General features: G+C 44.8%; 6 protein-coding genes across 15 annotated transcripts; 2 read left to right on the forward strand and 4 right to left on the reverse strand.

The window, feature by feature from the left end:
* Positions 1–10561: 10561 nt before the first annotated feature.
* Positions 10562–11631, forward strand: PIGC (phosphatidylinositol glycan anchor biosynthesis class C). Its single transcript, XM_063343994.1, has one exon. It carries the CDS (start codon positions 10638–10640, stop codon positions 11514–11516), a length of 879 nt encoding a protein of 292 aa, XP_063200064.1. The 5' UTR covers positions 10562–10637; the 3' UTR covers positions 11517–11631.
* Positions 11632–18726: 7095 nt separating this feature from the next.
* On the reverse strand, positions 18727–200203 carry DNM3 (dynamin 3). 9 transcript variants are annotated; one of them, XR_010072176.1, is made up of 23 exons: positions 199997–200203; positions 182405–182478; positions 175375–175524; positions 173568–173771; positions 172904–173002; positions 171848–172008; positions 169022–169164; positions 166472–166607; positions 165195–165262; positions 163609–163747; positions 162079–162165; positions 159609–159679; positions 155900–155948; positions 154202–154231; positions 147658–147771; positions 87836–87945; positions 76638–76749; positions 72755–72766; positions 43258–43422; positions 37992–38218; positions 36688–36924; positions 23053–23228; positions 18727–22769 (listed from the first exon to the last, which is right to left on the reverse strand). XR_010072176.1 is itself a non-coding variant. In XM_063343204.1 (22 exons), the coding sequence occupies exons 1-22, from the start codon at positions 200140–200142 to the stop codon at positions 21330–21332; spliced, it is 2610 nt and encodes an 869-aa protein (XP_063199274.1). In that variant the 5' UTR covers positions 200143–200203; the 3' UTR covers positions 18727–21329. The 9 variants fall into 9 exon arrangements, 8 of the variants coding, with proteins under 8 accessions (XP_063199274.1, XP_063199278.1, XP_063199275.1 ...); XM_063343204.1 differs by lacking the exon at positions 23053–23228 and having other exon boundaries at positions 18727–21405; XM_063343208.1 differs by lacking the exon at positions 23053–23228.
* Positions 200204–207010: 6807 nt separating this feature from the next.
* Positions 207011–212567, reverse strand: METTL13 (methyltransferase 13, eEF1A N-terminus and K55). Of its 2 annotated transcripts, none has more exons than XM_063345017.1 (8): positions 212368–212567; positions 211234–211981; positions 210329–210528; positions 209521–209716; positions 209132–209275; positions 208713–208925; positions 208200–208331; positions 207011–207728 (listed from the first exon to the last, which is right to left on the reverse strand). In XM_063345017.1, exons 1-8 carry the CDS (start codon positions 212518–212520, stop codon positions 207454–207456), a joined length of 2061 nt encoding a protein of 686 aa, XP_063201087.1. In that variant the 5' UTR covers positions 212521–212567; the 3' UTR covers positions 207011–207453. The 2 variants fall into 2 exon arrangements, with proteins under 2 accessions (XP_063201087.1, XP_063201088.1); XM_063345018.1 differs by having other exon boundaries at positions 211234–212021; positions 212368–212500.
* Positions 212568–212962: 395 nt separating this feature from the next.
* ITPA (inosine triphosphatase) lies at positions 212963–217595 on the reverse strand. The gene is made up of 8 exons (XM_063344873.1): positions 217436–217595; positions 217282–217339; positions 217120–217184; positions 216310–216383; positions 215471–215502; positions 214621–214736; positions 213463–213539; positions 212963–213185 (listed from the first exon to the last, which is right to left on the reverse strand). Exons 1-8 carry the CDS (start codon positions 217496–217498, stop codon positions 213065–213067), a joined length of 606 nt encoding a protein of 201 aa, XP_063200943.1. The 5' UTR covers positions 217499–217595; the 3' UTR covers positions 212963–213064.
* A 3265-nt stretch (positions 217596–220860) lies between these two features.
* On the reverse strand, positions 220861–233774 carry VAMP4 (vesicle associated membrane protein 4). The gene is made up of 8 exons (XM_063343756.1): positions 233638–233774; positions 233162–233273; positions 231182–231228; positions 230762–230812; positions 223492–223592; positions 222842–222921; positions 222625–222676; positions 220861–221554 (listed from the first exon to the last, which is right to left on the reverse strand). The coding sequence occupies exons 2-8, from the start codon at positions 233225–233227 to the stop codon at positions 221526–221528; spliced, it is 426 nt and encodes a 141-aa protein (XP_063199826.1). The 5' UTR covers positions 233228–233273; positions 233638–233774; the 3' UTR covers positions 220861–221525.
* Positions 233775–233782: 8 nt separating this feature from the next.
* On the forward strand, positions 233783–237360 carry MYOC (myocilin). The gene is made up of 3 exons (XM_063343754.1): positions 233783–234652; positions 235224–235343; positions 235477–237360. Exons 1-3 carry the CDS (start codon positions 234154–234156, stop codon positions 236259–236261), a joined length of 1404 nt encoding a protein of 467 aa, XP_063199824.1. The 5' UTR covers positions 233783–234153; the 3' UTR covers positions 236262–237360.
* The last annotated feature ends 3624 nt before the right edge of the window (positions 237361–240984 follow it).

The following is a 240984-nucleotide window of genomic DNA, read 5'->3' on the forward strand; positions in this document are numbered from 1 at the left end:
AGCCAAGACACGGCACAGCGGCAGTGTGGATCCGTGCCTGTGTGGGCATCTGACTGTCCTTGGGAGGGTTATGAGCAGAGACGCGGTGTGGAGGGCCCGGCCGTGCCGCCGGGGACCTGCGCAGAGCAATGTGGGTGCAGAATGCCGCTGTGCCCGGGGCGCGTCTCCATGCCGTTCCCTGGGAGCTGCCTTGGAGGTGGGAAATTCCCAGAGCTGTGGGAGCAACACTGCGTGTCCCACCCGCAGCTGTTTTAACCGTGTCAGGGAGTGCCCCAAATCCCCCCCTTCGGGGCTGGAGGGTGCCGCAGAGGGCAGGGCAACGCAGGCTTTGGCTTCAGCTGCTTCCCTCTGCCTCCTGCAGGACGTGACCCCCAGAGAGGCGTGTAGGGCTCGTCTCCTTCATGGATGCTGACGGAGTTATGGTACCTTCCCTTTTGAGTGAGAGCGGTGTGTCTGCACAGGGAGATGCCAGGCAAAGTGTACACCTGCACACCCGGCATCCTGCCTCCAACCAGAGGAGTCACCCGTGGCCACCTCACCCAGCAGGCAGCGAGCACTTTCCTATCCCACCAACACAGCCTCAGCTGCAAACTCTGTGCCTTGGGGATGGCCCGGACCAGAGCAATAGAGAAATCCATCCATGAAGCATTAGAATTTTTAAACAACTGCTTAGCTGTCTGCTAGAAGAGCCAGCAAATATTTATTAACCCATCGCTAAGTATTTCCAGCCAGAGCACTTGCCTTGGTGCTGGCAGGCGGTGCTTTGCTCAGAGCCATGCCACAGCATACGGCTGGGACCGTCTCCGTTGTCAGCCTCCCTCGTGCTCCCAGGACAGTAATTCTTCCAGCCACCTCGCCAAGAGTTTTTCCCTAAGAGGAGGGGAAAAGGCTGCTAAGCCGCACTCGCTCAGCCCATACGGCTGCTCTCGACTGGCACAGCTCCCGCACGCCACAGTCCCGTTACCAGCTGGGGATTAATCACATACAGCTTAGACCAAACACAGCTGAAGAGCTGTCACGGAGGACACCGTTTCAGGGGAACCATTACAGTGACTGGTCAGGATCCCAGAGAAAAAGCCCCTTCGAGTCAGTCAGCAGCAGGTATGAGCGTCCACCGAAAGTGCCTGGTGCCATCAGCCAGACAGAGGTTTCGATTCATCACCTCTGACATACCCGCATACCAACGCTTGCTAAGCTTGTTTCTCAACCACTGATAAGATGAGCAGTATAATGGTTAAAAAAAAAAAAATTTAGAGATTACCCAATCTCCCAACACAAGCCCATAATTAACCCAAAGCCCATTGTACTGTAGGGTTACCGGGGAGCAAATACTTACATGGGAGTCTCAAAAAGCACTGCATGTTTTCAGCAGGGGTTTGGCTTGCTCTTGGCTGAATTTCTCTTGGCCAAACCCCAGGATGCGGCGAACTGGTACAGTCCCCACGAAGGGTTAGCCCTGCTGTGGGGCTGAATTCCAGCCACCTCCTCACCCGATGCTACATGTACCTGCGTCCCCCGGGCAGGGAGGACTCTCTGTGCCTGCAGTGTTGATGTGCAGGCACAGAAGTCTCTGAGCACGCAAAGCCCAACTGGTCACGTTGGCAGCGATAGGAGCATCGAGCTGCCGACCAGGAATAAAAGCCGGGTTGTGGTGCTCAGCCCCCCAGGTAGGGAGAGCTGGAGGTGGCCACTAAAGGGGCACCTTGGTGCGGTGTTTCTGAGCGGGAGGAAAGAAAACGTGCTGCTGTTTTGCCTTCAAACCCTGCACAGCAATGGGGCAATGCTTGTCCATTGTGCTCCAACACTCAAACGCACCCAGCGTGTTGTACAGGCTGTAGAGTATCTCCCAGAGATTTGGGCCACGGGGGAATGTTTGACTTCTGGAGGGACACCGGATCCTGGGTTACACCCTGGGCCTTCATCTTTCAGCACTTTCCAGCGTTTGGTCGCTGCACATGCTGAGCCTTTTCTCCCGTTCATCCCTATCTGCTCTTTACAAAGGCTGCTTGTTTTCCCAAGTGGTTTTTTTTTTTTTTCACATGTGATTTAATTCACACAAACTCCTTTCCTCTTCTGGCTATTGATCTTGGCTCCTTACTGCTAAAATAAAGTAAATCTTTCGTAAGCGTGTTCTGACAACGCAACTTTTGTTCCTTCCAGACACAATTTCCTGTTTAATTTCCGGACCGTTTCTTATTTAGTAAAGGAAAAGCTGTAAATTGCAAGATTGCTTCAGAGAGTTTCCTCTGACTTTAGATGAACCGTTAACCACTCGCAGGAGAGAATCCAGCAAACTAGTGTAAAACTTCTTTTTTAAAAATCCTGCATTTCTTTTATGTCTTTTGTAGCTCACACTGGGAGGGAAGACGTGGTGTAAAAAAAAAAAAAAAAAAAAAGAGGTTGGAATTGTTTTCTTGCAAAACCAAACGGGAGCAGCTCTGCCTGCAGCTGAGCTGGTAATTGCTCTTTCGTCACTCAATAAACTCTCTCCACGAGATGGGATTTTTGGGGAGGGTTGCAGCAAGGTTTCACCCCTGGGATGAGGCAGCAGGAACCATCGGTGGAGTTTGCACTGGAGATGCTGCTTGTCTCAGACCTCTGCCGGGCTGGGGCTGCCACGCTGTCCCACAGGGAGGGGTCTGCAGTCCCAAATGTGGGTTCCAGGTATCCCCCTGCACCGACGCCAATTCCCGCTCCCACACCCCTCCTTTAAAACCCAGGAGACGCCACGCAGGGCTGCCACCATGGTCACGGCGACTGGCCGATCAGACTGCAGGTACTTGCAGGCCGGGTCACGGAAACGCTTACTCTGCGTAGAGACTCGTTAGGTTTACATAATGTGGGACGGTGCGGTGGTGTGGGACGGCGCCGAGGAGCAGTGGGCAGCTCTCCTCTTGGCAGGCAGGGACGATGGCACGCAGTGACACTTGGCAGGGGCTGCGTGACCTGGTGTAGGAGAGCGACTGCTCTGATCTCCAGCCAGCTGGCCCCAATCCCGCCTGAAAGAGCCTTGAAATCTGGCACGGGGAATGGTAGCACAGTCCCGCAGCTCCCGAAAGCACTGATGGAGCCATGGCCGGGGACCACCTGTGGCAGGCTCAGACCCCTCGTGTGGCTCTTGGCAGGGGCAAAGCTGGGCACGGAGAGAGATTTCCCCCACCTGGCTCTGAGCCCCTTCTTTAGTGGCTCAAAACCTGAAAATCAAAACTTTAAGATGAAGAAAATTAATTGAAATGGGAATTCCGCTTTTCAAAACCTTTGTATTTGGTTTGCTCATTTCAGGTGGCTTCGAGCGGGGCTGCCCAGACAGGCTGCAGTGGGAAGCCGCAGCATCTCCCGGCGCCGTTTTCGGGACCACAGAACCCCTGCACGATGGAAAATACCGTTTCCTACAGCCGGTGATTGGGAGCGGATGGAAAATGGCTTTAAGGAGAAAGGACCCACCAGCTTTCCCTAGCCCAGCTGGCAGGCGTTCAAGGTATGACCTTCAGTAGCATCTCAGCTCAATGCCGTGCCCCCAGTGCAGAGGCTGCTGCCCGCTGCCAGCTGGAGAAGACAGCGCCAAGCACGATGTGAGGGTGGCAGACGAGGAGCTGCTCTTGCCGTCCAGGGGAAGTTGATGGAGTGGGGAAAGTCCAAACGGCCGCCAACAGCTGAGAAACAGAGAAGTCAAAATTAACGCTTGGTCGCATGATGGAAATGTGGTTTGGGATCAGCAGCTGCCCCACAGGGTGAACTGCTGCGGTGGGCACCTGCTGGTCCCCCCGATGCTTCCTGGCAGCCGCCAGCTGAGCCCCCCCGGGAAGTAAGAAAGCAGATCTTGCTACAGAAACCGAGAAACAGCAAAACTTCGTGACTGAGGTGTAAAGCTTTTTTTGGTCTCTATTTCAGGGAGGACGGCGTGGGCTGAAGCTGCCCATAAGCACTGAGGGGCCGGGAAAGCACCCGGTGCAACGCGGCGCTTGGTTTCCTCCGTGGCCCCATGCAAATTGAGGCCAAAGTGGGCAACGTCACAGGCGCGTGATCCAGCAAGACAGCACATCCGCGGCTTGCTCAACAAAAAACCAAAACCCAGAGCCCCCCCTGGAGCTGGGAGAGCCGTTGGGGCCCCGGAGCAGCGGTGCTGGGAGCATGCCGGGAGGACGGCACAGCCTCTGCAGGAGCAGCAGATGCAAGCAGTGGGGGTGAGAGACGAGAAGGGCCAGCTGGGCACAGACAGGGAACGCAACGGGCTCAGCTGCCTCCCTTCCCATTTTGCCAGATGCTAAAATAACCCAGATTCCCACCTGGCTCCTTCCTTCCCTGGCACATATTTAAAAATAGGGAGGTGGGTGAGGGGGTGACCGGTGGCGGGGAGCGGCACTCGTCAGGGACCCACGGGCTTGCATGGGAACGTGCACGTCCTGCAGGGCCTGGCCCAAGGGATTCTCCTCCCCGTGTTTTGGGGTAGGACGAGCTCGTGTTGCAGGGAAAAGCCCTGTGTGGGCTGGGGTTTCCCAGCAGCGTAAAACACACCTCGACTCGACATTGCACCACTCTTCCCAAGAACGTGGGCTCCTGCTTGGAGGCTCCAGGCAGGTGTTCGTGGGAAGAGAGCAGGAAGGGCTCCTGGGGAGAATATCTCCTCCGAAACTGCTGTGTTTCCAGGCTGAGGCCATGCTGTGTTTGAACAAATGCCTCTTTACTAGTCAAATGAGAAGGCGAGCACAGAGAAAGATCCTTTTGCAGCACACCAAACTAAAGCAGTGAATTACAACCTCTTTTGACCTGTCCATACCAAATTTTTCCCCAGCTACACTTCCTATAAAATCCAGCCCGTTTGCATGCACTGTTTCATCCAGCATCCTCCTCCCCTTCTATTTCTGGCTTTGATTGCACTTACACGGCCAAAGAACAAAAATATCCCCTGTGCAGACGGTAAAAACCTCATTAGGAAACTCTGGGTCCCTTTGCGCCTCTCGCTCTGGGTTTTTCAGTGTTTTGCGACCTGCAGCTCTTGATGCCTTTTCACTGACTGCAGCAGAGCTGGGTCAGCATTTCCCATCCCATCTCATCCCCACGCTTCAAACTCGGGGCTAAACAAAGGGGAACGGAGTCAGAAACCGCTCAGCAAAGCTTTGTTCCAGAGCCCCAGCCCTGCTCTGCTGGGTCTCGGGGCCACCCGTGTGAACCATAAGACCCTCCTTACACCCAAATTTTGGACATTTTTCACCTTCCATGATGACCCACACTCAGGTCCCACAGGCAGGTTTTAGTTTTTTACCCCCAAGGTCTGGTTTCCTCCCTGTACCTGTGCATTAGGGATGTGCCACGTACGGCTGAGGGTGGACCTGAGCTTACCTGGGCAGCTGAAGTTTGGACTCGTCCCACCTCGGAGTACCCTGCAGCTGGCAGAGCACACCGCTGACGTCACTTTGGGCTACAGTTTCCTAGGGATGATTTTTTTTTTTTTTAAAGCAGACTGAAAACCAAAAACCATCTTCACTAGGTGACAGCTTGACCTTCATGGGGTTCCCCTACAAAACAGGACCCTGCTGACCCACTGCCCTGGAGCTGGCAGGGACCCCAGCCGGGCTGGCTTGTCCCGCTCCCTGGAGGCCAGCGCGGGTGGTGGGGAGGGCGTTCGGACATGGGAATTCACCAATCCGTGACCACCAGGGAATGCCAGGACCGAGGGAGCTCAGTTTCACAGCTGCCCCAGAGGCTGTGTCTTCCAGAGGTCACATCCCTGCAAGCATGTGCCTTTCCACATCATGTCTTTCCTGCCACAGCTCCTCCACCCAGCTCCACAGCAGCTTTCCCATCCCATCCCTCTCCCCCTGCAACAGGCTCAGCAAATCGCAAACCTCTCCCTGGCAGGTGGTGGTTCAGCCTGGGCTCCTCAGACCCAATCTCAATTTCCTGCACCGCTCTTCCCAGCCCGGAGCAGCATCACCAGGTTTCTCCAGTAGCCTTGGTACCTCCTCATCTCAGCTCCTTGCCTGGGGGAGTAACGAGCTTCCCCCTTTCCTAGCTGCTCTGCCTCCCTTCCCACCGCCCTTGTTCTCCCCTGCAAGACCTCATGTCTTGCACAGCCTGTCCCCCGTGCCCCTAGGATGCTGCCATGAGGGAAAATGGCAACTCACCAGTATTTAAGTCTTCTCTGTCCTGGGCAGGGGCTGTTCACCTGGGAGTGCCTCCATGGGGTCTCCAGAAAGATCCTGGCTTGCGCCCTGGAGCAGGCTCCACTCCATAAGGCAGGTTGTGCTCTGGAAATGAGCTGCCTGGGACAGGGAGTGCTGACACCGAAACCGGTGATGTCCCCGCCAGGAGCTCCTGGTGCTCCCAACCCTGCCCAGCCTCGGGATGGAGACCCGTGGGGATCGTGGCACGCTCCCTGCCCTGGCTGCACCACCGGCACAGTGGCCGGGGCCAGTGCGGCCTCCGATGAGCCTGTATGGAACAGCATCCCTTACCTGAGCTTGCAGAGAGGCTTCCTGGGTGGTGGGAGATGCTGCAGAGAGCAGGAGGGCTCGGGAGGGTCTGGGCAGCTTCAGCTGGGTCCGGCCAGCAAAGCCGTGGGCAAGAGCTGCACCTGAGGGGGCCCAGGAGCATCCCTTGGTGGCACGGGCTGCCCTCGGCAGCGGTGTCGCTGTGCGGGGGATGCCATTGCTGGCTCACACGCTGCCACGTGGCCCAGGTCCCCCTAGGACCAGGATGCAGATCTGGATCTAGGAAATCTGACCCGCACACTGGGAAGGGACGTGCTTGGGAGAGATGGAGCAGCACCAGACTGCCCCGTGCCCAGGCACACGGCCACAGGTGACCCCAGGGCAACCAGCCCTGCGTGCCCCAGCACCCCGCCATGGAGCTTAGGGCTGGCGTCGTCCCACTCCGTGTTGGGGCCTGAATGCAAAAAAATCCTTAAATAGGTGACAGCAGGAGAGCAGGCGCAGCCTGTGTCGTGGAGCCATTTAAGGCAGGAGACAGTCTCTGGGCATGGAAAAATGCAGCAGCTGGAGCTGCGCCAACCTCCCCCCTGAAAAACATTCCTGCGGAGGGAGGGTTCGGCTCCAGGGTCAAAGGGGGAGGCTGGGGGATCGCTCGGCAGAGAAACGAAGCCCCAGCGTCCATGGCTGCCCCGTCCGTCCCACCGCCCCAAGGCCCATGGCGGGACCCAGCTTCGCCGCAGCAACCCGGGGACACGCAGCACAACCCTCGCAGGCACCGCTCGCTGCAGAGGGACGGCAAGAAGGACGGAGCCCGCACCGCCAGGCAGCCTGCAGAGCTGCCGGCACCGTGACAGACATGGGGGCAGCCCTGCCCCCCGCGGGGTGACGAGGTTGGGATGCAGGGCAAGAGCCCCCGCCGAGGCACACGGAGAGGTGCAGGAGCTGCCATCATCCATGCAGCCTCAGGCAAGCGCAAAGACTACACAGGGTGTGCTGTTTAGTTATTTTGAAGCCGACTTCTCTGCGGCACAAGTGATGGTCCCACCCTGAGGAGAAGCAGATGCACCTGGAGGCAGCCCTGCACCGGCGGGGGGCACGGGGGGGCAGTGCCCTCCATACTTTGATATTCAAACATCTCCAGAGGAGGCCTAGATCAGTCACAGCTATTTCAGTCCCAGCCCGTCACCTTTTCCAGCCTTCCTTCCAAACAGCTTTAGCAGGGTATTCAAACATTGCTAAACAAATCCGCAGTGGGGGTCCCTTTGCGAAGGGCAGGGGGCAGCCAAGCCAGCAGGTCCTCAACATATACAGAGTTTGTGGTGCCATGGCGTCTCCAGCTCCTCGTTCTTGCATTTCAGCAGAGGGTCTCAAAGCACTCGCCATCTTACAGCCTCTCCAGAGGCCAGTGGCACTTGGGGACACCTAATTGTGGGGTGAGGGAGGTCTTGTTGCATGGAATCCAGGGTGGGAATTAAGATGCTCACAAAGGGCTTTTGCATCCTTGACCTTAGCTACTACTCATCCCACCAAGCAAGCCCCGCTGGCCACGTAGCCCCAGGAGGGCTGAGGGGTGACTCCACGGCACACGTTCCCCTCTGACCGGCAGGTACGGATGGTGACGTGGCCTGTCTATGCAGGCGGGTGAGTCATTCCCCTGCAGGCAAAGTCTGGGCCACCCGGGGAATGGCTGAGCTGCCCTTTGGACTGTGGGCGGTACGTTCACACCGTGGCAGGGCACACACTGTCCCCTCCCGTGGGGACACAGAGCCAACACAGCCGTGGCAGCTGCTTCATGCTGGGAGCCCATTGGGGTCCCCAAGGCACTAAGTGGGCACCAGGCCCTCTGGGTCTCGGTGCTGCCAAGGGTGCGGAGCCAGCGCCGGAGTGATCCCCTTGTCCAGGGGCTGGGCTCCCCATGGGGGGGCTACAGCTGCTGTGCTGGCATCTCCCAGAGGAGCTGGGCTTTGCCACCACCATGGCTGGCATTGCCTGGCCTGGCTCTGGGACGCTGCAAGTCACCAACCAGCAGCAGTCTCCCACCTCTCCCTGCCTCCGAGGGGAACTTTGGCGGCCCACAGCAGAGGAGATTTCAAGGGACACGAGAAGCATCCCTCGCCCCTGGGGTTTCCAGATAGACCGGACCACATGGAAGCAGCATCGTGGCCCAGCCCCAGGCCAGCCCACTGTTCCCGGTCCCCAGAGCATCACCGTTACGTTACGCACAAGAGTCCGGGGCCAAGTCAAACCAAACCTGCCGTAACCCACCCGCGGGAGCGCAGCATTGCCCTGCCGGTGCCCATGGGAGGTGGCGTCCTTCCACCGTGGTGGCCATAGTGGTTCTCAGGGGAGCAGGAGGGGCACGCTGCCCTCCAAGCTCCTCTCTTACGCACCCCAGCTTTACTCTGCGACTTTGGGAGAACAACATTTTGTTCAAAATCTCGAGTTCCCAGGCCCTGGTCTTCAAGGCAATGCCAGCAACGGCGGGAGCTGGCAGCACTCCCTGACCCTGTGGGCACCAGCTCGTGCACGTGGAGGCACGAGCATGGAGGCACACACGTGGCCCCGTACAGAGCGCAGGGATGGGGGCTTTTCAGTAGGGCAGCTGAAACTGAGTCCAGCTCCATCCCGACTTGGAGGCTGCTGGCTTTGTCCCTTGGCATGGGGTGTCTGCTGGGGGTGAGCAGCCGCTCCTGCACTGCAGAGCAAGCGGAATGGCTGAGCCGCTCTGTGGTGACATCTAAAAAGTGTCACCTCCTCAGCCCGCAGGCACACCGGCAGCGTGGGGGTTACCTGCCACTCTGCACGTATCTGGACGAGGTGGCGTCCTGCTCAGAGAGTCGGAGAGTCCCCCGCGGCAGGCGCTGGCTGGCTCTTGCCTGTGCAAAGGCAAACATGCGAGGGCTGGGGGCGGGGGGGGCACAGAAACAACCAACGGCTCTTTCACCTGCTCCCACCGTGACAGGACGGCCATGAACGCCCCTTCCCGAAGCACAAACAGGGCAGTGTTCGGGGCTGCTCTACCCCAGGCTGAGGCCTCTCGGGTGAGGCCAAAGTAAGCAGCTCCTCCACAGCAAGCGCCTCTGCGGGGCCGGGAAGGCTCTGACCTGAGCACAAACACACACGCGCTCGGGGAAAACTCCCCTCGACTCTGCAAAACCTCCCCTCGTCCCTTTATGCTCCCCAGTCCCCTCGCCCCAGGCCGGCTCGGTCCCTTTGGGCAGCGCAGGAGATGGGTGTCTGCACTTCTCGGACCCTGCTCGGCCACGACTTCTCCCTTTCCTCCTCCTGCTCTGCTTCTTGCGGGTGCCAGCAGGCTCGGGGAGCGGGGCAGGCTCGGGGAGCGGGGCAGGACCGAGCTGTGAGCAGGTGGGAGCCGCAGGGGAGAGGCGACCCGTGCTTACAGCATCCCACCCACATTCCCCGACCTGGCTGCCGGAGCCTGGTTTGGCCAGAAAAGCAGGTGCCTCGGTGGGCCGGGACGGGGAGCAAGGCTTGTGACATGGGCTGGGGTCACTCGGCCGGACACACACGGGGTCGTCCAAGCACTGAGAGGGCCAGACCAGATCCCACCGGCCGGCTGCGCCCTTCTTGATGGCCACTTAGGGATGGCATATTGGGGCTGCAGGAGGGTCCCCCGGGAGAGCTCTTCACCGCAGCGTGCTGGGACCACGGCAGGGCCGGCCCAGCCCACAGCAGGAGCGTCCCTCCTTCCCGTGGTACCTCCTGCGTTTTGGGGGGGACAAGGAGAGCGAGACACCCCCAGCAGCACCTCCACGCAGACGCCAGCGTGTCGCCATAAGGGCTGTGACACTCGGGATGGCCAGATGCTGGCACGGAGCTGGGGGCTGGGGTCCCAAACAGGGGGACAGGGCAGAGCGGAGGGTCGCCCCGGAGGAGGGGGAGCCCCCTCGTGCCTGACGGTGCCTCATCCCGCTGGAAGGACCCGGAGGATCCTCCCGGCCCGGGCAGCCCCGTCCCCAGCCCGACTCGCGGCTGCTGCCGGCCACCCCCTGGCGGCACAAACCTCCCTCCTCCAACCCCCCCCGCCGCTTGTTCCGGCACCAGCAGCACCGTTTCCCGGCGGCTCCCGCCGGCAGGTGGCAGCCCCGAGCGCCCCGGCGTCCCTTGCGCCGACACCGGGGCCCGGCCGAGGCGGCGGCGGCCGAGCCCCCCCGACCCCGCTCCTCCTCCCCGCAGCCCGGGGAGATGGAGCCGGTGCCCGGTCGGCGGTGGCAGAAGGTGCTGTACGAGCGGCAGCCCTTCCCCGATAACTACGTGGACCAGCGGTTCCTGGAGGAGCTGCGGAAGAACGTGCACGCCCGGCGGTACCGGTACCGGGCCGTCGTCTTCCAGTCGGGAGCGGTGGTGCAGCAGCTCTGCAGCGTCTGCGTCTTCGTCGTCACCTGGTGGTACATGGACGCCGGGATGCTGAGCCCGCAGGGGCTTTTCGGGGCGGCCCTGGTCTCCTCCCTGCTGGGCTACATCCTCTTCGACGCCGTGGACGGCGGGGCCGGGCGGCGGGAGAGCGGGCGGACGCGGTGGGCAGACCTGAAGAGCACGCTGGTGTTCGCCGCCTTCACCTACGGCTTCTCGCCCGTGCTGAAGACGCTGACGGAGTCCATCAGCACGGACACCATCTACGCCATGTCGGCCCTCATGCTGCTCGGTCACCTCATCTTCTTCGACTACGGCGCCAACGCCGCCATCGTCTCCAGCACCCTGTCCCTCAACATGGCCATCTTCGCCTCGGTGTGCCTGGCCTCCCGCCTGCCTCGCTCCCTCCACGCCTTTGTCATGGTCACCTTCGCCATGCAGATCTTCGCCCTCTGGCCCATGCTGCAGAAGAAGCTGAAGGCCCAGACACCCCGATGCTACGTGGGGGTGACGGTGCTCTTCGCGCTGGCGGCGCTGGCGGGGATGGCCACCGTCTCCAGCGTGGGTGCTGTGCTCTTCGCCTCGCTGCTGCTCGCCATCTCCTGCCTCTGCCCTTACTGCCTCATCCGCCTCCAGCTGCTCAAGGACAACATCCACGGGCCCTGGGACGAGGCTGAAATCAAGGAGGACCTCTCCAGGTTCCTCATGTAGGCCTGGCCCAAGGGGAGAGGGGACCTTCTGCTGTGAGCAGTGTCCTGGCTGGGGAACAGCCCTGGGGGGAGGACACTGGCCCAATAAAGCCTCTTGCACAGCAACGAGGACCACATTTGCGTTACCCTCAGCGTCTGTTTCCAGACCTGACTTGCTTGGTTTTGGGGGAGGAAGGAGCTGAACCCCACAGAGCAGCTTCGGATGCAGGCGAGTGCGTGCTCTGGCCACGCAGACCCATACCTGCGTTTTGGGGGGGTGCAGAGGGGGTCTGCATCCCCTGAGCAGAAACACCGCACGGAAACGCACATCTGGCTCAGACGTGCCCCACAGCACGCCCACGGGGCTCCTTCAGCCCCAGGGACCTCAGTGCGTGTGGTGGGACTGACAGCAGCTCCCCGTGAGGGCTGGAAGGGCCGGGGGCTGGGGGCAGGGCGGCAGCGCAGGGGGCGGTGGGTGCTGCTGGAGCCGCAGGACCAAGCACAAAGGCGCCTGGGACGGGCACGGTGCTGAGCCCAGCTCACCTGCACCCCACCAGTTGCCGATGCCAGAATAGCCTCACAATGCTGCCGGGCACCACGTTACCCTAAATCCTTTAGGAGAGGGGGTGGTGAGGAGGCAAGATGCCTTCCTCCCCTCTCTGACCCCCTTCCACAGGTGGACCTGGCCTCGCCACAGGGCCAGACCCCGAGCCGGATGGATGGAGGCCAGCACAGACCCTCACAGGTGCTCCCACCAGCTGGGGAGACATGAGGCTGCTGCGACAGCAGTGTCGGGGCACAGCGAGGTCCTGTCCAGCACCGTCTGTCCGGCAGCGCACACACGGCACTCCCGGCAAACGAGCCATCCCTGTGCGGGTCCTGTGCCAGCCGGGCTTCCTCGGCGCTTCCCCTTTCCCTGCTCCCATCGGGGACCATCCCTGCTCCCGTCGCCCCGGGGAGCGGAGCCCACCGGAGCCGGCACGGCAGGAGGGAAGGGATGCACAGGCCTGCCCCAGCCCCGCCTCGCAGGGATGCATTTGGCATTGCCCAGGTTTTCGTGAAACTTCTTTTGGAAACCCAGCGCTGCAGAAGTGCAACTTTCTGCTTGACTGACCCCATCCCGCTGATGGGGTCTCCCCTCAGCAAGCAGGCGCTTGCCACGGGCTCCTTGGGCTTTCTCGGAAATGAGCAGCCCCCGGCGGAGTCCCCGACACCTCCAGCGCTTTGTTACAGCTCTTGCCAAGTGTACAACGTTGCTGGTGTTGTCGTGGTGATGACTACAGCTCATTTTGGTTTTAATTAAAGAAAGTCTTTGGAGGTTTAGAGTATGTGCTCCAGCCTTGCAGGGAGCGCAGAGCCAGATGCTCACCGTGAGGATGACCTTTTTTAGTTCTTCAGAAAGACGACTTGTTTTTTCACGAGGAGGTTTCCCAGAAAGCTGCTCAGCCACCAGGATGCCCCATCTCGTGCTGGGCTGATGCTGTTTTAATGCCACCATCCAAAGTTGATTCACAGAGCCCATCGGTAGCGCAAGGCTTGAGCGTAAATCAAAAGTAAATTAAATCTAGCCTGCCCGGCGCCTGCTGTTAATGTCTGTCACGGTAGAGGCTACAAGAAAGCAGAGTTTCTGCTGCAGCCATTCCCCCAAGGAGAAATATTTCCCCAAAAATACTCTTCCCAAATTCAGATTCTCAAAACCAGTTCTGGGTTAGGAAAAGTGCAAACATCAACTACCCAGACACCGTTTTAGATGGAAACGGGCACAGACACCCGCCGTCACCTCTGCCGCAGGTGGAGCTCGGTGGATCACCTATGCAGGTTGATTTGGGCTTTGATTCCACAGGAGACACCCACCCATCTGCAGGCAGGATGCGGGACGTGTCCCGTCCAGCCTGCTCCGGGCAGTTCCATCCCTGCCCACAGCCCCAGGACCTCTCTGCTCTTTCCCTTCGCTTCCTCCATAGCCTCAGCCCTTGCCCAGAGATGGCCCCAGGAAAGGCTTAGTCCTCCGTTAGCTTGCCCACACAGATGCCCTGCTCTCCCTAACCTGCGAGATGAAAATACAAAGCCGGGTCCACAGCCCAGATGCACAAAGGAGGCGCTCTGAAGGAGGGAAAAAATGCAAGAGAGAGCCAGGGAGAGGAGAGGAGACGCAAAGGCCCGTCAGGTTTTCCCTGGGACCTCTTTGACCTTCTCCTGAGGACACACGCTGTGCAATGCTGCTTAATCATAAAATCATAAAACGGTCTGGGTTGGAAGGGACCTTAAAGACCACCTAGTCCCATCCCCTCTTCCAACACTTTGTGTTGGTTCCCCCGAGGCTCCCGAGAAGCCAGCAAAGCCCCAGGCTGGTGAATCACCAAACCATTCAGTGTTTCTTAATGGCGAAGCAGTTAAGGTCAGCTTGCAATGCCCAGCTGAAGGAAGAAACTAAGCAGATACAAGTTAAGGGAGCAACTGGGGAAAAAAATGAATAAAAAATTTAAAAATAATAATCATAGAATCATAGAATGGTTTGGGTCAGAAGGGACCTCAAATAAACAGATGTCTCACCAGATGCCTTTATCAGGGAGTGGAGCAATAGAACGAGGGGTAACGGTTTCAAACTGAAGGAGGGTAGATTTAGATTTGATATCAGGAAGAAATTCTTTCCTGTGAGGGTGGTGAGGCACTGGAACAGGTTGCCCAGAGAAGCTGTGGCTGCCCCATCCCTGGAGGTGTTCAAGGCCAGGCTGGATGGGGCTTTGAGCAGCCTGGTCTGGTGGGAGGTGTCCCTGCCCAGGGCAGGGGGGTTGGAACTAGGTGATCTTTAAGGTTCCTTCCAGCCCAAACCATTCTGTGATTCTGTGCCGAATAAATGGCCATTATGCGTACGTCTTTATGCCCGAGGTCAGAATGGGCTCCACAGAACAAAACTCTTCCATACATCTACGCCCAGTTCGGCAGTAACACTGGCTGCCCTTTGAGCGTTCTCTGCCTGAGCGTACCGGTCTGCGGCTGCTCTGACGGAGCTCGCGCCGAGACCAAAGAAACAGGTCCTTCTCCGTCTGTACGCAACCAAAGCATCATCAACCAACTGCAAAGAGTTAAGTGTTATTTTGCATTACAAGGAAGTGCAGTTTCTTTCTCTTAAGTTTCCAAGTCCACTGAGATCGAGTACTTCAGTGGGACATTTTCTTGTGATTTGGAGCTGGCCAAATGCGAGTAACTGTAAACTGGCCAGGGATAAACCTCACTCCTGGGGGAGCTGCTGACACGTGCCGTCTGGAATCTCCATCTACAGCCTCTGCTGCAGGGAAAGGCAAGCGTCAGCCACCCACGCCGTGCTGTCAGGGGCCCGCATCCCTCCCCACGTGGCAGACGGGGATGTGGGAAGCCTGGAAAGAGGCAAGCTTTAGTCTGCAAAGGTAAGATCTTTTTATCTCTTCAATTCCCACCGCAATCACCAAGCTTTTCTCTGCACATCAGACAGCTTTGTGATGTCCGAGGCAACAGCAACAACATGTACGATCGGGAAACCAAAACAGAATGTTGGTCCTAACCCATCCATTGAGAAGCAGCCCAGGACATGTAGTGCCACCAGCTGGTGCAGCACCCTTAGCCTCCTCCACCTAGACTGTGTATCACTGCAGGGTGGAAATAGCACAGACAAGGTTAAAGACCTTCAAAAATTCATCCTGCCAAGGTTTTCCAGCACACCGATACCTTTGTCTTTCTATTTACAAGATTTTTAGGAACAGCCACCAGAAAACCATGAAGTTCCAAGTCCTATTTCCAACAATACTTTTTTATCAAATACTTCAGAAGAAGGTAAAGATTTCTGTGAAAGGTTTAACACCATTAAATGCCCCAAGCAAGAAGTTTGTGCCTTAAAGCCTAATGCACGGGGGTCGGCTAGTGGCTAGGAGCAGAACAGCGGCTCCTGGCTGGGGGGCTGTAGGTGGTAAGGCCGTACAACTAACATGTCAGCCACCTCTTATTTGTTGTTGGTTCATCTGTCGGTACCACGCCATGTCCCAGAGGCAACACAGCAAGAGCTTCCCCCGGTGTGGAACAGGTTTTTGAACCACCTGGAAAACAAGCAGCTTGTGAAATTCAGTCTGTTCCCATTCCCTCTTACCTGAGAGGCAAAGCACGGCCAGAACCTCCTTCAGAGACGCTGGGTATAAAAACTGTCACTTCTGTCGTAGTCCTCAAAATACACAATTCCTGAACTCTGCTGAGGTTATTTTGCCTCCGTACCTGACAGCGGTGAGTTACACAGATGAAAGGTACGGCCAGTCTGAGCTCCCCTCCTCATCCCCTACTCTTGGGACAGTCATGCTCATGGGACCATTAGGGGCCTCCATGGGAAGCACCTTGCCCATGACCGTCCTCTTTCCAGATCCAGCAATTCCTACTTCAGCACACGCAGTTCAAAGGTCTCGCAGGAACGATTATTCATCTCCCTCTCCTAAGAACTGCTGTACTTGGGGGATTTTTTTCCCCCCTTTTTGCTAACGCCATTGCTGTTTCTTCTGTTGTACTCTACCAAAAGACAAAATCTAAGTGAGAAGAAAGAAAAACCTGGCCAAGTCTCCAGCTCTCTGGGCTTGCCGCCCCTTAGAATTTGAGCAAACTCGGTGCCTGGCATTTACCAGCACACGCAGGTGGTTCGACAGCTCCCTGGATCCACGAGAGCTCAGCAGGGACCTAAATCAGCTGGAACAGGAGGAATTGCCCAAATTCAGCACAGCTGCGTCAGACCTGGCTTGAAACTGAGCACAGCCTGTGTGTTGTCAGCCCCTTCTACACACACGACACTGATCTCTCCTCCACTCTCCTGCCCCCGTCCCCTGAGCAGCTCCCGCTCGCCCTGAGCTTCCTACTACCATGAAATGTCTTGTTTGTGTTCCTGAAACAACAGGCTGGAGTCCTGATGCCACGTTGTGCCTCCAGTTCATAGCTGCGTGGTGCCTTCTGATTTATCTGCAACAGTTTGCGAGACATCCCTCCTTTGTTTTCATAGGAGAAAAAAAAAAGTCAATAAAACCCATCGGTTTCCCTCTTTTTTTTAAGATTTGCTCTTTATATACTTCTCTGGCACTCAAAGCAAGCACGTCTTCTAAATGTTAAATCACAGATTTTCTCCTTCACATAGGGACAGACACATTTGGAATCCCAGAGGTAGCTACTTCCAGCCGTTTGAGCTCAGATGCTCCAATGAGGTCGGCTCGCAAGGAATTCAGAGGTTTAGCTTGGAAAAAAAAACAGCCAGAGCAGCTGTGATTTATTTATAATTGTGCAGATTCCTCAGTCTAGAGACTGCTGCAGTTCTTCTCCTCGGACTTTCCACTCAGCCAGGTGCTGCCGCCGGTGCGTTAGACATGTTTTCGGACTCTCTTATTGTTAAAGAAGGTGGCTATTCTTCCTGTTAAAGCTAAGCCAAAGCCATTTATATGGAGAAATCCTGGTGGTTAATGAATTCCCAGCAGAACATCCCTCCCTCCACCACCTCGGAGGGTGGGCATCTCCCGGGCAATTTCTTCCATGGGGTGTGAATGGCTCCAGTAGAGAAAGACTGGGTAGACCCTTCGATAGAAAACCAGCACACATTCATTTTGTAACCAGAATTTTTATTTTCTTTATATCCAGGCTTATCATTGACATCTGAAAATAAAATCTTTCATTTACAAATAGGCTAGTGCAAATTAAGGGTAATTGTGGACACACACACACACAAAAAAAGACATTGCATGTAACAAAAGAGAAATGCGTGTGTTAGGATGATCTTCCTGGAACAGCTGGCGGACGTCGCCTAGGAAAAAGACAAAAAATGACCCAAAATTCACGGGGAGGGAGGGCAGAGGAGAGATTTAAAACAAAAGGCCAAGATAAAACAAAATGACTCGTATACAAAATTATCTTACTAAAATGGGTTACGAGAAAAAGGCACAGAACATGCACATTAAGGAAAAGAGCAAGAGCGAGATTAGAATCAGCTGGCAGCCAGCGCAGCCTCCGCTTCCCACCTGACTTGCTGGCGCCAGAGAACTGGGACAATCCCATCACAAGCGTGGAGGTCGCTGGTCACAGGCTTTCTAATTTTCTTGCAGCAAATAATATCCTCTGGAAGAGCTTTTTTCCCCAGCCAACCTGAAAGTCTGCACCGCTATCTGCTGCAAACGCTGTTCTTGGAGGAGAGCTTTTTTAAAATGAGATTCTGGTGAAATCAGGAATGGCCAAACAAGGTGGATCTATGGGCTGGATTGCGGTATCTGGAGGGGACGTTGCTGGGGAAGGTTAAAACCGTGGGTGACAGTGCAATGAATCTGCTCCGAGCCTAGCAGCAGAGATCCTTGGCAGCTGGTGGCCCGGTGTACCCAGCGTACAGCACTGGCGCGTCCCCACCAACGTGCCGGGAGCCAAACGCATACAGGGGCACGTAACTGCAGCCAGCCGGGACACGCGTGACACCACTGTTCTCCGACAGGGAGCGCACAGACTGCCTCAGGCCAAGCCATTAAAGGCTATTAGAAAAAATAAAAATCTCTCAAAACATTATAGCAAGCAAGCGAATACAATGGGGATGTCGCTGCTTTGCTCATCCCACCTATTTCTACCCTCGCTCCCCCACCCCACCCCTTCCCAAAACCTGTCTAAGGACCAACGTAGCGACTGTTGCGCTCAGTGAGGAACGTCCTCTCCCGTAGGCAGCTGTTGTGCTTGCTGTGCCATACAGACCGTCTCCTCCGAGCACCGATCCCACTTCCTTGGCGCAGACTGATCTGGAGGAGGAACTGAGTAATCAAGACATCTGCACATCCGTACACAACCGCTTCAGGGGAAAATCCCTTCCAGACGTTAACGCGTACACTTGCACAGTTTTACTCCAGCTCCTGCTCTGCAGAACTTGGCCTGGCTTTCTGCTCAGCTCTGAATCTCCCCCGAAATACGCTTTCCCCAGCAATGAAATGAATACTATGGCTTGAAAAACATTCAACAGCCATCCCCCAGAAAAACGTCTCTGCGGCACTCCAAGCCCCTGACAGGGCAGCAGGCTGAGTGCTTCCCATGGGCGACTTCTCCCCCTTTGCCCCTTTTAATGACATCTCCAGGGATCTCAACGCAACACACATCACTGGGAAATCCTCGTCACGGTCCCAACAGAGGCAGAGTGTGGCATGCCGAGATGATGGCGCGAGAGACAGAAGACCACTCATGCGCATCCAGAAAGTAATAATAAAAGCCCATCAAGAGTTACAGTTTATTTCAGGTTTCAGAAATGCAGCGTAACATTTTTACAGCAGGTGTTTGTGATGCTCAGTAATGACCATGGTTTCGGGAATCGACTTGCTGTGCTCAAAGGTCAACACCGGGAACCATTTACAGATTATGAAACCAAAGGCAGATGCATTGGCTCATATGAAGTAGGGCATTAACATACAGAGCAAAATTCAGAAAGAAAGAAAGCGTTTGCTTCTTACAAAAAAGAAGTCATCGTTTACACCATCCTGGAAAAGTAAAGAGACAGGCAGTAAAGCAAACGGCCGGCAAGACGGGACAAATCATAGATCAAGCAAGAGTGGAGGACTGTCTGGACGGGAGGAGCCATCGGTATCAGCTCGCCTGCAGACAAAGCAAGAGGAAAGACAGGCAGAGTAACATTCGTTTACATGAGGGAGCTGCTCTGCTAGAGCCGGGGAAGGAGGTTCGATGCCACAGCGGGAGGAACTGCGCCGTAAGCACACCAAGCGGTTGGATGCCTCCCTGGTGTCGCAGGTGCAAAACAGGTCTGCTTTGAATTGAGGAGGTTTGGAGTATTTGAAGACAGAAAGGCAGAACTAGCCAGTAATCTCAGTATGCTCTATACACGTGTAGTGTAGCTGTCTGCGATAGAGAGTATAATAGTTTCTATGTTATGCTTTAACACGAAATGCCATAACCTATAATGTTATCTCCTCTAATATAATAAATAATCTACTTTTATGAGGCTTACTCAGAAAGTGCAACAAGATCAGCAATAAAATAAACACACATTGACTATGTACATAAGCCTTTTCATTGAACATACAATCTTTTTAATCCTAACACAAGATCCCTTGAGATGAAAGGCCGAGAGCTACTGACGGCACGCTCAAGCTCTAGGTCAGCCGTGGCGAGGAGAGGAGGAACATGTTCTCTAGGCGGAGACCCAGGCTCAGCCTAAATGCGATACTAGATGAGCACCCTCCTGAAACTTAGCTACGTACATCACCCAGCTAATTATACACCTCACATAAGAGCAGAAACTCTGTGGTTGCTTAACGGGAGTCTCCATGCTCCCTGGCAATCTTCTGAGCTTTGCCAGAGGGAACTGAAGAAAGGGAGAGCAACCCGTGCTTCTCGTCTGCGGGAGTTCAGGCTCAGCTCACCCTGTGGAAGGGCGTCTGCAGAGAGGGCAGTCGGAGGCAGCCAGTCCCTCCTCGGGGTGCTTGTCCTGCTGTCATAGAACCATAGAGGTTTGGGTTGGAAGGGACCTTAAAGATCATCTAGTTCCAACCCCCCGCCCTGGTCAGGGACACCTCCCACCAGACCAGGCTGCTCAAAGCTCCATCCAGCCTGGCCTTGAACACCTCCAGGGACGTGCTCCTTCGGGCATGGAGAACAAGGGATGGGAGAGACACGACTCGCCAGCACCAGGAGCGGGTGGGACAAACCAACCTGTTGCAGGCACTGCACCGCAGGAGGAAAGGGGCTGGGGTTGGCAAGTCGGGACTTACTCAATTGGATGTGGCAACTCCTTGGGAAGCACTTAGCATTTTCCCTAGAAACAACAACTCCTCGCAGTTTATTCCGAAAAGCCTATATGCAAGAAGTTAGAGGTAAAATCACCAAACTCTGGAGCTGTGCTCAAGGTTAATTATGAACCTGCACATCTAAAAGCGTTACATTTTGGGTGCAGGGCCAGATTCAGATGGGATCTGAATGAGGATGCAGAGGAAGGGGGGCTGTGCAGCTGTGTCCCACCACCTCCACACCGAGCATAGAACCAGATGGTGCCGACCGTGGGGCCACAGGCGCCTCGCTGCCCCCTCCTCCTCCTCCTCCTCTCTCAAGTAAATCTACCCTCAAGAGCTCCATTTACAATTCAAGATTACTGCTGAGAAAGACAATTTCTTGGAGGGCAGAGTAAAGGACGGTGCTGAATTGTGCCTCCTACTTCCTGATGCTTGACACAAACAGTCATTAAAGTAAATGAAGGAGCCTCGAGTACGGAGGATTTTAAAACGTGTTTTTAGGCCAGGATCTGTGTCATCTAATGAGTCTCCTGGCTTACCGGCGGTACCACCCTCCACTGCCATGCAGCCACACCGCTCTGAATCACCTTCTGGAGCCTCTGCCTCTCGCCACTGAACAAAAGGGACCTTGGACAACTAAGTCGAGTGTTTAGGGGACAGTAGGATAAAGCCAGACCAGGGCCTTGCAATGTCACTGGATGAATTTCAAAATGCGGGGTCAAAGCGACATTCTGTGGCTGAAGCGGAAGAGGCGCAGAGCTTGGCTTTCTGTCAGCAGGCAGACAAATAGTTCTGATAAACTATATACAGGTTTGCTGGTTAGGCAACAGGATGGACTCCTATAGCTATTTATAAAAATACAGCTAATAGATGGGTTGAATGTTACGTCAGAGAGCGCTACGCAGTGGAAAACGGCGTAGAACACAAGAAATACCATCATAACATGTTCTCCTTTTTTTTGGTAGCACAAATCAAAATGACTGTAGTTGGGTTTGCAATCTTTTTTCCTTGAAAGCCGGTTCTGTCCACTTGGTGTTGGAGATCTGCGCTTGTTCTCCAAACAAACACCGGCCACTTCAGCAGTCTTCCGAGATCGCCAAGACGCCGGTGCTCTGACAAACTCCATCTTCGCTGGGCTTCAGATGTTGACCTCTAGACTCCCCAGGTGTGCGTCACAAGTGCGAGGTTGACAGGAAATTAAAGTTAGGCTAACATACAAATCACGATGCTTTCCCAAGCTCGTCTCTCTTACGCAAGCTGAGATGCGATTTGCTTCCGCAGTGAGCACAACTGTTCGTTAATCAGCAGTCTGGGAACACTTACTAGGCAAAATCCCCATCGGTTGTGGCTCTTTGATGGGATTCTTCCTAACCATGGGGCCACAGCATACTGAAGCCCTGCATGCCGGCTCAATAAATAAATTTATTAGACTAATCATACTGGGGGCCTTTGAAACCACCAATCGCTTTGCGTAGGGATCTGTAACCGTAATTGTAATAGCAGCAATTAATATTTTTCTGAAGAAACAAGGCCAAATTCATCTCTAGTTTAACGCTGTTAACTCAGTAAATTTTAAACTGTAAGGGTGACACTGACCCAAAGTGTTTAAAGTGAAGTCATGCAGTTAAGACAACAGGTTTTTGTAATTCATTAATATATAACGTGCAAAACAATAGGCAGAGAGGACCTCTGCAAAGTGAACATCTGCCAAAATGGTTCATGGCCAGGATGCACAGCTGAGCAGGTCTCAGCACCCGGCTGGAAAAGTGACCCTAACCCGAGGCGTGCGGGACTCCAGGAGATGCAAAGAGAAAACCTTTATATAGGGGGCATAGTGGAACTTTATCAGCTGGCGTGAACAAATATCTCAAATCCAAACTAGACGCAACTCTAGGCCCTACCTCTGTGAATTAGCTCACACAGTCCATTTACAGCAGTGCACATAGCTACGTCCGTATCTATTTTTCCTTCTGTTTCACAAAACGACCAAAACCAACGCTGGGTTCTCAGAGTGCGTTTATACGTATTACACGCACTCACATACCCACAGGGTTTCCCGTGAGTTCAGTGGGAGTACAAATGCCAGCAAGCACTAGCAGAGGACGGAGCGGGCTGGCACACGCCACTCTGTCACGTACCGGCTCTTCAAACCGCCCTTTCGCATCCTTGCTGCGGGGCGAGATGGCTCCGCACTGAGCCTTGCAAGCCGGGACACCGCCGCCCGGTCCTCACTGACCACCCAACCAACTCCCATCAGCCACCAATGTGGGAATAAAGTAACGCACCCGTGGTCCCATACACACTCTTCTTGTTTAACAACATTCCTTAAAAACTAGACTGTGGATAAGGAGAAATTCTAGGAGAAGCAGCCGTCCAGCAAGCTTCTTGCAAGAGAGGCGTGGAAGTGTGGGGCCTTCAGAAGAGCTTGGTAAGAAACCACATTGTGTTTTCTCTGACCAGTTTAGCCATTCAAAAAGAAAACAGGCATAACTCTGTAATTCCAAATGACAGAAAACCTGAAAGGTACAAATAAAAGCAAGATTCCTTTCAGATAAGGGTAAAAAAAAATTAAAAAAAATCAAATCAACACGTGCACAAACACACACAAAGTCAAGCCCTCCTTTGACTATACGAGCCTGTGAGCACAGTTGCCTGGGTGAACACGCGTGTCAGTAAGTTAGCCAACATCAGCTATTGCAAAAGGAAAAGTCAAGGCAGCACAGACCTTCCCAAAACATTTAAGACCTCAGAAACAGTGCGCAATGGACAGAGAGTACATCAGTAAAATCGGTTACTTGCCTATAGATGTCCGTACATGCAACTATACATTGGTTATTGCAACAGTTATCAAGCGATTTGCTTCCACATATTTGGTTAACAATGAATGACATGCCAGAAACTTCTTTTAGTCTAACAGGGATGAATCTAACGGACGAATTACAGTGGGCCGAGTAGGTGAAGGGGGTGGTCTTCGACTGGAGAGAAAGAGAGAAGAAACAATAAGCACAAACACTGAGAAGGAACCTGGCACCCCTTGCTGTCGCTACGTGAACATGCACATGCACCTGAACACAGGAACCTTATTTCTGCATACGATGAAGCACAACAGCCCTGAGCACCCACGACAGGGAAGAAAGCGACGGGGTTGCCACGTGCATACCGTCCCTTAGCTCTTGTGTATTGGGCAGCTCTTCTCCCTGATCCACAGCCCGGGTTTCTCAGGGGTCAGTCCCAGCCTGGACAGCCACAGAGGGGACTTACGGGCACATTTCAGAGCGGCCAGCCGGATTGGGGAAGACAGCCCACACTGACTTCAGCTGCTGTTTGCAGAAGCAGAAAACCTGCAGCTCCTTGCGCAGTTGGGCCAACAGGAGCCACGCCAATGTGCTTGAGTTTGAGGCACAAATTTCCAGCTTTATATCATATGGCCAGTTATGAAAATGCTAGCCATGGCTATGGCTTCTGGATTCATTCATTTACTACTAATGTGTTCCTCTATCAACCTCAGATCGACTCCCAGATTTTTTCGGGGAGGGCTTATGGTTCTTTCTTCCCCTATTTCAAATGGCTGATTCAGCACAGGCTCCAGTGTGTTGCAAACCCCTGCATTTCAATCCTGACTGCATCGCCATCTGATAAGAGACCACAGTGCAAGAGTTAGAGGGCAGCAGTACCATCCCTGAGCGTGTCGCACCCCCGGTCCAGGCTGAGACCTTCCCCTCCCTCATTCCTCCAAGGATGACACACCAACCCTGCTGGACTTGTAGACAGATTCTCTCTGGTAGCTACGTAATCGCCTTTTACATTTTTGTGTGTGTTTAGGGTACGTGGTTCGTATCCGTGCCGCGTGGAGATAACTCCATCACCTTAGTTACAAGGAGTATTTTGCTAATGCTCCGTTCCATTTGGGCTAAAACACCCCACCGCTGAGCAAAGCTTGTGCAGCATCTGAGGTGACAATACCTGTTTGGCCTCAGACAGTTCTGCCTGGCACGGCTTTCTGCTGTATAAATATACCTAAATATACCTCACAGCCAGGCTGTTCCCTTAGCAGCACCCTCCAGCAGGGGTTTGTTGCTGCAGTTATTCCAGTTCACCTCTTAACACGGTGTTTTTGCTCCCCGTTTTCTTTAACGGGAAGTACCAGCTCTCTCTTTATTCCCTAAGCCGGCCCAGATCACCATGAGAGAGTACAGCTGCCCTAAGAGGGGTGTGAACCTGTGGTCTGAACGAGGTGGGGAGCTGAGGGCTCTTCGGTTCCCATCCAGCTTCGTCAGACTTCATTAAAGACCAAGACAAATCGTCCAGCCCTCCCTAACGCTGTCCTCCACCTGTGAGAGCAGGAACAGCTCCTGTCTCCGAAGATTACAAAGGAAACACGTCTCATCCCGCTAAAGCTAAATAAAAGATGAAAAGAAGGTAACGATTGTTAATCTGCTTTGAACTGGAACATAATACGCGAGACAAATTTACACTTGACAAAAAAAAGCAAAAAGGTCTTGCTTGGCTCCAAGTGCATCTTGTACGACAATATTCTCTTTTGGTGAAGAAAGGAGAATTTTAATCCCTAACATGCAACGCCTACAAAATATGCCAACTGAAGCGTTCAATTAAATCAACAAGCTAAAAAAATAGGCAAAATATAATTTCTTCATGGTGTATTTTTCTTACAGAAAAAACGTTACTGCGTTAACTATTGTTTCTTGTGTTGCTCCAGTGTAGGTCTTCTGGACCCATTTCCAAAATTTGTAGTTTCATAAAGAACCACTTCTAAGGCTCTGCATTTCTGCTGGGTTGCATTAAATTATTCCTTTGTTGAAATGCCTCACATTGCATTGTTTAGCGCTTACTGAAAACATCGTATCATGTGCATACAATTTACAAACAAGGGAAAATGCACACAGCTGTCTTCATATCAAATTTAAAAGATACAAGCCCAAGCATGCATTTTAATACCAGGTTGAATGCAGCACACTGGGTTCAAATAATGTAATTTAGGCAAATTGCTATTTAGCCCAGCAGGATCAGAAACCGGAGAGCACAGCGGGAGGATTTCCTGGATATAATCAGTCAAACCCAAACCTGAACCAAAATCAGGTCTGAGCCACATTTCCTCCTTGAACTGGAGCCGTTATTGCGCCCTGACCATTATTTTCAATTTTCTTTCAAGCTCAATCCAGACCTGAACAGAAGAATCCCCCAGCAGGCTCTCCCTTTCTGCTCCAGAGAGCCACTTCAAGGAGAAGCCGATACCCCACAGGGTGCTTCTCCGAGGAGGAGCCGCTGCCACCGCGGCAGCCTGGGGCTCAGCGCCACACTGCAGCCTCTCCCAACGCCAGCCGCCTTCTTCCTAGGGCACTGCCCCACGGGCAGCTCTGCCCAGCCAGGGGACGCCTCAGTCCAAGCTCTCCCCCATCGATTCCCACCAGGAATACCTGTCGGTGGAGATGCAGGCGTGTACCTGGGATGCTCTGCATACATATGCTTGTGTGCATCTTCCCAACGGGTAGAGGCAGGGACGTACGTGAGGAACGGGCAGAGCTCTCCACAGCTCCAGCCCCTCTCCTCTGCTGGCCCCGTGAAGGTGCTGCCTGGCTCCCATGCAGCTGTGCAGGGCTTCCTTCCAGCTCCTTAACCACACGCACCATGACCAGAGGAGTGGGAGCTGCACCCTGGCAATCAGAGGCGCCTTCCAAAAGAGTGGCAGATGTTTGGGAAAAGACAGTGCTTGGGAAAAGACCCGCAAAAGCACCATTCACACAGACTCACAGACTGACCAGGGTTGGAAGGGACCTCTGGAGATCATCCAGTCCAAGCCCCTGCCAGAGCAGGGTCACCCAGAGCAGGTGGCACAGGAACGCGTCCAGGCGGGGTTGGAACGTCTCCAGAGACGGAGACTCCACCACCTCTCTGGGCAGCCTGTGCCAGGGCTCTGCCACCCTCAAAGGAAAGAAGTTCCTCCTCACGTTGAGATGGAACTTTCTATGGTCAAGTTTGTGCCCGTTACCCCTTGTCCTGTCCCTGGGCACCACTGAGAAGAGCCTGGCCCCATCCTCCTGACACCCACCCTTTCAGTATTTATATGCATGGATAAGATCCCCCCTCAGCTGTCTTTTTTCCAGACTAAAAAGACCCAAATCCCTCACTCTAGTCCTGCTGCTGACAGCCTCCTGGGCAGTGTCTGGTTCCCTGTGCCAGTAAATGCAGCAGGAGGGGCCGTGCCCCCTAGTCCCTGGGCAGAGCACGGCGCAGGGTTCAGCTTGGGGACGAGACCTCAGCTGCGACAGCCACCAGCACATAGTAACAACCAGCACGAGCCAAAGCTCAACTCAAAGTGAGGGAAAGGACAAGCCCAGAAGTTGCCTGTCACTAGATTTCCCTGTCAAGGTGACAAATCATTACGTGACCATTTTTACACTGGGAGTAGGATTCAAACCTTTTTGTCCCCCTAAAAGGAATCTCATCCCCATCTCTTGCCTCTCCAGCTCCCCGGGACGGAGGGATGCAGGAGCCTGGGCACCCAAACCCCCACCTTGAGATAACAGAGTATCTGTGGGACAAAAGTAGTCCCACCTTTCCTCTCTTTTCTGGGCACCTCCGAAAAACGCAGGGCTGAGGGAAGCTCTGGCGGGATTTCGGCACCATGGCTTTCTGAGAAAAGGTTTCATAAAGGAGAATTGCCAGACCGTCCACATGCGGAATATAACCCGCAGAGGAGAGGAGAGCAGCAGGGGGAGCTCCAGCCTGCCTGTGGACAGGAGCAGGGGAAAACCAGAGAAAAACAACCTCCCCCAAATCCCCGCTCGGCACTAGCTGCCATGTCAGTGAGTAAATATGTGACTAAGCCCAATTAAATGTTTAGTCTGAGGCCAGAAGATGATAGCGGTAGAGACGGCGTGGACCGCGTTTTCTCTGTGTTATCGGAGCGATCCTGACTGTCCCGCGGTGCCGAGCTCTTCCCAGGCCCCGAAAGGCGGCTCCCGATTCATAGAAAGCTCCTTCTTCTAAAAATGTCCCTGCTGCAGTAATTCCAATGTGGTTATTGTCTCCAACATTTCAGCTGGGTTTTTGAGTTTTGGGGCCGAGTCCCGCCGCCTGGCCCCTTTAACAGGCTGCGCAGGCTGTTGTGTTGGTTGTTTTTTTGGGTTTTTTTTTCGTATTTAAAAAAAAAAAAAAGGGAAACAGTGTTTGTAAAAGTTAGTGCTAAAGGGGCAGGGGATCATAGGTCCCCAGGGTTGAGTAAACGAGTCTGCAGAAAGAATCAGTTCTTCTAACTAGCACACATTAAGCAGACATAAAGAATTTACCAATGAAAATTGTGGACTAAGTATGTATTTAATAACTCCCTGATGTTGCTGCAGAGACTCCTTCTTTGAAGAGCTCAGTGGGGTTTTGAACGGAGGATAACTCCTACCCCCATGCAAAAACTTTTTGAAAAGGGAAAAGTTTTACGTTTATTTTTAAGCTAAGCAGCACACCCCATTTTTCCAGTTTTAAAAGAACTCCTAAAAGCTTTAGCTAGGCAAATGCAGAGCAAAAGAAACTAAATAAAGCAAGTCTAGACTTAAAATTCGATCAGAAACATATGGGAGCTCTTCAAGCAGTTGCCTTTTGAGAAGTGCTATCGCTCCCCACACAGAGTCTACAAAATATGCTTTCAGTAACGCATGGCTGTAATTACCATGGGAGGCCCCACTCACAGAAGATGGCTTCTCTGCTCCCAGTGCAGCAAATGTACTTCTAAATAAAAGGCTTTCATTTCCACTTACATTTTACATTCTTGTTTGCTTGTGACCACCAGAGAACACTTGTGGAAGGCACATAACCATATTTTATGATACATCCTATAGATCTGAAATTGTAAACAAAAGTCTATTATTCTCTCCCTTTTCCATGAGCTTGGTTTCCCTGTAAAGCAGCCGTCTCGGAGTACACTGATACGTGACATCGTCTTTGCAGAATCTAACAAGAAAATATTTTTTAAAAAATCTCTGAGCAGCTTTAAGTCTGACTGCAGGCAAATTTTATTTTAAGTGGCAATACAAATCTGGATGCAAGGCACACAAAAAGGGGATAAACGAGTGACTTCAGGTGAGGAGTAAATATAGATTCTCATTCGGGTGACAATTTAGAGAGACTAGGTAACTTGTTCTTGGGATAGTTATAAATACCTTGACTAATTTTATTTTTATAGTTTTCTCCGTCTCAATAAGATCCTGAGAATCCCCCACAGCTTAGCCTCTACTTTTCTGGGCTCTTCTATCGACCCGTCTAACTTTTATATGGTACCACTCAACCTCTGTCAGCTTCTGAATTTGACAGAAAACCCAAACCAGAAGTGAAACCTCTCTAGCCATCATGGTTGAAGGACAGAGGTAAGACCTGGTTTGTAAGCCCGATTAGTTAGATTACAGCCTACGCATACTTAAAGCTCTTTCTGGCCTACAACAGATGCAGTACAGCTCTATGGGGTGTCCCAAACATCAACTCAAGAGAAAGGATCTTGAGTGGAAGTAGAAAAGCAAGAGGAGGAAAGGCACTTGCTACTAGTGACACAGGTCATAAGAACGTAGGAAAAGCAGAAAAAGTATGATGACATTAAGAGCAGTAAAGCAGGAATCATGGACAAGGATCAGGAGGAGATGACGATTATGGGATAAATGAGAAACAGCACTCAGTGGTGATCAAGGGAGAAAGGAGTTGGGGAATATCTGTCTGATATTACTAACGTAATGGTCCAAGAGAGTGAAAATTTCTCAGATTTGTTCTTTTACCTGAAAGAAACAAAAAAGCAAGAGTGGATGGGAAGAATGTGTCCTTCCACTAGCCTCCATCATACTGCGGCAATATGAATCTCCATTAATTCGAATGCTAACACTCTTCCAAAGCACTAGGGTTAATGAGGTTCCACTGTGTGTGATTTAACTTAATACAGATACTCCTTTCAGAGGCAGAGGTCCAAAATATGATGCTCCACTAGATTAATTTATTACTTGTAACTCAAGCTACATTTTCTATATGACCATCATAAATTCACATCTATCACACGCACATACAAATACATTTGTATGTTTATGTGGGTGTTGCATTTTCGAATTAGTCATTTCAGGGAATTACTGTGTCATATGGAAAACTCACCTTGAATAAACAAAAAAATTAATTCAATGGAGTGACCAAGAAAGACAATTATTCTTAACAAACTGTGTGCTCTTCAGCAGCAAACATGTCAAGTAAGCAAGTGTGCAACACAGTAGTGAAGGACTGTCCCAGCCTTTCAGCAACCCTAGGTCAGGATGGTCAAGAGGATCAAAACTGCCCATGGAAGAAGAGAGAGTTCGGAGTTGAGTGATACATTCAGAATGCTGCTCTACCTTCCTCTGTCCACAGAAGATGACAATAGAAGGGCCTCAAAATCAGCAGGAGGAACACGTAGTCTTTGCATAATAGCTCAGGTCTTGTGTACTGGTCTGTGTTTAGCTGTACTGTTCAGCATCAATGCCAATCACGTATCCTGTCTTTGAACACCACGCATCTACTTCTGCCCACTCTGTTCTTCCTTCCTACTCACCTTTGATTTTAACTCTGCTTTTTTGTCTTTCTTCTCCTTACTTACCTTGGTGCAAGAAAGGGAGCAAACATCCTGGTTGCCAGCTTCAGCTGGAATTGCACCTCTTCTTGTCCATGATGACAACTAACGTGACTATCAGTGTCACTGTTGTTAATGTAGCCATTGAGTGCCCCCATTCACTAACGATCCAGTACAGCTTGCAGGGGACAGGAGAGTTTCAAGGAGAGCCTTTCAAGATGCCTGCAGGTTCAGGAAGTTTAAATCATCACTGCTTTCTCTCTATTTCTCTGCTCTCTCTCGTACATTTTCTCTTCTAACTTAAGGAAGGCTAGAAATGCACTGCTGTTGTGCCCACTTTTTCAGACAAGGCAAGAAACTCCCTGCTTACAGCCTGTTATTAAACTATTCTGTTATGAGATTTAATAATTACTGAGGACAAAACACATCTTCAGGTTCTTGTATTTCTGGCAAACAACATTTGCTATTGTTTGACTCTCCTTTTTCAAGCTGAGAGACGCTAAAAATAAAAACCACTTCCTTCTACTAACACTATCTTGAGGGAGAAAAGGCTAAGGATGAGGGGAAAAAAAAAAAGCTTTTGCTGAAAATACCTAACAGAATAAATTACTTCTTCATTCAGTTCATCATCTGACACTCCCAAAGCAGGCTTTAATTGTGTTTCATAGAATCATAGAATGTGTTGGGTTGGAAGGGACCTTTAAAGGTCATCTAGTCCAACCCCGCTGCAGTAAGCAGTTTGAGGATTGCACTCAACATCATCTTTATCCCACAATCACTTCTTTCAAATCTTTCCAGGTTCCTTCTTTTGCTGTCTTCCTCACTGTTGCATCATTTTTATTTACCCTTCCCCATCACACAGGACTGGACTACGCTATGAGTAATGAAGAGCTGTTTCCCAGACTGATGCACTTTGCTGAACTTTGAAAGTAACTTGCAACATTCCCAATAAAACGGATCTCTCCTCGTTCATCTCATTAAAAACAACTTTTGTTGAATACGGCAGGAGCAAGTAGCTCAGGAACAATAGTAAAGACAATCAAAACTACCTGAGATAAAATAAATAAGACCAAACCTCAACCCCACGTAAAACAAGTGACACTTCAAATACGTTTGTTCAACTGTCATAGTGTATCGCCCGTCAGAAAATTCCTGGACCGCTAAGATGGGAAGTGGAGATCCTGCCCCTGGCTGATGAAGGGAGATGCTGATGGGAGTTAAAAGTCAGTGGCAGCAGACGTAGTACCTGGGTTGCAACGTCTGACATCCCATGAACTTCGTTTTACTTGGTCTTCAGGACAGTCATCTGGAGGAGAGGTACATGAAGGAAGGCAGTGAACAAAATCCTGTCGCGAGTCTAGAAGAAAGCCATCCTTTTAGGGGCAGCCATCAGTGAAGCTCCTGGAGCAGAAGTGGAGACCCTCCTGTATCTCTCGTGGCATTACAGTTCAGGCAGCTGAAGAATCAATTGTGTGCAAACGCCACTACAAATTTCTCCTAAGATCGGTATTGCAGAATTAGAACGAAACCACAAGGGTTGTTGTATCATGATATTTTACATGTTTTTAAAACCTGTCGTGACCTGCTTTCTGGTCAATGCCTCCAATATTTATCCTCATTCAGAATGTTACTTCTTTCATGACCCCAGGTAAGACGACCAGCATTCCTCGACTGGTTTTGCACGTGGCAGCATGGCTAGCCTAAGTCGCGTAGCTAGTGTTTCTAATGGATGTCACAGCCACGGACACCAGGCTGCTGTTAAGAAAGATTGCCAAATATTGCATTGTATGGTTTGAAAACGGTCTGAAAAACTTTAAAAGAAGATAGAGATGCAAGGAGCAGGAGACAGACTTCCCAAGGTGCGAGGGATGGGATACGTTGGAAAGAAACCAAGACAAGATGGTGAGAAGGAAAGGAGGGAATACGTGGGGAAGGGAGACAAATGTACTGGGCAGGAAACCAAGTGAAGGGAAAAGGTGAAAGAGGAAGCAAACAAGATAGTCAAGAAAGGGACAGCAAGGGAAGAGGGAAGGGCAGAAAAAAAGGGAAACCAAAAGAGTGATAAAGGAGCCAGTGGAGGAGGGAAAAAGCAGAGCTCCTTTCTAAAAGATAAGGGCAAATGAACGGACTGCCCTGCCTGAAGCAGCCAGCAGCAAAAGGAACGTATTACTGGGTGTCCATTTCAACAAGAAATATAAATTAGACTGGTAACAAATGACACACGGGTGTCTTCCCCCAGGGCAGAAATCTCAGAAAGAATAATTTACATTCTCATAAGTCTTGTGATTTTGGGGTCCTTGGACAGGCAGAGTTGGAAACGTACTAACTACAGAAGAGCAGTTTCCCCTCCTCTGGTGGGCTCTGGCTTTGTGTCACCCGTGTAGCTGTATATTCTTTTGATCACAGACATGAAATGCAAAATTAAAGTAGTTATTCTTTGTATTTCTTTTCCCCCTGAAATTCAGCAGCATTTTGAAATCCCTCCATAAAACACTCTTGTCTCTTTGCTCGCCTTAAACACTCCTAATTGCTGATTATACAATTATACTTTTTGAATATAACCTTCGCTGACGATTCATTCAAAGAGGACAAATGGATGCTACTGCTGGCCGGAGCTGTGCACTTCTCTTTGGGTTTTCAGATTGAGACCATCCAACTCACTTAGTTGTCCTGCCAGAAGAATTTGATGCAATGGCTATTTGATTATTATTTATATTCCATTAAAAAAATACAGTAGTAAGCTTTTAAGGCTGCTAGGTCAAGCTTTCGGAAGAGCGGAGATTCACAGGCTAAGGCAGGATAACCCTTCTGACCTTACATGCCTGTGCACTACGACAGCTTTTAATCAAAGGACCACGTGCAATTTTTTGCAAGGAATTCCTTTATCATTCAATAATGACATCGAATGTTATTGGGTTAGACGTTACATTAAATCTTTCCCAAGAACTCTAATCCATACAAATCCACCACAAAAAGCTTACTTAATGGTTGATAATTGGCAATCAAAGAGCTGAGGGCAGAGCCTGTGGACCAGGACATGCCAGGCAGTGGTGCTTTCTGCAGCGCTTCTGACTTTGTCTGGACATTTCTAACTGTAATTACTGTCAAGTGTAAGTTTGTGCCGGGTTGGCAGAAATATGTAATGATGGCTTACAATGTAGATGGAAGATGTAATGTAGTTACAAACACGACACGTCACGTAATTAGCCTCGGTGGCATAATAAAACGTAGCTGCATAGCAGCCATCACCCCTTCCATGCTGGCTGGCTGTGGGCTGAAGTAAATTGAAGGGAGAGTATGGGACTCTTCGCGAGCTCGCTCGTGATTCTCTCCTCGCTACTTGCCTCGCGTGTAAAGACCACCCTCAGCCCCCAGGGACCGGGCACCAGCGAGCCTAAGGGTGACACACACGTGCTTGAGAGCATTTATGTTCCTGCCTGCTTGAGTGGATGGTCCAGCCCTTCAAGACCCCCGCTTAACCAGGTCCCAGGGTTCCACATCACACAGGAATGTATGTTTTAATGGCAAAGCGAGTAACAACCTCCAGTGCTTCGTTGGGAAAGCCTTCAGGAATGCACAGTAGCATGGCAGAGCAGGACACAGAGAGAAGAGGGGAGCACCCTCCCACCCCCGCTGACACCATGGGCTCTGCCACCAGGAGAAAAAACATTTTCAATTCAATTATTTTCCTCGTGGCAAAGCTGAGACTCCCATTCAGGACATTTAAAAGCCATAAATCAAAGCATCCACAGTAGAACGAAAATTGGTCAAGATCAGGCTTTCCAAAGAGGCAGGCAAACACACATCATGGTAAGCTAAAGTGGCTCTAGCGCCTGCTTAAAGCCATCTTCCCAAAGCAAGCACACAGCTGCATTTTCTTTCAAAATACTACTGCAGCCTTTTAAGAGAGAGGGGGAATAATCTAAATTCTGGCAGTGGGGAATATTTCACAAATCATATATGCTTTGGCATCAAGCCCTTAAAGCCAGGGGCCTTTACTCACAGGCTTTGCTGGGAGAGATCCACCCACCTCAAGTGGGATTAATTAAGAGAGGCATGTATCATGCAAATAGTTTCTGTTTCCTTACAGAAATATTCAGAGCACATAACCCAAACCAGCTTTAGAACCAGAGCAAAGCAAGGAAGAAAATTATTTCCTGCTCCCCTAACCCTTTTCCTTTCCCTGTACAGTAAGTGAGGAACAGGGAGAGAATGCTGAGAGCTCACCATTTCTGTACAATTCCTTTGACTGAATGCTAATAAAATTGAGGAAAAAAAGTAGTTCTTTTAAAGGCAGGGGCTATATTTCACTATAAGGTTCCCAATTCTCCAAACCAAACGTGTGCTCAGCCACTCGTTGGAAAAGGACAGGCCAAATCTCAGCCCTGAAAATTATGGTGTTTTTTATCTTAAGGCAGGACAGGAGAACATAGAAAGTTTCTATTTCTTCAGCATGTCAGGATTTTCAGCTCCATGTGACAGTGACGGGGGCTGCAACAAAAAGCTCCTTTGGAAAGCCAGATGAACTTTAAAAATACAACTTTCTTCTCAGGAAGCTCAATTATTTCCCTAGATAGGAAAGATCCTGACGCTTCAAGGAATCACTGCAGAAAATGGTGGTAGAACAGTCGGAGCACAGAGCACCAGTTCAAAAATAAGTCACAGGGAAAGCTCAAGTTTCCACAAGAACTCTTCCTCAAAACTATTTTTTTTTCCCCTTTTAATATCTCAGACCCATTTTCTGAGTCAATTTCCTATGATCCTGCGAAGGCTGTTATTAAAACCAGACCAAGCGTAGCAGAAATTCCAGAGCTCAAAAGAAACATTTAATAGGCGCAGGAGCCGGCCACACTGTCCCCCTCAGGTGATTTCCCCTGCAGCCCCCTTCCCTGGGATTTCCTCTCCCGGAGTTTAGTCAGCAGGAGAAAAACCTGAAGTTTCAGCAAAACGGTAAACCCTTCCTTCATTCTTAAGCAGCTGAGATTTTTATTCTTGTTTTATGTCTGAGGCTTTCATAGCTCTAAAAAAGACATCTAGGATCCAGTCCAGAAGATGTGTATTGCAGATATTTTTTTTTTCCACAAAAATGTCAGGCAGTCGTACAGTCAATTATATATCCAGCTACAGCATTTTAAAAACACTGACCTCCTTTATCAACCACTGCTTCTCATGCCACCAGTAGCAGTCACGAATTGAGTCATTCACAGGTTGCTTACCCAAGTGTCTCTTTTGTGCGCTAGAAAATTCCTTTCTGGTCTCCATCCCACCTATCGCTTTAGCATCAAAAAGATTATCATCGGAACATGCTCTTGGCAAGCCACCTCAGGAAAGCAGAGTTCATGCAAAATCACAGCCAGGCAGGACGAAGGAGACATGCTCGTTTGCAAGGCAAGGTGAGAGACGCCGGGGAGCTATGGTTCTCTCCAGTAGTACAACTGACAAACGCTGGACCTCATTTCTCTATCTAGTACGTGATTTATCCTCCCACGGCACGCGGGAAACACCAGAGCCGGTACCCTTCAGCTCAGTCCCAGGCTCTCCCAGCGAGGGGGTGTCGCTTAGACTTCTCCCTTTCCGGAGTGAAGTTTAGTACCCAGAAAGGCAATTCTAGCGTTCTCCCCACTGGTGTGAACTATGGGATATCCACTAAGATCAAAGACAGCATTTAATGGTCGGGCACTGATGCAACAGCACCCTTTTCCTAGGCAATATATAAAAATACTTAATTCCTTTGATATACCTCATTTGTTTATTCTTCATATTATAAAGGATAATTATATTAGAAATAATGATCCTCAAGTTTAACTTACTGACAACTACAAGAGATCTCACCTATTTAAAAGAAAGTTTTTCTCCAAAAGTTCTCTTCTCAATTACCATTTCTAAAACTTAAAATGTGCGTGTTTTCTTTTTGTTTCTATTTAACTGGCATTTTTTTTGCAAACTGTGACTAATTTTAATGTAACAGTTAATTTTTTAGAAATGGAGAAACCCCCTTGTTCCAACATTGCCTAATCTGCCCATGCCTCTCATAATTTAGGAAGTTACCAAAGCCTTCAGAATCAGAGGCTTTCATATATACGTTTATATAGAATTTGAGTGGTTACGTGTATTATGTCATTGTGAAAATAAATATTAAGGACATTTTATTAATATAACTTGTATTAAAAAAGCAGTTAATGCCACGCAAAATTATAAAATATGCAAAGCTGCTTTAAAAAGTACTGATAAATGCAAAGCCCTAGGAGGAACGGAAACGATCTGGTGATGAAAATACTGTTCCTTAACTAATGGTTTTATACCATATGATCTACACTGTTAGACAAGTACGGACTGTTTTCAACTGGCTGTAAATTACTCGCCTTGTGGAATAAGAATCAGACTCCTATCAGTTTGTTCCACTGGTTCTACGTGGATCGTTCTTGTTCTCCCCCAGAAAAGCCATTATTTCCTCTGGCGAGGACTCAGAATGGCAGAAGTGAGTTGTTGTACCCCTGTTGCTCCTTCTGGTGGGGGGGGTAAATGACCTCTCTCTCTGTGCACCCCTATGTGGGTACAACACAACCAGAACAGGGGTTCTTAATGGAAGATAATCAAGTGTCTTCAAATTGACCGACTGGAACTTTTTTTCCCCAGGAAAAAAGACTTTCTACCTTTTCAAAAACTCATATTTGGCCTAAAAATTGGTTCCTCAAAACACCTTTGACTCTCTGCGGGGAATGTCCAATTTTGCTTTGTTACAAGACTTTTTCAACCATGGTGCTCGACTTTCTGACACAGTGCAGAATCTGTCTGTTATGCTAGAGGGAGAGAACCATGCCCACCACCAGGAAGATTAGACATCTTACCTTGGGACGCTGGGAGGAGCCCGGGTCGGCCGAGAGGGAACCTGAGGAGGTCCTCCAAGGGCTTCACCACCACTTGGAAACGGAGGCAGTGGTCCTGGGCGGAATGGGACCGGAGGAGCCCCCGACTGAGGGCCTGGAGATGGGATTGCAGGAGCGGGTCCTCGGCCAGATAAAGGTCTGGTTGGGGGATTGTTTAACGTAGGCCTCCTCTGAGTTGAGGGACTTGGAGGAGGTGATCTAGTGAAATATCAGTTAAGAAGTTCAGTAAGGTGGGGTTTGTGGTTTGTTTTATTATTTTTAAACAGAAATTAAAAGCTTTTTTACGCCTATGACAGTTGTTTCTTCTTGGCATTTTCCTTAGCTGTCAGGGTCAGACCATGACATATATTTAAGTCTCACACTTACCTTTCCCACAGACAGCACGATATGATTTCTGACTTATGACAGTCAGAAATAAACATACAAGCAAAGAGGTAAATGTAATGGATTTTAATATTAGAGTTCTAATAATGTTAAGGGCTACCAAGATGCTGAGGGGACTGGAACACCTCTCTTATGAAGAAAGGCTGAGGGATTTGGGTCTTTTCAGTCTGGAAAAAAGACGACTGAGGGGGGATCTTATCAATGCTTATCAATACTGAAAGGGTGGGTGTCAGGAGGATGGGGCCAGGCTCTTCTCAGTGGTGCCCAGGGACAGGACAAGGGGTAACGGGCACAAACTTGACCATAGGAAGTTCCATCTCAACGTGAGGAGGAACTTCTTTCCTGTGAGGGTGGCAGAGCCCTGGCACAGGCTGCCCAGAGAGGTGGTGGAGTCTCCGTCTCTGGAGACATTCCAAACCCGCCTGGACGCGTTCCTGTGCCACCTGCTCTGGGTGACCCTGCTCTGGCAGGGGCTTGGACTGGGTGATCTCCAGAGGTCCCTTCCAACCCCCGCCATTCTGTGATTCTGTTGAGTGGATTTTCTAGGACATGGAGCCTGAAATGCTGAATTAGTACAACAGCTTGCAAGAAGAGGCCTTGTGGACACACAAATAGGGTGACAGAAGTGGCTGCTATCTGAAGTATGAGACAAGCTATAAATCCACTGGATGGCCTCTTCTACAAGGCAAATACCTTGTCTGGTGTTTACATACGTATCCACAGAACACGTATATGTGGCAAAATGTTCTGATTTCCCTCATAAGTGTCATTAATGACCTGGAGGAGTATCTGCCCAAAAAGACAGGGAGGGAGGGAGCTGCTGCTGCTGAAATATCTGCCTGCCCTAAATTTCACTGCAATACAGATTTGAGGATCCTCACCTGCGGGCCTGCTGAAGCCAAGAGTCGTCCACAGGAGGGGGTGCAGGGGTCGAGACAGTGCTAGTGCTGATATCGCCAATGATGGCTAGGGCTTCCTTTAGCGCTTGGTACATGCGGAGCATTTCATCTCGCCTCTGCGCCTGTTCAGCCGACTCCTCCATTAGAGTGTTTTGGTCCTCAGAAGAATACAAATGAGCCAGGAGCTCTGCGTTGATAAATTCTTTTACCTATTTCATCAGACAAAAAAAAAAAATCCCCACCAAAACAAATAAATAAACCCTACCGAAAACACAATACTGAACAAATACGGTGTGAGATCCATGGAACCCAGAGACAGATGTATCTCAATTTAATCTGTTTCTCCTATTCCCTTACATCGATTCTACTGGTCAGATCTGGGACTAAAAAACGCTGAACTCAGATTAAGCTGACGGTGCAGCAGCCTCAGGTCTAGCTGTGGCCCAAGGAAAGGCTGGCACATGGAGCTGGGCAGAGCAGCTGGAAAAGGATGGACTGGACCAGACCTTTTAGCGGCTGCCTGCACGCAGATGGGCTTAACACAATTATGAAGCCACGTTCTGAGACAAGGATTCACATGTGAGGATGAGATGGTTTTGTGCAGACAATCCCCAGCGCACCGTGGCCATTTTTTGGTGGCTGTCTTTGAAACACTGGATGCAGTTGGAGCTCACGTTGGTCTGTGTCTCTAAGGTGACACCTGTGTTTACAGTTCATTTCAAACAGGTTCCCAACAGCTCCCAGGAGATGGCTGTCATTCTGCTCCAATTCTAAATGGCTAAGAAGTAAATGGCAGCTAACGGCACTACCATTAGATATACTAAATTCCCCCAGGAATAGGAATTTTCAGGCTTTATAGCATCTCCATCAATTATTTTCTTAGCAAAATTTTACCCTACTGTAGGTGGGATTTTTCACCTCCAACAACTTTGTCAGATTCTAAATGTCCCATCCACATGCATTCAAAGTGAAGGGAGAAGTCTCCAAGTAATCTAATTTACTGTATTGATTTCCTTCTACGCCTGCCCTGGTTATGGAAACCTGGGCCACATTAGGAGAGATAAAAAGCTAGAAGGTACTCTGGTTAAATAAGACTGTGGTAAATAGACCAACTGCTGACCTACTAAATCCTCGCATTTGAGACTTTCGTTGCTGTTCTGATCTATTTCGCATCTGGCTTTTTGCTCTATAAAGCTTTTTTGAGCTGGAGATACTGACAATAACACATTCCCAAGATTCTGATTACATAAACCTGAGCTCCATTTGGGCATGGGGTTTGTGCTGGTTTAGCACCATTGATTTAAGTCCTGACCGTTAGACTAAGGCAACGTTTGTGTTCAGACAAGGTCAGTAAGAGCAGTCAAACTGCACAGGCATGGGACCCTTTATGGTCACCTAGTAATGAAAAGAAGGCCAGGACAGACCTTACAGGGAAACAAAACCATATTCCGTGGGCTTGGTTATCATTTCCCATTCACGTGTGACAGGAGATGCACAAATTCTTAGCAAAGCCTGCAAAAATTTTCCATGAATCTCATGCTGTTTTTCAGTAGATGGTACTGATCAAGAGCCAGAGTACACTGCTTTCCTCACGATTGCCAAAAACTCCACATTAAAAACAGATATCATAGTTAAACAGCATCACATTCTACTCGATGAAATGAGCATTTTAATGGCATCACTTCAAAAAAAAAAGAAGAAGTTGTCCTAAAATTAGATTAAGGCCAGAGCTGATTGTAAAAGCATTGTTAAACCACAAATATCTGTTTGAAAAAAATCAGGCTGTGACAATTATCATGAGCGATCCCTGTCTGCCACTAGCAGGAGCCTCAAGTAACTCCCTGAACTCTTCTGGAAGGGGAAGACTGCTGCGCTAAGGACAGTTCTTGGATCAACCATCTTCCTTCTGCAATGGGATGCACTGTACTCAACAGAAGATGATTTTCCACAATAGCCACTTTCTCCAGCTTGGAAAAGGAAGGGAAAGTGACACTTATTCATGCCTTTGCTCCTTTCTAGAAAACAGGAAAAATCACAGGAATGGTTTAAAACATTGTCCTTCACAGACATCAGACCCACGGGCAAAGCTGAACCATAGTACACATCCAAAACGCAAATGCCACAAAACCTGCCCTGTCACTCCCAAGTGGGGTCAGATGTGCTTGACAGGCAACTTCATTCATCAGTGGGCACACTACAGTGTGCCTCAAATGCAAACACAAACCATTCTTTAACCTTAAGTTTGATAGTAACAAGTACTTTATAGAATCATAGAATGGTTCGGGTTAGAAGGGACCTTAAAGATCATCTAGTTACAACCCCTCCCACTAGACCAGGCTGCTCAAAGCCTCATCCAACCCGAACTTGAGCCCAACACAACCTTGAACACTTCCAGGGATGGGGTATCCACAACTTCTCTGGACAACCTGTTCCAGTGCCTCACCACCCTCACAGGAAAGAATTTCTTCCTGATATCCAATCTAAATCTCCCCTCTTTCAGTTTAAAACCATTACCCCTTGTCCTATTGCTCCACTCCCTGATCAAGAGTCCCTCCCCATCCTTCCTGTAGCCCCCTTCAGGGACTGGAAGGGGCTCTAAGGTCTCCCCAGAGCCTTCTCTTCTCCAGGCTGAACACCCCCAACTCTCTCAGCCTGTCCTCACAGCAGAGGGGCTCCAGCTCTCTGAGCATCTTTGTGGCCTCCTCTGGACCTGCTCCAACAGGTCCATGTCCTTCTTGTGCTGAGGACTCCAGAGCTGGACGCAGTACTCCAGGCGGGGTCTCACCAGAGTGGAGCAGAGGGGCAGAATCACCTCCCTCGCCCAGCTGGCCATGCTTCTTTTGATGCAGCCCAGCATGCGATTGGCAGTGCGGTTGGTTACTTTGGAGTTTTTCTACTCAGCAGAGATTAATATCTGCACTGCTTATGGAGTATATGCTGTCTACTCTAAGACCACCCCCCTTGTATAATCTGTGATACCCAGGCACCATGAAATACAAATTCTGAAATGTGTGTTTGGTTTGTGTTTGAATTGCTAATGGTAACTCAATGCAGTTCTGTGAGGTAAATGTATAAGGTAATCAACATCCGCCCTAAGAGAAGAATAAGGCATGCATCTGGAATACAACCATCTAGGCTTAGGCCTCAAAATATGCTTAGGGACAGCATCTAATTATTTTCTGTGCACTGAGTTTGAATCTGATACTTTTCTTCAATTATAAGTGCTCATTTTCAGGCCCACAAAGTGGAAAGGAAGTTCTAGGAGGACTCGGGAGGATACAATTGTCATGGAAACAAACTCCTTGGGATTGATTTGTTTCCAGAGTTTTGGAGGCAATATGATGGGGCAGCAGAAAGTACAGAATATGCACATTAAGGGGGAGGGAGGGTGTTTTCACTTAACTCCTGGTGGATGGGTTGGACTTCTCAAGACTCCAAGGAGCACACAACTTAACAGGACCCACTTTCTATCACAGCTTCACTGCTTTCCAGGTCTTTGCACAACCTTTTGGCATGGCTCAGCAGTCTTCACTCTAGCATTACTTTCTCTTTTTAATAGCGCTGATTTTTTAAAATTGCTATTGGAGCTATTGTTTTTTAATATGGTATTTTGCAGCCGATGCTGCGCAGAAACAAGTGCATTTGTACTTCTAGTCTCACTCTTCACAATCTTTTAAAATGTTTTGATTCTTTGCCACAAATTTAAATTAAGGTGTACCTCTTAGCTGACTAGGAAGCCCAAACACAACTATGGACTATGAGGTCAATTGAAAGGTAGATGAAGTTTTAAGTATGTTGTTTCTGTATTCCGTGGTTGGCCAGCATGGCAGACTTTATCAACGTAACTAACAGCCGATGAGATTGAACGTACAAATTCTTACAGTATTCCACTTCTGAGTAGAGCACGCGCTTCAGAGACTCTTAAACTGTTCCATATGATGAGGTGAGTGGCAGAAAATTTAATGTAAGCTTTCAAAAAACTGCTTGCCGAACTCTGCAGTTTATGAAATAAGAACTAAAAAGCTGCCCTTTCAAGAGGCACTGAAATTGTGCTAAGCCAAAGCAGGAAGTTGCTAGATGGGATCTGGAAAGAACAGCGAGAACATACTCATCCTGTAAAGTCTTGAGCATGGCTGATTTGAGGAAAAAAAGGGCAGTTTCATCATTCCCGTGCTCTTTTGTAAAAACTCACCCATGACTAGAGCGTTATTTGGAGCCTGACTCCCCTAAACCTAAAGAAGCTAATGGAACATCTCTCGTCCTCATGCAAAAATTCTGCTCATGTTACGCGTACCAGGAAATCCCACTGAAATTTCCTCTCCAACCACCTAACTCTTAAGTCCAACACAAATTCCACAGGGCTAATGAAATCCATCAGACAAAAGCTAGAGGTGGCTCTGAGTCACAAATAAATGCTACTTTTTAACCAGATTTGCCTTATAGCATATTGTTTTTGTGAAGACTGATTAGTTTGATGACCTCAGAGAAAAGGTGCTACCCATAACTAACAGGAGCTGTGCTCTCCATTATTAATTTATATGGCAGCAGTGGCACGAATATTAAGCTTAGTTTTCAACAAGCTCCATTCAGAACTCTGCCAGGAAGCAAAGGCTGAGATCCTAGTGCCGTGGAAAAACAATGATATCTCAAAGCCATTTCTTTAACCAAATAATCTTCAGATCTAAGAAAGACACACACAATAAATCAAAGAACCACATCTGCTTATCTAAACAACAGTGTCCAGGGCTGCTAGATTTATTCCTTGAAAACGGTAACCTGAAAATATAAAGAAACCCAAATAAAATAAGAACTGCTTTAAGAAACCATGCCAAAGGGCTACAGATTGAAAATCAAGGAAGCACAACTCTGCTCTGCTGCTCCCACAGACTGCCTAGACGGAGCTCCCAACTCCCTTTTCCTGTTATATCAAAAGCAACACAGAGGAAAAAAAACAACCCCCTTGATTTACCTTTAAATAATCTCTTATACTCTGATTAAGATGTAAATGAATTCAATCTTTAGCATTTTGGAGTAAGCACTCAAGGCAGTCCGCCAGCCTTTGAGAAGGCTGCAGAACTTCGTACTACTATGGAAGATTTGAACATTTCGTCTAAGAGTGTGACATTTATGGGAGCGTATTCTTCTCCTTAGGACATGCTGTTGTTGCTGCTACATTCAAGAGGCGTGTTTGAGGGTAAGAGACTTGACAGACACCTTCAAATAATTTAGAACCCTAGCTGCTACTTACATTATTGATCATAAGATGCATGATGGTTTTCGGAATCAAATCTCGGATACATTTGTTTATAATAGACATGTAGGAGTCCACAAGATTTCGAATTGTCTCCACCTGTCTCTCCAGCTGGGGATCCATGGAAAAATTGTCTGCTTGGCCAGTCTCCTCATTTTCAGTCTATATGGAAGGAAAAAAAGAAAAAAGTCTTTCAGACTGCAGTAAAGTGGAAATATATTGGGGAAAAAAACCCTGGACTTAAACTGTAGTAATCCAGCCACGTAACTCATACAAAGAACGTCTGGAGGTTAAAATATGAAGTAATGGCCCGTTTAACATTACTGTTTAGCATCATTAAATTTGGACCTTTAAAGCTGAATGCAATATGAGATGCAAGACCTTCTTCGCAAACTACATTATATATTTCCACACAAATTTGTAATTTCATATTACAGAAAGTTTTCAGACAAAGACGCATGGTGGTGAACGATCACTTACTGCAATACTTGTTATCAAATCTTTTACCACTACGATTCAGCCAGCTTGGCCATGCAAGAAAGCAGCACCGTAAGTTTTGATTTTGAATTTTACCCTCCTACGGGTAAAAGACATTCTTGTTATTTAAGGCTGACAAATTCTGCAGTTCAGCCTCAAATTTGTTAGATGTAAATAGCACCTAAATAAACAAAGGATTTATGAAGGATAACAGCAAAAGCACCATTGGTTCCAGTGCTCAAGGCTCAGCATAACATGGGATGGATTATATATTAGAGGTCTCTTTTGCATTGGACAGAAAAAAAAAAAACACTTCTTTGCATGTAAACAGCTGACCTAATTAAAGAAAATACCGGGAACTTTAACTGGAAGCTAAAAGGTATGTATTTTGCTTCAGTCTGGCCTGTATAAATATAAGAAAACCTAAAAAAAGAATAGTAGCCTTTTGGTGAAAATCAAACTGCGTTCTGAGGCTCAAATATGCCAAAAGAATGGAATTTCAACCTGGAAAGTACAAAGAACAATGTTCTTTCCCCAAACTCTGACATATAATACCTCTCCCTCTAAACGCCCACCGAAGCCATATTAGCATGAACTAGAAATTTTAAACCTTTTCTGTTGGCGCTTAGAAGCATAACATAAAGAAAGAGAAAGTACTTGAAAAAAGTGAATAACCCAGTAACGAGAACTAGTTATATACCAGCCAGACACCCTATAACCAGCAAAACTCCATTTGCAATATAGAATTTGGCTAAAAAAAATCTCCTAGCACAGGGTCTGCTTCTGCTCAGGCAGCACTGGAGGGTAGAGCACTCTGTATTTACCCCTTGTGAGCGATGGCTTGGTCAGCCCAGTCTAAATGAAATGGGGATGGTGGTGATTTATTAAGTTAAGTTCCGAAATAAGATCCAATGTACCATTTAGAAACAAAACAAAATGTAAAAGAAGTTTCAAAAGTTCAGCTTGTTTCTAATTACACACAAATTACTGGAAAAAACAACTAATCTATGAACTTTAAAAATAATTAGCGGTGCTTCCTAAAAATCTTGGGACTGTGGAGAACACTGAAAAAGCTCTTGAAGAAACAGTGTTTTCAATTCTGTAACACCAGTAGACACACTACCCTATAAACCTTAATCATTTTGTTAATAAACTGCATATGCCAAAAAGTCAGAGCGGACAGATTATTTCCCTTAGTCTCCATGCCTGAAAAGAAACTAACTGTAATTTTCCCTGTGAAATAGCAAATAAATGGAAAATCATACATCTATCATATATCCACAGATTTTAGCCAAGTCAGTCCAGACTGAAAATGCCCCCTTCCCAGCTCCCCTGCATTTGACTTCCATTCTCTTTCTTTTCTTCTTTGCTTTCCATATAAAAGTGCAGCTTGTCCATGTATTTTTTTTCTTTTATTTCTTTTTTTTTTTCCTTCACTTGTTTAAATTACAGATTGCAATAAGATTCTTAACTGGCTAAGCAGCAAAGTGACAGATGTTTATCATTATCCTCATCAAGAGAATGTAAAGTAAAAATAGTAATTTGTCTCTGATCTTTAAGGCAAAGGGTAATAGTCTGCAAACATTTAACCTTTTATATACAGGCTCATAGGTGATATTTACAGAAAGTGGATAATACTTCAGGAGTCCATCTCTTGTTCGAAACTGTAGTAGAGGCGACTTCATCCTGTTGATTTATTTTCTCTTAAATCAAAAAAGATCACTCTCTCATGAGTTTACAGTAATTTATTATGAAAGCTTCTGGCCACAGTATTCTTAATGATTTGGTATCTCAAGTGAAGGCTTTTCATGCCAGAAACCATCTTGTTTGCATCGCATCATGCAGATGGAAATCTCCTTCTAACGGATTTCTGTGCTCTACAACACACAGACTCACAGACTGGCGGGGGTTGGAAGGGACCTCTGGAGATCACCCAGTCCAAGCCCCTGCCAGAGCAGGGTCACCCAGAGCAGGTGGCACAGGAACGCGTCCAGGCGGGGTTGGAATGTCTCCAGAGACGGAGACTCCACCACCTCTCTGGGCAGCCTGTGCCAGGGCTCTGCCACCCTCACAGGAAAGAAGTTCCCCTTCACGTTGAGATGGAACTTCCAATGTTCAGGTTTTTTCAAGTTTGTTCAACACCAACAAGCATTATCAGGCTTTCTTTTGTAAGCTGTTTCTGCATTGTGCCAACAGCAGCAGCTGAGAGTAAGTTTGCCCGGTAAAGCTAAGCATCACAAGAGAGAAGTGATGTAGACACCCTCCATCTCATTCTTTCAAGACGGACGTCTTGTCACTGAGCATCACAGTGACATTAGCTTCAGCGCAAGCCAACCCACAGCCTAAGTCCCTGCCACTCTGCATTCCAGAAAGCCTTTTGCAAGTCTGTTGTGATGAATAAACTCAAAGCAAAATATGTAAGAAAACCCTCATATCTCTCTGACTGCTCTTGAACAGAATGCTTGTGTTGCACAGAAAAGGAGAATGAAGGAGCTAGAAGCAAGTTTCCGTGACTCCTTTCCCAGCAGCCAAGGCAGCCACAGGCCCCTTTCACAGAATCACAGAATGGTTTGGGTTGGAAGGGACCTTAAAGATCACCCAGTTCCACCCCCCTGCCCTGGGCAGGGACACCTCCCACTAGACCAGGCTGCTCAAAGCCTCAGTGCTCCTCACCCTTGAGCCAGAATTTGTAGTTCCAATAGCAAGTTAAGCGACGGTGTATGAGAATCTGGGCTAAGTTTTTGTTCAGTTGAATCTTGCTTAATACTGCTATTAATTGTTGACAGGAATGGAATATTATTACTTCAAACCAACACAACTGCAATTACTTTAGGAACTTTTTTTATAAGAGTCCAACAGAGAAAGTAGTGAAGAATATAAACTGTTAAAAAAACAGGTAAAGAAAATTAGATTCATCTTGGAAAACTCAAATTCCGAACTTCTGATGAAAATACCCCAAAGCTACAGAAAAGCGATAGACGAAAAAAAGCATGGACGAAGGGAAGGTAACATGGAGGCCAGGAGGTGCTGCCGTTAGCGTACACACAGCCACAGAGATAAGGTCCTTCCCTTCCAGTACCTAAAGGAGGCTACAGGAAGGATGGGGAGGGACTCTGGATCAGGGAGTGGAGCGACAGGACGAGGGGTGACGGTTTCAAACTGAAAGAGGGGAGATTTAGATTGGATATCAGGAAGAAATTCTTTCCTGTGAGGGTGGTGAGGCACTGGAACAGGTTGCCCAGAGAAGCTGTGGCTGCCCCATCCCTGGAGGTGTTCAAGGCCAGGCTGGATGGGGCTTTGAGCAGCCTGGTCTGGTGGGAGGTGTCCCTGCCCAGGGCAGGGGGGTGGAACTGGGTGATCTTTAAGGTCCCTTCCAACCCAAACCATTCTATGATTCTACTTTCTCTGCACTTTAGAAGAATGAAAATAATATCCATTACTTGCACCCTGCAGTGGATCTCACCTGTCTTTCAGAAGCTGCTTTGTGTTGCTTCCATGGAAAGGTTCCAGTTAAACACAAAGTATGCACCACTGCTATTCTTCTACCTTTCCTGCATTTAGACGCCTTCTGTACTAAGAATGTATTAAGGATTAACTAAAGTGTCATACAAGAGAAGGATAAAAATGGCATGTGAAACCCAAACCACTTAAGTTTGTGGGAATTTTACTGCTGGCTGCAGCAGGAATAGGATTTCACCCTACACATGCACTTCTACCAGAAAAGTTATCAGTCTTTTGAAGACTGTAAACTCTCTGCTTCAAGAAGAATGATTCAAAGGGACGTAGGCACGGGGAATTACGTGCAATCCAAAAAAAAGGGAATAGTACCTCAGAATATAAGGGTGAGTTTCCTGATTGTGAGAATTATAAGTGTGTTGAAGAATGTCCCGAGAAAAATTCACAGCAAAACTGAGTAACATACTGAAAACAGTCTTGAGCTGGCCACACAGCGAGTGCAATACTTCTAATTTCCATGATTTCATTACATCAGGGCAGCTGCCAGCATATTTAAGAATGTCTTGTATAGCATTCCTGATGGCAGTTTCAAGAAGGAGCATTTGTCTAGCATTTTCATTAGAGCCGGGTATCAACCAATTTTCTGTAATCAAAAAGGCATTCTATTAAAAATGACTGCGAGGAAGCAGGCTGGAAGGTGACCGACTAAAGGGTAAGAAGTCAAAGCAGCAGCAAAGCAGAGAAATAAGCTAAGAAATAAGTCCGTGGCTGCAGTGAGAAACCAATCATTTAAAATCTGCTTTCATATCTTTCATTTACAGATGCAAGTTCATAACAACAACCGCAACCTGAAAATTAATCATTCGCTCAAGATCATATTTATGTTTTAATTCCCAGCTGCTGAACATACAATCTATTTTACCTATTCCTGTCCAAGTAAGGTTTGTCTTTAATGCAGCAAGACTAAGCACACCGCATTGTCCTAACCCCCCCCGCCTTTTCCTAAATCTTTACAACTGATTCTTGATATTCTCTCTTCAAATTGCAGTTTGACGCCGTACATATGATTTAGCTAGCACGCTCTCAGCCGTACATAGCGTGCCTTTTGCCAGAGTACTGCTGAAACCACATGACGGCTTCACACAGTGAGGTTTTCTTACTGGAAAGAACCACAAGTAAATGACAATACATTACTTTTGTGTATTTACAACAAAGCGAGCAGCAGAAAAAGAACATTTCCTGGGCAGCTTGGAAGCTGTCCTTTTCCCTCACAGAGGGTGACTTTGCCACTCTCTTCCACGCTTTCAGCATGTCCTGACTTCGTACCGCTGTTGCCTTTGCTGAGCCACCCACAAGCTGCCCCTTTCAGCTCCTACGCCTTCATTAGCAGCCTTGAACCGCTCGAAGCAGAGGTTATGATCCGGCTTTCCCTTGCACACACCATATCTCTCTCACGTCATACCCGCGCAGAAGAAAGATATAGCCTAGCTCAATTTGATTCAAAAGTATTTAAGTCTCCAGATTAGTTTAAACAATCACCTACTTAGATTCTTCCTTGTGGTTCCAGACGTTGTACAGTACAAACCGTTAGCTAAAACCTTCTGCTGAATCCACATACTGCTCCCCAGGTATTTACATAGCTTTAATGATCACAAACATTCAAAACCTACATTAGGCTCTCTCCACGCCTTCTTCAATCAAGAAGCTGATTTAGAACTACGAGACAGAAAGGAATGACGTATTACCAGAATTCTGACACACTTGGAGTTACTTTTGTCTTATAGTTCTTAACAGGTTGACAACTAATCACGTCAAATCAATCCAATCTCCTTTTAGAGCAGGGATTCAGATCTTATGGGTAAGGTATTAACACTAAATGCCACATATTTCAGACTTAAGAAAAGCTTTTTGACACAATCTCAAGTGATGTTTTCATTAATAGAAGTGTGCTCTCCCTGCACTTACTGGTTAGATGCTCATTTCCATAGAAAAGCTGTCAATGGCTCACTGTCAAACTGGACAAGTCTATCAAGACGACTTTTGTATGGGCTATATTTTTATGGGCTTATTAATGCCTTAATGCTGAGGATGGTTGATTACAGCCTGTGCTTATTACATTTACAGATGAGAAGAAACTGGAAGAGGATGTGAACACATTCGCTGATAGGACCAGAGTTCACAATGATCTGGAGAAACATTTTAAAAATCGAGGTGAAATTTGTTATGAATAGAAAATATTTGACTTGGGGAGGAATAAATCATAAAAATACAGCATGAGAATGGCCACTTAAGGTGCAGTTCAGCAGAACAGAAACTGCGTCTTGCTACTGTGAAATCAGTCCAAGAACTGTGCATCCAATTCTGGTTACCACACTACCAGAAATTTGTAGCACATTTCGAGAGCGTTGAGAGGAAACCACTGAAGATGATGTTCAGGGCTTTGTAAAATACTACCTGAAAGGAAAAGCTAAGATCAATTGGGACTGTTAAGCTCAAAAGAAACCACCTGTGGAAGGGGAGAGATGACTAAAATACGTCCAACAAATATTTGGAAAGCGTTATATGGTGACAGTGAAGCACAGAAATAGATGGACTAGGAGAGTTGCAGAAATTCTTCCAAAGATGAGACCCCATCGCTCAAGAAACGGCCTAGGTACAGAGATCCTGCCTTGAGGCAGGGGAAAGAACTAGACAACCTCTTGTAGCCCTTCCATCCAGTGGGTGATACTGGGCACACAGCAGCACAAAATGACAAGCTGACAACACTGCGACAACAAAAGGTGTCTCCGAAAATACAAAACGAAAGAAATATATTACAATATCTTCTACTTTTCTTTTTGTTCTATGCAAAAGTCAAGTAAAAAAATAAAATGTTGCCGTGAATTAGCCATCTCCCCTCAAAGAATCCGTCCTCCAATTTCACCATTTGCTGCCATGTACGTCTCTCACACAAAAGACTTTTACAGAACCCTCCCTGCGCTGCGAGTTTTGATTCGGAGCCAACAGCTGCTTCATGCCTTTCGGAACAGACTGCTGGACAAGCAAAAGCAGAAAGAGGCTGGCATAAGGAAAACAGCACCTTTGTTTATAAAACAAATACTACTTTGGAATTTGCAAACTTTTCAGGCAAAGAATTTCCTTGTCATAACAACACGTGAAGCACCCCATATTTATAAGAGCGCATTCGGAAAAAAAAAATAATCTAGGATGTGAGCTACTATTGGCATGATATTTGCCATTATTTCAGCGTAGGAGGTGGTCAATGGATTTTGGGAAGTCTCAAACACTGGTGAGTTACGCTGGAATTCAAGTCACGATGATGAAGACTTGAAGCAGGATGATTAGCCAAGAAGATATTCAGGCTGAAATTCAGGCTGAAATGTGGGAGGTGTCCCTGCCCAGGGCACGGGGACGGAACTACATGATCTTTAAGGTCCCTTCCAACCCGAACCATTCTATGATTCTGTGATTCTATGACATTTATTTGTGTAGTTGTTACGAAATGCACGAAACACATTCCCAGAGACAACAGCCTGCTCCACCAGTGGACATTAATTGTGATGGGAACAAGACTGTTTGCTGTAAAAGGAGGTAATCAATGGGTAGAGGCATCAACTGGACATCTGAGGATTAAAGGATTAAAGCTGTGGTATGCAGTTCCCCTAAGAAGGAAAGCAAATAGAAGTCTTGGAGTTTCTACCAAAGACGATGAAAATAGAAAGCAGGAGAATTAGTCATCCGTGATGCCGATCAGAGAAGTATTAAGAGTCATACCGAAGACTAAAATAACACCTTGCTTTTAATATCTGATATTTACCTCCTTACCAAAACCATTCTTAGAAGAAATGTTGGTAGAACTGATCACTATTGAGGACTTTTACTCAACAGTAACCACACAAGAGAGGGTCACTAACAAAATTTTCCTTATTCCAGCAAGAGTGCACAAGACTCGGTTGAAAGATTCCTTTGGGGACAAGGAGTTGTCTTATTTTATGAGATTAAAACGTGGCAAATAAGTGCGCAGTGCACGGACGGTGGCTTGATGAAGGCAAATCTTGGAAAACACGTTGACCAGGCTTGCATTTTAAAGCCCAGGTTATGACTTCATGTGTCTATGCGTATAATATAGAAGAGTTGCGCATGTTTCACAAAATGTGATCATTTTAGAGGTAGGCGCCCAGAATAAAGAATAGAAATCAGTACCAGAATAAAGAATAGAAATCAGGGATCAGTACTGAAAGAGGGGAGATTTAGACTGGATATTAGGAAGAAATTCTTTCCTGTGAGGGTGGTGAGGCACTGGAACAGGTTGCCCAGAGAAGCTGTGGCTGCCCCATCCCTGGAGGTGTTCAAGGCCAGGCTGGATGGGGCTTTGAGCAGCCTGGTCTGGTGGGAGGTGTCCCTGCCCAGGGCAGGGGGGTGGAACCAGATAGTCTTTAAAGTCCCTTCCAACCGGAACCATTCTATGATTCTATGAAATCACAATTCTGTTTTTCCTAGATTCTGTGCTGAACTCCTGTTTCATGGTCCCCCTTCACTTCTTCCAGCTGAGATGGTAACTCTTCTGTATTTACCAGCCTGGTTTAAAGAAACTTGCCTAGAGGAGGGGAAGGGCAGTGTGCGTATCCGTGTGCACGCTGGGAGGGACGGACTCGGAGGCCTCGTAGTGGGGGAGCTCTGTACAGCGTCCAATGCAGAGGCTCGATAAATTACAGCCTTGTCTTTTATTTTTAGTTGATCTAATGCAATGTGTCACCTATAACTGCACTCTTTTCCATAATTAATGATGTCTAGGAAAATATTCTGAAATTCTCCTCTGATAAGCACCTAGACAAACTTGATGTTTCCTCTCCGAGACGCAAAAGAGGACGTTAAACTGTTTTCACCCCCACGTCCCTGGAGCCATGAGAAGTACCAGATCTGTCTCTGCTGGGCCAGACTAAGCCCTGGTTCACCACAAACTCAGTGCAGTGCCGACAAATGATCTCCATAGTAAATGATGCAAATAAGAAATGTCAGCATGTTCCAAAATTCCTCACTTAATCTTATTGCCAGTTGTATAGTCTGGATAATCAGTAAATAAATCCCTCTAACTTTGCTCAAATCCTTAGGGGCTGAATACACAGAGAGCACTTTCTAATTCATTCTCATTAACCTTCCCAGCTCTAAACAAAGTAATTTCCTCCTTTTCTTAGCGTCTGATTTTTCCACTGGCCTCTGCAACACCTGATTTAGCAGCAGTGATTTCTCACTTGTGATTTCTGTTTCGAACTGGCATTGTTCTTTCTCCTCACACATATGCTTGCTGGAACAGCACGAATCAGCAAGATTTAAAACCTCCCATTCTCAAGTTTGAAGTCCCAAAAGGGAAATTGCAGTTGTGATGCCAAGGAACACAGTCGTACGTTATTTGACTTTTCCTCAGCCAGGCTGACAGCAGAGGGGGGGAGAGAGGGAGGAAGGAAAGGGGAAAGGAGAGGAAGATGGCATTTTAATAGCACCCACACTGATTTCACACAGTTGGATCACTGTGCTCCGAAGCGGCACCATTTCCTTTCCCCTTTGCCTCGCAGTCAATGCTGCGAAACCCGGCTCTATGGGAAGGATTCTCAATCTTTTTCTCCCAGCATGGACCGCATCTTAGTATGGAAATCTGTCTTGTGGCCACCTCCCCTCGCAGGCTAGGCTACCCTTTACCTCAATTTTTGACAGACCATTACCAATTCCAGCCTTGCACAGACCACCCCACCCGCATCCCAGATGTGACTCAAACGGGCCAACATTCCTGCCGCGACAAGATGGATTATCCCATTTCTTGCCCCAATTCTCATAGTCTCTGTAGCACCCACAGTAATTGCTTATCTGAAAAAAATTAATAACAGGAATTTTAATCTAATTTAGCAAGTGGACATGCAAGAACCACCAGCATCTTACATAGATAAATCTACCTTTCGCAGATGTTAGTCATACGCCAAACATATCTTGTCCAGAGTCCTCGTCAAAATATTTCATTTGATAATTCAGGTCCTAAGATTCAAAGCTCTCATACACGTTAATGGGTTTTCCATAAGCCCTCCATCAGGCAGAGTGACGGTGGCCTACAAATTCTGGCAGGAATTCTTACCCTTGTTGAGCATCAATGATCACCACCATCCGTACTCCCCATCTAAGAACTCCTCTAACTTTGCAAGCAAAATATGAGCTGCAACGTTCCTGGAGCAGAAAAACCTCAAAACAGATCAGAAGAGGAATCTGAAAACACCGAGAGCTTTACTGAAGTGTTACAAATATTGCTAAATGAAAGAAAATCATCCACCCAGAGGCATTTTGGATTCATGCCACAAAAACAGAAACTGAAAATTATTGGGTAAAATTATTTTCAGGGGAAGAAATGAATTGTGAGCAACTATTCAGCACGTAATCTTGGACCAAATGAAATTAGATGCTGCTTTGTGACATGGCTTCCATTTTGTATAAATATGCCAAAACCCTGCTAGGTATTCGACAAAACCAGGAGAAAATGAAAGATTATTTTTTTTCCCTCTGTCAAATAAAAGCAAATTGTATTTAAGAGACACTGAGATGCTGGTAATTTAATACACATGTCTGTAAGCAATAAACATAAACACTCTGTGTTATAAGACCACATGATTGTTGGCACGAACCAAAATGAAACTGTAAAGTTCAAACCTTAAGTCACTCTGACCTCCTCTCTGTGGGGAAGTTAAAGGACATCAGGGATGCGCGCTCTACCCCCAGGCCCCAGCAGGCGCAATATGGAGTTTACCTTTGCAGTTAACATCACCTGGCTTTATCGTTGCCACAAACAACCCTAACCTCGCACTTTCGTTGGGTATTTTGGCAAATTAACTTTTTAAATGACCTATGGCCTTTGCAGTTCGAAGGATTGATTTTAAATTTTTTTCCCCTTCTGTCACTGGTCAGCAGCAAAAGGCAAAGTCAAGACTCATTTGACATCTCTTATTTTTTCAGCTCTTGTACCACAACGTACAATCAAGGAACCCCAACCTCACGGCAACACAATGAGAAGGCAAACTTCTTTCGGGCAGGGAAGAGCAGCTCACACGCGCTCCCAAGGATTAGAACTGTTTTTTTCAAGAAGAGAAAAAACTGCCACACCATTAGGGCTAAGCCCTCCCTTTTTAGAGGGTTTATGCCTGCTGCGCAAAGCTGGGTAGCAAGAACAGTGGTTTAACGTATCATCCCAATGACTGACTGCCTCATAGTGCAGTTACAGATATAAAAGTTTCACTCTTCCTCCCCTATGGTTCTATTTTAAAATGTTTTCTGTAATAAAATTACTGTGAGACAGCTAAAACCAAGGGCGGGCATGGAACTTGAACCCATGGCCTTCTGGCTTAGAGGTGAGACTATTCCTAGCTGAGCCAAAGTGACACATACATAATATGCTTTCAAGGTTTTTAGCGAGCTCTGTCATGATTTAAAAACACTAAGTCTTTGTGGTGCAAACCACAGCGCAGGAAAGAACTGGGGCTCCCTTTTTACTGCTAATTTTAGCTGATGAATTGTTTATAATCTCCTGCAAAATACATAAAGCCTTATTCTGCCTTAAACTAAGCGAGAACAGCCTTTCAAAAGCGATTCTTAATTATAGTGTTCCCCTGTTAGATGGGATGGAGACAGGTTCCAAAATTGTGTCAGAGTATATGAAGTGATAAAATGAGGATGGGTGAGCTATTTTTAAACACACTCAAAGACTTTGAGGTCAAAATCCCTGAATTTATAGCCTTATGGCCATATTAAGACTCATGGATTACATTAAGACCTGCATGGCGAGACTCAAATATCATTTCATTTGAGACACCCTCTGGCTTCAGCGCATGTGTTCCCTACCAGTCTGCCTGCCAAACTGGGGCCCCCCAGGGAGCCACCTCGAAGCACAGATTATATCCCTACTGTAGACAGGCATTTGGGAGACCAAGGAGATGAGATGCTTCCGTCGCAATGTATTCCCTCCTCCTCTCTTTTCCCAAGACGTCCTGCAAGTTGAGGATCCTGCTTTTCCAGCTGGGTGGGAAGGGAGTGGGTGAGGGAAAGAGTTTGAGGAGTCTCAGGCAAAAGCATATAATTGATCCTTACTCTACCCAGCGTGGAAAGCCAATATAACCTCAGGCCCTGGTGATATTCCCTCGCCCATTTGGAGGGAGGGCAGCTGGGCACCTGCTGCTGGGGCAGGATGGAGAGCCGCCGCCCACTAACATTCAGCCTGGTTCAAACAACCCCCCCCTCTCCTACCCGATTTCTTCCCCACTGCAGGGAGAGAGGCTTTACAACTCCTGAAACACATCTTAAGACTTCTTAGAAAATCCCGATTTGTAACGAAATCATTGTTCTGCTCGTGGAAATAAACCACATAGAGGCATGACCTGGGAAGGAACTGGCACTGCCGTTGCCCCCACAAGCTTCCCGGCACTGCCGAGGAACACGCTTGATCTCGGGTCTGACTCATGGCAGCCTTTGGCTATGTAAAAGCTGTTGCCCTCCGTACACACACTGGTTTCTTTTCAGTAATGATCCACATATGCCATTTTTTTGGAAAAAGGAAGAAAGCTACCAAGTGAGGAGAAACAAACTGGACAGACTTTCCCGGCCTTACAGGTTGAAACGGAAATAGCTCTCGGACCCTCTTCCCTATCGTTCTTGACAGTCTACAAAAACTTCAGGTGTATTTTCCTCTAGAGGCCAAATCAGTGGCAGCAAAGGGTTTAGGGCTCTGAGGACACTGTAAATGATTTGCACCGCTTACACCGTTCATTTTGTAACTGAGGTGAGGTTTTAGGGGAAGCCAGACAGAGAGATGAGCAAGAGAGCTATTATTTTGGAAAAGAGCAGTCAGTGGTTAGAAACATCAGAGAAAGACAAAAGACTCTAAAGCCATTTTCAGGTGAGTGGATTTACTTGTCCAATTTCTGCGATTGCTTTTATCTAAGCATCACCTAAACTTGTCATTTTTTTTTAATTTGGATTTCCACGCAGCGGTGTGGAACATAAAATACTAATGAGTTGCAGACAGCCAAAGTAAAAACATTAGTCAAAACAAAACTTAAACCTTGTCGTGATTGCTTAGGGATTTATATAAAGCAACAAAAGCACATAACATGCACAAAACAAAAGCCTTGTAAAAAAAAGTTTAGTTCAAAAAAAGGCCTAGCGAGCAGTTAAAAAAAAAAAAAAATCTAGTGTTTGAGTTCTGCTAGTAATTAACGTACACTCATGTTTCGATCAAAAGGAGTTACTGGAATAGGTTCTGTATTATACCTATCAGAAGACTACGCCGCCCTTATTAGCATTAGAGGCCCTCCCACTTGGAGCAACACTGGCTGGATCCATGTTCCTTACTTAGGGATTTTGCAAGTATTATATATTTTTTACAAATCCATGGTATTAGACCATCCCAAAAGCATTAAAGATGCGTTCTTTCCAAACTTCCCTGTCTCAGTCAGAAAGTCTTTACCATTACAATAGCAATGTGGTGGGTTCAGAGACACTTTCTCTCCTTGTGGTCGAGAGATGCCATTGCTGTATGGCTACAGACACCCATTACTTACTTGAGAATTGCTCCTTTCAGGAGTTGGGCCTTATCCATCTCCAACTGCAGTCACTAGGAATCTTCCTCCCAACATCCGTTGTCATTTACTTCGACTACAACGACCACTTCCTTACATTTCAGGAGGGGCAAAACCAGTTTTAAAGCTTTTCCTACAGGTGTCCTTCACGAGTCTGATTTTCAGGCGCACAGAATTCCTGAACTCTGCCCTGCATCACAAATCATCCTTCGGCTACATCCTGTCCTCCTGCATCCCACTCTGCTCCCAGCGAAGCCCCTGGCAAAATTCCCACCGAGTTTAATAGCCCCCTCCTATCCCCCCCCCAATCCCTAACCAAGGTTAATTTCTCTTCTCCAAGTATAAACAGAAATCAGCAGGTAAAAAAGTTTTGTCTAATGTGGCACTAAGGCTGTGGAATTTACTCCCATGGGAGAATGGCACAATAAAGTCATTTGTTTAAAAGTAAATTGAAAACATTCCAGGCCTCTCAGGCTTACAACTATTAGCTTTAGTTTCTGCACAGCGCTGTAGAATGTCTGGCATCAAAGGCACTTTGTACATTGCACTGAACTCGTATTGGACACTGTTAGTGGACCATTAATCACAGCGAACAAAGATCCCATGCAAACACAAAAAAGGACTGATTTTTCCCATGTTCAGCATGGACTAGAAAAGGTTAACACCACAGTTTTCTGGATACGACGCATTTGGAGACGTGAAGTGTTGACAAGGCATCTGAGAGGGCATGGATTTTTCAATTGATACTTATATATTTGACATTAAACAATTCTTATTTGTGCCTAATACTCTCTAGAATTAGACAGAAGCATACCTCAGTGTAAACGAGCAGGATTTAAATTCAGATGCCTACAAAAGCACGTACTCCTTTACACCTACATGCAGATACCACGCGTGCATGCAGGGGCGATGGTTACTGCCAAGAAAGTCTACAGTGATGTGATCCATGGTTCACGCAAACCATGAATGACGATGGCTGGAGAAAGTGAAGGCTTACGCAAAACCCGCAGCAACAGAACAACTAGCCTGAGGGAACACAACTGTATGTTTGGAAGTGTTTGAAGAGGAATGGGAAGTGAACCAGTATAAAAAGGAAAATCCCCGAATAGGAAAACCAGTCGGTGGGCAGGCAAGCAGCACAGGAGGCACAGAGGAAAGCTTGTGGTCTGGAATCACAGGCTGTATTTCTGGGTGCAATTCACTGATAACATCAAAGGAGAAAATGCTGTGTCACAGGAGCATGAATTACCGCTTTCAGCTCCTCATGGCTGTCATAGGCAGTTTCTCGTCATCCAGACCAGAGCAGGGGAAAACGTGAGTCATCAGCCCTGAAGCTTGCCATCTGAGACAAGCTGATTTCCACTGGGATCCTCAGAGCAAAGTATTTTGGCTACCAAGGTTTCACAGACAAAATTTCTTGCACTCTTGTACTAACTGTTTCGGGTGAAACAAAACTTACTGTATCATTATCATTCTTTCCTAAGCAGGACAGGAGATGTGAAGGGAAGCACTGAGGGAATACGTCGCTACCCTCAAAAAAGAAAGACACGTTGTGCAGAATCTCCTAAAAGTCTCTCCCATATCCAGCCATCAGCTCCCAGCAGGGCTAACACACCCGCTCGTGCTCCTGCGCAGGGAGTGGGTGCAGGAGCAGAGGATGAAGGTGTCAGCGTGGTACTTGGGTCTACGGAACAGCAAGTACAGCATCCACACTCCACAACATGGGAATAAAAGTGATTCAGGTAAGTACAGGTTTGTTAGTCGAACCATGACTGTCTGCAAGGCTTTTGAACGTGTTTTTAAAGAAAGACTTTAAAAAACAAAAAGAAACAAAACACGAAACAAAATATCACCCAAAAAACCCAACCCAAAACCAAACCAAACCACTGCCACCACCACTCACCCAACAAAAAAAAAAGGCAAAAATGCAAGATGGCAGAGCATGCCAGACTCGCTTAGTAAGTTAACTGATTTTCTGACTAAAGGAACCTTGATGCATCTTTGGTTCAGCAAAGCGATACCCTTAGGAGATTGGCAATTAAGTTTATAAAGATGGGTATTAATGAAAGAATGGTACAGTGAGAAACTAACAGATAAGTAAACAGGAAGAAGAACGAGCAGCCTTGAAGGATTTCACCAAAGCGTCCAACGGATCTGTCTTACTGAAACAAAATAGCATGAATTTACCAGTTAAATTTGTTCCAGCCCATAACACAAAATTGTGAGGTACTCTCAATACAACGGGGGATTGAACAGTGTCCTGGAGTAACGGATAACTTCCAGGATTGGAAAAACAGAATAAAATAGTAGTTATACGCTGACAGACTAACGACAGCTGCTGCGCTGGACTGGGAGCTCACCAGCTAGCAGTAACTAAGGAAAAGAAAACCCAAACACCTCTAACTGAGCATCAGATAATTCTGAGACACTGCTATAAGGAGGTCATGAAAAGCCCAAATGCATTGGTAGTCTCCGTTATGTGCAACGCAGGTCCAATAGAGAAAACACCGTTTTGTACGGTACTGGTGCGATCTTGTCCGGATCACTGATGGAGGAGGCTACGTGCCTTCCGGTGAAAGATAACGCTTCACATTTCCCTTGTTTCCAGGGTTGCTGCACTATTTCCTTAACAGTCAAATGAAACTTCACGGCCAGAACAAGAGGATTTTAGCACAATCGCAGTGAAATTGCTTTTCAGCCCCCACAGGCTAAAGCACTGCAGTCTTTGAGAGCCCGAGACAGTTAAATTGAAATAGCTCTGCATCTTATATGAACTGTATGGCTCTCTTCCTTCCTCCCCCACAAGGTCCTTGTCCATGTTCCAAAGCATACTCCCCTGCCTCAGAGCTGGAAAGGGCTCTGCATCAGCTCTCCCGCTAAGCTGGGGAGCATATCTGGGAGGAAAGAGCGAAGATATTTGGTTAGCGGTCTCCAAAAACTCACATGCACAAGCTGATTGACCCAAAGCTGCTCCTGCTGCTTACTAGGCCTGGGAAAAGAGGAACATGGCCTTTGGAAAACGCTTTTCTTAAGAAGCCACTGGGCACAGAAACTGTTGTTTGACCGCTTTCTTCAGCGGGGGCTGGAGAAGTACTGCACGTTCCACAGGTCTGTGCAGAGTGATGTAGGGAGCCTGGTGAGACTAGAGAGAGAAGGGGTGTAAGGAAACAGTTCCTGCCCTTCCAAGCATGATTTTCCCATTCCTGTCTCTGAACTGGAGGATCGGTCTTCTGAATCTTCACTTTTTATGGGCTTGTATGTATGGAGGAGAGGGGCCTGGAGGAGAATGAACTGAATGGCAGGAGGAGCAAACGGAAAGCGTCACTGTCAGTGCAGCGAGCTGGTCCCACGGGTTGACTTGTCGTTTTCTGTCATCCTTCCAGAAGTCTTTATCCAACTTGGTGCGCGTGACCCTTGTGCAAAAAGAGCAGGCTGCTGAAAAGGCAGGTAAACAGCTGATTAAAGATCTCGATGCTCCCATTATCACGTGGGCTGTTGGTTACAGCTTCCCCGTAATGCAGAAGGGGAGGAAAAACTTTATCCAAGACCCTAAAATTAACATTTCAATTGATAAAAGCAAGTTGGACTGGACCCTCAGTACTAACTATCACGCCTCAGACAATCACCACGTCAGTGACTTGTCTCATCTAACAAAATGTTGGTTTAGAAATACTGGAGGATCAAATGACAAGTTTGAGGATCTGCTGCTCCAGCTTCATCTTTATATCCGTCCAGTGAAAACTTTTGGGTGTTTATCAGAAGGGGAATGGTAGAAGGGGGTGAGAGGGAGGTGAACTCTTTAAAATATAATTTATTTTCTGGCTACCTTCCTTTCATAAGAAAAAAAATAAAAAAAGAGTTCAGCTTAAATTACAGGCATGCAGACGAGCTCTCTCAGCCCCAGAAATTCATCCTACATGTTGATTAATAGTCAAACTATTAGAGCTTTAGCATGAAAAATGGGCTAGGCTTCGACTGAAGATTGCCTGTAGCTAATGATGCAGTGGAATGAACATTTTCATTCCAGCTCAACCATTCCTGTTCCTGTAAAAATAAAGAAATCCAATCTTGGTTTCTGAAAAAGACTCAAAGAACTGAGCATACTTACTGGCTTCAAATAATGCCATGCGTTTTAACAAATCTGTATACACAGGATACGTTACCCGTGAAGTCAAACACACATATAATTGCATACATGTACACGCAGAGTATAAATATCTGAAGGGAGCAGAAGGGAAGTTGGTGACCATAACCTAGCATTTCACATGTACAAGCACATTACAGACTTTCTAGATTTTAACATAGCTCCTGTCTCAGGCGAAAAAAAATTAAAACGTAATAACAAAAACACCACAAGGAAGTGCAGTGGGCTGTATAGCATCTGCCTGGCGAGGCTGCTGAACGTAGGCAGGAGCTGCCTGGAGATCTCCCTGTGGTTCAGCCCCTGGCGCCATCAGTTGGGCTTGAAATCAAAAGCAATGGAAGGAGGTAATTAAAAATGACTCTGCACCACTCCGCTGGCAAAAGACGACTCCACTGCAGCCACCGAAAGAGGGTGGGAAAGGATTCAGGGGTATGTAAGGGAAGGCATGTGTCTCTCCAGCTTTAGTCATTTCCATTATGGAAACACAGCACTTTTATAGCTTTTAACCTTTATGCCGCTAGAAGTCAAATATCAACTTTTTGTTTTCATTTCAGCACATAAAATGCAAACTCCAGTTTGGCTAATGTCGGCGGCACGTTCTCCCTAAGCCACAAGTAAGGTGCAGAGTTGAAAAAGCACCACGAGGCAGAAAGCTGAATAGTGGAATTACACACAAAGAGTGATGGCCACCAGCGCGTCTGCTGGCGCGACCAGTGATTTTCAAGACTGCAGAACTCGGAGAGGGTGCGGGGGGAAGGCCGTGAGGTTCAAACCATCCTGTTGGCTGCAGGAACAACCATTAAAAGAAATTAAGAGAAAAGTCAGACCCCAGAAGGAGCAGAAGACACCGTGTTCCAACTCTAACCAGCTGAAGGAAAGTTTATATAAAAACAATCACTTGGTCAGTGACTCATAAGGAAAGAATCCCTAAGCTTTCTTCAGGGAAACCCCAGTAAATAACATGTCTAAAAACACATGAAGATGGTGTTTGTTCCGTTACGATACTTGGTCCACATGATAAAACCTTTGGCAGCAGAACAACCTACAGAGCACAGTTCTATTTGGGAAACCCAAAAACCAGTAAGAACTGCCGGGGCTCCTTGCAAAGTCTGCCTCACATTCTAGCTCTTTTATGACATGTCTAATGCAAACTGGGAAGAAACGTGAAAAGAATGCTTTTTGTTACAACACTGGAGAGTGCTCCTCTCTTGACTACATGCAGTCGTACTCTCAAGATACATAAATGCCTGGATTTCAATACATTCTGCATCTTTTATAACTAAATGTTACGGATTCAAATATCCTGCTGTACTACACCCAAAGAAACTGAATGAAAAGCTCGCTGCACGCACAGCCTCTCTGGAATATGTTATCAGACACACAGCAGGCTGTGCAAGAAATAGTATTCTGTCCAAAGAAGGGATGGATTTAACTTGCAATGTATAACTTCTCTGGCTATGAGGAGCTTTTTTTCTTTCTTTTTCTTTTTTCTTTTTTTTTTTTTTTTTTGATTAGCACAACATTTTGGAAGCATGTTGTGTGTTTTTAAGCGTATCTTCCAGCAAAGAGATTTTAAACTCGGTAAAGTAAGTTCATAAAAATCAGAGCGATTACAGTGGTTTCCAAACAAATTACCAGATCTGAACACCGTGACGCCTGAACTTGGACTGACTAAAAAACTCTACTGTTGGAGATTCCAGGTAGGAATATTAACAAAAGCATTCTGTGTCAAGCAGAGCTTACCTTCTGTAGCAAAGCTGCTTCCTTTTTGCAGATGTCCAGGAGGACACAGTGGAAACTTGGTAGCAACTTCTTAGTAATTTTACCTCACTCTCTAATGAGTTTTAGTTTGTTAAGTGTGAATGCGGACATTTTAATTTGCACTGGAAACCTCCCCTGCCCAAAGTTATTACTTTTCATACCAAACATAAGGTGCTTTAGTTTATACTGCTCCCCGTATTTTCAGCTGCTGTAGATCCATAGCAGACTCCAGAAATTTTCCAGGATACAGCCAGAAACTTGTCAAGAAAAAAAACGCAAGGTTGGAAGCATGGAAGAGTTATTCCCAAGGGACGGTGGAGTTACCATAGTAAAGCAGTGTTTTTAGCAAAATGCTCAGCAACAAAAGAGGTAGCATCACTGATATTTGAACTGTAATTTTCCATTGTCAGTTGGGGGTTGAATTTGGAAGGAACAGGGTATTTGTGACAATCTTTCAGGTATTTGTGACTATCTGTAAACTCTGGTAGATAGTTTAATGCTCTTCTATACACGATGGAATATATTTTATAAAAAGCTATGAAAGAATACCCCAAAGGCCACCAATACGGAAGAAGCAAGAGCTTCGCCCAGAAAAAAATGCAGCTGCAAGTAAGATAGAAGTAACTGCTTTGAAACAGGAGCATCATTTAGGTCAAGTTAACCATTCCAACATGCAAAATGGCAGATTAAACTAGAAAGAGGATAGGCGGAAATGACTTTGCCTGAAAACCCAGCAACGCATGTAAGAGGAACAGGTCACACTGAGAAGTCATGCGTCCTTTTATCTTTCATTGAACGTCAACGTTCCTGAACCTTACCAGAGAGTTCTTCAGTACTCTGCTGTAAATTTGAGTTCCCTCGCTTTACCGTCATGTTGCCCGTAGACAATTACCTAGGAACCTGGCACTTGGGACAGTTGAGCTTCTGCTTCCAAGGACCCACTGTCTACAAAGGGAGAGTGAAGTAGCCTACAGTCAAGAGGTCCAGACTTGGAAGGAATAATCATAGGTTATTCTAGACACAGATCCCTAGAAATACAGGCAATTCCCCAGAGGTATCCCATCAGAAAAGATCTGAATTTTGAAGAGAAAATGTTGATACTTGTATACACTAAAGGAAATCCATTCAGTGTACCTGAGCAAAGACTCCAAGGTTCTTTGAAAGCAGACACGCTTGCTCTGTCCTGGGTAAAATCCTTTGAAACAAAAGGACAGAGAACTTCACATGCATGCTTACGTCTAGGCTAGTTCGTAATGATGACTGATTTTAAATCACTTGAACAACTGACCCAACAAAACCACTTGAGCAAATTTCCAATCATCCTTTAAGCTGAGATGCTTCCACCAGGTAAGGGCAGACGCTCAAATGAACTAGTGTCAAATTTCAGAGATGAACTGAAGCGAGTCTGGTAAATACTCAGAACAGGAGGATTAACCACCACTTGTTCTTAAAAGACAGGCAGAAAGAAATCGCTGCATACTCAAAAGATGTTGGAGTGAGGTATTTTTGAAGAACAGAAGATGAAGACACCTTGCCAAACCTGCTCCAAACCACTCATAATACTGCCTTCTCAGGCTTGAGGAGAGAACTCCCATGAAAGAAATCATGCTCCTTCTTTACAGAATTCATTAGCAACAAAATAATCCTAAATCCCATGCCCTGCTAGTCTGAACAGTGACAAACAGGTAGTTTTGCCTCAAGACCCTCTGTTTCCAGAGGCACTCAATGGCTAGTCACAAACCTTTAACAAAAAACAAAGACAGGACACTTCCGTAATTATCCATCGATTCTCTCATGTCATTCTTTGACTGCAAGGAACCATGTTTTTACTCTAAGTTTGTAAAATGGGATCCTGGTCCACAACTGCAGCTTCTAGACAAATAGTATCTATTCACAATATTAAAAACAGCTGCTGGAAAGGCATCATGCTGTGGCTTACAAAAGAAACTGTACGAATAAGATGGAACTAAATAAAAGAAATACGACATGGGGCAGGAATCACAGCCCCAATCAGACAATGCCAGGACTGGTTCTAGGAAAGGAGAACTTTATTTTAGCAGAACACTAATCAGACTACAGAAAGCACGGAAAAAAAAACAACAGTCCTCTAAAAACAGACAACACTAAGGACAACGCACCCACTCACAATGGGTGAAATTCTAACTCTCTGGAAATTGATGCCATTGACTTCACTGTGCCATCTTCCAGCCTTTCCATGACCTAGACTGGTCGCAGTTAAACCGTTTCTGAGCATATGCATTCACTCCACAGGTAAAGAGGCATTTCCTGCAGAGCACAACGTAACAAAGAGCACAGAGAGTTGATGTTTTCAAACTATTGAAGACAAGTGAAGGGCAAGCTTCCTAAAACCAGAGCCTTGATTTTCCCCATACCAGGGGCGACGCAGATAGTGTTAAGGACCGCAGACAATGCTGTATTTTGTTCTCGCTGCTAGCCTTAGCTTTAACATTTTAATCAGCAGTGAGTGCTTAACCAGAAGCCACTGCTCCAGAGGTAAAGTAGTCCTACAAACGAGCGTAAGGACTTAGCTTTGCTTAGGAAATTGGTGACTTGTACATACATACAGAGACATACATTGGCCCATGTATAAATATACCAACTCTGCTTCATGTATAGTCCCACAGCTCTGGACACCAACACATTTGAGGCTGCCTGCTGGCGTCATTGTTCACAGAGTCAGATCATTAGCTATATCAAAGCCCTCAGCTGAGGAACATCAAGGAACTGTGCAAATAGAGCTCCCTGGTGCACACAACTGGCATGAAAACTTCACATCTCTTGAGTGTTTGCAGCCACATCTCTTGGGTCACAGGTGATGTGTGATCACCCGTGGATGGATCCAACATGCCCGGATCCATCAGCCTGGCGGAGAATATTGCTTTCAGGAACTCTGCACTGTGCCTTGCATCAAGATCTGAAAGATTCATGCCAAAAAGGGCATAATGAGATATTTGAGCTCAGTTGGGATCACATCAGAGAACTCTAATTGTGGAACCGAAGCACTGGAAGAGGCAGCTTCAAACACCCAGGAAATTGCTAGCCCTACCTGAAAACGGTTCTATTTATGCAATATTAAAAGCTAAATTTAAAGGCAGTAAATAGCGAATAGAGACGTCACGAGTGATATAGATCCCCATCTGGTTAACCACAGTAAGACACACCATAAATAGGAGAGGTCGAGCTCTTTGCGGATGCCTGGCTGTATGCAGTTGCAAAAGTGATTAAAACAGTGGTCCTCACAGCAAAGGTAAGGACAATCTAGCACTGACAGTGCTTCTGAGAATCTCCTATCTGAATCAGTCAGATAACCTTTAATAACTGTAATTTGGAATTACAGTACGGCAGTTGTTTTCAGCCTGTGGTCGTGAGCAACTACAGACTACTCCTGTACAGCGCCTGTAGAACACAGCTAGGGACTACTGGCCTATGACTGGAAATAATTCTAGTTACTACATGGGGTTTCCTGCTTCCACTGGAAAATATCTAGGTCTGGAAGTCAAGCAGTTTTAAACCACCCAACTACAACTGAATGCTAAATTACATTGCATAAGATTAATTTTTCTCATGGACTTTATCTTCCTTGCTCTGGGTTCGTTCCTTTAGTTGATTTCCCTAAATGCCCTTAGATACGCTGCCCAGGATTGAAACCCCAACTGTTGAACAGGTCAAGATAATACTGTGTAACAAATACAATGGAAAAGTTTGACTACCTCCTATATAAATGGTGTAATATGGACCCGACAGCTTGTGTCAGGCCCACATTAGACCATTTAAATAGCAGATAGTCAAACAGCTCATGGTACTTTACGCACCACAGAGCTTACACCTACCCAAATAATTTCACATACGTTATTTGATCTTAGTGGCATATTCAATGATATATAATTCTCTCTTTGAATTACAAATAATTTGATTATAAAAAGGGAAATGCACAGGTTGGGTTTAAAAGAGGAAGAACATAAGGAAACAGAGTAACACCATTTGTTTCTCAACTGCAGGACCAGGGGTTTTAAGAACACGGGTATGAAAGTCACCAAAGAATCGCACAGATCAAACACCACAGAATGTCCATAGCCAGCTTCTTCTGGTGGGACATCCCAGTTCTTTAAAATCAGCTGAGTTGATATATCAAGCGTCACAGAACACAACAAACAGAGAAGGTCAGGGAAGACATAAGTCAATCAAAGGCCACAATGGAGCTGGGAAACAGGTGGGACAGGAGCTGAGGAGTCACCAGAGAACAGAACAGGGGACATTGTGAAAGGGAAGTTACATGAGTGGAGAATGCAGTTCCAGAATGGAGGATTTTACAGACAGAACATGGAACTTGAGTGTGACTCACCATATGGAGAGTAAGTATAAAACTATCTCCACAAAAAGGATAAGTAGCAAAGGTTAAAGAAATCCAGGATGAACTATGCATCAGACTAGACATTGCACGTCTTAGGTTTTTGTCCAAAACGGAGTCAGGGAAAAAAAACAGCATTCAGTTTCTCCTGATCATCTTGTTTTCCCTTGTAAATGAGAGAAAAAGAAGCATCTGGCCGTTCACCAGCTGCCCTCCACCCTCATGTCCAATGACTACATTTCCTGTTACACTGTAAATGCTATGGAAGGGTGAGCCTGGTGACGTTTTTGGCAGAAAAAAAATATTTAAAATTTTTATTTATTGCCAGTTATTACTCAGGAGTAGGGTTTTGTGCAATTACTAACTTGGAAGACAAGGAAGATATTTTAAGATTGTCCCAAAGTCTTGCAATACCTGTGGTCCCCCTCATGGGTGACCCCATACACTAAAGGGGCAATCAGCCCTTCCTGACTGCAGCTATTCCGAGACCTGGAGACACAGGGACTCCAAGCTGCAGGTATCAGCCTAGAGTCCAAAGGATTTTTGTGGCAGAGCTTGGTGCACCACAGTCCAGAAGCACCTTCTTCTCCACCAGCCAACTCTCAGTGCTCATTGACCAGGGCTGGGAAAGCCTCCTTAGAGGTTGGCCACCTTCACTGCCTTCCCCTGGGCCAATCTCACTGTATGTCTAGAACAGGGCTGACAATTGTGCTCCGTTATCTCAAACTTCACAACCAGGGAGTTTTCAACTGTTCCGTAAACCTTCAATGAAATCCTTCATCAGAGTGGAAGTGGTGCAAAAAATTAGCCGTGCTGTAAAAAAACCCGAAGAATTTAAAAATATTTTCAATATGCAGATTCTTTGCCAAAAGCACAGTAAAGAGCCCACCATGAAGACATTACAGAAATGTTTGCTCGTTTCTGAATTTCCTGGAGTTTGCTTAATGTCAGCTGTCCCGTTTAAGAGCAGAAACGTAAAACCCTGTGACAGCTATTGAACCCCCGACCCCCGATAGGCAGTTACCAGTTTCGCCGGGACTGGTTTTGAAATCATTCAGTCCGTTCAAGCCTGCATCTTGTTACAGTCAGTGCAACTGATGCAATACTATGAATCTCTTTTTCCCCTGTACATTTTTAACTCTCTCGTGCCAGCAATTATTTCGCTCTTACAAGAATATAGACCAGGGCTGCTCTGCTTCTCGGGGAACAAGGTCGCATCTAGTTTTTGTTTGAACTAGTAAATATTTAGGAGAACAAGGAAGTAGCTTTTTATCTGAAACACGTTTTCGTATCCTTGAATCGGCAGGGCAGCAAGGAAGGGAGTGAAAAACAGCCTGCCATTTCCTTTCCTCCCTGTATTTTGGACCGCCTTGGAGCCAGCATGTGTGCGCATGCACGCTCGCTCGCTCCGTCTGCTCCTTGAGACCGTGACTTCATTGTAAAATTCAATTCATCTGTTCAAAGCAATGACTGAAACACTGTCTATAAAAATATGGCATTTTTCCACTTTTAAAAAAAATGATATATATATACACATAAAAATTAACACTTCTTTTAGAAGTTATTTTTAAACCTAGTTGGCCTGGGGCCAATTTTGGTCATAACTGAAGTGGATTCTTCTTTTCCTAGAATTCAATGCCTTCCTTTTCTAACATATATTAGTTTAAATAAAAAAAAAAAGGAAGTAAAACCATAAGTGCACAGTTTACACTTCTATCTACAACATTTTACCCTCTGACATATCAGTACAGTTTGCATTTCAACTTACTACTAAGCAACCGACCCAAATGAGTCTTTACTTTTTTTAGTTCGGGACCTTAACTCGAGCCTGGACTTTAGCAATCCCAGAGCAGAACCACTTCCTTTCAGTTTGAATCTGGCTGGGACACTGGCAGAGCATCACCACAGCCAGTAACTGCCTGAGTCAAAGTTTATGTCTGGGAGGTAATTGAAGACCCTTCAGAAGCGCGGCCAAATTTGAAAGAGCGCATCAGAGCCGTATTACAATGCAAAGATCCACATGGCTTCTGGCACTATATCTGCATTTACATGTCGATAGCCAAGCATGAAATAGATGAACTGAGAGAGCTGTTGTCATATATGTAGGTAGAACGAGCATCCTGACTTCACTAAGTTCCCGTTTTCCAGGACTGTCTGTCTCAAGAGACAGTAGGACATCTGGTCTTCTTAATGGAGCAGCTGATCTGGAATCTGGGGTTAGTAAAACTACCCCCACTCAGAGAGAAAAAAAAAAAAAGAGAAAAAAAAAGAAAAAAAAAAAGGAAAGACTTGAATCTAAGCAATTAATATGTCACCAAGAAGTATTTTAAGGAATAACATGCAAACCGACCTGGCAGGGAGAGTATTTTCCTTCTTTCAAAGGGAATCCTGTTTTTCTTGAGAGAAAATTCCAACTAAATTACACTAACTGACTTTATATTCAGTGAACGTTCACATGCGCAACATTATCCACACTGGGACACCTCCATTAACTGAGATAAATATATTATTGATATACTTAGTTATACATGCTTTGTAAAGGGTATCAGCAAGCACAGTCGTGCAAAATAATTAGAAGATAAGAAATTCGTAGTCCTTTTATCCACAAAAAGAAATTAATCAGATTTGTATTTGAGAAGTTGAATTTTCTCAAGTCTGATCTCAGCATTGAAGCAATTCTTCAAGTTAGGCAGAAATGATTGGCCAACTCAGGGCTTATGGATGACAAAGGAAAGGTGAATCTTTACAGTAAAAGTGTCACTTTGGTTTTTTGGGGTTTTTTTGGTTGTTATTTTAATGCTCAAGTGCCTAGGGAGTTGGAACAAGATTTCATAAGGTCACAGTATCTATTTAATCTTTTAACCTAACAACATTGGAAGCGTAATGAACGCGGACTTCATGAGAATATCATAGGTTTTGCTGCTGTTGTCTTCAAACAGCAAGTTCTGGAGGGCTGTTTTGAGGGGATTTTTTTTTGTTTGTTTTTTTAAATGAGGCTGGTGAAGATGCCCAACTCCCGTGCCTTCAGCACCCGGACTGAAGCTGCCAGGCTCCACACAGCCCTGGGCAATGCTCCGCTCCCCCTGCGCCTGGCTGCTGAGCGGAGTTCGCTTTTAATATTAGCAAGAGGGAGCTTGCCAACATGTGCTTCTTGAATGAGGTAGGTCTCCATTACCTCATTCTACACGACCCTTTTACAGATTTTATCCAACAAAGCTTTTGAAGATATATTTATCTTTAACCATGTGAGAAATCTCACTTACGCTAATGATTGTGCAACAATAAAAAGTAAAAATAAAAACGATTAGTAGTGTGCTATTATAAACCCTCTTGGCTTCCCTTTGCCCCCCTTTTTCTTAGGAATTAATTACTCCAATGTTTATTTTTATTTTTCTAAATTGAAGAGTGCAAAGCTAAAGGCAGAGGTATAAAGGCAGCCACAATCTGAATGGGTGGGTACGGGATCTTTACACAGGTGCCTATGACATGACCCACAGTGTACATGTGACATGACCCACAGCATGAATGCCACACCAGGCAGTGCTAGAAGGAGTGTTACAGCTCTGCTACCTACCCAGTAAATCCGTACCAGGACAGTAAGGAAGGATTATGCAGTTTAGCAGCATAAAGCTGCATCAGAAGCTTTGAGAAACCATCATCATCCTCAACCTGCCGTTCCTCTCCTCCCCTGACCCCTTCTCAAACACTCCTGTCACCTCTCAGGTTTACCCATTTTGTTTTCTGTGCCACTAGGTGCAGAAATCTCAAGATGTTTGTGGGGTTTGAGCCCCTGCAGGCAGCTGCAGGTTAATTCTATCTGTCTAATTGGGACAACGTAACCTCCAGAATCCAGCACAAATGACCTGTGTGAAAGAGAAGGGGGGGACACAGATGAGGATACAAGAATCCTTACAAGGAAGTGGATCCAAGAGAAAGATCAGGATGGTTTTCTGGAGGTTTCTTTTGGAGTTACCTTCTGGCTGACAGCCCAGGCCAGATGGAGATCATTTCTGAACCTACAGCAAGAACTGCCCTTTGCTCAGAGCGAAAGGAGAGCTAACAGCTCCACCAAAACTCACATCTCACAGGTTTCTCCTCAATTTGCTTACAGGTATCCTGCCTTATGCTAGCAATTAACTCTATGTCAGATGCTACTGTCCCTGACCTCCCTGGGGTGCCCCATAGCTGCTGTCTCTGGAGAACAGAGCTGGTCCATGCAAGTCCTGACCTCCAGATTCTCTTTGTGCCAGCCCCAAGAGCTCTTTGGTGCCCCATCCATCCCCGTTTCCCTTGACAGAGCAACTACAGTCTAACCCTCTCCTCTGGATATCAGATCAGCATCCACTGCAGCAGCAAAGCCCTAAGTCAGCATATCGTAAAGAGACATTATAAATATTACCTTGATATTTCAGTGTACACAGTTAATATTTACATTTCACACCATCTCCTATGTAAAGTCTCTCTCTCCGTGCCATCGATACACCACTTCTCTTAACCCCTCCCCACCCAACACTAAGAGCCCCTTTTCTCAGGCAGGCTAACAAAACAGAAGATTTTTCGTGCTTCTGAGCCCAGCTGCCATGGAAACAGAAGTGGCCAAAAACTGGTTTAAAAATACAGAAAGTAAAAGCAGACAAAATTCCCCAACCTTCAGAACATTTAAACCCCACCTGGGCCTTTCCCGAACACACCAGAAATGCTTCAAGCTCACAATGAGATGCTGCCAGGCAATATTTCAGGGCCTAATTTCAGAATTTGCTATGAAGCATCTTTTGATGCTCCAGATGTATCTTCCTAAGGGTTAATATACCAAAACAGGAAAGGGAGGGGGGGGGGGGAAAAAAAGGCACAAAAGCTGTGTAACTTCTTTCCGTGGTATGACAAACTCTCTCTGCCTCATATTCCAAAGCGCGAGATGTGCAATTTCCATTCTTTAAGCTCAGTAAAAATGGCATTAAAAAAGTACTAACCCTGGGAACCGCTTGTTAGTTTATCAGATCAACATCAGCAAAACTGTCTTTTTATGTGCTGCTTAGTTTCAAAAAAAAAAAAAAAAAACCACACAAAAAACCAAACCCCAAACCCTACCATGCATATTTGAGTTCTCCCTCTCCACACCCCACACCCTTCTGCTGCTGTCCAGCTGGAACACATCAAGGGTCTAGAAGCCAAGTCAAATGTTGACCCCACCCTCCTCCATCCATTTTAAGGCACCTTCAAAGCCAGTACACTGATCTAGTTCAGCTTAGCCAACAACGCCAGCAAATCTGTTATTTAAGACTTTAGTGCTGGGTTTTTATAACTGCCCATTAATACAAGCTTTGATGTATGGTCAAAAAATCCAGCTGTAATGAGTTTCATCAGACTGTAGTAACCTTTCCTCAGAAGGTCTTTATTACTATACCTTCATAATCTTCGGTCCCAATACTGTTTTATAGTATCATTCTTGCTGAACCGCCTTAAAAAACAACACTCAGCAACACACCTCCTTCCCCAAAATTAAAACAAAGAGCTGTTAATAGTTTTCTACAAGACACTTTTGCACCCACATTTGCAATAGGAATTTGCTGTTAAGAGTATGCAGGCAGTAGTTGCGTGAACCAAAAGAGAAACCGATTTTCCTGACAAAACCCTTGAGACAGGATACAAAAGGATTTTGTAAAAGGACAAAGAACTTACTCTGTTGTTCCCCTTTGCAGGATGCAGCAAGGAGGAAAGAGGGGGGAAAAAAAAAGAAATGTTAGATACATTTATTTTACATGCATTCGGTCTAACTTGTACAGTTCTGAAAACAGCTCAAAGTGAACGAGGAACTCACTCAAAAGAACATTCACTGAATCCTTTAGTTAGATAGTTACCAGGGGAGCACAGGGCATTTGCAAAGGATTTAAAATGTTCAGTTAAGTTGTAAATTCACACTGGTTGTTTTTTTTTTCAAAATTTCCTCTCCGCTCAAACATTCTGATTCCAATTTTGCTTCCTCCAGTGTAAATCAGGAGCAGCTCCAGGGAAGTCGGTGGACACTAACACAAGGGAGAAGAAAATGAGGCCTGAGATGATCTAGGGATGGGACGGAAGCCAGAGGGATTTTCGTGCATTGGTAATACTGAACTTCCAGTACGCAAAGCAACCCGCTAAACATGTCTGCTTACCCTTGCATGACAGCCCCTCCTTACGACTTGCCAACGAACGGAAAGTTTCACAATCCAACACTTTTTAAAAAAGCAAATATTGAACTTTTAGATCAGTAATAAAAATAAGGAGGAGATGGCATTAGGGGAGAGGGGGAAAAGGAATGGATGGTGCTAGTGAGGTAAAGTGTGCGCAGCAAGTTACGACAAACATCTGTGCTATTATTTTATTTTTTTTTAATTGTGAGTTTTGCCATGAGCTGGCATGAAGAGCGTATATTATACAGTGGGAAATCAGCCAAAATAAACAGCAGCCTACAGTTGAGAAATACAGTCTGGAAAGGTTAGTCACAAAGTTGTAGTCATTTTTTAAAAAAGGAGGTTTTTGGATGCATCAGTCCAGAAACCCGGCAGTAAAGTCAGCTGGTAAATGAATATCCCGTTTCAAAGTGAATTGGCCACAGTGTGATTTATATCAAGCAAACTGACTTGCATATGGGTTGGAAAAATAAAAACACTGATTCACTGCTAGCCGGGTGGCTGTCAAAGCCCATGTCCTGACAAAAGCCAAGCTCCTGGGGGAAGGAGGTGACTTGGCAAACTGCAAAGGAATTTGGGGTTTTATAGAGCAAAATTGAGGGGCGATTAAAGACAGTTAACAAGAGAGTGAATATATGAAAGTGAGTGTGCTTCCCCACATGCAGGGGGCCAGGCCAGGCAGGCAAATGGAAGCAAAATGGAGGAATGGGGTGATACCTGGCCTTTAATTTCTAATATATTAATGAGACTGATTTAGGCAAAAAGAAAAATTAATAATCAACAACCTTGGACTTAGTTTACAGCATTAAATTAGTAATAGAGACTTCATATTAGTGGCAGTAACTATGGAGCCCCATTACCACTGCAATCACACAATTTTAAGTAGCACTATAAAAAAAAAAAAAAAAAAAACTGAAAAATGAATATTCTCAGTTGAGAGATTTGCCCGCGGTAAGAACTGAGAACAAATCTCTTTAATTCAGCGACGAATTCCTACTTTTCCTGCCACTGCAGAAGCAACCTGGTTAGGGGCAACTGCATTGGGTTTTCCACTAGCGTCCTTGCGCACGAGCGGCAGAACCGTTAATGAAAGCACACGGCTTCGCTTCCAAATTCCAGGCTGCGCGCGCTGCTCTGGCAGTTACAGAAAGCAGGCCAGCTCCACCACTGCCGTGCTCCAGGTTTACAGCCCCATTAATCTATTTTTCATTTCTAAGCAGCAATTTTTCTCCTTCTGGTGCCAAAGCCTCGGATACTCCAAGTTACCAGCTGTGGCTCGCCCATGAAAAAAGAGGGAGGAGGTCAGGCTGGGAAGGGGCGAGGGCACCTCTTTGCCTTTTTAACTCCAGGATCGCAAAGCTGTGGGGAAGCACTGATGTAAACGCAAGTTGCTGCCGTTTCCTGGCAGTCTCTCCTACGTAAAAACACAGTCTCTCAAATGTTCGAAGGAGACTAAAAGACTTGGGATCTCTGAAACTATTTTATATTGTCAGAGGAAGGTGTGAAACTGAGGAGTATGCACGGGATTTTAATGAAGCGCTGCTGATTTTTATTTAAGTTCCACTGGAGCTTCTAAGGTACTCTGGGCCTTGGAGCTTTTGCTTTGCAAAATTCCAAACTTGAAGAGCAGACTTGCAGTCTGCACATCTGGACATCTAGTCCTGCAGGAACAAAGTGCTTCGCGAGACTAGAGTAGCATCGAGCATCTTTCCTGAACAGCTTGATAGTCTACTGAGTGAATTTCAAATTACAGGGGTTTGGAACAATAATATTCACCCTTTTTATAATGTGAAGATAATTCCAGCTCAAAGAAGACCTGAATTTTGACTCCCTTCTACTTCTGTCTTTCGAGAAAGTTTCTCATCTTGTATCTAAGATCCTTTGACAGACCAACTTGAAACAAAACCAAGCATTCTTTATAAACATATTTTGAATACAAAATATTTTTAGGGGGAAGGGAGAGACAGGAAGAGAGAAGTTTAGAAATCCAACTAGTCTGTCTTGTTTAAAGATAAAATAACAGATATATGAATATGATAAACATGTTACAGAATACAAGATTAAACCAGAGGCAGCAACAGGCTTTTTTGACATCATTATTAAAACCTGATTAGGACAAAAATCCCACCGTAACAATACCATATTTTGTTCCTAGTAATTAATTAGGGGAACCTCTCATAACTAATCCTTGTAAAACGAGTTCTGGTGGTCTAAAGTAGGAACTGATCTACTGGGACAGGTAACATACTGACTGAAGAATCACCAAAATTTATTTTTTTTTAAAAAGGTAAAGTCTCAGATACCTGGTAGGTCTCCTGCAAAATTCATATTTGAACTATTCCTAAAAAATCATCATCATTACCATCATCATCACTGCTTATTCCTCTAATAATTGGAGAATCCAGCAGTTCAAGGATTCTCTGATTGATCTTTTGATGGTAGCCTTGAAACTTGGTATGAAGAGGGGAAGGTGAGGGTTCTTTGCATAAATAGCAGGCAGCGTTATACTGGAAGCCACGGAGGTACCACAATTATAAGGGAAATATGAGGAAGAGAAAGATGAAGAGATGGAAGACAGCACAAGATCGACCCCCCACTCAAGGGACCCGGCCTTCCCATGGAAAACAAGCAGGAAGAAGAACAAATTCCATCAAAATCCAGCAGACTTACTGAAGGAAGGTGAACAATGCATTAGAGGAACTTTCAGAAGCTCAAATGACAGGTATTTTTGCTAGTCACCCTTCTCTCTGGATACTTCTCAAACCACCATTTGATATTAAAAAACAAAATAAAAAAGTCGAAAAAAATATGAAATGGTAGTTGGGTATATTCCGTTTCCTGACTTTCTGTCTTTTCTGTTAAATTAATAGAGGCTTTTTTATTGCATCCTGTTCAATTTGCTTCACATGATGATTAGCTGAGTAAAACCGCCTTTGGAAAGGTTTAGCATGTGTTTCATACACAAAAAACCATGCAGTGAATCAGTAAAATAAATAGACATGATTGCCTGGAATGCTTCTGTCAGTTCTCGAATACAGAGCTTGAGGGAACAAACTCTTCAAAGCACATCTTTACCTTAGATGACATTAATAGAAACAACGAAGCTCAGGAAACCCCAGATCACTCAACGCTTTTACAGCACAGAACCAATGAATAACATTTTGGAAGGTTTAGTTTGTTGTTTGGGGGGGTTTTAATATTGAGGTTTGATGCATAAATCGATCTTAAAATATTTCATCATGAATATTTCAAAGTCACCACAGAAGAGTACAACAAAAAGGCCATCGTTTCTTGAAATATCTGCAGACATTGTGTTTTTCCAGATGATATGATCATGTTTTTCTCACTCGAAGAGAGCAGCTACTGGAAAACCAGTGAGCTGTTTGACTTACTGAGGATTTATCGGGATAGACACCGGCTCGTAGCAGAGATGCCTTCCAGCTATCCACCTCCTCTTGGGAGTCACAGGCTAGCTCAAGGAAACGGTAATCCTTGTAAACATTCCTAGAACAAAGAGCACCACATTGTAAAACTAGCATTTTACTGCTCCGTATCATGCACACAGCATTTTAAATTAAAAATCCTTTGGGATCAGAAATTACTTGGTAATTGTTTTGGACAATAGAGTTTATGGGACAGGTGCTTGTTTAATAATAATTACATGGAGGACTTAAAAATATCTTAGAATGCTACAGCACAGCTCTGGAAATAATAATCATCCGAAAGCACCATGAAACTACTTAAAATCCATTTTCCAGCTTTTGCCAAAATGGAGCACTTTTAGGAAAAAATGGCTGTGGTGATGCAGAGGACAAACACACAGAGGCCACACCAACAAAACCGCACGTCTTGTGACTGATTGGTGCTGTAGCCAAAATAAATATCAAAATAATTAACGATGCAACTTTTCCCCCACGTTAAGTCCTTTTAATGCATTATATCCCCCTTTTTAGCTTTTAGACATCATCGGTAAAAGGAGAAAGAACACAATGATAATCAGGTATTTTAAACAAACAAAACAAAGCTCTGATGTCTGCCGTCATAGTAAGAAAACTGGGAGAAGTTTAAATATCACGTCTCGCAGGTAATTCATATAATTAGATAAATATAGGGAACCACTTAATGGAAGAAAAGAGAAAGGAGGAAAAATACATATGTAGGAAGGTGGTACTTGTAAATTCTCCAATAAATAGAGCAGATTTTTCCCCTTACGGTTTAGCCATTAGTTTCTGAATTCAAATTCTATATACAGACCAGACTGCTGTAAATTTGTCAGCCAACAGTCTTTTTAGGAAAGGCTACAAGCTCGTCTGACAAAGGTTAGGAAACCACATTTTGCTGGATCTCAACAGTTGCACAAGGATCAATCTTCTATCACAAGACTGTTTTCTTCCCTTAGCAAGCTATGGAGAAGGGGGGACAGGGGGTGTAGGGAAGGGTTGATGAAAATGACTTAACTTTCAAAGGCAGCAACGACAAAGGGTTCTTTGGTTTCATTATGCAACTACAGAGGTCATTTCTACCCCACATTCTGAGAAAATCAATTTTAATATAGAATCAGGAAATAAGGATACCATTATCACTGTCTGGACAAATTTCTTTAGCGTTCAGGGACTGGTGGGATTTCATGGTCGCGCTGCCGAAATACAACTGACTTGATGTAATTCCCACTCCCAGAAGCGCTCCCTTACCAACGATGTCACCAGACAGCTCCTAGCCCGACTTTTCGGGGCAGTCTCAGGAAACAGATGGGTAGAAAAATTGCAATTGAAGAGTAAGTGTTCGTGCCAGAGCGTGAAGAAGGTGTGACACCTAATCATTAAATTATCAGCCATGAAACCACAGGATGGCAACCGGTGTATACCCATTTCTCAACAGAAGGAAATCAGGGATTTTTAGCAAATTTATGGACAGCATTCAAAACTGCAAAGAATAAAGGACATAGTCAGATTTCCTTATGTTGGTGACGTAATTCTCACCAATTTCAATGGCTACATCTGAGCAGCCAGGCATGAGCGTGTTCAGCACCGGGCTTGCACTACTCCTTGCAAGCATCCGGATGAGGGATGCCACCGGAGCGCACTTCAGTGCCGCTCGGGGCACCACACCTGCATTTCCGCCCCAGAGAAACCAAAGGGACAAAGTGACACCCGAGGGTCAGGTCCCATAGTTTAGGGAAAGCCACTGATAGTGTGAACAAGCGAAGGCTCTACGGGTTTTTTATCGATTAGAAATGTAAAATTAAGCCTTTTTCTTCCCTGACTCCAAATGAACTAACCCTGCCTTAAGGCAAATAATAGCCTGGACGACCTCCTCGGATGCCATTATCTTGAACTGATGGCAAAGCACTTGAATCTTATTCAGTTTGCAATATTGTGGAACTCTGAATCAACATTTACTGAACAAAACAAAGAACTCAATAAAGATATAGAGAAGCAAAATGGAATCACCAGAGAGAAAAAAAAAAAACCCACACTTTAATTTATTGTTAGGAGAAACTTTTACTGAGATAAGTTTTTTGGCTAAGTTAAATAAGCAGCTATAACTGAAGGAAAAGGAAGCTGAAATGGTAAAAGGGTACTCTCAGAAAAGAGGACTAAAAATAACAATAGAGCAAATAAAGGCTGTAAAACACAGTGATAGGGAAGTTCCAAAAATACTTATCTGCAAGAGCAAAACAACATGACACCAGCTTGCAAAAACATTTTTTCAGGATTGTCATGTTATGTATTAAACTTTTTGGCATTTTGTGACTTGCTACATCAAGCGTAGCTGTATGAGAAGGGATTTTAGCCAACCGCTTTGAACAGACGGGAGCTGGTAGTCCTGCATTTCTTTCTCCGTATTTTCCCAAGGTCTAGGGACTCCCTATGGCCAAGCGACTGATGTCTCCGGCTCTCCAAGGCCCCTCTCGCTGTAGCATCTGAGGGCTCCACCATTTTGGTGTAGCTAATCTTGCCCCCCCACACCACAACGGAACACAGGTTTCAGCTTCACAGCATAAATGAGGAACTGAAGGACATAGTGAGCCGGAACACACAGGAAGCTTGCAGTAGGGTAGGGAAATGGATGCTTGCCTCCCAAATCAGCTTCCTTGCTACTAGACTTCCTTTACCTTCCTTTCTTTCTGAAAAGGCTCAAAGGCACAGGAAAAAAAGCTGAAGAAATTTCTGAAAAGAGTGTATCCTTTTTCTGTTACTAGTGGAATCTTACAAAAACACATTAACATGTTTTATTCATTAGGAATCCACTGGCGTCTCATGGAAAGCTGTAAAAACGTTCCTGAAAACAATTCAGATTTTCTGTTTGGTTCTCTCTTCCACTTTTTAAAATTGCTGAAGGCATCAGCACAGAAACAGTTACTACTCAATCCTCACCTACTTACTCCATATGGAATACAGTGAGGTCATATTCTCATTGTCATCTCTATAGCAGCTAAATGGGATGTTATACATCAAAGAGAATGATATAATACAGGATACCAAGAAGTAAAAAAGATGAACTCTCAACAATACAAATCTTGTTGATATCCAAGCATCTTTAAATCTAAGGGGCTGTAGAAACGAAACAGATATAATAAATGGGAACATGTCTAGAAGTACAATCTGCGTGCAACATTTCCCTTGAATATTTAACATTTTTTAAACGTGAACACATAAATGGGGAGGCTATGTACAAAGCTATATGCATATACCACATCTACCTATGCTGCTCCCTCCTGTAGTCTCATCATTGTAATTTAATATCCTGCATAGTACGTGAAAATATATCCATAGCGGCATTACTGGAAATTAATAAAATACTATTTGTTTTCCAAAGTGAAAAATACAAAAGATTACTATTTGTTATCTGCAGGTTTTATTACACTCTAAATAAATAAACAAACCTCAAGAACTGCACTCCAGAAAAACCACAATGCGATTGCTTATGGAGATGAACAGACAATTGGACTAGAAGTGTCATTTCCAATTCTGTAATTCCACACTCAGGACTTTATCTTCTCTAGACCAGGACCATTACTTGAAAGTGCAGCAAACACTCAGCTGAAACTTCACTTACTCAACTTCTTCGCTTTACTATGACCTTTGTTTCCAGCATACTGGATTCCTTTCCCCCATACATTTTAGGGCCCAACGTGAACTTTCTAATGCAGAAATGACTGTTAGATTGTCCATAGGTATTTCTTTAACCTCTCCCATCACAGAAGAATCCTAACATGAAAACGCAGGAATGGAGTAAGCTATCTGAAAGCGTACAAGAGCAAATGGAAAAGCAGCAGGTAAGTTTGAAGACTGAGCCCATCTTTGAGTTACTGGGATTCCTGTCCCGCTAGTCCTGAAAACTGGCCTGTCAACATGGCGTAGGGAAGGTTCTAGAAAACAATTGAACTATACAATCCAGGACCAACAGGTGATTAACACACAACTGCAAATCACAAAGAAAGAGCTTTCTAGTTACCTACTACGCTGGAGGCAATACCAGTAGGTTTCCCTCTACAGCAGTTGCACATCGAAACTGCTTGCTGTCCGAGGGGACTCAACTGCTGGGCCTCAAGATGGATAGTATCTCTCACAATTCCCTAAAGCTAACGTTGAATATTTATCTGCCACAAACCTGGAAAGATGTTAAGGGCAACCACTGCAGACACATTACAAAACCAGTTGATACACGGGCATATGTATTAATGCATATCCACGTATCTGTGCTGTATGTGCACGTAATTTTTCTTCCCATAGAGAGAAAATACAAACCAAGATTAAATGAAGATGCGTTTATTCTTGCCAGTATGAGACGAGACAAAACAGCAATTACAGAGGAAGAATATTGGTGAGATTTTAGAATTGTGCCTATAAGACACTTTAATACTCCAAAGAACACAAAACCACTTTTAACTTTTAACTTGCCCCAAAACAAGTGAAGCCACTCACAGACTGAAGATAAAGGGATATCTTGTTTTACGGGTATTTCAAACAACTGTACTTATCATCTCAAACATTTTTTTGGTAAATATCTTGTCTTTTTGTTAGGATGCAAGCAGAATTAAAATGAACATTAAAAATCTAGAACCAAACGCAAATCAGCCCAATTTTATTTCATGAAAACACAAAAGATTCAATTCTTAGGTATTTCTAATTTGATTGAAACTGAAATCCTACAGAATATGAGTTTCATAAATAATCACCTAAGATGAAAAAAGGGAGAAAATAACAGAATCCAGATACTCCAAATATACATGCACGATCGAGAAAGGTGATCTTGGATGAAACTCCACTGTATGTTCTCCACTTATTCAACCTGCAACTCCACTGTATACACTCTGCTTATTCAACCTTAGTCTTAGTTTACCACTTTAGACACTTGGAATTCCACAATGGCCGGTTTGCATGTAGGCACTATTTTCCATACAAGAAAGCTCTACCAGAAGCTCTGCAAATCGTATATTTTAAAGAAACAAAACTGACCATCTGCTCTGAGTTAACAGCAATGACTAACATTTTCTATCAAGGCGTGCCATTTCAGATCAGTCCAATGTGAATGTTAATTAAAATTAACTACACATGTCTCTGAAGATTTTTTCTTAATATCCAGAAAAGCCGAAGAGTCAATGTTGGAAACAATGTCGGAAACAATGTCATGAAATAACTGCACTTAGGGATTTTACCACCTAACTTACGGAAGCGGTCTCCCAGAACTAGAGGGATCTCTTCAAGTTCACATACACAAACACAGTTTTGAGGTGAAAATGAAGAGAAGATATGCTGATCAGTATATAGCCAAACCTGGACAATGAAGTATCTGGAGTTCTGTATGTATTTCAAAACAGAATGGCAGCCAAAACTAACATCACATAGGCCAAAATCGGCACTGGTAACAGTAACTGGCACTAAAACATTCCATAACTCCCAGGAGAAGAAGGTTTGATCATTTTTGTGGTGAGGGATAGAAGCCTGTTTTGGAACCTGCCTTGGGGCCACACAGATGCAAAAGCTGCTCACAGCTGTCAGAGCCTCATCACGCACGGAGGGACCGTGTCTCCTGCTCTGGTCCTCTGCTTCTCTGGATGGGGTAGCGGGACCCAAAGTAGGGTCTCAGTGAGCAAGCGAGGTTAAGCTGTCCTGCAGGACAAGTCAAGTTTACCAGCCATGACTTAAGCCCATGCTTACAACGCACGTGTCTCTGGTAGGTGTCACCAATGTTTCAGATCCCACACAATCACTTAGGGAATTTTCCTGAAGTACAGTGTAATGATTATATTTAAGGTATGGGTTTGGCACCACTGTTCCTTCCCCCGAGAACCCGTTTTGGGTCTGCAATACCAGTTTTAAATCTCAATACCTACACCGCCTATCTACCATACTATGTTTTACTTATCATACAAAGAAATCTTGTCAATAATGACAAAAAGGAAAATTCCAGGAAAAAAACCCCAATTTTTAAATTTTTTTTTTAAATGGAATGGACTTGAGGGATAAAGGCTAGTTATTTCTTCAGTTTGTATATTTTTCCTACTTTTAAATATTGTACTCATGAGCAATCTTAGAAGTTTGTTTACAAATGTTAGCAGCTTCTTTTCTAGATTAAATCTGTGGGGGTTTTTAATTAAATAGATTCTCATTCTTCCATTTCTAACAGAGAGGGCTCTGAATAGCCTACAGTCCAGTTCTTCCTGGGGCTTAACTTTCTGAGTAATTCAAAAACAGTAACTAAACATACACATCTCATCTTAGGCTTTCTCCTCTAGCCTGGCTTCCATCCAACACCTCCTCTGACCCGGTCTCCTTTCACTAGTTCCCTTTATTTTGGCTCTCGCCCAATTTTCCTTATATATGGATAGCAGTTAACCAGTTGCTGTCCATAAGAAGAAATTCAGTACTTAAAGCTCTAGTACATTTGAGTCCCAGAGAAGACTTGTGCTCCATCCCCTTCTAGAGCAACACTCAAACAACAACATGCACCCAAAATAAATACCGTCATACCTTTCACTCCATAAACATGGCATACTTTCCTGGGTCTACCAGACAACAGTTTTCTTGTGCAATATGATTCCTGACAGTCAAGAGTGTACTCAGGAGTCAGTAGCTAAAATTTATCATCTGGCAGTTCTATTTCCAGTCCTATTGTGTGCCCTCAAAACTTGCTTTTGATCACTCTCCTCTTGACGTTCATCTGTTTCTCAGATGAAGGATCTGTTTCTCCAATGAGCCTGCCCCAGACGGGCAGCTCCATGCAGGGATGGTACGTACGGTTGCTACTCCCAGTCAGCATTGGTAGGAAAGGCCTGAAAATTCACCAACTTGACAAACACTTCAGCCTACTACCATTGTATAACCCCAAAAATCTTTACCTAGTAGAGTCTCTTCTCCCATGGAAGAGAATGTATTCATCTCTCCAGACTTGGAGAAGAGGTGGAAAGGAAGCTTTTTCTCTGCTTGTAGCAAAAGAAGAGAGTTTTCACTCTTTTAAATAAAGGAGGAATGATGAGAAGTAGCATTAAGATGGAGCTGTAACACAGTAATACAATTTATTGACCAATACAACCAGGAAAAAATGCAACTACTCTACTGCAAAGGACAACTTTAGAACAACACAGAATCTAGTAAAAGTGCCCTGTGGATCCTGTAGTTAACTGGGCAAGATCATGAGAAATAATGACGGCTTGCCCTTCTTAATTAGGGAGAGATGGGACCATTGCATAGATCCTAAAGGGAGGCACATTCAAGACTACAGGTTCTTGTCCTAGACTACAGTACTTAGCTAAAAGAAAAAAGCACCAACCAGCAAAAAATTGTTACAGGAAATAGGTGTGCAATAGGCAAAGTGTTTGCAATGAAATCCTAGAAAGAAAGTAAACTTTGTGGCATGGGCAGGATTTGTTTTGTTCGTTCTTGAACTCTGCACAGGAGTCTCACACATCCGTCGATGAAGACATCACAGGTTAATCTACTGTCTGTAAGCACAGGCGCTGACAAAAGCCTCTCTCCTCCATTCTTAGCTCTGCTTAAGAAAGCCAATCGGCAGCTACATCTACACATCTTCACATTATGTTCTACAGCTGTACTGCAAACATTACGTTTTTTCCTACAGTACAAGTATTTTCAAATATTTTTTAACATATTTGATCTCTTTTCCAGGCTAAAAGACTTGGCAGCAGTTTACCGTGAAGGAGAAAAAGATGGTCAACACTAAATAGCGCTCATTTTCTTGACAGCTTTGGGTTTAGACTCATACTGCTTAACCCTACAGCTCAACTTCAGTTGCTTAAAAGGCAGACTCATGTAGATGGACACGGCCAAAAATGATCCAGGAGTCAAAGGGCACTCCCTCTAACATATACGTTGCTTTAATACATAGTGCTGCTAAGTTGAGTAAACTAGAGGAGTCCAACTCCAAAGGTCTTCCATGACGTCTATAAATTAAGTAGATTGTCCCACTCAAAAACTAAATAAATTATTTACTTTACTGAAAAACAAAACTCAACCCACATTCTTCAAGCAACGCTATAGCTATTTCACACCAAGATTTGTCCCTTTTTTTTTTTTTGCAAATTTTAATTGAATTATTTCACAATGCAGCCTTTTCATAGGCATGCAGTTATGTTCATTTCATGAGAATTTATCTTCACTGTGAAATCAATCGTCACAGTCTCCATTTACTATACATTACCAAGTCACATTTGATTCCTGTCAGGGAACTGTTGACTTCTGCAGTAAATCAAAATGACAGATACTGTTAGTTTCCTTCTGCATCTATCCCCAAGCCTCAGCTAACTCAAGATGGTTTTTCCTTCTATGCAGCGAAATGAGCATTTTCCTGGTAACTATATTTCAGAACTGGAAAGGTTTTCATAAATGGAAAAAATGCAGTGCATAATCCAGGAAACTATTGAAATGTACAGTATCAGAAACATATGGCTGCAGCAAATACCTATGCAGTGAGGGGCTGGGAATGAAAACGAGAACAGGCTTATTAAAATTCTTCTCCTAAAGCGATTTTGCTTGAAAATTAAAATACTTTGATTGAACATTAAGAAAGTTTGCATGGTCAATGAAAAAAAAATGCTGCAGATTATGGGGAAAAAAAGAGATCCAGAATAATCTCCATGCTATCATAGAAGCTGGAACAGATGATTTTGCCTTTGTTCTTTAATGATCTACATCTTAAACAGCCAAATGGTTCTATAACCAGAACCCTCATGCGGGCAAACTCAGAAACAGAAAGCTGATTTCTTTCTCAATTGCTAGGGCTTTTTTTAATTTAAAAAAAAAAAAAAATCCCCGCCAAAAAAACAAAAACACTGAAAAATCCCCCCCCAAACAACAACCAGCCAGAAACTAAGTTTCATTTTCACATGAGTTTTGAAAAGCAAGCCATATTCGCGCACGCATTCAGAAACCAGAAATCAACACATTAGCATAAAGTAAAATAACGTCGAGATTCCTAATTTCAACAGATCTTTAGCGATTCCCTGTTTCAGTTTCCTGAAGGATCTGTGACAGGGAAAAATGTCCCAAGTTGAGGGCCGGATCACTTTACCCGAGCCCCAACATCCCTGCTTCTGCTGACACAATCTATGAATTTAGGAGACAGCGGAAAGTGACACCAAACTTGTTTTGACCAATTTGTTCCAGCAGGCAGACTTTTAGAAATATCAAAAATCAGCTGGTTTGTAGTAAGAGGAATCGGCGTTGTAATTAGAATTCAGTAAGTATTTCTTCAGGAGCAAGTTCTGCCTCCTTTTAAGCTGGAAGACTGTCTTTGTAAACAGCCTCTCCCAAGGCAAAGTTATTTTGTCGTCTTAACACTGTGCTGTCATGTCTTAACATACCCATAGAGATCTAAGGATGTTTTTAGAGCAGCTTGCTCTTAGAGGGCCTACTCACAGCCCAGATGGGCAGGGTTATTACAGACATGGCAAACATTTTAGACATCCGATTTTGAAATCCTCACTGTCCAGAGTGTGTAATTCAGTGAAAATGTGAATGTGCAGTTTTATAACGCCCAAATAAATCCCCCAACTTGCCAATGGAAAGGCATGCTTCTCTTGGATTTTCACAGCAGTTCCTCGATTAAGATGATGAAAATACTCAAAGCCTTTAGCCAAAACAAGGGAGAAACAATGAGCTAAAATTAACAGATTTTTCATGGAAGGAACTTAATATGTACAGCTGATATCAAGCCACCAGGACAAAGCTATCTTTCTTGACTGATGTACGTGCAATGTACGCACACATCTAGTGCAGAATAATCAGAATTACGTTAATTTCCAGCATCTGAAGATCACTTATGTTTTTAAAACATGACAAGTTTTTCAAAGCTTTTTTTTTTCCTGTGCTCCAGAAATGCAAGTGGTCATGTGTTTGAAATCTTATTCCCAGCAAGTATGTGTGCGACATACTTTCAAAGGGCATCTCCTGGCAGACAATGTCCACATGTAGCCTAGCTGAGATGTCAGCAGATGTAGGCAAAGCCTTCACGGGGTAGTTCAGAGCGAGACTCACATTGCGTCCTCATGTTTCTGGGGCCAGCAGAAACTTGACAGCCCAGAAATCCTGTGCTTCGCTTGTGCTTTGCAGGAGGGAGGGGCATCCCTTGCTTCTGGAAGGACTATTTCTGGCCAGTTCAGGAGTAACAACAGCTGGGTCCGCAGGGAGCCACATCCAGCCCTCAGCATCTTGAACAACATCTGAATGTATTGCCAAACTTTGGCGATGCAAGGGGGGAGCGGGTGTGAAAGGACGTAGCAGAAGAGAAGAGGGAAAACAAGGGCATCTATCTATGCTACCACTACAATTCATTTTACTTATTTTCCTGAAAAAGAACTAACAGAAATTGCACCTTATCTGCTGAAAAGCAATTACACTGCGACTGCTGCAAACGCAACTCTACTCTCCAGTAAAAATAAAAAAAATTTAAAGATTTACAGGTCGCTTATATGTCTTTAAGTGTTGTCATGTTTCCTTGACTTATTTACGCACAGTAATCTGAATTGATTATGCATCAGGAATAGGCTTCCATAGAGTACCCGCACAACTTAAATCAGAGGATGGAGTCTGAAAGGAGAAATATGAGGCAAACACTACAAAGCAAAGATTCTAATTAATTAGGGAGGCAGACGAATCTCATTTGTTCTCCATTCAGCAGTATTTAAACCCAAACAAACAACAGAATGACTCCCAAGATCACAGACGGGCAAGATTTTCCACTGGAGAAAGTGAAAAGCTATGACGCTTTTGTGATTTACACCAGTTGAATCTGGTCACAAGGTACAGAAGTCATGAATGTTTTGGTAAGCTTAGGTGATTGCCAAACAAAACAAAAATAGGATCAGGAGATGATTATTCAGCCATAGAGAAGAACTAGATGACTAATCACGGAGCTGTTTCACCCAGTGAGTGGCTAGGAGGACGCTAACCTTTCATCCCAGGGTTATGCAACAGCAAAGCAGCAGATAAATCAAAGGCATCAAGGTCTTTGTTCACTGAACGTAGTGGAAATACCAGAACTGCACTCCCAGTTATTAAATTGTTCAGCTAGATGCAGTTTAATAGAAGCATCTGCAGAATAGCACATTAATAGCACATTTTCTTACCTCTGCTCTGTGTTAAACAATGCAAAGATATGTTTGCTTGACATGAAGCTCTTTTCAACATCTCGCACTTTCAAGTTGTCCAAAGGAAGCATATACTTCTTCTCTTTTTCCTAGAAAAAAACAGATGAAAACAACCTTAAGTGAGAAGGCTCAAAGAAGCCTGATCTCAGCAAGCTCTGTTTAGGTGGTGATGCCTTCAGTACATTTATGATTGTAAGAGAATATCCGAAATTGAAATGTCTGCTTATCTTTCATCGGCATACCTGCAACAGAAATGAAACCTCAGTTCTAGTTCTGGTTCTCCTGACCCTTTTAAAACATTTCCATACAAAAATTCCGTCTCAAACACATAAGCATATACATTTGTTATTCTTCATTCCTCTGAATTCTAAAAAGAAAAGGGTCAGACATAACTAAAACAAAAGTATCTAATCAATACAGAACTCTTCACCATGTCTGCGTAGCAACTGGAGTCGCCTGTGACATAAAATTAAGCTCTATCTAGAATTACTACTATTAATTATTTAGGGGTGGCACTTGATGACCCCAGGAATAAATTTTCATTCCTCTAGTGGAAAATGCAAAAATAACACAAACCAATCAAAATCGTACCGTTGTCAATCAGATCATGTCAAATCATATAATTGCCATACACCATACACAAACAAAACCAGACTCTCATCTCTCCGGCTTGTTCTCCAAACAGTGGGAATGATATATTCACTCTTGCTGCAGCCAACTCTTTCTGCATTTTCGTCACAACTCTCGTTACAGCACATTCTCATTTGCAGCACAATCACTATCATTTCATTTGCTTCTTGTCACTCCAAATTAAGGACTAGTAACACTCTCAAGCTACGTTATGATGTCAGGGGGAAAAAAAAGCCCTAGGATTATTAGCTGTTCCCATTGTGTTAAACCTCCTTGAAGTCCTCGTACCGATGGATAAATGAGGGCAAAACTCGCCATTTTGTTCTGCAAATACACCTGATACTATGTAGAAGCGAACCAAAGACAAGAGGGGCAACACTGGCATGCTCACACCCTCATTCTGGTTTTGCGCATCACATTAAAATTGCTGACAAGGGCACTGACACAGTACAGAGCTTAACAGCTTTCACAGGCCATTAAGGTACTGATAACGATACGTGGCTGGACTAGATGATCTGAAAGGTCCCTTCCAACCCAAGTAGTTCTATGATTCTATAAGGCTGGTGCCATTATCATGTCAGCAACGGAGTGGGGAGAGGATTTATGCCCTGGAATTTGTGCAGCGGTTACCAAATGGGGTTCTCGTGAATTTGGCTACCCAATGACTCTACGGAAGTTCAATAAATCACCGAAGTTGGAAAACTTAGGATTCCTTCACAGTCCCTTATCTGCCAGCATGAAGCAAGACTGACTATTGTCTGTCCAGCCATCATCAGAACCAGCTGTAAAGTCTACCACCCATCTCTGGAGAACTGGGAACTGGGACATCACTTACCACGGTTGGCTCAAGTAAGAAATATGCATGTGATAATAGTTTATTGTATGCCATAAAACAGGGGAAAAGGGACAAACCAAACTAGGAATCATTGTTCTCAATACAGATTTCTCCCAGAAGAAAAACACAAAAGTAACTTCCACTGCACAGAACTGGAAGAAGCCCTAGACAGACTGAGCTGGGTGTACTGCGAGGGCAGATGCAATTCCAGTTGGCTAAGCTTCAGCCGATTGCAAAACTGAACTGGATGAGAACAGACCGAAGAGTGAAACTATAAAAATACAGTGATGCGTCCAACAACGGCTCACTTTCCTAGACAGCTTCATAACAGCTCTCACTAGAGGAGAAAGCATATTTCAAAGGCCCTTCTGGAAAAGCATGGTTTCTACTGTCTTGTTTTGTTGAATATAAAAGTTATCAAATCCAGGGTGGGAGTATTAAATAAAAAGTATCTGATGGATTTTCAAACTGCCTCTAGCTTAGCCATCCTAGAAATTATTACCCACCAAAGATCATACGTATGTCTATTCTTCACTCTCTTGGCTAACAATTCCAATGAAGGACTTTAGCTTTGTGCTAGTCTATAGCTAATTATCACAGTTTCTATCTATATTCTGTTTCCGGGGAATATATAGTCTCTGAACCTTTGGGGCTCTCCCTGAAGGGAGAATATGCTGTCATCCATTCAGTAAATATTACCACTGCGATAAATAAAAATAAGCAAAGTAAATTCATAATTTACCAGTAAAAAAAAATAAATAAATACATAATAGCAAACGAAACTAAATAAAGAATGTGTACATCAGATATTTATGTATAAACATTAGAAGCACACTGTCCTCTAACACTTATTTTTATTGATATGATCTGTTTTGATATCATAAACTTATGTCCTATATAGTTCTGGTAGCATTTAAAAGGTAAGAGTGCGTTAGCGTTGCTGCCATGACAAAGTGACACACACTTGAAAAAAATCCTAGACTATAATTTCAGGAGATCTCATATTAAACTTTGTATTAAAAGCGAATAATTTTTTTCAGTCGAAAGCTGGACTGCGTAGTAATATAAGATACTTTGTTTTCTATTTCAAATATTTAGGCCAGGTTATACATTAAAAAAAAAAATCTTTGGGCAGAAATATCAATGTTATTTATTTCCTCATAACTCAGAAAAAAAACTAGATTACCTTAATTTTTATTGTTTAAAACTTATCTTTCACTATTAAAGAAAATGCTTATAATGATTTACTATTCAATTACCAGGAATTTAAGAAGTTTCTGATGAAAGGTTTGTTCTGACAGACGCTGTTTACTGACAAACCAAGCAACCAACAGATGAGTAAAAATAGAAACCGATGAAAAAAACGACACAAAGAATCTGATTGTCTAAACAAAAATTCCACGAGCGGGAAAGATTGATAGATGTTTGATGCCAAACTGTGAGAAAGTGTTTCTTCTGCAGCCACCAGGAAAAAGGAAATGCCTACTGAAGGCTAAGAAGTGGTTGGTATTTATTTACGTGGCCTCCTACCCACATGCTGAGATGGAGCAGTTTCCAAGAAAGGGAAATCAGAGGGTGCCTATGCTTGAAGCGAACACAGATGGCATGTCACACATGGGAGATCAGACCTAAATACTGCTTAATTCCAGGAGAAAGGTATTACTGCAACATCCAAGCGTGGCAGCAAAACCCATAGCAACTTCTTTTTTTCTTTCCCCAAGCAAAGAAGGAAAAATATGTATAAATGGAGCACGATCTAATTCACCAGCAGACGAGCCTGGTCTCGTGGGAGGTGTCCCTGCCCACGGCAGGGGGGTTGGAACTAGGTGACCTTTACTGTCCCTTCCAACCCGAACCATTCTGTGAGCCCAACATCATTTCAGCCTCAGATCAATTACTATTATGTTATGATGTTACCGTTTTCTCAACTCCTGCTTAGACTTCGGCTGACCCAGCTCATCTTAAGGTCCACCATGCGGTGGGAGCAGCGCCATTCGGTCAGCGAGCAGCACCTGGGCAGGACAGGTGTCAGGAAGAGCTGAAGGGCCACCATCCAGCTGTTACCACCTGCAGAACGCTGTCTCTGGCAAGCATTACTTGTTGTCTGGCAGCCTCGTCAGAATCTGCTGATTTACGGAAATGGTAAAGACCAAACCTCCAAGCTGGAAGGTATAAAACATCAGCTTACCCAAAAAGCTTTTGAAGCTGATCCAACATCAGCTGGACCGCTGAGGCTTTTGTGCTGCCCGGTGTGATACAGGGGACCCTACACTGTGAGGGAGGAGGAAGTATGGGCGTGCTCACCCTCAGCTAGGCACCTTACGTTCTTTTCTTTTGCTCATAGGTGCACAATATTAAGAGTTACAGGTTGTAAGTTACAGAGTATTGTGTCCAAGTTCTGGGCTCCCCGGTTCGAGAAGAACAGGGAACTGCTGGAGAGGGGACAGCAAAGGGCCACCAAGATGATGAGGGGACTGGAACATCTCTCCCATGAGGAAAGGCTGAGGGATTTGGGTCTTTTCAGTCTGGAAAAAAGACAACTGAGGGGGGATCTTATCAATGCTTATAAATACTGAAAGGGTGGGTGTCAGGAGGATGGGGCCAGGCTCTTCTCAGTGGTGCCCAGGGACAGGACAAGGGGTAACGGGCACAAACTTGACCATAGGAAGTTCCATCTCAACATGAGGAGGAACTTCTTTCCTTTGAGGGTGGCAGAGCCCTGGCACAGGCTGCCCAGAGGGGTGGTGGAGTCTCCGTCTCTGGAGACGTTCCAAACCCGCCTGGACGCGTTCCTGTGCCACCTGCTCTGGGTGACCCTGCTCTGGCAGGGGGTTGGACTAGATGATCTCCAGAAGTCCCTTCCAACCCCGGCCAGTCTGTGAGTCAGTGAAATCTTATGACTTGAATGGTGAATAAATGAATTAACGTGATAGACTAGTCTGGGCAAAAGGGGATTGAGCCCTTGCTTGTTGTGTTTGTTTATTATATTTCTTAATGAGCTCATGAAATAAAATTTAAATCACAGAGTATGTCGTCCTGTAAATTTGAGAGATCCGAACAGACCTTGACATATGGCTGGGCAAAAAAAGCTCCAGCCGGGACTATCTGTGCATGTTTCCCACCCTGAGAGGCTGACAGCCTAAGAAACAGGGAATGTATGAAGCCTGGGAGGAATGGGGCTAGGCACACTTCTACGAGTGACAACATGCACATAACTGTGGGTCCAGTTTGTCCCCCTCAGCATTTGTTCTTTTTTATTTATAGATTTTTATTTTTATAATGGGGCAGAGAACTTAAGCGTGACATGAGGGGGAAAAACCAGCACATGCTGATCTCATGTACAGACTTTGCCTCTCGTTTTTCTGTATGGAGTACAGGAGAAGGAAAAAGCAGGAGGGAGCACGGCCCATTCCCGTCTCTGTGCTATGAAAAAAAAATCCCCGTAGTGCACCTTAGAAAAACAAACCAACCTGCTAGCCTGGGGAGGCCTTCCCACCCTTGAGACGATGTTTCACCACTCGTGGGCATAAGTAGCGCTCACATCCTTAATGGACTAGTTCTGTTCTCTGACAGGCGAGTAAGCTGCCAGGAACTGACAGCATGATGTAAATATGCCATATTACAACTGCCCCTTCCTTCTGCAGTGTTTAAATGTACTAAAAATAAATACCGCTGAATTCCAAAATGGAACAAGGGATGCAAAAAATACAACAGCATCTCCCCTTCCCCCCGGCAAGGTCTCAGCCAGCACTTCCAAGCTAATGAACTTCATTTTCAGCCAGGGGCAGAAATCATTCTCTGCTTTTGGAACTTTGTAGGCTCCGTCAGAACAGCCGCCTAGAAACCTTGTACACAATGTCAGCTAACAGGATTATAAGGGGAACAGATTTCCTTTGCTTCAAAGAAAAGAGATTGTTAAATTACTTCATCTTCTTCCAGTTATCAGAGATGATTCTTGTTTTTATTTGTCACTTTGAGATGGCTACTGCGCAACAGTGGACAAACTCTACTCATCTTTTGCTATCCTGAGGAACAGAAGCAAAATTCATGCAGGACAACTGAAATATATGATGCTCAAATACTGAAAGACGCGTCTGAGCCTGAGCATTGCCCTAATCGCACTTCCAGTTACATCATGGGGAATTGAGCTGGTTTGCTCACCCCTTTGGAATGCTTTTTAGGACACCAGTTGCCAGCTGGGGCTTCATGACACCAACTAAACACTGCCTATACCGACTGTGGGGACCACAAGTCCAAAGAAATCAAGCTCCCAACTGGAAGTGCAGGCCACACTGGAAAAGTTGGAACAAAGGCTGGTTTACAGCAGGATTCATTCCGTGCATCATTTGTACTGAAAATAGGAGTCTCAAAAGTAATTACTGTGCACTGATAGCAAATATGGGTATCCATGAAACGCCTCTGTCATTAGTATTAACAAGTATTAGGCATTAATCATAGAATCGCCCAGGTTGGCTGGGACCTTTCAGATCATCAAGTCCAACCATCAGCCTAACTCTGACAAAACCCATCACTAAACCATGTCTCTAAGCACTGTGTCTGCCCAGCTTTTAAATACCTCCAGGGACGGTGCCTCAACCACTTCCCTGGGCAGCCTGTCCCAATGCTTAATAACCCTTTCGGTGTAAAAATTTTTCCTAATATCCAGTCTAACCCTCCCCTGGCGCAACTTGAGGCCGTTTCCTCTTGTCCTATCACCTGTTCCTTGGGAGAAGAGACCGACCCCCACCTGTCTACAACCTCTTTTCAGGGAGTTGTAGAGAGTGATACTGAACCACTTTAAAATCATAAACTGAGGACGGACAGCTTTGAATTGAAGCTTAAGAACAGCAGACAATAAGGCTGACATTTCTGCCCCCGACACAGATTGCCAGGACCAGCACTGTACCACTCTATTTGTTTCCATGTCGGTAATTCAGGACTAACACTTACTGACTCGCAGGCATCGTGCTAGATTTTTTTTTTTTGTGAGCATCTAGAGATGGCAGCGAGATGAAGATAACCTGCAATCAGGGTTCTAAAATGCGTAGGTGGAACACCAAAGCCGAGCCGCTACTTGGCAAAGCAGTTAAGCAGCAGAGGCAGAAAATAATACCAAAATGAAGATGCTCTACAGTACTGTACTCTCTTAGATGGCTGGATCCCTACCCCCATTTTACAGACAGGAACAGACACAAGAGGCAGTGGCTTGTGAACCCGCTGAGCCAGAATGATCTATATTAAAGGGAGGAGAAGAAAAAATAGGAAGCATAAGAAAAAGCTGGTGGTGGGCTGAAACTATGCCCGTTTGCTCCTGAAAAGGAAAGGCTCAGACTTGTTTACACCTAGAAGCTGCTGTCACTGCCAGTGCAGAATAGCCTGTTCTGAGGCATCTGATGAAAATGCAAACTATTAAGATGCCTCATAGCAACTTTTATAGTATCTAAATCAACATCCAAGAGTTAACCATACTCTAACTTTAAATACACCCGAGAGAATTTTACTGTGTTTCTATTTCAGTTTATTTTTCTCTCTCAGTTTAGAAAGCCGCACAGCATCTTCACAATGGTCTCTGCTTTACCACACTCAGCTTTAATGCACACTCTGAAAAATGAAGCACGAGACACTTCCATATTACTGCAAACTTTTGAAGAAAAACAAGGCAAGTTATTTTACTACAGGCAACTCAGCAATGTGGGATTCAGACCTGAACATGCTCCTGGGTACAGCTGTAGAAAACATAATTCTAAACCGCCTATAAAATGAAGAAGGAGCTGCTTTAACAGAAAAACAATGCATACATAAACATCCTAACCTTTTTATGAAAAGCACAGCAAAAGCATACTTAAGAAGTTGCAGATGACAAGACCATATTTCTTCAACCTATGCACCTCTCCCTCCAGTCTTCTACCATCAACTAACTCCTATGTGATTTTAGCTGTTGATAATAAAGGACTGAAGCCAAGCACTTTTCCAAGAGTTTCTTTTCTTTGACTACTGAAACCAGATTTACACTACCATAGATTCCGATTCGTCAATAAAGCCAGCCGCATGGGCATCAAGAAGCACTCTCATAAGGCCAAATGATTCCCTACGTGCTCAAGTGGAAATTTTCAGACAAACTTTAGGCAGAAATCGAAAAATAGTTTGATTATCTCACTCCCTGCGACTCCTCCGCAGGCTGGTGCATTACACCTCCAGGATGCTCTAGCATTCCCCTTCCTGCTCTGCACTCACTGTGTGCCAGGAGAACTCTGTAGCGGCGCTGCACCCCAATGGATGTACGTTACCTAGAGAGCAGTTTAATTACATGCATCTACAGTGACAAGAATGATCCAGTATGACAGGTGTGTATATAGGTGATATAGGTGTGCACATATAATTAAATACTGACAGCGACACAGAAGAACCAGTATGCAACATATAAGAGGAACAATTCTAGGAAAATGCTAGAGGAAAAAAAAAGCGAGCTCTAAATTGAAAATCTCAACCCAAAAATGTGACAACAACGTAGGGTGATAAGTCAGACTATTAGAAGAAAGGAGCACATGGCACAGAGCACAAACAGCAAATCTTCTATTCCCTCAGCGTTACAAGATTTTACCCTCTGCCATGGTGGAGGATTAATGGGTTCCTTATACAATTCAAAGCTGAAAATGCCAAACCTGAAATTACAGCTCAAACAGGAAGATCTGATGATAGAATCAAGCTATTTCAGGTTTGAGCTAGTAACTTTTTAAATTTTGCGTGTTTAATATCTTTTCTAGGCAATTAAAAGCCCTCCTGGCACTTAGGATTTTAAGGGAATCTTTACTAAACTTTTCTTTACATATCTGCTTGTTTTTCCCAATCTTTTCATACCTTTTCTCACAACTTATTATTAAAAAAAGATAAGGAGGTGTGTTACATCTCTGGTATTTCTTCTGCATTCAGCTATAGGATTAAATCGGATGCTAATGTTAAATCAGTCCTTGGTCTTGCCAGCCATTTTACAGTGTGTTATTCATTTCCCACAGTGTTTTTCTCTCATAAGGACCGGTATTATATTTGTTTCTACACTTTCTTTCTGCACATACTTGTGCAGAAACTAGGAACAGAGCCACAAGATTTCACAACTCCATATTTGAAACACTTCATCCTTTCAAGAAATGATCACTGGTGTCCTTCTTGAAAGGAGTTTACTATCCTGCTACATTTCAAGACTTCACAGAACGAGGCCAATATTAGGATCTCCCTACATCACTATTTTCATAGAATCACAGAATGGTTCAGGTTGGAAGGGACCTTAGAGATCACCTAGTTCCAACCCCCTGCCCTGGGCAAGGACACCTCCCACCAGACCAGGCTGCTCAAAGCCCCATCCAGCCTGGCCTTGAACACCTCCAGGGATGGGGCAGCCACAGCTTCTCTGGGCAACCTGTTCCAGTGCCAAATCTTACAGCACAACTATCCAACTTTAATTGAGGTTTCACAGGGAGCTGAAGCTGCAGTTTGCATTCATGCAGCACACACCAGAGTAGAACCTCACAGCCCGCCTGCTCAGAGCTGGGCAGCCCTGAATCGCTCCTTCTTCTCCTCGCCTGGAGGAGAAAGATGGGTAACAGCACACAACAAGAAACAACCAGAATGCTCAAGGAATGGCTGCGCTGAGCGACCAAGCTGTCCTCAAGCGGGAGGTAACGAACCTGCTGCACCAAGCTGCCTGCACAGCAGTCCCCACATTATGGTACCCAGATCAACAGCTTTCCAATTATCCATCTCTCATTTCCCTCAATAACGAGCAGTGGCTAAGCAGGCATCCCATTGTATAAGTGCAGACCCTGAATGGCTGGATTTTGAAAAAAATAAAAATAAAATCCAGTTATTTCGCTGGTATTCCCTGTGCCTTTACATAATCAGGGCATCAAATAGAAGTGTACTAGTTCCTGGAATACAGAACAAATTCACCATGATTTAAGATTGCCTCTCTTCAAAAGAGGTGTTTATTTTCACAGGTGGAAGGGCGGGTCTTTCACTGTTCTGTGCTGTGGGGATGTGCTGTCAGTAAAAGGATCAATCTGAGAAAGGGCCTGATGAAGAGGAAATCTCTGTTTAGCTCCTATTAGTTAGGATCTTGAAAGGTCATTTTGAATTTGGGAAATCTTGTCTGGGAAAGAAGCCAGCAATTCCTCTGAACTGAAGTGGTGCTGGCATTTAACATTGAGAGAAAGCCCTGACTGATGAACCGGTTGACAGTCTGGAAAAATTCTGCTGGATGTGTCTAGTGGCTGCTCTGAAGGTGGGGGGGGGGGGGGAAGTATCCTTTGACCTTTTTATCCCTTGTAATGAAGCCTGCTTGTGACAGCTTGTTTTTCTCTACTGGTACTCAAGTTTTTAGTTTTCACACTTCACCTACTGCAGATCATCCAACAATCACATGGGTTTGTAGGAGCGATAGCGCAGGATGAAGGGCTTTGTTGCAGCGCGTCTGTGCTGGCAGAGGACACAGAGTGACAATGACATACCAGTTCTTGGGAGATTTGGCTTTTCAGATGGGTACAACTTTCCATTCACACGGTTTACAATTTTGCTTATTACATATATATGTGTGTGTATACAAATACTCTTATATATACGTACACACACAGACTTTTTGGTGGTGGAATTTTTTTTTCTTTAAATAAAAAACATAATTCCTAAAACCTATTCTTTTTGAATAGAAGCACAGCTCAGATTTCAGTCTTGAGAAGGTGATGTCTGGGCAGATGAATCTCTTCAGTTCTAACAACCTCTTGCATTAGGAATGCTAAATTAACATTGAAATAAACCAATAAGTTTAACTCTATGTTCAGCTTCCTGGACTCCCTTAAATGGCACATAAAAAGTGAGCCTCTTGTTTATAAGCCTCCTGCAATTCCTTGGTAGGTACATGAAGAAGATACACCACCCTTGTTTTCTGCTGGAAAGGCATTTCTTAGCTTCTAGCTTTTCTGAATGCATTTCAGTTTCTATGAAACGAATCCTAGAAAAGCTCCAACTTAGGAAGCCACCAGATACTTTTCTTTGGGTACCAATCGAAGTATCTGGAGACACACTAGATCCTTTGTGTGTGCGCATGCGTGTGGGGGGCGGGGGGGAATAATCCTTCTTACTAAAATCAAGATGATAAATATGCAATTACATAATTATGTAAAAAACATTAAGCAGGATTTTTCTGAGGCGACACATCTGTCTCTGCAAGAGTCCTGAAGATGCAACAAAATAGACACACACACACACGCAAATTAGTTCATGGCATTTTTGCTGCCCTACTTGCTTGTTATCATTAAAAGCTTTCAGACAGCAATCAATTTCACTGTGGTGAAGATTACTGCAAAATGCATTAAGAAGTTCACGCCTGTGGCAATGGTCACCGAAAATATTTTGGAAAGCATCCCAGAAGTATAAGACTTTTTCCAGACATCCGAGAGAAACTCTGCTATGACAGAGCTTCTGGTGTCAAGGCTTCTCCCCCAACACCCCTCTTTTTTTTTTTTTTTTTTTAATAGCAGCATTTTTTAGAAAGGTACATTTCAGCTTTTTTTTTTTCTTTCTTTCTTTTTTTAAAATTTTTTTTAAGCAAGCCAAGATACTTGGATCATGGAAAACATTAACTTCTGAGACAACTGTCTGAAGATATCTCCTTCCTTGCCCTGCATAATATGTATAAATATACGCTGCCTTCTTAATTTCATCAAAGAAAAACTGTTGAATTATAACAAAAGAGTGAGAAAACCACCTGATTACTCTATCATAATAACATTTCTGGGTTTTTTTGTAAAATAAGTAGCCCTGGGGATGTTCCTGTATTAAATAAACAAAGAAAACTGAATATACCATAATCATCAAGCACTATTCCTACTTTATATCAAGAACATTACCATCAAATACTAAGTGACATATGCCATCAAGGGATGTGGGTTTTGAAAGGTGCCTCATATTTTGATAAAAGATATCTTAAAATAATTATGGTGAAGTACAGGCAAACCTGCAGCCCTCTGCCCTTGGAAAGTAATAGCCAGTAGGTTGAAGCATTAATCAGGAAGACTGCTTCCATGAAGCTGTGGTCCAGACTGAAACACTGCTGGAAGCTCATAGCCAAAGTTGTTCCTCAAACTAGCCTTAAGCTGTCTTGGGTTTTAACCCTCTGAAGACAGAGGTCGCTTCTCAATGTACATTATCTGTCCCAGTAGGTACTTGAATGTGAGTGGGGACTGTAGACTTTATTAACTGAACTCAGAAAAAGGAACCTGACAAGGACAGGCATGGAAACAAGGAGGAAAAGGTTAGTAGAACATCCATGACATCATGAAACTATTACACCTTCGAAAAAAGAGCTAGAGGACAGCAGCAAAAGATGCAACATCAAAGCATTCTTTCAAGCTACTGTCATTAAAAATGTGACAGCAAGGTGCTAAGCAGTGTTAGTCTACTACCGACTCCTGCTGGGGAGGAAAGTGTGTGTAGGAGAGCTGGCAAACATGGTGGTCTTCAATCTGCAGATGCTGTGTATTAAATGAAAATGTTCAAGTGCCATTCACCCGCTTTTTCCAGACAACAGCATGTTGGTTTTTCACATGTGAATGCATGTACCATGAAGGACACTGGACACATAGTGTTGATCGTGCTGCTCAGCTGTTGACTTGCACCAGCATGCAGAAAACAGAGGTCCTGTTCCCTTAGGCCACCCTACGGGAAAAGTACATCAAACTTACAACATACCTTAACAACACACAACTGAAACATAGGGACAAGTTCTGCTGCCTTGGCCACATGCTCCCTTGAAATGCCATGGCAGATGGTGAACTCAGACACAGGCCAGCAGGAAGTGCCACAGTTTGGGGAAGCTTAGAGAAGCACCTCTGGAAGGGAAGAGACATCCTCAAATAGAAGTGACCACCACTGCTCAAGTGTCATCACAGAATCACAGAATGATCGGGGTTGGAAGGGACCTCTGGAGATCATCCAGTCCAAGCCCCTGTCAGAGCAGGGTCACCCAGAGCAGGTGGCACAGGAACGCGTCCAGGCGGGTTTGGAATGTCTCCAGAGACAGAGACTCCACAACCTCTCTGGGCAGCCTATGCCAGCGCTCTGCCACCCTCAAAGGAAAGAAGTTCCTCCTCATGTTGAGATGGAACTTCCTATGGTCAAGTTTGTGCCCATTACCCCTTGTCCTGTCGCCAGGCACCACTGAGAAAAGCCTCTGTATTTTCACTGCTCTTCTGTGTGATGGCAGAAATTGATTAATTTTTTGACAGATCACCTTTGTCAGTTCCATACATGTTGACTTTGTGTCATTGCTGAATCACAGAGATAGGAGAATACCCATGCACCAAAATCTTATAGACCATCAAATACTTGTCACTGAAGGCAGTTCTCCTGCAGACCAGTGCAGACAACGCTTATGTCCAGTAACGGATTATCCAAACCTATGTTTTACATCGGGGTAGAACAGAGCGCCCAGCCAAGAAACAGGCTAGTGAAACATTCTGCAAGCATAAACTTCAAGCAAATTTTTGGTCATGTGGTATTAGTTTCTCTACATTGGGGGCGACAGCAAGATCGTGCACTGCCGCAACTGAGCCCTCGGAACAAAGCAGGACTGGCACTGTGCAGCGAGAGGCACCGGAGGGAACTGGGGTGCTGGAGTCAGGAGACAACATCTGCGACGCTGCTGGCTGCCAGATTAATTTCCACTAAAGCAGCCACAAAGGCTCAGTCAACCAGAGACTCCATCATCATTGCTGCGAGCAACGAGCACAGAAACTGGGCAATGAGAGGAGCTCTCAAGAGCATCAGCACCTGGGAGGAGGAGGCATTTCCCTGGCTTCTGTATAGTGGATGAGGTCTTCAGTAATTGCCAGATTAAGAATTTCACAGCTACATTCTTTTGCTATTGCAAAATAACATCCTTACTAATAATTAAAAAATATTTTTAATTGGGTTTTCTTTTTTACTTTTCTCTGTATCTCTGCCAATCCAAACTAACATCAAACCTTGTCTTTTCTTGCTATGACATTTAAAAATATGTCATTTCTCCTCTGTATAAAATAACATCATATTTAAAGAATTCCAGTTCTCCCTTGCCTGGATTCCTGCAACCCAGTGTTATTCTGATTCATAACTAACACCCTCTTTTATTCCGCACCGTTTGCTTAGGGAGGAAAATACAAATTGAATATACAGTTGTGTAGACTAGAAGTTGTGTTAAGATGACAAACACCTGCATTCATTTAATCATCTCTGTTAAGATACTGTCAGTTGGACTCCCCAAGAACACAATTAGGGAAGGAACTCTTTCCTAAGAAAAAAAAAAAAAAAAACACAAAACAACTCAAACCGATGATCAAAATAGCTGTAAGAACTATCTTCAACATGCTCTAAGAATTTGCAATGAGCAGCTTGGATAGCTATTGTTGAAGTTATATTATGAAAATAAGATTTTAAAGAGTCAATAAACAAGATGTCAGTTTTTGCCGCAGCAGAACTGTCTATACATGCTTAACCTCAGCTGTTTCAAATAACCTACGAAACATACAACATCTTAGAAAGTCTCCAGGAGTTTTAGAACTATAAACAAGCGATGACAATGCAAGAGGTAATGACATGATCGCAAACGCAGAAAAGACAACAAAAAAGGTGTATTGAAATCTGAAAGTTGAAACACGCCTGCAAAAACATTTGATTTTTTTTATAGTGTACAGTTGTATTGCAGAGCAGAAAGATAACACCTCCGCTTCTCTGGAAGCAAGTGAAATATTCATTAGGAAATGTAGCACTTCCTCAAGAACATAGGGCTGCATCAATGCTGACTCAAAATACTGCAGACTATCAAGACACTGGCCTTAAACTTGCAGGGCACTATTATATTTGTAGAGAATCACTCTGAAGTACGTACACTAATTCTACACAACTTTGACATACGGCACTGAATTCCCAGACAGTCAGTCAAAGTTCTGGGCAGGAAACCAAATTCCATGACTTTTTTTTTTTTTTTTTTTTTGCTTTAAACACTATGTCAAAACACTCCTATTACTTGTGCTTTGAAAGATATACTCCATTACTCCTTAATGTCGTTAGCTTTTACAGATACTGCAACCAACAAGGAACTGCTGCTGGAAAAAATGTATTACAACTGTTTTCTAACACTGACATATTGAGATTGGTTCAACATGAAAGAGGCGCGGTGACAATAAAAATGCAAGTAAGAAGACAACTAATTTACAAATATAGGTACCAACTTGAATTTCAGCAAGGAATCTGGAATAGTGAAACAAACTATCAAGTACTAAACCCCCCCAAGCGTATAATTTTCCACACATAAATTCATTCTAGGACCGATTCTGAAAACTAAGTTCATGCAACCAAGCCTTACTGGGGGAAAGCATCTCAGTATTACTCAGTGAACTAATTTCACACGCAGTGATTCCTAATATAATCCTGTAATGCATTCTAAAGTAATAAAGAATAACATTTTAGACAAACGTTTTTTCCACTCATTTTGTTTTCAAGACACTTAAAGATACAAAGTAGGGAGGACAGCTTATTGCAAAGTCGTCTGTGCAACACCAATAAAAAATACAATTAAAGAAAACAGTTCATTAAGTCCTCCCTCTGCCCCCATCTCAATATCGAAATAAAATGTTCATTAAACATATTCCAAGTCTGCCTAAGAGCTATTTAAACATCACATTAAGCAATTTGATTTTCTGTAATCCATTTTTTTTTACATTTACATCACCCAAACTCAATGTATATTTTAATTATTTTCTCAATTCATTCGTTTTGCTGAAATAACATTCCCTCCCCCTTTGAGAATATTCCCAAGGTTATAAAAACTAGATTGTCTAGCAGTTTAAATTTGTTTTAAAGGTCTAATAATATATTATACTGAAATAGTTTGAAATAATGACGGGTTTATACTAATACATTACCAACCTATATAATTACTAGTAAGTTCCAGGAAAAAAGTACATGTCAATAGACAAGGCTAAATGCATGTATATTTGAATAAAATACATTACAGAACTCTTGCCGTTACTTAAAAAAAAAAAAAAAAAAAAAAAAAAAAAGAAATCCTAGCAAAACCAAGTGTTACAAGCTTGGAAAATTTACAGTTAAAAGAAATTCACATTCCCTAATGGAAACGGAATACCTCAAATACATTTCAATCGACCCTGAAATTGCACTTTAGAACTGGGGAGGGGGAGAACCTAATTCAGACAGGGGGGATAATACACTTTTGTCTCAGAACACAAAACCAAGATTTTTAAAATCAAATTCATTTGATAGCTTCACAGAGCCTTTCCAGGAGAACCCCAATTGCCCTCACTGTTCTTGCATTCCCTTCCATTTCCCCACACACGCCCCTCACATCTCCTGCTGAGCACGTTTGGTGCGAGAAGGGTTTGTAAAGATAGGAACTACTGAAATGCCAAGACCACGTGTGGACAGAAACCACTACTTCTAGGGACTTTTTGCAGAGAAGGTCACCGTTGGTAAAGGGACTGAAACCATATGGTGCAGTCTTCAAAAACAGACGCTACCTCCTTCCTCAAGCTAAGTGAAGATGGGAATGCAGCGGCCTCCAATATTTTTAGCAGGCATAAACAAAATCCCAGACCCTTTCAGAACACTAGGACACAAGATCATCTCAAAGAGAAGAAGCACACGATGGAATTTTTCTAATGCTCACTGAAAAGGACAAAAAATTCACATAACAGGCATATGTAATCTAAAATAATTATACTCTAATTACCATTAGATTCTAAATTCTCTGAGCTTAAACAACACATACAAAAAGATCTTCATTATTTCATTATTAGGATCATTTAGCACAAAAATTCACTGATGTCAGGTGCTGAGTTTCTTAAGAGCACATTTCTAACTAATTTGAAGTTCTCCACTTAGTCCACGTTCTAAGAAAATCCTCACTGCCCTCCCATACGCGCATCCAGACAGAAACAGCACTGCTTAAGAAAAAAAAGCCATTAATGACAGAATCACGATACTTGTTCCCTATTTATCCATATCCTACAGGGGAGGTGGGAGCACGGGGGAGAAGAATCTAGTAAGGAGGACTTTAAAGCACAGTATCTCAAAGACGAAAAGGAGAACATAGAAAGATCTACTGTAAAGTATAACACGAGGTGACCTGGACAAGAGGTTGTAGAGGTGGGAGTAAGGTTAAAAAAAGGGTTACGGAAGAAACTGCTGCACAGGTATCTAAAATGTCTGTGGATTGACTTACTAATGGCACACAAAACCAACCAGAGAAGCTAGAAATTTTCAATACAAAATCAAAATTATTACTTAATTGATCTAACAGAGACTTACAGGATAATTCACACAATCTGGAAAAGCAAGAAATCTTTATACCCTTGTTTAGACAGAAAATAATTGGAAAAGCATCATCTGTCCTATCAAAAGCACATGTATTCGTGTGGGATTAACACCAGACAGGGAGAGAGATGTTCTGAACGTTCCTGGAGGCAACGAAGGAACAAAGAACACGTGCATCACCATCAACAGTGATCACTGTAATGATCCACGGTAGAGGACTTGATGATAACGAGGTATTTCAGCCATGGAAAAAGCTTACCCACTGCTTGGTTGAGCACTCATAAGTTCAATAACGGTCCCCTCCACCCCAATTTTTTCAGTTCTTTCAAGTGCCTCGGTTTTGAATCAACAGCTTAAAGACATAATAGTAAAAACTCTGTGTGTAAACCTCTTATCTAAATTACATAGAGCGAACAGAAAAGCAAACCTGACTTAAAAAGCACATGAGTTCCTTGGAACTAAGCCTTACTCTTTGCTATGTACATGGCAGCTAGCATCTTTGCTGTACAAGATGACATACCGTCTTCACTGAAAACTCAGCCTAGCTCAGAGATTCTCAAATATTTTTCTGGTTTAAGCACATCCTCTTTTCCTCTCTGCTCTACCCCAGTGCAGCCAATTTTGCATACCGTAGGCCCGCAGCCGGTAGCTCCTTCTCTCCAGAACTGCTTTTTGAAAGTCCCAGCTCCCATGCCACGCTCCGCAGGAAGGTGCTCGGAGTGGTGTGTTAGACGGAGCTTGGCAGAGGTGCTAGAGACAGAGGCATGAGACGAAGGCTCTAATGACAGCACTAAAGAACTCAATTTACTAGGAATGGTGCAGCCACTGATCCGTGCGGGGCTGAAAGGCAAGAACACCCCATGCTCACCCAGCATGAAAACTGCCAGCCTACAGAATAAGCTGCCAGTACAAGCCCAAGCGTCGAGAAGAGGGGCATCTGCTTTCCACCATGCAATGGCAAGTCCAGCTGAGCAGGAGACTCAATCCATACAGGCACCTTCATCTCCCAGAGAAGAGGTCAACTTCTGGTTCTGCTCCAAAAACAAAGGGATCAAGACTCTGGGAAATAATGCACCACACCTTCCTTTATCCCCTCCTGGCAGGGTCCCAGCCTAGCCCAGGAGTAACTCGTCATCTTTTTCCATTTGGTAGGGTAGGGTGTTGGTCCATCATCTCAGCAGCAAATAATTTGCAGAAAAGCATCACTTCACATGTCCTAAATGAAGGCTATAGGAACACGTGCACTACGCACAGCAGAGAGGGTCATTATGGAAATAATGGAGAATTTAGAATTCTAAGTTTCATGTAACTTGTGACAATAAAAGTGCTGGTTATCCCCAAATTAAGCTTGCTATATAAACTATCCCTAAACCATTATTTTTTTTTCATAACCAGGGAGAAACACAACTATAAGTGTCTGAGGTCCTTGTTCACATTTTGACCTCAGATGCCTAAAGGCACTTGTTGTGCTCCCACCGTGTGGAATGCCCTCCCACAAAGCACCCATGTGGAACCTTCAGAGGCTATTTTTGAAAAGCACAATAAAAAACCATTTCTTCCTGGAGTTTCTCTCATTGGCAGAACAGCTTATTGACCACCTCTGTGGATGCCTACGCTTTCCAGAGTTTTTCAAACGGATAGGATTTCTTATGTACCCATTACAAAAATCTAACTGAAAATTTACGGTAGTCAGCAATGAGACAAAGGAGGGAGCAGGCTTCTCTTTATTTAAGGATGTACCCTTCTTTACAGTGAAAAAAAAAATATTATTTCCACGAGGTTCACACTGCAAATTTAGTACAGCAATTAAACCGTCCAGTGAATCCCTGTCTGTATCAACTTATTTCCAGATTCAAAACCAGATGTAAAAACCATCCTTCATTTAATTTGATTATTCTAACTTGGGTAGAGTACGTACAAACAGATATTTTGGCAACTGGTTACTAATGAGTTTTCCTAACTCTTTAAAGCTGTTCTTGCAATGCTTTTCCTACAGCATTTAGAAGAAAAAGCTAGTATTTAGAAAACGGTTAAAATCCTTGCTCCTCCTGCAGCAGAAAACACTAAATCTCTTTTGCGCAGAAAAGGGTTTTTAAACAGGCTTCATTAAACACAGCTTCCCAAGAATCCACTTTCTTGCTGGCCATTGCTTCAGCCTTTTTGTATTTCAGCTGTACAGCAAAGGGTTAGTAAACGCGTCTACACTAAAACGCCCATTGCTGTACTCCACCCATCGGGGCTTCTAACGTTACCAAAAATGCGCAGTATTTTTAACCCGTTGTTGAGCACTGGCATTTAAATGCTTAGGCCATATTTACTTTTTGCCTTTCTGCATTGCATAAAGGATCTAAGCACTCGCTATAAACATTCATTATTTAATTGAAATCTTATTTCAACGATATTTTATTGGTGAGCAAGCTTGCAATCAGAGAGACCTTAATTTGATGTTTTCATTTAAAACAAACAAAACCAATACTGTGTTCAGTCCTGTAAGGTTCTACCTGTTCCTCCAAGCACCCAACTCCCATTCTGTAGCTTTAAAATTAATTTTCTATGTTTTTGAATATTGTTCTGTCCAACATAAACAGATGATGAAATCAAACAACTGCCTGACTTTTGCATTTCCTCTGTGAAAACCGATAAACAGAAGATTCTTTAAACAAAGCACATACTTAAGCTACGACCTCCGCTGATGCCAAGCATCCTCGAGACTAAGAATTCGGTGTGATTCCAGGAATCCTTTCCTATGGATGTCCCCAGCTGCTTTAGAAAAGAAAAAGGAAACTACACAAAGTTTCATAAAGCCAGGGAGTGAGACAAACGCTGCCCAGCCGCCTGCTGTGGGGACTGTAGCAGTCCAGTAGATGTAGTTCCCCTTTAGCATCTGGCATTTGCTGCTCTCGCACACCGATCTAATTGAAGACAGGAATTGCTACTTTTCAAAATGCTGTCAAATACACAACGTCAAAAGCAGAGATTTCTATTCCTTAGCTTTTTTCGTTATGGTAAAGTTTTGTTTACGCTTAACAGATAATAAAATTGCAGACTGAAGTCTGACTTTACCTTGACAGAATCTCCTCACAGTGAGTTTAACAAGATAAACAGTAGAAACAGGAACCGAATCACAGCTTTTAACTTTCTATCCTATGTTTTAGTTACAAGACTATTCTTTCCTGCAAAATGTTTAAACTGCTACCCTGAATTTACTTCTCATTTGTTAACCAGGTAATAAAATTAAAAGGGGAGTACAAAAGTGGGAAACCAAAAGGAAAAAAATTAAACAGATAGCACATTAGATATACTTAGAAAATTGAATTAGCACATGGGATGTCTCTCGTAAAAGATGATGTATCACATAAAAGCTACTCACACTGATGAAGCTTATAGTCCGTTTTCATGACTTTTATCAATAGCCAAGGATTGACTAGAGTGATATAAAAACAAATAGCAGGAGAGATACTGTACCCAGTCCTGTAACCTCTCATCTGCAGTGATTACTCCCATGCTATTAAATCAAACAAGAATATTCCTATTTGTACAGTCCTTATTTTCAGACCGGAGTCATTGTCATCTCTTACACTGATGCTTTTTACCATCCTCCTGCCATTTCTAGTCTCTCTGGCTTATTAAGTGACTCCATGGATGGGAAAATGGCAAATTTCACTTTAACAAAACACAAGTAATACACCAACTCAGAGTTAAATGGTTTCTTTCTCTTCCTGTTTCACTGTGTTGATTTTGTTGAGGCCCCACATTCTAGCAATCAGCAAAATAGATGTGTTTCAACTCAGTCGTCACTTCCCTGGAAATACTTGTTTATCCCAATGGAAACTTCTCCTAACTGAAAAGAAAGGTTGTGGTCACTTATCCAGGATTCTCAAAAGTGCTCACTACCTGCCTGGCTTTTCCCACTTGGACTGATGGGAGCTTCAGTGGGGTCAGTCAGAGCATAACGGCTATTCGGCATCAAGTTTCAGGGACATGAGGCTTCAGGAATATTCTGATTCTACTCCAATTATATACACCAAGATGGCAATCATGACAAAATCCACCGAGCTGTGGGTCCTACCTGATATATGGTCACTTCCTCAAGAAGAGAGGATGTTAACTCCAATGGTGATGACAATACAGACAGATAGACAGCAAGGCTTGAAATACAAGCGAGTTAGTAGATGATTCAACAACTCTATCTACTGCACGGGCAGATGGTGGTCTGCGCCCTCTGTACTGGCAGAGAAAGGACATTAACGCAAAAGAAAGCATTACGGTAATTCTTTCAAGTGTGTTCAAATACCAGCCTCTCTCATTTGCCATGATAAAGACAGACAGAATGAATTCCAATATCGTTTCTTTAAGGATCTGACCTATGAGTAAGATAATCGCCAAATGAATGGAAAAGAAGATCAAAGGAGCGCATCTACTATACAATTCCCCAATGGCAGGTTATGAACAAATCACAGAATGGTTTGGGTTGGAAGGGACCTTAAAGACCATCTAGTTCCAACCCCCTGCCCTGGGCCGGGACACCTCCCACCAGACCAGGCTGCTCAAAGCCCCATCCAGCCTGGCCTTGAACACCTCCAGGGATGGGGCAGCCACAGCTTCTCTGGGCAACCTCTTCCAGTGCCTCACCACCCTCACAGCAAAGAATTTCTTCCTAATATCTAATCTAAATCTCCCCTCTTTCAGTTTAGAACCATTACCCCTCGTCCTATCGCTCCACTCCCTGATAAAAAGTCCCTCCCCAGCTTTCCTGTAGACCCTCATTTTTCCTATAGAAAAATAGCGATGTCTTTTGTCCACAACCCAGGATAAAACTGTGTTCAAAGCTTTACAGGGGTGGTGGTGGGGGAAGCTTCTCCTGTGCAGAACACAGAAACCTTCGTGACAACTAACAGCCTGATGTACTAATCAGTTTTCTGATCCCCTTCCTAATAGTTTTTGCTCTGGTACATATGTTGTGCTGTGACTGCCAAGACAATAATTTGGTTGCCTCAGCTAACAGAAAATAGCTTCCAAAAATCAAGTTATTATTTAAAACTACTGGAAGATTTAATAGGCTAGCTCACTCACCCAAGTAACTAAAATAAGCAATTAACAAAATGCTTCAGCCAAAAAAATGCTATAGTTCCTAGGTCTGTTGCTTGTGGTTAATAAAGAGTAGAACTCGGTCATATTCTGATTACCGGTGAAAATATACGTTCAAGTGTATGGGTCTATGATGCAATGGGAGCAGAAGGTGGTAAACTGGTCTGAGAAATGCAGGTTTTGTCAATCTACTGCAAAACTCAAGACTAGTAACAGGACCATTATCATCACTTGCACTGTGGGAGCGCGCAGAGAATATTTCAAACCGGCACTGTAAAAATACTTAGTGCAAAAAATAACATTTCTTGCCCCAGGGGGTAACAATCCTTATCACCTTGCCTAAAAGCTTGGAGGTCATCTGGCAGTCTTCCGGTAGCGTGCTCTTTGCTCTGATGTTGCAGCTAGACCCTATTTCAAAGGCTGCAAAACCATATCGCGTTAGCAAAATGAGGATTATTTACAAACTGGTAACTGTTTTTTAAGACTAGCCTTCATGCAGCCTCACTTAAGTATGAAGCGTCAAGCTGTGCAACTACAGAACAAAACCACATCTGCTAGGAACAAAATAGCGCTTGGGCTAGATAGTTTAATATGCTTTAAAGTCTACTGTAAGGGAAGATTCCTCCCTCATCCCTATTACTCCAGTTTCTTCTTCCTAGTCTTTAAAATCCACAAACGTCAAATATCCTTTGCTAGACTGCCTAATACTGGAAAAGTGAACGCAGCATCACCCGTGTTAGGGCCATAACAGAACAAAATGCAGGAGGCCCTGCTAAATTGATTTTCGTCAGCGTGGTACCATCCCGCACAAGGCAACAGTGAACGAAGATAACGAGCACAAATCTGGCCGTAGGATGGACCTGCTTCCAAGGGGCGGCACCCAGGTTAGTGCGCCCTGACTTTTAATAAGGTTATCAGCGCAGGTATCTGCGTCAGTGTGATGACAGTATTTGCAGTTCCAGAACAGCTGTAAGCTCGATCGATATGACATGATGCACACAGCATGGTATGACACAGGCATGACCCAGCTCTCCCTTGCTCCAAATTGAGCAAATGGTGCCCAAGGATGCACCTTTGGCCTCTCTTCGCCAACTAGGATGCCGAATGTGCAAGGCAGTCCCTAGAAATACAGCTGAGCAGGACAGATGCCTTTTGAATGCCTTCTCATTCTAAAGAACAGCAGCAGCGACTCCAACAACACCTACGTACGCTATGAATAACTCTTACAAAATATTCTATAGGTAGATCAGCTCCCAGGCACAACAAATCATTTAATTCAGATCTGTATGGCATGCTTAAAACCAACCAAACTTCCACAGACTGTGAGATAACTCCAGAGCAGAAATGCTACCATACTTGCTGTTGACTTAGCTTTGCTAAATAGTTCCACGGCTCGACACTAGAGGCACCAAATCCCACGAGTAAGAACATATAATGGACCTCGAAAAAGCATTCAATAATCACTGTGGTATGCATGAACCCATGAGAGGATCCAAGAGCACTGCAGAATCTGGGCCATCTCCAAGCTGTATGCAATAATTATTAACTAGTGCTTTGGGCAGCATCTCACAGGTTTGTTTTTTGGACATTACAACTGAAGTCAGTTCTTTTTTTAAGTTACGTGGGACTCGCTACTCTAACCAGGTGGTTGTGATTTGCAGGGTTTTCACAACACTTGCTCCTCTTGCTGCTCTTTTCCCCCCTCTGCTTAAGGCCGATACCACGTTTTTGTCCATGACTTAAATTTTGTTTTCATATTTAAGTGCAAAACTGTGAAATATCCTAGCCACTGGGGGTTTTTTTCCTGGTTTCTAATTAAAGCCATCTAAATATCACAGCCCAAAAAAGACTATAAAGTTGATCTGAATCTTTCTCAAAATTAACCAAAAAGTAGTGAAATAATGGTGGAGGCAGAGGAAAACTTTACATGACTATCACTTCACCAAGACACACGCTTGTTAGTAAAGAAATGCTGAAAAGAGCCTTAAAGATCTTCTGGAGGCCACCGGACTGGTAAAAATGATAGATTTGAAGTTCTCTAGCTAAACGTATGATATAGAGGGGTGGGGTATGCAAACAGATATCCCCTGTGAATAATGTGGTTGGAAGTGATTATATATTCTATTAAATTAAACAGCTGTGGGAGGCAGAAAGGATCGGAAAGCAAGCAAACTGGAAAGAAAACGCAGTACCTAGGTGTCGTCACAAAAGACAGACACCATTTGAATGCTTTAGGGATTTTGCCCAAATTTGTAATGCAACCATAAAACCAGACCAATTGCGTGGTTTGGGGGCTTCCTCTGCCAAGTTTTGATAGATTTTTGTAAATATCTTCTGCTTTCATTATGCAAAACGGTGAATTAAAAAGTCACTCTTGCTTGTAATAGAAGGTATAAAAACAAGAAATGCATTTACATACACCAGTAACTCTGCATTGTGAGTGTGAGCATAATTAAAAAGAACAGTTATATACAGACAGCCTAACTTCAACGTTTTTAAAAAAAAACCACAAATTAAGGATTTTCTTCCCCCCCTTCTTCACCAAACAGTATTCAGCAGCAGAGCTTTCTGGGCTCCAAGAAGGCTGAGCTGGATAAACTCAGCCAACCACAAGGTTGAAAATGCAGCAGACGTATCATAAAAATTTAGTAACGCTTTTAAACTACTTCTCACCTCAATGGTTTGATGGTGGTGTGGTACCATTACACAATATGTGCTGTTGCCAAGGCAACTCAATCTCACCTCGACAGCTGCTGCAACTTTAGCAAATCAACATGAGGAGCTGTGGCAATTCTGGGTTGGTTTTTTTTTTTTGTATTTTTTTAAAGAGTCTTTCCAACTAGAAAGCATTTTCAGATGAACCTCTGGGGCTCTTTATCCAAGGACTATCGCTATTTCTCAAAAATATCTTTTCACTGTAATTCTGGTGGAAACATTGTGACACTAAGTTCAAAACCATATTCTGTTAAATCAGATTTGCATCTGGCAATTTTATACCTGGTGTAAAAACAGTATCATGCCTCTGCGTTCATTCAGTTTTAAGTGCAAGAATTTTATATCTCTGGCAACAATACGAGCCTGCCTGGATGGTTTAGTATGTCCTTTTCCACTGGAGGGGGAGGAGGGGGGCAAAAAAAAAAAAAAAAAAGCTAACTCCTTGAGGCACAGAAAGCCCAAGTTCTAACCCATCCCTTCAACAGAAGCCAAACTGTAATATTGCTTCAACTCCGTTTTGAAGCAGAGCTAAAATAAAGGTTGAAATCCAAAACAAGATTTGGTGAAAAGCAATCGGCACAGAGTGCTTCTGTGATAAAGGCTTTTGCGGAGGGAGGTGGCTAGAGTCTCGTGGTCCAAACCCCAAAGAATTTTTTTTTATTTTCATGTCCTTGGCTTCAGGGACACTGCTGTGTGAGCAAGGACTAGAAAAAGAATCAGAACATTACGAGTCTTCCCCGCAGTAAGTATCAATTGCAGCTTTTAAGAAGGTTCAGTGCTATTTCTTTCTTTTTTTCTCAACCTATTTGGGTACAGAACCAAAGTAAACATAAGACAGTAGAGCAAGCCTGTGAGGGTGTTTTGTGAAACTCAGCCAAGGTTCCTGCTATTTTAATTTGGGGAGAAAAATAAGTGTTACAAAATGTCTAGGAAAAGTTTGCGCTCAGAAAGCACACAAGTATTTAAAGGTGGGCAATGCAGTTTATTATAAAGAGTAAGAACATTAAAAGTGCATCAAAATAATTAGGGGAATGACAGATTTACCTTTTTTTTAAAAAAAAAAAAATCAGCGAAGCAGTAAAGCAAAAGTTGACTTTTTTCCAGTCTAAACTTTTCTCCTTCTCTTCGCATCCCCGTTGTAATCACAGCTCTGTCAGAAAATATACAGTTGTGGCTGAGTGGAGAGATGCTGGCCCTAACTGCATACACTGCGATAGTCCTCTTTCACTGAAAGCCAGGGATTTAACAAAATCTGCATAAGAGCATGTTTGTTACCTTCACTGCTGTGCCAATCTGCAAAGACGACATGAGAAAGGGCCGTTTCTTTTAAATTTTTTTTCAGTTTAGTCAAGTCCCTCTATATCAAACCTTTCAAGTGTCCCTCTGCCTCTCAACCAGCTTCCACTACAAAAACATTCTGACAGACAACTTACAAGTGCCCGCCGCTACTCATAAAATTCTCAGTGCACAACACACACACTCATACAATCCTTGTGATTCTCCTCTTCTATCCTGCAGCTCAAAATATGTGGAGCAAAAGCTCCAGCTGTAACATGGGAACTGGGAATGAATCTGCTAAATTCAATGATACTGACAGAGATGAAAAAAAAAAAAAAAAAAACAAAAGAAAAACCAAACCCCAAAAAACCAAGAAGTAAAGAATGTACCTAATTACCACTAATCCTGCCTATTAGATTTCATTCAGACACCACAACTTCTTTCAAATAACCCCAGTTTATTTTTGAAAAAATTCCTTTCTTCAGACAGGATATGGGGGAGGAGTCAATCGGTGATGTTTTACACATGCACATCTGGATACAGTCCAATTATTCCCCTTATACATTCCTCCAGTTGTTTTCATTTTGCTCCATGCTCTGGCATTCATAAATTTGTGAGATTAATTGTGTGTGAGCGTCTGCAGTCTTGGATCTGGGCACGGGTTTAGCTGCAACACAGCTAGAAGTCAACATTAAAGAGAGCTCCAGTTCAGAAAACACAATTTACATTTATACATCTTTAGTACAGTAAGGATTGAAGCAACCATCATCCTTACCACATGCATCAGATTGGTAAAATTAATCCAATATCAACTACATTTTGTTACCGCAGTCAGTTTGAGCCTCATGGAAAAGTTAGTGTAAATTACAAAGGAAGGTTTTTTCTTTTTGTTTTTTCTTTTTTTTTTTTTTTTGGTGTGTGTTTGTTTAGACTGGGTTTTTTGGGCTTTTTTAGTGTTTTGGGGAATTGGTTTTGTTTTTAGTTTTTCTTGGTATGATTTCATTTCTCTTTATGAATGCTAAGCCATCACACAGAACAGAAGCATCGTGAACCCTCAAAGGAGAACAGATAACCTAGCATGTTATGCACTTTGGCCACTAACAGGGTCCATCGAGTTGACAAACCCAGCAACTTGGGAAATCCCCGTATCGGAGGTAATCCCACGCGAAGCTCAGATTCCTTGCTGCTGTAACTTGCTATTTACAATCCTCAGCAAATGCGGACAGGAAGGTTGTGACTGGGCTTCTGCAGTCTCTGGCTATCCCAGGCTGCAAGAACAGCCCCCTTTGGGGCCAAAGGCAAGTGAGCTTAAACCAATCACCAGAACAGGGAAAGCAAGGGGGCTAAACACCGCTTCTCCTCTCCTGGGGCCAAGACTTCCATTTACTGATGTTTTGTATTTTATGTGCAATTTACTAACCAAAACCACCTGTTTCCTCAAGCTCTCTGCAATTTATTGTTTTGCAAAATCAGTTTCGCATTACACTTCTGATCAGCGCAGTTCCACATGAGAGCTACAAAACCGAGGTGATGTATTAAAAAGCGAGGGGTCGAAGGCCAGGAATCTACTCACTTGACTGCAAGCTTTCTCACCCAAATACAGCGCTTGGATGCACAAGTCCCACTCACACTCTATAGCGTGCACGGGCAACTCTATATCGTGATATAGCTGGCGAGGGCAGGGTAACAAGGGAGCTGAACCGTGCCCAGTTCACAAAGCTTTTCCAAAAGCAGTTAGGTGCTGGCAGGAAGCGTTGGACGGCTATAGGTTGTTTTGGGTTGCCTTGTTTTGGGCAAGATGGCTGTTATATTTTTTAACAATTATCCATCAGGTTTGATGGGCTATTTACAGAAGATAAATGGATCTGAAACCTTCTTACAACCACTTGCTCTTTTCCAAAAACCTCGATGCGCTGTACGAGATTCGGTCTGGGCACACCATGGCAGATTTACCAGATGATAGTACTCTAAAATATTTTAACGTCCTCACATTTCCCATTATTAATCCATCTTGTGGATTTCTATTTGAAGATCTCTCAAATCTGCGCAGTTTGTAGTAGGCTCTTGTAATGCATAGCAGAAAAGGAAAAAAAAAAAACAAACCTCCTCAAGCTAGGAGGTTTTTCTGGTTTTTCCCCAACACATGAAATTCTGCTTCGCTTCTCTTCACCCAGAAGGAAAACAGATTGAGTTTGGCATTCCCCATGCCCCCAATACCTGAATCTGACAATTAATCGCCACTGCACAGAGACAATTCTTTCGCCCTGCCAGCCATCACTGCTAACCCCTACAACTCCTTTGGCAGTGATTTCTTTACTGCTGAAGGTAGAAGGTCCAGAAGGCAGAGAGCGCCGTTACAGTTACTGGGGCAAGCACAGCTGATGTCCCCAGCACCGCACAGCTCCAATCTAAAGCAGCCTGTGCTGGGTTACTAGAGAATTGGACCAGCTGGGAAGTTCAGACCCTTACCCTGAACTTCCATCCGTAAGAGTTGCATCCAACCTTAACAGTGCATAAGGTATTTTGGCACTTTCCTTCTTAAAGTTAGAAAATGGTACCTAAAACCAACAAACGTTGCAACTGAAATGAAAGTCTTTCAACATCAAGTACCTGACAGTCAGGGAACGTCAGATTTATGGTTGCACATACAACCTTAATTCCGCTCCATATGTGTATGCCTTGTGATTAAGTATCTGATTACGTGATTGCGCCCTGTTTTTCTCCGGGACTCCTGCCTCATTCAGTGCGCAGAAGGCATATACAAAAGAGGAGAATTACATTTGCACAAACGACCATAAATCCAGTATTTCCTAGCTTCTGAGTACTTGACTTTGCAAACAATGTTCCTTTCACGTAGAGTTTTGGTTGTAATATTTGTACGGCATACACCTAAACACCATTGCAACAACTTAAATTACAGTATCGTCTAAGAGTACATAATCAATTTCTGAAACCCTCTCACGTTATGGACATAACATTTGCAAAAACTCTCATTTAATGGTCGCACTATCATGCTTATAAAAGTCATATTTTCCACACAATAGAGGCAGTGTAAAAATTGAAACAAGCTGCACACTGATTGACCAAGTTGTCTGAATTATTCTCTTTCTTCCTAACAATGAACTGTGTTCTCTGAGCTCCAAGTAAACAATTAAGAGGGGTGGGGGTTGGAGAGTAATGTATAGTAAGCAGCATTTTAATTGCACTCTTACAAAAAATATAAGGAAGATAGTAACAAATAAAATAAGCCCCATTTTCCCTGAAAGCTACTGGAGATCGTGGTGCTGCTTTAGAAAAGCATAAGTTCTGAGCTGCAGGAGAGGGCACAAATCTTATCCAACACAACCTGAAAGAAAAACAGACAGTACCTCTTACAAATTTCCAGAAGAGCGTCTTCAAAGGTGGTAGTTTTTATATCTAAGTTAGACTATCAGAGCATCAGCTGGTTCAACGCAACTCTACGATCAGAAGAGACACAGTGCACAATGCAGTTGCTGGCTCAGCAGGTGGCACTGGATTAATACAGATATGATACTTTTACTTCATAGCCCCCAGGCAGATTTCTTAGGCAGCTAAAAGCTCTGGTTAGTAAACTGTGGTTCTTCTTTGAAACACAACCGTAAAAATGACACTGAAGTGTCGCGTATTACCAGGTCTCATTGATCCTACTTTGAGACCTCGTGGAGGAAAACCCTGCCAACTCAGCCGGGGATCTCTACCGCATCTCCAAAAGTCATATACATCCTGCAGTTTCAGGTACTGGCTTAAATTCAGCTCGTTCAGCTCCTTTAACTGTTAGGGCATTTGTTCTGGGTGGAAGCAAACAGAACGTGGCAAACTACTGTTTCTACTTTACTCTCTCTTAGCTGGGCGAGCCAGAAGGGCAGCGAGCAGAAGAACACAGCAAAATTAGAAGCCAAACCCCAAATAATTAAGTCAGCACTGCGAAGAATACAAGTAGAGGTGTGATATTTCCCTGAATATCTATATCTCCTCTTCTAGTTGTTTTCCATGCTATCCAGCACGTGCAGGAATTCTTAAACTTGCCCTTTAACATTGGGAAGATGCTGGGACAGAATTCTGAAGGAGATATCCCTCAGCAAATTCAAGTTTTTCACTAGATAGACTAAATACTTCAGGTAAATTGGGGTTGTCATTTCATTTGAAAATGGGTAAGCAGGCCTCCAATATTGCAATTCATTCGGGAATTTTCCTAAAATGGCTTACAGTGGGTCTTAATGGAGATGGAAACCAGAATGCAGCATTCTCAGGTTAAATGGGACTTTATCACAGAAGCAGCATGGAAGCAAGTAGAGATTTCTGTTAATATACATATCCATGCCTTAGTGATGGCCTCAACATGTAACCCTCTGTACTGAAAAGTACAAACAGGGTCATTAATTTTCAGAAATTGTAAGAGATGATAATAGGACAGGAAAGCAGGATTCTTCTACACACGCACGCTAGAGCAACATCTTTGATTCAAAATATTGTTCAGAACAATATTACCAAACCAGTTTGAATAGCAAGTAATGAACATACACAAAAAGAGCTTCTTAAGGCTAACCTTTAATTGCCCAGTAAGAGTGTTCAGGCAACGCCTTCACATGCCCAAACCAGTTCAAGGTGAACATCTTCCGGTACAACAGATACAAAGTGCTAGTTTTGATGATCTGTGTTTCCACACAGCATAAGACAGAACTAGTGTTCATTACTAAGCAGCCACCTAGCTAAAACTGAAGGATTAACTAAATACCGGCTTCTTAATTTCTTAATCAGCTAAAACAAGGTCTTCAAGCATACCTGCTCCAACTTCGGATGTCCTTTCAGGGTTTAACATCTGCATTTGTGCCACAAACCCTTGGAGAACTTAGCTGCTATCAACATAATTAACCTTACAACCGTCACATGAAGATTTCTGGGAGGCTGCCAATATCATTCAGGCTCCTTATGGTCTGTTAAGGTCTTCGTATGTGTGTACTGGATTAGGAGAGACAATGCAAAACTTCATGAGCACATTATCTTCTAAAAACATACACTGAGACTTGTAGTGCCACCTGTTCCACATGAGAGTCTCCATGATGGAGTCTGCTCCCTCTCCAACTCTTCCTTCCCAAGCTTGCTGTCCCCACTTCTCCAGTCTCCTTCCATCTGCTAGTATTTGCTCAGCTCAGCTCTTTTCTGCTGTTTTTCCTTTACTGCACTGACATAGGCTCCACTTTCTTCACCAAATGCATCCCAACGCTCACAGAAATAAGAACCCTGAGACCATCCACAAGATGAGGCTAATTCAGTAACACTTACTCTCACAAGACACACTGAACAATTTCAATTGCCTCCTCTTGGGATCCAGTAAAATTCTTGGAAGAATTTTTTAAGTGCATTTACAAGCACTTCTAAAAATATCTAGGTTTATAAATAGTTTATCAGCTCAAATTTTGCCAGGGAAAAAATTCAAATTCCCTTTCTAGGAATAGAAATAAGCCTTAGTAGGAAGCAGTTCACACTTACAGGTTTACCTATACAGATAGGAGCGATAAAAGGATGTTTAGGATCCGGGTGTTTGAGGATTTACCAAGGATACCCAAGCATCCCATACTGGGATGGCCACAGTTTGGCATTAGTCCTCATTTATGTGCCCTCAAATCAGGTGTATCACTATCAGTGCAAATCAAGTCACAAATTAACTTGGGAAAGAGAGGCCGAATGGGGTAAACAAATGCCAACAGTTACGATTTATCTATATAAAGGAGTTGTGGTTAATCTCACCAAAGATCATGAAGGATGTTTTTTGGTTTTAATGTAGACTCAGTCAGGTAAGCGTACTCCGGTATACAATAAAAGAGCACAAAATTCATAGATAGGAGCAGAGTTACATTAAAAAAATGAATCACTGACACCTTCATAAACATAAGGAGTGAAGCATGGTGTAAAATATCAGATTCTGCACAGACTATAAATTGGGCACGCATTTAATAGCTCTCCCTGATGTTACCTCCAGATACCATAAAGTAAGGCTTCATTTCCAGCTTCCTGGCTCTAGAGAATGTTTTTCTTTAATTATATGCACATACCCTACGTAAAAGGAATTTACCATTAGTTTTTTGGCCTTTACCAGACATCTTTATTAATTATTTTAAAAGACTGAAATTATGATAAGGCAGTGAAGATAAATATAGCCTGTTATGTAAAAAGAAATTCTGTAGGACATTAAACTGCAGCTGCGATGAGGTGAATAAACCAGGCACGATTTCCACAGGTTCCTCTCCTAGCGGATGTTCTTTCCAAACCCAACCGCATGTGGTATTAGCAAGGTCTCAAATTATGAGAGGTTGCCCCCAAACTAATAGGTTTTCTTGTGTATGATCAGTTGAGCGCAAAGCAACAAAACAGAAAAAGAAAAATAAAATTAAAAAACAGATCTCCAGCACAATACCCAAGTGCATTACAACTAGACACAACACCATGTAGACCGAAGCCCTGAGAGAAATGTTCTTTGTTAAGAATGATCTTTTGGTAACTCAAATCTCATTTGAGAAAAAATCCACACCTTTTTGGCATATTTGTGGTTATTTGCCCTCAAAATGCATAGCTATAACAAAACATTAATATTTCCGGTTGTGCTTTTTATTTCTGTGCCCAGTGAATGAATTGACTGTTAACCCCATCAAATATATTGGTGAGATACCTGTTGAGAGAGTAGAAAGATGTTTGAAAAGAACAAGATCTGGGAAGGTCATCCTTGGGAACTGGAGCAACGTCACAGGCAAGGAAGCTTTGGAGAAATATTGGTGAAGGACAAATAAAGCAATTGGAACTATACGCCACTGAAGTTTCTCATGCGACTGAAATACACTGGACATGAAAGGGAAGAGTGCAGAAATGGTTCTGTGGGACTCAAATGGTTCTGAGGAGGAAAGGCAACGTGTAGAGAAAGAATTGCAGTATTACATCTTCTAGTTAGGAGACTGCGGCTTGCAGATATGACAGTGGAAGAGAGAAAGTCACTGGGGGAGGAACTGAAGGTGTCCAAAATAAGGGATGGATATATGGTGATGGTAGAATGATGGAGATAGTTGGAAGGGAAAGAACTACTGAGACCTGCAGGAAACCAGTCCTCACCTCTCAGGCAAGGAAACACCTCTCTGGTTCAGAGCAGTGGAGCAAAGAGTTAGCTCGGCAGATCAATTCAGAGATTTTTCAAAATCACAGATTCAAAAATATGACAAAGGAAACTCCACCGAAGTTCCAAACTGAATCCAAGTAGTCCAAAGTAATCTCAGACAAGCTTTACAGGTCTAAGGATCCAAAAGCACTAACTGGCAGATTATATTCCAAAAACAAGCTGTATCCAAACATGATCTTTCTGTAAACCTTTTCTCCTAAGACTGAAGCAATAAAAAAAACCTGAGGGGTGGGGTTTTTTTCCCCTCCAGCTTTTCCAGTGCAGGACTTCTGAGAGTTATCCTAAAGGGGACACTGCAGAAGACGTACGTTGTGGGACAGAATTCAATTTTAGAGCCAACATAACTACGTATACACAATCCATCTCCCGTTGCATACTTCGCTAGTGTATCTTGCGTAACTTTAAACATTCCCTACTACTGGCTTTTGTTACTCTTTTACTGCAGCTCCAGACAAGTACTTTGCATCACACTGTAACACGGCCTTGTTCTGAAGGCTTTACAGAGAAAAGAAAGAACCCAAAGCAGAAAGAATTTGCTCAAGGTCATACAACGAGTAGGTGACATAGACAAAGGCAAAAGTCTTGATTCAGTTTTCGCTCCAATCATACTGCTTTTTCCCAACATGTTCTGATCAATAAACACACTGAATTCCTCTAAATATTTCCAACACCGGTGAATTACGAAGTTTCCTTCCCTTCTATCTTTCCTGGGCTACTGCTTTTTTTTAATTTTTCCCAGCATCTTCTCCTGTGAAAGGAAACATTATTATCCTGCCTTTAAATCCCCGAGTCTATACTATAATGAAAATGAACAACTTGTGATAAAAACCACAAGAGATCCTGCTGATTTCTTCATTATATGAAGCACTGCACATATACACACAGGTGAAGTCTCAGCCTTAGGAGCTGAGGTTTACGCAGACCTCCCGTAGGGCTGTAGCATCACTTCGCAGTATCATCTGCAATCGGAGATGATTTCTTCATTGATATTTCCAGCTTGTTTGAAGAACAAATTGATTTGCAGGGATGATGCGCTTTCTGGGAGGGCAGTAGCATTGTTGTTATTGGGTGGGTCGTGTAATCTGTCATATCTGACAGTCTGTTACGGTCACCCCTTTTCAAGTAATTAAATACCGCTTTTATATATTACTATCTCTCTCCTGTCATTAACCAACTCAAATATTTGTTTCGGCTCCCATGTTATGATTCTATTACAATTGCAAGAGATGTGCAGCTTTTAAAAAAGGAAAGCTAATGGTGCAATAAACAGACAATAAACTGTAGTCACAAAAAGAAATATTCCCATTAGATGGAGATTCATACAAGCTTGCCATCTTGCACAGGAAATTTTCAGCCCTTCTATGAATGAACAAAACACTAACAGCCCTTGGAACTGAATGCACAGTATCTTTAAACATAACTGAGACTTCCAAAATAGCAGCATATTGACTTTGCATAATTAAACGCCTGGTGAATCTTCAAAGCAAAGAAGGGAAGGACACCACCAAGAATGTTTTTTTTTTTTAAATGCCCATGATTGTTTTTCCTAGTCAAGGCAACAGTCTGTCAATACCCCAGAGTATGCCAAATATGAAGTTTCAAAACAGGCGCTTGAATTATGAACGAAAGCTAAAAGAACACCACAAATATTTCTCAACAGGTGGAAAGTATATAAATAAGATTTCAGATAATTCAAATACATTCAGACAGCTAAATTTTCCACAGAAAAACATGTTTCTCTCTAGCTAACTGGAAAACTTCAGACCAAAGACAGCATTGTGATTTATCCAGCCTGAAAAACAAAATATTTCCCATCCCTCCAAAATTAAGGAACCCAAAAGAAAACTGCTAAAAACGAAAGGGATTTTGTGAAACAAAGCACAAATGTTAATGTTACTGGTAGTAAATATTTTTGTTATAGCAGGATCCAAATGCCTTAATTTAGATTCACATCTTTTACGCTGAGATTTGGATGCACACAATCAATATTTTGGAGTGCTTACAGTTTAAAGACACAAGCAGAGAGCACTGAAATGGGAATGAGGTACACCAGGCAAACATATTTTATAAGGATTAAGACAATTTTGTTATAGTTCTTTAATTTGGGATTTTTGAGAAGTGAAATATGATTACAAATTATTCTACAGTAATCAAAATAAGATTTTATATGCTTTGTCAGTAAGAGACAAGGATACATAATGACATCTCCCATCCACTCATAATTGTACTGCTACGTAAAAAAAAGTATCCTTCTCCCCCCAGTGCATGTTTTTCTATGAAGCTTTGGCTACACCAACCCCAAATTACGCTGTAGCTACTCTCACAGGGATCTCAGTGCATTCAAAAAAAAAAATAAAAATGAGCAAATACAGGAATTGGGGTATCTCATCATCACCTTTTCAAAAAGAATGAAGTAGAAACAATTCTCTCCTGTATTTCATGTTAAAAAAGCAGGAATTCAGAACTACATTCCATTGAATCACATTTCAATTTCTCTTCCTGTTCGGAATTCAAATACTCTGAGAGAACATTTGAGTTGTGCGATACTGACAAAACAACAGAAACATTCAATAGCTTCTCTGACTTGCTTTTCGGTTATGCCCTTATGTGCCTTCAGGTCTTTGCTGTTAATTAAATCAAGCCAGATTTCAACCAACTGCATGACAGCAGCGTCATCAGCATGCAAAACCTGCTGAGGTTTTCTGAAAGTCCCTCTCATTATTTTTGTGAGCTTAGTGCCTCTTTGTGCAGCAGTTCTTCACTCTATAAAGTGTGTACTATCATTTGATCCATGCATTTCTAGCGCTCAGGAGCTATTTTAACATTCTTATAATAGTTACGTTAAGATACTCAAAGTCTCTTTAAAGAGATCTAGCAACTGAAACTGGTCCTTCAACCTTCCTTAATCTGTGCAGCTAAACAGGAGGTGCAGAAACACTTTGGAATGCCCACAATGTTTCTTTGTGATAGCCTTGTTATTTTTCAAGCAGATTTAGACAACGTTATCCTTGGAAATCTAAGAAAACTGGATCTAGGGATCCATCTCCTTTGCTTAATTTTCACTACTACCCTGACCAAATGAAAGAGATTCCTTACCACGCTGGGTACATTGCTGGATAGCAGGGCTTGAAACCACTGGACAAATGCAGGTGTTTACCACGCGCGCGGGCGTACTGCAGAGCACCTGGTAATTAGCACTGAAGATCTCCATTCTGTGCAGTCCAAGAGGGAGAAGATCTTGCCAGCTTCCCTTTCAAGCCAGTTAAGTCCGTCATTCACAGACTGAACTTAAAGTATAACATATCCAATACATTAAAAAGCTTAGCTTTTTTTTTTTTTAAAGCACTGTATTCTGTTTTATTTGTCCTGCGGCACTTCTATTCCCAGGCTCCATGCAAAAAACAAGGGACTACCTCGGCGCTAAAGAGCCTCAGTGAACTTTTAAAAACTGAACTTCTGTTCAAAACTAGGAAAAAAAAATCCAAACCCTGAGACTCTGAGTAAATCTACTGGACTGTTTTCAGAGATGGTGAAATTTTTCCACAACTCCGCACCAGATCAAGCATTTTTTGAACAGTATTAGAAACTAGGCCATAATTGAGTTCTGCATGCAGAGTTCATCAAAGCTTTTATGCCACTGCTAGAACGGTACAGCTCTATTAACTCAGCAACCTTGCAGTTCTGTTGATATCATATCAATTCAATCCACTAAGACTTAAACCAACAGATGTTCCAGCATTTTATATACAAATTGTCCTCTTTCTATAGAATGCTACGTGAAATTATACTACTGATCAAATACCATTTTTTTCTTCAGTTTAAAAAAAAAAAAAAAAGAAAACCACACTGCCTTTTATTTTAAGCTCCATATTATTCATCTAGCAGTTTGTTTCTCTCTCTTCTACTAGCAGAAAATATAATACAGGAAAAGTTTTAAATGAAAACCAGATCTGTGTCGTGAATTGCATATGGTTTCCATTTTCCTTCATGCAATGTTTCATAGACGGTCAACGAAGAAATCCCTCCCACAAATCCGGATCTGAAGTCCACTTTCAGAATCTTGTCAGCACAGGAGTTAGGAGACCACTCTCTGTGCATAAAAATGCAGCAATACGTCTGTGCTCTATCTCGCTAGGTTAAATCATTCCTAAAAAAGTACCACTGGATCTAGCTAATAAATCAGTACACACAAAATATGCACACTCAAATCATGCTGGCTGTGGCTGTGTGAACCTGCCATAGAGTTTTCTGTTTTCAGGCATCCTAAGTTTGGTCCACGCCACACAGCTTGTTGCATTTTATGCCTGTTCACAACATACAGAGGTTTCCAGCGCTAACAACTTTATACCTAGTTGACATGCTCCGTGCTAGACTAAACCCAGCCAATAAATACTTCTGTCAAGGAGCCTCCGTAACTATTATATTCCATCAGCTTTCCTAGCTGATTTACACAATTACTTCCAAGGTCTTTATGACTTTGTTTACATAAAACGCATCTTTTCCTCCCATTCCTCATAGCCTACACTATTTTTTTTCTCCTGCATTCTCAGCAGCTCCTCGTGACATACAAACACCAAAGCAAGCACACCATGTTTTTATCAAACACCAAGGGAGGTTTACAAAGCAGCAGGCCCCTTCTTTCCCTACACACGCTCAGGGGATTTACCTGTCAATGAAAGAGAATGAACGATGAGTTGCTGTTTGTCAGATGCATTTGTTGTTTGCATGACTTAACAATTGTTTGGATTTCCTCCCCTTTAGAAATCGGTTTTAAGGGGAGCATGAGTGGGATGCCAAAATGTAATAGAAGAAAACTTGGAGCACCTTCCTTTTTTCTTCTTCAAGGTATAAGTCAAAGTAGGAGGGCATGTTCATGGAGAAAACAATGTTCTCAAGAAGCATTACTTGGTTAGAACGTCAGAGCACGCAGCACTGATCCCTGTAAAGGCAAGACACTTAAGTGTTGCACAGTTGCAAGGTGGAAGCAAAGACCTAGTTTAGCAAAACTTAGGAAAATCGTGTATGGCAATATCTTGCCTTTGGGAGAATGTGCACAGGCATGGGATGAGCACATCTTGCCTGACAGACATAGTCTCTGCTTTAAAAGGTGCTCAGCACCTGTGTATTTATATGCCTGTTCAGAAAAATCAAGAGCCCAAAGGTTACCTGTTATGCGGGTCTTTTTTTGATGGAGACTTGTGGACTGAGAATTCTTTGACATGTTAAAAGAAAAAAATAAAGTTTTGCTGACTCTACGTCTCCTTATATTTCTGCATAAGAAAACGAAAAATGTTACCTAGGGAAAGAAGCAGTCAATAGAAAACTAAAAATATGAAATACATGAATATATATGTAATTACATTTTTTTTGTACCTATTAACCTTGCAAGCTATGTGTACAGCACCACATGCTCTACAAGCTAGTAACAGAGCTGGCATCCCCACCGAAGTCTATAGCACAGTTCAATCTGGCACTTCAGATTTTAGCTTTCTTGAGAGCTGACCCAGAGTCCAGGCCAGGTCAGGCTGCTGAAAAAGCAGCAGGTATTCCAGGCTTGGGACAACACCTTCTAATACCAGAGTCTTCACCTTAAATTCAGTTCCAAACAAAGCCAAACGTGCATGAACAAACCTTTCCATCAGTTATTCCCTTTCTCTCTCCCATTAATTTTTTTTTCCCCAATCTTCCTAAGTTTTTAACTTCCTGAACTCTGAATTTGCTTTCAGGGGGTTCTCAAGATACCTGACAACTCTTCTCAATTTGTAATTTTTAGTGTTAATCTAGTGTTAAATGTTTTCTTTACCCAGTGATCTCCACCTTCCAAAAAACATACAGGTCTACCTGTGGGGGAAACGGTGGGGTAGTCCAGGACCTCTCCATAGTGGTTCTCGGCCAGTTCTGGTCTGTAAGGCAACCAGTCTGAAAACCTTCTTCCTCTGTGCACAAAGTACATGACACAGGTGTTTGATACCCTGGCTTTGAAAATGAGGTTTTGGAACAGAACGCAAAAAGCTGCACCTTGCACAACATGCTTCGGTTGCAACCCGGACGGTGAGTGCCGCAAGACTCAGCATTTTCTGACTTCCTCAACATAACTATCTGACGTATGGATAAAACGCATTACAGGTCACAAAAAGCTGAAATGATTGAACCCATGGGATATACCAGTTACACAGAAGACTAACACATTTAGTAACAATTAAAAGCCTTGTTGAAATATTCCAGAACAGAGCATAGAGAAAAAAAGTACTGGAAAATAATGTTGTACTATGAAGTCTATTATGTTTTTTTCATACAGATACCATTTACATGAGCTCTTTCAGCAGTAAAGATCATAGAATCATGGAAAGGTGAGAGCTGGAAGGGACCTTAGAGATCGTCTATTTCCAACCCTTCTAACCATGGGCAGGGACACCCTTCACCAGGCCAGGTTGTTGAAAGCCCCATCCAACCCGGCCTTGAACACCTCCAGGGATGGGGCAGCCACAGCTTCTCTGGGCAACCTGTTCCGGTGTCTCACCACCCTCACAGGAGAGAATTTCTTCTTCCTGATGTCCAATCTAAATCTCCCCTCTTTCAGTTTAAAACCATTACCCCTCATCCTACCGCTATGCTCCCTGACAGAGAGTCCCTCACCACCTTCTCTGTAGGCCACATTTAAGTACTGGAAGGCTGCTATAAGGTCTCCCCGGAGCCTTCTCTTCTCCAGGCTGAACAACCCCAACTCTCTCAGCGTGTCTTCATAGGAGAGGGGCTCTAGCTCTCTGGTCATCTTCGTGGCCTCCTCTGGACCCACTCCAACAGGTCCATGTCCTTCTTATGCTGAGGACTCCAGAGCTGGACACCGTACTCCAGGTGGGGTCTCACCAGAGCAGAGTAGAGGGGGAGAATCCCCTTCCTCGACCTGCTGGCCACTCTGCTGGGGATGCAGCCCAGGATGCAGTTGGCTTTCTGGGCTGTAAGCGCACATTGCCAGCTCATGTTGAGCTACTCGTCCACCAACACACCCATGTCCTTCTCCTCAGGGCTGCTCTCAATCCATTCTCCGCCCAGCCTGCATTTGTGTGTGGGATTGCCCCGATCCACATGCAGGACCTTGCATTTGGCCTTGTTGAATTTCATGAGATTCGCACATGCCCACCTCTCAAACCTGTCCAGGTCCCTCTGGATGGCATTGTTTCCCTCCAGTGTGTTGACTGCTCCACACAGCTTGGTGTCATCAGCAAACTTGCTGAGGGTGCACTCAGTTACACTGTCCGTGTCATCAACAAAGACATTAAACAGCACCAGTCCCAGGTACGCATGCCACTCGTCACTGCTCGCCACTTGGCCATCAAGCCATTAACCGCAACTCTTTGAGTGTGACCAACCAGCCAATTCCTTATCCACTGAATGGTCCATCCATCAAATCATGTCTCTCCAATTCAGAGACAAGGATGTCATGCAGGACATGCCTGGTTGCAGTTATTTTCAGAAGTGTGCTTAGACATCCATAATGTCTCAGGCATCTGTACTGATTTTCCTGGATCTCTCTTTAATTAACCCGCTTAACTGGTTTTTTTCAGGTCTCATCCTACATGAATTCCATTTGTGAATAATATTGTAAGCAACATTAATACCCATAAAATGTTGCTATTTCTTCTGCATTTTCTGCATTCCCTGCAATGCAATATTGTGGTTCAGTGTTCAACCAAAAATGCTACTGTTAAGGCTTTAGGAAAAGACACATTGAATAAACACACCTTGTAGCAAAAGATGATAGAAGGTCCATTAGGGAATCAAGAGAAGAGCTGTCTACTTCATCCCTAAACTTTAGGCACTCTTCAGAATACACTAAGATTCACATATCAGATGCACAAAGCAACAAAGGAAACCACTGCAGATATGGGAAACATAAGCAACAATATGGGCAAGTTGATCTTAGGTGTTGTAGTATCTTATAGTAGCACCCCAGAGAGAAGTGTGGGATTTTGTCGTCGTTTTGTTCTTCGGTTTGTTTGTTTTTTAAATCAAGGTCATATCCTTTAAGATATTAATTGCCATACATAAAAGATGTAGACTTAAAGTATTTGCTGTCTTACGATGAAGTACTCAATTGGACAGCAGAGGGGGTAATTCTGTACATCCAAGAATGTTCCATCAGCAAAAGGAAGGCCTGAAATGAAGCGTGGATACTGCCATGACAGGAAGAGATCAATACACAGCAAAGGTAACCATCAGTGAGAGATGACAGATCAGCATAGCAAGAACACGATAAAGAAGAGTCATGAAAGATTAAAAGCTCTTCGTAGTCTTTATCACATGGCTCCACCTCTCGAAGTATCTCAGTAACTTGTTTAGTTTCTATGGAACTTACATAAACATTTGAAAATGCTTAGTAATCTGAGAAAAGGAAGGTCTACCACGAACATAACAGGCCTGAATCGAGCATGTTTTACTAAACTACTCTTTAGTAGCTGCAGTGAATTTAGACAGTTGGGAGTTGTCAAACACTTAGAAATATGTACCTGACCAACACAAAGGCTCATGGGTTTCTAGAATACAACTTGTCTCAACGGTGAAGAGGACGTTAGCGAAGCTACAATAAACACACATTTTCTTGTACTGCATGTAAAGCAACAGCTAAGGCAAAGCACTAAAATTTTATTTGTAAAGTAACCAGGTGAAGTAAACAATAGAAAATCTGTTAGCATTTCGCGGTCATCAGGATTTTAAACTGATGAAACATACCCCAGTTAACTGACTGACAAAAAACACCACATACTGCCATGAAAGCAGGACACAACCTCTTTTTTTGGCTATGGAAGCTCAAGTGACAAGTAAAAATTTCTTGTTCTTGATACAGGGGAGTGATAATGAACCATTTTGAAAACTTTCTTCCTGGGAGACACTGATAAAAAGAGTGGCTATAAATATCAGGGATACTTTAATAAAAAATTATGACATTCTGTTGATTTATTAACTCTTCTGTTTCACACATTTTCCAAGAAACAACTACCCTAGAAATTAAAATATTTAGAAGTTATGCCTGGCAGCATCAGCATTCACCAGTTCACATGAAAATTTTGCCGATACCAGATCTCACAGGACACCTCATGAGCAATCTAGATGCTTTTAAGTTGTCCCTTAATTCTAATTTAAATGTTTATACCTACTTACTGAAGACAGACAGTAACAAACAGTAGGTGATTAAACCTTCACAGCCTACAGAAAAGCCAGACAAAATACAACTAATGACTACTCCTTGGATATCACTTATTAATCTTTGGAAATATGATTTAGAACTCAGTCATAAGAGAGAATGAATGGCTCTGTTAGGAGGGTACGCTCAGTACATTTTATGGGGCTGGAGCAATACAGCTCACTGAGGCTCTTTGACAGTCACTTCGCAGAGCACACATCTCCGCACAGCACAAATGACTGATTGCTATTTTCAGCCTCAGGAACGTAACTCTTGATTTCACATTCAAGAACCTAGCTTGTTATTGTTAAATCTTTATCAAACGCAAGTCAACCTAAGAAAAAAATTATATTATGAACAGAAGTTTTGGCAAGACAAAGATGACACTTCATGCAGCAGTTAATATAAAGAGAGGATAACAGTTCTGCCAAAGACAATAAATACTAGAAGAAATGGCTTTCAGTTTTAGAGGCCCTGAGCAATATTGCTGGTGTTCATTTTAAGATCTGCTTCTACAACACAATTCCCTTGAGATTATTCTTAAATGTGAAAAGGATGGATGGCTTTGTTTTGGGATCATTCACAATGTTGGCATTGCAAACCATAGGCTCAAACTGAGGTGAGAGTTAACATCACTTTGCCACTAATTTCTTTCAACTGCATCCTCTTTCTTGATCTCCCTTCCCCCCGCTAAAAAAAATTTCCAGCGTTACTATCGAAAATATACTCAAGTAATAAATCATGTATTTGCTCTCACGTGACTGGTATTCATTAGAGTCAAAGATCTCCAAGATCTGCCCCCAGAGTGTATTATGTTACTGAAACATAGAAATAGCTGCAACACAAAATTTTGCCAGAAAAGAAACACAAAAGTAACAACAAACTGTCTCTCAGTTGGGCAGAAGAGAGAATGTTCATAAAAATATGTTTCAGGGGTAAATCAAACCCCAAATTCTAATTAGACAAAACCAGCAGTTTAAACCCAACAAGACACAGGATTTTTAACTAGAAACTTCTATAAAGTATGGGGTTTTTTTGGTCACCCAGGCAGTTCTATTTTCAAGGAGATTTTTTTTTTTTCCCAGAAAGGAATGGAAAAAAGAAATAAAAACCACTGCAAGTTTATCCATTATATATAACTTTGCTTTGGTTAAGCAGTAAACAACATGCCCCTACATTCACTCAAATGCTTCGTCCCGCGTTTTATTGTCCAGTTATTTTGCTTTACCAAATACTACAATCATGTTGTAGCAGAAGTGATATCTTCTACCAGAGAAGCAATGATCTTCCAGTGATGTGGTAACCTGCCTGAATCATTTGAGTCTGAGTAGGGAAAAAGAACACTTGATTCAGCTGCACATCTGGGTTTTATAAAGGGTCCAAAAGCTTAACGCTAACGTGCTTCAGGGCTAAAACAAAGCCTAAGGAGATCACAGCAGTCAAGAAAGAAGACAGTGTTAACCCAGGGCATATTGTGCTCTTCACCACCACTCTGAAAATTAACTTAGCTCAGCTAATTTTGCATCTCCACTAATTGTGTGTTGTGTATGAGTAAGCAATGACTAAGGAAATGTCAAAGCTATTCCGTATCCTGTTCTCTTCCTGAAGAAAAACATGACAGGCAGAGAGGATACCTCCTATTAGGCCATAACAGTTCAACAAAGGAGCTATTTGTTTAAGCAGAAATGAAATAACCTGTGTGCAATCTAAACATTGTCAGTCATTATAATCACTTGTTAGCACCGTGCTGAGCACACACGGCTCCCCAAAAGCAATTCACTCTCCAAAAACCAGTTCAGATATTCAAATACTCGCATGACTACATACATAAAATTTAAGCCAGAAAACATGCAGTGAGCACAAAGTCAGCCGTATATGAAAATTCCCACTCTGTGGTACTCAGGTTATTTTCCAACATTTCCAATTATGCATTGGTAAACTTTGACCGCTGGCTAGAAAGGCAACAAAAATACTGAACAATACAGAGCACAAAATGATGCAGACATTACAACGGGGATCAAAATAACCACAGTGCTACAAGGTAAGAAAAAGCGGCATTGGTACTGAACCACTCGTTCAGTTCCTCGCATGTGCGAGGACAGACATCAGCATTGGCTAACTATAGGTATCCACCTCAGAGGCGCTCAGTTATCCCCTGCTCACTGAAGATAAAGGAAATACAGGCTCCTAAACTTAGTTGTTACGAATTTCAACTCTGTTACCTGCCCAAAACAGTTGGACTGACCCCTTCCAGCCCCACTTTCTCCCCATTCGTCTCTCCTGCAAACTCAAACAAAATGTGAGGCAAAGCACATACAAAGAGCAGAAAAATGGGACTGGGGAGAGAAAGATTGCGAAGTAGGTGGAAGAGTAAATAACACCAAAGCATCCAAGTTATATGCCTGAGGAGGAGCGAAAGAAGGACAGAGGGGACAAGTGAAAAAGGGGTAGGGGAAGGGAAAAGGACTGGGGACAGGGAACACGGTGTATAGAAGCTATAGCTTTCACCTGTCTGTTATGTTTTATTCAGAGGAACTACACAATAGAGGGGCGTTAGGCTGGAACATTATCCAGCACATACAGAGCTGTACTAAAGTAATTTATAAAAGAGCAAATCCCTACCTGCAATACTGAGGCCAGACTGCTTGGAAAACTGTGCAGCACATACATGTGGCTCTTAGCAGTCACACAGCCTTCACACAGCCTACCAAAGGGGGTCTTCAGTTAGCACTGTGTCGTTATTTTTTCAGACATCACGAATAACGTGACAGTCCATAGAGGAGGAGGATGGTACAAGCTCCAAATGAGCATCACACTTCATAATGTGTTCTCATAACAATGGGCACAGCTACTTCTAAGCACAGATCATTCCTACGCGCGTTGGCCAGAAGTAACAGAATTGCTAAGGGGAAATCTTTTTTTTTTTCTTTTAAAAAACCAACAACTAAAATAAAAAATTAATGAGTCAGATTGCAGCAGAGCACCAAGAAACAACCGAACTGCAAGACTGCCTTAGACCTTGCCCAACCATCAGTGATATTAGTTGATTAACAGAAAGGTGACAAACACTGCAGAGATACTATCACCTCACATGTTGATGGTTCCTCCACCCTCACCTCTTCTCTCCCCACATTATCCTTATCTCCTTTCTTGCATCCATACCCCAAGCATTCTGGACAAAAGTGAACATAATTTCACAGTGTAACTTGTGGGATTTTCTGCAAATTGACACTACTCCTTTGCATTTGTTTGTGCTCATTGGCTTTTAATTCTCCACTCACTTTGCTTACTCAGTTACAAAATCAGACCCTGGAGGTAGTTTTGCATCAGATTTTCGCTATGGTGCGGCGACAGCCTATCCGTACTGTTCCCTGTGTCCTATGCCTACCTCTTAAATCATGATTTAGCTCTCTGAGTGCTGAGAAGGGTTAACCTTTGCTGCTGGATGTGCAAAAAAACCTAGAACAAATCATCAGGCAGACAGCCTTCTGTTGCAGAACTTCAAAAATAACTACGTTCAATTGTCTGCTATTATTTCAACTCGTTTATCAGCTGCAGACATCCCGCTTTACTGTTCTGTAGTTCTCTGGATTTTATCTAGAGCTTTTGAAAAATAGAGATACAAAACTTACAGTTGTCCACACACTTTCTACAATAACTTTTTTTAATGTAAAAAAAAATGCGTATTAGCAGCAATTCAGCCACTTCACTAGAGTAAAGGCAGCCTAGAACGTTTTACAAACAGAAGAAGCATACAGCTCCCATGCTAGCCACACACGTCATGACTGCTTCAAAGATGCCCATCCCGTTCAGCAGGAAGAAGGTCCTGGCACTACACTGCCGTCTGCCAGGAAAAGAAAACAATGAAGCAGAAATATAGCTATTTTCTTTTTCATGGTAGCCCTCCAAGTAAGCGTTAATGAAGAACTTCGACTTCTCAAAATCCTCCAAGTTAATAAAAAAAAAAAAAAATCAAACAAGATTTTAGGCTTTTGGAAAATAATCGTTGGGTTGAGTTCATAGGCCTGACAGAATGTCAGCATGATGATAAACTCACGAAAAACGAAAGTTTATCACCATCTTTGAAAGGCACTTGGGATAAGCTCTGGGTAACAGTTCATTATGGATATTGACTCTCTGAGTCAAGATCACTGCAACCATGAAAGCGGCCTGCCATTTAGGAAACTACAGCTAAATGAGAGCCTTGGAACTTGATCGGAAACAGTTTTAAATCCCATGGTATAGCTGGGAAGCTGTTTAGTGGAAGATTTCAAATATTTCAAGTATAGTCTGAACTTGGTATCAGAAGGAATGGAAATGTCGATTGCTTTTTGGGCCTTTTCCTTTCCAAAAGGGGATCAAGTGGAAAAGGAGGGATTTGGTCTAAATGTCTAACACAGATGCATGTAAGTAGCAGAGCAGCCCTTTGGAAGGAAAGAAAATATGCATAAGAGGTCTGAATAGTTTTGGACTATGTTTGAGGTTCTCCCCGACAAGGCTTTAGCATCTTTCTGGGCACCCAAAACAACCCAAAACCCCTGTTCTTGTACTCCGTTCCTTTAAAGCTCTACTTTTGCCAGGAAACAAAACTTACAGGGAATGAATTTCCAGGCCACAATGTGGTAAGCTATTCTGGTTCTATTTAACCATCTCGGGAAAAATTCAGAACTAATGCTGCTGCACTCGGCAGCGAGATTCAAAACTTCACTCCCCTCAGCCCCTAAGCCTGCTTGGCTCATTAATGCATTGCCTCCTGTTTTATTTAGCCTGCCTCCCCTTCTGCTGGTACGGAAAGAAGATCCCTGGAACGCTGTCTTTTCTTGACAACGTGATTTCTTGCTCTTGGTGGCACAGGCAGCGATTAATCTCTGATGGTTCCTCACTAGGGAAAATCTGACCAATAATACTGAGGGTCCCACTCACAAAAATCTCTCGCTACTCAATCTTTCCAAAGTCATATTCTTTCTCCACAAGGCAAGTGCCAAGTGGGAATACAATAAAAAAGCCAGCTCCTCACATGCAGTGAGATGCAGATGAGGAGCCCTCCTGGTTTATCCACGGCATGCTCTACTTTCTCCGTTGTAACAGCTCTATCTCAAAAAGCTCTTGCATACCATCTCACTTTCCCTTACACACTGATGCGGTGCTGCTGTTGCTAAGAAAGCTGAGCACTCTGCAAGCCACATCTCTTTCTATAGCTTCTGCAAACCTCCACTTTCACTAATTAAAAAAGAAACCCCACCACTGCTTGGATACACGCTTAGCCCACTGTGAATCCAAACAGCAGAACTGGATGCTCAATCTGAAACAGACACACAGTGCTCGGCCTGCCACCACCACCACAAAGCAGCCTGCAGGTCACTTTTCCTTTTCATTGGCCTGAAACTCCGATTCCAGCTTCCCTAGCATCCACGTTTATTGCATTCATTCTCCCTGAAGCTAGAGTCCTGCAGCCTGCCCCGTGCATGCCTTTAAGAGCTATGGCTCGCACAGAATCTGCCATCACCTAGGAAGAACCGAATAACGCAGAAGTTGTTTAGGACACCAGAGCTCACATGACGCATTGAGATTTCCATCCATTCCCGTCCAGGAAGTTGGTGGAGATCTGCCGTTCAGAATATACTCCCAATTCTGACATTTGTCTCGGACTCCTAGGCAGAAAAAGAGCTACTGGCAACAATTCCATACAGTGCGTATACAGACCTGTAAGCAATCACCTCCGGGTTTGACTTCAGAAGAGCTAACCTGATATGTTAGCTGTTGTTTTAGACCATGGGCTAAGGCAGATTAAAAAAATCTCCCCAAACCCCAAGTACAACACTTTAGATTCAACAGCACGAGTAACAAAGAGAAAAAAGTTTACAGGAGAACAAGGATAGTTGCCTGTGGAGAGAATATCTTAAAATCTACGGTAAAGTCATACTTGGCAAAATTCAATAGATCTGGTAAACATCAAAGATAAAATTTAGCAGAATAATTCCACCAAGCACCATTAAAAGAAAAATGGGACCAGCAGGGTTACCAGTGAAAAACAATGCCAGGCCTAATAGCACTGATCTACCAGAAGCAATTTATTATGACACCAGAAATAGCCATTTTCACAGTGGATGCTTGAAATGAAAACTTTAAAGCTTCTTTAAGTCTTGAGCTATAGCAAAGTATTCAACCAGCCAGCCAAAATAGCTGAAGGGAAATAGGAAGGCCACATGTGGAACTAATTACTCATGTAGAGGCTATGACAAAGAACATTTCTCCAGACTTTTCATGGGGGCTTCACTTTCAGGAAGTAACTCTAATTACTGTTCAAGTCTCGGCAGCCTGCATGCCGCTGACAGTTCCAAGAAAAAAAATGAACCTATTTGCCCTTTTCTTGGTCTAAAACGCCAAAATAGAAAAGCGCAACCAGAGTCATTAAAAAGAAAGAAAATAAGCACTGGCTTATTGCATTTGCTTCCCGAGAAGAATCCTTTTTAAAAAGTCGGTTTTTTCAGCCTTCACAAAACAGCAAATTCCGCGTCTACATTAACTCGCTCTCCGTTGGCTGCAGCGAAACTGTACATCTTGACTTTTTACAGCTTTTCCATACTGGGGCCCACTTCCTGCCCAGTTGAAGAAAAAAATCTGGCCTGAAGATGAAATGACTGCTTAACATTACACTAAAACATCTGGTACCATTTTATACACAGACCCATGTCTGAGAGCAGGCAATTCTAGCGGTCTCACCAGCGGCACAGTGCATACCCAAACCTCCCCAGGGTGACATCATCCCATATATGGACTCTCAGGCCCAGCCCTCCCCCTTTTCCTGGTCCTAAATTCATTGCCAGATCCCCAGTCTGCTGCAAATGTGCCACGTCAAGACTGGAAATCACAGCACTTCAGTGTGTTTCAGTGAGTGCTGCAGAGTGTGAGGGAGAGCCGAGCACAACCCGTGATGCAGGAAGGCAGTTTTTCCCCGAGACTAAAAGAGGATTTAAAATAAATAAATAGACGCGTCCGGAGATCCTGCTCCGTCGCCCCAGTGTTCAGACTACCTGTTCAGGACAATGCTGTTGTACAGTAGTCTGCACATTGGTTAGACTGGGCAAGGGAAAGCAGCGGCGTGGACTATTGGGGACGCAAGTCGCTATTGCCAAGGAGAAGACATTCACTGCTCCTTTCAGATCTCATATACAGTATTTTTCTTCGCAGGTTTTGCACACTAGGGAATAAGAAACGCTAAGGGACACTGTGAAAAAGGAGGACTTCAGAATAAAGCGGGGAAGACATTCTGGTAAGGCCTACTTTGGAAGAACACCTGGCCTATGACCTGGCGAACCTAGGTGACTCCCCCCCCCCTTCCTCCAGTCATCACTGCAAGAAAGATGGAGCTCTGATGGTTTACTAAAACCTATGCAAGAAATGAGAGAGGTATATTGCCTAGAGGTATACTGCCTAGAGAAGTGTACAAGAGTAGAGTTTAAGTCGGTCATTTCTTTTTTCTTTTTTTTTTTTTTTCATTTAAAATAAAGCTTTTTTTTCCCCCCACAAACTAAAAAGGTAATTTTAATTTATTTTTTTTTTTACTTGTAGCAATCAGTATAAATATTTACGGAGTATATAATATTTTTTTTTTAATGCAGAAAAGGCTTGCTAGAAGTATGTATCTGAATAGCTCCTGTTGTGAAATATGATTGGAAGATCAATTTTAAGAAATTATTTTCTCTTAGAGTAATAAAATAATAGAAAAAATGCATGAATATTATTTTAAATTATTGTAAATTATATTAGATCACCTTTGGGAGAACTGTACTTAGATTTTGATATGCAGATGAAACTTCTTTACAAGTAACCTACGCTATATGTGCTAACGAAAACTGGGAGGGAAACCATAGGAAATCTATGACTACTCCATGCTAGGCTTCTGCCGTGTAGAATACAAAATCTTTGATTGTCAGGAAAAATTACCTCTGAAAGTTCAGGATGTGATGGAAAATTAAAAAAAAAACAAAAAACAATAAATAAATAAAATGGAACAAACAGCTTTCCATCCCGATACCTGGCTGGCCATTGCCTATAAGTGATCAGCACAGATTGACTGTTGCCGCTTTCATGTATACTTTGTATCGCTGATATTTCTTCTAACATTCAAAATGATAAGTTACTTTGTCCTGAATCCCACTGATAAAAATGGAATTTGTAAACGAATGCAGAAGTTTGCTTTGGTGAATTTCCAGCTGTCCTGGTAGGGGAAAAAAACCCTCAGGCTGAATGAAATCCCCACGGACAAAATAATACAAAAAGTCTGGGCTGCAATTTGATACCAGCTGAACTCCAGAGTCAGCTCCCCTAAAGTTAACACTAGTAACAAACTACTGCAACCGGAAAAAAAAATCCCATCTATATGGTGCTCATTATTGCCAGGAAGGTTTTGAATAGCTATACGATAAAAAGAATTAGCATAAATATGCAGCCAATTTTGCAGAATGCATGTTATATTTTAGACAGCCTTGATGCTATACAATATTTTTTTTAAAATATGTATATTATTATTATTACCTTTTTCATTGCTCCTTGAATAATCAATAGAAGTCCTATTGGGGAGAGATGGTCACGTAGCATTAGCGTGACTGTGTCTATACTGGCTGCCTTAAAGCCTATGAAGCAAGACCTAGCACTGTCATTTCCCTTAGCCTCCCATCAAACCTTATGGATTTTCACTAAAAGAATTCTATTTTAATGTCTATGTACACTTAGAGGTTACCCACCCTCTCCTTCCTTTATTTCGCAGAAGATTATCTTTAGAATTAAATTAGTGGGGTTTAATCCATTATAATGTGAGTAGACTGAACTTTTATTCTCATTCTACTTTAAAGTGGAGTTACAACAAACGGTTAAATGCAGTTATTAACAGAAAATCTGAAGAGACAGAGAGAAATGAAAGGGATGGAACCAGATTCAAATTTGCATTAATATTTCTCAACCTCTCTTTAAGTATGATTGCTGGTTTAGGCGTAGCAAATCAGAAAAGTTTTGACTCAGATTTTGCTTAAGCGGTAGAAAAATGTTTTCAAATCTTGTTAAGAAACTTGCTCAGTTATGCTTTCAAGGGGAATATGATTGTTTGCAAATATTTTTTTCTATCTAGTGCTTGCTTGCATAGCTACTTTTTTTTTTTATAATTCTGATCTAGAAATTAAGAAAGGAAGTATTGTTATCCAGTCAGTAAGAGGCTCTCAGTGAAAATGCTGTTGAAGACAGCCCGCGCTAACTTTTGCTAAATAAGCAAAGACAATGAAAATATATGGAACTAAGTGTTTCTCTTATCTCTAAGTCCACTATTTGCATTAATCTTTATTTTAAATGACCTTTCTGGATTTAGGAAGTGATTCCCCTCCCATACACCCATGAGTCTTCAAAGTTACATTTTAGACTGTAAGGCTGAGATCTAGGAGGCCCCCTTGGCATGGGGCTTGGAAAGGGGGAGGGGGGGGCGGGAAATGCATCGGGCAAAGCAAGAGATATGGAAAGAAAGCCTGTATTGTTAGGAATGAATAAGGAAGTATATCTACTTCAGCTCAGCAATCAAAACATTTTCAAAGTGAATTAACTGATTCTGTGGTTCTTAAAACAGTGCTGGTTTAGTTGAAACCAGTTCTAGTTGAGCATAATCCTCCAGAAAAGATTGCCATAGTTATAAAAGCAGAGGTTTTAAATATGCATGTCAACGAACACAAGATAGCTGTATACAAATATTTCAACAGAAAAAAAAAACCAAAAAGAACAAACTACTTTTTTTGCAATGACTAAAAAAAATTAGCGGGATCCAGTGCATGCTAAATCGTGGTGAGAATTCTGTAAAACCTGGACAATACCAATGCTTAAGCCTGGTTTATGAACTAAATTATACAATTCATATTAATATAAAATGCACAAAAACGTGAAAAGCAAATTAAAGCCAGTATGAACGTTTAAATAGGTGTTTCAATATAATGGACTTTCATCTTTAAGGAGCGCAATTTTTTTTTTTTGTAAACTCAACAAAATCAGATAGGGAAAATATTTCAAACCTTTTCTATATATTCCTTTAATGTTAAAAAAAAAAAGAAAACAAAGAAGGGTGGGGGGAAGTCACTTCACAGAAATAAATATAGATCAAATAGCATCCAAACGTGAAAAAAACTAGTTACTTTAAAAAAAAGAAAAACCATGTCATTTGACATTTTTTCTGCCTTGTCATTAAGTTGCATGTTATCTTCTGTATGGCCATCACCAGAGCTATTTAACACATCTGTATTTTCAGAAGCCTAACAGGCACCGCTACCCTCTCCACGCTCCTTGTCCCCCCCCCCTTCCTGTACTATCGCCGTGCCTCCACAGACGTTTCTGCAGACCACCCAAGTATCATTGCAGTATGGAAAAATATTAAAATCAAAATAACAAAATACTTGCCTAAAAATTCCCAACTTCCAAACAGAATGTTAAATTATTATAATCTTTTCATCAAAATCTGTTAAGCAGATTGGAAAATAAAAAACCCTAAATCTTAGTGGGTGGGTTTATTAAAATAATGAATTTTAATCAAGAGCATAACTTACTTGCCAAAGGCTTTGCTTCCTGAACTGTACTTTATTAAAAAAAATAATAAAAAATCCTAATTGAAATAATATTAAGGGTCAGGTTTAAAACTACAAAAAGACAGGAAATGCCACAGTTCAGAATGAAACTTTCCTGAATAATGCTACTGTACTTCTGTACTGCATTTTACGCTGCTTTGCAAAACAGTATCTAAAAATAACAACCTGCCCTTAAATAAAAAGTCCTGATTCACAGTCGGAGAGAATACAATTCTCAACTCCATTTCCAAGCTACCAATATTTAAAGTCAAATCCTTAATATAGGTTTCTGTGAATATAATATTGGCAATGATAAGATGATTTTTTCTTTTTCTTACAAGGATTCCAAAATATTCTCTAGCCCTTTAGTGCCCCAATGAATCAGATACAGCACACAAAAGCGTTTAGCCCGTTTAGCTACAATTTCAAGGAATATCAGTTCTTAGCTAAGAATCAAGTGGGGATCACTACCCAGTCATTAGTGGTAGGCAATGAACTGACTGAAGGCAAAATAAATTTGCCTCAGCTCAAGATGCAAAGCTCTTTCCTGACTCTTCGATGATTTCTCCTTGTGTACAGTTATTAGAAAGGCCACACAATCTTTCCACTTACAACTTTTACTCCCTGCACAACTTCCCTGATAGTTGCTAGTAGAAAGCCTCTTACTTAAAACGCATACTTTCGTTCTTCCAATCCTTTTATACTATAGGTTGCCAAGGAATTTTACTGTACAATTCTTTGCAATTTCAAGGAGGATCCATAACACACAAACTGAGACCTAATTTTTTCCCAGACTAAAGATCTCCGACTCCTTTAACAACTAACTGTAGCAATTAAATTTGACGAAATCTATAAAACAAGCAGTGTCTTATATTTATTTTAGAAGTACTTCTAATTTGCCACTTTGGGTTTTCTTTAAAATCATTAAGTGGGTAGGAAGACATGCCAACTTAAAGCATACATTTAAAATTTTACTTAGAGCTACAAAAATGTAAATAAACCTATTATAAAGTCAAAGTAAAACTATTTAATGTCTTGGAATTAACTTTCCGTGTCTGAATTAGTTAGTCATCTTTTGTGCTTGATTCATTTTTTTTTTAAGACCTATTTAATGTCTCAGAATTAAATTTCCATGTCTGAATTAGCTAGTCATGTTTTGTGCTTGATTTATTTTTTTACGACATATTATTCCACTTTGTTTGGTTCAAAGAAAGTTTTATTCATATAACTGATAAACTTAATTTGCACGCTTCAACTTGTATATTAGCTAAAATGTATTTTTTTTTCTTTATGGCAAAATAATGATTAGAGGTAAAACACCTGAATAATTACATATTAATTTATTATTAGTCTAATTTAAAACCTCAACACTATCCCCACCTTTAGCCTTTTGGTAAATTCATCCCTTTTATAATCAGTTTTCAGGATGAAACTTAGAAGTGGTTTGCTGCTATTCTGTATGGGATGGTTTGAAAGCCCAACTTTGTTGCTTACCTGTGGTGGCACTAGCGAGCAACAGCGATCTAAGAACACCACTATAAACCAGGATCATTTCATCTGTATAGAAATGTAACACAATTATTCTTTTCCCTTTTTAAGCTTCCAATGTGTTTTATACCTTTCGAAACAACACCCCAGTGATGCTACAAATGTAACTGTAGAATCGGATTACAGTTCCTGGGTGTGTTTTATAGACAGGAGAGTTTAGTGAAGCAGCGCATCTTGTGATGTGAAATGATGCTATTTGCATGCTTTTCATCTATACAATAGTCTATGCTCAACTGAAAAACTTACCGAAATTGTGAAGTTGTTTTTTTTCCCTTATGAAGTACAGATTTTGAGAGAAAGCTAAATTTAAATAATATGCAAAGCAGAATACTAAAGAAATGTCATTATAAGTGTATAGCTTTAACGTATTAGCAAAATAGATATAAAATGCAACCAGTGTTCTTTCCAGCACATTCCCTTTAAGTGGGTTAATGTGCAAGTGGTTTCCTCCATTTATACAGAAAGATTTTTATTTTTAACATGCAAGATTACTGTACTTATCTGCTTCTAGAAAATATGTACTGTATAAACATATCCTTTATCTTGAACTTCAGTATTTCTGTGCTTCCGAGAAGAGTAAAACCATCTGGTTAAATTACTATGTGTGACTACAATATGCAGGCAGAATCCTGTACGAATTGCATATAAAATAAACCATGGCTTCAATCCTTTTTTGTTTTTCCAAATGTTCAGTGTGACCAGCCTGTTGAAATCGCATCTCTGATACATGTCAGCGCAACGATAACCGATGTACCAAAATGCTTCTTTTCCGAATAAAATCAAGTTCTGTTCTTGTTCTACAGCTCCCAACGTTGTAAAGTTCAATTCTGTTATGTGTGTTTCCCCCCCCTCCAAAGCCCCCCAAACCGGAATGGTACAAAGTGTTGCACGCCAGCGGCGATGGCTCCAAGGGACTGGCTGGACGGAGTTGTCATGTGTCTGCCTGTCTACACTTGCTGTGCAGAACATCCTCTCACCTGTACAGCAGGCACAGACAGGCAGTCGCATGACAACCCAGCCTGAGGGACGGCCGCCAGTGGGAAACCGCTCTGACACACCAGAGCATCTTCACCAACAGCTCCAGCCAAGAGTCACTCTGGATCTCAGACGGCCGGTCAGTAACCAAGCCGCGTACTGCAACCCACCTAGAGTCAAACCAACACTGCCTATAAAATACAATAAAACCCACTGCTGAAATTTTTACTGTGCTTCCTATAGTACTCTTTTCCTAGTTGTTCTCATTAACTCACTAACAATAAGTTTTATTTATACGCAGCTTTGCGGCACCATTGTATGTTTCGTTCTCCCATTTATTTCTCAGGCATAACTCGAGCAACTCCTGTTCTTAGATTATTGTCAAAATAAAAATCACTAACATTCCTGCTAGCCACAGAAGCCGAGAGCAGCTTGTTGTGTGGCAAGTTAATTCTATAAACAGACACAATGGTAGACCTTACAGTAACTTCTCCCCTTTCCACTCTCTCACCTCCTCACTTATTTTCCTATCTCCCTCCCAAACCACACAGAATTTTGCAATTGGGAACAAACTGTGAAATTATAATACAAACTGCATCTATCACTGGATGTTGATAATACTCTCCTTTCCTATTGAAACAGAATGAAAATATTTTATTTGGAAATAAGGGGATTTTTCTAAAAGCTGTAAATTCCACATTTTCAGAAGTTCTCCTAGAGCCTAGCTTGGCATCCTTTGCACACCAATAATGCCAGTGAAATCTCTGGATGCTTTAGAAAGAATAAAGTCACATTCTTTGACCATACCCTGTAAAAAAAGCTACACCACTTTACAAATGGCATGCTTTTGTTTACAACAAAGAGCGTTTCGATTCACAACCAAGAATGGCGTTCCACATTCCCAAAGTCCGTTTTATTCTAACATAAAATGGCTAATTCACAAATTTCAAATTTGCAGGTTGACTCTCAAACGAACCTGAGCACAAAAGTTTACAGCTTTTTGCGCTTCTTAACAAAGCGGTAACAACCGAGAGCTAAAATGCTCAGATTTAATATTTTCTGTGTAGGTATGCCTTATAATACTTCAGCTAGTATTATATGGAATACTCTACGAAAGAAAACTGGTATTTGTGAGGTCTTGCACTTATTTATAACAGCCCCAAAGTGGTACACAGTACTGTCCTTGCTTAATTTTAAGCAAGTGGAAAAAGCACAAAGTCATGGTACTGGTCACGCAACAAAGTTATGAACACAAGCAACTGTATGCAGGATCACAAACTAATCCGGATTAGTAGTCACGTAACTGATACTGTAACTGCTTTACCCACACTCTTCAAACACCAACTTGATATTTCCATAATTATACGCCTCAAAAGCGTTCTTAGGCACTGATTCCCATCTCATCAGGAATAAAATCCTGTAGTACGCTTCAGCAGCAACAAAACCGTGTCAAGAAACCAATTGTTTCTTTTGTGATACTGCTATCATACAACAAATTTTGAAATCTTTTGCCAAAGTAACTTGCTTCAAAATGCATTCCACTGTGGATTCTTCACTTATAAAAGCTGCAGCTCACAAATAAAGGAAATAATTTACGTCCTCCTAATGGCACTAGCAAGCAACCACTTGCATTCAGAGTGTGATTTTAATCTCAGAGTAAATTCCAGGCTACAGAAAAAGGGCTCAGTTTACACTAGAGGGGGTACACAGCCGTAGAGGTCCCAGCAAGCACTGCAGCTCTGTAAAGAACATTGTCAGAGCTCACTGGTACTCAAGCTGCTACAACGTTACTTACTCAGGGGTAGAGAGGCAGGGAGAATGAACCCTGTGGCAGGAGAAAGAGTGAGACCTGACCTTCTGCATCTTCCCCAGCTGCGATGGAGAGGCTCTCGCTACTGTGCAAGCACTGCAGGAGTGACTGGCCCAAGTGGTAGGCATGGGAGATCGGATCTCCCTAGGATCTCACAGCGGCACTGAGCCCGGGCACAGTCCAGACACATAAACACGGGTATCACTTCACACATCACTGAAGACTACGTACCGTACCAGGGTGGAAATACACCAGCCTGCAGCCATTTCAGTAACCATCTGAGAACAGGATGTGACAACTACCAAAGCAAGCTGAAAGCCAGGAGAACATTTTAAGGAGAAGAAACATAATTATAAAAATAAGAATTCAGCCAGGAGATCAAATATTTGTTTCTTTATTTTTAGAAGTCAGTAGTTCTGTTTCTGAAACAAGTCATTGGTCTTTTGATTAACCTAATGGTCAAGCTGTGTCTTTAACCATCTTCAGAAAGTATCTAAGCCAGAGCTTACTAGTTTTCGAAAACCTACTGAGAAAGGCCCAGTAAACAACAACAAAAAAAAACACCAAATAGAAACAAACTTTCTGAGCTCTTTCCCAGGACAGAATAATCAAATTATACGGCAAATCTGTACTTGAGGAGGAACTTCTTCCACCAGCAAAGCATGGAACACTATGCTGTTATCTTCTCTGACCACTCTAAGAAATCCTTGAATAATTTCCCGTATTGGACTGAATGAACTACTGTTATTTTCACGACCCTCAAAACACAACTGATTGGCAATTAAGAGACAATATTTTAAACTATGCATATAGAAATCAGACAGTGGCCAATTCCCTCCATGTACTATTCCAAGATCCCCAGGTGAAACTCTCTAGTACACTATCAAAACAATTTCTTTTTGAAGGTGCACAGCGGAAGACATTCCATAAACATTTTCAAGAATTTTTATATTGCACACACTAAGCAAAGATCAGACTCAAAAAAGCAACACCAAAACTACCTCAAAAATTGCCACAGCACATCTTAGACGCACCTCCAAGTGTTTGAGAGGGAGCATAGCAAGGGGTGTTAACCTCACAACATCAATTATTGTAGTTACAGTTACCGGTAGCTAATCTAAGACAACAAGTTCTAGTAGCTTCAAGTTACATCACAAATACAACAGCTTCAAATTTTCATATTCATAAAGGTACCTTTGCATTCTCTTTGATTCATTTTTATGTCATTGCAATATAATACTTCAAATTGTATTTCAGTAATCTGAGAATAAAACTTCCCCTCTTGACACCTAGCATTTGGATCCTCCCCAGTGTCTGACACGCACTGATTTTCCTGTTACAGTAAATACATTTGAATCCCTTTAAAACTTAAATGAAAGGGCGACGGGCAGAATCTTCAAGATCAATCTAATTTGTCCCTCAATCTTAAGGTCTATCCCAAAATGGCTACTGACTCAGGGAAAAAAAACCTACTGTACAAGTGCAGTTTCCACCATCAGCATTATCACTGATGTAACTACCAAGGATAAGTATCAGATTCTGGACTTGCAGGACTCAGCAGAGCTCTGGCTTAAGTACATGCGTTGCAGGACCTCTCCCCAGTGGTTCTAGAAAATCTCACTGCAGCAAAATACTATATAAATTAAACAGAATATGAATTGCCTGCACAGTTGCCCTCAACAAACCCCATGTTTTGTTGGGGTAAACCAGAATAAGCTGGAAAGATTGACTGGAAAGATTGATTACCTGCGCCTCTTTCATCCAACGAACTGGTTTATGCTAAAAAAAAAAAAATCACTAAATTTTTGCTGAAAACATGTAATTTAAAAATAAAAAAAAAATCAGAAAATAACAGTTTGGGGTTTTTTAAGTGTAGCCCAATTTTTCTATGAAAACCAACACAAGCCTTTAAATAAAACACAAAGGCTTTACTGTGAAGTTGATATATTCAATAAAGTGAGCAACCTAGATATCCTGTTTATCAGAGAAATGCTTTTTCCAGTTTTCGTATTACTCACCTCAGATTACTGACAGCAGTGACATTTCTTACCAAGATGCATTTTTTGGATTTTCAGTAGCAAATTTGAAAATCCATACCAACCAGCTCCAGAACTCTGCAGACAGGCTTTTCAGCCTCCCAGAATATGAGACTGGAGAAAAATTGTTATCATTACATCATGTACTTACTTTTAGGAGTAACTTTACGTAGACAATTTATGATCAATTTACAGTACAAGCGTAAGAACAGTTCAAACAGGCACAGGACAATAACCAGGACATTCCAAAAGATTTTAGACCAATATCTGGAAGCCACAGGAAGAGAGGAAAAAAATAAAACAAAAAAAAAAACAAACAGAAACACCCCCCCACAACACCCTGTACCTATGTTATCATCATTTCAACAGAAGTCTAAGAGGGTCATCATTCTCCATGAATCAAAACCAGAAAATTTAAAGGAGGCAGGTAAAACCTTAAAACATTCTTTCGGTTCAAAGTCTGTACAAGCTGATTTAATAATTTAAGCTGATATCAGAAGACTGAACAAATAGATCGTGTGTCCCGTCCCACCCCCCGCCAGTAGAAAGAAGTGTGTCATTCCTTACCTCATCATCTTTATACCAGGACAAACTCTCTGCAGTTAGAACGAACCAGTATTCCTTGGATCCTCCTTTCATGATGCCAATATTGTTGATGGTCAGCCAGCCTTTCCGGATGACCTGCGCAGAGGGTGCAGTCGGGCACAAGTTTAGTTCATTGCTCACTTGACATAATTCTGCTGCTGCATACATTCTTTGAAATAAAGACTTGCTACAGAAAACAAGAACAGGTGCATTTTTTCAGTCTCTGGCAAATTCAAAACAGAGATTTTGTGGGTTCCTATCATTCGAGAAAAAAAACAAAAAACAAACCAAATATAAAGTGAATACAGTGTTTTCAGTCAAAAGGTTGGAGAAAGAGAGGAGCCTGAGTATTATTGTGTGTACTTACAGCAAGCAGGAATGAATGAAGGATCATGTAAACCTGAAGACACTTGTTTGCTGCATAATAACGCATTGTAAAAGTCCACACAATTTATATATGACCATTCTAGTCTAACTGTTCAAGTCATTTGTAGAGTTGGACACTAGGAACAGCACCTAGTTTATGGTGAAACAAGTGGCTTCTGACACACATTGGGTATTTTCCAAAGGGGTTGAATCAAGTGAAAAAGTGGAGAGGTCTTCTACAATTAATTTGAAATTAAGAGAGGCGGTGGTAAGGAGAGGTATATGAGAGCTATTTTCCCCTCATAAGGTAGAAGAGAAAAAAGAAAAGGGGGGTGGGGGGTAGGAACCCTAAGGCAGCAATAAAAATCCGAGGAAAAATGGGTAAGGCAGAGCTTTACAAAATGGGTACAAGCCAAAGATGAAAGAACAGATGGGAAAGCATACTCGTAAATACTTAGGCCAGGAGGGTACCTCATGCAAAGAGGAAGAGGGACAACGGAAAACTTAAGAGGAATGAGACAGAAACTTTCGATTTTGTTGGAACATTTATTCTTTTCCAATATATATATGAGAAAGCAAATGGTCCTTCCTATCATACTCTGAACAAGGCAAGAGAACTCTCCCAGTCACACAGATGCAGGGAACCTCAGCTATTCTGCTTCTTCCCACGGCAACACCCTTTACTTGCCATTGAAGTCTTGAGATAGGAAGAAGTGCTCAGAGAAGCCCTTCAGAACTCCCTCAAAATTCCCATAAGCATGGACTTAAGCAAGGGACTAAGTTCTATTTGATAACCAAACCAAAGAAAAGAGATCAGAAGTTGCACCTGAAAAGCTGGTAAAAGTATTGGTAATGCACATAATCCAAGAGCATCAATTTCATTTCGAAGAAGAAAAGCACTGAAGATCCAAAACCAGTCTATGGGTTCTTAGCCTGTAAGAAAATTGCTAAGAAAACATTGATTTGGTTCTGAAGACTGCATAAGCCATGAGAGAACTGGACATGACTCCCATGGAGCGACTCAAGAGCGTAGTTGGAGCTGACTAGATAAAATAGCCTAACAAGGGTTTAATGCAGAGGTTCGTCGTCATTTCTAATATTCATGTTCACTGAAAAAAAAAAAAAAAAAGGTGGAGAGGAGGCATGTCCACAAATAGACATGGAATGCTTGTCCAAGTGCATATTAAGGGAAATATACTGATAAAAACTTGATTACCCATCAAATCCTCATTTTATTTAAGGTGTTTATTGAAGTGAACTTTTAACAGGAAACAAGCAACACGCATCTATAGCCAGCGTACTGGCCTTCAGGCAGCTGCCACAGAACAAGTTGGGGAACCAAGCTAATTTCATTTTTCTTCTGCACTGAACTACACAAATGCAAACACAAGAAATTTTGGGCAAAGCCCTGGAAATTAAGGTTCCCCAGACACTTGAACTTAGCTCCACAACCAGCTGAGCTATATCTATACAGTAGACTAAATACTTCACAGCAAATGTGCTAAAGTGGTTATTCTTGCATTATAAAGAAACCGAAGCAAGATACCATGAGAAAGGATGCTGTTTACCCAGGCTCTCTGCAATGGAAAATGCCGTGTTGCTTCCTATAAAGCACATAGCCACGTACATGATGGACAGAGTTCGGACGCATGTAAAAGACTTGACAGGGTAAAAGATTTGAAGACAGATGTCACAGTGGGGATAAAGAGGTGATTTCTGGAAGGAAACCAGCGAGAAACACCCGAGTAGCATGTTCAAGAACCTTACAGGTGATGAGCAGTTAAAAGGGAAGGAAAGTAGTGCACTCTGCTTACACCATTCAGTGCTTTCCTTCATCATTACCATAGGCTTTGTAGCACGTTAATAGAGTCAAATTTTCTCAATTCGACAAGAACACACTTGTGGTAGAGGTCTCGGAACAGACCAAGCCAAGATTTTAAAATCTAAACTATACAAGCCATTTAAGAAGTAATAAAGCTTTTAATACATCTAATGTAGGAACTACATTAGTTGCATAGCTCCAAAAGACTGTCTTGCTCCAGCCCAACACATCTCCCCATAGACGCGTAACCATCACGGGGTGTGGACAGAAACAAGCTGACTTTTTAATACAAACATTGGTCACTGTCTTGTAAAGGAAGGAATTTGCCAGTTGTTTCCTCAAAAATCCTGTGTGCTGAGGATTAGATCCAGCTGTCATTCCCACACAACACGGCATGAAGAGCACGGCACCAAGCTAGAGCAGTATCTTGGGTACGTGTTTTTCATGTGCAAATTCCTAGACCTGTTTATCTACACCCCTCTGAGAAAACAGGGCCTGGTGTCCTCTAAAATATCCTGGACACTAAAACAGATCATAATTATCCAAAATACTTGGAAGCAGTTCCAGGGGACATCAAGAGAGGGAAGATGAGCTTGGTGTGCTAAGCCTCATTTTTTCTCCATTGAATTGTTCCTGTTTCCCAGGCACATTTTATTAACTAGAAAAAGCTACGCTTTCAAAGCACTACTCAGTACCAGCACTGGGGTCAGAGAGGAGGGAGATGTTGGATCAACACGTAAATGCAAAACAAAGTGAGATTAAGCAACACAGTTTTACTTTCCAGAGAAACTGAATTACACCTTAGATTCCAGCCAATTCCTAAAAGGTAACTCAAGCTATATTTTAGAAAAAAGCATCCTTCCACAGGCAACAAGCAGCAAAGATTTTTCAAAGAGACTTCTGAAGTTAAAAAAAGCTCTGATGGGGGAGTTGTTCTTTTTTTTTTTAAAACCATTGTGTTAGCTGTGTTGTATAGTAGTTCAGCTTGAAAAATGAAAGTAGTGTGTTTCATTATTGTTTTCACTAGTTCATTTTCTGGTTGGTTTGGATTTAAGAGATCCATTTCAATATTTTCTATCATATTTCTAGACGTCACTCTGTGCAAACCGGATACTAGTGACACGAGTTATGAACTTCAGGAAGGTGAAAAATATGGGCATTGCCAGAAGCTAGTGAAGACAATATTCTGACCGGTAGCTGGACTCCATGTACAGGATGAACAAGAGATGACACAGTTCCTTCCTTCAGGGTCCTGATATCTAATCTGGGTGTCTGAAAAATGAAACTAAGAGGGTACGAATGCACACGAACAAGCCAGAAGGAAGTCATTTTCTGATAGTTCAGCTGCACAAAACCCAAATCATATCTGTTGTTCTTATTCTCCACCACTTCATGGATAAACAGGAAAGCAGGATTTGACACAATAGGTACATTTTACATATTGCTGCATGGCTTATTCATTTCATTAAATTAAATAAGGTCTTTGTAAAAGAAATACATTAGAGAATCAGAAAGTGTTCCATTTCTTTAAAAGAAGTATTTGAAAGATGATTTCAAGATAAGTGAAGGGTAAGTGAAATTGGCTGGGCAGACAGAAATACAAGTGTGAAAATCGTAAGACTGGCTACTTCCGCAACAACATAAGCAGCAGCATTTGCTGAGTTAACATAACTCTCTATTAAACTTATGTTACGTAGCTCCATGGAAATAATTCTGAACACACAACACAACTCCCAGCACTACTCTATCTTCTAGTCACTCTCATAACAACACGTGTGACCAAATAGTAAGTACATTGAGAGAATAAAAAAAATGCAAAAACTACTCTGTGAGGCATCCTGGGTTCTTTGGGTTCAATTATGAAGATCCTCACACTACAGAGACTAAAAAGGAACAACAGGTTAGAGAGAAAACCTGTATTTCGCTGTAATTTGCCAAATGTCAGAGCACAAACTTCTCAGATCTGTTCTGATACTGAATACAAATGAGATCTTGTGATGCTGCTTCCCCCAAGATCACTGCACAATATATCGCATAACTCTCAAATAATGACAGTAGCTTAAGTCCTAAACACATGCCTACTTTAAAGAAAAAAATTAGTCTTTACTGAAGCAAAGCACTCAGTAGTGAAAAACTGAAACATGCTTCCAAATGTAGTTAAACAAAGATTGAGGTGGTTAAGTCAATCATAAAGGAATCTTAACCTAAAAAATAAGTACAGTTAAAGGCCACTTAGAACAGCAATACTTCTCTAGTCTCGATAAGGTGAAAATTCAACATCAGCACGTCTTATTCAAGAGTATTTCAAATTTCAAAATTTAGCATCATGCGGTTGTTCATGGGCACCACGTCTTTTACAGAAATACTGACATTTCTTAACAGAACAGCCTTGTCATGATTTTTCATGACCACCTCACTGCCCATGGCACAAGTTTCCATTTCCATCTACTTGCTTAAAAAAATTCTGTAAACACATTTTTTTCCTGGGTCATGTAAGGTAACAGGATTTCAGTATATCTGAAGAAAAGAAGCAGCAAAGTATGCTACAAAGCAGGATTAAAAAGCAAAAAAAAAAAAAAGGGGGGGGTTACTAGCAGAAAAAGTTACTTATTAGCACAATAGTTCAGGCCAATTGATGGGGTCTGAATGCTACCTGTGTCCAGAACAACCGAAGCAGGTTGCTGGCGTGAAGGTGTAAATGAGGCAGGTTAAACAAAGCCTTCGAACCCAAACCTACAAATCACTTGGACAGTGACTGGAATCTCTTCTCCAATTACAGGGGCTAGTTCAAGCACAGCAGCAGATTTTGCCGCAGATGTAAAAACATGAAAACAGAATTTCATATAAATTATATATAATCTTCTATAATTTGAGTACCTTGCATTCTCACACAGATAGTATCAATTGGGCACATGGATGACACCTTCACCTTCATCTTCAAAGGTTTATCACGAAGGGGAGCTTTAAATTAAATTTTAGTCATCCAAACTAATCTCGACACACAAAATACACAGTTAAGAGTGGGTCGGCTTTCAGGAACCAGACCTCGCTAGGGTGCTGTGTAGAACCAAGCATTACACTGATTATTTCAAGCAAATTAGAAGACAGACTAACCTGTGGCTTAAAAAGAAACTTTGTGGAGTCAGGTCAAAACCTCAGGCGGTAGCAAAGAAAAGACAAACAAAAAAAGCCAAAGATTAAGCGTGAGAGTATAAATTAGTAGTAGAGGAAAACGGAGCAAAAACATGTTAATGGGAATTGGCATTACACTTTTTCCAAAATGCAATATTGCTGCGCTCATCTCGTTTCTGAGATACACAGAAATAGTTACTAGTGATCTGCATCATTCCAGTTCAAAGCAAGCTACAAAAAAGAAAAGCAATGGATTGCAAATGAGCATCCCACTATTTTGGCAAAACTTGATGATCTTGATCTCCCAAGAGATTCAATTCAACTGCTGTTAGAATCAGTGCCACCTGGTCCTTTTTCCTTTATTGAGCGTTAGTTTAAGTTTGTTTGAAAAGATAACAAATGTAATTTGATGATGTGGCAACAAACCGGAAAAATGTGTTTTCATCATAGCTATTACCAAAGAATGCACACGATACAGAGATTTACTCTTACACCTAAGCATCACTGAACCAGGAGTAACTTGTTATAAAATTAACCGCTGTTTAGACAATTAATTCTAATTAGTAATATTAAAGGCATTCACATATTTATTTACTCATGAGGTGGAAGGGTTAGAAAGGAGTCTGTCCATGATGTATTGATCCTCCTGGTGCTATGAAAAGAATGCTAAAAAGGCTTTAAATATTTCTAAGTCTAACAATAAAACTCTTTTTCTCCATAGAAGTAATTCCTTCGTATAAACAAAATACCAGTAACAGTACCTGTACCCATAAACAGCACGGTCATTTAAGCAGTAGCTAATGTTTCCTTTCGGTTACCAGAAACTTATTTGCCCACCTTTCAAAAAGATGTTTCCGAAAAATAGAGGCACTTAAACAGATAAATACTGCTTTCCAGTTATATAATAAAATAAACATCAATTAGTCATTTTAGTGTGAGAAACTCGGTAAATTACAAAGTATTAATTTTATTTAAAGTTTTCTATAACATTAAGTTATACTAGTTCATACTTGTAACAGCAGGTTAGTAGCAGTTAGGTGATGAACTGCAATTATACTTGGTTGAGGAAATGTTACAGACAAGACAGTTTAACATTAAGTAGTTTAGTAGCAAGTATTCAACAAACCAATGAGTTAGAGACAAACTTTGCCCTCTGAGAAGCTAAATGGAAAAGCAACAATAAAGCTTACAGAACTTAGCTCGTACAATTTGCCTTGAAGGCGGTAGATTGGTTCCCTGAAATAGCAAATTGCAAAAATGAAGTTTTATTTCAGAAACATTTTCTCATGCCTTTCAACTCCAAACAATTAGCTCACAAATATCTGTTTATTATATTTACAATAAAAGGTTCAGCAAAGTCCTTTATACCAAAAGTAACCTAGTTTCAACATTTAATTTGAAATGCCAAGCTTTTTCTCCACTTCTTTAGAGAACATTCACTTAATTAAAAAATCATTCATTTTATTTGTGTATTTTTGAAGAGTCAGATAATTGGTCGATTTTCCTTTTATGGGACACTCCAAAGTGATGATGGTTGTTGTGTTTGACACATGTTCCAGCACAGCTAGATAAGAAGGAAATCTCTCCTCAGAGGAGAGAGACTAGTCTTTGAAGCCATTTCAGTGTTTAGACCTTTCAACTTTTTTCATTTCAGTCCAAACCGTATATTACATCAAAAATGCCACTGATGATGGTCAGGCTCCGGGGGACCATCTCATCCAAGAAGATAACGGATTATTTTAACTAACATCTCAAAAATAACTAGCAATTTCTTGGTGGGAGGAAGAGGTTGGATTTCTATCCCCACAATAAAGACTAAGTTTTCAAAAAAGCTAGAACTCTCATCGACAACAGCAGAATAGGAGACTTTCTGAAGTCTCAGGTTTATTACTCGAGGGTTCTAAACTCAGCGATCACACGCGAAAACCCTTGACCTTTCACTCCTCAGCATTGTTTGACCAAATTGCACATGAAAACAGCAGGAAGATGTTCAATTTGGGTAATTATTTATACAAAATTTCATTGCCTTATTTTTATGAGAATTTTTTATATCCTTTTAAAGTATGTATTAATTCCATAACATCACCTTTCTTTTAAGACTTTGCAAAACCCTCAAAGTGAGCAGAAACCCTTAAAGTTGTAGCATTTTCATTATTTTCATCTCTCATAAAAAACAGGACTGATCCCGTGAAGTACTGAGTGCCCCTGGCCCACACAAAAGCAAAGAAAGCAGCAAAGCTTAGGAGCACTTAGCATCTTGCAGAATCAATCCCATATTCTTATGTGGTAACAAGAAACAGACAAGTAATTTCATTAATGAATCTCAGTGAAAACGCTAATTATTCTGAGACCATCAAGCAGTTATTCTTTGTTTACTTTGAGAGAGGACTACGGTACATAGCCAACATCTTTGTGAATTCAACTGAAAGTTTTCAGAAGAGGTAGAGGCAAATCTGCTTTTGCTTGCTGAATTGCCCCTTCACCGCTATTAAGCTGTGAACACGTAAGAACTAGTAAAACAACTATGACAAAAGCACACACAAGCAAGTACTCACCAGTGTTTTGGATTCTGAAATTCACAAGTTTACAGTTAATGACAAAATACATTGATGTGTAACATGAAAGATTCAATGCACTAAATGGCATGGGAGGGAAAACGCTAACCAGCACTGCAAGCAGTAGCAGAGATATTAAAGGATAAATGCTAACAATGGAAGTCAGGTGGCTCTAAAAAAATTCAGTAAAACAAGGCGATGATGATGATGATGATGATGATGCATTTTACATATGTTTGAAGCAGAGAAGGTATATGGATACACTTACAACAAATAAACACAGCCAAGAAAACCAAACAGCTGGGATTAACTTGCGCATGCCATTATCCATTCTCTGTTAGGTGCCTACCTGATTTCCCACTGCACTTTTGTTAACCTGACTGCTTCTTTGTTGGGCACTAAGGAAAGCAGAGGAAAAGAGTTATACTGAAGAAACTCGAGCTAAGCCAGTTCCCGAGGGACAGATTTGAGCAGTAATAGTTACTTCTGATTCCAGCATAGAAATCTAGAGTAACAAAGAAACACAGCAAAATCATTGCATATATGTGCATATTTCAATTACTTTTTCTTACAGTAAAGGTATGTCTGCTTGTATTTGCCTGCTTAGGACAGAAGGGACACGCACAGCAGACCGCTCCTACTAATCATCTCCTTTGTAACAACATCCTACTCGGATTGGTAAAGGTTACTAAAAGAACAGAGAAATTATGGCTCATGCGGGTCACTTTGGAAACATTAGCCTCAATAAATATTCAAGAGAGACAAAAAGCAAGCCATTTCTGTTATTTAGCGCAATACAACAAAATCCTCCCCTGCTGGAGGCTCCTTAATAGCTTTGTCTTGACAGTTTGTTTTGGATATTATTCTAATATTTATATGCACTTTGAGGGTGTAAATATAACCAGTGGATGAAGCCGTCACAAAGCTGGTTCAAAAAGCTGGAATCTTTTAAGAACAGAGAATATTTGAAATTAAAACATATTTTAAATATTTTGCTCAATTCTTGAACTCTGGCAATCTTAGTTCCTGAAACAAAACACACTCCTGTCTCAAAAACATAAAAGTTGCCATTAATTCTAAAAGCATTTGCATTATGTGGTGGTTTGTAAGTGTTAGGCAACAAAATTAAAATTTTGCTGGAAAGAGGGGAAAAAAAAGTGTTCAACCAGCAGGCTTTGGCTACTTGACCACCAGAGCAGCCACTGGTGACAGGAAGTTTTGTTTGGATTAGATTATACCATTTCAGCAGGCATTGATGAACTGAACAAAGCAGCATACATATTAGATCAGCTACAAACACTCCGAAAGAGTAAGAAAGACATGCCTGGATCACAGCCTACGGGCCAGTGCTGCAACTGTTTTGTTCACAGCTGCTGTTCCAAAGAACTGCTGAAGCACCAAACTCAGCCCTGTCCCAATACTGATCCTGCCCGTCAGACCACACTCTATCAAACCAGCAGCCCACAGGCTGTCCATGAGAAGATCCACAAGGTTGTTTATTCCATGTGTCTGTTCACTGGGCTTAGCTCTCAATCATCCAGATCCTTTTGACCAAACAACAGTGCCTGCCTCTGGTGCATCATCTGAGTTGCATAAGCTTTGGTGCATAAATTGTGATTAAATAACACACACGCAGAAAAAAAAAAAAAAAAAACAGCACTAACCCCTCACCAATTTCATTCTGTTGTTTGAGAAACACACAGGAGACGGCTTTAGGAAACCTCATTGCCATTCATTTGGTTTGGTTTTGTTTGGTTTTTTATTATTTTTTATTATTTTATCACTTTAGGAAAGATAATTAGACCACTAACATCATACTAAGCAACTCAAGCCTTTTAGAAATAGCCCAGCAATTGGTCCTCTATTTACTGGTCTAAATATAAATTACTTTATGTAGATTGAAGCACGTAGCTATGTCTGAGCTACATCAATTGAAAACAAACCCAGTCCCAACATTTTGCCACTCGTTCTGCTAAATGAGACATACATTAATATTCTAAGATCTCACAGTTTCATAACTATGCAAAGTTGTCTACAAATAGGCATTCTTAATTCCTTCTCGAGTCAATTCACATCATGCTGTACCTGCCTTAGGCTCTGCAATGCTGCAAGGTAGTTTGAAATGTCCTGTGCTCTCATTCTTATGAACAAAGTTGACAGGACTTCGACTTATAAAACACTACAGTCACATGAGACAACTGGCTAGAAGACTCAGCAAAAGAAACGCAACCCTAGGGAATCTGGGGAATCTATAAGTCCTGGATGTTTAGATACTGCAGAAGCTCTTATGCTATCCAAAATTATTTCATTTTCCAGTTCTAATATAATTGCTATAACAATAATAGAATTATAGTTTAAAATGTGTATTCTCTACTGTTTACCTCATAAATAAATATATTTTACATTTTAAATTGTTCTTAGTTATCCAAGTTTTCTCCTCCAATTGAGCACAAGTCAACAAAGATACTTCCCATGAGTTTCAACCTATAGAAACAGTTGCTTAAACTTATCAGTGAACTTAAGCGAAGAGACATTTGTTATCTGCTTATATCCCACACACAGCAAGCAGCTGGGGATTTCTAGATCTCAGCTGGCAAAAGAGGAAGCAGCTTTCCCACGAAATTGAACTCAGACATTGCAACTCCTTGGAAAAGACACAGCAGTGAGGACCGTGGACTGAGCTACAGCAGTATCCATGAGGGGGATTTTTCCAGGGGAGAAACATAACTAAATAGCTCCAGATATACCTGGCATTCCGGAATCCAAGACTATAAAACACAGAAGGTTACAACATGACACAAGGAAAAGTCTTTTCACAGAAGGAGAGGCAAGCATTGGAACAGGCTGCATGGAGAGGCTGGAGAATCTCCAGTTTTAGAAGTTTTCCAGATCTGATTGGACAAAGCCCTGAGTAACCTGGTCTGAACTCTGCATTGACCCTCCTCTGAACAGGAGGTTGGACTATGTGACTTCCCAAGGTCACACCACACACCATGAATATATATGGAGTGTTTTTAGCAGACTTTTTCCTGTCAGAAAAGGATGAAGAGAAGTAAATAGCAGGCAGGTTGTTATCTTGACCTCTAGAAGGCCAGCTACCATTCCTACAACATCCTGTCATTTGTCAAGAGAACTGATAAAGATATCTAGGACCTGCAAACAACTCTACAGAAAGTTGCTCAAACCAAACACATAAAACAGTGCCTGGTTTTGCATTCTCCCCTCTCAGTTTACTGAACTCCATGTCTTAAACCTTCAAGGCATACTGCCAAAGACGTAGACCTTCCTTCACAGCGCTACCTAGAATACGCCATAGTATAACACACACTGTGGTGCCAAACTTTGTTGCCAGCACCCCACATGGATGAAATCTGCTGTGATTCCAAACACTGTTATGGCAAATATGGCATAAATATGACTGAAAGAACATTTATTCTTCAAAGAGTGAAGACATCTTTAATGTTTTTACTAGTGTCAAAATGTTGGTATGAAGTCCCTGAGGCACAAATTGCTGGAAGCTGAGAGAGAACATTCTGGAGGATATTCTCACAGCCTGTTCAATTAAGCGAGGAGAACGTCAAACCAGCCCCTGCAGGGCATTCTGCTACTATTATTCTCTACAGCCAAACAGCAAGCACACTTATAACTCGGTGACATCCACTACTCTGAGCAAAACTGTGTCGCACTGAATCACAGCTCCCAAAATATGCATTCGCAACAATGTGGAAAGACCACCAATACTATACACTTCTGTGATCCTAAAATGGATACAGTGAGGGCATCAGCTTGCCAAAGCTGCTTCCTGAGATGCATGCGATTCCAGACCAAGACATAAGCTTCCGCTTCAATGAAACCAGGGGCTTGTGAACTGGGGTGAAGAATCCCCTACAAGTGGGACAGAGTTCAATACTATGTATATTGAGAAAGCCCATGCTCTTGCATGTTTGGGACTTTGCAGCTTGCATCTTCACTGTCACACTTCAGGACTTGTGTTTTAAACTTAGTTTAAAAGAAAAAAAACTGACAATGTCTTTATAACAAAGTCCCTATATACATACTTTGCAAAGCCAATGAAGTCTTCATGGTTGGTGTTGATGTAAGAAACCTGGATATCAATCAGCAGCAGCACCTATTAGTGGAGACAGGAGAGCAAAAAAAGGTGGGTAAGGTAGAGGAGAGAGATTGTGAAAAAGGATGGGAGAAAAGAACAGAACTTTCGAGTTTTCTGGGTTATTTAATACTCCTTTCATAATTGTTCAAGCCAAAGGCAACAATATTTTCCAAATCCCACCACTTTTGTTTGTATGCTTGTTTAATAAAGCTAGACTACAGAAGAGCTCTTCCCTCTTCCTTTTTTTTTTCCTGACAGACCTCATTATTTTTTTTACCGTCTTGGCCCTTCTCCACTTTAAAAAGATCTATCATACACAGCCAGAGAGCATTCAATAATATATAACATAGATTCTAGCTCCACATTTTGCTAGTTAAGCAAAATTCTGTCTATTTGTAGCTCAAACCTTAAAAATAAAATCGGGGTACCTAAATTTTCTTTGGGTACTACACAAAGAAGTGGTAGGTAAGCTAGCCCTGTTCCAGAAGATGTACAGTCCAGGTACCAGACAGCCATTCTGGTGCACGCATCTGGCTTGAGAGATAGGCTAGTCAATGAAATAACAGAATTAATGGTTTCTGTACTTAACACTTGCCAGGCCGTCAATATCCCAGAGACAGAATTTCATTCAAACTTGATAGTCTAACTCAGCAAAGGACTTGTTAAGGTATTAGAGAAAGCTCACTCCAACCCTTGAACAGCTTCTTGAACATGCAGGAGACTGCAGTTTCCCCCCACCTCGTCAGACTTCCATTTATCAGCAGGAAGCAAGGAAGAAACCTACTGCTAACAAATGGTAGCGTTTAATCTCCTCAAAATGTACAGTTATTTCTGTACAGCTCCTCAAACACAGCATCGCTCCAAAATTCTTCACAAAATCCAGAAGATTTTAAGCGCTTTACTCAGAGCAAAAGATAGTGGGGATTTGGGTCTAGCTCTTACCTCTGAAAATATCCTCACTAATATTTTGATTTATTAACACTAACTGCTAACAACATAAATAATGATGTGAATATGTGACAATAACTATTTGACCAATTCTTGGCATTTACAGAAAGTCGGTATTTTGTACTTTGTTCTGGGAAATTGCCAGGTATGTGCACACAATGAAGAATGGAATAATAAGAAAAAGAGACTCAATTATTCTAAGTAATTTGTATCCTCTTCCAAATTTTGAAATAACTGAGTGTGCTAACTACAGTTCCCTGCAAATACAAGCCCAGTAAATACAATTTTTTCAAAAATTATTTTTAAAACTACATTCACAGCACAGATTAACGGAAAAGAAGTAGGATATGCTGCAAAGCTCCCTAGCTCGCACAGGGACAGGACTAGAGAGTCAGGAGTCCAGAACAACTTGGAAGCTCTGCCTAGCCCTTCCTCCCCAGATATTTCTGTTGTCACACTCCGCACTCTCCAGACAATAATTCCTGTTTCCATGTCCAGTGGATTTTCTCACATGTAATCTAAGCTTTGAAGTTTCCTGGATTTGGAGTGCTTAGCTGGGTGATGAATGTTCTAAAGAAGTTTCTCTGAAACTAGTTTTTTTTTTAAACTTCAAGGAAAGCAACAGTCACACCCACAAACCTGGAATGGTGCCGGTTAACAAACGCTTGAAATTCTGAGTTTATAATACGACAACCTAAAATCAACTTGATAGCAGTCCCTGCCTTTCAGAACGGCCATAGGAGGAACCTTTTCCTTGCTGATTTTAGAATCCAAAGGATAAATTACTCTATTAATTTCCAAGATTTGAGATGTTGCCCTTTAAAGCGCACAACAGCCCTCAGGTCACTTCCAGAGGTTCTACACTACGCATCTCAGCAAGCCTGTCAACATAGCCAGAGACAGACGAAGCCGAGTTGCCCAGCTCAGCCTATGTGCCGATGCTGTCGTTCAGTAACACAGAACTTCAGCAGCAATGCTTGCTGGGGCTCACACGTCCACTACGTGGCTTGTCACTCCCACAAGAGTCCCAGCACAATCGCATGTGGGCCTCACTGTAATTAGAACATGGCATTGGTATGTTAAAAAAGACTGGAAACAAAATAGAAAAAAGGCTGGGTATTACTGTGTGTGTTTGTTTAATCAATAATCAATTTCCCACCAGCAGCCGTTGTGGCACAGCTAAGAAGATGGCACACTGTGGCACAGGAACAAGATAATGCTACGTTAAGACACGAATCCTAACCTTGAAAGATCAGACAAGGATTTTCTGTAATAATTCTAGTCTACTCTGTCAAAGCTCAATGGCAGAGGAGCAAATTCTCTCCCTCTCTAAAATGTGCAGCCTGCAGGGGAAGGGAGAGGGAAGAAAAGAAAATAAAAATCTTTCACTGTCTTTCTGTACTTTGTACATAAGAACTTTACTCCTCCACACATTTCCAGAAACTGTTAGGTCTCCTATTTATTCTCACCTGATCCTTGGTCTTCTCTTCTCTTTCACGAATATAGCCGGCAACAATTCTTTCTGTTTCCTCACACAACCTTGGATACGTTGCCAACTGAAAAGAAAAATTAATAGAAATTTACATCTGCAGGGTGGCTTCAGAAGAACACAAACAGGGGAGCCTCCAGCTTTCCTCTTTGGAAGAAAGCAATTATTATAAATGCTGGGGCTTAAAGTTAGCTACACTACAAAGCAAGCTTTACTTGCTATTAGTGGACATTTTCCAGAGAAACTGGAAAGACCTAAACCCTTGGATTATTCCTGTACTTTTGCTCCATGGAACATTGAGGAAAAGACACTTTGGACATGTGAACCACAGTTTTTCAGCTTTGGGATGAGGCTTCTCCATGCCTCTGTCTTCTACTATGCCTAATTCCAGAGTGGCGCTTTAAATAATTTCTGAGTTTCTTGTTCTTTGAAGGCTCCACCTTGTGGCAACATCTTTGCATCTCAGTAACAATACTTAAAAATGTAAATTGCAAAACACAACGGTAAATTTGGCCAATAGCACTGGGGAAAAAAAAATCTGCACTATTCATTCAAATGGCATATCTTCCAAACTTTGATAAAAGTGAAAAAAAAATGGAAACTCTGCTCAAAATATTGCGGTGAATCTGCTGCTCTATGATCTTTGCCAAAAAAGAATGTCACCCTTTCCTGTTTTAAGAAATAGCTCATTTACCTGCTCATTGGTAAAAAAAACCATGCATTATTCAGAAAAATGCAGAGGATGCGACAGGATATTTCTCAGCAACTTCAGCAGAGCTGTGCTCACATCCCAGAACCGCTCCTGTATTGCTACTATTAGGGTACCCTGAACTCTGAGACGGTGGGAAAGACAGAGGGACAGAAGGCAATTGTACAAATACAAGGGAGACAAAAGTCTTCGTAGCTTTCCACTAACCTCTTGACAGCTGGAGATCAGACATTTTAGGGTTTCATATGCAGATGTTTGTGTATGAAAAAAGCACAGGAGAAGTTGTAGACCTATTACATTGCCAAGAACTCTGGTGATACCCAGTAAAGTTTAAATATAGAAAGAGCATTTTTCTTTCCTTAATAGAAGTCTGAACACATTTGAGATCTTTGCTCTAGAAAAGTTTTACTGTTTCTTCCTCTTATTAGCATTGGAAAAGAAAACTCTACAGGTTTTTTTGCTGATTTATACATCTGTGGAATTGCTGCCTACGTTCCCATTTTCAGTACCAATGAAAACATGGTTTTAAAGAGGAAACCGGGGGCAACTCTTGACTCAACAAAACCCGAATAATGAGGTGTGTATATAGATATACATATACATATTAAAAATACAGGAATCAAAAATGAATGTTTCCAGCATTACATTGCTTTGAGAGTTTTGCAGAAGTTGTAATTACAACTGTACATCAAGTGACTAGATCAGAAATCTCTTATAATAACGTAAAATGCAAGACAGGCTTTATATTATCTACTATACCATTACATTTTACTTACATTACCAGATCTATTTGCAAGATACCTTTTTGGTGCACTTCTTGACAGTGTTGATTAACTCTTGCATCACCAGATCCACACTTTTTAAACAAGGTCCTTTCAGCTTGACTATCTGTTTTTTAACTATGGCTTCAAATGCCATATCTGGAGTAAACAAACCTGTTCTGTGGACATAAAAGAATACATAAGACAGTAATAAAAACATCATGCAAGGAAGATTTTTTTACTGAATTGCTCATATCTTAATTTTCAGAGGCTTACACCTGAGTAATAACAATCCCTACACAGAACTAAATTTGCTCCTTTCTCTAAAAAACAAAGTGTCATTGTGAGTAGGAGTACAGGAGTAGAAATATGCCCTACTATTTGAAGATGACTGCGAGAACTCTAAGGTGTACTGATAAAATGCAGTAAAGCCTCTTCAGCAGTGCATGAAGGGATGAATGGCAGCTGCAGCACTCCATGCACAATCACTTGCACAGCAAACCCATAGGAATCCTATAGCTGCACTCCTCTTCACTCACACCAGGAAATGTGGTTCTGTTACTCAGAGTCCTATATGGAGAATTTCACAGTTGGTCTCTGCAAGGTATACAAACCTATGTAACACGTACGTCAGGCCTTACTTCTCTTTCAAACACCGCTTGCAAAGGTCTATCTTGGCAGATACATTACATAAAAAAGCAAACTTAAAAACAGGCCCAAAACTATCAGTTCACTACCATAAATTGCTCATCAAGACATTTCCATCGATAAGCCCAGAAAAGTTCAGGTACAGCACCACAGCTACTAGAGCCAACGATTTGAGAATTTACTATACAAGTAAGGCACAGAACATTTCCCAAAACATTAAGAACAACAAAGCTTGTAAGCAATGCTTTCAAAAGATATTACATACACACCAGTGGGTAGGAGAAGGGGGGAAAAAAGGAACAAAAAATAAAGAAAAAAAATGCCACAAAAGAAGAATCCAAGCTTTTTGTAATCAGTTCTATTGCCAAAGGAACAAAAAAAATGGGCATGCATCTGATAAAGTGTCCCTCCAAAACAGACTAGTCATTCCATAGTGAGACAATTAGGTCTTTCCAAAGCAAAAAAACAACAAATACCTCCTCTTCCCAAGCCTAATAATATACTGCAGACATAGTCACAAAGTGAAACCTCAGCCAACTCACTTCTAAATGAGTCATTCTAAGAAATAGTTAAGAATAAAGGGGAGTAAGATAGTGCACGGAGTCTGCCACAACAAAACCTGAAAGGTTTTTTCCATATCAAGACACAAGTTTTCCTTCTAAAACTTATGACTTTTCAGGTATACAGGCTGAACAGAACTGCAGACACTACTAGAAAAAACGGCACTGATTTTCTCTGTAAAATAGTTTTCCAGCATTTACAGGTAATTTAAACTTCCTTGGGAAAAATCAACTGTTTAGCCAAAAATAGCTACCTGAAATACAGAAGCGTAAAGCAGTGGAAGAAAAAAAAAAAAATCAGCTGCTGGGAGCAGTGTGTTAGTAATATAGCCTAGCAGCCAACAGCCAGCGTGTCCACAGGTTAAAAAGACCACCGCCTCTATAATATGACTGGGCTTGAAAACACAGGAGCACTTGCCTGATACCATGTATGTTCTTGATGGCATAACTTATTTCTCTCCGCAGTTCCTTCTCGTTGAATTCCATCTAGAGGAACAAGAGCATATGAGATCATATTAGAGAAGTTTTTAATAAAACAGAAAATATTACCTCTCCCAATATAACTGGGAGATGGGCAAGTTCAACTGGCAAAATATTATTTTCTAATTACGCTAAACAAAGCGTAAGTATTTTAAAACATTATAATGCTACTGCTACAGGCAGCAGGAAGGATTGTTGAAAATTATGCACCCTTCCATTCCAGATATACCAACACCTAGAACGACTCTGCGGAGTTGATAGAGAAAGCCAGAAACAGGATTTGGAAGATGCAACTCTTTTTTTTTCCTAAGTGGTGCAACTTCTGTGATTATGTTCTGTTTATCCTCCCCTTCACATTCTACTGTTGGTCAACCAAATTTAAGAGGAGAGTTGTCTCAGTTATGAAGTTATAAAGCTTCTCTTTAAGCTTGTCAAGCCACCTAGGTGGAGAGAAGTTAGTGCTGTCACAAACAAAAGGGTCATTAACCTAAGCCCAACTGGCATCTGTTCTGTGGGACTGCTAGTTGACCCACCACATTTAAACCTTGGAACCAGACACAACCCTGCCTGGTTGTTACCCAGCTTAAAGTTAGGGGATGTCAAGGTAGCAGAACATTAAAACAGGTGGAAAAGAAGCTTAGCAAAAGTGTAAAAGAATGGGGACTAGAGATACAGTAGAGTTCATGGTGAGGGGAAGCTGAGAATCAAGAGGAGAAATGTTTTCCAGAAACACCAAATTTGCTTCTGCTCCACTTCCCACTATGAAAGTGTAGGACTGAAAGCTGGCTTTGGTTTAATGCACTGAATACAGGAAGTAGAAAACACAGAAAATGGCTATTTCCCATAACTCTAATTTTAATAGGTACTAGGCACTTGAACACAACAACTTACATTTACTAACTCCAATTGGTTGCATAACCCCCCTCATCTAACAAGAAGGAAGATGCCATTTGTGATAAACAATAAAAGACCATGGAGAATAGTAAGAACTGGGACTGTAATTATATTTGAACTCCAATATTTCATAATTCTTAGCATGTCCAGTACCCAAAACTAGAAATGAAGCCAAATGTCTCAATTATAACTCCATGTAATTTCTTCCACACTTAAGACCATGTTCTTCCAATCAGGCCTTATCTTGGCCTTACAACTATCAGTATGAACATAAGAATACTGAAATAAAACACAAAGCACACCAGGAAGATGGATAAATACCTTCACTAGTTCAAAAGGAAAACGTTCATGGAAAATACGATTGATTTTGGCACCTCCTGAAAGTTCTAGTGTATCAACCTGATCTCCTGATCCTTCAATTCTTTTTTCAAAGTCCACTGAAAACTGTTGTACCATCCTAAATTTCAAAGTGGGGAAGAAAAAACAAACAAACAACCAACCATTTAAGCATGTCAACTACTAACTCTTACTTCAGTACTATGTAACTACCAGTGCATATTAAAACACATTTAGGAATTGACAAAAGTATCTGTAACAACAATTCATTCGGTCAAGCTGCCGATCTATAAAATCCATACCTACACACACACTCCTACACCCCTCCTCTCTCACAGGACATAGCTCAGCATATTATTTTTTCTTCAGAAATGTATTTTTTTAAAAAAATACTGTTTATTAAACTGTATATTTAAGTCAGCTACAAATACAGGGTAGCAGGCTACATTTGTGTTTTATCAGTGACCACAAAATTTTAAGTGCTACCATTATTTACTACATAAATTTTTAAACTTTTTTTTTTTTAGAAGAAAAAGTGATAGCATTCGTTTTAGTAACAAGCAAATGAAAGTCCTGGTGTTTAAATTAGAATACTTTCTGTATTTGAATAGAAAAGCACAACCATATTTAGATTCTGTTACAGAAATTGCAGAGCTCAACAGGGCAGACCACCACAAGCAAAAATCTCCGATCTTATGGCAAAAGGTACCATTTGCGGAGAGCTTAAACCTCCACAATGACCCTTTGGTCCTTCTAATATCTTTCAAAAAGATACAGTCCAATAGTATGGTGTGAATCAAGCCACTAAGTTGATCCAGTGCTGGAAAATTTGGAAGAGATTGCTAAGGAACTTACTTTCCCGTGCCAAAAAAGCTAGCCCAAGAAGCAGTACTAACATGTCAATGTGGCAGCTGTCACTGTCACAAGCTCCAGCTTATATGGTTGTACTTAGACCTCTGCAGCAGGAGCATTTAGAAGAACACACACGCAAACTCCTCCAGTTATGGAAGGTTCATGGATAGCTCAATTTTTTTATTATTTATTTATTTATGTACGTACAAGCATTTGGTCATAAAATTTGAAATGACAGTTTCTGCCAAAAAATAACATTGCATATCAACTGTACATAAGCCTGAGACACCGATATGGCCAGGTTAACAGAATCATAGAAAGAGTCTAAGTGTAGGGCCCCAGACTTAATTTTTTAAGAGGATTGCAGAAACTGAAGATCATTTTATGGGATGAGATGAGGCAGATTATTTTTTTTCCTTACATGCATTATGGAACTTCTTCTCAAGAATCGAAGGAAAGGGTTCTAGTTATGTTACCAAAAGAAAAAAGGCAAAGTGAGGAGAATTTTTACCACAAACTTCTCCTATAGCACCTACTTATAATGAAGGAATTAGAAAAAACTATACAGAGAAGTATCAAGTAGGATGGCTAAGGCTGAAATGGAATTCGATTCTTTTCCCTTTAGAACATGTTACAATTGTAGAGCATGAAATACCAGCAACGCCAAACAATTCACACCACTCCATCTATATGTCTCTAGCAGTCAAGTCACCAAATACATAGAGTGAAAAAAAAAAACAAACCACCTGGGTTACACTGTCATGGAAGAGTCAAAGGTGATGCCCCTCTGTTTTTGCAACCAAAACATCTGAAGTGAAGTCATGAGGTATAGGCAGTTGTCAGATGCGTGGTCAGAGAGGCAAACAGCAAAAAAGGGGTTTATACCCACCCCAATACACTATCGCTTGAATGTAAGTTCAGCTGCACTACAGCAGAACAAAAGCCATACCATGAGAGCCACCAACAATAAGTGCCTAGGAGCACAGAGCAAGCACACAGTGATATTTCTCCAGAATACTCTCTTAGCCTCAATAAATTGGTATTCGTGGATTTCATACAGCAGGAATTTTTCCTTGTACTTACTAACATTAAATGCCTTCCCCATCCCAAGAAATTGCCTAGCTGCTTTCTGAAAGCACACAAATTTTTAGTATCACCTCCTGCAGCAAAGAGCTCTATGGCTTAGATGCACGTCACATGAAGGACTGCCATCTATGATTAATTTTGATCTTGCCATCTTTGAGTTCTTTTGGATAGCCAAGTTTTTATATTGGAAAGAGAACCATTCCCTATTCTCCTTTCATACTCCTCATCTGACAGACTTCTAACACAATCTCCCTCCCTTGCTTGAGGTCATCTTTTTGGCAGGCTGAAGAATGTGTTTGTACTATCAGAGGCAGTTTCTTACCTTTGATCATTCATGTTGCTCATCTTTGTACCTTTTCCTGTTTTGCTTTCTCTATTTTTTAGGATTGCTAAAATTAATTTAGGGAAAAATCTGCTGAAATTGTAGAGTAAATAAAGTGTTCTGGAACATCAAGCACAGAATTCTTTGGTGTTTGCATTTAGAATCCTTAACCGTATCATAATCTTTAAATTTAAGCCCATTAGAAAGAAAAAAAAAAAAGGGGGCAAAACAAACATATACAAAGTGGAAAAGCAGACAAAAGACCAGACACTCACTGCAACAGGGCTTTTGTTTTTCTGGTTGGATCTTCTGGTCTGAAGTTTTTGTATGCCTCTACTTCGTGTTCTATAGAAAGCAGCTGGCTCTGGAGTTTGCTTCTGAAGGCTGGCAGGGTATCCCGAATATGATTGGTAAGTTGCTAAAAAGCAAATAGAAGTCCTTTTATACTGTTAATTAAGACGAAAGCAAGAGCCCAACCATTTCCTTCTGACTGCCAAGCATATCAGCCATGAGCTGTGCTAATTTACCAGTGATCCTTTTGATCTTTGAAGCAATGGACACAAAGAACAATACGATATCCCTTTTTGCACTCACTGAGCCCTGTTACTACATCATTGTTTAGTTACATACAAAAAAGTTATACACGTTACATACGTAATGTGAGATGACCTCTATTCACTCAGCACTGAAGCCACCACTCCCATTTTGCTGTTTTTCCTAACGATGTTTCCCAATTCCCTATATACTTGTTCAGCATGACAACTCTTTTACTTTACAGCCACAAGGCGGCGTGGAACAAGGAAGAGATTCTGAGCATCCACAGCCCATTGAGAACAGAGACGGAGGGAAGCGTAGCCATACAGAGTACCTACTTGGCATTCTCCCACCATTGGGAAAAATCACTTCCATGTGATTTCTGCTCCCTTGTACAGAGTATACTAAGGGAAGAGATTTTGCCCTCCTATTAACGATTATAGAACTTCGCCTTTTTTTAATATTTGAATTTTGTCTGAAAAAGATTCTACCACTCAGGACTGTCGGTTTTCATTTCTGAAAATATACCTAGAAGTACTGGAAAATATATTGAAGGAGAATATAAAAAGGCTTATCGGATCTGTGTTTAACTTACCTCACTTAGTTTTGCATAGGTACATTGTAATGTGTTTGGACAGCACTATCCATGTCTTACCTGTGCCATAAATTTCTCATGCATTGTACCCATTCCTTGATTAAAACAAAGTGGACTCCTTGCACTATGCTGCAAACCCTCTTCCCAACCCCAGTCAGACAAGCTATAAATTAAGAATGTCATATACCAAGATATGTAAACTCAAAATAGAAGTTGTTCAGCTCACCAACAGGCACAAAATCAAAAGCTGCCGTTTCCCTGGAGCACCACCTTGTGGATGCGGAGAAATTGAAATATTACCTGAAACCACAAAGACTAGTACATCCCTAATATCTTACGGGTGAAACTTATCTTCCCATATATAATATTCTACACGCAGTAATAGCAACAGAAGACCAACAGTTCATACTGAAATAGGTAGATTTATGAAACAGTTGACAAAAGAGTTAATAGTACATAAAATAATGTAAATCAGGAAGATAAGACAGTCCAAAGGTGTATACAGCCCATGCTTCAGTCTCAAAACTAAGACATGTGGATTAAACTTTCAGGATATAAAGAGAGGCAAAACATCCTAAACGCAGCCAAAATTGCAGGACACAAGCAATTTCTTGCATCCTGCTGAACACTTTAGTTCTGAGGCACAAATAAAGGGCATTAGCATTCCTGTTGAGCCAGTCCAGAGCATGACATAACCTGGCTGTCAAATTACAGCTCCAAAGTCACCGTAGCAAGAAATTATGCAGGCCAGCCACTTAGTTTCCTACCTTAATCAATAACTTTTCTGCTGTTTCCAGCTGTTGTCCAAAATGGACAAAGCTAGGCTGACCTGGTCTTTGTCTATTCCAGACCAAAGGCTGCAATTTGACAGTGAACTGGAAAAAACACTATCAAGTTTAACTTGTAGGAATGCCAAGACCACTGGTCAGCTGATAAACTAAATTAAAAAAAAATAAATCATAGCATCACCAGTAATTTTAGAGAGGTAGGCACGACTTGATCTTTTCCTCTTCAAACTTGCTGAGGCACATCATCATTAGGGTCACATGTTATTCAGGCTAAGGGACGGTGCTACGAAAAGAGTAATACCCAAAGACACAAAACGATGAAGGGAATTATATACTCCTCCAGGTCTCCTGTAGGCAGTGTCTTCACTGGGACAGTAAGCTGTTGGATTTCTCCTCCAGGTAACTGGGAAATAAACCTTTATTTCATGCTAAAGGAAGCTGTGATCTGATGTGGTTTAGCATGGACTCATAGAAATAAAACAAAGGTTTGGGCAAAAATAAAGGTCATGTGAACAAAGTGTTCCGATTACGATATTTGTCATCTATATCATTAGTATACAGTACACTGTTCTATTAAAAACTATAATAAAGTGTAGATTTTGGAGGTTAAAGCATAGACATCACAGACATACAGTGAAACCTCAGGATACACAATTTCTAAATGTGTCATTTGGGTTTTTTCCCCTCTTAATTTCTAAATTTGAGTTCTAAAAATCCTTTTAAACTAGAAGAAGTTGTGGCTGCCCCATCCCGGAAGCGTTCAAGACCAGGCTGGATAGGGCTTTGAGCAGCCTGGTCTAGTGGGAAGTGTCCCTGCCCAGGGCAGGGGGTTGGAACTAGATGATCTTTAAGGTCCCTTCTAACCTGAACCATTCTATGAATTAAGGAATAGGAGGGTGTCTCCCAGGAAGGGAGACAAATCTTACTTTTTATGTTCATATTCTGTATTCAAGAGAACAGGGGAGCGCAGAACTGACAGTAAAAATCAAAAACTACATCTCACAGTAAGTTTTCATATGCTGCATGTAATATACAGCTTCGTTTACTACATTGTGAAAATTAGAAGGGTTAAAAGCAGGAAAGAATAAGTGAGGTTTGCAGGACAACACTCATTTCAATAAATATTTTATATCAGTCCTATCATTATAAAAGCTGCCTTTCACCACAAAGGCTTCAGGTTTTACCTGGTTTAGAACTTTTTGGAGATATGGTGTTCCCATCCGATCAGCCATGTGCCTATATGCTGGGTGGGAAAGAAAGAATTTCCTTTCTGCTAGAAGAGCTGCCTTTATGTCCTTCTTCCCATCAATGTCTTTCTGGCTTCTGTTTACAACACCAATATAACCTAAAACAAAACACAAAACTGATTGCTATATCAGTGCAGCTATTGCCTGAACTACTGAATTCATATTAAATAGAAGTAGACTGCCTCAGTTCAAACAAACTTTCCAATTTAGGCATTTCAGATATTGTTTACAAGTACTGTAATGACCTTAACAGTGTCTAAATTGTTCATCCTGTTTATGTATAACAGATATACTTCCTTTTAAATCACTGATTCAAATACAGAATTATCTGAAACTTTGGTGTACCCCAAAGAAACCACTTCAAAAATAAACAAACAAAAAAAATCAAAACAAAATCAAAATACACACAAGTCAACATAGATAAATGATATATTAGCAAAATACACAAAAATTTCTTCTCTTTTGCTGGACCAATATGCTCCATGGGAAGAGATGGTGGTCTCACTAGTAAGTTATAACAAGAATCAGAATTCTTGATGCTGTTAACAGCTTGAACAACTGTGGCAGTAGCTGCCAGAACAACCCCATGGAAAATTTCTGGAAGGGGTCAAAACTTGGTTTACAGTGAGATTACCAAAGCTCTGGTGCTTGCTTCTGTCATGTGCAAAGAAAAAAAGGTTCCTTTGCTACAAGCGGCAGCAACCCGGCACAGAAGAGAAAATTGGCTAACAACTTGTGCTGGTGTTTCTTGCTTCCTCTGGAATATGCAGTGTATTTTCCAGGTCCAGAAAAATAAATTATTTTACTTGCAGGATGTTCTTAGCACAGCCACCTTTTTATGTTTGCTGAATAGATAACGATAAAAGCTAGGAACTCATCAAGTCCAGCATAACCTCTGATGCACCTCCATGACTCCCAAACACCACCCTTACCCAAACCACCATCTGGATTGCAAAGAATATAGGCAACTGAACATCCTCTGAACATTCTCACCTCTACGAAGAGGGAGCAGTTTGTTTTCTAGAATTTCTCTTGCATCTGTTCCTTCATCCATCAGATCCAATTTTGTGATCACACCAATGGTCCTAAGGCCTTACCGGGGTGGAGGCAGGAGTAAAAAGATAGCGAAGAATTATTTATATTCAGGAAGAACAATTAAATCTTACAATTATATCACAACAGATATGTGACGTTCTCCAAGCTTGTATCACACAATACCAGCTACACCTGCAAGTTATGGTATGTCTGGAAAAGAAGGGATCATCATTGCCAGTGCTGAAACATGTTCCTCAAATCTCTTTAACAAGATTCAGCATTCCTATGACATGACTGTAAAAAGTTTATGACGCAAGTATTCAGAAATCCCATTGGCGCCACAGTCTGTTTTGCTAGGTACTACAAAAATTTCTAAATAGGCATTGCCCCACTTGCTTATCAGAGATAGTGACAAAGTTTTAAAAATACATTTACAGCATCATTACCTGAACGATACTGAGCTAACAAACAGTTATTGTGATGTTGAAGCCTACGTGAGAATGTATATATAAACATCAATATTATATATTATAAACTATATTTCACACAAGAGTTGGTCAATTACTTCCAATTACATTATTACACTTGAGAACAAAAAGCGGTTATGTTCAATCATGCTCACCTTGAGGGTCCACTTCTTTAGCTAACTTCAGTGCATCTGAGTTAGCCAGATCAGTGTTAGCTGGAGTCACAGCCAGTATCAGACAGTTTTCTCGAGAGATGAACTGCATTATCATGTCTCTGATCTGTTGCTCAATATCTGGAGGCTGATCCCCTACTGGCACTTTAGTGATTCCCGGCAAATCAATAAGAGTCAGGCTTAATACTAGATGGAAAACACAGGATCATAAAACTGGTTAGTGCGCCAGACATGTCTAAAGAGTAGACCTCTTTAGAGGTCTATACATAAAGCCATACATATATGGCTGCAGACAAATTTTAGTCACATAAACCCCTACATAATTACCTTTATAGGTATATAAATATTGCCAATGGTTCAAACAAAATGCCTGACAATCTGAAAAGTACAATTGTTTCCCTGCTGGTCTTTCATCTCTGGATTTATTAGTATTATTTAATATTTTAAACATTGCAACTGGCATAGGAGAATGATACTTATACTGAAAATCCTTGAAGGCTCTTAGCCAAGTGAATGTGGCCTTCTGAGCTTTTTCCACCAACCGGAGCACCAACAACAGCATCTTTCAAATCAACGAAAACCAGGCTTTTTTCTTTTCTTTTTTTTAATACAGTTCTTTTCTGATTATGCTTTCAACAGTGTCTCTAATTACAAAATTCCCAAAAAGTCAATAGCTAGCCTAACTTATATAGCAAAACCATTAAGAGGTTTTGGGGGTATGTTGTTCTTTTGGGTTTGTTTATCCTTTAGACGAATGAGAAAAATGCCATTCCTAGAAACACTAGAAATATATTGGGGTCTGGCTAACACAGACAACAGTTGCTGAACTAAAAGACTGATCCTAATAAACCAAAGTAAGAGCATTATGTAGGAAAATTTCACTTTCTCCTAGAGTCAGCATGTTCAACAAACAAGATTTGAGGCAGGGTGTTTAGTTAAGCTCCTCTCCAGTTGGCTGTGCCACATCTGTAGAGCAGAGAAGGGCTCGGGGGCATATGTTCAGAGCCAAGGCTGCTCATGGTATATCACAGAGAGGTTTATCATCTCTTTAATTACCCCTCCTCTTATTTTAATCTTTCTTTCCTTTGATTCGCAATGAAGGCATGAGATGAGGTGGCTAGAAAAATAAAGTGCTTCAACCACTTTTCTCCTGTATCCAAGACAGATTCAATGCAAAACATTTTCTCTAGATTGCCTTCATTAAATTGGGCAGATGGCAACCAGAGAACTAGCTTTCATCTATACTGGGGGTCTACAATCTACAACAGAAAGCCGCTTCCAACACCATTATTGTCTAAACATATATTTAGGGACAGCAAACAATAAACATCCAATAGGGCAAGGAGACTTTCTAGATGACTCATCAAGAAATCCATCTGGAGGGAGGCAAAAAGAAGTTCTTGCCACTAAGTTTCCCATGTCCGATTATTTGTCTTTACTAGTAAGCTACTAACTAATGGTTTATGCACTGGGGGAGAGATTGGTTTCATCCTGATGCAGTGAGAATATTTTTAAATCACAAGAATATTAAATGGGACTGAGAGTGTGTGTTCTGCCCAGCTCTAGTGGCAACAGCTCTCCACCAAAGAATGGTTTCATAACAATGGAGAAGTTGAGGATTCTTCCAGATATATATCCACTTTGGGTTCAACTTAATCTCAGAAGATTTTTCATCCCAGAAGACTTCCAATTGAGCGGTGAGAACACATACAAGAGGAGACAGCCAAACAGACAGAGCTAAAAAAATACATTACACAACAGAGATACAAAGTAGAATGATTTTACCTACCATGTGGAGAGTATATTCTTAAATTAATAGGAATTGAAGAAATGCCTTTGTTCATTCCTGTTATTCTATCTGTTTCTACTTCAATTTCCTGACGAACTTCATCAAAATCAGTAAATTTCCTCCCTTTGCAGTGTAGAAATTCAGCATACTCTGTGTGAAAAATATCAATAGCAACTCTGTATGTCACAGGCTTATAGACTCGGACACCCACTTTCAAGCCCCTAGTATTCTTCAGATGTGTAAGCACAAAAGCACATCATCATGGATATCGGGAAAGCATTATATATAAGCACATGCTACAGATGAAAACCAGCTTAGTTAAAAAGTTAGTTAAAAAGTCGAGTTGACTGCTTTTATCTTTAGCATGTCATCTTCTGGAACAACCTGAAAGACTCAAATAGAAAATGTTTAGATTAATAGAATAAGGAACAGATTGTGAATTAGCTTCTGAGTTTTCATCTGATTACACTTGCCTGTAAAACATCACTAAATTAAAGTAATTCAGGTTCTGTATCATGAAAGATTATTAGCATTTGTTTTCAAAATCTAACAGGCCACGTTACACATGATTTTAACAAAGAGGTTTTGTACATTTTTACAAGTTCATCATGAAAATAACATGACTTAAAAACACTGTAATGTTTTTAAACACAACTCCTCACTTCCTAAAGACTTTGTGTAGTCTAAATCCAAACCATGCTTAAGAAGTTTGTAAAAGCTTTTGTAGATACAGCTGTGATTTTGCCGAAGTGGGAGAACAACACAATGAATTCCTAAGTCTTCAATATCATACAACTTGCTCTCTTCCCTTAAAAAAGCATCAACCAGGAATCAGGGATAGATACAGTCTAATTTGTTAGACTCGAACTTGACACTAGGCCCCTGTTTTGACTCTTGAATCCAAATACTGATACTTATTATTGTATCCTTCCGAATTTCCTGCCCTAGAGGTACTTAACCAAAACTACACTTCAGGATTTTAAAACTGGAGTTTCTTCCTTCAAATAGGGCAAAACTGAACACAAAAGTTTCTCTCACATAGCAAGGCTGTAATCAGAAATAATGACACAAATGGTAATCACAGATATATGCTCACATCCCATCCCCACAAGGTCTAAGCAGTAGGACTGGAAAGAGGTTGGACCGAGTTATGTATATTCATTTCATCCCACAATCAAGGCCTGATCTCAAAGTTCCGTTTAGGTGTTTCTTCCCTAGAAAACATTTCTTGGTAAAAAGCCCTCAAACATCAGGGCAAAGAGCTTGCTTGGTACTCAAAGAAAGAACAGCAGCTCAGGAGACCTGATCTGGGAATACAGATTAATGGAGGCCCCCACGTATCAATACTGAAGTCTGTTTCTGAAAAGTCACTTTATTATTATTGTTGACAGAGCTGTTTAAAAAAAAAAAAAGTTAAAACCACACATGAAATCATAACAACAGTTAAAGGAAACTAAAGCCAAAAAAGGAGTGGAGGGGAAAAACAACAAACACCGACCTTTCTGCACTACAATACCATAATCCCTCCAGACTCAAAGCGCAAGGGACAAGGAAACCCACCCTTGTTAAGACAAAAATAATACATCTCTTATTTTAAAAATAAGGGACGACCTAACAAAAACTTCCGTCTATTTTTGACAATTTAAGAATTCCAGAATATCTTCTATTCCTTTTTAGTTCTAGCAGCAAAATGACAACGAACGGGGTTTTTGTATGCTTCATTGTCAACTGTTTAATAAAACGAACAACGAGTACTCAAATATTCCAAAGTGAAAGATAATATGGTGCACAAAAAAATATCTCAGTTGCTCTAGCACATTTGAGAATTCACATTTGTAAAATCTGTCATCTCAAAGTTGAAAAATAGCTACCTACTGAAAAAAAAGAGCTGACAAGTGGTTCTTATTTTGTCCCAGTTCTTCATGCACTGCTCCTGGCATAAAACAAAACGTGTTCTTAGTTACTTTCTTTTTTTTCACTGGTTCATCAGATTTTCTCAGAAAAATATTTCAAAATTCAATAATTAATACTTGGTGCCTAGTTGTAATCAGTTTTTCCTCTTTGTCCCACTTAACAGTCAGTAACAGAAAGAGTCCCTATCTGAAATGGCTTCAAGGTAATTAAAATAAAAACGTTTACTGCTTTTTAGCGTGTTAATATTTATCAATAGCTCATTCCTCCCAGTGACATCTGTGGTCCCACTAGTTCGGAAGGAATAGACTTTACAACAGTTCATAACCTGTGGTGCCGCGCACAGCCTACAGAATAAAAATTCAAATGAACAAACAGCGCTTTGTTTTGCTCCTTCCAGCCCTTAGCCTGTCCTTGGCGGTGATGCCTTCAGCGAGACTGGCTAAGCACATACTTTAATGCAATCTTCAGTTTTCAGCTTTCATACACAAAGGAATACTAGGAAAACGCTTTATTTACATTTTTGTGTGAAAGAACATGAAGCCAGACAACAAAAAGTGATCCTGCCTAACGCCTAGTTTTCAGACATGTATTTTCTGTATAAAACTGAAGTTACATTATGAGAAAGAACAAGTTGATAAAAAATTTAAGCATTGTCTTCGTATGCAGAATACTTTTTTTTTTCCCCAGACTCATTCAAAGCACCTCGGAGAACACAATGAAAAAGCTACCATAGGATAGTTGTCTTTAGAGCATCCAACCGCAAGCATCATGATAAGTGATTATTTCTCTCTTAAATTTTGATCAAATTAGACAAATCATACAAACAAGCGTTATGGGATAACATTTTTGAAAATGCTCCTTGTTTTTCCTGTGAGTTATTTCTCCCTATGCTTTTATGATTTAATCTAGCACAATGTTCTGTTGTTATTAACAATAAATAGCCATTGTTATTTTCATACCATTTAAATTACATACGCACTTGAGACCTTTCATAAGCTAAAGAGAGCCAAGTTAGGTGCACCATGTGCTGAGACATGGAACAGCCCTTAGAAATACATGAGATAATTTAAAAACCCTTACTGAATCCAAGATAAAAGACACCTACCACACCTTTATTTACAAGCATGCTACCCTGTAATAAAAAAAGTAATTAGACTTATATGATGGGGTTTTTTTTCCACTTGATGAATTTGTGTTGGCTGCTATTCATCTCAAGTACCTTTCAGATCGTTAGTTAATAACTAATTACAGATTCCTTTTTCCTATAAGTGAACTTTGATTTTTCTGTCACTTTTCTTCAGTATCTCTTTGAAGATGGGCAAATACAGAGCCATTGTCCAGGCTTTCAATGAGGGGATATCATCTTTCCTGATGTCACTGAGCATCAGCTTGGGATGAAGGACGCAAAACCTTCCAGGCAAAACCACTTGAAAAACCAAGTATTCGTGGGTATGATTCATTAGTCCCACCATGAGCTGAAGCCCCTACCCCATAGCACGCTGATGGGAGAACTGGCTAAGCCCTCAAACCCATGCTGCCAGACCTCAGCAGTCACTGCTGATCAGCTCGGGTTATTCCAGACACACACACAGACAGCAGCAAGGAAGCTTTGCAGTTGCAAAGAAAGATTTGCAGTCTCTGCAACCTTACACTAACAGCTTCAGTTTAGGTTTCAGACCAGCAGCACTATCCCTCTTCCTCCATTTGGGTGATGAGTCTTTCCCTGTCTCAGAAAGGGGTCACCAGTCACTACAACCTCTTCCCCACGGTGATGTCACATTTTGACTTTTGGGCTATGCACCTCCCAAATCTTTACTAGTGTCTACAGCATCCCTGCTTATCACATGAATGAGTTGTTGTCAGAGGGTGGGATGCAGAAAATGGCAGCCACTGTCTTCCTTTCCTCTCTGCAAAGTGCCCAGTCCCTCCCCTACTACTGGCACTGGAGCACCTTTATAGTTTTTGTCTTTGAAGACCTCCAGATGCTTTCCTGCTGATGAAGTCTGGTTATTTCAGCTAACATGAATGATCTCCCAATCTAAGTTATTTTTATATTTTTTTTCATTTTCTGTAAGAGGATTGTTTTTGCCACCAGATGGCAATAAAAGATGGGTGTGCTTGAGGAGTAGCCTCACAACAAAAGATAGTTGCATTAAAACTCAGCAACTTCAATAAAGGAAAGCACCTGCAAGACTTCAGAAAAAAAAAAATAATCAGAATGTCCTTTGAACCTTATGGTGATTTACTTTACTTTTTTTTTTCCCACCCCCCCTCTCTCCTCTAGCCAGTGCAGTAATTTACACATTTACAATTTCACTTGAAATGCAGCTAGGCAGTCCCAAAAGAGACTCAAAGTAGGATAGTCAAGAACAAGTCAGAGTCCTTCAGAGTACTGTAAATTATTTTTATCATCCATATTTTGACTTATTCTATGCTACTAGGTATTCTCACATTATCAGATTTGGAGGAAACTAGTCACAACTACTAAAGACTGTCTTGTTAGTTGCAATATAAAGACCTTTGTCTTTACCTCCAAGATTTCAGCAGAGTGCAGTATCTTCATGGATGTGGAAGTGCAAATGATGTAAAGCCATTTAGGAACTGTACTGTTCCCAGCAAAAAACATTAGGGGTTAAGGGAGGTCAACAGGTCACTACAAAATAGTTTTGTACTAATTACACAAATTTTTTTAAAAAAGAGAAAGTAAACAAAATTCTAAAAAAATACTCCACATCTCATGAGATAAATTTCTTAATTGTTTTGTGTTACCTCTTGCATACTTGAATTTTTAAAGCACATAAAGAGACCAGCTCTTTACCCAGCTGTGTCAGACCTTTCAGATGTTGGAGGGCCCCTGATAACTCCTCGTTATCAAATCCTGCTGCACCCTTCCTGACACATCCAACTCTAATAACGAGCGGTCAAAGTTTCTTCTTGCTTGGGTGTGCACAAATGCCTCAGCTGCCAATCTTCATCCCTTAGTGCAATGACTCAAAGTTAAATGAAGCTTTAACCTCTTCCTTCAATCAAATTCACATTCCAAACAGACTCTCAGCCAGTTCCCAAATGTTGCTAAAATATCTTGCAGTCATCTCTGCATGTCTACATGTACGTACATAAAACGTGTCCCCTCCCTCCCAAGGAATACTCTGAGTTTAAGAACAGTTACTTTTAAAAGAGTCAGGAAAGATCCTAGGACTAGAGATCAGTTAAGCTTGCTACAGCAGCAAGAAGTCCTCTTGATTACTTTCTATAACATTTTAGATAATTATGGACTTGATAAAAATCAGTCCAGCATCTGCTTCCTGTAAAAGAACATTGTGCTTCTCTAAGCAGTTTTCTTTATTTTCTTTTTTTTTAGAATTAGTCCAGAAAGATAAAGGTGGCTTAAAAGATAAAGTTATTTGGAATTTCACCACCAAAAAAAACAACTATGGAACAAAGTTTAAAGAAAGTAACAAAATAATTAAAGCCTGCAGTTTCAAAGGTTTTGGCATCTAATCCCAAACAAGAAACATACAGCATTTCCCACAGGGAGAAAGAAATATGTCTTGACATCCAGGAAACACAAAATTAGGCTGAAGCACAGTTCTCCAGAATTTCTAAAGTTTTTGTTGTGTTATTTAAGTTATAATGAAGAACCACTTTTCAGCAGAGAAGGTACCTATACAAAAACCTAAAGGCTTACCTAAAGCTAGTAATACTATGTGAACATATTAACTGGGAAAATACCAGAAAGAGAGAGAAGCCGTTTCATTGCCCCTTTAACCAGGGGACAATCATGATTTTACAAAATAGGGCAATACAGACCAGCTAAGTAAGTTTAGGGTGGATGACTAGAAATAAGTATTTAACCACTCAAGGTTAGAGTGTTCTGCATGCTGTGTCAGAGGTCTAAAGCCAGATATGCAGAAATGGCAAGTGTTCATATCTCCAACTAAAATGAACTCTATCTTTTATTATATATATAAAGCACTATAAGCATATCGCACACTTGAAAATCCTGAAGTTTCGAAGCTGAGCATACAGAAACACTGGGTTCCACAGTTTTTCCTTTCTCTTCCACAGTATAAACACTATGGAAAATTTCATAGAGGCAATGAAAATATGACTGTGTCGTACAAGCAGTAATTCAGGAAAAAACCTGCAGCCTAGGCAGATTGAAGCCTACCTTCCTGCTGAACAACAGAAAGGCCTTTTAGGAAAAAAATGCACGCAAAAACTTAGTTACACCTCACACATTGGGATGGACTAAAGTTCTACAGGCAGCTTCAACTTTGTTTCTTCCCCAGTTTCATCAAGTTTCATAATTTAAAGAGCACTTTTTATTTTTAAATGTTGTTCTGGATATTGTTTCATTTCTTTTTACTATTTTAAGTGGAAGTCAGTAGTAAACCAGTGAATTTTGTTGCTGACATTGGTTCAGAAGCAGCAACAACAACAAAAAAAAAATTGAATGATGGAAAACCATAGCTGCTCTTACATATGCTAGGGAATTGAGCTACGCAACAGCAGATTAAGTGCCCCTTGGAAGAGTACAAAGTGATGAATTCTCATGCACAATCTCAGTACATCATATAGCTCAGTTTATACACATCCTGTATTCTTATTTTTGACCAGACAAATACACACAAGCCTCTTTCTCCCCCAGTCTACCTTCTGCTCTACTTAGTGCAGTGAGCCCAACCAAAAAAGACAAGTCACGAAAACAAGCTGTGTGGAATCAAATCTGTGTGCACTGGAGCAAGAGTTAAAGGCAGAAGTACAGCAATTTTGGTGTGTTAACCAATACAACTGTAAAGCTCATCAAGAAATGAATAAATCAAAGCTAATTTCTAAAACACTTTGTATGTAATAATGTTTCTCCACTGGTTCAAGTTTTATCTTGGATTAAATTTACTATGTGCTCTAGGATTTACATTTTACTGTTTTCCCAGATAGGACAATGAGATTAGATGGTCCTGAGCATACAGTTTTGAAGCAGCAGGCCTTTGTTCCAGACAGTCTAGTTGCAACTTTCTTCACGCTGCTTAAGTTTTCCTAGAGATTTTTTTCCTCCTGCTGAAGTACATCAGCACTTTGTCCAAGCAATGAACCAAAAAGAGAAAGAGGTTACCTGTTTTGGCAGTGATGAGTTGCAGGACCAATGGTCGTCTTGTTACAATTCCTGAACCTCGTGGAAGAAAATCCCTAGAAACAGTAAAAAAAAAAAAAGTTACTACCCAGAAAGCACTGTCCGGTTACATAAGATATCGGACTAATTCGGAGCCTCCTCTATACCTTCAGCTGCAACGAAAATGGAAAGTTGATGGGGACAGATTTACATCAAACACTACTATAAAGTAGGGCTGTTGATTTTGGTTCAGGATAGCAATAGGTCATTAGACAAATATGGATTAAAACTAAATTACTGTCTTGGGGCATTACCAGCTCTCTTTCTTCATGACCATCATACATAACATCTCAAAATTCACTTTGCATAGTAAGAGTACCTGAAGCAATGTCCATATTTATCAGCCTCTCTAAAATAAATGTGTCCTCACCGTATACTTGATTTGAAGAGAATATGGACATATGAATACACACACTGCAACACACCACACCAAAGCTCTGGACAAACCAAATTGGCACTCTGCACCTACTCTTTCAGACACTTAACTCCTGCCAGTTCAAATCCCCAAATAACTTTTCCAGCAACACATCCACCAGAAGTTTTTGAGTGAAAGCTGAACACTAGAAGTACTCTGGAACAGTAGGAGAGGGTATCCTTGGACCAGAAAGCAAACAATGAAGCGAAGTCAACTCTGTCATATCATTATGCATCCCCATGATCCTTTCCATGCCCCCAAAGACAAGGAGGCTCCCTATGTAACTCAAACTCTAGAAAAACTTTTAACCAATTGTTAGTTGCAAAACCAATAATCAGAAACCCAAAGCAAAATAAGAGACTTTTTTTTTTTCTCCAGGATCTTCCCCAGTTGCCATACGTATTAAACTCTGACAAACTTTGAGATCAGGTTCAGTGAGGGGCTTTGAAGAGTGCTCCCTTCAAATAAGCATCTTCAGAGGAATAAAATTCAGAGGTAAACAGCCAGTTTCATAATCAGCTTAAGTGCACTGAAATCCTCCTCTTTTTCCTGCCTGAGCAGGGATGCTGAATCACCTTCTTGCCTGCCTTAGCAGCGTTGCTAACTCACCTCTGCAGCTCCGGTGAAAAGCAATGCGGCAAATGGTTAGGGCATGAATTTTCAGTCAAATCGCAGAGCTGAGCTGGTTGACCACATTGACACATGTGCAAGTGCCAGTACGAAGGGTGAGGCAGGCATGGGCAGTGTGTTTGGCCAGGGTGGGGAGAAGGACAAAAGAGTCAAAGGAAGAACGATACAGCCCTGTCAGCCTTTAGACAGAACTGCTTAGATGGGTTTGCTCAAGCCACTTGAGAAATCAGATCTTACTTATAATCATTGCATATCTCGATACTGACCTTGTGCTACTTAACGGATGCCTGATTTTAGCAGTTCTTTTAAGATGGCACACAAACGTGTAAGGTTTAAAACAAGCCTAAAAAGTGCATCTATGAAAAATAAAACACACAAATATTTCATCAAACTTCAGGATATTATTTGTGCACACCAGAGGATATTAGGTCTGATGAGTCCCAGGCCAAGACAGGCTCAGGAATGCAACAACAGTGAACCTCTTTCCACAAGCACCAACAAGGTGACAAAGCTTTAGGCAGCCTGCAGAAAAGAAACATGGCAACTCCACTCATGATATAAAGATTTCCTTCACAATCTAACATCTAGACATCAAAAAAAAAAAAAAAAAACAATCACATAAGCGAGCAATTCTAAGGCTCTGAGGAACAAGACTGACTGTCAGCTGTGGCCCACACCACTTTAGAAGTCCCCAGTATTTTGAATGAAAGAATGTTAATTTCTAGATAAAATAAAAGTCTCACTTTCTCAGTATCTGTTAATGTATGCTTACAGTGTGATTACTCTGCAAACTAAAGCCCACCATAAAAGGAGAGGCTGCTCAAACACAAGCTAGCTCATTAACTTCTCTAGTCAAATACAGATCTGCAGGCAAAAGTACAATTAATTAGGAATTCAAGTAATCTCTAAAGCAAAGATAATGCAAAAACATCACACGTACTGATTTATATCTGCTGCGATGTTTTACAACACTTGAGAGTGCAACAGGATACAAGAACTACCTTGGAGAGATGGTAAAGGCCTTCAAAAGGTCTATCACAATTTCAACACCTACCAGCGGAGAGAAACCTGTGCCTTGGTGAAGTGTCATCTACTGATATTTCCTTATGGGGAAGAGGAGAAAATTTTAGTAGAAACATATTAATTTCTCTGTGTGCACTCAAAGTAGCTCAAGATGTAGAAAACGCCTATTGACATGAGAGTTTCACACTTTGGTTTTCAAGCATTTCAGGTCTTATTTAAAATAAATAAATAAATCATTTTTCCATCAAGAAGCTAAAAGGAATTGCCAGTCAGGACAAACTGATCAAAAAACAAACTAGGGTCCTCTACAGCACCACAGGAGGTAGTAAAATCTTTCTTCAGGGAGCCAAAGGCTGAAAAGACTTATTGATTTTCTGCTTCAGACTAAGCACATTCAGAGATAAAGAACACTGCATTAATGCAACTCCCAGTTATACAACATGGACCTTCCCTCAACAGCAAAATTAGATAGAAATGAACAACACTGATTTTGCTTCAGAACGTTCTCTTAAGTCCAAAATAGATGGCATTCGATAACCCTCTCTAACAAATTGAACTGTTGTCAAAAAGTCTATTATCTGTTCAAGCAAGCACCAGCAGAGAGAGGTTCCTGCTTGGTTAGATGGCGAACTGTGTTGATCACATAACCAGCTAAACAGCGTGCAGCAGCAGGACATAAGGCTTCTGCTTCAGATGTACAGTTTGAAGAAGAAAAAATGACAAAGAATGAGGATAAAAAGGATTCATGGGGAGAGTTCAGGAGACTTCCCCCACTCCCCAACCCTTAACTACTGAATGTGTATTTTATCTCTATGAAAGAAACTTTGGCCTCAATTAATAAATCTGTCCTCACAGGGACAGGGAATTTTTTTTTTTTTTTTAAAACATTTGAAATTTCAGCTTCAGCCACAAGGCAATGGCATCTGTGCACTTTCTCTGCACAGCCCAAAGCAAATGTTACAAATAAGTACGTAAACTCTACTTCTAGAAAAAGGCGGTTCTTCAAACACACACACAAGTGTAAGTCGAATCTAAGACATAACTTGCACCTTTTTAGGAAAAGCAATATAGTACCACATTACAATTCTAGCAGCAAGGGAATCATATTAAAAACTGTACAACTGCTTCTGCAGAAATGCCTACTTTGACATCCACAAGACAGGATGCAGGTCTTCTCCCCCTCCCCTTTATATGGAAAGATTTCTATGCAGGGTTTGCCAGCGGTGCCGAAGAAAACCCAACAGAGTATCAGGAATGGCCCCACACCCTCATTTTTTTCCCCAAAACATCTACCTAAATACTTTTTTTTTAAAAAGACAAAAAAAAAAAGCTTCAGCAGCAAGAAATATGATAGGACTGAACACAGCCAAGTTACAAAGGATCCTACTGACCAAAACGGTGACGTCCTGATGTCCCTCGACATCCCGGTGGCACACTTAATGTTATTTAAAAGACAGGTTTGAGAGGTTTCCAAACCTTTTGGTCAGTTCGTACAGATAAGTTTAGCGAGCACTGGGAAAAGAATCATGTCAGAGTTGAAGCGGCTGTAAAGAAATCCATCTAGAAAACAGGACACGCCTGAGAATTTGAGCACCAAGACACCAGCAAGGGAGAGAAAAGGCTGTCTTCTGCAGTAGGGTAGTGAGCCTTTGAGTACCTGCGTGCACAACTGCAAGATCGCTTAACAAGGTGCAGGAAACAAGAATGAAACACACTGTGCAAGAATAAAGCTGGGAATGAATATATACTCCTTTAAAAGACATGCATGCTACATTAAGAATCAAACTACTTTTTCATCTTTATTTTATATGATTATATATTTTTATATTTATTCTTTATTCTGTATTATTATATAAATAATATTATTATTTATTCTCAGAATATTTTCAGCGAAAGGTACTCTGCTGACACCAGCTATACCAGCTCAGCAGCAACGCTGCTGTGACATGACAGTTGGGAGACTGGCAGCAAAGCCTGTCCAGTGATGCCTAACCAGTACCGAACATATCAAACGCAAATAAGATGCAAGAAACCAGGTTGTCCAGAACACCACTTCAATAACTCTCCAAACCCAGAATCCACACATCTGTTAAAATACCATTAAATATTTTCAAGAGCAAAATATGTTCACGGCCAAATAATTTTTACCCTAAAAACTATAAAATTACTCACATCATATTGCACAACATAAACTATACTGTCTTCACTCTCTAATACAGCCCATTTCCAGTATCAGAGATCTGGACAAGTATATCTACTAAAACGTTTGTTTAAGGCATAAATGTAGCAGATACTAGTTTGAATTTGACTTGCTAAAACCCAGGTCTCAAAAATTGATGTCACAGGATGGTGAAAGAAGTTACACAGGCCATACCAACACCTTAGCAGGTTATAACAACAGGAGAGTTAGGGGTCTGACCTTTGCTACAGTAGACAACTTTACTGTAGAAAAAATGAAGAGAAAAAGAAAAGGAAGTTCATGTCTCTGTGTGTTGTCTTTCATTTATCATACCACCCTCTCTGACCGACCATCAGAAAGCAAATAAGCTGAAAAAGTAATTAGACAAATCATTAATGGGGAGAGTCCCACAGAAGAAATGGGAACACGCTTTCAAAAGTCAGAAAGGGCAGAAACCATAGTAAAATGCTGTCCTGGTTTCAGCTGTGGTTTCTTTCTAGTGGTTGCTGTGTTTCAGATTTGGTATGAAAGGAATGTCAATAATGCATATTGTTTTAATTGTTGCTAGGTGATGTTTCTACTATTCAAGGACTTTTTTCAGCTTCCCATAGAAGCTGAGAAGGAGCATAAACAGAGCAATGGACTGGCCAATGGAATATTCCATACAACAGACATCATGCTCGGTGTATAAATGGGGGTTGGCCGGGGGGCAGGAATCCACGATCACTGCTTGGGACAGGCTGGGCAACCAATTCACCAGGTGGTGAGAGTGACTGGTGTTGTGTTACTGTATCTTGTATACTATTTTACCATTAGTATTATTATTATTATTTTCCTTTTTCTGTTATTGTTTGATTAAACTGTCTTTATATCTCAACCCATGAGGTTTTTTTTTTCCCCTTTCCCTTCCTTTTCTCCCTCTTCTCCCTACCCTTCTAGGGGAGGAAGAGGGAGAACTGCGCGAGCAGATGCGTGATCCTAGCTGCCAGCTGGGGTTAAACCACAACAAATGCTGAAAAGCAAACTAAACAGGGGCTCCTTCAGCAAGGTTGTCTCATTATAATGCAGGACTATAGCTTACAAAGAAACAAACACATAGCAAACAAAATCTAAATATAATGTGTTCCAAGGGGATTTGCAGGTAGGAGAAGAATTTTCATTTAGGAGCTCTCTAGCACACTAGAAAAAACTTATTTTTAAAAAAGAAAAAAAGAAAAAGACCAAACAGAAGAATTCCCCATTTGTGTGAAGAGCGTGGATGCATTGTCACCACTTAAACATGGTTTCAAAAAAGTAACTTAAATCTGCTTAACTTTGCTAGTATAGTACTGAGAAATGTTGTGCACTTTGATCAGTTACACAGTCAGTATTATACAGGATAAATGGTGATTAATTCATATAAAACACAGGGGGAATCCAGCAAATCAAATAATGGAGGAAAATGTCAATGATTACACAGTAACTGCATTAATTAAAAAGCTAGGAACAAGTAAAACTGATAGTGATGAACTGTCAAAAAAAAAAAAAACCCAAAAAAAAAACAAACAGAAGTCCCTCCAAAGATAAAGCCTCCACATTTTTCAGAAAGGGTAGAAACAAAACAGGCTCAGGACAAGAGTCATAATTCTCTTACAGAAAAGCACAAATGACCCATCTATATCTACTTCGTTTTGCCAAAAAACATTGATAATACTACTTATAAAGCCTTCCCTAAAATACAGAAAGGCCGTATTCCACGGGCTGCTCATATGAACAACACTGCTGCAATAGCATTCCACCCAGGCCTTTATTCCCAAGATTTACCAAGGACTGCAACATAGCTTCAATTGCAATAGGAAGCAGTTATGCCAAAAGTCAACAGTTTTCCTGGGCTTTTTTCCAACACAGTGTTTATTGTTTTATACAACTCCAGCCTGGCACACTTGTAGCACTTGTGGCTGCATCTTGTGCAAAAGAACGCACTGTTTCACAGCGAACATCTACATGTGCCTGTACCGCCAAGCGCCTCCCAGTTCTGTGGCAAATGTACACTGGACAGAAGGGCTACAAAAAGCTTTCACTTTTATTGCATTTATCATATTTAGCCTCAATGCAAAGTGCTACAGAAGAACAAAACAGGGAAAAGCATGGTCCAAGTGTACACCTACAGATAAGAGGCATTAAGAATTTCTAACTTCTTTCCTTCTAACTTCTTTCTAACAGTTCTTTCCTTAGGTTCGCTTTCTAAAACTCCCAAACCAAACACAGTTAATTTATAACTAAGGAGCTCTTAATTCTAAAAATATACATCTGAAGACCAGTTTTGGCAACCATGTTCTTTCTATCTCACCTGCTCTTGCTCCTGCGCTCACCAACACCACGGAGGACCCAGCAAGTAGATCCTTTATGTGCTTTTGTTCATTACAAAGTAAGGTACGTCCAAACGATGGGAAGTGTACTTTGCATTTAAACAGATCTTTCTTAGGAATCAAATTCATAATGTCGAGTGAAGTATTTTCTCAGGGAAGCTTATCGTCACTGACACTGGACATCACTCTATTTATTCTTCCTTAGTGGAAGAAGCACAATTCTTCCTTAGTGGAAGCACAATTCCTCTACCTCCAAATGACAGTACAAAGATAACCCCAGGACACATTTTCAAGAAGTCTCAGAAGCCTTAAAAGACTATCTCTATTGTGCTTTGATGTTCTCAAACACACACCTTTTTGGCTTCCCCCCCCCCCAGTGATACAGTAGTATACATCACTTTCTGCATCACACTGGTATTTGGCTATATATGCCGTTCCTCATTAGCTCAAAGTACAGACACCAACTCTTATTATCAGTCACCACTTGATCCCTCACCTCCTTTCATTAGTTACAGAAGAGTAAATGCTTTTTGTTTTGGCACAATGTCTGTCAATCAAGAGAGTCTCCTACAGCTTTGTTCAACGGCTGCAAAATCTCAGCCTAACATAACAGGGCTTACAAGAAGATGCACAAAATAATTAATCCTCTTTATTGAAGACCAGTGATACCTATCTTAATTAGGCCTATTAGGCAAGCTAAAGGCATTAAGATACTGTGGATTTTCAGTGATCTCTGATATATGAGCTCTTAAAGCTCTATAACATTCTTTCCAGGGTTTTTTTATAAACCACACAGCATAGATGGTGGCATCCTTATCATGACACTTTAGTGCTTAGTTCAAGTTCTCTAATGAAGTTTGGTCTGAGTTTGCAGTAATCATTCTTTCAAGGTAAATCTTCCTTCAACTGAGAGATCATTTTAATTAACTTGCTGAATCAAGATGCAGTCCGATACCCAGGAGCAGTAACTACACATTGCAGCCCATGCAGTTTGGACGCGTCTTTAGGGGTGAGAAACTGAGTATTCAGACATCCTAGGGCTGTTAACTACCTCTTCCTTTCAAGCAGAGCGGATAAACTTGGTGTCTCTGAAAAGCCATTTTCCAGCCCAGCAGTGTCCTTCATCACCACCGCTGAACTACTGGAACCGAACAGCCAAAGCAGGGACACCCCAATTATCCTATCCATCACTTTCAGGTAAGCACACAAGTTGAATCAAGAATAGTAATAAAAAAAAAAAATCTTGAAACTTTTACACAGCACTGCAACCTAGCAGCCTAAAATGGCCCTTTGGGTCTCCCTTACCTCACTGCTTTATGGAGTTGAGACCAACTATACAAAAATCCAGAGGGGAACGGTACAAAAAAATCCACACAAACAGACCTAACCATGGGAATATGGTGAGTGTTGACTCTAAAGGTGAGAAATAAGATACTTTTGAAAAGCCCTTGAAGAACTTCAAATAAGATGGCAAGGGATTTCAGTCACACTAGCTGGGCACCTCCATAACAACTAAGTTCAGTGACAATGCTTAGGCACCACTAAGGCAAGAAAGCAAAGCTTGAGATTTCCTCTTTGTGCAGAAGACTGGAGACAGAGCAGGCTTAAAAAACACTGTCATTATACTCCTGTCTTATCTGGAAGATGCCTTCTTTAAGTAGCAGCAGCATTTCTGCTCAACATGCAGACAGAAATTATTACATCTCTCCCATTAAAGTAAACATTAGAGGGCTATGAGAAAATCAGTGCCAAAAATTACACTAGTGCCAGTGGTGAAGTCTTCCATTAAACATGATGGAGTAAACAGGTTCTCCAAAGTAGGGGACATTTGAACAGAAATCTAAGTAGGCACAAACCATTAATAGTACCCCAAATCTAATGTCCTGTTTTGGCAGCAGAGTCCCTCACATTGCATTTCTGCACAGAAAAGACAAGCCTGTTCACTGAAGCAGAGAAAGAAGATGCACTTCCCAGTATTAAGAAAAAAATATCTTTTACATGATAGAAAGTTTTAAAGTCTCGATAATGTTTATAAGACTGAAAACTTGCCATACACAGCTATGAAAACTTGCCAGGCAAAACCACGAGAGTGGTAAGATGAACAGTGCTCTGTTTGCGGTGATTATGCTCAGGCTGTAGGCTTGCTGTATTAACAGATCGGGAAGCTGCCAATGTGCAGTCTCGTCAGCAAGCCACTGTATGCACGATGCATCTGTCCTCCCTGGCAGGCATCCAAAACTTTGCTGCATCATCCTAATTCCATTTGTGAAAATGCCCTTTTTCCTCTTTCTTTTTTAATATTTTACAAAAGCTTCTGCTATTTCCTGCCCAACGGTGCTCTCCCTCGATTCCAAGCGGGGGGGTGGGAGAGGAAGAAACCACAAAACACAAGAAAAAAACCCCAACAATTCTAAGAATTTTTGTGTTGAAAAGGATGAAGCAGACTTTGCAGAACAACTGTATTCTCTCTAATCAGATATGTTTGCTCTTAGGAAAGAACTAATTTGCATAGGATGTTGGTGCATAAAAGCCCATCCATTCTCGGGATGAATACTAATGCAGCAAGATTTTGTATCTCCATACAAGAAATGAACAACAAAAATTCTTTACTCGTTTTAAATTGTTGTCAGTGCTCTAAATAGAATTTGGATGTTTGTTGGTTTGGTTTTTTTAATCACTCACAGCTGCCAAATACTATTAACAATGTTTCTTTAAAAAAAGATCTAAGTAAAAAGTTTTCCTCTATAATATAACCAGATATAAACAGAAAAAAAATATCCGACTGCAAGGATCAGAAAGAAAGCATCTCCCCAACGCTGCAGGCATATCAGCTACATGAAGCTAACTACTACATAATTACTTGCATTTAGCAAATAATTCACTTCTGGATACACTGTCATGACAAAACTTTTAGGTATTGCAAATTTCAGTGGTGTCGTCAAAAAAACACACAAAATAAGTCCCAAGTCACACTGTCCTGAACTCACATCCATCAAGACAGACTTTTTAAACAGTGGTATAGCATGCAATCAGTTATGACACATCACAGTCAAGCCCCAAAAAAACTTTGCCTCTCGAGAAGCATTGTGAAAATACATTTATCTCTTTTGTGGCGGACAAGGTGTCAAACCATATGATTACTTTTCTTGGTACAATACAAGCCATTTCAGATTATTTTGCAGAGCTGGAACATAAGTGGATTCAATTCTTCTGTTGCCTCCAGAATGTATATACAATGGGAACTGCAGAATAAAGCAAGCCTGAATTTGTAGAAAGAAAGACTACTACAGAAGGAAGGGGGGAGGGCAAACGTTTCTAAAACAAGTGATCCAAGTGTTTCAAACAACTTCTTTTCTCTAGCCATTTTATCCTTTTTTTACCTGCCTATTTATCCTGCTTTGTGCCTGTACTACGTGCAAATGAACATATTGCCATGACAATGAAAGGCTGTTTAGCTAAATACTGAAATACAATATCAGTCATGATCCCCCATCTCTCTTCTCACCAGAAACTGAATTATTACCACAGGAAAATTTTATACTAAAAGTCTGACCAAAACAGTGCTTTATGCTGCTACTTCCCAGAACGCTAACAAAGTCATAATGCTGGAAGTCTCAGGGCAGACTCCTAACTAAAGCTTTCCAGCCTATTTCCCAGATCTGACGGACATTGGGGATCTTCTGTCAACATTTTTTTAGCACCTGAACAAACTAACAGGTGAGCACACAAAGGCACAACACTGCCTCTAATGGATTATGCTAAAATTTCTTCAACAGCTTCCAGCTCCGCTGCTGAATTGATCTGCAACACAGCCCATTTCATCCACTGTCATGCAGCAGAGGCTAGAGACGTCTACAGTTGTTCTCGTGCTTGCCACGCAGAGCCCTGCCTATTCTCTGCAGGTGAGTTACACACAGACCATTTTATAGCATCCTCTATAGCTAAGCACTACTGAATACGTCTGTACATTTTTAGGCATCTGCACTGTACACAGTAAACAAAGTACCAAGTACTAAAGATTAACCTAGCTTTGACTATATCACCTCTGAGGGGGGAAATCTAGCTGTGTTACAGCAAATAGTACATCTCCTGCATATCTGAAGAATTAAATGTTGGTGATTTTGCAAGGGAACTAGGATGCAGAAATGCTATGCTAGGTATTGAATTAAAAGCATAACTTCCACATACAAATTATAAAAGCTGACATTATCACTAGACACTTTGGTTGAAAACCTCTCTTATCTACAGCTACAGTCTCCTTTGCATCCCAGAGGCTATCACAGACAACAGTACTTGGCAGTACATCAAAGCCCAGCATGCAGTTAAATGGGATTTTGCTTCTTTCTAGTTCAATAATGCTGCCTTGTTCATCTCAATGCAACTTGCTGAAGAAAAAGATGCAAGGTCACAGTTAAATAATGCTCATTTCCTGTTCTCAGCATATTTACGCTACAGGCTTTACACTGCAGACACACAGCATTAAAAGGATTCCCAGTAACCCGTTACACATAAGCACAGCAAACAAGGGGAGTTCACAGGCTCCTATTTACTAAAGGCCTTATTCTGAAATGCACTGTTTAAAAAAAAATAAAAAATAAAACCAAACACCAAACCCAGAAAAAGCAAAAATGGCTTCTGTCCCTCTGTGCTTGCAATCTAGGCAGACATTGTTTAAGAAACCCATGAATACTTAACATAATACCATCAATTGGCTCACTTATCAACTAATGCATAGCAAACCACAAACACGATTCTCTCTCAACAACTAAACTGTTAAAAGGCACAAACTAAACACCAGCAAGGGTTCCTTTTTGGGAAGAAGAAACACTGCTATGTCTCAGCTGTCCAAAGCAGAATCCAATACTCAGTTTTGGTGCCATATAGGTACCTAAAGCAGCCATCGCACAAAGCAGAGAAATGCATAACAGCAACTTTTAGACTTCAATCACAGTTATCCCACGCTGATTTTCAGTTTATATGTTAACCTCTTCCTTTAGAAATAGAAGCAACTTAAAGGAATAAAAATCTAAATCCTACATACAGTTAAGACAGAGTAAAGACTCCAGGCATATATATGTGGCTACAGATGCAGGTAATGTTTAAAAACCAGTCTGAGGTCATACAGTACATCAGTGGCAGAGAACAGTGTCCATACCTGTACTTCTCTGCTGCAATCCATAGCAGCATCACTCCCTATGTTTTCAGGCGAATATCCAACCAATCGTATTGTTAACAGGTATTTGTCTAAACTGGAAAGCTGTTTTCTATTTCATCAAGGCAAATAACATAAGCTTGAAACATTAGTAGGAGCAATGACCATCAAGAAACAACAAGACAACAAAGGTGCTTGTTATTTGTTGATTTCAACACTACCAAATCCCAAATGTGCGCTCCTTCCTGAAGGCAGCAAGTATCGGGATTTATAACATTATACAAAAGCCTAGAGACTCAGACAATCTGTTGAATTTTCAGAAGTGCCTCTCTATTAAGAATCAGGAAAGTTTAGATGAAGTTAAGTGGATACCTATGGTCTGAAAAAAAAGAATAGAAAAAGGAAAAAAAAAACCCATACAAACCTCTCATTAGATGATTATTCACCTTTAAAAATGATCAGAAGTGTGCAGTCACCTGATGGATTGAACTTCCAGTAACAACTGCCACTGAATCTGTAGCACTGATTCCTCAGAAGGCACTCAAGTCCAGACAGAGGTTTTTTTTGAAGGGCTGCTCTTTGTGGTGCTTTGAGGTTTTTCTGAAATCTGTGTCTCAGACTTCAAATACTAAGCTTGTGTTCACTAAGGCACTACAATACCCTAACCGTATATAGTACGCCAAAGATATTCTCACAGGTACACCTTACAAAAGTGTTAAGCATTACTTATTGATTTAGCCTATCTGTAAACTGCTTGATACACGGAACTCAAATGCCAAAATATAGGTCAGGGCTCCCTATAATATGCCTCATTATGGAGTACAGCTTTTCTTAAAATCGAATGAATCATTTCATTGGTAAAATTTAAATGCCAGAAATAGGAGAGACAGATCCTCAAAACAGTTTTAGAGGAAAACTTTTACTTTACGTGTGGGGGAAGAAAAAAAAAAAGTTCAGCATACTTGTTTGCATGTCTGCTTTTGACTGCACATTTGCTTTACTTCGCATATATCAATTCTCAAGACTTGATATAAAAATGAACTTAAAATCCACATCAGAGTTACATTTAAGGACAAAACTAGGCCATCTATATTCCACGTAAATGGCCAAGTTTGGTCTTCAACCTCTAATTGTAAAAATGTATTCGGGGAAAAAAACTAAATGAGCCACTGTCTCATTTGCTGCTGTTTCTATTTAATGGATTAGCCAGAAACAATTCTTGCTTTCAGCACACCAGAGTATTTTGATAACTAGACTAATACACTCAATACAGCTGTACAATGGCTTAATTAGTCAGGAAAAGGAGTGGCTGATTCTGATTTCCAGAAGATCCTTAAGATTAAAAAAAGAATAGACAGCACCACATTTCAGTTTGTATCTCTGCCTGCTTAGCTTTTTCATGCCTGTTTCACAACAGAGGAGAATTTCCTGTAAAAAAGTTTTTCTGTCGAAGACTATTAACTAAAATAATAACATATCTGCACCAATTTTAACTATATCTCCTCCAGGAAGCATGCAATTTAACTATGTGTCTACTTTCTTTGGAAAAATTCTCTGCTTCAACAGCCAGATTTAAAGTCCTTTCTGTTCCCTAATGACTCAACGCAGTCTTTTCACAACCGCCATCTCAAGGAAAAAGAATGAACTGAGCTCACAAGGAATCATAATTTGGAAAAAAAAATATATTTAAAATTAGTACTTTTGTCATAATAAATAGCTATATAACATGCAGTGGCTGTAAGATTATCAAAAACATCTCACATCAAAATGCGTAAAGCTGTATTACCAAACCAGACCTCAGGCTCTTAAAATGAAAATGCTTCTTTGATTATGACTGACAGGCTTACAATCAAGAGTTCACATCTCATAAAACAATTATTTAGCCACATGCAGTTTATATTATATTAAGCAGGGAAGGAAGCAAAGAGCTTTCAGTTTTGAAATCTAATTATTAATTTCTTGCTATTTTTAAGAATAAAATAAGGTTCTGATTCAAATCTGGAGAAAGAGGCCCTGACAACGTAGCTTGCCATCTGTGCCTTTAGTTATCTTAAAAGCCCATTTGGATATATGAAATGATAGAAAATGCTTTCTCTCCAAATACAGTTTCCAGGGATTGCTTCCTGTCATTAATTTTCTTTTAAGTAACCCTATTATTATCAAAAGCAAGATGTTTAAAAAGCACAAAAAAACATTTAAGGTCATGGTCCTGTACTCATCTGTAGCAAAGGAGTAAGACCAGGCAAAGTGCCTCTCTCCCACTGGCATTCCGTTGGTATTTGACCATCCTTTGTGCTTTTGAATCTCTCTCCCACCAACTTCTACCAGAAGACTGCACCAGATCCTTTGCTTCAAACACTGGCTCAGCATTTTAAGGACGTGTTTACTTCTGTTACAAAGAGAAGCAGGTAAGAAGAACATTTGCTCTTCAGACAATACCATTTCCTCAAATGAGTGCCATGAGCTCCAATTAGGAACACATGAAGGTCTAACCCATAAACAGAAAGGACTGCTGTCCTCAAGTGCTCTCTGGAATCTCTGTTTCCATCTAAATATAACCAAAACCCTGAGAGGAAACCCTTCGAACGTAGTCCTTGACTATCAAAAGAAGCAATAAATGAAGAGCAAACTCTCCAAATACCTTAGCGGATGCTAATCCAAATAGTAACAGTAACGGCTACATTGGGAGATTGGACACTGACCCACTCCAGCCTTGTTCCAAGCCAACCTACAATGACAACGTAAGTAGTGCTGGCTGTCACACAATTCCTGGGGCAGGCAAACATGCAGAATTCGTCCTCATGCAACACCAGCACCAATGCAGATCAAATATGCAATCTAATCCAAACATATTAATTAACCGTTGTTAGTAATTAAGGATGCTCTATGCACCTGAACAGGGCTTGGTGCTACCCCTGGGGACAGTGATGGATGTGTGCCACTCATCACCTTTAGAAATAACAGGACTTGGATCCCACTTCCATAACCCTCTGTCAGCCCACAGAACTACACCAGAGCCAGATCCCTCAAAACCTTTCTGAAAAATTATGGCAATGCATAAACTAGGTGGTGGGTAATGCAGTATAGCCCGACATGTTTTCTGGGCATAAAGAATCTTCGACTCTGATACCACCTGAAAACTAGAAAATGAGCTTCCTCTGTCCGAATGGGACAAAAAGTCATCCTTGCACAACCGAAGACCCAGTAAAGCCCCAAAACAGGCACAATGGTCTAGTGGCTACAGGCAGCAGAGAATAACAATCCAATGCTAGACTTATGAAGAACCTTATTAACCTCCCTAGAGCTCCACTAACAAATACTGAGGCTATCAACCAACAGCATGTTTGTAGCAAGACCCTGCCCTCCACATGGAGGATAGCATGCATTCCTCTTACCAATTACAGCAATTCCTGAAGAGAGGAGATCTCAAATGTCTCTCTGAAGGTTAAGAGTTCAAAATCTACTAATGATAATGATTAATGTGATAAAAAACCAAAACAAAACAACACAATAAAAAAAAAAACAAAACAAAAACCCAAACAAAAAACCATGAGAATTAACACTCAAACTTCAGAGCAACGCTGAGACTATTTTATTTTGATGTGAGTTTCAAAGCTGTTACTATTAATTAATGTTCGCCCTGTGGTTAATCACACACATCATGCAATGTACCACTAACAAAAAGAAATGAGTGCAACATGTCTCTACAATGAGATGCGCTACCTCTATAAGCCATATTAAGACAGATGCAGAAGTAATAAGCTTCTTGTTTGCAGAAAGCAGCTTCATTATCCCATAAAAACAGGCATGTCCTATGGATTACTGAAAAGAGCCATAGACCATTTTGTTGCTGATCTGACAAGCAAAATGCTCTTCCAATCTCCTGGATATTTATTAATCTGGTTCTCACAACTTAACAAGTACACATCTGCTGACCACATATACTCACTCAGTCCAGAGCAAAGGCACAGATAAAACATAGTTGCTTAAGTCTCACGGAATAGGTTTGAAGTAATGCATTTTAATGTCACATTTGCAACAGGCTCCAAGCTTGCAAGTAGGGAGGTACTACAGATCAGCTGATACTATATCTCAAGAAGTTATGTGTAAAACAACGACATGGAACTCTGAGACTGGGTTGAAAGAATCCAAATTCGAGATCCCCTGTGACGGAGACACCCTGGTGCTTCACAGTAGTCTGTAAGCTCTTCTATGAAAAGACTCTCTTGCAGTGTCTGGAGGCTGCATGGCAAATAACTACGTGGGTGAAAGAAGTCATTGCCCTTAGCTTTTCTTTATAGCTCTTGCTACAAATGTCTACATCTCACTTGCACAGCTGGTTCCAGCCTCTTGTCCAAATTGGTCAGATTAGCAGAAACTGCTCATTTTCACCTTTTGCTCCAGCCCGGCGCATCCAGGCAGTAGGGGCGGGAGTGCGCTGCGCTCAAAGGAACAGCTCCACCTGCGGATCAGATGGAGCAAATCCCTCTAAGCAGGGGAGCAATCACAAGCATCTGGGAGCAGTAACCTCTTCCATCAGCGCAGCTGGATCCAGAGAAAGACATCAGCCCACCACACTCAGCCCCAATCCCGGGTGGGTGGCACCCCAGGCAAGGCTTTGACACAGGGACCAAAATATCCTTGTTGACAAGAAAGATGGAGATGCCTTTCCTCCTCAGCACGTGTGCTCTGCACAGCTTTGTGGACACACAGATCAAAAAGTCAAAAGGTTACAAAAATACTTTTTAAAGACTGGTTTAAAGAAAACTCTAACAAATTGATGGCAAATAGAGACTTCTGAGCACCTCACTTGTGCTTTTTAAACTTGAGAGAACGGCACTACTGCCAACATTGGTAGTTAGGCAAGGAAGAACTGCCATTTAACCCAATAGGAGTAAATTCTGAAGTAGAGATAAAGAACAACTATCCAGTATTTTTATACTGTATGTCAGGAGGTACTGCAGTTTGACATGTGGCCAGGCTGTCAAGAGACACAGCATTTAATATCACCTTTAATGATGAACTCCATGCATGAAAGCTCCCCAATCGCTGACACGGAGCAGTACTTTTGATCCTAATACGCAGTCTAACGATGGCAGCTACGCTCTGAAAACACCACCACCTCCCTCCAGCAGCCCGCACGCTCTCTGCGGCAAACGCAGCGGAAACTTTATGAAACACAGCACGTGGAAGTTCATGTTTACCTCAAGAGATCTTCAAGAGATGTACTCTGTCCGCCGAAAGGACCACCTGAATCAGGAGGCTTCCCCTTCCTTCTTTCAGTAACGCTTAGAAAAGATGCTAATGCCCATTTGCGCATTAGGAGGGCACGCGTAAGTAACGGTAGGAGAACCGCTAACTGACACACAGAGCCCCCACCGTAATTAGGATTTGGGGCTTTAAACACCTTTTTTTCCCCCCAGGAGACGGTTAACCCACACACGCGCACACCGGGCACACGGACGCGCTCACACCGGGGGCCGCGGCGCCTTCCCCGCACCACGCAAACCAAGGACGCCGCTGCCGTGCCAGGGCCCGCCTCGCCACCCCCGCGGCACGCACCGAGCCCCCCTCCCCTCCTCCCCGGGTCGTTGCGGAGCCGGGAAGCCCCCCCCTCCCCGGCCTCGTACATCGCCGCTGGCAGCCGGCCTGCCCCCCACAGCCACGGGGGCGCGCGCGGCGACCGTTGAAGGAGAGGGGGAAGAACCGTTGGGAATGGCGCGCGGCACTGAGCCGGGGGGGGGGGGGGTCGCGTTGCGCTGAGGGGGCGCCGTGCCCGCCGCCTCACCTGGAGACGCAGTTCTCCAGCACGGAGCTCTTGCCGGCGCTCTGCCCGCCCACCACGGCGATCTGCGGCAGGTCGAGCAGGCAGTTCTGGCCCAGCGCCGCGAAGGCATCCTGCAGCCGGTTGACGAGCGGGATGAGCCCCTCCATCCCGCCGCGCCGTCCCCTCGCCGCCGCCGCCTCCTCCGCCCGCCGCCGCTGACAGGTAACACCGGCGCACTGCGCATGCGCCCCACCCCCGAGCCGGGGGCGGGGCCTCCGCTGTGAGACCACGCCCCCTCCTGTGAGACCACGCCCCCTCCCGGTGCGGGGGTGCCAGGGCTGAGCCCCCGGAGCCCGTGATGATGGTGGCGGGGGTGTGGGTGTCCCCTCTGCCCTCCCTGTGGTGGCAGCGGCCCCTCCACGGTCCAGCAGCGGCAGAGCCTCCTCCCAGTCACCGGCACAGGCCAGCAGCTTGCAGGGAGCATCCCCTGGGGTCCTCCAGTAGCCTGGAGCCTCCGCTCACCCGTTACCCACCCGCTCCGCTCGAGCAGCAGGGTGGGCTCATCCCCACCCGCAGACAAGCCAGCCTCGGTGCTTTGACCCTCAGGCACGAGGACCATGGCTCGCCCAGGTCCACACAGCGACCCAGCGGGACGGCCATGCTGCCCCTCTCCCCCAGGAGCCCCAGCCAGCCCGTCCACCCTGGCAGAGAGGGACGTGGTGTCCCCCACGAGCCCCCGGCCACGCCATTCTCCTGCACACAGCGCCAAGATGGCCCGGAGGTTCGTGGACACCCTTACCTCTAAAACTTTGGCACCAAACTGGGAACAAGGCCAAACTGGGAACACTGGGTCCCGCTTGCCGGCATAGGACCTGGCAGGCAGCTGGCTTCAGCACTTCCCAATCTGCTGAGCAGGGTATTTCAGAGCAGTCCCGCTGGCCAAATTCCTCCCAGCTCCCACCTGTGACGGGAACAGGAGCTGCGGGAAGCACGATCCATCCCCATGGCACACAACAGGCCCTGGCAAATGGCACCGACCCTCAGCCACGGGCAGGAGCGCTGCCAGGGGCAGAAACACGTTCCCCAGAACAGTGTCAGGGCAGGCCCAAGAAGCCGGGTCCAGCAGGACTGGTACCAGGTACGTAGTTCAGGAAAAGGCTGGGAAGCGATAATAAGGTCAGAGCCGCATCAATGCAGTGGCTTCAATTAAAAACGCATACCTAGGCTGACCTACAAGCACAGGCAAAAAACAGAGATGAGATTTATCTGTGATTACTGGCTGCAGTCACAATGCAAAAATATCCAAAACGGAGGCTTTGGAGTCCTGCAGCGATGAAAGTTATCCTCGGTATTAAACCAGACACCGGCCTCGCTCAGCATGAAAAGCAAAACAAAAGGGAACTGCGAACATCCCGCGGGCTGACAGATACTAACGATCTGGAGGATTATCAAAACTTCTTGGCCAGAGCTCTCAATAAGTGTAAAAAAATGACTCTCTACAACAGGCTGACTTCTAACCCTGTAAACAAATGAACAGTTTGCTTCAGCTAAAAAGTTCTTAATTGGCATAATGCAGGGACAGCTGCTCTAGCAGTGGCTTTGCTGCTGTGGTTAGCTCACCCCCAGCATCACAGCCTCTGGGAAAAGCCTTGCAATCATTTCTACCTAGATGGGGCCTGGGGGTTATTGACATAATTATGCCAATTAGCAGCATGATTATTTTTTTTCCCCCCACTCCTGAGCAAGCGGGCTGTGCCAGGAGGCACTAGAGTAGCTGCCTGGCCTTCCTCCAGCTCGTGGGTTTCTACAGAGGCTGGAAGTCGGGAAGAACAGTATTGTGTTCTGGCCAAATCTGCCCCATCTGGGTGTCGGAGCACTTTGTGCTGGCCCGGTGAAATAATTAAAATCAGTAGAGAGCAGCCAGGAGTTAGAATTGCATCTCCACAAGAGAGAAACAAAGATTAAAAAAAAGGCAGGATGCCTCGGGAGCAAAGCTATGCACACCTTCAAATCGATAACCTAGGGAACTGGCCTTTCCATTAGGTCTTTAAATTACATCTTTGTTTGCTTCCACAATTAAAAAAAATAAAATAAGAAAAAAAATGTATGATTTGGAAAAGTTTGATCTATTCCCCAAAGTCTGGGAAGTTTCAAAACCAAACTTTTTTTCCTGTTGAAGCTGAGTTAAAACCGCTAAGTGACCACACTCACCCTGTGACTCCATCACTCACAAAAATCCGCTTCCCCCCCAAAAAAAGCCACAGGCAGCCCAGTATAGACTTCCCACCTCCTGGAAAAAGCAGGAACATTTTCATTATGCATGCCCGTGTTATCACAAGGGAGCTCTCATTTTTCCAACAGCTCCAAGGGAGCAGCGAGGAGAGGAAGGGCACCAGAGCGTTCCTTCAGGTCCCTGCTTTTTCTAGCCAACTCCTCCAGGCAGCTTGTTCCAAACCCCTGTGCGGAGCCCAGCCTGGCTTTCTGAATTTGTCGAGATTCAGACTGGTTAATTAAAGCAAACAGGGGCCGTACTAGCAGAGAACATTGCAAAGCTTCTCGTAATTAATAACCCTGAAAAAAAAAAAGACCCAAACCAATGTCGGGGGGCCATGCAAGAAACCATTTTCCTAGAGAGCACAAGGTGCGGTCCCCGAGAGCACAGCAGAAGCACAGAGCTGCGTTGCTCACCCATTAGCCAGCTAAACACGCTCTATTTTTACCCTCCTCTCGGTTGTGCCCCACGATATTTATCATTTCCTTGTGCCATGTGACAGGCTCAGCAAGGAGAGGAGATCTTCCCTAACCACCTCTCCCTGGGACAGCGGGAAGGGTGTCCTGCTCCCCAGGGTGACACGCCAGCCCCGCTGTCTCCGTCAGTGTGGTCTGCTCACTTCCAGATGTCACCGGCTCCAGCACAGCCTGCCTGGGGCCCCCAGCCCTGCCGAAGCCTCCGGTGCATTTCAGATCAAGCCTATGGACGGCAAGACTGCTCTGCCCTGACTTCCCTGAAAAAATATAAGGCAAAAATAGTCTGGTTTCAGGGCGCAGCTGTAGCATTTCAGCCCACAAATTTACCCACAGACGTTCTTCCTAACCAGGCAGCGTGACGTAAAAACTGAGGACATTTGGATCAGGTCCCCTGGCTGCTTTATAAACACATGCCGGTGCAATTCCCTTCATGAAAAATGGGTTATATATAAACTACAATGGAGATTTGCAGATGCTTGCACTGAAAAGCCAGGAGAGCAGGCAGGACCCCGGGGGGGGAGCAGAGCACGGACGAGGCTGCATCCTTCCCCCCAGGAAGCCTTTAAAAGAGACAGGCTCCTTCACGCATGATCTTCTTCTCTCCAGGGACCTTCCTCGCCTCCTTCTTGGTTCAAATACAAACCCAGAGTCTTGCAGAGCTTTTCAGGCAGCTGATGGGCACAAAGCAGGAGGAGGTGTGGGCAAGGAGCTCCCAGGTTATCAGCAGCACCTGGCTCTGCAGTGCTGGCACGAACACGCTGGTCAGCATTTTCCCTGCGTATCTGCCAGCAGGAGAGCTCAGACCTTGAAGCTTCAAAAGACAGAATTAAAGCCAGTGAAAGAAAACCAAAGAGGCTGTGGAGCTGTGATTAGAAGCAGGGGCTGCAGCGTTTCCCCCTGTAAAGAGGAGGAGGTGCTTTCCACCTCTCCCCTGTGGCACTGCTGACCCACAGACTGCAGGACAGTGACACCCCAGTCCCTGCCCCATGGCCCCCCTGCTGCCCTGTGATCTCCAGCTGGATCCTTCAGTCAGGTGCATCCAGTTGCAGGGTAGTAATGCCACCGCGCAGCATTGCAGCCCACAGAGATGTTTCCCTGCAGCCCCGAGGACTCCAGGAAAGAGCCGTACTCCCTCGCCACAGCCTGGCAGCCCGCCTGCTTCCTTGGTCACAAAGCCAGGCAAGCCAAGTGCTTCCCCAAGGGAAGAATTCATGGACAAGACACTTCCCAGGCACTTCTACCCTATGGGACATGGGTGTCACAGCTCTTGCTGTGCTGTGACCCTGCCATGCCCAGGCAGCAGAGCCAGGCTCACTCCAGCAGAGCTCTTCCCAGCTGGAGGGAATCAGCCTCAGCACTCAGTCCCTGCAGCTTCTATTACTGCAAAATCTCTCCCAGCTGCTCGACGTAGTTTCAGCTGGTGACAGTACGTCCCCCATCCACCTCCACCCTCTTCCCGAGAGCTCAGCCGCTTCCAGTCCTTCTGGAGAGCAGGCATCTGGGCTGTGACACCTAAGGAAATTATTCCATATGGGGTATGTGTGTGGCACCCCACCGCTGCCTGCCTCATACCTTCGCCATCCTGCCAGCTGCCTGGCCACAGAGTTATCCTGGGCCAAAGCATCCCTACCGCTCTGCATCACAAAAACCAGGGCTGACCCATCGGCTCCCACTGCCTCGCTCGCGGGAGCAGCGGTGGGAGATGGATACGATGCTCCGAGAAGGATTCAGGCTAGACCAGACCGAAGCATCCCTGGCTGGCTACAGCTTCATGCCTGAGCCGCGCGATGAGTTACCCGGCTGTCTCTTTTTGTGCTGGGAAATCCAGAAAGGAATAAAGTCAACATCTCAAAGCCAACGGAGGTTGCTAAGTGACAGCAGCGCTTGTTTCCATTCCACTGCTTGCAGCGTGCCTACGCTGCAAAGGAAGGAAGTGAGGAGTAAGGGATGTAAATACGAGTATATTGCCAAAACACTCAACCGAAACACAGTTGCCAAACGTATAACATTAGCTGCATGTTTTGGCTGCCAGGAGAGAAATATTTACTACATGTCAATTATTCCAGCCTCGGAGCATTTTACCTGCAGGGGAGGATTTCAGGTATTTGGAGCACTCATGAATTTGCCCATTTTCCAGCTGAAATGTGTTTCCAGACCAAACTTGTAGGGCTGTCAGTAGCTGCAGGGACAGCTGCAATGAACTGAGATTTCATCCTTACGTTGTTTCTAATAGATGGCTTTTGTTGTTCCACCAGGATGTGGCATTACACAGCGATTAGGAAGCACAACAGAAAGGCAGAACTGGACAAGGGAGGGATGAACGCAGCCTTTGTATGAGCTCCTGGGGAAGAAAGGAGATGGTTTCAGTAAAATAAAGGGCACACACATGAACCTATGTCATTGGAATTATGTTGAGAATTGAAAACTAAGTTAAAAATAGGCTAAATGCAGCACTGCTGATCCCGTTGAGAAATTTGCCATCGCTAAGCTGGACAGATAATAGGTATCTTTCAAAAAAAGCGTTCATCACAGAGGAGCTTTAGAAACTGGCTGCGTGGGGGCAGGCAGACTGCTCTCAGCTTGAGCTCCAGCCTTGTCTTTCCTGTCGACCAGTGACCATGTGCTGCCCCACACAGAGGAGGGACCGGGTGGTGAGCAACGTGCCAAGGGCACGCACCCACCCTGCCATCCCTTATCTGAAGCAGGGAGCAGGCCAACCCCGCTCTCCAGCGCCTGGGAACCATCAAAATCACTTACTTAAAAAAAGCATCTGCTCCCTCTGCGTAGAAGCGGGCCAGCCCAGGGAGAAAGTAGGGCACCGATTTGTCCCTCTGTGCGAAGGGGAATAAGGCAGGGAGCATCGGAGAAGGGATCTGAAGAGAGTGGTTTCCAAAGCAGAGCCCACTGTCAAAAATAAAATATAGCGACAGACGCTGATTGGAGGGATGTGCTTTCTGTCAGCACAGCTGCTGTAGTGCCTCCTGGGCACAAACGGCCCCCTTGTCTCCCGCATTGGCACAGTGGCCGCAGTCCCCACTGGTTCAGGGTGTGAGAGCCCTTGGGGTGCGCTTTCCATGGCCCCTGCAGGGCTGGGGAACTGCAAACCCTCAGGTTCACATACCCCCTTGCTTGGCTTTCTGAGCAAAGATGGATTTCCCATGGGTGGAGGAGAGACAGTCCTGCTGAGCAAGGACAGGATGAGCAGCAGCCCACCAACACCCTGGTGGGACAGGGTGCGCGGGCTGCAAAGCTGGCGAGATGGTTTTGTGAGCGATGCTGAGATGTGTCTCCTGTTGCCTCCGTGCCAATGGCTGGATCAGATCCCTCACAGAGCTGCTTCTAGTGTGGTGTTAACCACCCCGGACTGTGGAAAGGTGGCTGGGAAGGGTTTGCTTTAGGAAGCAGCTGCCAGAAAGATGTCATAGAATGGTTTGGGTTGGAAGTGACCTTAAAGTGATCATCTAGTTCCACCCCCCTGGCCTGGGCAGGGACACCTCCCACCAGACCAGGCTGCTCAAAGCCCCATCCAGCCTGGCCTTGAACACCTCCAGGGATGGGGCATCACAACCTCCCTGGGAGGTTGTCCTCACTCAGGGTACCAGCGGCAGAAGGGAGCAAGGGGTGAGGGTGCAAGGTCAGTGGCAAAGCATCGTGGTGCCTGAGCAGGTTGTCACCTTGATGTCTGCAAGCTGGTCACTTTGGTACAATGTCACAGGTTCATTTTGGTACCAGCTGTTGCAGGGAAGAAAGACAAGCCCCTCAAAAATGACTTCTGCTGAATGAGGGAGCACCAGCAGGTCAGCTGCTCTGTAACCAGCCAGGACCCGTGGGCCAGCTCTTCAGCTAAACCTTGCAGGGGGGAACCAGGCTTTGAAACCCTCAGGAGAGACAAAATCAGCCACCTGTGCAGGAACGAGGTAACACGGGAACACCCCGATGGGTGTTTTCTTGCTGCCTTTTCATCCTGCAGGAAGGCTGACCTGCCCCAGCAGGGTGAGTGGGTTGGTGTGCCCAAGAGCCCGAGCACAGGGCTAGGTCGCTGCTGGCCCAAGGGGCAGGGGGGGAGAAGAGCTGGGGGCCCCATGGGTTACAGGTCCCAGTTCAGGGAAGGTGAGTGGGGAGGGTGCAGTGGGGTACAAGGGGCAGCTGCCTGCTGCCAGGACATGGTCTTGAGGAGTTCAGGTGACCGTACCTTTTCCAGGGGTGCCGGGAGCTCCAGAAACAAGCCTGGCAACGCACCACGGGCCTCAGAGCATCCCTGAGAACTTTATTTTCCACAGCTCTCAGCCCACCCCCCCCGCATCCACAACCAGGCTTGGAGCAGGGCTGGGGCTCTGCACAGGCACCAGCGACCAGGGATGCTGGAGATGCAGGGAGAGGCAGCACCAGCAGGAAGGAGCCATCTGTGGTGGAAGGGGACAGTCGAAGGGATGTTTTTTCCACAGCGGGGACAAACCCAAACCCACATTCCTGCCAGACCCACAGCACCCACCTCCCTCCCCTCAGTGCCTCAACGCTGCCCCTTGGGCTGCATAGCTTCCCACCGTCCCAGACCCCTTCCTGGGGAGCCATGCTACAGAGAGCACCTCTCCACACCAGTCCAGTCCTTCAGGCAGACCCCGGCCACCACCAGCTCCACAGGGGTGGCAATCCCAGCCACAGGCACCCCTCCACAGCCACAGCACCCACACGGGGACGCCTCTCTCATTCGAGCAGCATCGAGGCCCCTCTCAGAGGATCTTGACAGCCTGCAGCATGTCTGCCAGAGCATACGAGCTGTCCCAGGGGCGTCCAGGCTGTCGCAGGCCCCCCTCCAGTGCCTGGGCACGTGCCCCCAGCTCTGTGAGGTCCCGCCGGCACTCGGGGCTCAGCTGGCAGAACAGGATCTCGTTGACCTCCCCTTCAATGCGGCGTGTGTAGAGCAGCGGGAAGACCTCCCTGAGGGTGGCCAGGACAGACTCCTTCAGCGGGACATCACGGCACACCAAGTTGAGCACGAAGACTCCTGCAGCGGGAAGAGTGAGGAGGGAGTTCGGATCAGCCCGCACACACTGTCCTGCTGCCCACTTTCCCGTGGGAACGCAGCTGAATCGGTGCCACCCTGGTGCAAACGGCTCCTCCGCGGCAGCACGAGGAGTACCGGCAACCCCGCAGTGCCCTCGGCCCAGCTCCACATCCCCGACACCACCCGGGTTGCAGGCTGCCACGCGATCTGTTCCCAGATACCGCCTACACCCTCTGCCTTCCCGCAACCTTTGTTTGCTCCCTGGGGATGTCTCAGCCTGCCTGACACAGCAGCGTCACAGGCCACCCGCTACACCCTGCTGTCACAACACCCACTGAAACACCCGGATCCGGGACCAGCCAGGAGCAGCGGATGCCACGCAGCAATCCAGAAACCCTGGCCCCATTACTCAAACCCCGCACAGGACCAGCCAGCCCCATCACAGGGACACCACCAGATTTCCCCTCCTACCTTCGGGCTTCAGGATGGTTTTAACTTTCTGCAGAAAGGGCTTTTCCACAAAGGCCGGGGGTGGGCAGCTCATCCCCACCGTCAGGTCTTTGCTGTCCACATCGAACATGATGGCATCATACTGGGCTGGGGCTGCAGGAGGGAGCGCAAAGACTCATTATCCCTTGGGACACAGATGAGCCACGCACAGTGGAGAGACAACGAATGGGGTGGTCAAGACACCCCCTCTGCCATGTTACGACCACTACTCTCTCCAGTGGGGTTTCTCTTCCCAAATAAACCCACAGCAGCAGCCCTCAGCGCTGGGAGGCACAACACATCTAACGTTCCCTGCGCCTGTTGGCAGGGACAAACCTGGGAGCTGCAGAAACCTGGTGAGGCTGGAGCTCATGACACATGGCAAGAGATGGGCAGGGATGGGGAACAAAGGGTGAAAGCAGCCCAGGATTCCGCTCCCCAGCACATCACCCCCTGGGCTTGATGGGGCACCCGTGATGCTCCGCGAGACAGTACCTTCAGCCGCCAGCTTGGCCACGTAGTCCAGGCCATCGGAGATGTGCACCCGCATCCGGTCATCCTGGGAGAAGCCAAACCAGCGCGTGGCCACCTCCAGCATGGAGGGGTCGATCTCCACCACGGCCACACGGGCCTGCGAGAAGTAGTCGTGGATGAAGAGGGGCAGGCTGCCGCCGCCGAGCCCCACCACCAGCACTGCCAGAGGGGTTCCTGCCAATGGAGAGCACCTGGGTAAGCTGCTGGGACGGCCGTGCTTACGTCACCCATCCCACCTCCCTGCCAAAACCGCTTTGGGAAGGGCACATGGGATGCCCCAGCCAGGAAAGCCCTTCCCCAAGGAGCTGGGGCACGGGGGACACCCACACACCTGCCCCACACCTGCCTTGGGCACAGCCTCCCACCACTGGCTTCGTCACCTGGGAGGGGGTCGGGGCCCCCCAGCAGGCAGAGCCCCGCCACCATGGCCTTGTGGTGCTCACAGCACAGGTAGCTCTTGTCAATGGCTGTGGGTGGCTCAGTGGGGCTGGCTTTCTTCTTGTCCTTCCTCCGTTTCTTCTGGCCTGAAGGACAGGAGGCATCGGCTGGTAAGGCAAGGCAGCAGACAAGGATGCTTTCTGAGGATTAACCACCCCCAGCCCCTGTCCCACCCACAGGGCAGGCAGCAGAGCACAAGAACACTTCCAGAGCCGCCCTGGGACAAGGTAGCCAGGTCCCAGCAGGACTTCTATCTTCCAAATCAATCTCACTCTCTGCCACCCCAAAAAGTCACCTGTGGCCCCTGCCCCTTCCCGGCTGCCCCACATACCTGAGAGAGGCACAGGGGCCAGAAGCCGGGCCTCCGACTGCACCACGTTCCTATTGCTGAGGAAGATGAGGCGTCGGAAGTAGGAGGTGCCATCCCCCTTCACGTCCTCCACGACGTACTCCCCGCTTAGGGGGCTGGTGTCGCAGTGCTGCACCATCCGCACCCCGATGTCCCCTCCCACGGACAGAAAGGGCACCTGCAGGGGGCACGGGAACTGGCGTCAGGAAGGAATGGCTACAGTAACAGACCCTGGCATTCCCGCTGTCCTGACCACAGCTGAAGAGCTGGGACGAAGCAGACACATAGTGGGAGCAGCGGGATGTGCTGCAAGCAGCCACAGGGCAGCTGGGGACCAGTGCATGGGACAGCAGGTTCCCCAACAGACACATTGTTGGGGGACAGGGAGCAAACACCCCAAAACTTCTTGCAAGAGCTCAGGTTTGGGGAGCTGGGGCAGGAAGGAGACAACACAAGGGACAGGAGAAGTTAAAGCCATGATGAAGGGGCCAGATGCTCTCAGGGTTTTGGGATGCCTGGTTTTCTTGGGATGCTGGGTTTTGGAGAGTAAGGACTTCACACTGAGTCCTGCCACGCAGGCACCTCAAATCCTGCCTCCAAGTGAAGACAGCCAGCTGGAGGGAAAAACCAAAGGAGCTAGACCTCAGGCCAGCCTCCTCCCTGCCAAGGCAGCCAGCTCACACGTTGCAGTTCGGTCTCCCTCAGAGAAGAGGGACTTGCTGCTGGCAGAGAGACAGCCTGGCCCGGGTTTTGGGGAAGCCGAGCGAGCGGGATGGACGGCGAGGCTCACCTGCTGCCGGGCAGGGAGGCCCGGTGGGGCCAGCTCCATCACCTTCCCCGACAGCTCCGCCTGGATGCCTGCCATGCCCTCATAGTGCTGCTCCCTGTGCAGGGCCACGGTGACCAGGCGCCCAAAGCCAGCACTGGCGGCCAGTTGCCTCCGCCCTTCCTCTGTCCCAAAGAGCCACTCGGTTTCTCTGCCCTGTGGGACTACAGAAGGGGCTGCCATCAGCCTGGGCCAGGCCCAGTCCCCGAGCGACCACCCCCGCCTCCAAGAGAGGAGCTACAGGAAAGGCAAGACATCACGAGGAGGTACCACTGCACGCCTAGAGCCATGCTCTGCAGCCACCAACAGAGACAGAACCTTCCTGGTTTTGGGCAGGCTCGTGCAGGAGGCTGAAAAAACAACGTCTCATAAGATAAGGTTGTCCAACAGCCTCAAGACCCACCTCCAGGCAGTGCTAAGCCCCAGCTTTCCAGTCGTGCAGGGAGGGAACAGCGCTGCCGGCAGAGCTCGATGTGTCTCAGCAAAGCCCAGCCCTGAGCAGCCTGGCACCGGCAAATCAGGATGCCCGCACAGACCAGCGATGCCTTTCCGGCTGCATCCGCTGAGCTCTGGCTTTATGCGGCGATGTGCTACGGTGCCTGTCACCAGCATCAAAGCAGGAATCGCCACCTTGGAGGGCAGGCAGCATCCCTCTGCTGCCAGATGGTGAGCTTGGTGCCAGATCTCTGCTTGCACCACCGGGCAAACATGTCCCACCACAAAGCCAGGACTAAAACATCAACTGAACTCCGCACAGGTGGGTTTTTTCCCTCTCCACCCCTGATTTCAGCAGGGCCAGGACCGCTGACCGTTTTGCAGCTCCCGGCCAAGAGCATCATCTCCTTGCAGCCAGGAGAAGCTGTACTCACTGATGAAGATGGCGAAGCGATTGTCCCGGGAAGGTTTCACCGAGGGGCTGTCGACCACATGCAGTGTGTAGCGAGGCCTCCCGCTCTCTTTGTCACACAGATCCAGGGAAACCTGCTCCCTGCAGGGGGTTTTGCTCAGCTGGCTGCAGAGAAGGGCGTAATGCTGCCTGTCCTTCACTGCTGCCACCAGCCGCTCCGCGCTCTCCACCCGCATCGGCTTGTCCTGCTCCTCGGGGCAGATCTCCAGGATCTGCGGTGCCGAGCCGGGGATCTTCCTGAACTTTGTCATGACGTAGACAAAGATTGGTAGGACAAACTGCTGCTTGTCACCACTGCTGGCCACCTGATGGACACGCACAACCCAGCCTTCCTGGGAGAAGTATTCCACTGCTTTCTTCAGCACATGGGCTTGAGCCAAGGAGACACAGAGATAGCGTCCTCCTACCTGCAGGACCCGGCTGATCTCGGCAAACATCTTGTCCACCTTGGCTAGAGTGGCCTCCTCTTCGTCAGTGAGGACGGCATCCAGCGTTCCTTTGTCCAGGACCACCTGGAAGTGGGCATCAGGGAAGTCCATCTGAAGCATGTCCATCAGCAGGTAGCTCATCTTCGGCCTCTTGCTCCCACTCCGCTCTTGCATCTGACGGATCACGGTGTCGCTGATGTCGATGTTGACGATGTCCTCGCACATCCCCATGTCGTACATCTGCTCGCTCAGCTCTGAGTTCCCACAGCCCACCACCAGAACCTGGGGAGCGGCCCAAGAACAGCGTGATGGGGAGAACGCCCTGGAAACGCATCCCAAAGCGCTTTACAAGCAAATGTGTGAAAAACCTCACCCGCAGCACCTGCAAACCCACTCTCTAGGGCCCCGAGACAACATTTCCGTATAGAAAAGCCACAGGGGGACAGAAGCGATGCATCTGCCACATCTCTTTCAGGGACGATCTGCGTGTTTTAACCCCCAGTGCGCCCCAAACCAGGGCAACCCGTGGCTCTCTCCCGTTCTCTTGCTATGGCACACCGGGGTTACGCACCCTCTGCGCCAGGGCACGGCGGCAGACTAAGCCGGGATACTGGGGGGATACAGCTCGTCCCGGGCACACGGGCACTGGGTCCCAGAGCGGGGCTCACCTTGTCGCGGGGCCGGACGTACTTGTGCAGGACGGGGCAGAGCTCCGGGAAGGCGCCGTACCACTCGAAGGGCCGCTGCCCGCGCTGACGGAAGAACCGATCCCAGTAGCGGGATGAACCGAACTCCCCGGGGCTGCGGGGAAGCAGGTCCATGGCCGGGCTCGGGCTCGGGCTCAGTCCCCGTCCCGCTGCTCCCGGTCTCGGTCCCCGTTCCCGGTCCCGTCCCGCTCCCGCTGCTGCCGGCGCACGTGTCCCCGCGCTGACTACATCCGGGTGCGCAGCGCACCCATTGGCCGCAGCGGACCCGCAGCCCATTGGCTGCCTCTCCCCTCCCGCCCCCGGCCGCTTCCCATTGGCTGGCCGCTCCGTACGGGAGCGCGCCCAGGCGCCAGCGCGCCCCCGCCGTCCCCTCGGGCCGCCGCGGGGCTCGGTGCTGTGCGCTGCGCGGCCTCCGCCGTTTCCCAAGGCAGAAAGGGCAGCAGGGAATGCCCGGGCCGGAGCCATCCCGGCCCCTGCAAGGCCCCCCCTCCCGCTTAAACGATCCGGACGCGCTGTGCTGCGCAAACAACAAAAAAACACAATGGGGAAAAGAAGGTACCAGGAAAGGAGCAGCTTTAATGGCAGCCCGCAGCGGAGCCGAGCTCTCCCGGGGCGGGATGCGACAGGGACAACGCAGGGCGGCCGCAGCCCCGTGAGGCTAGCTGGGAGCGGAGCTAGGCTCTGTGGAGTTGCTCTGAAGAAAGAAGGCGGAGAGCTGGCTCAGCGCCCGGTAACGGTGCGAGATCGAGTTCTTCACTGCCTTGGGCAGCTCGGCGTAGCTGGAGGGGAGAGAAACCGCGAGTGTCAGCAGCAGGGACGCTACAGCGTGTGTCCCCCCCTGCTCCTCACTCAGCTACATGGTGTGACATCTGTAGTGACACACTGGCAAAGCCAACAACCCCCATCCTCATCCGGGAGTTCTCCGTAACCCACCACGTTCAGATCCAGGAGGGTGTTTTCTCCCTGCCACCTTTCCTCATAAGCAGGTTCCTCTCCACACACAACCTCGACCCTGGCTTTCCTTTCGTAAAAAGCTGTAGGTAAAACCCCACTTACGTCTGGTTGTAGCCATCCGGTTGAAAGCAGGGATCCCAGCCAAAATCTCGAGGGCCTCTGGGCTCCACTATCAGCCCCTGCCACAAGATAGCAAAAAAGCCCCGTAAGCCATGGTTTCACAGCACTTCCCTCACAGTTGCGTTTCAAACACAGACTGAAGAGCTACACGCGGCCATAGCTCGCACTGTGGCCACCACAGGCTCTGTGCACTCCACTGTCCTCCTTCTCAGGATGTGACCAAAATTAGCAGCCCCAAACTTGGTGCTCCATCACGCTGCCCTATGTCAACAGCCCCTTTACCCCCGCAATTAACAGTGCTAAAAACTGCATCCAAATACAACCCTGCCAGAGGGAGACGAGGTGGCTGAAGAGCCTGAGGTAACGAGCACAGCTGGGCGAAAGGGCTGCTGCACTCATGGCCAGCAGGTAGAGGGAGGTGATGCTGCCCCTCTACTCTGCCCTGCTGAGACCCCACCTGGAGTACTGCGTCCAGCTCTGGAGTCCTCGGCACAAGAAGGACGTGGACCTGTTGGAACGGGTCCAGAGGAGGCCACGAAGGTGATCAGAGGGCTGGAGCCCCTCTGCTGTGAGGACAGGCTGAGAGAGTTGGGGGTGTTCAGCCTGGAGAAGAGAAGGCTCCAGGGAGACCTTAGAGCCCCTTCCAGTCCCTAAAGGGGGCTACAGGAAGGATGGGGAGGGACTCTTGATCAGGGAGTGTAATGATAGGACGAGGGGTAATGGTCTCAAACTGAAGGAGGGGAAATTTAGATTGGATATTAGGGAAAAATTCTTTACTATGAGGGTGGTGAGGCACTGGAAGAGGTTGCCCAGAGAAGCTGTGGCTGCCCCATCCCTGGAGGTGTTCAAGGCCAGGCTGGATGGGGCTTTGAGCAGCCTGGTCTGGTGGGAGGTGTCTCTGCCCAGGGCAGGGGGTTGGAAATAGATGATCTTTAAGGTCCTTTCCAACGTAAACCATTCTGTGATTCAGCACCCACCACCCACCAGCCGCGCTCTCCCTCTGCCTGTTTCCAACAAGTTCCGAGGGCGTTCGGTGACCCAGGAGCCACTAAAAAGTCCTCAACAGAGCCAATGCTCTTACAAAATTCACATTACGGCCCTCCCCCTCAGCATCTTCCTTTCCCCAGGCACAACACCTACATGAGTCTGGCCTTTGAACAGCTTCACTGGCTCCTCTGGGTTTCCAGTACTGAATGCAAAGGTACAGAGAGCGTAGGCAGATTTGTCTTCAAACCCAGCCAGCAGCTTGTACAGGCCTGAGCAACACAGAAAGGATCCCGGCGTTACTGCCTTTCCCTCGGAGCGCAACACACCCACCTAGAGACGGATCGAGGGAGCATTCTGCATTCAGGTCGACAAGGGAGAGAAAGAACTGCAGGAGGTGACAAAGCTCAGGAACAAGGATGCTCTCGGCCCAGTCCCTTCTATGACTGAAGCCAGCACCTCAGATCTAACACAGCATGAGCTGCAGGGGCCCCGCCATTAATTTGGGAGTGGAAGCAAACGAGCACCAGAGAGGACTAAAGCCCACTCTGAATTAGCTGATTAACCGTCACACTCGTGATGCCAATGTGGGATTTGCAGTCGTGCTCTGAACTGTGGGATCAAAGGCAGTCACTGCATGCCAGGGGAGGTGAGCATTAGTGGAGAGGAGCTCGCACAGAAGCCAAAGGGAGCAGCAGGGCTTCCAGATCACACTGATGACAGACAAGAAGTTCCCACCAGCCTGCAGAAGCAGGAGTCTGGGAATCTAGGGATGCAGGGACAATGCTGAAGCTACCCAGGGAAAACAACACGCAGTGAGAAAAGGCACAGAACAGGCTCAAGGAGAGAATGCGAAGGGACAGAGCTGGACAGACAGGAAAGGAGCCAGCTATGAAACTGGCAGTGAGGTACGCAAGCGCGCTCAGCGGAATCCAGCACAGGCAGGGATTCATTTCATTTGGAAAGAACCAAGTTACATGCAGAGCAGTAACACGGGAGGCAGTACCTTCTGGTTTGAGTTTTTCCAGGAACCATTTTCTGAAGGGGAAGAAAAGAGGAAAGATGAATTTTTGCTATTATTTCTCAGAAATACAGACATCCTTGAGACCCTGTTGTCTACATTTCCATAACTCTCTGAATCGTTCTTTAAATGTGCTGTCAAATCACCTCACTCTGGGCTATTTACCAACACAGATGAACTTTGCTCTTAAACTGAATGGGACTCAGTGAAAACAACACTGCTGTATTTCATTTACTGCAGTACTGGGGTCTACGTAAATAACCCAGTTCCTACTCGTGAGCAATGACATGCTGAGTTACATTTCTCAACTCTGTTCACATCTTACACCCAGGTCTAGTGCAAGCTTTTATGTCTCTGCTCAGCTCAGCAGAGATAGTCTGGAGAATTAATTATGCTAAAAGTTAATCCCAGGAGCTAAGGCAGTATTTTATTAGACAAGTTACACTCTAATGTAATAAGCTTGTTATCTGCTGGATTAAAGCATCCCTACAAGAATCTATAGGATACTCATCCCAGAGTCCTGCGGTGCCTTAACTACACAGAGCGCGCTGTAGGGCCGGGTTCCCAAGCTGGCTGCAAGAGCAGGCACAACAGATCAGGAGATTCAGGTCTGTCTCTCTTGTCCTGCACCACGACTTACAGCAGGGCTCAAGGAGTTTAAGACCAGCCTCCGGGGTGCAGGATGAAGCTGAGGACACAGACCAGTAATCATTGGCCTGACCCTATTGCTCCTGCTGCGTGGAGAATCTCCTGTGAAGCACGCCCTGCCAGCCTGCGCTCCAAACTCTAGGACACAAAAAGTGAAGCGAGTTCCTCCTACTTACATGTATGGTCCTGGAAGACCTCCCAGGGCATTGAAGCACAAGCAGGTATCCTCTACTATAACAGGTCCTTGAACCTACAGCGAAAGCCCCAGAGATGGAAATGTTAGACTTCGAGGATGTCACTGCCTCCAAACTCAGTTTCTTGCTCTATTCTGTTGCCATGTTTCCATAACAAGAGGAACATCACAAAAATCCACCAGCCACTAGAGCTCTTCCCCTCAGACGCAATCCATACCAGACCGACACAGCCAAACCCATGCTCTCCCCAGGCAGGCAGGAGCGGCTGAAGCACGGACGGAAGATCTTTCATGGAGAAAACTGAACAGATCTGAACACTCCCTACCCTCTTGGCGGGAAGGAATGATGGAACAGGGAAAGAGAAAGCCTGTGTCCTGGAGGGACACCTGCATTTTCCTTGAGTCCCAACCCTTGCTTGGTTCTTTTAGGAATACCATCCCAGAGACAGCTCTGGAAGGTGATCCATCAGAAGCTCCAGCTGATGGAAAACTCAGTATCCCACAACCGCTGGGGCTGAAGTAGCTGTCATGTCCTGCTGCCGCTCGAGGGACACAGGAGGCCAGAGGAGCAGCAAGGGGACTGCCTAAACACTGTGCCACCATCACCCAGCATAGGTCAGAAACAGCCGTGTGACGGGAGTACAGTGAGGCCAGGCCCGGGTGCGCTCCCGAGTTTCCTCAGGGCCGGGTCAGAAGCCCCGCCAGGGCTGGGGGTCCCTGGGAGCTCCCGCACCCCCACCTCGGCTCCGACCGGCGGGGAAGGAAGGAAGGAAGGAAGGAGAAAGCGAGCGACCTGCCGGGCGGCTTCGCGGCACTTCTGCACAGAGATCTCGTCCGGCTCCCCCTGGTACTCCGGCACTGGGGACACAAACGCCGGCGCTGAGGAGACGCCCGGGCCTGGCCGCCCGGCCGCGCCTCCCACCCCCCTCCCCGAGCCCCGCCGCCGCCAACTTACGGTCGATTTTCTTCGCCACCAGCGTGTAGGGAGACGAGTCCCCGAGGATCTGAGTGACCTACGGAGGAAGAAGGGGGGGAAACCTGCCCGTCAGGCCCCTGCCCCGCCAGGCCCAGGCCCCCCAGGCCGCAGCCACCCCCTCCCCGGCCCCGACCTCCTCCAGCTTCTTGGCGTTGCCCGTCACGAACACCACGCTCCGCCGGGCCGGCGCCGCCATGCTGTCCCCGCTCGCCGAGCCCGCCAGTCACCGGCGGCGGCCGCCCCGCGCCCCGCGCCCCCTTAGCCAATGGGAAAAGGCTTCCGCCCTCCTACGAGGGCAACATCCGGTCCTGCGAGGGAGGGCGCTTGCCGCTCGTCACGGAGAGTCTCGCGAGAGGCGCGCGGGGCGCTATGGCGGCCGGGCCCAGCCCTCAGCGCCCCGTCCCCCGCCGTAGCCCACCCCCGCACCGGGCCCTCTCACCGCCTCAGGCCCCGCCTACAGCGGGCACCGGCACCTCCGGCGGGGCGGGGACGGCCGTGCCCCTGCCGGCCACCTCCCTGTTTACTTCCCCAGCTTTTGGCAGCCGCGGATGGAGGATCCTTCTTCCCATTTTCCCCTGAAGTGTAGAATCACACGTCGTTGGGGGAATTGGGTAGTGGATTGCGCTCCAAGCGCTGCTGCTATTTACTCCCCGACCTCTGGCACGTCTTTGCACGTTTCCTACGTGGGAATGATCAAGTTCCATCTTGCTGAAGGACCAGCTGGCGGCCGTAGCGAAAACACCAGCGGGGAGAGCAGGAGTCAGGAGTCAAGAAACGGCCCCTGCTCCCACTGCGGAGCCCTAGAGGGACAGGTCTGAGAAGCCCAGCGCGCCCCAGCCAAAGGGTAGGGAGAAGCAGTGCCCTGTGAAGCAGCAGGGTTCTGGGACCTCTTCCACTGCGGTACCCAGCCCCCCAGAAGGGACTTCATCCCCTCTGCTGTGGCCAGCTCCCAGAGCTGGGAGTGGGGAGGCCTCTCCCCACCTGAGTCAGAGCTCCAGCCATCCATCCCTGCAGCCCCTATGCCCTATGGCGTGGGCACCCTGGAGTCTTGCCCCATGGGTCACACCAGCAAGCATGGGAGGAGGAACCAGTCCTGCAGCAGGAACGCGCAACTCCAGCCAAAACATGCCGTTCCCTGTAAAAAAGCAATCATGTGGAAAACAGCAGCTAATGAAGAGGACCGTCTTCTGCACAAAGAGGGAATGGATAAAACAGAGCCTATGCTTTGGTGAAGGAATTGTTTTTGTTGTAAAATCTTCTTCATAATGCCTCCTAAGTGAAAACTAACCCCAAAGCATGCAGACGCTGCTGGAATCAACAACCCTTTCCACTCACTAGAGTTCTCCCTGCCACCAGTCCAGGGTGGGATAGCACAGGCTGCAATATAACGGCCATGGTATCTCAAAGTAATATAAGGGGGACTGCTCTGGAACGTACCTGAGACCAGATATTGCAATGGTCTTTTCAGCCTTGGGGGGAATTAAAAAAAAAATTTTTAAAAATTCTATAAAATTTGCTCAATAAATTGTATTACTGTGAAGTTACTGACTAGGACTTTTGATTTGTTGCTGCTGGTGCCTCTCACTGGTCCCTTGAGAAGGTCTATGATCAGAACAACGCTGGCATTCAGTGACTTGAACATAAAACTAATCAACACCTAACCCTGGCAACTCAGGGAAGCATGCTGAAGGCTTTGGACACAGCAGCTTTCCCTGCCCTGCATGTCAAGTACAACTGTTTGCACCCCAACCTCCTGGGAGATGCTGCGAAAGCATTCCAGCAAAGCTGTCAAGGAAAGCCAGCTTTTCCAGGGCCAGAATGTGCTGCCTGTGGTGGGCCTGATCCAGTCCCGCTGGTACCGAAGGATGAGCCCAGGGCAGGCAGAAGACACAAACGCACAAACGGTCCACGGTCAGGGGCATTAATGTTGCCACCTCATTTTCCATGGATCTGGGTCAGCTGGAAAAGCGTTTGTGCCTGTCTGAAGCAGAGGACTGCTGGCATGGTGATAACAGCAGCACTTCTCGGGGTGGTATGCTGGTGCCTGCACTGAGGAGAGCTCAATGTTATCTGGAAACTCTCCCTAAGGAGACGCTGCTGACAGATCTGCCAAACCCAGCAAGGACAGGGCTACGGAGGGTGTAGCAGCAGCTCCCACATTCAGGAGCTATAAGCAGTTCTTCACTACAGCAGGGTTGCTGTGAAGCCTTCATCATACCAGCATCCATTTTCCAAGGCCCTCAGCCCAGGTTTAAAGCCAGGCCTTGCCTCAAGCAAGCAACGGCAAAACTAACTTCTCTTGCCCAGAACTGGTGCAAGCAGGGATTTGAAGACCTGATGTGCTGCTGTGGCACCAAGGTCCTTCTGTGGGTGCAGTGGCAGCAAGATGGGGCTGGGAGAGAAAGGCAGAGGTACTGTCAGGACTCTCCAGCAGCAGGATTAAAGCCTGCCCTAGCAGGCAGGCCAGAGCAGGCACAGCACAGCCGTTACACAGGCTCAAAGTGCCATTAACTCACTTTCCAGATGGCAGGAAAAGGTACCCAATAGCTCAGCAAGACCTGCAGCCCCCCTGTAGACAGACACGGTCCCTCTTCATCTACCCTCTTGTTCCCTTGCAGGTGGAGAGTAGCCAAAGGCATAGGCAGGATGATTTTTGTCCCTTCCAGTGGGTACGTGATCTTAAAACCAGGCTACACTTCAGGAGGAAAAACCCAGCTTGGCTTTCTGCTTCCCACCTGGAGAGACAAGGGCCCACGGAGGGGAAAAGCCCTATTTATATTCCAGCAGAGCTTGCAATCACATCCGAGCCTCCAGCCTGCTTTGCTCACTTTTAATCCCCTTCTCTGCATGGAGGCGCACCACAACTCAGGTGGAAACTGTGTACGAGGTCCTGGGGGCAGGTTCAGAATAGGCAGCTGGGACACAGCACTGGGAATTCTCTGAGGCACCGTTTCCCCTCTCCAATATTACTTCAGACAGACACCAAGGAGGACAATGCTTCTCTCACCAGAAAAGAGACAGCAAAATCAGAACCAGGAGAGCCTGATCTCAGCTCAGCTGAAGTCACAGACTCAGGGCTGGAAAGAACAAGGGTCCCAAAAATAAAGGGCAGACAGAAATGCCACCAACACCCGAGACCAGGCATGGAGACAGCTAAACCACAGCAGTCCCATCCATGGATAGAGGAGCTCAGCTCCTGTCCAGTCCAGCACAGGGGCCCCTAAACCTCCACGAATACCCCAGCGCATCTGTCTGGGAACAGCCCCCAGCCCGCTGGATCACAGGAAGCCAAATGAGCTGGCATATGATACCACAAACACCACACCAAAGTGAAGGCTCTGAATATGAAGGGCGCTGGTTCCCCCTGGACTGGCTTCAGGAGAGTTGCTGTCCTCCTGCTGTGTCTCTTTTACCATCGGGCTAATAAGCCAGGCTTTACACACACTTCTTGCTTCTGGTGAAGAAAACACTGAAACAACCCTTTCCTAGGGACTCCCGGCAGTAGAGAGCTGTGTATGTCCTCCAGAACATTATGAAGGTATGCAGGAACTCCAGATGTACAGTCAAAAATAGTTTACTGGAATGTCTTTAGTCACAGCTGTAAGCAGCAATACTGAAAACACCGAGCTTGTGCATTCTCATGGCAGGACCAGAAAGTCTTCTGGATTGTAAAACCTAATTATTTCTTTTTTTTTCCCCTCCTTTTTTTTTTTATTTGAACAGGGAAACAACACCCTTGCAGTTCTCCACAGAAGGGTTGGTTCCCTGTAACATAATGGTATGTTTCTCTTCAGACGTTTTTCCCCTCCTTTGCCCTGAAAGGACAGAGTCCCCTCTGCCTTTCACAGCAGGCAGCTGGGAACTGTTCAGATAGTATTATTATTAATATTACAGCTCAACCATATATACAGATAAACCATAGTGGCAAGTAGCCAGCTCCAAACCAGAGACTCAGAATTCCGCAAGACAGGCAGTTTGGGAACTGAATCTTCTGCTGTAAAAAAAAAAAAAGTCTGACAACAGGAGCAGGTACTTGACCAAAAAAAAAAAAAAAGGGTCATTTGGCAGTTCTTAAAACACTCTGTTAGAACTGGCTACTTGCCGCTGCCTCCGTGCTCCTTGGAGAAAAACAACTTCAAAGCTATTTACAGATATCTCACTTAAATTACACAGCAGTTTGGTTATCCCAGAGCCAGCTCCGACCAAAGCCTCCAGCTGCCCCGTCAGGTATGGTACTTCAGGACTATGGGTACTGGAAAACACAAAGAAACAAGCTCTCAGCCACACACCTTCGCATGCAACGCAGATCCCCGCCAGAGAGATCCCCCGTTTCTGTAGTGACAAACACCAAGCAGCTGCGAGGGAAAGTGTGTTTCCAGGCTCAAGCTAATGCAATCTGCTGCCTGCACACACGCTAGGCAACGTTTCCTGCCACCTTCATCTCCTTCCAGCTTCCCAAAACTAAACCAGATGGGATTTTCCATCAGTTTCTCCACAATGCTCCCACCCTGCTGCCAGCTCTGCCTCTCCTGCTGCAGGCTGTGTGTCAGCAGGACAACAGGCCGCAAGGGTTTTGCTGCAGTAACAAGAACCGTTACAGAGCTGCCCCCGGCCATGATCAGTGGGAGGAAAACCCTCCAGACCCAGTGGCAAGGAAGAGCTGTGCTGCCATGCTGGGCTGCTTGGATCCCCGGAGCACATAATTCTGCAGGCAGAGAGATTAATTACTTCTTTTGCCAGGAAGAAACAGGCTCTGGTCATTATTACTTTTTTGGTAGGAAAAGCAGCGACATCTCTGCCCCGGGGAGCTCCAGAGGGACCAGGCTGAGCAGGAAGGGCAGAGGAAGGGACCAACGGCAAAGCCACAACAGCTACTTGCTGAAAGCTAAGCAGCCTGGCAGTTTTGGGGAAGAGATTTTGCAGGGACCAGCCCCATTGCAAGATGGTTGATATATGCGGAGAGACCTTTGGGAGACATTGCTCCAGTGTGAAACTTTTCCATCTGCTCCCACCAGCCTCAGGATCAGCTGGTGCCAACCCTGGATTGGTTCAGTGTTGGCAGGGCAGGGCAACGTTGGCTTTCTTTGGCCACAGTCAGTATGACTTGGTTTGAGCCTGCTCCTCTGCGTTTAAATCTTGCAGAAGAGCGGCATGGAGTGGTCTACAGGCACCGTTTGTGATCGCTTAAGGCAGTGTGAGGCCTGACAGGAGTGGCTGAGATGTCCTCCCTGAGGGACAACAGCACCACAGGGTCACTCACGGTGTGGAGTGCCACGAATAGTTCAACGCCCGACATGGCTGGAGTGACCTGGAGCTACTCACCAATGATCACGAGCAGGAGAATGACTGCCACCAGTGCTATGATCGCCTTCATCTGCAAGGGAAGCACAGAGGCGTGTTACAGGATGCTTCTACCTGCAGGCCTTCAGCTTCCAGCATCTTTTCAGCTAGAAAGCAGAGCTTCTCCATCCCCTCCCAGGGGAGGGCAGGTAACCGTGCCTCCACAAACCCACCCCTGCCTGTTCCTGTCCATGCTCACCTTGCAGCCTCGCCACCACATCTGTCTCCGAAGCTGCTTGGCTCTGTTGCTAAAAGCTGTTGCATTGTCTGATAAACTTTCTGGTGAAGGAAAAAACAGAGGCGATTCAGCCGCGCGCGCACAGTCAGAGCATCCATGCGTTCTACTAACTCCACTCGGTTTTAAGCAGTAAATTCGGCATTAGGGGAAAAGACCCAACCACAGTGTGATTCACCAAAGCCACAGCAGATGCCAGTGACGCCCTTCGCTAGAGCACACACAGACCTGCCGAGTCCCACTGAGCCCCCTTTGTCCTGGCTGCCCTCTGAGGACAGGAATTCACTCTGCAAGCCAGCAGACAGCTAAAGCACTCAGGGCTGTTGGGAAACAGACCGATCTACCTTAGCTTGAAGGACCAACAAGATCACAGCACCCAAACGCCTCCAAACTAACACCTCTGCACAGAGCAGCAGAAGGCGAAGGTGGAAAGAGGAAAATATCAGCAGAAAGTCAGATCTGCAGCCCAAAGCTGGGAAACACTACTCTCCAGGACAGAAATACAAGCCCAGGTCTGTCATTAGGCACCTTCTGAACTGAAACCAAGTAACTTGGTGCAGCAATGGGAAAGAGGCATGGGGAAAAGGCCTGCAGAGCTGCATTTAGCATCGCACCTGATTTATCTTGCAGGTCATCCAGCCGCTCGCCTCTTTCAATCACCTTCGTGATGTTCTCCTGCATAACATCGATGACTTCGTCCACCTGGTTCTGGACACTAGAGCAGAGCAAAGGTATCATGAGGAGCGGAAACGAACACCACCAGCTGCGCACTGCAGCACCAGCCCTCGCTCGGAGCTGCCCAGGCTGGCAGGATCCGAGAGCTCACCGACAAAAATCAAAGGGGACAATAATGGAGGGAGGTCGATGGGATGCTGAGAAAGCCAGAGGCACAGCACGACCTGCCATAGGTCTCTGGCAATCCCAGGAAGGATGAGGGAACACAAGGGGCTCAAAGAGAGCGCTGGGAAGTCAGCAGAGGCGGGGGGCACCCTCCATGACACCTTGAACACAAAAATGCAGTAAGAAAAGGCACTACTTGCTGTTGGTGGCCACCTCCGCTGCAGAAAAGCTCACATCAAAGGGGAAAAAAACCATAAAACTGACACCTTATCTTTCTAGATTTCATGGAAACCTCATACTGCACCTTTGCTCAATAACTTGGGGTGAAATCAAAGCAAGGTGCACTCCCCCCTCTGTGAGCCAAGTTGCTAAATGAAACCCACTCTGCCAGGGGCATCAAGAGAACAGTAAAGAAATGGCTGATATGAACTAAACCGAGTTATTATAATCCATCTTCTCATAGGTTACGCAACTCTGTGGGTAGTCGCTTCAGTGAACGGTAGCGTAAATCACACCCGCAGGGTTATTATAAATGCATTTATTCACTCCATAAAAAAAGCCACATTGGTAAAAGAGAAAAATTCTCCTGGTGGAAAAATACTGCTACATTCTGGTTTGTATTTTGGAGCTAATACACTTCTATTTTCCTGGAGATAGAAATAAGAAATTTCTTGGGGCCCTTGGGAGACAATACATTGTTTGAGACATACCGTTCCCAGAAAGTAAACGGCAACGGCAATGTCTTGGAGGCAACCCTAGACGCAGGGCAATAAAACAGAAATAGCTCCAGGCCACTCACTCTGCATAAGTCTTAGGTTTAACGACTTTGGTCGCCTTGATTAAAAACATTTAAGCACTTTAAACATGTCAAAGTGCATCCAGCATTTCCCAAATATGCAGCACAAATAGGCCACTTCAGCAGCTCTCCACGCTACCAGGAACACACGCCTCCTATTAACAGTGTGCCACTGGTGTCCCCAAAGGGGAGAAGGGTTGACACCACCTGCTTAGCACCCACACTCTCCCGCTCCCCAAATTACCCAGTCACAACATCTTTCTCTTTGGACCCATGAAAAACCCTCTCCTCCCACTGCCATCTCACAGATGCAGATGTTCAAAGACATTATTTGCCAAATCAAGAGTTTTTTTTACAGCAGCACCAGACCCATCTCCACCACTTAGAGAGCCACCATCCAGCACCTAAGCTCAGAGCACTTGGTACGACAAGGACAGCACATCCTCCATGACCTGGGAAGACGGGGCCAAGGGAAACCCAGAGCAACTTGCCCAAGGCCACTCAACGGGCCACCGCAGAAGCAGGAACAGGGCCCTGCCCTAGTCACCATGCCTCTAATTCATTAATTAGAGACAGAGGTTCACATTGACCTATTTCTCCTGTCTCCATACCAGGTATGTGCCTCTCACCGAGCAAACACTTGTGCTCAGACGCACATGTGAGGGGCAGCTGCAACAAGCAGTAGCGGTCGCAATGGAAAAGCACATGCTGTGCTCACGTTTACTTACCATTCCAAAAACAGGCAAGGAAAATCATTAAAAGAAAAAGCTTTTTTTCCTCCCCAAAAAGCTCTAGAAAGCGCTGCAGATATTTGAGTATGAAGGGGCTTCCCATCTTAGCATTTCGGGTCAGGCTCTGTAGCAGCACTGCGCTGCAGCTTCCAGAGCTGGAACAGCCAGGCAACCCCTCTGAAGCCAATTTCTGACTCAACAGCCCGCGTAGGGCACATGCTAGACTCCAGCAGCGCACGTCAAAACTTGCTTTATTTAGGATACCGCAAGAAAGGAACCTGCCTTCCCCGTGCTGCATCGCAGAGTCCGTGGGAGCAGCATCTTTCTGCACCCACCTACACCATGCGGTGGCAGCTCCTGCCTTCCACATCAACGGCAGCCACCTGCCAGGAGCTTCTTATCTGGAGGAGAAAGGCGTAAATAATCCCCAAAGGCCTCTCAGCAGGAGCTTGCCCCATGCCCACGAGGTTGTTCTGATCCATCATTTGTTTTCCAAGGTACAAGGTGAGTGGCAGAGCTGCCACCCTTGGGAAAGCGCAGAAGGTGGCACTGAGGACACAGGTAGATGCTGCCCGGGAAACACAAGGTGGTACCCTGGGGAGCAAAGTGTCCACCCCACACAGGACACACACAGCTCCGTGGCTCTTCCCTGGGGCAGTGGGCAAGGACGCAGGGAAGAGACACGCTCTGCCGGGGGTTTCCTTACAACAGACAAGTCCCATCTCTGAGCTGCCAGCAACGCTGCTATAGCTTGGGGCGAGAAAGGAAAAGCAGAAACATCTGCTATCCCAGATGAGCCAACTTGGCAAAAACTCTAAGGCCTTAAACATCAGTTTCACAGGCAGAAGACTACATTCGCAGTATGTAAATGTTTCTAAAATCATTTCCTGGCTTCAAAATAAAGAGATTTCCTCCCACAACAGATTTGTAACTGAGTTCTCTTGGTACAACTAAGCAGGACAAACAAGCAGGAGCACGCGAGGTTACAATGCATCTAGGAACGTGCAGCGCAATGCGATGCCACCTGTATCTCCGCCAGTGCAGGTCAGAGCCTGGAGAGATGCCGCTGCAGTCCCAGGGCACCCTGCAGCATTCGAGGCAGAGAGGGCAGGTACGTAACTTCAAGCCGCTTCTGCTGCGAACCAGTATTTGGGAGAGACCAATGGAGCACAGACCCCTACTGCCCAAGCTGCATCTCAGCATCCCACCTCTTTTCACGTGAGCTGCTGGTGAAACGCTGCGTGCCTTTGCTGCCTGCCCGTGCTGTTAGCTGTTCCCCTAAGAAGAACAAAACATATCAAGGACGGAGAATGGAGGCACAGAGAAATCAAGGCTTAAGCTCTCACAAATGTTGAGGTGTTTTAACTCCCGTGGAACACAGACATATTTGAGCACCCCAATACCTTTTGGTATCTAACATAAAAGAGAACCCTGGGGAAAAAATAAAAACACAAAGGAAGAGACCAAGCCAGGGAATGAAACCTTGATGTCCACACAGTGCCTTAACCAGACCTTAAGCCAGTCCTCGCTTTCTGCTCTCTCCCACCCATCACTGCTGCAAGAGATGCCTCTCCAGGAGGGGGCTGAACGATGCCCAGCCTTATGCATTAGCCCTGCAGTTTCAGAGCAAATTCAACAATTCCCCACTAGTTTGGCATGCTGGAGGTTGGAAACTCAAGTTGCATCAAGAAGAAAATATTTTCTTGTTTTATTTGGCAAGCGAGAACGAATCCTCTAATACGAAGCTTATTTCCTGTTAGGGAGCTATTGGCTTTTGACACATAAGTTTCGTGCACTTCACTCCTGCCAGATTTCCAAGAGAAATAAAGGAGAATAAATACCTGCCAGGAAAGGGAGCAAGACAAAAGCATAAAGCGTGTCTCCCATGACCCTTCTTCTCACTAATTACTGCAAATATGATGCTTTTAACAAGGACGGCAAGCGTACACCGTCAAAGCAACAACAAGAAACCCAACAGCCCTTAGCTTGGTTAGACTCCTCTTTTCTTGTGCTTTGCCAGGTCCAGAGCAAGAGGAATAAGTCTTTCCATTTTGGCCACACTAGGTTAGCTACTGAAAAACTTCCCGGGCTGGTCACGGTGTTGGGCTAACAACAGTGCCGCATTCTTCAGACGCCGTAAACAGGCCATGCACACACCATGGGATGTGCTGCTCAAGGCTGCTTCTTGTCTCCAAACCAGCTGTTTACAGCCAGCATGACACCCTTCTATTTTCCACCCCAGTGATATTAATAGTGCTGTGTATTTTGGTGCAAATTACACCCAAACACCCCTCGTTGTGGCAGTAACCCAGGGAAGAGGGAACAAGACGGAGAGCCAAGCCGGATGGACGGTGGAAAGGCAGGAGGCCAGCACTGCGCAGCGCTCCCCAGGGCACGGCTCTCTGCAGAGGGGCTGCCCAGCAGACATCTCTGCTCTACTCAACAATGGGGGATCAGCGCCGAACCCTGCCACAAATCCCTGGTTTGAAGCTGCTGGTTCATCACAACAGCGAGGAAGGGAGCAGCCTATGCCTCCCTGAAGCCTTTCCGTCCTTGAAAGGATTACACCCAACAACGATGCCCGACTATATGGTCTCGTACCACCTGCAGATGAAAGCTCAGACTACAGATGGGATTCACTGCACAAACAGCCACCTGCGATGAGCAGCCAGGCCTTGGGAAGCTGCTGTCAATTCTTGCCTTCAAACCATTCCACAAACCCTCCCCAGACAGAGTCACTGGGGCTGGGGATGCTGGGGACTCCCAGCAGTGCGATGGGGGAAATCACGGGGACCAAGACCTGGCTCCTGGGGAACCACAGCAGTGTGCTGAGCCCCGTCGCCAGCACGAGCAGGAATCCAAATCCAGCAGCACGCTTGCCTGAAAGCAGAAACATCAATGGTGAAGAAAGTCGAGCAGCACAGAAAAGGGGGCAATTATTGGTAGCGTTTTTGAAAAGATAAGCTGTTATGAGAGGCTCCTATTCTAAACAAAAAAAAACTCAGGTGGAAGATGAACGTCCCACCTTCCCCCAAAAGGTACCAAGAGCTCTCACGACACACATTCAGGACTTCTCACAAAGCCTGGAAGCAGAGGCAGAAAAGCAAGATCAGCTCACCCTTACTTGTTCTTTGTAACTTTTGGGAAAAGGATAAAAGCCTGTTAAAAGCTACCTTTCAGCTCCAGCCCACCCTAGGGCCGGGGAGGTCTCAGAGGGAGCCTAAGGGACCCCACGCAGCCACTTAATTACCCGGGGTGCATCCACCCCAACAGAGCAGCTGTTGGGACAACAGAGCGTGAAGTTCCAGACGCATCAGGACAAAACACAGCACGGAGGGGACTGTGACGCTTCCTCCTGCCACTATTGCTGGCTGTAACTCGTCTCTTTCCCCTACAAGGTTTGCTGTGTTTCCCACCATCTTCTTCTGCAGCTGAGCCAGCCTCGAGGGTCTCTGCTGCCAAACTCTCCACCCTGACCCAAGCGCCTTTGCTGCCAAGGACAACTAGGAAAAGTTTCCAGTCTTGCCCCTCACATGCAACATGTTCCACACCTTTGCTCCCATAATCCCATCACTTTTTCCTCTACCCAGTCCTCCATCCAGTTTCCTTCTACGCCTATCTTCACACCTCGTTCCTCCAGTCCCATACAGCTACAGTCTCTCTAGCTTTGCCCAGCTATGCCTCAGCTCTCCAAATGCTCAAATTCCTCCTTAAAATGTCTTTTCCTTACAGTGTTTCAGCAGCAACCCAACCCTCCTTTTCCTCCTCTGTTGAAACCAGAGCGAACCGCATCGTTACAAGACCAGGCATCAATCCATCCAGCACAAGGGCCGGTCTGATCAGAAACTTAATAATAAGCTTCATGACAAGACATGACAACTGCACGCTGTAAGTGCTTATTAAACAAAGCAATCAACATCGATGAGAGCAGAAAATAGATACTATTTTATAACAGATGTTCTAGATACTAGACAGACGTAGCCACTTGCTACCCCAAGGGACATATCCCATATCAGGTCCACTAGACAGGCAATCTCTGGCAATGGGCAAGCTTCACGAGTGCTGGGCATTAGTCACATCACACCTATGAACCCACCAGCTCCTGGGTGAATTCTTTGCTTTTTCTTCCCCTTCACAGCTGCAGTGCTCTCCTTTATCTAAGCCCCTTCTCCTTCCTGCCTGGCCAAGACAGTGGGAAGAGAAGAGCTCCTGTTTTCCGCCATCACGCCGGAAAGGCGAAAGATGCTCTGTAATTCCTTTCCAGCAGAGGAGGGCAAAGGGGTAGACACCGACTCCTCTCCACCTTTTTATGGGGGCGGGACCCCACTTGTAAAACCAATTCTCACCCTTCCCCTTCACTCCAGGCCAGTGTGGCACTGCCCTAGAAGGGAGGCTTTATCCACACTGGCTTACCGTAAGGACCAGGGCGCCTCTGCCAACAGCATCCTCACGCTCTGGAGGGAACCGAGGCCCCCTGAAAACTCAGGGTGCAGTGATGGACCTGCTGCCTCTTGTGTAACTCAAGTGCACTTCGCCCCTCAAGGTAACGTGGCAAGCAGGAGCATAAGCAAGCAGTGCCTAACGCTGACGTTGGCAATGAGTCATCTCAGAGCTGCACCGGCTTCTTCCCGGCATGAAAAAAATCCCTAACGAAGAGCAACACTCAGGCTGCACACAAGACAACCCAGTCTGAATAACACCCGGTCATCAGTGCCCGCACAGGTCTCTGTTCCGGCTCCGCGGAGGTGAGTAAAGGAAAACAGTGCAGCGCAAACCAGGGGTCTGTGAATATCACCCCCCTCCCCTTTCCATTAAGCACCACCATCACATCCCTTATTGGAAAGGGCAGGACAAACTGGAGCCCACAACAAGCATCATCCAGGAAATGACTCGATGGGAGAAGGATTCAGAGTGTTCGCTCCTTCCTTCTTGCCCTAATCATCCTCCAGCTGTAACGGCTTCCTGTTTTCCAGCTGCTTTCACCCCACTGAGTCACTGCTCATCTCCAGGTCACCTCTATCAGGTTTTTTATCTGGAGAAGAGGAGGACAGAAGACCAGCCGCTGCACAAAAAACATGGTCCTGGTGCATTCCTGACCATTTGCTTTCTTGAAACATCGAGGAGCAAGTTACAGGATGAAGAAAAAAGCAACGAAATATAAAATGGTGCTAGCAAAGGGTAAAATTCAGGGTTAACGCTCTAGAAAAAAAGCCTCATAAGAGCGTGTAACAGGTCATCGCTAGAATACAGCAAGGGATTTAGAAACTCCGCTAAGCTACTGTGATACAATCCTATCCCTTCACCTCTCTCAATGCACAACTTCTTGATAGCTTGAATCAAATTTGAGATTTCCCTTAGCTGTGGATGTGCAGGGTAGGAAACACGGATTAGAAGAAAGCCAGCACAAGCCACGTTCATAGTCAGCACTACACAGAAATACTCCAGTCAGACAGCAGCAGGAGCTCGCAGCGCCACAACAAAACATTATCCGTGTGACACTGAGGAACAACGACTTACTGCCTGATCTTGTCATTCCTGGGTCCAAATCTTGGTCCAGAAGGGCCTCTCCTGCAGGCAGAAAAGAGAGCCATCAGGATGGAAGATACAACGAAAACATGTTTTTAAACCAGACTCAAAAGACACGCAAGAGACAATCAACACCTTTTGGACAGAGGATTGTTCTCATACTTCCCATCAGTCCCTCCCACATCTTAGGACACATGGGACAACCCGCTCTTATAAAGGTCACACCTATTAAGTCTTAATTCACGCTTGATGCCAAGGCTCTGGGAGATCATCTCAAAGGAATCAAAGGGTTTGATTCCTAAGCCACCACCTATGTGACAGGGAGCAGCTTTTGGTGTTCGACGCCTCCACTCTCAGAGATGTAGGCGGTTAAGGCATCACGTCCCCCACTGCAGCCATTCAGAAACTCACAAGAAAAAGTCCTCCTCTTCATCTGAATCTTCCTCCAACAGGTTCCTCTGCAAACAAAGAATAAAAAAAAACAAACCACCATTTCACACACATGTTTCCAGCCCTTCGGATGCAATCAGCATCCTCCGACCGCAGGTTACACACGAGCCCTCCTTTGGGGAGCACCGATGGTACTTTTTAGGTGTCTGGAATCATGCTGTTTCTCTCCGCGTGTGATCAGGGGCCAAGCTGGATGTCTCTGTGCCGCTATTATCACCTTGGTGGTGTTTGCTAGCTCCGTACAGCTCTGCCTTGGGACAACTCGCACCTCTGCCACTGAGCCAAACTGGATTTGCGTCAATGGCCAGCTGCCTGCGCAGGTTCAGATCCCAGTTCTAGGGACCAGCACAACTCCCTACGATGCAGAAGCAACCAGTGCATCAGCACGTTGAGCCCTGCCTTGGAATGCGGCAGGCACAGCCCCTGTGCAGTCCAGCTGTGGAAGGAAGGCCCTCTCTGCTCAAGGGACAATCCCTCGCGCTGCACTTGGTCAACAGCATCTGCTCAAAAACCGTCAGCAACCCCTGCAACCACCCTGAGCTATCCCATCCACGTGGGAAGTCAGTTCCACTCCCGATTTGGAGGACATGGTTTCTCCAGCCATCTGATGGCAGCAGGTATAAGAAGGACAACTACAAGGAAACACGCTGGGCTCCCTGCACGTCCGGGGGGATCAGGCCCTCCAAACCCCCGACTCGGGCAAAGGCTACAGCCGGGCTGGAAGGGGAGGTGTCCCTGCCCCCATGGCAGGGGGGTTGGAACTATATGATCTTTAAGGTCCCTTCCAACCTGAACCATTCTATGAAAGCAGAGTGGTCTGGTAGCTCCTCTACTTCGAGCCAAAGGGCTCCTCCTGGCCTCGGATTTGGTGTTCCACTACACCCCATGAGACAATCCAAAGGCCAGTTTTTAAAAGAAACACCACAATCCCACTTAAGCTTGAAAGTTTCAGACAAAGACACTATTAGAGATCATTTCTCATACCAGGGCAGCACAAATTTTCCAACCGAGCTGAGGGCTCCCAGTTAACGTCTACTTAGGGTGAAAAATAATCAAGAGGGGGAACTGGCATCCTAAACATGTGGGCCGGGGAACACATTGCATGGTCCTTAACGGTACCGACAGCTGCTGCTTCCCCTGTGTGCACATCTGGGCTCCCACCTGCAAGCACAGTGCTCTTATTTTGAAGCTTACCTACATTTCCATCCTTGTCATATCTGCTCAATCAATTTAAGCAACCCGTGAGACCACACAATAGTTTCAGCCATCGCCTCCCTTAAGGGACGAGCGAACCGCTCTTGGCAACATGGGCTCCTCGTCTCACTGACAGCTATTGTGAGCCGGAACAACATTTCAGACTACAGCCTAAACTCGGTTTTAGCACAGTACGGCCCCAGGACAAAAGCATCAGGTTAAATCCACCTTGTCTAAAACAGGCAACCGCACCGTTTTGACCTGTATTTCAAAGCCTGAAACGTCAGGGGACCTTGGCGAAAAGGAGAAAGATTCAGCTGTAAAGCACAGGGTAACTTCAGCCAGCTACGTGGGGAGGAGAGCCGGGACGTGCCCGGCAGGAGACCGGAGCACACCGGGATCTTCAGACCAGCCTGAAGGAACTGAAACAGGTTCTCAAACCAGCCCTTTTCCCTAACAGGGTTTGTTTTAAAATACACAGAGCGGGTTCGCCGCACGGACAGTCCTCTCGCGAACGAGATGTCGCTACGAATGGCGGTCCCTTGCCAGATGAAGGCTGCGCCAGCCCCTTGGGCAAAGGCAGCTGTGACTTACCTTGCACTGGCCTAGTGGCTAATGGTATAGGGCAACTTGGGGTCCCCAAGGTCTGTTAACACCCCCCTGCCCGCCGTGGGCCCCCCGACACCAGCACCAGCCCGTTTCGGCCCCGTTAGGGCCGCCGGGGGGCTAGGCCCGCCGGTCACTCACCCGCTCGCTCTTCACCGAGCCCGTCACCTCGTCGTCGTTCAGGTGCCGCTTGAATTTCGGAGGCATCGTCTCTGCCTGCGGGAGAGGCGGCTCCGCGCCCGGGAGGAGAAGCCTGGAGAGGGAGGCGCAGGGAACGGCCGGGTCACCCCAGCGGCGCGGCCCCCCCGGACCGCCCCTCGCCGGGCCCCGGAGAACGGGTGGCGGTGGTGGGGCTCCCGGCGGGGCCCCGCGGGCGGACGGGGAGCCCCCGCAACGGTGGGCCCGGAGGGATGGTGGGGAAGGACCCCGGGGCGGGGGGATGCAATGGCCGCAGGGGAGGGGGGATGCAAGGGCAGCCGGTGCCCGGGACCCGCGCGTTCTCCCAGACCCGCCGTTCCGGCCCAGCCCTCCGGTGCCCGCCGGCGGTGCCCAGACAGAGCACCCCGGTGCCCGCCGGCCATGCCTAGACGCACCGCACCCCCCCACACCCCGCTCACCGCGCCGCGCTGCGGGCCGGGCCGGCGGGAAATGGCCGGTGCAACGGCGGCGGCGGCGAGTCAGCTGTCCCATCGACCGCCTCGGCGCTCCGCCCGCCGCGGCCGAGCGCCGAGCGATCGATCGCGGGGCGGGCCCGGGGGCGGGGCGCCGGCGGGCGGCGGGGGCGGCCCCGGCCCGGGAAGACGCTGGCTCGGTAGCCCTGGGGCTGGCGGGGCTCCCGGCGACGCCTCTCTGCCAGCAGCGGGGGGGTCCGGCCGCCTCGGCCCCCGGCATCGCTCCTGGCACACGGCCCCGGCAGCAAAGCCGTTGGCGGCGGCCGCAGGCGGCCGGACCCCGGCCAGCGGCCGCGGGGAGGAGGGGGGGGAGTGCCCGCTGCCGCGGGGCGAGAGCCGCCGCCACCGCAGGCATCTGGAAGGTTCCGGCTCGTCCGTCCCCCCCCGCCGCCCCGACCCCTCTCCCCGCCGCCCTCCCGCCCTATAAATGCGGGCGGCGGCGGCGGGCGGCGGAGCGGAGCCATGGCGGGGCCCTGGCTGCTGCTCTGGGGGGCGCTGGCCCTGGGCAGCCGCGCCGAGACAGCCTTTCTGCGGCGCGGCGATGACAGCACCGGGCGTTGCACCTACTCCTTCACGGTAGCCAGCCCCGTGGAGGCCGGTTGCCCCGATGGCGGCGGCGTGCCGGAGCTGCGGGCCGAGCTGGCCGCGCTGGCCGCCCGCCTGAGCCGGCTGGAGAGCCGGGAGCGGGGCGCGGGGGGCTCGGGGCCGCGGGGAGCCGAGGCGGGGGGGGTGCGGGACCCCCAGCACCCAGCCCCGGCCGCTCGCCTGGAAGCCGCCTACGGTGAGCTGCTGCGGGCCAAGTCCCGGCTGGAGGAGGAGAAGGGGCGGCTGGAGCGGGAGAAAGAGGAGCTGGGGAGGCGGCTGGAGAGCAGCGCCCAGGAGATCGCCCGGCTGCGGGCCACCCGCTGCCCCCCCGGCGGAGAGGGGCCTGGCCGCGATGCCCTGCGCGCCCCCGGCAAAGGTAGGTGCCGGGGTTGCGACCCCCGGTGCATCCCCTCCACCAGCTCCCTGCCACCGCATCTTCCCCGGGTGCCGGTCAAGTCCCTTTGCTGCATCCCCCCGCAGTGTGGTGCACCCACGGCTGCCCCGGCTCTCGGGCACCCCAGTGGGGTGCTCACCTGCTGTGGGGCTCAGCCCGACCGGGGGTCACAGCCCGTTGCACCGAGCCCCCTCCCCATCCCTGTGTCAGGGCTGGCAGCTGGGGCCCTCCTCATCCCACCATCCGCCCTGCAGCAGAGGGGGGACGCAGGGGACCAGGCTAATCCGGGGGGATTGCGGGTTTCCCCCAAGGAGCATTAAACCCCACACCTGGGGGGCAACAGCATCAGCGGCCGCACAGTGAGGTCCCCATCAGCGGGTCGCGGATGTGCCCTGCCGCAGCGGGATGGGGCACCGGGCTCCTGACCGAGGTGTTGGTATTTTGGGGGGCAACGGTCCAGCGTGGAGCCCCCCAGGATGGCGAGGGCAGGCAGGTGCAGCGGTGAGGGAGGCTGGCTCGGCCCCTGCTCACGCTGCACCTGGCCCCACCGCAGCCCCCCGCTGGGACCCGCAGCCCCTCGCCTACCAGGAGCTGCAGTCGGAGAGGACGGAGGTTCCCGCATCCCAGCTGCTGGAGGAGACCGCGCTCGGCCGCTCGGGGAGTGAGGACTCGGGTACTGCCACCGGCATGGCCGGCCATCCCCACGCTCCGCTGCTCACTAATACCGCTTGGCCCCCCCCGAGGGGCTCGCCGGGCGCCGCCGCCGAGCAGTAACCCCTTTCTCTTTCCCTCCTGTCCCCGAGCAGGCTGTGGCGAGCTGGTGTGGGTGGGGGAGCCCGTCGTCTTCGGCCGGGCGGACTCCATTGCCGGCAAGTACGGCGTGTGGATGAAGGACCCCGAGCCTGTGCCCCCCTTCACGCGGGAGACCACCTGGCGCGTGGACACAGTGGGCACGGAGGTCCGACAGCTCTTCCAGTACGAGGCGCCCGAGCAGCTGGCCCGGGGCTACCCCGCCAAGGTGCACATCCTGCCGCGGCCCCTGGAGAGCACGGGGGCTGTCATCTACCGCGGCGGGCTCTTCTTCCAGCCCCGCCGCTCCCGCGCCGTGGCCCGCTACGACCTGCGGGGAGAGACCGTCACGGCCGAGAGGGAGATCCCCGGCGCCGGCTTCCATGGGCAGTACCCCTACTCCTGGGGGGGCTACACTGATATCGACCTGGCTGTGGACGAGACGGGGCTCTGGGTGATCTACAGCACCGAGAAGGCCAGGGGGGCGATTGTCCTCTCCAAGCTGGACCCTGAGACGCTGGAGATCCAGCGGACCTGGGAGACCAACATCCGCAAGCGGGGGGTGGCCAACTCCTTTGTCATCTGCGGCACCCTCTACACCGTCAGCAGTTACTCGGCGCCCAATGCCACCGTCAACTTCGCCTACGACACGGCCACCAGCACCAGCCGGGCCCTCAGCATCCCCTTTGAGAACCGCTTCCGCTACCTCAGCATGGTGGACTACAACCCCGCCGAGCGGCAGCTCTTCGCCTGGGACAGCTTCAACATGGTCACCTACCCCGTCCGCCTCTCCCGGGCCTGAGCCGGGGCCATGCCATGGCTCAGCCCCCACGACCCCCGTGCGCGTCGGCCCCCCGCTTCGCTTCCCAGCTCCCCCCGGCACAGCCGGGAGCGCTGGCTCGGGCAGCCCCAGGCGATGGTGGGGGCCACATGCTGCCCAGCCGCGCCGTGGTGGGGCCCCCCAATGTTGGCACCTCTGGCAACATCCTGTCATGCTCGATGCAGCCGAGGGAAATTAAGTGCTTTTTCTAGAGCCTGGCTGAGACGGTGAAAGGCCTTTCTCTGGCCTCGGCAGGTTTTGGGCGGGCCGCAGCGGTACCCAGCCCTGAGCTGCTCCAGCACCCTCCGGGAGCACCTGCAGCACATCCCAGCCTGGCCACCCCCAGTTCGGAGCAGGGAGGGCTCGGGCGCAGCAAAGGCCGGGTGGCAGAGATGGGGAGAGGCTGCCCTGGAGCTCCCACCTAAAAAAAAATAAACTTTTTCCCTGACTGCAAGCAGCGATCCCCTCCGTGAGGCTGGGGTTTGTGTTTCCAGGCTCTGGCTGAGCATGAGCGCTGCTGCTGCCCCCCAGACTCCCCCCGGCAGCAGCAGTTTTGGGGAGACCTGCCCATCTTGGGCCAGCCTTGCGGAGAAGAGCAGCGTTCACCCACCACCAGAGCCCACAAGCCCCGCTGCATCCCATGCTGCTGGTGCCTGGGGGCATCCCGGAGCTCAGCTGCCTCCAAAAATCATCCGGCAGGATCAAAAGCAGCGGGGAATATGGATACTTGTTGCCCCAGCCTTGTTTTATTGGGGGAAAAAAAAAAAAAAAGAAGCCAAGAGGGCAGTTGTGAGGTGTGCTGGCACAGCATCCCACAGGGAGCGGCCCCTCGATGCCCCCAGCCCCTCTCGGCTTTACAGCCGTGCCCGGCCACCAACTCGGTGGCAGCTATGGTCCCCCCTGGCCTGCAGCGCTCCCCGTGCCAGGCCAAAACCTGCCGTTTTAACTATTTATTGTAAAAAGGCTGTAGGAGGCTTTTCCCCTCCCTCCCCTGGTGTCGGGGGCAGATGGGGGAGCAGCAGCGGCCGCATCCCCCGGGGGATGCGCAGGATCCCAGCCCAATAAACGTTGCCCACCGCCGGCCGCTGCCTTGCGCCTCGTCTTTCCAAGCCTGGGTTTTCCTGGGGGTTTGGTGGGCTGGAGCCTGGAGGGGGCGTGAGGCGCTGGTGTCCCGCTCGATGCACCAACGGGTTGAAGGTGCTGGGCAGGAGGAGCGCTTTGGCCAGGAAAATGCCATGTGTGGGAGGCGGCTGCTGGCAGGGCTGACCTTCTTTTAGCGTGAAGGGGGGCTGCAACACACCCACAACATCGAACCGGAATAAAAGTCAAAGCTTCAGCGCTAAACCCCAGAGATTTGCCGAATGGGAACGATCCAGGAGCTGCAGGAGGCAGGGTTGCGTGCTGGGCTTGTTGGTCCCGGGGGCCAGTGTGGGATGGGGGGACAGAGGCAGCGTCCCCTTTGCAGTGCCGGGGCGTTTGGCTGCTCACCGAGGGGGTGGCACTGCTCAGAGCCGGGAACTGACCCCGTTCTAGAAGAGCAGGAGCCAAGGGGGTGGCCGGGGGAAGGCAGGGGGTGCTGGCCACAGGCAGCACATGCTCCTCCACCGTGAGGGCTGTCCCGTTGGGGGGAACCGGGGAGGGTCCATACCACCGGGATGGGCTGGGGAGGGTGCAGGATGGCACACATCCCGTGGGGGACCGACCTGGTGGGACCCCAGCACATCGAGGCAGGAGGCTGAAGAGCCTTTCTCACCCACGGCGTGGGGCTGGGATGCTCATCCTGAGCCAGCACAAATGAAGGTGGCCCCCAGGCTGGTGATGCGGCTGCCACAGTGCAGCACAGCAGCCCCCCACTACCTGGGGCAAAGGCTCTGCTGGCCCCCCCGGCTGCCCCCTTTGCAGCAGGGCTGCCCTGACGTGGGTGCTCCGGTCCTAGCCGGGGGGAGAGGGCATCGTCTGCGACCAACCACAGCTGCTGGTGATAAATTTGTGGTGCACTTTGTGTTCTCCCAACCTCAGAAAACATGGGTGCGTGGTCCTGCCCTGGGGAGCAGCCTTGGCCCCACAGCGAAAACCCACCCGGGAGGGGCAGTTGTCCGGGCCCCGGTTGCAGATTAACGAGACAAACGCCAGGGCAAGAGGCAGGGCAGTGAAGCAGGGGGGGAAGGCAGCTGTGGGGGGGTCACCCAGGAGCTGGGAAGAGGGAGGCAGGCAGCAGCCCCAGCCAGGGGCAGCCTGGCAAGCAGCCACTCCCCCAGACACACAGACACCCACCCATGGAGGATGGGAAAGTGGCATTTCTGTCCCAAAAGAGGAGGGGAGACGAGGCCAGAGCTTCCCCCGAGGCACAGGCTGAGCCCCAGCATGAAAGGGAAGGATTATTCCGAGGTCCCTGGGGAGCAGCAGCACCAAAAGCGTCTCAGTGAAGGAGAGACAGTGAGGGCAGACAGCCCCAGCCATTCCCGCCTCCCGGCTCCCTGCCAGCACCAGGGTCTTTTCAGGATGGGAAGTCCATCGCTTAATTGACTAAAAAAAAAAATAAAAATAAAAATGAAGACAAGCCAACGTACACAGGATTTCCAGAGAGCCGGGCTGGAGCCGAACAGCACTGAATACACAGCCTTGCTTAACAGGCTTTGCAAAACAAGCCCGGAGCCTCCCTCCCCTTCCGCATCCCAGCAAGAAGCCACCCCAAAGCCGAGGGGGGCTGTTGCTGGATCCGGCCCCAACACACATTAACGCCCTTCTGCTCTTGCCCTTGAGAAAAGTCACGGTCTTTTTGCAGACTGAACACTGTTAAGGAAAAATTAAAAAAAAAAAAAGAAAAAAAAAAAAGTGTGAATTCCCCTAACAAAATAATTCCCTAATTTACAGGAGGTTCAGCACAATTATTTGTGATGACCAGAGTCCTAGAAAAGAGATTACGCACCAAATCCCACTCAAATTAAAAAAAGCAAAAGCTACTCCAGCATTACTGGCCAGAAGCAAGTTATCTGGTTAAATGTCCTAAAAATATTCAATGAACTGGGGGCGGTGACTGAAAGCTCAACATGGCCCCAAAGGCAGCGTGGGGAAGGGGGGGGGTGGGAGTCAGGGGCTGTTTTGGGGGGGGGGCACACATCAAAATCAGGTTATTCGTTTGCACTAAATAAATGCTCGAGCATTTGCTTTTAATTAAGTTTCTGCAGAAATATTATCCTTGTTCTGCTCGGTGCAAGAAATAGCCAAAAGCTTGGTATATTCCCACAGCCGAGCGTGGGGAAATCCGTCTGACTTTTCCAGCGGCTTGGTGGGAGAATTTAAGATTAATCCTTTCAGCAGCATTTCCTTAAGAACAGAATTGTCCCGTGAACGATTTCCCATTTTTAGGGTGTTCTTCTGAGATGAACCAAGACGGCCTCAAAAGCGGGAAACACCAGCGTAGCCCCGTTACCACTGAAACCGTCTCTTTTTATGGCACGTTTATAGTTCCAACCACCTTCACCCCGTGCCCCCACCTCCATCCTCCTCTCCCAGTGTTTGCTGGAGCCGCACGTGCGGCTCCTGGACAAAAGGTGGTTTACCTACCGGGAGGTAACTTCTGCCCATCGCCCCGTTTGTTACAGCACCTTTATTTACTCCGTATTGCCAGTTTTACTAGAAACCCCTCCAAAAAGAACCAGCTCCAGCTCCTCTGGTGCCCCCAAACCGCTTCCCGCCCAGCCAAGCGCAGGCAGGTCTTGCTCCGACCCCTGACCAAAGGCAGATCCGTAGGACTCCCACCCTGACTTTCCTTCCGTTGCGTCCCCTGGAGGTGTAACACAGGCCAGCACCTTCTCCCAAGGAAGGAATTCCTTCTCAGAGACCAAACCAGTGTTTCAGAGTTCCCTCTGGTGGGCAGCTGACAGCATCCCGCCTCTCCATAACCCCCCAGCCCCAGGGCAGGGAGCCCAGGGATGTATGGATCATGGAATGGTCAGGACCTTTGGAAATTATCTAGTCCAAGCCCGCTGCCAAAGCAGGGTCACCTAGAGGGGGGAGGACAGGAACATGTCCAGGGGGGTTTGGAATTATCTCCAGAGAAGGTGATTCCACCACCTCTCTGGGCAGCCCGTTCCAGCGCTTCACCTTCACCCGCACAACTGAAGCCCTCGTTCGGGCTCGGTATCAGTAATCGCGTGATTTGAACGTGTCGCCTGCAGTGAGCTGGGAACAGCTGAGGAGCAGCGCAAGAAGGAAGAAGCCTCCCGCTTCCTTGGGAAGGCTGGACTGGGGGCCGACTCCTGCTCCCCCCTGCAGGAAACCTCTCGCTTTTAAGAGGGGCCCTGCGCAGCCGCCGGCGCCCGCAGTCACCCACTGAACGAGAGTGAGGGGCTGGGTTCATCCCGGTCTCCTCCGACGAGCAGCTCTTCCCTAGGGATGCAAACACAAGGCTCCAACATACCGGAGATGTCACGTCCTGCAAACGCAACCAGCCAGCTCCTCCTGGAGGGAAGCCACGTCCCGCGAGACCTTCGCTGGAGAACGAGCAAAAGTGCCATGGGGGAAACAAAAATAAGCTGTTTCAAAGCGTGTTTTTTTTTTTTTTTCCTTTAGAAGTCTGTTTTCCCAAGCTGTAAGACACACTCTTCGCTCGGCACACGATGTTCAGGTGCTCTCCTCGCCTCCTGCAGCGCTGCGCTAATCATGAGATTACCCGGATGCTTTATTTAGAGAATACTTTATT

This window comes from Chroicocephalus ridibundus, chromosome 8, assembly GCF_963924245.1.
Source record: "Chroicocephalus ridibundus chromosome 8, bChrRid1.1, whole genome shotgun sequence".
Classification (NCBI taxonomy): Eukaryota; Metazoa; Chordata; class Aves; order Charadriiformes; family Laridae; genus Chroicocephalus; species Chroicocephalus ridibundus.

Coding starts and splice junctions, on each gene's coding strand:
- PIGC (XM_063343994.1), top strand. CDS start 10,638: ATGGAGCCGGTGCCCGGTCGGCGGTGGCAGAAGGTGCTGTACGAGCGG.
- DNM3 (XM_063343204.1), bottom strand. CDS start 200,142: ATGGAGGGGCTCATCCCGCTCGTCAACCGGCTGCAGGATGCCTTCGCG. Junction 175,525..182,404: donor ACTCATCACTGCCAAAACAG/GTAACCTCTTTC, acceptor TTTTTCACACAG/AGTATGCTGAATTTCTACAC. Junction 159,680..162,078: donor AAGAGAAGACCAAGGATCAG/GTGAGAATAAAT, acceptor CTCCACTAATAG/GTGCTGCTGCTGATTGATAT.
- METTL13 (XM_063345017.1), bottom strand. CDS start 212,520: ATGGACCTGCTTCCCCGCAGCCCCGGGGAGTTCGGTTCATCCCGCTAC. Junction 208,332..208,712: donor GGCCAAGCTGGCGGCTGAAG/GTACTGTCTCGC, acceptor TCCCTCCTGCAG/CCCCAGCCCAGTATGATGCC. Junction 207,729..208,199: donor AACCATCCTGAAGCCCGAAG/GTAGGAGGGGAA, acceptor TTCCCGCTGCAG/GAGTCTTCGTGCTCAACTTG.
- ITPA (XM_063344873.1), bottom strand. CDS start 217,498: ATGGCGGCGCCGGCCCGGCGGAGCGTGGTGTTCGTGACGGGCAACGCC. Junction 217,185..217,281: donor GGTGGCGAAGAAAATCGACC/GTAAGTTGGCGG, acceptor TTGTGTCCCCAG/TGCCGGAGTACCAGGGGGAG. Junction 214,737..215,470: donor GGAAAAACTCAAACCAGAAG/GTACTGCCTCCC, acceptor TGTGTTGCTCAG/GCCTGTACAAGCTGCTGGCT.
- VAMP4 (XM_063343756.1), bottom strand. CDS start 233,227: ATGCCTCCGAAATTCAAGCGGCACCTGAACGACGACGAGGTGACGGGC. Junction 231,229..233,161: donor GCTCGGTGAAGAGCGAGCGG/GTGAGTGACCGG, acceptor CTTTGTTTGCAG/AGGAACCTGTTGGAGGAAGA. Junction 222,922..223,491: donor TGACCTGCAAGATAAATCAG/GTGCGATGCTAA, acceptor TTCCTTCACCAG/AAAGTTTATCAGACAATGCA.
- MYOC (XM_063343754.1), top strand. CDS start 234,154: ATGGCGGGGCCCTGGCTGCTGCTCTGGGGGGCGCTGGCCCTGGGCAGC. Junction 234,653..235,223: donor CCTGCGCGCCCCCGGCAAAG/GTAGGTGCCGGG, acceptor GCCCCACCGCAG/CCCCCCGCTGGGACCCGCAG. Junction 235,344..235,476: donor CTCGGGGAGTGAGGACTCGG/GTACTGCCACCG, acceptor GTCCCCGAGCAG/GCTGTGGCGAGCTGGTGTGG.